Source organism: Xyrauchen texanus, chromosome 24 (genome assembly GCF_025860055.1).
Source record: "Xyrauchen texanus isolate HMW12.3.18 chromosome 24, RBS_HiC_50CHRs, whole genome shotgun sequence".
NCBI classification, from domain to species: domain Eukaryota; kingdom Metazoa; phylum Chordata; class Actinopteri; order Cypriniformes; family Catostomidae; genus Xyrauchen; species Xyrauchen texanus.
Window position 1 is genome coordinate 3,954,599 of NC_068299.1, and position 269,519 is coordinate 4,224,117.

The 269,519-nt window shown below is 38.7% G+C and overlaps 6 protein-coding genes and 1 long non-coding RNA gene across 12 annotated transcripts in view; 3 read left to right on the forward strand and 4 right to left on the reverse strand.

The window, feature by feature from the left end:
• Positions 1-1,639, reverse strand: part of mtrf1l (mitochondrial translational release factor 1-like) — a 7,191-nt gene extending 5,552 nt beyond the window's left edge. The window contains exons 1-2 of the mRNA XM_052090239.1: positions 1,121-1,639; positions 950-1,029 (exon numbers count right to left, since the gene is read on the reverse strand). Of these exons, the coding sequence (XP_051946199.1) occupies positions 950-1,029; positions 1,121-1,532 (492 nt within the window). The 5' untranslated portion in view covers positions 1,533-1,639. The remainder of the gene's footprint in view (positions 1-949; positions 1,030-1,120) is intronic.
• Positions 1,640-25,560: 23,921 nt separating this feature from the next.
• slc29a1a (solute carrier family 29 member 1a) lies at positions 25,561-51,824 on the forward strand. 2 transcript variants are annotated; one of them, XM_052089898.1, is made up of 13 exons: positions 25,561-25,689; positions 32,490-32,558; positions 32,637-32,718; positions 33,588-33,760; positions 39,183-39,322; positions 39,715-39,849; positions 39,972-40,069; positions 40,179-40,260; positions 42,516-42,601; positions 42,864-42,972; positions 43,117-43,202; positions 49,040-49,239; positions 51,256-51,824. In XM_052089898.1, exons 2-13 carry the CDS (start codon positions 32,530-32,532, stop codon positions 51,365-51,367), a joined length of 1,332 nt encoding a protein of 443 aa, XP_051945858.1. In that variant the 5' UTR covers positions 25,561-25,689; positions 32,490-32,529; the 3' UTR covers positions 51,368-51,824. The 2 variants fall into 2 exon arrangements, with proteins under 2 accessions (XP_051945858.1, XP_051945859.1); XM_052089899.1 differs by lacking the exons at positions 43,117-43,202; positions 51,256-51,824 and having other exon boundaries at positions 49,040-49,182.
• A 1,912-nt stretch (positions 51,825-53,736) lies between these two features.
• On the forward strand, positions 53,737-58,166 carry LOC127618026 (coiled-coil domain-containing protein 177). Its single transcript, XM_052090240.1, has one exon. It carries the CDS (start codon positions 55,013-55,015, stop codon positions 56,690-56,692), a length of 1,680 nt encoding a protein of 559 aa, XP_051946200.1. The 5' UTR covers positions 53,737-55,012; the 3' UTR covers positions 56,693-58,166.
• Positions 58,167-58,420: 254 nt separating this feature from the next.
• Positions 58,421-69,966, reverse strand: LOC127617984 (zinc transporter ZIP9-A). Its single transcript, XM_052090183.1, has 7 exons — positions 69,724-69,966; positions 69,184-69,289; positions 65,833-66,006; positions 64,154-64,222; positions 63,118-63,203; positions 59,314-59,448; positions 58,421-58,899 (listed from the first exon to the last, which is right to left on the reverse strand). The coding sequence occupies exons 1-7, from the start codon at positions 69,817-69,819 to the stop codon at positions 58,639-58,641; spliced, it is 927 nt and encodes a 308-aa protein (XP_051946143.1). The 5' UTR covers positions 69,820-69,966; the 3' UTR covers positions 58,421-58,638.
• A 3,407-nt stretch (positions 69,967-73,373) lies between these two features.
• On the reverse strand, positions 73,374-128,531 carry tmem63ba (transmembrane protein 63Ba). Of its 5 annotated transcripts, none has more exons than XM_052089975.1 (24): positions 128,232-128,531; positions 112,475-112,699; positions 111,423-111,502; positions 109,483-109,524; positions 104,443-104,533; positions 102,845-102,882; positions 101,239-101,381; positions 101,077-101,128; positions 100,865-100,973; positions 98,497-98,567; positions 96,865-96,945; positions 95,253-95,376; positions 90,068-90,201; positions 86,043-86,180; positions 85,372-85,525; positions 85,117-85,223; positions 82,882-82,968; positions 82,626-82,691; positions 82,327-82,489; positions 82,094-82,199; positions 81,078-81,245; positions 79,460-79,575; positions 79,272-79,334; positions 73,374-78,289 (listed from the first exon to the last, which is right to left on the reverse strand). In XM_052089975.1, exons 2-24 carry the CDS (start codon positions 112,667-112,669, stop codon positions 78,131-78,133), a joined length of 2,487 nt encoding a protein of 828 aa, XP_051945935.1. In that variant the 5' UTR covers positions 112,670-112,699; positions 128,232-128,531; the 3' UTR covers positions 73,374-78,130. The 5 variants fall into 5 exon arrangements, with proteins under 5 accessions (XP_051945935.1, XP_051945938.1, XP_051945934.1 ...); XM_052089978.1 differs by having other exon boundaries at positions 73,374-78,286; positions 112,475-112,702; XM_052089974.1 differs by having other exon boundaries at positions 112,475-112,702.
• Positions 128,532-130,180: 1,649 nt separating this feature from the next.
• LOC127618239 (arginyl-tRNA--protein transferase 1) lies at positions 130,181-242,356 on the forward strand. The gene is given in 14 exon segments (XM_052090592.1): positions 130,181-130,312; positions 138,600-138,663; positions 140,386-140,448; positions 140,669-140,784; positions 142,863-143,063; positions 157,097-157,296; positions 170,033-170,161; positions 177,735-177,863; positions 187,886-187,918; positions 200,763-200,944; positions 204,725-204,824; positions 229,511-229,631; positions 241,296-241,370; positions 241,373-242,356. Coding segments are annotated over 14 exon segments (1,614 nt in total). The 5' UTR covers positions 130,181-130,212; the 3' UTR covers positions 241,474-242,356.
• Positions 242,357-258,277: 15,921 nt separating this feature from the next.
• The window catches only part of LOC127617426 (uncharacterized), an 18,227-nt gene continuing 6,985 nt past the window's right edge, over positions 258,278-269,519 (reverse strand). The window contains exon 4 of the long non-coding RNA XR_007967352.1: positions 258,278-258,518. This is a non-coding gene — a long non-coding RNA (uncharacterized LOC127617426). The remainder of the gene's footprint in view (positions 258,519-269,519) is intronic.

Below are 269,519 nucleotides of genomic sequence, written 5' to 3' on the forward strand. Positions count from 1 at the left end.
GCAACCTTCTGATAACCAGATTACCAGTTATGTGCTTGGACCACTACACCACCACCACCACTCCACTTCTTGTAAAAATCTTCATTTGTGTTCATCAGAAGAAAGAAAATCATACACATCTGGGATGGCATGAGGGTGAGTAAATGATGAGAGGATTTTTGGGTGAACTATGTCTTTAAATAGGTTAAAAAAAAGCTGATGCTAAACCCGTCAAGAACCCTCCCCCCCCCCCATCATAATAAATCATAATAAATATGATAATATATGAAAATAACTACTATATAACAGTAATGAGAATAATCATTAGGGAAAATGGGTCAAACAGGAATTTGGGAAGAAATGTAACTATCATTAAAATAATTCCACAATGTAAAAAATGATCCACCTGTTTTCTATTTTCTTCATGCAAAATATAATTTAGTAATTTGTTTCTTTCGGATTTATATGTGACCGAAACATGCTTTCATGAGATTCACTTTTGTTTTTTGCCTTAAAACTAGACACGAGTTTGCTTTACATTAAGTGACGTAATATGCTACTATTCTCACTGTAATCATAACATAGAAAATAGAGCTAATGTAATAATACTATAGGAAAATATATATTATTAATAAGTGTACGTTCTTATCAGCTATACCCAAGTTTAAAATCTTTATGCATAAATGTACTTAATATTGGCCACCACTTTTTAACTTTTATTTTGGTTTGTTTTTTGCTTTATGTCCTTTCTTTTCTTTTTTAATTTAATCAACGTAACTCTTCTCATTATTATTAGACATTAATTGTCTTCTCCTTGTAATTTTCTGTATTCCTGACATTGCAACGAAAAAGTCTTTATATTTTATCCTCTTTAAATGATCTTTGTGCCATGTCTGTCTGTATGCATGAGCATCAGGTCATTTAGTCAATAAAGGACATTTCAATGTTAATAAAGCCATTGACACCCCACCTTTTGTTTCAGATCATGAATGGCTGCCTGACAGGCTTCCCTCTCTGTCTCAGCCAGTTCACGCAAGTCTGGATCATCATCTGAAAAGAGAGATACATGCAAATGAATTGCAGCTCTATACAGTAAAATAAATAAATGTAGTCTTTTCAGTAAGCAATTTCAGTTTATTACCTTTCAACAACTCTTGTGTGTCCTCCAACTCTTTCTGTTTTCCTTCTAACTCTTTTATTTTTTGGAATAAATGTCCTAGTATAGACAGGTCAGTCCTCTTTATGTCATCCACATGTTTCTTATCAGTATTGATGGCTTGTAAACATGTGTTATATTCAATTTCCTTCTCCTTTAAATAGTCAATTAAAGATTTCTTGTTGAATATCTCTTCCACAGACAGAATCTTTGTGACCATCACAGACTGGGATGTATGAAAGACTCTTTGATTTGCACTTTCAAGCTGTTGCAATGAGCTGTTAACAGTCCTGAGAATGGCTGGACTCTTAAAGATCTGTCTGCATACTGATCCAGTGCTGACACTTGCATGTGTTGTGATCGTCCTGATAGACTTACAAAAGCAAACGACAGCCATCTGAACTCGAGTCAAGTAATTCAAGTGGCCACTTAAAGGTGAAAAGGTTTCCTATCAGAACAACTCTAGGGGTGAAAACAATAACCACAATCTTCATCTTCATCTGCGGAAACCGTACACTGTTCCATTTCCGGGTGAAATATATTTCAAAAGAAAAGTCACCCATTCGCGTCAATGACATTACAACCCAAGGAGCCCTAAAATACCGTGCTGAAAATATGCAACATCTTTTATGTTTTTTTTATTTATTGTAAAAAGATTTACTGTGGCAAAGCACACACGCGCACACTCACACACCCGCGCACGCGCACGCACACACATGAGCTATCATTATCATTGGCTCTGCAAGAATGTTCCAGAAAATGTTTTGCTTTTTTTTTTTTTTTTTAAACTTTTAGTATGTTTACTAAGCCATTTTCCTCCTGGGGACCGCTAGCTGGGCCTCACAAGGTAGGTGATCTCAGGTTATCAGCCTTGTGGGGACATTTGGTCCCCACAATGTGGTATAAACATGTATACACGTAATTAGATAAATAAAACAACAGTTTGTAGGCTAATATTTACACATATTACAGTCATGTTCAAGATCAAATCAGAATATTTTTCATATAATGTAAACATTTAATAATAAAATAAATAAAAACACATTTTAAAAATGGTTTATTTGATGTAATGTTATATTTTTCTCAATTGCTTAAACACATTTCTTGAAATTATGCCTCCTTTTCTCGAAACTCTAAACACAAATCAATAACTTCTCACCCAATTCCCCAAACGTCCTATTTTCAGGTCAAAATGAAGCACTCAAAACCATTCAATATTGCTGAAAAACCAAACTTTGCCCTCAGACATGGCACACAAGCCTTAAACACACACACACACACACACACACACACACACACACACACACACACACACACACACACACACACACAACATTGTCTTACACATTGGTGAGATTAGTGTTTAAGCAATCAATAAAAACTGAAAATGGTTTCAATGTGTTATTTCGTTTAATCAGAATTTTAATCAACTTTTATAATTATATATACTTAATTTAAAATATTGTAATATGCACCTATATTATTATTATTATTATTATAAAAAAAATAATATTTTACATTTCTAAAATAACATTTAATTTACGCTAAATAAATTATTAATAATTGACTGGAATAAATTCTAGTGTGAAATCAATTCAACTCAAATAATCCACAGTACCACCTGACACCAGTTGGCAATACATGCCAATTTTATTTATTTAGTTGCTGTCCATGGTTTTATTGCACCTAATCCAGATCCATTCAATAATTACAGTTCAGCATTAAATAAACAAAACTAATTTAATACATTAATATTTCACATAAACATAATTTATGTCAAGTTATTTTCTTTTAATGTTTTAATGACAAACTTAATCAGTTTAATCCAAATTGTAATCAACTTTTATAAATATATATACTTAAATATATTATAAATTATTATACTTTAATATATAATACAGCATATACTGTATTTTATTGTTATTGTTTTTTTATTATTATTATTATTACAAATTAAGTATTCTACTTTGTCTAAAATAACATTTAATTAGCTATAAATACATTCTTAATAATATATGAATAAAAACGAATTTATTGGAATAAATGCCAGTGTAAAATCAAGCAAATGAACTCAACCAGGCCCGGATTACCCAATGGGCATTATGGGCAAATTTTTTTTTTTTTTTAAATTTCATTTCCGAAAACGGAGCGTATATTTGCACTATACGTGCCGGCCCGGTGCCTGTCTTTTTAGCAAAAAGACGCTCGACACAAAATAACTACTGTAGTGTAAGGCGTGAGGTGCATGATGGCTTTTGACGCGTTCGGCCAGAGTTCGAATCCGCCTTTTGCCGAACTCGCTCTTCTCCCTTTTCCCAACACATGCAGGTACTTACTGCTGGTGGTGACACGTACGCGTGCATTTGAGCAACACTGGCAACAAAACTAGCACTAGTGTAATTGCTAAATAAGTTAATTGCCATTATGCAACGTTTTAGAAAGTATGAATTAGCAGAATATCCAGTGTTATGAAAACAGTAGGTCAACATAACTATGCATTTTTAATTCCCTGTCTTATTCTGCCCTCTGGCATATCGAAATTAATACAAACCTTAACATAAAGAGACGGTGTTATTAACAGACAGTAAAAATCATACTAATAATACTATGTAAAAAAAAACTCGGATGAGCCCAGAATATCAACTCAACGTGTTTAATTACTATAAGCATTGCCGAATACACTCAAATGAGATCGACTCAGAAAAGACGTCAATAAATGCATGCGTCACCTGCTACATCCTCTTTGTTGCATGCGCAAATTATGATCACTAATACAAAATACAACATTTTATTCACAAAAATGTCTCTATTTGTAGAAATTGCTGCACATTCGTTGAATTCTGAATTTTGCACACATAAGTTGAAAGCAATTTGTTTGTGGATAGTAGGCACAGCACAGGCTATCCTAGAAGAACATATCTGCAACATTTATCAAGTTCACGGATAATTGTGCGTGAATCTGATCTATTAAATTAGTATTATTAAGATAGACAGACAGATAGACAGACAGCCCCTGAGGAGAGGAGGAGAGCATGAGACAGACAGACAGACCCTGAGGAGAGGAGGAGGTATTGTGTGTGTGTGTGTGTGTGTGTGTGTGTGTGTGTGTGTGTGTGTGAGAGAGAGAGAGAGAACAACTTACATGAAATATAGTATTATCAAAAAAAACAAAAACAAGCTGCTTTATTTTACATTTGATTTGCATTTACATTTAGGGCATTTGGCAGATGCTTTTATCCAAAGCGACTTACATGTAGTACATTTGTCAATAGTTGGACAGGTCATACACCAGCAATTGTAATTTGTATTGTAAGCAACCAATATTATACCATAATACTTACAGCATCTTGTAATGTGTCTACTACCATTTCACTATCATTCAATCATCAAACAAAGTGCCATTAGGGGCCATGAATAATAAAGTGCTAAATACATAAGTGCAGAATTGTTTTAGTATAAAGAAGAGTAAAAAAGTTGAGTTAAGATGACCTATACTGTTTGCATCCTTTTCATCACAGGAAGAGGAGAGGGGGAGAGAGACAAAGAGCGACAGACAGGAAAGCTACATTAATGGGTGTGTGTACGTGTTTGTGTGTTAATTATGGAAGAATTTGATTCATATAACTGGATTGGTAAAGGTGAGGCACTATGTGCTTGCATATGCCAGCTAGTTGCTCGCTATAGGTGTTACCAGCAAATAGTATCCAAAAATTCAAAAGCTTGATTGTGTGAGTGGGGTGGGGGGCCCTACAAGACATTGTGCCCAGGGGCCTCTGAATTCTTAATCCGAGCCTGACTCAACTCACGCACTCCACCGACAGTACCATCTGAATACAACAGGTGGCAATACATCTCTGTCTCTCTCTCTCTCTCGCTCTCTCACACACACACACACACACACACACACACACACACACACACACACACACACACACACACACACACACACACACACATGTTGTGTTTCCATGTTTTATGGGGACTTTCCATAGACATAATGGTTTTTATACTGTACAAACTTTATATTCTATCCCCTAAACCTAACCCTACCCCTAATCCTAACCCTCACAGAAACGTTCTGCATTTTTACATTTTCAAAAAACATAATTTAGTATGATTTATAAGCTGTTTTCCTCATGGAGACACATAATGTCCCCACAAGGTCAAGAATTTCGAGTTTTAATATCCTTAAGGGTACATTTGGTCCCCACAAACTGATAAATACACACACACACACGCACGCACGCACGCAAACACATGGAACGCACGCACGCACATACATACACGCACGCACACACACAAGACACACACACACACATGGAACGCACCCATACACATGGAACGCACGCACACACATACACGCGCGCACACACACACACACACGCATGCACACACATACACACACACACACATGGAACGCACCCATACACACACGCACACACACACACACACACACACACATGGAACGCACCCATACACACGCACACACACACACATGGAACGCACCCATACACACACACGCACGCACAGAAAAATCAAAAAGAAAAAATATAACAGTTTATGCTATAAATAATACATTTGATTTTTCAATATAATTATGGTTTTAATATAATATGCTATTCATTTAATAGAATTTTTTATATATTTATGTCAGAAAAGTGTATCAGAAAATGTCAAAAGTGATTCCAAATAATATGTAGATATTTTCCATAGAATCAGTTTTCCTCTGTTCCACAGAAAAAGTGGAAAAGGGTGATACTGGTAAAGTGGTACAGCATATAAAGACATATAAAGAAGGGTCCTTTTTCTGTTTTCAACATACACAGCGATGATTAAATGGCAGTTCAGTGCACAGTGTCGTGTTTATATGTGTGAGGCCGAGTGCATACTTATGTGCAATGAAAGAAAAATGCATTATTTTGTTTTCTTGATCGTATAATTTTTAGGTAGCATGCATATGAACCACAAATGTAGCCTACTTTTCACTTTTTTGAATGATTGTTTGAGTCGTGCATGCTTTCCGAGGTTTTATAAAAACACATGAGCATGTGTTCATCTTCTTCAGAGGGACATTTTTCCTGTGTTTACAAAATTGAGAGAGAACCTCACAGAACACGTTCCAGATTTCTCAAGGGTGGTTACTTGCACAATTGTGTTCAGTTGAAGGATTTATTAGTGTTTGTTGATGTTGCATCACAGTCATTGCAGGGCATCAATAATGTTCTTTAGTCTCTGTAAACTCACTCCTTCACAAATGCAAGTTAACAACAACAGCTTTTATTGCCTTTGTTACATATCATGTCAACGTTTATCCAAAATGACATAAATGAGAGCTGTTGCAACAAAAATACAACACAAGTTTCAGAACTGTTCAGTAAAAGTTAGTACAGCAATGTGGGTGATGTAATGTTTATTCCTCTCAGCAAAAACTGTTTTATCTTTCCATTCATTAAATAAGTCTTTGCTGATATCCAAATATTATACCCAATAGGTATTGTAACTCCTAAATAAATCCTGCTTGAGGCTGTTATTGGCTGTACTTACATGAGATTTGGCATTCTTTGGCACTGTGTCTCACAGGACAGGGGAAAGAGGTTATGAAAAGAGGGTATTGAACTATATGGGTCATGCGACATGCTTCAATGATCAAATGCTCTTATTTGGGGTGAATATACAGTACGTTACTTTTAACCACAAAGTCACAAGCCAAACTTCAAGCCGATCAGGTACTACAAGTATGCATTTGTGTGGAAAATATTTAGGGCCAGAGCTCTGATTTTTAGATGAGTTGAATGTCATTAGCTTAGGTGAAGGTCTCCTTACAATCTTGTTAGCACTTAAAGTTGACATCTTGTTGCTATACTTTTAAACAGTGTGTCATTTGATGTTTATCGACTGGCCCCATTTGTAATGTTTATTTGTCTCTTTTAGAAACCATATATGTGTCAGTTGATGGCATGGTGGGTAGAACGGTGCAAAGCATGGGGCGCATAACCAGGGCGAAATCTATACAAAGAGAGCGCACACAGCCATTATTACATCGACCATGAATGAGGACAGTGCTGTGACAACCATCCAACAAAAACACAGAAAACTAGCTGCAAGCAATTACATGCATTTTTACATTTACATTTTTTATGCATTTGGCAGACGCTTTTATCCAAAGTGACTTACAGTGCACTTATTACAGGGACAATCCCCCCGGAGCAACCTGGAGTTAAGTGTCTTACTCAAGGACACAATGGTGGTGGCTGTGGGGATCGAACCAGCGATCTTCTGATTACCAGTTATGTGGTTTAGACCACTACACCACCACCACTCCTACATGCAAAACATTTGAGAAAATGCGAAGAACCTACCAGCTGATTTTTTTATTTTCTCCCAATTTGGAATGCCTAATTCCCAATGCGTTCTAGGTCCTCGTGGTGGCGTAGTGACTTGCCTCAATCCGGGTGGCGAGGATGAATCTCAGTTGCCTCTGCATCTAAGACCGTCAGTCTGCGCATCTTATCATGTGACTTGTTGAGCGTGGACGCTGTGGAGTATAGCGTGAGCATCCACGCACCCCACCGGGAGTGAGAACGAGGAGGTTACTCCATGTGACTCTACCTTCCCAAGCCACCGGGACACTCTAGCCAATTTGGTTGCTTAGGAGACCTGGCTGGAGTCACTCAGCACGCCAATAGCGTACTACCATACTATGCATACTATTTCAGGACTATGTATCTTGTCCACAGTTTGCTAATTTTCTGTATGCACGGAATATCTTGATTTGCCAAAATGTGCAGTATACAACCAGCACACAGGATACTGTATGACACAATTAAATGTGCTTTACTTCCATATTCAGTGTGATGAATAATAACATTAAACTTGCATTCCATTCCGAACCATTTTTGGCATATATGTTGTGGGCTATATGTTCGGGACTGGAATACAAGCATGTACATTTACATTACATTTATGCATTTGGCAGACGCTACAGTGCACTTATTACAGGGACAATCCCCCCGGAGCAACCTGGAGTTAAGTGCCTTGCTCAAGGACACAATGGTGGTGGCTGTGGGGATCGAACCAGTGACCTTCTGCTTAACAGTTATGTGCTTTAGCCCACTACATACCACACAGTGTATACTACCTTGTATTTTTTATAATTTTTTGTGATTAACATTTTTATTTTTTTATTGATTCTTAAATATAACACAAAACAAAACACACACATATATATATGTGCACAGAATCACGAATTATCCCCCATTAACTCCCCAATCCCAACCCCCCAACAGACATCACTGTGGTCAAAGCCCGAGGTGCACACACACTTTTTTAAAAAAACATTTTTAAATATAAACTTGTATTTTATTAAGAATATGCAACGATAAACATTTCAAAGCATATTATGCTACATTGTTGTCATAAGATGTCATTACGTGCATATTAATATATTTTCCTTGTAATTGTCAACATTAGCATGCTAAGTTATTTATAAATGCAGGAAAAGTTTTCTTTTAGAAACTGTAAAAGTTGATTATAATGACAATACCTATACTGTTTTATATATAAATAAATAAACAATAATATATCATTATTAATATTAATTATTATTATAAATAATGATGTCTTCTTATTATTTTAAATATTAACATATTATTATTAAATATATAAAAAAAATTAATAATGACTGTAATATATATATATATATATTTTTAAAATCTTATTTATAATAGTTTATATTATACATAATAATATTTAACAATATCACAATATTAATAATACAAATATTTATGGTTATTATTTTAAAATGTAAAAACATGACTTACAATATTTAATATTATAAACAATATTATATTATTACTATTATTATAATATGAATACTATAAAATTATAATTATTATTATTTTACATTTAAAAAAAAATGTTTCCAATATTTTTTATAATATATATCACATATAAACAATAATATTAATACTAAACATAATAAATAAAAATAATATACATTTAAAATTAAATGCTACTTACAATTATGCTTTTTATTGCTTTTAAAAATAAATAATTCTTAAAAAATGAAGAAAAGATACACAATAAGAACAGCTTTAGAATATATAAACTGGCAAAACAACAACACTGTAGAGAGCTGGATGGAAACACATTTGTACACAGACCACATGCTGTTTCAGGTCAGACCTCCACAGACAATCCCACGAGAAAGACTCAAAACTATCAGCCAGATTCCTCTAAAGTTGCATTAATGTTCTCTTAAAGGCCTAACTGAGAAGCTCCGTTCGACTCAGTGAATTCAAATGCAAAGTAACCAAATACGAATTAGCTGAACTTAGCATGGAAGAGTTGCTAGTGTCAGATAAAGTGACCTCAGAAACTCTGGTGCCCTTCTGGCATGTGATAGTGGTGTAGTGGTCTAAGCACATAACTGGTAATCTGGTAATCAGAAGGTCACTGGTTCTAGCCCCACAGCCACCACCATTGTGTCCTTGAGCAAGGCACTTAACTCCAGGTTGCTCCGGGGGGATTGTCCCTGTAATAAGGGCACTGTAAGTCGCTTTGGATAAAAGCGTCTGCCAAATGCATAAATGTAAATGTAAATGATAGGTATCCTAATTGTCTGTGCCAAAACCAGTATTCCTTAATGTGACTAACTGCCTCAAACAATGTGAGGCGAGACTATCTGTTTGCCCAAATAATAAAAGATGCGCATTCTTCTTGCGATTCCAGAAATAAGTTCACTTCACCTTCAAATTCATCCATCCATATTTTTGGAGGCCAACCCAAACAGTAAATCCAGCCAATACTCCTAAATCAGAGGTTAAGATGTGTAACACATGTTGTGGTGGTGACCATCCCACCTTAGAAGGACTGACCCAGGCCATCAATTGACAATGGCTGAAAAAGCTAGAAATGCATTTTTAACCTCCTCTGACCTCATGGTTATACCACTCCACCCAGTTCCCACACTAAAGAGTGTTGAGAAGACCACACATGTCATGTCCTCCTTGGGAATGAGCCAGAAGACCTCATGGCCTGGATTGTTAAGTAAAAGAGAGATCTGAGGAATTAATCACTTGAAGAAATGTGTCTTTCCATCGATGCAAAAACAAGGTTAAACAAGGTTAAACCATGCAAATATTTGACTGATGGCAATGCAATGCATTTTCATTAGTTGTTCTTAGAATAACAAGCACAGATATGTTTTGATGGATATAAATGAGCCCTGTGAAAAATTTGGTTAATATAAATAAAGGAATGAAAGTGCATGCTCAGCTTTGTAAAGAGGGTTTGCTAGTGGATAGTTCAGTGATGAGGCTGCGATCATGCAAGAAATCAGGGCCGTAGCAGGGTTTTCTTGGGCCCCTGACTCTATGTTGCTCTTGGCCCATTTCCTATTAAAAAATACTGTTTAGAATTTGTTGTGGGGCCCCTTGACCTGTGGGCCCCTAGAATCGTTACCACTTTTCATCCCACAAGCTACAGCCCTGCAAGAAACTGTTGTATTGGGTGGCTTGTTCTTTTGTATTTGCTGATAAAGGAACACAATTCAATTCAATTCAATTCAATTCAATTTTATTTGTATAGCGCCTTTCACAACACACATCGTTTCAAAGCAGCTTCACAGAACATCAGCATTAACAGACGACAAAAACTGCAACGTCCATAAAGTCGATTAATCATCATTGTGTAATTTAGACAAAATTTGATTTTAATGGTTTAAAAATAATTAAATGATAATTATATTAACTCTTTCCCTTCCAAACACGGAATTTTCCGGGTTTTATGAAAAAGCTTCCGCCAAACACGGAATTTTCCTGGTATCCGTGTTTTAGGTGGAATACTGGTAAGAAAGACCCGCACGCATGTTTTGAAAGAGTACGCAACTCTTTGATCAAAGAAACAGACTGCGATCGTCTCAAACGTAAGTGGAGTTTTGAGAATGTAGCTCAAAATGTAGATAGAAATGCCTTTTTCTCAGCTTTTTGTCCGAAATGTTGTTTTTGACAAAGCCTACCTTTAATGCCTTAATGGCATTAAAAATAACAAATGAAGATAAAATAAAATCGTTTTTTATTTGCCTAAAAGCAGAGGCTCAGATCTTTATTTTGATATATAGCATCTTCATATATTCATGGAATTAAATATTCTGCGGGCCATTAAAGTTTTGCGAAAATCGTCAAAAACCCTGGCGGTGGCTGGCAACTTTTTTTTTTTTTAAAACGCTGGCGGGGAAAGAGTTAATAACCCCAGTGAGCAAGCCGTAGGCGACTGTGGCAAGGAACACAAAACTCCATAAGATGTAGATTAATGGAGAAAAATAACCTTGGGAGAAACCAGACTCACTGTGGGGGCCAGTTCCCTCTGGCTAACATCATGAATATAATGACAATATTACTTATGTATAGGTAAAATCATGTTTTAAAATCATTAAACTAAGTGTTAAGGTGTCAGTGAGTAAAAATCGATTGTGTTTGAACTGTAAGATTAATGACCAAAGTCTTTGAAGTCCATCTAGATTAATTGTAGAGGTTCACAGATGCAATTGTCCTTGTTAATTGGCTGACGAAGGCTTTTGTGGGCAATAGTTAGTCTATGCATTCCATTTCACGATCGTAGTCCATCAATCGACCGCATTTAGTCATCATCATTCAGCGACATGTAGCAGTGGAGTCCAACATGAAGCAGGAATGGTGCTGGATCCAGCCGGTTCTGGTGACCTCAGGATAGGAGTCCCGAGGTTGAGACAGGGAAACAAATAAAAAGATGTAAGCGTAGATGCCATTCAATTTATTGCAGAGTTTGAGATCATGCTCAATGTTTCTAGTTCCGGCAGACTCAACTAAAGCAGCCTAAGTGTGGGATAAATTAGGTGTATGCCTGGCTAAATAGATGAGTCTTTAGTCTAGACTTAAACTGAGAGAGTGTGTCTGCATCTCGAACAGTGTTTGGGAGACTATTCCATAGTTTAGGAGCCAAATATGAAAAGGATCTTCCTCCTTTTGTGGATTTTGATATTCTAGGAACTATTAATAGGCCAGAATTTTGCGATCTTAATGAACGTGTTGGAATATAGCGTGTTAGAAGATCACTTAAGTACTGCGGAGCTAGACAATCACTCTGAACACCTTAGCAACCACATAACAATGCCCTGCTTAGCAACCCACAACACCCTAGCACAACCTGTGGTGGTGTTTTTTTTTGCACCGGTATACCACCAATCATAATTGACTTGTTTTCCAGGAAAAAAGAAAATATCCAAACATCCTTAAAACAATAGAAATGTACTCAAGAAGCAAACTTGTGTAAGACAATAAGATTTGTTTTCATTGAACATATCTTGATTATTTAACAAAAAACATTTTCATTCACTCACAATAGCTGTATCCATCCCTTATGAAAATCAACCACTGTTTTCCTACAGTAAGCATATTTTGACAATGATATTAGAGGTAAACCCATAGTAATAATACAGGTATAATACAGGTATAATACAGGTTTAATACAGGTTTAATACAGGTAAACTATGGTAAGAAAAATCATACTCATTCTGCCAAAAACATGGTAAGTTTTACTATAGTAAATATGGTAAATTTGTGGTTTTAAAGTCATGGTTGTTATCACCACAAGCATGGTAACTGCAGGGTTACTATAGTGATTCATTTTCATAAGGGCATGTTTTCATCTACTACATATTAACCATGCTGTTACTACAGTACATCTGTATTATTACTATGATTTTACTATGAACATCATGGTAAAAATATGCTTACTGTAGTAAAATCATTGTGAATTTTGAGGTTAATGGTTTTGCAACAAATATTATAGTTGAACTCGCTGTAGTAAAACCATGGTAAATTTTATGTTTTTTTTTTGTTTTGTTTGTTTTTGTTTACCATAGTTCAGCCATGGTTATTATTGTAAAACCATGATTAATAATGGGAGCTATTGTAAGGCAACCCACAATATTTGCATGGGCACACAAAACTTTTTGTTAGGAAATGCAAAACTATTTCAGAAAGTAAAAGAAAGCATTCTGAATTGCATCCTGTGGCTCAATTGGTTGAGCATGGCACTTGTAATGGAAAGGTTGTGGGTTTGATTCTCAGGATAGACATGTTTCAAAATGGTATTAAGTGGTTCCTTACACTATCACAGCAGTTCCGAAATGAAATGTCCACTGTGTGGCACTGAAAGCGATTTAAATGTTCTCACAAACAGGTGAGGTTTTAAAGGTTAAAGAAATAGTTCACCCAAAATGAAAATTCTCCCATCATTTACTCACCCTCACGCCATCTCAGATGTATGACTTTCCTTCTTCTGCAGAACTCAAATTAAGAATTTTAGAAGAATATTTCAGCTCTGTAGGTCCATACAATGCAAGTGAATGGTGGCCAGAACATTGAAGCTCCAAAAAACGCATACGTGCCACAGAAAAGTAATCCATATGACTCCAGTGGTTTAATCCATGTCTTCAGAAGTGATATAATTCATATTTAAGTCTTTTTTTTGCTATGAATATCCACCTTTGACCAGACCTAACCAGCAGGTGGCGATATGCACGAAGAATACGAATACAAAGTAAAAGTGGAGATTTACAGTAAACAAAGGACTATTTTTCTGTTTCTCACCCACCCACACCTATCATATCGCTTCAGAAGATATGGATTAAACCACTGGAGTCTTATGGATTACTTCTATGCTGCCTTTATGTGCTTTTTGGAACTTCACATTTCTGGTCACCATTCACTTGCATTATATGAACCTACAGAGCTGAAATATTCTTCTAAAATCTTAATTTGTGTTCTGCAGAAGCATAACTAAGTAAGTCATACACATCTGGGACACACATTACATTTACATTTATGCATTTGGCAGATGCTTTTATCCAAAGCGACTTACAGTGCACTTATTACAGGGACAATCCCTCCAGAGCAACCTGGAGTTAAGTGCCTTGCTCAAGGGCACAATGGTGGTGACTGTGGGGATCGAACCAGCGACCTTCTGATTACCAGTTACCAGTTATGTGCTTTAGACCACTACTCCACCACCACTCCACTTAATGCAAATTTTAAAATGTATCGCCATACAAGTCATGCACAATAGTTAGTGTTTAGATGTCATAAGGTATCATTGTGTGAGGAACAAGGTGAAAAGTAAGTGTTTATGTACTGATAATCTGTCGTTTTACATGTGATTTGTGTGAAAGGGAAACTGCTGCGATACATACAACGAGCCACTTAAAAATCATTCTGCAAAAAGGTAGTTATTGCAACATGATTCTATAACACCAGGTTGCCTAATTTGGCCATTGATAATATGGCAAGCAATAATTCTGGAATCTGCACAAAGGAAAAAGTCAAAGCCCATGAAGTATATGCAGTTACAAAACACATCAACATTGACAAAGACTTTCCTTCACATCGGAGGAAGTTTAAGGTAAAAAATAGGATTGCCCAGTATGAAAAAGGAACCTCTGTGCATCCATGTTTACAGAAGACCTACTGTTTGATTCCCATCACCTACTGGGGCGCAAGCGAGGGGTCATCAAAACACTACGTGACAAAGTGGGAAATCCACAGGCCTGATTTGAGTTCAGGGGCGAGAAAGGCTAGCATGAGAAGGAAAAACAGAAAACTGTGGATTCCACAACTGTATCTTTATCAAAACAACTGACTGGTCCAGTGGAGACTTCAGATTATAATCAGAGAGGAACTGAAGAACAGATGTAAAAACATTGTCATCCCTTACATAACTATAGAATCAGGAAAACCTCTGACGATTTAAAACATATAACACATTTTGGTGCACATCAAACCCACTAACACAATAAGACAAAAACGTATGCACCAGAAGAATCAGAAATATAGACATAACCAGTGCAACAGTTCATGCAATGTAGTGCAATGAAGAATTGTGTAGATGGTTCAGCAGATGTTATTTCAAAGCAAATGTTTTTCTGATAATCCCATAAACACTTTTTGGCTTTATCGTATGTTATTCAGATCACCCACGTTTACTGGCAAAATCCATGAAAACCTATTTTGAGACATTACACATCATTTCTCTCAAAGCATTTTGGTCTTAATGGGATAGTTCTCCCAAAAATAAAAATTCGGTCTTTACATAATCACCCTCATGTCGTTCCAAACCTGTCTTCTGCACTGAAAACAAATTGTGTGAAGTAAAAATAGCTGAAAATTTATATTACTGACTACAATCCCAGAAATACTCAAACCAGCCCGTCCGGCACCAACAATCATCCATGTGACTATCTAATCAGCCAATCGTGAGGCAGCAGTGCAGTGAATAAAATCATGCAGATACGGGTCAGGAGCTTCGGTGAATGTTCACATCAACCATCAGAATGGGGAAAAATGTGACCTCACTGATTTGGACCGTGGCATGATTGTTGGCACCAGACGGGCTGGTTTGAGTATTTCTGGGATTTTCACACACTACAGCCTCTAGAATTTACTCTAAATGGTGCCAAAAACAAAAAACATCCAGTGAGGGGCAGTTCTCACGCCGATCTACTGAGCCAATAAGTACGTGTTCAATCTGTGTCAAACAAAATGCGCCCTGTGTGTTTCGATGAAGCGTTGTTGCGCCCCCCACGGAACAAATGGACCGTGTACTAAGTGCCTTACTAACGTACTACTCTTACTGTTTATGTTATACCTGTGTTTGGTAAAAAACAGTGTGAGTAGTATGGATAGTATGCCATTGTGAACACAGCCATAAACTCAGTATTGAAGTGATGCCCCATGCATTAATTAATCAGTCTTTTGAGTCGGTTTGTCTCAATGAATTTGTCTAACGTGCGGGCTGAATCGTTTGAAGCGCTTTGTCATGCACACAGTTAAAAGACTGGATAAAGTGAATATTTACTTACAATTCAATGAAACAAAACCTGCAGCTGCAACTAGAGGGTCTCGCTTAGGGTGCCAAATGGGGTAGGACCGGCACTGGTCTACGGTAACTCAGATAACCGCTCTGTACAACTGTGGTGAGAATAGTATCATCTCTGAATGCTATTCTGAGATGCGGGTTGGTGCTATTTTGCCAGCACGAGGGAGACCTACACAATATTAGGAAGGTGGTTTTAATGTTGTGGCTGATCGGTGTACAGTAATATGTTTACACTGAAATGTTCAAGGGTGGGAGGGAAAGGAGGATACAGGATATACTGTATAACTTGGGCTTCAACTCAAAGGTATAACTTTTAATAAACAACTCAAAGGGCTTTTCAGCAGTACACCCTTTAGCTAAACACAACACAGTCTCTTTCAGTCGGGAAGCTCTCTCTCCCTCGTTATGATAGGTGTGGGTTAGAAACAGATCAATATTTAAGTCTTTTTTACAAAAATTCTCCTCCCTGCTCTGTCAATCTCCAATTTAACTTTCACTTTCACATTCTTCTTCTTGTGTTTTTGGTGATTCAAATTCTTCGTGCATATCGCCCCCTACTGGGCAGGGAGAAGAATTTCTAGGCATAAATATTGAACTGTTTCTCACCCACACCTATCATATGACTTCTGAAGACATGGATTAAAATACTAAATACTTAAATACTTCATATATATATATTTTTTTAATTTCTCCTCATGCCTTCCATGAAAGAGAGTCAGTCATATGGGTTTGTAACGACATGAGATTGAGTTTTTTTATTTTTAGGTGAACTATTCCTTTAACCTTGAGGTTTTGGGCATAAATTCTCCCTTGTAAGACGTTCTCTGCATCCGGCTCTCACCCCAGAGTCTGGATCATTATTGGTTTGAGTTGGCAGGTTAACAGCACAACCTCTATCCGCAGTGGATGTAACATTAGAGGCATCTTCACTGTGCCAGTATGAATGACATGAGAGCCAAAACACTCCGACGTTAGCGCCAGCATGACATGGTGCACATAGGACTTGTGTTTACTGTCCATTTAACTTAATGTTGGCTGCTTGTTTTCACTGAATTTTTCGATGTTCTTATTTATGTATGTTTCCTTGTATTCTGTGAATGTTCTGGTTGGAATCACAGCCTTATTTATGATGTGCTGTTTTCCATGGCTGCACAAATGTGCCATGATGTTTGATCATATCTGATATCTCGAGGTCAGTTAGGTTTTAATGGAAGGTCATAAGACTAATCTTTGAAGAGTTAAGCAGCTGTTTCTCTGGAGAATTTTCCTGGAAGGCAAAAATCATGTGATATACTGTATCTACTCTACAGTCTAAAATGAAAGTCATCATTTAATCACCCACATGTTGTTCCAAACCCATTATACTTTAGTGGAATACAAGATTTCTAATACATTTACATTTATGCATTTGGCAGAAACTTTTATCCAAAGCGATTTACAGAGCACTTATTACAGGGACAATCCCCCCGGAGCAACCTGGAGTTAAGTGTCTTACTCAAGGACACAATGGTGGTGGCTATGGGGATCGAACCAGCAACCTTCTGATTAACAGATTAGTGCACCACCACACCTAATACAGTGAAAGTGAATGGTAACTGAGACTGAATGTTCTTTTAAACATCTTGTAAAGGTATCAATGGAAAGGAGGAGGCGAGAACCGGCTTTTCAATATAAATAATAGTTTAATGATAAACTTAAAAGAAGACACGAACACACACATGACGGACATGTCCGTAAACGATCTCTCTCTCCCGCACAATCCCCTGCAGTCAACCTTTAACCCTCACGGAGGCTTAATTAGCCTAATACGGGACCGGGTAGGATCACAACCCGGCCCCGCCCTCCGCCCTGCCACACATCTCCTTTTGTGTTCTATGGAAGAAAGCAACAGATATGGGTTTGTAGCTAAATGAGCTTAATTGCTGATCTATCCCTTTAATAACAGATACTCATTAATCAAAATGGCTATTCCGAAAAAGCATTAGGTATTTCTGAGAACCCCTGGCTAATTATAATTTTCTTCCGGGTTTTTAGAACTTTTCGTTTGAAAAACGATTAACGTATCAACAGCAAAACATCACATTCAACATGTGTCAACCCAGTTTCCTCTTGTTATCTTTGGCTCCTGTGTCTCTGGTAATAGTGGGATGAGGACAATGGACCACTGGTGTTTTGGATGTGAACATCAGGAAACCCCTCCCTCACAAGATTTTAGCAGGAAGACACTTTTCATGCTGGCAGATCACAATCAGGGATGTAGAAATGTACTGGTATTATTGTCAGGTCTATGTTTGTGTACTTTTCCATTCTAACCCACTTTCTCACTAATGAGAGATACATTGGGGTGGCTGTGGCTCAGGTGGTAGAGCAGGTCGGCCACTAATTGTAGGGTTGGCAGTTCGATTCCCGGCCCACATGACTCCACATGCCGAAGTGTCCTTGAGTAAGACACTGAACTCCAAGTTGCTCCCAATGGCAGGCTAGCGCCTTGCATGGCAGCTCTGCCATCGTGTGTGTGTGTGTGTGTGTGTGTGTGTGTGTGTGTGTGTGTGTGTGTGTGTGTGTGTGTGTGTGTGTGTGTGTGTGTGTGTGTGTGTGTGTGTGTGTGTGTGTGTGTGTGTGAGAGAGACACACAGTGTAAAGTGTTTTGAATACTGCTAAGGTTAAAAAGACACTATATAAGTGCAGACCATTTACCATTTGGCGTTACGCTCCATTAAAAATCAATAAACATCTTTAAAAAAAAAAAAATGTACACAAAGGAATGCTACGGATTCAATACAAGTTAAGCTCAGTCGACAGCATTTGTGACATAATGTTCATTATCACAAAAATGTATTTAGCTTCATCCCTCTTTAGTTAAAAAGTGGATCCAGTAAGGCACTTACAATGGAAGTGAATGGGGCCAGTCCATAAATGTTCAAATACACATTGTTACAAAAGTTTAGCAATTAGACAAACATTATACATGTTAACATGAATGTGGTTTGGATATACCTGTGCAAAGGTATATCCAATTCTGGGATTATAGGATTTTGTTGTCATGGCAATGGAGTTGTAATATTGGATATAACATACACAGAACATTTTATCTGACTAAATTCATGTTAACACAAACAATGTTGACGTCTCGTGGCTGTACTTTTCAAACGGTGTGGATTAAAGCATTTATGGATTGGCCCCATTCACTTCCATTGTAAGTTAATTACTCTAACTGCGATTTTTGCTTTTTTATTTTTAAATATAAGGGACGAGTCAAGAAATATTTGTGGTAATAGACATTATTAGTAATAACAAATGCTGTTAATGGCGCCAAACATGCATTGAATCTGAAACATTCCTTTAAGACATTTTTGCAACAAATATACTGTATATATATATATATATATATATTTTTTATATACTTCTGGCATTTTATTTTACTTGTTTTAAGCAAAACTTCAGTAAATATTGTTAGATTTATGCTAAAAAAAGAAACTATACATTTCTTGTTTGAAATCAAGTATTTCATACCTTATATAGGTTACCGTTCATGTGAATTAATCATGTTTTTTTAAAGGATGTTTTAATATTTTACAGTAGAAGCATTATCATATGAAATAATTACAGTTTTACCAATCTTGTCGGTAAATACATACAATACATGCAACAATCCCTGCTCTAATTGCACTTAATTCTGTAATTAAAGAAATGTGAATGTAATAATTAGCCACATTTTTAATTAAACATTGCAACAAAGTTAAACAATTGTATCATTTTTGGGTAGTCTCTTGGTAACAATCCAATTCCCAATCAGAAACACTCCTGAGACTCTTTTAAGGTTTGATAAGCAACTTTCCCCTTCTGCAGCTGTTTTCTGCACTTGGATGGCTATAATAGACAATGATAGCCCCAAATATTAGAACAGAGGACAAATGAAAAGCTATCTGTATGCCATCTGAGCATAACTGACAGAGTGGTGACTCTGATTTCATGTCACATGGCAAAGATACAGTTCCTCTGTCAGGTGCTCAGCTCTCATTCCTCTGTTTTGCCAGGTGTGTCACTGTAACACAGTTCAATGGAATGTCGGACAGCTGGCCGTAACTCTGGCTGCGTCCTCCACGTGTCGCATTTGACAGCCGCATACGTCATCGAGTCTGTCTCATTTCATTTTTTTTTTTGTCTATATTTTTCTTATTTTTGAATCTATTGTCAGTGCCTTTTATGTATATGCACTTACATTTATACAATTGTTAACCTGTTTTGCATTCCCAATAAAAAAATTTTTCGACCTCCGGAGGACGCACACTTCCAAACAAAGGGACACATCCAGAGCTCTCTGTGTTGCACTACGGTCGCCTTTATCCCTCTCTGGGTTAATCAGCGGCCTGCCCTCCGCCCTGCCACAGTCACATACCGCACACTGATTAAATGTGCCTTTGGGCATATAAGAGCTCTATATCCCAAAACTGAGATGCTCCCTTCATTCACTTCTCCGTAACAAAGCTTCATGCCAATGACATTCACAAGAGAGGAATTTATGCTTGCTTAGAAATGCTGTTATAATGCTTTTGTGGCTGTCTTTAGCGGGTGGGGTAAAATTCATAAAATTTTGGCAATTGTTTTTCTTGGTGTCCTGCATAAGCAAACCCTAAGGACCTCATTTTTGATGCCTGTTGGAAGATAGTGGGGTGAAACATTGGGAAAAAATTGGGTATTTAAGCCCTGAATAAATGTACAGTTTAAAAAAAAAAAAACAGTAAGCAACGGTTGAAAAATTAATTGTAACTGAAATTTTCAAAACTTACATTTTTGTGAGATTTAGGTTTTTTTTTTTTAAAGGTATTGTTCACTCAAAACCTCATGTTGTTTCAAGCCAAGTCAAGAATGTGCATAAGCATGAATAAGATTTGAGAGCTACGGCAGAGTGGAAGATTGACTTAAATTTGAGTCTGTTCCTCACACAAAACTGTCGTATGGCTTCAGAAGTCTTGAAATATAGTGCTGAAGTTGCATTGAGTTTTTGGATAATGACAATCCAGTCCACATTCACTATCATTGCATGGAAAAGAGCAACGACAACATTCTAACAAGACTTCAAAATGCTCCCCTTAAAGACCATTACAAATTCCATAAATGGACGGCACTATACAATACTTTACCCAAGTCCAAGTGCAAATGTATGCATTTTAAACATCATTTTGTAAATCAAAAAGCAAATGAAACTAATATCTGCTCTGATGGCACAATATGTTACTGAATGAGATCATCTTTCTTGATGACTCACATTTACCATTAAAAATATCCTGTTTTGTTTCGTATCTGTTACTGTTTTTAGCAGATACTTTTCATCCGAAATATTCCTGGAACACTCAATCTGGAGCAAACTGAGGATATGTGGCTTGCCAAAGGGCACGGTGGTGAGCAAAACTCACCCTTCATTTCCTGACTCGTACCGAAGGGACAGTTCACCCAAATATGAAAATTCTGGCATCATTTACTCACCCTCATGTCATTCTAAATCTATATGACTTTCTTATAAAAAAAATGTCATATGGGTTTGGAAAGACACGATGTTGTGATTGTAAATGATCCCAGAAATGTCATATTGGAAGCGCCATCTTTTTTAAAATCGAAAGGTAGCAGTGTTGTCACAATTCACTGTTATCTGCCCTGTGTTTTGCCTCTGTCATCTGTTCCCCATGGACTACACTTCCCATAATCCCCTGCTCTAATCACTTCCAGCTGTTCCCCATTGCTCTCACCTGTGTTCCATTCCCTCATTAGTCAGTGTGTATTTAATGCCCTGTTGTTTGCTTAGTACTTGTCAGTTGTTGTGTGTGTTTTGACCCCTGTGTATGACCAGTCTCCGGTGTTTGTTTATTTTATTTATACTTTTAAGCTGCATATAGATCCTGTGACCTCTCTCCTTGTAACAAGTGTAGTGGTAGAGTTTCTTTTCTGGCCGGCTAATAGCCTATTAGATGTTTGTGCCACTTTTTTAAGCTGATAATATCAAACTGAACACTGCATGCCAAGAAGCAGTTGTTTTGGAGTCTGCGTACTTTCTCTGTATGTGTTTACTGTTATACGGTATATCCATGGAGAGACTGTCTAACCCAAACCACGGCTGCTTTTAGACTAGATGGGGTGTAGGTGGGAGCGGTCTGGCTGTAAGTGACAACACATGGGTAAATTCAAGGCTGTAGGAATACAATGCTGTTGCCAGATCTATTTTAAACATACAAATTCATCTGACACTCCACCCAACCTTAAAACGTAAATAAAAAGAGGGACATGTCAGTACAAGATAGTATTAAACAGTCACAGGTGCTTCCTAAAATTAATATCATTGTTTTTTTTCAATTGCATTTTAATTGGAATCACACCATTGAACTTAGACGTTCACAAGAATAAATTTTTGTTTGAAAGCGCATCGATTTGGCGACGTTTATGCCTCTCGTGCACACTGGAACGGCATTTTCCGGTGCCACTAATGGCGAGAGGAAATGCTCTATCGCATACTTTGGGAAAACTATGGCCACATCCATTGTTTTCAGTCTTCTAACATCATCGTTTTCCAAAGTATGAAGTAATGTAGAGACATTTTTAGAAATGCTAAATTTTTGGTAAAGGAAAACGCCATTCTAGTGTGGATGAGAGGCGTTTCCAGACGAAAACGTATTAGTGTGGATGTGGCCTTAAAGTTAACAGCATTCAAAACCCATTTTATTTCTGTAATGTGACATTACAGTCAACAAGTAAACAATGTGTGTGTGTGTGGGGGATACTTAAGTTGTTCCAATGGGACTGGAATGTGAAAAGCGGCCTCTATATGACAGGACGCTGGAGAGGGAAAAAAGAGGGACTGATGAGATCATAAGTCATTTCAGGGCTGGAGCAAGTTTTTACATTTTGATGAAAGATTAAGAAGACAAACTGTATTTCTTTGCAAAAACTCTGGCAGGAATCTTGGAACAATTTTCAAAGTGCAGCTTTGTTCCAATGGGAGTTTTTGGCTAATGTCTGGTCATTAACAAGTAGCAGACCCTTTGTTTGGAATCTTACTTGGAAGGTGTGCATCCATCCCTCACTAAAACGAAATAGCTGATATTCGTCTTTTGTCAACATGTGAGGCAAAGTGTAATGTTTGTGTTGTCACACCCAAGGAGACTGATGTTAAATAGCAATTCTGTCATCATCTACACAACCTCATGTTGTTCCAAACACGTATTACTAAAACTAAACAAAAAAATAGTCCAGGTACCTGTTGCTATATTCATCTTAATCTATTATAAACAACATTATTTTAATTCTTATACAATGCATGCCGTTTATGACCTCATATTAATTTAGAGACAACATTGAATATTTGTGCTAAACATTCATTCTGTACTATTACCATTTCGCACATTGTTGAACAATAGTAAAGTCGTGGAAACTATATGATTTAACACAAATGGAAGTATGCAAATTATCTAACTAAAAAAAATCAATTAAAAAAAATCTTATATTTGAGATTTGACAATCCTCATAACAAAAATTATATTTTAGCCTATTTTTAAGATTCATGAATTTTGATTTTTATGACAAAATTACATCAAATTGAACTGTGTAATGTTTAACTAAATAAATTTAATAAAACTTATATATATATATATATATATATATATATATATATATATATATATATATATATATATATTTATTAGGGCTGTCGATTAAATGCGTTAATTCAGTGTGATTAATTTTACAAAAAATAACACGTTCAAAAAATTTAAGCATTTAAATAGCAATGCCCATAATAAGAAAGAGTCCTGAGAAATGCAAGCTTGTAGTACCACCTGTTTACTCCAGAGGGCAGTAAGTGAAACTTCAGCTGTATGAGCAACGCACAGTTTATACAGTGAAGAAACACTTCAGTAGCAACAACACAAACATGCGTTACGTTCTTGCGTTCAAAACACTTGAAGGAGCACAAATACGAACTAAGAGATCTCAAGATGTGTTTAAAGATTGAGTATTAAACTATATTTAACTTGACACAGTGAACTAAACATTTTATGTTTATGATGCAACGCACCCGAGACGCTACACAAGCATGTCTGACGCTGGATTGAGATGGTGCAAAATTTGGAAATTTCCCATAAATATTTAATCACTAATAAAATCAAATAAAGTTCCTTCAAACTTACTACCTCACTAATTATTTTCTTGTAGAGAGATTTCATTGTGATGTCGATATATTCTGTACATTTTGTGGTCTACAGGCGGAAAATGTTATTCCATTTATTTTGAGTTGTCCCGACTTGACTTGTTTCTGCTCTGATTTCTGCAGGATTGTTAGAGATCATATCATTCACAGCTTTCAACTTTGTTTTGAAAATATTTTATTTTAGCTATGCCATGTCTCTTCATAAGGAATATTATTTGATTAATTTTCTGCTTTTGGCAAAGTTTAGTATTCATAAATGTAAGTATGGTGGTTATAAACCATTAGTTGTAATTCAGAGGTTCAGCAGCACCCAAGAACAATTTCCAATTTGAGTAACAAGAAAGCTGTAAAGTGTATTGAAATATGTAAACAATTTGATATTTTTATTAAACTGTTTATTTATTTATTTTCCTTTTTGTTGTTGTTTGTTTTAATATTCCTCTTGGCTCTAGATGTAAAAGTTTTGTAAGCATTAATAAAAAATAAAAAATAAAATGTCTGACGCAGGTGTAGATTGACGGTCCTTAAACAAGCCCTCATAATAAATCTCCAACTGATTGATAAATTCACTTGTGTAATGGATTGCTGTGAACTGAGTGTCAATGATTGACTTATGATCAATAATATGGTAATAAACAATACATTGTATTCTAAAGCAGCTTTTTGTATCGTCTTATCAGTGATTAACTCTTCTGCCACAAGACTGTAATGCATTTTAATTATCTGAATATTTGTTTATATTCAGATATATCATTTTTAAATATTTAAAGATAACTATGTATAATTATATATTGATATAAATATGTATAATCATTATATATTGAATTATTGTTATATGAGGGGCTTTCTCAGCAAATATTTGTATATGCGATTAATCACGATTAATTAATCGGGACACCATGTAATTACATATATATAATTACTATTTTGCTAAATATTACTTTTTTAATAAAATTAAAATGCATACATTTTTAAATTATTTTGTTGAGTGGGAGTAGTCTCACTATGTCAAAATTGCAGTTCTTCACATTCTCTCAAAATACTTCTTTAGCTAATGATGTGATAAACATCATATAATGCCATAGTATTTATTAATATTACTAGTGAAAGCTCAAGCATTACTGTGGATTTGGCTTGAAATTTGAAGGGTTTGCAATGTGAAGCATCTACATGTTTCCATTGATAATGGTATAAATATGGGGGGTGGGGTTGCACTTGCTTGTTATGATTATTAGGGGGGTTACCTCCTCCCTCCCCCCCTGGAATCTACGCCCCTGATTACCCCACTTACCAGCTCTCCACCTCTAAGTAGTCCACTAGACATCTCATGGTGTGTGTGTTTATGTTTGTGTGTATAGGGGCCATCCCTCTTACATTTAGTGACTCCTCACACTCGTCACAAGTCTACTGGCATCCCGAGCTGCGTTGCTATCCACACATGAAGGTAGGGCTCAGCTTTAATGCATTACAATCTCATATATAGATGTATATATGGCGTAGACTTTATTTGCTTGTTTATTCATTGTGACGATCGAATGATTCGATCACATCTGAATCATATATTTGTAATAACACCGACAGACTTTAAGTTGACAGTGTTTTATCGTTTTTATCTTTTTTTTTTTTTTTTAAATAAACAAGGCGAATTTAAATGTATTTTAAAACAAGGATTTTCTTTAAAAAAAAATAATAATAAAAAAAAAAAAAAAGAAAAGAAAAGCAAATGCAACAATGTGACGGGAGGATAAATTTGGCGGCAATTTAACCGCGGCGGGTGAAATATTCATAGCGGACCACCGGACGATTAAGCGTTGTTATTAGTAATTTATCTTAGATGATAGTACGCGCCCTTTAAGTGTGTTTACATATTTTTACACTGCATAATTGTACTGTTTGTTGTCATCATTGTCTTCCACGTGGTGCTATGCGGCTTTAATGTTGAATGAGTCATTCGCAAAACATACATATTGAAGAACTTACGAATTAGGTGTGAATATGTGGAGTTACAGAGGACATGAATGTGCTTGATAGAAGAGCCATTAGCTCAAGTTAAATGATCAAATGGTTTGATGTGTACTTGTTTAGCTGTGGATCAACGTCTGATCACAACATTGCGGTTTCCATTTGGCGCCATACATATTGTTTCAAAAGCATTGTACGCTTTGACGTCAGCACCCTCACGTGCGCATGGATTTGTATTTAATTATTTATCACTTTGTGTTCAGAGATGCTAATTTTGTCTGGAGCCGGTTATTGAGGAGAGACTAAGCCCCAAAAGTATTTTGTTCACCCCAGAAAAACAAAAATCGGAAATGATGTCATTATGTACTCACCTTCATGTCGCTCAAAACATGTACGCTGTTAATTTTTCCGTGGAAGAAACTTCAGACAGGAAAAAACACCATACAAGTAGTCCATAGTCCAAGTTTTTTGAAGCCGTGCAATATATTTCTGCAACAAACCCATTCACAAGGTCAAGGAATTAAATAGTTCACCCAAAAATGTTCTCGCCCTCATGCATCCCCTATGTGTACGACTTTCTTTCTTCTGCTGAACACGAGTGAAGAGATTTAGAAGACTATTTCAGCTCTGTATTTCCTCATAATGCAAGTGAATGGTGACCAAAAATGCTCCAAAAGCACAGAAAGGCAGCATAAAAGCCAACTATAAGAGGTTAACTCCATGTATTCTGAAGTGATATGATTGGTGTGGGTGAGAAAGGGATCAATATTTAAGTTTTTTACTGGCACATTCTTTTTCTTTTGTTTTTGGCGATTTGCATTATTTGTGCATATCAACACCTACTGGGCAGGTACGAAAATGTAAATATTTATCTGTTTCTCATCCACACCTATCATATTGGAGACATGGATTTAACCACAGGAGTCATGTGGATTACTTTTATGCTGCATTTATGTGCTTTTGGAGCTTTACTAATTTGGTACCCATTCATTTGCATTGTATGGACCTACAAAGCTACAGATATTCTTCTAAAAATCTTAATATGTGTTCTGCAGAAGGAAGTTGGAATGTGGGCGACTAAATGATGACAGAAATGTCCCTTTTGACTGTGTTTACATTATTAGGTGAAATGTTTCCTTAAAAGTTCACGCTTAAAATTCTCTAAATGCAATTGCATCATATAAAATATCAAAGCATTGGATACCTACATACACATTTTTGCAGTGTCTAATGAGCATATTGAAACTTTGCTGGTGGTCATGGAAAACCTAGAAATATCAGGGAATTTTAAAATTGTGATTCCCTAGCCTGGAAAAAGTCATGAAAATGTAAATATTAAAAGTAGTGGTTGACCAACATGAGTTTTTCAATGGCCGATACGCGATACAATATCTAGAAAGCAGGATTGCAGATGGCCGATATAAAGGTTGATAAACTATACAATTTAACAACAGTAAATCAGATTTACACAATTATTTTTAAGTGAAACAAACACTTTTTTTTATGCAACATTTACTAAAATATCAGCTGATTAATCAGCCTGGCCGAGATATCAGTCTATCACTACTAAAATGTCAGCTGGAGATCATGGAAATCATGGTGAATGTGAATTTTTACAAGTTTTGCTGTACATTGTTTTTTGCTAGTGCTCGTGAAGAGCATAACTTGCTTGTTAGCTGGTGTGAAACATCAATCTGTCTGTTAATGGATTTATATAGAGACATTTGTGCACTGATAAGTATATTTAATTAAACGTATTTGTACCTGACATACAAATTGAAATCTCTTTCAAATGATTTTACAAAATGATCCAATTATGAATCTGTTTTATTATTATTATTATTATTATTATGATGAGAAAATGTTGCCTTTGGTGTTTATGGTGATATTTTCGGAGGAGTTTTCTTTCTCGTGTCACTATGGTGATGCATGTCCTATTTTTTTCTTTTCTTTATTTATTAGGGACCATGCACAATTTCAAACATAAATATTACAATTTGATGCATTGTACCAGAGTTAGCCACAGGATAATTTACATCTGCATACGTACTGCATACATACTTACATCTGCGGTACGTCTGACCTCATGGTTTGGAGTTCATCTCATGGACTGTAGATGAGATTCATGTGAGCTTTATCATCAACACAGAGAGATCTCAGGCAAATGTTTTTGTGTTTAACTTTGAAGCATGTGCCGTGCATGAGGTCTCCAGCCACATGCTTTCATTATAAAGGTCAAAACCTATAGATTGGTATCACAAGTGGCATCTGACTGTGTGAGGAATCTCCCTCCTTGTAACACATTATAAAGCGATGATCAGCTATTTACTTGTTTAATAGTCTGCAATACAATCTGTACTGATTCAGTACAGAATCTGAAACTAATCCGGTTGTTGAACCTCGATTTTCTTAAAATCAACATAAAATCTCTTTAACTGTTTCATTTCTCCCTACGTGTTTTTGCCCTTACGTTGCTTAATTCATTAGTTCATATTATTCCAAGGTAATCAAATGTTTGTTTTCATAACCTTTTGAAAAAAATGCCATTTTTAAACAACTTTTGTTTTGTGTGGATGACACATAGACTGTAAAAAAAGATGGACGACGCCCCTTCGCTCTTTTCCATTGGTGAGAACTGAAGCCGCCAGTGTCCCGATATGGCGCTGACATCTTGGGACTTGAGTCTGCGCAGTTGCGATTTCAGGACCAGATCTGCGCAGTAGTGAGCAGGAAGTAAAGCCGCGAAATCAAGGCCCCGCCCTCACTCTCGCTGAATCAATCGCAAGCACACGCCCCTGCACTTTTGACTTATGACAGAGTGAAATAATTAATTATAGAAATGTTGATATTAAATTTAAAGCTCCAATCTCCTCAGTCCTACGAAGATCCCGAAAAAAAGTCAGTTGGTGCTTCAGTGACTACTTCGCTCAGAGAACCTGTCAATCACAGCTGTCAATCATGATGTCACAGCACCGTTTTTATAGCATCAAATAACTAAAAACAAACTTATTTTGAAAACAAACACTTGAAATTACATCAACGTGATAGAAACAGTAAATGACAGAAACTATCTTTGGAAAAAAGATATGTGAAGTGTAATTTAATTGTTTAGTTGGTCTCACGTCCCATTGAATAACATGGGGAGGCGGGGTTTATGACCTATACTAGGACCAGTCACCGGGGGGCGATCGAGACGTTTTGGCTTCACTTTTGAGGGCTTATGCGGCACACTTGGGATGACATCACAAAGGCTGTAATTTTAAACCCCATCCCTCCAAACACCTTAGTAACGGCCACTTTTTTACAATCTAATAAATTCCCGAAGGATAAAATAAAGTTGCGTCCTCAATTATTATCCAACCTAGTCTCATAGAATGAGCTATACTTAATATAACTAAATTTTTGCAAACAGAATTTTACGTGCCGCGTAAGTTTAGCAGCAGTTCCCTGTGAAATGAACAATAGAGGTGCTACAACTTATTTTTCGCACTATTCCCCAAACATTGCAATGTTATGATAATTAAACACTTTTAGTAAAATGCATCATTTGAAAATTATTATATTTTAGTGTTTGTATTACAGACTTGTCTACATTTACAGTACACACTTATTCCAATGTGATTAGTTCACCTCACAGAGTGTTGGACTTTGGCAGTTCGAGCCCAGCCAAACACGCAAGCTGACACGTGAGATGAAAGGGGTTAAAGGGAAAGGAGTAGGCGAGAACTGGCTTTACGATATAAATAATAGTTTAATGAAGAATTTAACCAAAAAGACAAACACACACAGGTGTTGGATAGCTGCCCATAAATCTCTCTCTCTCTCTCTCTCTCTCTCTCTCTCTCGCACTGCTGCTTCCAGTTGGCCTTTATCCCTCTGGGGAGGGGCGTGCCTTCCGCACCGTCTGCCGGTCATCCCTGTCTACCTGGATGAGGGAGGGGACTAGGAGGGAAACAAAAAAAAGTGTGGCACCTACAACGGCGATCATGCCAAATTAACAAAACATTTTAAGAAGAGAGGGAAAGGCCAACACGGTTCTCCGATACGCCGTAGCTTGGTCCTCCGCCACTCCTCCACACTCTAATGGACGACAGCCGCACCTCCCCAGCGTTTTTGGTGGATGGTAGCGGTCTCCCCCGCCCCTGGCAGCGGTAACTGCTCCAGGCGTTTGGTTGGGCGCCCTTCCTCCCCTCACTAAGTCACTAATGGGGTATGTTAGGGGCAAGACTACCCCTTTGAACAATGCAGGCAGGAGAGTGTTTAGGAAAGTTTGTTGGGGTACAAATTGTTATTTTTGCAATTTCGTTTGGTGTCGTTAGTGGTGAAGAAATGACAGTCAGCAGTTTTAAAGGGGCCTGGGGTGAGGTGAGCCTGATTTTACTGGCTGTGCCCTTAGTATATAATCTGTTCCATACTTGTTCTCTGATGTACATGGGATGTTCTCAGGTTACAGTCCTTACTAGGTTTGCAAGGACAGACTATTTTGGACCCCCACAGCTTTGTTGTGAAATGTTGAGCCACCGAGGGACCATTTGCAAGCCGAGTCCCAAGGAGTAATATCACAGGACAGTTCGGGAGACCAGCCAAGCTGGCGTTCAGGACCTGGGACTCGTGTCAAATCGGGCGTCTGAGTAATTGTAGGTGGTTGGAACTCATTTGTGCAGTGTGGCGGTGACCGTGTGCACCCTGGCTCGTGTACACTGCAGAAATAAAGGTTTTGGACAAAGTGAGAGGGTTTTGGATGACACCCTCAGATTTGGCCCATGAGATCTGGGAGTGATTGTACATTGTAAATCAGAGGGAGGTGTTGACATGGGCTTGAAAAATGCTATTGCACTGTTTTCTCTGTAGCACGAAGGATATTTCAGCAAGGTTATAAAGGCTTTTTTATTTATAAGTCATTTAAATACAATCTAAGGTTCTGGTGTCCTTAAAACGTTATTGTGAAACTGAGAGCTCCAGCTCTAAAATCAGACTATAACCTGGAGTTAGTCTCATGAACTATATTAGGGTAAGAATAGAGCGTAACAGTATACGACAACCTTTTCAGACATCTTGGTTCCATAATGTATTTTTGTCTTCAGGGCTGTCATAACATCCTTCATAAAAGAGTCCTAAGCTATGAACTAAACCAACCAGCTCTGACTCTGGTGAATCACAATATTACAAGATTTAATTTAATAAATAATATTTTGAAGAAGTTGTCATAGACATACAATGTCACCTTCTTGCAGACAGCATCATTCACAATCAACAGATTTAAAAAAACAAAACTACTATGTCTCCCCAATTTGGCATGGTCAATTCCAATGCGCTCTTAAGCCCTTGTGGTGGCGTAGTGACTCGCCTCAATCCGGGTGGCGGAGAACGAATCTCAGTTTCCTCCACATCTGAGACCGTCAATCCGTTCATCTTATCATGTGGCTTGTTGAGCACGTTACCACGGAGACATAGCGCGTGTGGAGGCTTCATGCTATTCTCCGCGGCATCCACGCACAACTCCCCAGACGCCCCACCGAGAGGGACAACCAAACATTATAGCGACCATGAAGAGGTTATCCCATGTGACTGTACCTACCCTAGCAACCGGGCCAATTTGGTTGCTTAGGAGACCTGGCTGGAGTCACTCAGCACATCCTGGATTCTAACTTGTGACTCCAGGGGTGGTAGTCAGCGTCAATACTCGCTGAGCTACCCAGGCCCCGAGGGCATTGTTTCTTGAAAATTTGTAAAAATATTTCTACATAAGCCTTTAGATTAAGCTTGTGAATTGATTCGTTCTCTAAAGGCATGGATTTACTGATACTCTAGCTCAGGAAATTAACTTTTAATTGTTTCATGAACTCAATACTCGTGTTAAAGGAGATATAATCAAAATATTGGTTTAGAGATCTTTGCTAACTACAAATGCATGCAGAAATGAAAAGATTTGTTTGGATAATGTGTTTGTGTTGGTGCTGCCAGAATGTCAATTAAGAGGATTATATCATTGAATGGAATTTAATATCGACGGAAGTTTATACTCTAGATAATTTAGATAAGTATTTGTTTACTTGCTTTAGATAACATTAATGCCACTAAAAATCTATTTCAGACCAGCTGTTTTAATTCATTGCAAAAATGGCTTAGAAAAGTAAAGTTTAATTTATCTAAGTGTGGTTTAAATGTCTGAATATGTTTTTTTGCTGTAGATGTTTCATGCGTATAAGTGAGTGACTTGACTGTGTTATTGTGTTTACAATGGAATATGCATTTCTGTTTTCCATGTGATTTTGATTTCAGATTTGATGCCAGATTTTGAAACAAAACAGTGACTGACACGATGACCGCCGTGAATGCACCACGAGACAGGTAAAAACCGAGTGTGTGACTCTCCTCACATGATGGCTCAATGGTAAATCTGTGTGTGGTTAACATTGTGTCTTTCAGGTACAATGCAGTATGGATCATATTCTTCATTCTTGGGCTGGGAACTCTGCTGCCATGGAATTTCTTCATGACTGCTACCATGGTAACAATCCTGGCATTGTGTGTCTTAATTTCATTGGCTGTGTACCTGTACTCTGCACAATGACAATAAAGTTGAATCTAATCTTAATGAAATATGCTGTAAGAGGCTTACCACAGGTAAGGGCTGTTCTTAGGGCTGACATGAAGTGGAGTGCCTAAAACCATCTTAACCGTGGTAAAATCCCTGTAAAACTTGGACTCTTGTATTGTGGCTTATTGTTTTTAGAAGTGACAACAGCAGTTGGTTAAAGACACCAATGTTCAATAAAGAGCTAAATGTATTATTAGTAATAATCATAATAATTGATTACTGTTCCGCCAATTAATATAGTTCATTATAATAACTATAGGAATTTACGGTTGCCAAGCTAATGTAGCGATTTGGCGCATTAGGGGGTGTTCAGACCAATGCATATTTCTGTCCATCTGTGCTGTTTTTGAATAGTTTTTCTATGTAAACCTACACTAGATGGATGTCTTTGACCATTGCACCATGTCTCGCTTTGTTTTCCAGCATCTTGTGCAGGAGTGGTTTGTTTTCTAGATGCCGTGTCAAGTTAAACGTGTCTTGAGACACCCACGTTGTGTTCTAATAGTTGCGCTACATCAATTTTTTTTTGGCACAAATTCTATCAAAATGTCAAGTTGGCACGATCCGTTTTATTACACACAAATTAATCATGGATAGTGTTCGCCTGTGCCTACAGTAAGTTATTTACCACAATGGAATGGGTCACTGTACTACCTTATATATTCTTCTAATGCATTATGACTTTTTACATTTTAAATTGCAAATGCAGACTGATTTACAGACGAGTGTTTTTAAAGTGAGAACCATGCTTCTACATCTGTCTTCTCATTGGTCTGCAGTACTTCACAGGACGTTTGAAGGATGAGGAACATAATCAAACATCCAATGGGATGGCGGTGAAAGAGAGTGACATGCGTAACATCCTAGAGTCAAAGTTCAACAATGTGATGACATTGTGCGCCATGGTGCCACTGCTTATATTCACCTGCCTTAACTCGTTCATTCACCAGAGGTAAGACGTGCTTCAGTGTGGGCACTAAAAATGAAACCGCATACGTATGAGGGATAGGAGCATGCATGTGTTAGTTCTGTCAGAGTTCAGCATATTATGGATAAAGATCTTATTTACAGTCATTTACAGTAGGGATGCACCAAAATTTCGGCCGCCGAAAAATTTCGGCCGAAAGTGGCACTTTCGGTTTTCGGCCGAAACAGAAAAAAGGCCGAAAATATATACCTCCTCGCCCCGCCCCTCAGCGCTCTGATTTCACTCTGGATTGATCTAGCCCTTATCACGGCGCTACCAAACAAAGGCCGATCATGTCAGCGGTGTGTAAATTCTTCAAAGTTTCTGATAAGGACATCACATTTGCGATCTGCAGTTTGTTCAGCAGAACTTTCAAGATATATATATATATATATATACACAGACACACAGACACAGAGTACAGCAAGAGATTCTACAGGAAAGCGCCCCGATCCACAGCAGTGCCACAACTAGCGCAGCTACACCACAACTTGAGACGTATCTAGCTGAACTACGCCAGAAGCGACAATCCCCTTGACTACGGGCGCATAAACAAACACCGCTTTCCTTTGCTTGCGCGGATTGCGCACAGGTATTTATCTGTCCAAGCACCAGCACAGAGAGTGAGAGACTGTTCAGTGCAGCATCTCATGTTCTTGATGAGCTTTCAGACAGGAGAGACTGTCAGAAAGTTTAGCAATTTTTGTTCTTGAAGAGAAACCGGTCACTTGTAGTTAAATAGAAAGCGGTCCAATTTGATGTGTATAGCAATTACATTACACTTGTTCTTCACTTGAGGATACATCTGTCCATAGGCGGAAATCGCGGGGGGGTCGGGGGGGTCAGGACCCCCTATCTGAGGGTTGTCCCCCCCTAAAATATAATTAAAATATGTGTATTGTAAATAATATAATGATATATTCTTAAAATAATTGTTTAAGAAATAAAATAATACAAATGCAAACAGGGCAACAACAAAAAACCCCTTAAAAAATTGCTCTTGAGAATTGTTATGTTTATTGTCCCCCCCAACATTTTGATGAAATTTTCGCCCCTGCATCTGTCGTTTACAGTTGAGGTTGGATTTAGTTCAATTACTGCTGTTTTGCACAATAATTTTAACTTAAAGTGTACATACGTTTACATAAACAGAATAGAGCACTGATCTATATATATAATTATATATTATAGATATAGATCAGTGGAATAGAGGCCCTCTGCCATTCTGTGTTCTGCCTTTTGTTTTAATTAAAATTACTGTTGCATATTTAAACTTTTTGAAAGATGTTAGCTAAGTTCTCTTGTTTTTCATATAATAGTTTTCTAAAACTTTACATTATTTGGATAACTGTTAATAAAATCTGTAAAATTAGATTTTTACAGAACTGAATGAAGAATAATATTTAATAATGTTTTTAATATAATTACTTTCAATAAAAGTGTGATTTATTTGATTGGTTTGTAGTTTTTCAATTCAGATTCATTAAATTCATGAAATTAATGAAAAAGTATAATGTTAATACAATTATACACAAAAATATATATATATATATTTTTTCTTAAATAGGTCAAAAAAAAAAGAAAAAGTAAATTTCGGTGTCGGTTTCGGTTTTCGGCCAAGTGCATCCTGGATTTTCAGTTTCGGCCCAGAATTTTAATTTCGGTGCATCCCTAATTTACAGGTTGTTGTTTTATTTGCTAAATTTAATTATCCAGTCACCCAGTATGAAATATCATCTGTGAGACGGAGAGTGGGTGTGGCTTCAAGCTGTGGAGAGGCGTTTATTGAAAAATAAAAATAAACATAAAATGTCCATAAAAGGAGAAATAAAGTGTGCATGGGGAATGGTGTTCCAAAAAATGGGAATCTGGTATCCTTGCGGTGAGACGGGCTCCGCGAAGGGCGGGGAAGTATCTGTGGAATGGTCCAGGCATGAGCAGGGTCTGACGGCCACACACGCTCCCTCCCCTGGATCCGAGGCGCGTGGGGCGGCGGTGTTAGCGTCCTGTCTTTCCAGGCCCATGGTAGGGGTGGGTGGATGGCGGCCCGGCCTCTAGCCCATCAGTTGCGGCACGTGCTGTTCTCAACCAGTGACACATCTAACTTGCGCTGGGGGTTCGTGGAGCAGGCCCTCTGATCCTGGGCCTGCGAGGATGCCAGTGTGTGCACACTGGCATCACACATGGAGAATAGATTCTGGCTTTCCGAGAAGAGGCACGCTTTTTGTTTATTTAGCAGTGGTGATGAGGCTAAACACAAATCAGGTGTGCCTGATTCCCCAGCTGTCCAAACGGGGTTTAGTAATTATGCACCTCTTTTCTTGCCCAACTCCCATCGTTAGCCCATCGTTATTGAGAAAGGAGTGGTGGTGGCGTAGTGGGCTAAGGCACATAACTGTTAATCAGAAGGTCGCTGGTTCGATCCCCACAGCCACCACCATTGTGTCCTTGAGCAAGTCACTTAACTCCAGGTTGCTCCGGGGGGATTGTCCCTGTAATAAGTGCACTGTAAGTCGCTTTGGATAAAAGCATCTGCCAAATGCATAAATGTAAATGTATCAGTTCATGCCCGTATGGTAGCCTGGCTGAAGGATGGCCCTCAGAGGCGGGGCGATGATGACGAGAGGGAGTGCCGGGTCGCTCCACCACATTACCCCCACTCCTCCAAGCGTCGCCTCGTCAGCACCTCCACCCATGCACCCTCCTCGCCGCTCACAAGGGAATGCTACTTCCTCGACCAGGCCCTACGGTCGGAGTGGGCATATTAGGGATACCTCTCCTTGCCAGCTCTTCCTCTCACTCGCACCCGGGTGGGAACAGAGAAAAACATGAATGAATATGACAGCCTCAACCAACTGCAAGGCAAATGCTTATTAAATGCCACTTAACCTTCGCTGCACCTGGGAGGCTGTCCTTGTGTTTTCTCCGTCCCACTCAAGGCTTTCCATCTAACCAGCGAACGAGAGGAATAGTGACGCCACTGTGTTTTTCCAACTGTGACGTCTCTGCCCACACTCATGCCTGCATTCTCCACCACTTTGGTGGTGGTGAGCAAGAGACATACTGCGGGTGTGGCATCAAGCCTCGGAGAGGCGTTTATTGAGAAGAATAATAAACATAAAATGTCCATAAAAGGAGACAATAAAGTGTCCAGGGGGAATGGTGTTCAAAATTAAGGGGGAAGACGGGGCTCCGTGAAGGGTGGGGAAGTGTCCGTGGAATGGCCCAGGCATGAGCGTGGTCTGACGGCCACATGCGTTCCCCTCCTGGATCCATGGGGCTGCAGCGTTAGCAGCCTGCGGCAGGTGTGAGGGGAAGGTGGCTCTAGCCCACCGGCCGTAACGCATGCTGTTGACACATCTAACTCGCGCTGGGGGTCAGAGAAGCAGGTCCGGCGACGCATCTATCTCGGCCGAACCCTCCCCGCTCTGATCCTGGCTCTGTGAGAATGCCAGTGTGTGCACACATAGAGAATGGAATCCGGCTTCCCGAGAAGAGGCACCCTCTGCATTTATTTGGCAGCGGTGATGAGGCTAAACACAAATCAGGTGTGCATCATTCCCCACTTGCCCAAACATGGCTTATGAATTATGCGCCTCTTCTCTACTCTTGCCCAACTCCCATTGTGAGTCTGGCTGAAGAACGGCTCACAGAGGCGGCGTGACGATAACGAGACACAGATTCCGTCTGGGCCTGTATATAAGCAAAACACTAATATTATGATGATGATGGTTGTTGTTATTATTATTATAAATGAGAAGACCATTGGTGAACTTGTGCAGCCTAGTGTCAAAAATCTTTGTTACTTATTAATTTATACAATAAACATTCATTTATAATTTAGATATACATTTATACATTTTAAAGGAATAATTCAACCAAAAATGAAAATTCTCTCATCAGTTATTACTCTTATGTCATTCCAGATGTGTATGACTTTCTTTCAACTCAAATGAAGATTTTTAGAAGAATTTCTCATCTCTTTTGGTCCATACAATGCAAGTGAATGGGTGTCAAAAATGTCCACTCCAGTGGTTAAATAAATGCCTTCAGAAGTGATATTTTAGGGGTGGGTGAGAAACAGATTAATAATAAAGTCTTTTTTTTTGTATCTTTTTTTATCATAAATTCTTCTCCCTGCTTAGTCAATCTCCACTTTCACTTTCTTCTTCTTGTGTTTTTGGAGATGCACATTCTTTATGCATATCGCCCCCTACTGGACAGGGAGGAGAATTTCTAGCAAAAAATGACATAAATATTGATTTGTTTCTCACCAACACCTACTGTATCATATCATGTCTGAAGACACAGATTAAATCACTGGAGTCATACGGATTACTTTTATGATGCCTTTATGTATTTTTTAAAGTGCTGAAATATTCTTCTAAAAATCTTTGTTTGTGTTCTGCAGAAGAATGAAAGTCAAACACATCTGGGATGGCACGAAAAATTTGAATTTTTTGGTTTAACTAATCCTTTTAATACATTTTTTGATGTTTGCATAAATGCTTTTGAAAATGTTTAATTGTGCTCGCAAATTTCTTTACAAAACAAAAAAAGGTTAATTAAATTATTAGTATATTATATTAATAAATCTATTAATAGTATTAGTTATTAATCTTTTGTATGTTTAACATAAATATTATATATTAATAATAATATGTATCATTAAAATAGTATTTAAAATGAGTATTATTGATATTAATAGATGTAATACACTTTTAATTTATTTGGTAGATTAGCACATACTATAATATTTAGTATATTAATATTAATAATTTTTAATAATAACGATATAATAATACATTTATTTAGTATTCACATAATATTATTAGTATTAATGGATATAATACAATTTTAATCAATTTAGTATTAATAACAATAATAAATAATAATAAAACAATATTTTGAGTACTTTTTAGTGTTAATGAAAATAATACACTATTTTCATTTAGTATTTTCATTTAGTAGCATCTCACATACCATACAATTTAGTACATTTAGTGTTAATAATATTTAATAAACAAATTTAGTATTAATATTTAGTGTTAGTATTAATGGTTATAATACATATTTCATTAATGTAGTAGAATATCACACTATAATTGGTTTATTTGTTATTATTAATATAATATTTATTAATTTAATAATAAAAAATAAATATGCAATATTTAGTATTAATTTATATATTGTAATACACATTTAATTTAGTAGAATATCTCATACTATATAGTTATGCAATACCTCCTGTATGTATAATATATACCAGGTGTATTGTATTACTTTTTGAGATTGTTTAAATTAAAGTTGAGGATTACCAGGAATTTCCCTGAAAGCCTCTCTTCAAACAGCATTTCAAGAAAGTTGATCTTCTGTTATTTTCTACTTCTCTCTCTCGCTCTCTCAGGATTCCTCAGAAGTTGAGGATCTCGGGCAGTCTCTCTGTCATTCTCGTACTTTTTCTCATCACGGCGGTGTTGGTAAAGGTGGAGATGGCTCCCCTGCCATTCTTTGCTTTCACCATGATCAAAATCATCTGCATCAACTGTGAGTACCCCCTCCAGGCCTTTCCATCATTATTTTAACTGTTACAGGGGGCTTTGACTTTTCTCATGTCAGCTTTAAGGGTCTTCTGCATACTGGTTCTCTCCTCCGTGTCGGGTCACATGGTTCTGTTTATGTTTGGGGTTCTTAATGAGATGAAGATGGCTTGATCCTTCAGACCGCCTTTGATGCTGATATTATAACACATTTTGTTTTGAAAATCAAACTGGGAAGAGTACTATTTGAAAGAGAAGATCATAGGGGGAGTAGACGCTTTGAAATGATTCATGAAGTCCTGTGTTGTCACAACCACTTCTCGGGAAATCTTTGTTTATCTTGTTTCTACTGTGTTTATCTCAGATCTTAACCATCATGTTCTTCCTCTCTTTCTGTAGCGTTTGGTGCTGTTCTTCAGGGAAGTCTATTTGGTCTGGCTGGTCTGCTCCCAGCATCCTACACTACACCCATCATGAGCGGCCAAGGGTTTGCTGGAACGTTTGCGGCCTTCTCCATGATCTGTGCACTTGCAAGTATGCATTGCACACATTTGGCAGCTCTAAACAACAGAGTCATGCTCACAAAATACCCTGCACATGTGCAATATACTAACAAGTTGCTTCCAGGTGTCAGCCATGAACGTTCTCTTTTCCAGCTGGCTCTGCGTTACAGGACAGTGCCTTCGGCTACTTCATCACAGCCTGTGTTGTTATTCTCATTGCTATCGTTTCATACCTCGTCCTGCCCAGAATGGTATGACATAATCTCTCTGATTAGTTTGAAATAAAAGTCAGATGTGATTCAATGTGTTGGATGTGTTTTTGTGTGTACTTGTTGTGAACTGGAACTGTTTGTTCTGCAGGAATTCTTCCAGTATTATTCTGAAAGCAATGGCTTAAGAAGTGTCAACGATGAGGAAAACAAGATGGACTTGCTGAAACCTGGTAATTATCAAGTTGTCAAAAGTTTGACTGCATTTGTTGCACAATTTCGACTTGTCCCTCCTTTCGTTTAAATATGAAGCAAAAATCTGGGTTTCAGTGAGGTACTTAGAATGGAAGTCAATGGGGGCCAATCTGTAAACGTTAAAATACTCACCGTTTCAAAAGTATAGGCACAAGACATAAACAATATGCGTGTTAGCATGATTATAGTGCGATTAAAATCACTTACTAACTGCATCTGTGTAAAGTTATATGCAATTTTACAACTTCATTGCCATTACGACATAAAGCTGTAAACCTAAAACGACCATGTGACAGGGTGGAGGGCGGGGCCAGGTCATGATTATACACACCACCATCCGCAATTGGCCTTTATCCCTCTCTGAGGCTTAATTAGCCTGATAAGGGACCGGGTGTGTATAATCACGACCCGGCCCCGCCCTCCGCCCTGTCATAGACCACAAAAACGATGATTTAAACAATATACATGAGATTTATTAGAAGAATAATTTAAGGGCTTTTTATAAAATTATAAGCTTCGCATTTCTGCCTTTAAACCCTCCAAAAATCGCACGGGGCAGCGGCGTTAGCGGCCTGTCTTTCCAGGCCCATGGTAGGTGTGAGTGGATGGCGGCCGGGCCTCTAGCCCGTCAGTCGCGGCAATAAACACGACTTTGTGCAAATGTGAACAAGTAAGCCGCAGCGGTGCGAGTGACCTCCCAATTAAAACTCATGAACTTATGTAAAACCATTTAAATAAAGATGACTAATGGTGCGTTAACATACAACGCAAAGAAAATTTTCATCTGGAGTTTGACCGCTGGATTATAAATGTGTGTTTAAACTCGCGATTGCACGAGTAAAGCGAACCCGCGAGTATCCCCCCTTCTCTTCCGGAAAAGTACAGGAGGAGGGGCTTCTACGACTTGGTTCATAGTAAAGTACAACCAATAGCTGGAATCAAGTAGTCGAGCATATTTTCAGAACTTACCAGGTAGTCCAACTTCCTCGATCACTTTCCTCAAAGAGTCTTTTTTCATCCGGTCTCTTTACATGTATGACGTTGTGTCATACAATTCCGGGTGCCCACACACCGCTACAACAATTGTTTCATTAATTTCCAGATTACTTCTGCTACTACATCAGTAACATCCGGACAATCTTAATGCTGATGGTCTTTCGCGACAAAGTGTTGTGCGGATTTTACGCGAATGAAGCGATTTAGCACCTATTCGCATCTTTGCATTGACTTTGTATGTAATCGCGCCACTCGAAATGCTCGCTTCGCATTGTATTTGAACGAACCATAATGCATCAATGTGTACGCACGCTCCAGTACATTTGACACTGTGATTGGCAAGCTATCATTATAGTTACATTTTATTTATCCCCTTTTCTCCAAATTTGGAAAGCCCAATTCCCACTACTTAGTTGCTCCTCATGGTGGCGCGGTTACTCACCTCAATCCGGGCGGCAGAGGACAAGTCTCAGTTGCCTCCACTTCTGGGACCGTCAATCTGCGCATCTTATCATGTGGCTTGTTGTGCATGACAGCATGCGGAGACTAACAGCATGTGGAGGCTCATGCAACTCTCCTCGCACAACTTACCTCCCCATTGAGAGCGAGAACCCCTAATCATGACCATAAGAAGGTTACCCCATGTGACTCTACCCTCCCTAGCAACCGGGCCAATTTGGTTGCATAGGAGATCTGACTGGAGTCACTCAGCACACCCTGGATTCGAACTCACGACTCCATGGGTGGTAGTCAGCGTCAATACTCGCTGAGCTACCCAAGCACCTCATTATAGTTACATTAATTAACTCGTGCCAGTACTAGTGCCCCTAATTGTTGTAACTGTGCCCCTAAACAAATGTGGGCGTAAACACAGGTAATCACAGGTAAACACAGAGTGGTGGTGGCGTAGTGGGCTAAAGCACATAACTGGTAATCAGAAGGTCGCTGGTTCGAACCCCACAGCCACCACCATTGTGCACTTCAGTAAGACACTTAACTCCAGGTTGCTCCGGGGGGATTGTCCCTGTAATAAGTGCACTGTAAGTCACTTTGGATAAAAGTGTCTGCCAAATGCGTAAATGTAAACACAGGCAATCAGTTTCAGAGTTGCAGAGGCGTGTCTTTATGTGTCATATGCAGTTTGTCAGTATGATGTTTGCAGTCTCTATTGCTGTTACACAACAAAATGAAAATGGCTCTTGAACAGAAAGCCTCTGTGTTGATACATGTCTTGTAGAAAGTGAAGCAGAGAAGAGACCAGTGGTCAGTCTGACAAATGAAGATACCAGACCCTCAGTGTCAGTGTTTGCCATCTTTAAACAGGTAACAGCTCTAGCAAACCTAATATTCCTGCCATTCCCATCATATATTGACTAAAAAACACATAGACACCAGTTGATTATAAGTCATTGCAAAAATGGCTCAGAAAAGCTCTGGCAGTATTTGTTTGGAGATAAAATTGCTTAATTATTATTATAATTGTATCTAATGCAATGACATTCAGACATTTTTAAGTGTGGCATAATTTATTTTGGAGCCACTGTATTTCTTACCAGTAATAATATTTTTCTCCCACCCCCCTCAGATCTGGGTGATGGCTCTTTCCGTGTGCATTGTCTTCACAATCACCATTGGCACGTTCCCAGCTATCACTGTAGATGTCAAGTCTACTGTGGCTCACGGGGGTGCTTGGGGTAAGTGTGTTTGGATGTGTGAGGTTTCACCTCATTTACATTTCTACTCTGAGAACAATAGTCCAAACAGACAGAATTGATCTGAATGCATGTTGTAATAGACATACACACATGTAACAGCTGACCTGCTGGTTGTTTCCACAGAAGAATACTTTATTCCTGTTTCCTGTTTCCTCCTCTTTAACGTAATGGACTGGGCCGGTAGAAGCCTCACCGCTGTGTGCATGTGGGTATGTGTGAATGTTAAAAGGGACTCCTGAAGCATCTCGTCTGAATGCTTTATTACGGGATGAATCAGACAGAACATCTGCTTTTTGTATTTGACTGTACCTCCTGGGCTTTTCATGGAATTCCTGGTAAAACGTGTTCTTCCTGAGCGACAAAGAGAGGAACAGGATGAAAACATTGTTTAAAGGGATGGAAAATGAAATGTTTGTCATGATTTACACACTCTCATGTTGTTCCAAACCCATATAACTTTCTTCTGTAGAACACAAAACAAAATGTTTGACTGAATTTTAGGGAACAGTTGCTTCAGTCGCCTTAAACTTTCATTGGATCTTTTCCATACAATGAACGTAAATGGTGACCATGGCACCTAAAATATACACTTACATTAGAGCTGCAATGGTATATGGATCCGTGCCAAACCGAACAGATACAGGGCCTTCAGTATGGTACACGCAGACGCAGTCACACGAACGATTACATATCTTAGCATGCGTGAAACCAATATTAAAACAACATATAATGAACAACACAAACGGCATAAAAATAAAATGAAAAAAGACGGGGAAACTGGTCGACTAGAAACTGCGGATCAGATAAATGCATGTGAATTATACTAGCTAGCTCGCTATTTTTCCCATCTGTGATGGAACTAAACAAAATATAAATATGTCGGACTTAAATAAGCCAGAGATTGAAGACCCAATGCCGTCTCTAATATATGTAGTTTGGGAGCATTATGGTTTCGCTGTAAACTACAGTAATACTGGACAACGAGTAGTGAACAGGACGAAGGCTGTGTATCAGCTCTGTTTCACCCAAGTCGGGTATTTCTCAGGGAGCACATCTTACATGATTACTCATTTGTTGCAACATCATCCACATGTGTGACTTGAGTTTACGGGAGCAAAGCATAAACAGCCTGTGCGAGTTGATCTCGCCACGGTTTTCAAGCAGCCTCTTGCTGCAAGCTCAGACAGAGTTAAAGCAATCACGAATGCCATAGGAGTATTTATTGCTGCAGATATGTGACCAAACTCAGTCATTCTCATAACTGAGAAAACAGGATTTAATCTGTTTAACGTGCTTCAGCCCCATTATAAAGTCCTACAAGACAGCTTGAACTTGAAACATGAGAGAAAAGTACAAGTGGTGAGCTGAAAGGCAAAAGACAGAAATCTGCACTGCTAATGTCTTAATTTTGTTACAGTTATTTGAATTGCTCTTTATTTAACTTTTATTATTATGTTTTTACACAATGTGCATGTAAGAGGCTCTCCATAGTCCAGCCATGTATTGTTTAGTGGTCTAAAGCACATAACTGGTAATCTGGTAATCAGAAAGTTGCTGGTTCGATCCCCACAGCCACCACCATTGTGTCCTTGAGTAAGACACTTAACTCCAGGTTGCTCTGGGGGGATTGTCCCTGTAATAAGTGCACTGTAAGTCCCTTTGGATAAAAGCGTCTGCCAAATGCGTAAATGTAAAGAGATACTCATTGTTTTCCCTGCTGTACCGAAACCGTACCGAACCATGACCCCAAAACCGAGGTACGAACCGAACCTTGAATTTTGCATACCGTTGCAGCCCTAACTTACATCCATGTGTTTACTTTAAATCTTGATGTTGAAAGCATTTAATTAAAATCAGTTTATTTGTATAGAGCTTTCTACAATAAAGAGTGTACCATAGCTACTTTACAAATAATGGACCACAGAAATCATGGGCGGTTGGTTGAGCCAAAAGTTGTTGTGCGGTGGTGGGGGGGGTAGCGTGCCTTTCTGTATGACGCTGTGGCTCATTTTAGCTTATTGCGGCCCATTTCGCGGCCGACACACTGGCCCGCTCGGTTCTCCCAATGGCCAGTCCGCCCCTGATCGGCTCCAAAGTGCGTCGGCCCTCCGGGAACATGCCGGATTACCAGTCCAGCCCTGTAAGCAAAATGCACATTATCCATTGTCAAAGCTGTCCATGTCTAATCAAATCAAATCAAATCACTTTATTGTCACACTACCATGTACACAAGTGCAACAGTAGGTGAAATTCTTGTGTGCAGTTCCGAGCAACATAGCAGTCATGACAGTGACGAGACATATACCAATTACAATAAACAACATACTTACACAAAACAATTTACATATCAAATGTACACATACTTACACAAAACAATTTACAAATCAGATGTACACATACTTACACAACACAATAATTATATACAATGCAGAATATAGAACAGAATATACAATACAATACAATAAGTGGGAGTATATGAAATATATATGTGTATATATATATATATATATATAGCAGTTGTATTGAGGAGAATATGTTGACAGTCCAGTGTGAGATTATAGCTGAATAAAGTGCAGTGCTAATTATTGATCCTGATAGATCAAGAGTTCAACAGTCTGATTGCTTGGGGAAAAAGCTATCATGTAGTCGGCTGGTGCGGGTCCTGATGCTGCGATACCGCCTGCCTGATGGTAGCAGTGAGAACAGCCCATGACTTGGGTGACTGGAGTCTCTGATGATCCTCCGAGCTTTTTCACACACCGCCTGGTGTATATGTCCTGGAGGGAGGGAAGCTCACCTCCGATGATGTTCCTGGCAGTTCGCACCACCCTTTGCAGGGCTTTGCAGTTGTGCTGTGGTGCTATTGCCGTACCAGGCGGTGATGCAGCCAGTCAGGATGCTCTCTACAGTGCTGGTGTAGAACCGTGTGAGGATGTGGTGGTTCATTCCAAACTTCCTCAGCCGTCTCAGGAAGAAGAGGCGCTGGTGAGCCTTCTTCACAACGGCCTCAGTGTGGACGGACCATGTGAGTTCCTCAGTAATGTGGACACCGAGGAACTTGAAGCTGCTGACTCTCTCTACCGGTGCTCCATTGATGGTGATGGGGCTGTGTTCTCCGTCTTTCTTCCTGAAGTCCACAACAAGCTCCTTGGTTTTACTGACGTTGAGGGAGAGGTTGTGCTCCTGACACCAGCGTGTCAGAGTGTGCACCTCCTCTCTGTAGGCTCTTTCATCATTGTCAGTGATCAGACCTACCACCGTCGTATCGTCAGCAGACTTAATGATGGCATTGGAGCTATGTGTTGCCACACAGTCATGTGTGTACAGGGAATACAGGAGTGGGCTGAGAACACAGCCCTGCGGGGCTCCAGTGTTGAGGGTCAGTGATGAGGAGGTGTTGCTGCCCATTCTAACCACCTGACGTCTGCCTGACAGGAAATCCAGGATCCAGCTGCACAGCGAGCTGTTTAAGCCCAGAGCCCGGAGTTTCTCATCAAGCTTGGAGGGCACTATGGTGTTGAATGCTGAGCTGTAGTCTACAAACAGCATTCTCACATATGTGTTCCTTTTTCCAGGTGGGAGAGAGCAGTGTGTATTGTAGATGCAATGGCATCATCAGTGGAGCGGTTGTTGCGGTAGGCAAACTGCAATGGGTCCAAAGAGGGGGCAGAACAGAGCAGATGTGATCTCTGATTAACCTCTCGAAGCATTTGCTGATGATGGGGGTCAGAGCAACAGGACGCCAGTCATTTAAGCATGTGATTATAGCTTGCTTCGGTACAGGCACAATGGTTGATGTTTTGAAGCATGTGGGGACTACAGACAGGGAGAGGGACAGATTGAAAATGTCCGTAAAAACACCAGCCAGTTGATTCGCGCGACGCTCTGATGACGCGGCCCGGAATGCCGTCTGGACCCGCGGCTTTACGGATGTTCACCCGTCGGAATGATCGGGTTACATCCACAACAGAGACGGAGAGTGAATCAACCTCTGTAGCGTCAGTCGCGAGTGCACTCTCCGCGAGGGCGGTGTTACTGTCCTCAAAGCGAGCATAAAATGTATTAAGTTCGGTCCGGGAGAGATGCAGCGGTGTTCATGGCGGAGACTTTATTCCGCTTGTAGTCCGTGATTGTGTTAATTCCCTGCCACATACTTCTGGAGTCAGTGGTGTTGAACTGACTTTCAAGTCTGTGCCTGTACTGGCGTTTAGCTGCACTGATAGTGTTACGGAGGGCATAACTGGCTTGTTTACGCTCCTCCGTGTTAGGAGAATTAAAGCGGAGGTCCGCGCAGTGAGTGCCGCGTGAACATCGCCGTTAACCCATGGTTTCTGGTTGGGGTATATCCGTATAGTTTTGGTCGAACAAGCGTCCTCTATGCACTTCCTGATGAAACACGTTACGCTGTCAGCGTAAACCTCGATAGTCGTCATCAGAGGCGGACGGAACATCTCCCAGTCCGCGTGATCAAAACAGTCTTGTAGCGCAGAGTCTGATTGGTCCGACCAGCACTGGATCGTTCTGAGGGTGGGTGCTTCCTGTTTCAGTTTCTGCCTGTAAGCGGGCAGAAGCAGAACGGAAGAATGGTCCGATTTGCCAAATGGGGGCGGGGGAGGATTTGTAGCCTTCCGGAAGGGAGAGTAACAATGATCCAAAACCCGGTCCCCTCGTCTGTTGAACTTTATGTGTTGGTGGTATTTTGGGGCGATTGCTTTGAAGTTGGCTTTGTTAAAGTCCCCGGCAACAATGAACGCAGCCTCAGGGTGCGCGGTTTCCTGCTCACTTATACACCCATACAGTTCCCTGAGTGCCCGGTCTGTGTCGGCTTGCGGGGGATGTACACAGCTGTGATGATAACCGCTGTGAATTCCCTCGGCAGCCAGAGTGGTCGACACAGAAGCATGAGATATTCCAGATCAGGAGAGCAAAAGACTTGATGAAATGTACGTTCCTCTGATCACACCATGATTTGTTGATCATAAAACATACACCACCACCTCTGCTTTTACCAGAGAGGTCTTTCGCTCTGTCCGCTCGGTGCACGGAAAAGCCCGTGATTTCGATGGCCGAGTCTGGAATCTCCGTAGACAGCCAGGTTTCTGTAAGGCACATAACGCAGCAGTCCCTCGTCTCTCGTTGGAAAGAGATCCGGCTCTCAGCTCGCAGAGTTTGTTGTCCAGAGACTGAACATTTGCCAGTAGTATACTGTGTAGCGGGGGTCGATTTGCACGACGTCTTACTCTGATGAGAACGCCGGCTCGTTTTCCTCTTTTCCTTCTGCGTTTCCGCGGCCGAGCAGCACAGACAAAGGGCTCCGCCGGCGTGTTTGTAAACAGCGGGTCGGCATTAAGGAATTTGAAGTCCGGTTTTCGATGTGTGATTGTAGAACTAATGTCCAAAAGCGTTTGTCTGTCGTAAACAATAAGGCAAACAACATCCAAGACAAAAAAACAAAGAACTGTAAACAAAACAAACAATAAACCGCAGTGTTGTAACGGAGCTCGCAACGCAGCAGCCATACTCGGCGCCATCTTGCATGTAAATTTACCCATGTGTTCAATGTGTAAATTGAACTCTTCTGTTAAATAGCGGTCACACATTTCAGCCAATGCTGATAATTCAAAATGGCCAAATGTCATCAGATTAATCAACCTGACGGATATATTGGTCTCTACCAACAGGGATGGATTATGACTTGCAAAGGCCCCGGGGCCAATTATATCCAAAACTTACAACAATTATCTATTTTGAAGAGCCCCCCCCTCCAAAAGTTGTTGAGTGGGGGTTTTCGTTTTATTGTTGATGGGTTTTCAAGCGGGGGGATCGCCAAACTGGATTGCGCAACCTTGACAAGGGCCCCTGGGCACTGGCCCCATTGGCCCGGTCGGTAATCCATCCCTGTCTATCACTAATACATTATATAAATATCACTAATATGCTTACATATATACAACATTGATGCAGAACAAATGGTAACAAGTGGTATGGTTCCGGTCTGCAGATACATCTGTGTTGAATGTAAGATCTCTTTTCTCTTTCTGTTCAGCCTGGTAAAGACAGCATCTGGCTGCCCATCGTGGTGATCGCTCGGGTCGTGTTTGTGCCTCTCTTCATCTTCTGCAACGTGCAGCCCAGAAACTATCTGCCTGTGTTTTTTGCTCACGACGCCTGGTACATCATCTTCATGATTCTCTTCTCCTTCAGTAACGGATATCTGGCTAGCCTCTGCATGTGCTTCGGACCCAAGTAAGAACAACATAACTAGCCTACATCAACGGCAGGTGTCAAAATATGCGTTTCTAGATAGTCTAGTCTCAGCACACCCAACATAATAGTCTGTATGTGACTTGCACTATAAAGTGAATTAGCGCTCTGCTCGCTGTCATCTACTTCAAACAGAGCGTGCAATGCTCATGAAGGTTTTTCACATGCAAACTTAATCTCAATAATTGCAGCATTTACGGTTTAATAATCACACTATGACATAATGTGATTTTAAATCGTGCGCTGAATGTTTATGGAATGGCATTCGTACTTCAGATAGTACACAAGCGAGGTATTGGACCCGATTCTGATATCGGTATCGGGACATAGGGCTGCAACTAGTGATTATTTTGATAATTGACTAAACTTGCGATTATTAGAATGATTATACGACTATTCTGCGATTATTGCAACGATTAATCATTCGCTTTTAACCAACTAATCAGCTTGTGCCTTGACTTAAAAGGTTGTATTAAACGTGCTTACTAACAATAAAAAGGACAAAATTATCTGTTAAAAATTCCTCTAAATGACATTCACTGAATTAAAGAGGAAAAAAATTTTTTTTATAAGTTTAATTCAGTAAAGAAATTCACTGTAAAAAAAATTATATTGTTAGTAAGTGTTTTTGTCTTGTTTTCCATTTAAAAATGTCTAAAAATTCTTAAAACATAAAATACGTTTACTTGAAAAGCAACATATAATATATTTAGACTTGATTTCAGAGAATGTATCTTAAAGGTGGGGTATGTGATTTTCTTTTTTGACCATTTTTTCAAAATAACTTGAAATCCTATTCCTAACCCACTTACTGGCTGTAAATTAGAAGCACTAAAATGAAAATTAAGCAATTTAATCATCTGTGGAACGGGCAGGACTCGAAAAACTCCAGCCAATCATTTTCAAGACCATCTAGAATCATTGGACAGAAAATGTGTCAATCAAACGGTCGTACCATGCCCCCTCCCCCACCACCCTGGCGCTGCGTGTCCCGTTCGATGCGCATACTCAAAGCTCGTGACCCAGTAACAGGAAGCGATTGTATTTATGTATGGAGAATAGAGCTTTTATAGTGCTAGTGGGGTTGTTCCACATTTCTATGAATCCTGTTTTGAATAGAAGACCGCTGTACAGACGCCAGGGCTGGCTATGTTCTTTTTTTTTTACAGTTATGAGATCAGCTCTACACCTTTCAAGAGTGGTATGCGAACCCCTCCTCCTGCTGTGTCAACAATTTGCTCTGAAAAATTGTCTGACAGGTGAATGCACTGTTTGACTAGTGACTCTAGAACACTGCTAGAACACTGCGCATCTGAGTTTTCGCTCGTGCATGATTGCGCGTCCATGTTTTTCGAATGGGTGGAGTCAGGGCCAGCGTTGGAGGAGAGAAGGTAGGACCTTAGAGTTGTGTATTTTCAAAATCTGCCGGCCGTTTTGCAAATCACATACCCCACCTTTAAATATACAGCAAGTGTTTTTGTATATAAGTGTATTTTTCACTTGTTCATATTTTTGCCAGTGCTGTAAAGTCATAATATACATATATTCAAGATATTATCTCTAAAAGCAAGTCTAAATATATTATATGTTTCTTATCAAGTAAATGTATCTTGTTTTAAGGATTTAAAAATATACAACAAATAGTTCCGGTCCTCGAATCTGATTGGACGAGAGACATTCCATGTGCACTGATGGTCTGACACCATCAGCACTCGGATGCTTCACTGTGTGTATCACTCCGCTTGTGTTCGATAACTTCAACTAAACGTTTCAGCCCTATCTGGACATCCCTAATTTTGATGGAGTTTAATTGTGTAAAATTTGAATATTTAGGGAGGTAAATATGGCCAAAAGTCCTCATAGTTGAAGCTAGATTTGATATTTAAGATATTGAATAACTTAAATGTCGAATGACTTAGTGAACATTGGCCTGATAACGTTTGGCCCTCAGTTTACTCCATTTCTCCATCTTCTAATGTTTGATTTTTTGTCCCACAGGAAAGTAGCCCAGCATGAAGCGGAAACCGCAGGGGCCATCATGGCCTTCTTCCTCTCTCTCGGTTTAGCTCTGGGAGCCGCATTATCCTTCGGTTTTCGTGCCATGATATAAAACCCAGACCTAGTTCTTGGTACGATGAAGAAGACCAACTTGATCTCATCCAAGTTACATGCTAAAATGGATTCATTATTGTATTGAACCACAGAGCCAGAGAGAAAAAGTTTTTGTCCTACATGTACCTCTTTTTGCTGTTGAAACGGGCTGCCTATCTGTGCTTCCAGCCTACTTTTGTTGCTCTTGTGTGTGTCCTATCGAACAAGCTACTATAGCAACTGGAATAGATAGTATTCAGTGGTTGATGAAAAGAGAGCCCCTAATTTTGAGGCTCTATGAACAAGCCAAAATCTATCAGAAGTTTACTTTTTGTATATTGTGCCAATTCAGTATTAAGCAAAGCTGTAAAGTTCAAGTAGACCCTAATGAGGCTTTGTGTTTTATTTGAATTATTAGAAAATGAATTAGTTGCACTTAAAGGAATATTCCGGCTTCAATACAAAGTTGAAATTCATTTGGACTCGTCTGTATTTTTCTTTACAAATAAATAAATAAAAAATCTTGGTTACAGTCCGTTAACCTTTCCTCTAAGAATGAATTGCACCAGGGAAAAGAGCTGGTTATTTGCTCGCTCTGTTTAGCACCCAATAAACGGCGTACGAGTAAAGCTGTAAACCCTTAAATGACCAAAAATAAATAAAAACTATTTAAACAACTTTACAGCTCAAATAATACTCAAGCTTTAACAGCATAACTCATTTAAATGCTTTTATGGAATTTATGCCTTTAAACCCTCCATACATTGACCCCATTATCTTCTATTGAAAGTGTCTCATTGTAACCTTTCTTTTTTTTAAAGAATAGGAGGGACGAGTCTAAATCATTTTTGTGGTAATCAACATTATGCCACAAATGCTGTCGATTGAGCTTAACATATATTCCTTTAACCGCTTTATTTGTCATGTTTTTCGTTTAGCGATGGCAAAGGAGATACTCCGCCATAGTTAGGGCAGTAATTCTAGATTAGCTGTACTGTTTCATAACTTGAAGGGCCCTAGTTTAACTTCATGATGAGTCATGTGTCATTTTTTATCGTAAAATCAGTTCAAATGTGTCATTGCACGAATGTAGTTTGATACCTTGTTTATCTTTATTGATGTGCCTTCATTTTGACCGCAATCGGCGAATTTGAAGTCATGAGTGAAGCCCTTACTGTATTACATTTCACAATATAATATTGTTTATACAGTATGTTTGTTTTATAACAGCTTTTTGCTTGATGTATTTTTAATTCAGTGTGTCATATGTATGATGTGCCTAAATCCTAACAACGTGTTTTGGCGGCTTTTGTACGGGATGTTTTTTTTTTGTTCGTTTTTTTTATGGCAAAATGGAAATGTGTGGGTGGGTTGGGGGTTTGAAGGGGGTAGAAATAAACATTTCTATTTGTATTTGTACTGTGTTGTTTGCAGGGGGTCGTCCTGCGCTGCATCAGTCATGCAGCTGCATGTGTGACGTTAATGCAGCGTTCAAGCAACTATGGTCTGTAATTGTGGCAAACCCAGAAAACCTCAACACATTGTTGCTGAATGAAACTTTTAAATGTTATGCTATATGTTCTCCACCCATGAAAACAAAATATTGAGTTACACTTACTGTAGCAGATAACCTACCCACAAATTTCTCAGGCACTTTTTGAGTCTTAATAGGCATATATTTCAGTATTGCACCCAGATGTCAATATCCAAATCACACTGTTCATGTGTTACACTTGCTATAGTTTACTTCCATGTTGCTTCTTCATCCAATCACTGAAACATCAGTGCCACCTTGAGTAAGAAATAGCATGTATAATATGTAGGCTGTGCACACGCATATGAAATACTGATAATTCACCATTGTTGCACAAAATTCATTGTGATATTGTAGTTATTTGTATGAATAAAGTACTCATTTATCTTGTAATAAAATAAGAAATATATATCCTGTGATAGTAACTTATATAGATATTTAAATATGATTTATGGACGTGCAAAAACGTGACACTATTACATAGGGTCTTTAATGACCAATGCACTTTTGAGAAGTAATCAGCTGTAAAATACATATATATATATACTTTTGCAATTTATTTTTACACTTTTCAGAACAGAAAGGTTGAGGAATACTGATGAGTGCAGGCATTAACAAAAAAAAAAAAAAATGGATGAAGTATAGGGGGTGGAATGAGGTCCCGGCCGGGTTACTAAAGACCCAAGGTATGCATTAAAGATCTAAGGAATATTCTGTGTTAAGGGACAGTATTTGGGGCATAAAGTTGATTGCCACCAAACATGTATTTTGATTTGTTATTATTATTTAAAATTACAATAAAAATCTAGGTTACAGTGAGGCACTTCCAATGGAGGTGAAAGGGGCCAATACATAAACAATAAAATACATGGGGTTTCAAATGTATAGCCACAACATCACACCTTTTCTGTGTAAAGTTATATCCAATTCTGCATGACATAACACTGTAAACCCTTCAATCCCTCAAAAAACACACTTTAAACCACTTAACATCTTACGTGAGTTTTAACAGAAGGATTTATGTATAAAATTGCTGTTATTTGAGCTTAACTTGAATTGAAACCAGAATATTCCTTTAAATGTATTTTAACAGTATCTGAATATGTAAGTGGGGTGAGGGCAAGAATCTGTTTTGCCTAAAATGTTCATTTGAACAAACATTAGATGCCTTGTTATGAAAGTTCTTATGAAACCTAATCATGTACAGGATATTCATATAGTATGAAATCTTACATCAGAAGAGAGTATAAATATTGGCCCCAATATGTATTTGTAGGCTACACTTAAAATACAAGAATGGCATTAAATAACAAATGAGATGTCTGAAGACAAACGATGCTAAAGATGTCTCAGAACTGACCTTTAACTAGCATCAAGATTCAAGATGATTTAATGGACGTATATAGAGTCACACAGGTATTGCAGTTCAACATTAGTAACTAGTTACCAAGTGTGTAGTCAGGAAATTACTTTTGGATGGGCTCAATAAAAATTGATGGGCCAAGTTTTCGACCAAATTTTCCTTAACAAACGAGAAGTGGCACATTCAAACACTTCTATCACGATTTCGGAAATATTAATTTATGCATTTTTTTAAAAGCTATTTTATAAATATAAATTTGAAGTCAAAGAATAATCTCTAATATTCTGGGTGGGCCTGGGTCTAATTTGGGCCCACCCTTGACCACGCCACTGCTTGTAGTTCAATAAACATATTCAACTAACATTCGACCAAGAAGCGGGAAAACAAACCGAACAAACTTATTTTGATAAATATTTCGCATGACAAGTGCGCATGCGCTTCCGTTCTCTTCCTGGCTCCCGGTAGAGGCCGCTGTCAGAATTCCCGCGCTCAGAATATAAACGCCTCAGATCCCGTGACGTCAGTGCGCTGCCATGGCGTCCAGCGAAGCGTCCGATGTAAAGTTGCAGTGTTTATAAATGCACCGATTCAGGCGTGAATACGTTTTGTAGCACATTTATACAAGTACATAATCGAAAATTTAGAATTAAAAAGTATTTAAATACCAATTATTTAATGTGTATGGAATTATTTATGGTTAAAAACGAGCTCTAAATAGTAAAGCTGGATTTTCAAATCAACACCCAATATATTGGACACAGATATAAATGGAGCATGTTAGACCCTTTTCACCAATTCTGCATTTGGATTTAAATAATTTCAACTCTCCTGAGGCTGAAGACAGCAGATATATTTTGACAAGTCCACGGTCACTCGAATCCTGTGCAAGACTGGGAGTGAAACCTGTTGATTTGCTTTTCAAATCATTAACAGAGTTCATCGATGAAAACCAAGGCTCCTCTTTGGAAGCAGTGACCGATCTCTACGAGGAATATGAGAAAGGCCGAAGAGATCGACTGAGTTTATGTCGAGATGAAAGACAGAGAATCATTCAAGAGGGAAGGGCTATAAAATCATCCGTAAAACCATTCTCAACCCTGGAAACCGTTCTAGAACAAACGGCTGAGAGTCAAAGAACAGGAATGACTCAGTTCAGCGATGACCGTATTCAATCGAAATCTGCGATTTCGGTTATTGATGCATTTCAAAGCCCGTTCAATGGGGTTAGCTTTAGTCTTGGCGACATCAGTGGTCCTACAACGGAGCGAAAACTGAATAAACTTTCGCAAGAAGTGAGTCGCAAACTACGCATTGGCATCCCCGAAAAAGATCGCAAGATCGCCGCGCTGATGCTAGCCAAGTACGAAGAGGAGCAATTTCGTTTATGTCAGAGTTTGTTTGAGGAGCAACATCGCGAGGAGGAGCAGAGGAAAGAGGAGGCGCGGCGAGCTCAATTGGAGCAAAAGAGGAGAAAAGAACTTCTGCGACGAATTCGCCGCTGGCAGGAAGACTTTGAAGCGCGGAGGAGGCAGCGGGAGGAGGAGCAGGTGGTGCATGCTGAGGAGTGCGAGTGCAAGATGCGTCAACAGGAGGAGCGCTGGAGGAGACTCGCAGAGGAGCATCAAGTTCAACGGCGGAGCAAACGAGAAGCGGCGAGTAGGGAGGCCAAAGAGCGCAAACGCTACCAGGAGAGGCTTCTGAAGGAGAAGGAGAGCGGAGAGGAGGCGGAGAAACAGAAGGAGGTGCAGGTGGCGCATGAAAAGGAGCAGCTTGCGCTGAGGAGCAAGCACAGAAAGGAAAAACAAGATAGGAGGAGGCTCAAGCAAGAGAACCAGAGGGAGCTACTCAAGCACCTCCTCCTAAAGAAGGAGGTGGAGGAGCAGGAGCGCACAGAGAAGGAACTAAAGCGTAAAGGGCTGGAACAGAAGCTCCGGCGCTCCAAGGAGAACCATGCATTGGTGGTGGAGGCGCGGGTGCAGGATATGCGAGATCGGGCTGCAAGAGAGGAGGAACAGATGCGGATGGTGCAGCAACGAGTGGGCCAGGAGTTTAGAGATTGGTTGGAACAAAAACAGACATTGGTACAACGTTGCCAGATGCGGACGCAACGCGCTGCGCATCTGGCTCAGGAGCAGTGCCACAACAGGGCTCAACGTGCCAGGCAGGAGAACCAGGAAAAGGAGTTCAGCCATCGCAGGCTTAGAGAAAGTGTCCTGAAAGAGGAGAAAGCGCAATGGGAGCAGAGGTGCAAAGCTGTGGCGCGAAAGGAACAGCGCAGGGAGAAGCTGCAGAAAGAGAGGGCGGAGGCGCAGGAGAGGGGCCGGATGGTGGCACATGCGTCCAGCTACATGAGGGACATGGTGAGGGAGCAGACCTGCCGTTGCACCTTTGACCAGATGGCACGAGAAGCCGAGTTGACTGCTCACCTGGGCCGCTTTAAACTATGAATGCAATAAAAGAAAATCCTCCACATCCTCTTTGTGTTTTAAAGGAATAGTTCAAGAGAGACAGAGATAAGCTCGCTAGGATCAGAGGATAAACCGCGAATATTTTGCGTTCAATACAAGTTAATCTCAATCGTCATCATTTGTGGCATAATGTTGATTAAAACACCAAAAAGTTGACTCCTTTTCTATATATATATATATATATATATATATATATATATATATATATATATAAAAGAGCAAATATCTGGGTTACAGTGAGTCACTTACAATGGAAGTAAATGGGGTCGATCCATAAACGTTATTATACTCGCTTTCAAAAGTATAGCCACAAGTCGTTAACAATACGAGTAACGAGATTTTAGTGTGATTTATTGCTTACTAACCTATTCTGTGTAGTTATAGCCAACTTTACAACTTTGTTGCCATGACGACGCAACATCCTAAACCCTAAAACGACCGTAAAAATGACTATTAAACAATTTTACAGCACAAATAAAACATGACTTTTAACAGATGAATTAATGTAAGTGCTTTTATAAAATGATAAGCTTCACATTTCTGACTTTAAACCCTCTAAAAATTGTCCCATTCACTTCCATTGTAACTGCCTCAAGGTAACCCAGATTTTAGATTTGTATTAATTTTAAGGAGGGACGTATACATTTACACATTTGTGGTAATCAACAATATGCCACAAATGCTGTCGACTGAGCTTAACTTGTATTGCATCTAAATGCAGCTTTACTATTCTGTCTCACTGTATAATTTCTGAAGTATTGGACAATGGAGAACCCAAGTCAGTTTTACAAGGCAGGGTATTTTTCATTTGATTTGTGTATGTTTACAGTGTTTCTATAAGATTTACCAAGCCAAACAGAACCAAAAAGCTTTTGGACTGCATTAAAAAACATGTTTAAAGCATGACATACAAGCTTAAAGAATGTACTAATAGTGCAGAAGAGTATTTGTGAATAGTGTTCAAAGTATTTATGTGTAGAGTGATTTATAGTTTATTTATTGACTTTTAAAATAATTTGTATTATTAAAGTTTTGGAATATTTCTCACTTATTCGTGGATTCTTTTAGCTTATAAAAGCCATTTCGTGTTTCCATTTTGTTAGCAGTACATCTTCTCAAAGTCGAACGATTTTCATGTTCACAGACCTGAACCTCAAAACCCAAACAGTCACACACACAAAAAGCAGCTTTAAAGACTTTTAACAGACATTCGGTACCTGAAAGATTGTCGTGCCATTTCAACTGCATATATTTGAGATAAATCAAAGTCTAAATTGTTCCTGTCTTCATTGCACCGTCATTCTCTGAAATATTTTAATTCTCAAAATAAACATGTTAATACTTGCGTGCTACAAATAAACGGGCATTTTTGATTCAAACAAAGCCACAAAAATTTACCAAACAATAAAATAAAAAATACAAATTATATATATATATATATATATATATATATATATATATATATATATATATATATATATATTTTTAAAACAAGCACTGTATTGCACTTAAATGTTGTACAATGTGCACTTTCAAAAAAAAAAAAAATATATATATATATATAATATTTCAATTTTTATTATGATATCAGAACTTTTATATTTGCTTTTGATGTGATTATATATATATATATATATATATATATATATATATATATATATATATGCATATATATGTATATATATATATATATATATACATCCAAAAGCAAATATAAAATAATTTTGGATTATCAGTAAATAAAAAAAGAAGTTAAAGTCTGTTTAATATTGAAATATATAAAACTTTTGGTGAGTTTCTTAACTTTAATAATGACAAAACATAAAACATTAGCTCTCATAGAGCGTTTTAACGTTAAAAAAAATATTGTACAAAATGGCCAGTCAAGTTTGGAATTATGAAGAGAAATGGCTTGTTCTTATGGCTTAATCATCTGGCAGTCCGAGGGCCAACAGCACAGGAAGTCCCGCTCCCAGTATGAAAGTGAGGCTCTCTATAACTCCCAGCCCCCCCTGCTGGTGGCCCCCTGTTCCTGCATGATGGTGGTGGTGATGAGTGTAGCACTGCTGCCCTCTGCTGTTAACTTCAGGAAGAACATGAACTGTGGCCACATACAAGAAAGTCCCAGCGGAAAACAACATGCCAATTCCTGTAGCACCGAGGCGGTTCTGCGAAGAGCCATTGGTCTGCAAAGAGTAACAATAATGTTTGTTTATACTCAAAACAACATAACTACAAAACAGGACTTAAATAGTGTTTCAGTGTTTCATTAAAGGGTCTGTAGGTTTACTGGCAGGTCTCTTTGCATAGTCTGCATCACATTATGACCGGTTCACAAAACATAAATGAAATTATATTGAATTTTTATATTTATATGTAATAGTATACATAATAGTAATTACACATATTTTATATTTATTAAATATTTATTTGTATTTATTTGCTTTTGGTGCAATAAACATTGACTTAAAAATGCTACAAAAGTGTTAGCATGATATGGTCCCTTTAATACCGTGTTGGTTGCTCTGTGAGAGCATCTGTTGCTGGGCAAACTAACTAAAGTCTCAAAAGGACAGATAAAGAGAGCTGAGATGTCTCACCGCGCTCAGGATGAAATAAGTGCTGATGGCCAACAGCGGAGCAGCAGCAGAAAACGCCAGTAAATGCTTCTGAATCGCCCTCCTCTCCAGACCAGCATGCATGAGGAAGGAGACCAGACCGAATGCAGCTGGAGCCTGAAGAGACAGAAAGAAAAACGTATAACTATAGAACAGTTGCTTTCTATCTGTTACACAGTCAAAACAAAAGTTGAGATTGAACAGCCTCCTCTTTTGTTATGGAGCAGGTGGAATACAATGTACCACAGACATCATTAAACATGACATATATTAAGTTTACAAAGGTTACATGAGCTATCAGCCCCACCAAGTGATATCAAGGCTCTGGACTATTTGCAAAATCTCAAATCAAAAGCTCTTATGGGTTATTTGTCAAGATACACAATCTATTGTGTAACGGCATATACATTGAATATTGAGACAAAATATTTGATCAAATATACTATTACTTGGATAAATAATCCAAGATAATAAACAATACTTTGAGTTAGTGCTGCATAATTAATTGAATAAATAACCCAGATAGCAATTACAGCATTGCATTAATTGAGGTTGCTCGCTTTCCATGCATAATTTATTCAATAATATTAGTTTTACATGCTGCTAAGAGGGACAATATCAAGGTTATTTTTTTCGCATTTATTTAAAGTTTAAATCAAGTTTACCATTTAGGTCTTTTCCTCACATATACAACACCAATGAAGTCTTTCAGGAACACATTTCTCAGCTTGTTTAGGAAATGTATCTTAAATATATAATATGCCATGCAGTTGCCATGCACAAAATAAACATTTTAATGTCAATATCAAGAGAAATAATTGGGCTGGTTTGAGTATTTCTGTGACTGCTGTTCTCCTGGGATTTCAACATACAACAGTCTCTAGAATATTCTCCAAATGTGCCTGTGGCGAGGGTATGGTTGAGTGTCCGTCCAGGGAGAGGGGAAGCGGTAAGGATTCATCCCTGGGTGACAATTAGGTCTAACAGCTGTTTCTTGATGCAGTAATCTGGGAAGAGCGATAAGAGGAGCCCACGTCAGAGCCCAGGGAGAGAGAGTGATGCACAGCAGTGCGGCATGTTCGTGTGTTTGAAGAAAGCTACCTATGAGCCATTATTGTGTGTGAATAAAGAGCTGAACTTCCTTCCCTACTGACCAGTCCTACTACAGTGGTGACGAAACCTGGGAAATCTGAGGAACTATTACGCCGTCATGTAGTCCTCGCCGTTGGCCTAATTAATCCCTCACCAGCATGCACAACACCCGGCCCTGCTTGAGCTACTTCGATAGCAAGATAAACGTTTCCAGGCGATTCCCCGAGCTCAAGTGGAGGACAGGCAGGCGTTCGGTAGCTTGCTACACCAGCGGGAAGGCCCAACTGCAACCCAGGACCCAGCAATCTCCATGCCTCCGGTTACCCATATGAAAATGCATCTTCGAGGAAAGGGATTCCTCGAACTCTTTGAGTGGACGGCAAAGGTGTGGAACAGCCAAAGTATCAGTGGGAGGCCCGCCTACTTACACTGTTGTCCGGGGATTCCCAGTTCATGGCCAAACACCTGCCTGTCACGAACCTCCTGGTGTATGAGGACTTAAAGTAAGCCATCATGCAATGGGTCGGCCACAACCCTGAGCAACACGGAACGAGCACGACCACCCGTTTACGTTCGCCTAACAGCTCCATGATGCCTGCTGGAAGTGGCTTCTGCCGGAGGAGCGTGATGCAGAGGGAGTTGTCGATCTGGTGGTGTTGGAGCTGTTTGTCCTTCATCTGCCAACCAGAACAGCAGAATGTGTCAAGTGCCACCGCCTGGCGTTGCTGTAAGAGACCGTCCAGCTGGGTGAGGACCATATGGCAGCTTACCCGGGTGCAGAGTTTCTCTCCTCACCCTCCCACTTTAACCCCCACCACCAGTGTCTGGCCCCTGCCTCACAACATGGGGTTTGTCCAGCCAGTGGTTCCCCCTGCCTCTTGCTCATTCCCCAAGTTGGTGAATCCGCTGCTGCGGGCATAATGTCTGGGCAGGCTTGTTGGAGTTGCGGGGAGCTGGGGCACTTCCAGGACCAGTGCTCATTGATGGAATTGGGAATATTGGTCCGACACCCCCACAGGCCACCCCCGTTCGAGCTGGAACGTACCACATACCTGTGAGTATCAGGGGAAAATTGCAAGCCTCGGTGGATACCGGTTGTAATCAAACCGCTATCCACCCATGCTTGGTTGAAGTCGAGGCTTTGTCACGGGGCGAAAAGTGAAGGTGAGGTATGTACACGAGGATATTCAAAGTTACCCTATAGTGGCAGTCACTATTCAATTTCAGGAACAAAACAGTGTCGAGGCCGCAGTTAATTTCCGTTTCACCAACTCACTAATTTTGGGAACGAATTGGCCGGCATTTACTTCTTTGAGGGGAATGTGTGTGGATGGGTCCTGCGACAAAACATATCGGTGTGTGGTGTGTGACTTGAGACAGAGCCAGGGCCATCTACGTCAGCTCCACATCAGGATGACGTAAGGAATGGAGAAGTATCGGCTTCCCCAGCCCTTAGAAGATTCTCTGCTTGGGATTTCCTTCAGGAGCAGTCACGAGACGAGACCCGGTTCTCCGATATGCTGTAGCTTGGTCCTCGACCACTCCTCCACCCTCTAACGGACAACAGCAGTGCCTCTCTGGGCGGATCGGAAGCAGTCCTCCGGCTCCTGGCAGACAGAACTCCCCGCCGTGTTCTCGGGGAACAGAAGGGGTCTACCCCACCCCTGGCAGCGGTTCTCCTGCTCCAGGCGGTTGGCGGAGATCCCCTTCTCCCCACGCTGTCGGCGGGCGTTCCTCCGCATCCAGGCGGCCGGTCTCTTCCGTCCCCTGACAGATGGAAGCGGCTGCTCCGTTGGGGTGGAAAGTAGAGGTGAGAACTCCACCACGGCGTATCCCTCCTCCTTCCCGTGTTTTGGCAACAGTGTAAAGGGATTAAGGGAAAGGGAGGTGAAATCGGCTTGACAATATAAATTACATTTAATTAAATAAAAATACACACACAAGGGGCAGCTGCCCGTAAATGCTCTCTCTCTCTCTCTCTCTCTCTCTCTCTCACACCACCGTCCGCAGTCGGCCTGTATCCCTCTCGGATACAGAGGCCCCGCCCTCTGCCCTGTCACAGGAGCCCACACCAAAGCCCAGGGAGGGAGAGGGAGAGAGTGACACACAGCAGTACGGCGAGTTAGTGTGTTTGAAAAAAAGCTACCAATGTGTCATTATTGTGTGTGAATAAAGAGTTGAACATACTTGAACCTCGCTTCCTCCTTGCCATACTGACCACACCTACTACATTGCCAAAAACAAAAAACATTCAGCAAGCAGCAGTTCAGTGGACGGAAATGCCTTGTTGATGAGAGCGGTCAACAGAGAATGGCCAGACTGGTTTGAACTGACAAAGTCTATAGTAACCACTTTGTACAATTGTGATGAGAAGAATATTATCTCTGAATGCGATTCTGAGATGCGGGTTGGTGCTGTTTTGTTGGCACGAGGGGGACCTACACAATATTAGGCAGGTGGTTTTAATGTTGTGGCTGATTGGTGTATAGACACACATATAAATGTGAAATTCTTACGACATGCTTTATTAAATAGCTTGCATTTAAGTTGTGCAGCTGCATTATTTTCAGTATATAGTTATGCAATAACTTGCACCTCAAAATTAAAGGTGTGCCTTTAGTGAAATTAATCAAGCATGAGCCAGCAGTGGAAGTACAGATCAGTTTTAAAGGAGTGAAATTGAAGAAGTCTAACCTTGTGCAAAATGACAGCGAAGAACACGATGACCTGAACAGACACCTGTGATGATGCTGCAGCTGCACCCAGAGCGACACCATCAGCTGAAAAGAAATTAAAAAGAAAGAGACAATGCACATAAAGCATGTTTTTTTCATGGAATACAAACATGTGATATTTTGAAGAATGTTCAAGCTGCTCTTTCCCACACAACGAAAGCATACAGTGACCATGTGTTTAGTGACAACATTCAAGTCTTCTAAAGCCACATTAGCTTTGTATATATTTTAAGGGAGTTTTTACACCTGGCTCTTTTGGAGCATTTGCTTCGGAAGCTGGTGCACTTTCTCTCTTAATTTAGTTCGTTTAGGCATATTTGAACACTGCAATTGCACCCGGATCTGCACCAAAACAATAAGTCTTAGACCTCCTGGACGAGGTAGTCTCTGTCAGATTACAATCTGAACCAACAGACCAACAAAACAAACAATATCCCTATAAAAACCATGAGAATACCTGTAGGCCAGCCCAGCACATCATTATATTCACTCCGATTCATCATCTCAACATGGATATAACTTTTGCCGACTAACTTAAATATAAATGCACATTTAAAATGGGAGTCTCAGACAATGACTTTAGACTGTTTTTAGTGCCAGATTGTGTCCCTTTTTGTCAGAGGCTATGATAAACATAACTGCAGCTTACCGTTATGCTGAATAACAAGTCCATTGTTCACAAACTCAAGAGCGCTACAGGCATGAACTGATACATTTACATTTTTACATTCATGCATTTGGCAGACGCTTTTATCCAAAGCGACTTACAGTGCACTTATTACAGGGACAATCCACCCCGGAGCAACCTGGAGTTAAGTGTCTTGCTCAAGGACACAATGGTGGTGGTTGTGGGGATCGAACCAACAACCTTCTGATTACCAGTTCAGTGCTTTAGCCCACTACGCCACCACCACTCCAACTGATGTAATTGGTTTTATCTGGGCATTCTGTAAAATACAGTGTGTTGGTAACAAAACAGAAGAAGAGCTTGTTACCTGCAGCGTGAATAAGGAGACCCAGGGTGGTGGTAACACTGTTGCTATTGGACATGCGCTCTCGGGATTCTAGAGAATAAAACAAACAGGAATGTTCTCAAGAGAGCTTGTGACAGCGTTTCACACCTGGCTGTTTTTCTGCAAACGTACCCGTTTCTATAGAGTACGTAGTTATTGCCAAAATAGTAATCAACAAAGAATAACTAATTACATCTCTAAAATGTAATCAGATTACTTTATTGTTTACTTCAAGGGGAAGTAATCACATTACAAACACTTTCTGAATTTTCACAGTAACTTTTTTTGTTTGTTTTTCAGCTCAATGAATTCAAATTAATATCTATATTTCCCCCTTCATTATCGCTCATTTCAGCTGTCAGAAACAGACACAATCAGATGTACATAATTCATGTTTTAAATGTATAGTACATAAATATTATTTGTATTTGTTTTTATATGTGTAACCCAAGTTATGTACTTTAAAGTAATTAACGTTTCAGTAATTGAAAGTCAGTAACTGTAATCTGATTATGAGAATTCACATTGTAATATTTACACCTTAATACTTTGTAAACAGATTATACCCAGCACTGGTTATAGGTTGCAACTATATTCGAAACAAGCATACTACTTGTACTAGTATATTTGTAGCATGCAGTATACTGTATATACAGTACATACCAGGGTCAGAAATGGGAAAAATGATGCCAATATTGACAAAAATGCCTCTGAAATTCAAAATGTGGGGCAAAAAATGCCCTTGTATTTAATTGTTCCATTTTTAATATCTGATATACTTATTATATCAAATATTCTATTATATTTATATGTATTATGCCATAAAATATGAATTGATGTTGTTTTAATTCTTAGGGTAAGAGGTATTCAATTCTTTAATAAAGTATTTGACACAAATGGATGAGACAGTTTGTTATAAATGGTTAGGAAAAAAGGGGGAAAATGTAATGTTTTGACACTGATATATACTGTACAGTATGCTTTTTTTTTGCCAAGATGGGCAGTATACAACAATGTACACTAGAGTTACATTACATTTAACTTAAGTGTGATTAAAGAATCGGAAACTATTTCAACTGCAATTTTTAGCATTCAAATTTTGATTAAACAGTCAAAAGTAGACATTTTGACACAAAATTGCATACAAACAATACATTTGCATTTTTCTATATAAATGCCTGATGAATGCCTAATGATGCCGAAATGTTGTATTCAATTTTGAAAGTCTTTTTTAAGCTATGGTAGTGTGCATGACATATTATTTTGTCTTGCAGGAGTTTTTATTTCCATGATGACAACTGAATGGCACTCGTTGAATTTAACATGTGATGTAATGAGGTCATGTGACATCAGCGTAGCATACTACGGTTTGAAATGTTTATCGTTGCATAATGCATACGGTTTCATCTACTATTTATAGTTAGCAGTAGCTACACTGTGTATACTGTCTGAACATAACCATTGCAAAGCCATAAATGACAGAATTTATACACAAATTCAGATTAAAACCCCTAAACAACTGGACAGCACTCACTGAACTGAACGTGCACCATAGAGTTTTAAATGTTTATTATGGCTATGCAATATATACTGTACTGTATAGTATACATTATTTACAGTATATACTGCACAGTAAATGGATAAGAAGCACACTATTTTACCATGCATGGAGCAGTAGTTGGCAATCTGGTCTACCACAAACATGAGTGTAAATCCCAAAACCAGAGAAACTCCGATGAAGAAATGAGGACGCACACTTTTCCCTGTGGCCGGAAGAAGAGTTGAATTCAGTTCGGAGATATTTTGACCCCCTCTCAAAGTAGAGCAATACCACTCTAGAAGAGAATGAGAAACATGTATATTGGCAAACATTAGTATTCACTGAAGGAAAATATCTCACAATAAAAAGCATCTTGAACACACTGGCGAGTAGTACTGTAGTTATTAGCAAACTGGAGCATATTTACCTACATCTTTACGATCGTTGCCGTAGACACATTTTTCAAGAACATGTCATGTGATTTTTTGGTTTAATTATTCTACAAAAGGATTCAAATCTACTCAAATACTCTTAAGTGCCCATTCACTCTGTTGTGTATTATGCAGCTTCACTCATGTGCCGTTTTTAGCCGAAAGCCCAAAGTAAGATACGTCCATCATCATTCTTTTGTCTGTATTCTGCTCATTAACACTCTTTTATACACCCATCTTTGCAGTAGTATCAGTGTCATCATAAATTACAAACACAAAGTGTAATCTGTGCCTATTATGCCCACGTGTTAGCATGTTAGCACCATGAATGCACAAGGTAAACATAACAAATTCCACATTAAATGATGCGTATATTTTACTTTAAATCATCAAGTAGTTAATGCAGCTTCTTATACTGATCTCATACGAATTCTACTCATAGAATGAGGCATGAAGTCATTGATAACACATTTTAATATCATATAAGTTGACATTTTACATGTTGTTCTCATATTTAAAGGAACCTCTAAATGCCTCCCACAGTGGCGTGGTGGGTGTCTAAACGTGCGCAAACAGTATGTTGTCACTCGACTATTTCGAACTTCTTTTCGGCTCTGAACAAAGAAGCACTTCGTCGTGAGTGTGCCTTAAAAAAGTTCTCTGTACAATTACACTGCAGATGTTTTTCCATATGTCTTGGGATGTTTTCGCCGCAGTCATTTTAGTAGACCAGGGTCAGAAATTGACGGGACCAAATGAAACGGCGAAAAAATAAAAGGGGTAAAAATACCACCGATTTGTAAACAAATTCCCCAGAAATTAAATTTACATTCCTGTTTTTTCTTCTTCTTTTATACAACATCTGACATAGTTCTCGAAATACGACTCTAGGCTTAGTTGCAAATGCATATTTGTCGATCTTCATTTCAAGAATTTGATGTAGATTAAAAAACTAAAATACAAAGATCACCTTTTAATCAATGCTTTTGATCAGTCAACAAGTGAAAATGTTCAGAAATAGGTGAATGAGGGAAAAAGTGAACTCAGAATATGTTTAAGTCACAATGCACATTTTTCATTGTACAGGTCAGGCAATATGTAATTATTGAAACAGGCCTGATGACATTGTAACGGAAATATTCCCAAATGAATCGATACTGAATCACAGCAAAATTGGAATCTATTTGAATAAACTAATTTAGAGAAATCAGTGCCAACAAGTGATGTAGATTTAATCTTGTTGGTAAAAAGCAACAGGATCTCATAATTCAGATTGCATTTATTCAACTGAAGTATCTGACATGAAACATTGAAACAGTTTCTGCATATCGCGGCGCCGTTTTGTGGTCCGTTCTGCATAACACGGCGGCTCATTTGAAGTTATCGCTGCCCATTCGGCCCGTTTCGCGGCTGACCCACCGGCCCGCTCGGTTCTCCCGATGGTCAGTCCACCCCTGATCGGCCCCAAAGTGCTTCGGCCCACCGGGAAAATGCCCGGTATACCAGATTACCAGTCCTGAACAGAGTCATTTTTTAAGTGGACCTTTGAGGTATTTTTTGACATTTATTTGATATAAAGCACTTTTTAATTAAACAAAAATCCACTACAGGGATTAGGGAAATGCTCTTAAAATAGTCCCACCTCAAGAGGATGATTTAGACAATAAAACCCTCAAATAACACATGTTTTACTGAATAATTGATGTAGATGCTTCAACAAAAATATCGGAATATCTTGCCCCCATAGACTTCCATTGCAAGTACAATGAATCTTTTTCAGACTTTTTTTATTATACTAATAAACTATACTTCACAGGTGAAGTGAATAACACAAATTATCTTATTACAATGGCACCTGTAAAGGGGTGGGATGTATTAGGCAGCAAGTGAACAGTCAGTTCTTGAAATTAATGTGTTGGAAGCAGGAAAAATGGGCAAGTGCAAGGATCTGAGGGACTTTGACAAGGGCCAAATTGTGATTTGCTAGACGACTGGGTCAAAGAATCTCCAAAACGGCAGGTCTTGTTGGGTGTCCCCAGTATGCAGTGGTTAGTATCTACCAAAAGTGATCTAAGGAAGAGCAACCGATGAACCGGCGACAGGGTCATGGGCGCCCAATGCTCATTGATGCATGTGAGAGTGAAGGCTAGCCCGTCTGGTCCAATCCCATAGAAGAGCTACTGTAGCACAAATTGCTGAAAAACATAATCCTGGCCATGATAGAAAGGTGTCAGAACACACAGTGCATCAGAGCTTGCTGCGTATGAGTCAGTGTAGCCGCAGACCAGTCAGAGTGCCGACTGACCCCTGTCCACCGCTGAAAGTTCCTACAATGGGCATGTGAGCAGCAGAACTGGACCATGGAGCAATGGAAGGAGGTCTGGTCTGATGAATCATGTTTTCTTTAAGATCCTGTGGACAGCCGGGTGTATGTGCGTCATTTACCTGGGGAAGAGATGGCAGCAGGATGCACTATGGGAAGAAGGCAGAGGCAATGTGATGCTCTGGGCAATGTTCTGCTGGGAAACCTTGAGTCCTGGCATTCATGTGGATGTCACTTTGACACGTACCACCTACCTAAAGATGGTTGCAGACCACGTACACCCCTTCATGGCAACATATTCACTGACATAGTGTTCAGGAATGGTTTGAGGAACATGACAAAGAGTTCAAGGTGTTGACTTGGCCTCCAAATTCCCCAGATCTCAATCTGTTTGAGCATTTATGAGATGTGCTGGACCAACAAGTCCAATCCATGGAGGCCCTACCAGAGCTGTATTGGCGGCACGAGGGGGACCTACACGATATTAGGCAGGTGGTTTTAATGTTGTGGCTGGTCGTTTTGTGTGTGTGTGTATATATATATATATATATATATCCAATATGCTACATCGCCATTATAGCATTTATTTTGGCTTAGTATAAAACCAGTGCTTGTTAAATAGATAAATACAACCAAAAGTGTGCATATTTATTTCTAGACAGGTAAGTGAATGAAAAAAAATTATAAAACTAACGGAGGCCTGTTGAATGACTCTTACCTTTCCAAGACTCCTGTACTAACTCCACCCCCTCTGGGATGATGATTGACAGAGCAGTGCCACATAGAAGCCCCGCCCCCAGCACAGTTATCAGCTGCAGTTTCTGCTGTTAGGATAAACAGAAAATGTTTCAAACTAGCTTAAAACTATTTTCACAATGCCTAAATGCACAGTTTCTGCCTTCGCTGTTTATAACCATGTAAAATCTACTGATAAACAAGGACCTTGATATTAAATCTGCTATAAACATCTTTGAAAAATGATTTTGATACCATGCTATACACCAAAGTACCATAGTATCTGATAATGTACCATCGACACCACACAGTACTTATTTGTAAATTGACATATAATCCTGCCTCAGTAGTTACATTATGTTTGCTAAAGGATTAGCACGTTTAAAGTAGCTACGTGATTGAACTCACATAAACAAGTCAGAGTACTGACTAGCATCAAAACAACATAAATAGACCGTTTAGAGCTCTATAAAGAATATAAACACATATTGAATATACAGTAACACCCTCTTAACTGTCTTACCTCTGATAAATTGATTAATAAAGGGATTATTCCGAGCAGGAAACATCCCATGAACATAGCCACAGATATGAGAATAACCACCAAAGCTCCGTCCATGACTTCAGTTGTTGTTCAGTCACACTGCTTAAAGTCCTCAAACACATTCAGGCTACATCACATGTCACAAACACCCTAAAACACAAAAGGAAGTCACAAGTATCATAGTGAAGCGCTCCACGTCTCAACACCCTCCATTACCCTCTAAAACCCTAAAGAAAACCCCTAGAGTCTGACGATGGGTATTACATGATCCCAAACGCTCAGAGAGGCCGAATCAGTGGCGTAGCCCTTATGGGACGGGGTGGGACGGGGCCCACCCAGACTATTAGAGATCATTCTTTGACATCAAATATATATTTATAAAATAGTTAAAAAAATGCATAAATTCTTATTCCTGAAATGTGCCACTTCTCGTTTGTTAACCTGTTGATACCATAGACTGTAAAAAAAGATGGACGACGCCCCTTCGCGCTTTTCCATTGGTGAGAACTGAAGCCGCCAGTGTCCCGATATGGCGCTGACATCTTGGGACTTGAGTCTGCGCAGTTGCGATTTCGAGACCAGATCTGCGCAGTAGTGAGCAGGAAGTAAAGCCGCGAAATCAAGGCCCCGCCCTCACTCTCGCTGAATTAATCGCAAGGACACGCCCCTGCGCTTTTGACTTTTGAATTATGACGGTGTGAAATAATTAATTATAGAAATTTAGATATTACATTTAAAGCTCCAATCTCCTCAGTCCTCCGAAGATCCCGAAAAAAAGTCAGTTGGTGCTTCAGTGACTACTTCGCTCAGAGAACCTGTCAATCACAGCTGTCAATCATGATGTCACAGCACCGTTTTTATAGCATCAAATAACTAAAAACAAACTTATTTTGAAAACAAACACTTGAAATGACATCAACGTGATAGAAACGACAGTAAATGACAGAAACTATCTTTGGAAAAAAGATATGTGAAGTGTAATTGAATTGTTTAGTTGGTCTCACGTCCCGTTGAATAACATGGGGAGGCGGGGTTTATGACCTATACTAGGACCAGTCACCGGGGCGCGATCGAGACGTTTTGGCTTCACTTTTGAGGGCTTGTGCGGCATTTGCGCGCACTCGGGAGTGACGTCACTCTGTTTACATTTAATATATAATTTACCGCCAATAAATGCAATTAATGTTAACAAATCATCTTTTCAAAGGTCTAAGGGTTCAACATTGATATCCGATCTCTGTTTCACCATAGCAATGCTCCAGAAACAGCCATTTACTTATTTGTGCCAGGAGTACAAATGAAAACATGCAAGATCAAAACGGGACTTTTATTATGAAAACACGATGGCCAGATGAATCCAGTTCAACACACTTGGGTCAATCGTCCATGACAAGCGTTCATTGAAAAACATCCAATATCACTTTTTGTCCATAAAAGTGATAAATCTGAGAAATATTGATATATTCTCCATTGTTTACATGAGATCTCGCCTGAAAGAATTAGCCTTCGTCATCGTTCTTCAATAAACTGCAATCTGAGCAGCATTCATGTAGTAAAACTGTTTATGATCTGATATATTAGAGACTCATAAACAAAACCAGCCCGTCTCCAAAGTCTATTTTTAAAAATGCAGTGTAGTTTTATTCATAATAGCCAAGCAGTGCCGTCAGATTTAGTGTCGTCTTGAGAGGCGGAGCCTTAATTTTACTCTGTACGCTTCCAGCGATTTTACAGAGATTAAAGCGGCAGGAACCTCATTTATTATTACATCATCTTCAAATTTGATGCGTAACTTCTTTAGACTGCGTGACTTTGAGGACATTGTATTTCTGGGTTGTCTTGGCACTTTTATTATTGTTTTATTAGATTATAAAAACATGTTCAGCACAAAATATTTCCATTACTATAAACTTCAGCTTCTCTAACTTTAAAAAATAACAACATATATTAATTCTGAAACTTGGGAAATAAAGCCCAAAGTGTCTTCTTTCAAAAGAATGTGTCCATACTCCAAAGGGTCCCGTAAATACAACCATTTAAGTTCAGGTATGTCATTTTCATGGTTTGTGCTCAAAAAGGGGTGCGTATCAACAGGTTAAGGAAAATTTGGTAAAATAAAAATTTTGGTGAAATTATATTGAGCCCAACCACAAGTAATTTCCTGGCTTCGCCCTTGTTCCTAATATTCACATACAGTAAATCTGACAAACAGTAAATGCTTTGCAAATCGGTTCGTCCGAATCATTAAAATGAGTCGGATCAAAAGAACGGTTCATTTGTGAAATGGACAACACTTGCGCACGTTAAGCTGAAATGAACTTATGACTGAATGTGACTGATTCACCCCCCACTTTCTCTGGAGACATATCACAAGACTCCACCATAAGACTGAGAAAGGTCAAAGATCATGTTCATTCTTTCATGGCAGGGAGAGCAGAAAACAGCCATAAAATTACATCATGACTCCTTAAATTATTAACAAGCTTGACATTTATATAGACAACAAAAAGTACAAAAAACAAAAAGTAAAAAAATAAATAAAAATAAAATAAAATTATATATATATATATATATATATAAAATTAAAAAAACCTACATATCCAAAGTTTTAAAAATGTCAAATAAAAAACATTTGTAAAAATATAAATAAAATAAAGGAAAGCTAAAAAATAAACAAATAATTATATGTATATTTAATTATATTAAAATGGAGGACAAAACCTGCAAAAATACTAAATAAATAAATACAAAATTACATATATAAATAAGTAAATAAATCCAGATATTTGTGCATAAATAAATATAGTTAAATGTGCAAGGAGATATAGAAATAAATAAATACACACATAAATAAATAAATACACCCATTAATTCAAAATATTACAATAATACAAATATAATACGGTTGAGGAAATGCAACAATGTTAAAGCACATTTTTAATTCTATATTTCTTTAATCGTTCTTTTATTTCTGTATTTATTTTTCCTTCGTTTATGACACCATTGGCTGATCATTTTAAAAGTGCTTTATTTGACAATAGAGATACAGAAATAAATATATGATTAAAGAAATATTAAAATGTGGAATAAAAATCAACTTTCAAATTAGCATTTCCCCAACCATTTATTTATGTTTTATATTGTACTATTTTTGCATTGATTGGAGCATTTATTTTATTTATTTTTTTGTATATGTCCTTGCACATTTAATTATATATATATTTATTTATGCATGAATATGCAGATTTATTTGTGTATTTATTTATTGTTGTTTGCAGGTTTCCTCCTCCATATTAATATATAATAATTATATAAATATTATGTATACATGTAAAAAAAAAATTTGTATATACATTAAACAATTTTTTTTTAACAACATATCCAAAGTTTAAAATATTAAAAATATAAATAAAATAAATAACAGGTAAAAATAAATGAATAAATAATATATAAAATATTATAACATATAAATAATGTATTAAAACATATTTATTATATTTAAATAATATATTTACTCAATATTTTTTACTACATTGTGATATATAACTTTTAATGTAACATTTATATTAGACCATTTTTACATGACAATAGACTATAAAAGGTAACATGTTTAATGATAAATGAGTGTTTTCAGCTTTGCTCAGTCATTGATATATGACAATTACATTTTATTAATTGATTCATTAGGTTCATCAACATAAAAAGTTATAAGAATTATTAAAAAAAAAGCACTTGGACAAACAGAATATAATCAAGTCATTTTTATCTATAGGAGAAATATATTAAATGCAATATTTAAATATATCCACATAAGTTACAGATTGTGTCTATGCATTAAATATTCCATTTATATTCCAATATTCCATATTAGAATGTCCATTGTCATTTATACATTCCAAAACTATTTAGAAGCCAAAATGTTCAATTATTATTACACATTATGCATTTTAATGATCTAATGCACATACAGATTTTATTGGCCTTCAAATGTGCATAAAAACATGTTTCTTGCCTCGATAACCAACGAATCCCATCTCATTACGGAAAATAAAACTCGAATTGAGTACAACAGAGCCCATATGACCTCGCTGAACTGAAAAGCGGCTTATAAAACGGTCCGTTTTCTTTCTTTGCATCATTTATAAATGACATGGGCCCATAGAGGCAGCAAATAATTGACATTTTATATTGTTTTGTCAGTAATTGCCTATTTTATTCTTGAAAGACATGATACAGTTTGAGGATGACATCATACAAAAGATCATTTTGAAGGGAGGTCAAGATACAAAACTGTTAAAAATCACAATCGCAAGAGTATATTTAGATCTTCCTGACACACAGAAAAATCTGAAAGGTCAAAAGCAAAAAGAAAATTCATGGTTTTTCTGGCTATATTGTACAAATAAAGCTGTAAATACAGTTTAGTGTTTCAAGAGCATCGCAATGCTTATTTTATTTACATTAATATTACACAGTTTTAACCGCTGCACACCAGGCCAAATGATTCAATCAGGAGATGATATCACAGACAAATAAAATAAATATTGCAGACAATATCTGTAACAAATGATGAAGATACATAAATAAATTACTGCCACCTCATCATGCCTAAGAACAGTGTTTTATTCTTAAATAAATCCAGAATGCAGTCATACGGTCATCACCTACAGTATATACTAAGCTTTAGGCGTATAAAGCTCTGGCTTTTGACCATGTTATCCACCTAATGGCTTGATATGGTTACAAACACCATGATAATGTTACATATATTTCACATGAAGTGCATAGCCTACGGTGTTTACAGTGTGTATTTGCATTTCAAAATAACAAAGCGTAATAGTGTGATTTACACAAATGAACTGATTTGCTTCCTAATGTAAATTCACTGTTCAACTGTTCAAGTCAACATCTGGTGCAGAACATGTCAGTTTAAACACTGTATTGTTATTCCTGTAAACAGTAAATGTTGCAATAAGGACTATAAACAAGGTCAGCTAGCAGGAACGGAAAATGAAAGGAGTTTAGAGTAAGCACACGGGCACAGTCGTCATCTGCACGGAGTAGTGTGGGTTTACTAGTGTTATTTCAACATGAAGCTGCCTTGCTCTAAAAGAGAGAATCTCACGAAACTGGTCAAGAACGTCCAGTTGTATTTCACTCCAAAATCAAAATCAAAAATGAGAAATTATTTTGCAAAAAAGTAAATTGAGCCTATTTTACACCCATTATGATTTTTTTGCAATGTAACTGCATTGCTCTGTGATATATCCATGACAATTAAGCACATTCGATGCAAAACCAAAAACCTCATTCTCATTATTGTAATGTGCAATAAAAGGTATATTATGCGGATTGTGATGCATTTATACATCATAGTAATATATGTTTTAAATACTTTATTATTATTATTATTATTATTAAAATCATCTTAAATAAACCACTGGGTCCAGACAGGATGATTTTCATTACTGTATTGCGGTCATGAGAATGAGATTTTTTGTGGCATTACGGTAATTAAAAAAATCTTTATTATAATGAAAATGCAATGCAAAAAAATATAACGGCCCAAAAGAGTCGTTTATTTTTTCTTTTGTCTTTTTTGGATTTTGGGAAGAAATATAACCTGACCATCTCTCATTCACATTACTGTAATGCACAAAAAAAATGCACTTTTAAATGGTAAAGCATTAATACATCAAGTATTGTATTTAAGCTGATTATAATAACATGTCCAGAAAGGATGACTTTCATTACTGATATGATGCAATGAGAATGTTTATTTTTTTTTTGCATTACAGTAAAGAACGTGTGGGGGAAAATATCCTTATTATAATGCAAATGCATCCTTCAAAATGAATTACAGTAATGAGAATGAGATTTTTTTTGGTTTTTAATTTTGAACTACAGAAATGAAAATTTGTGAGGAAAATATCCTGATAATCCTAAAAATCAAATGCAAAGAAAATTACAAAAGAAGCCTATTTTTATTTTTCCAAAATATAATGTATTAACTACCTAACTAATAGTTGGAAGAATAATAGAAATATATGAAATATGGATCATATATTTCTTATTTTGGACAGTATAAAGAATGTATCTGTTGCAGATTACAAACCAAACACAAAAATGTTTTAACCTCATTCATGGTAACACTTTATGAATTTACTAGTTTTTGCAGACTTCAACCAGTAAATGCATACACCAAAACAAACCAAACACAATGCAAGAAAGTGCCAGTGAGCAACTTGTAAAGCACACAGGTCATCAAGAGAAACGATAGCAGTGTTCGATTTTAAGTTCTATGCAGAAATGGAAAACCACCGCAAGGCTATTATAAGGACGCAAAGACCGTCTTAGATGGTTTGATCCAATAAATGTGTCATAATTCTTAATATCTTGCCATTAGAAACCAAATGATTAAAATGCACAGACATTTCCAGGTATGTTTTCCATGCATTTAACAGTTTGTGTTTATATGAACGGTGGTTAATGTCTACATCACTTAGCACTATTAGTTAGCACTAATAAAATAAAAAATTCAATTCAATAAAAACCTGATTAAAACAGATGCATTTCTTTCCCTGTAATTTCATATCCATGCATAACAAAAAGAAAAACATTCACATATTCACTATTCAAATTCCTGCATTAATATCCAAAGAGAGAACTCATTTTGCTACAGTCCAAAGAACATTCCACAGTAGTGCAACACAATTCAAACTTGGTCCATATGATGTGTGATTCAGGACGTAGCATAACTCCTACGGTTAGCAAAACAATGTATTAGTAGTGCGAGAGTTTCCATTTAAACTCTTGAAACACTGGAGGTGCAAAAGAGCTCAGCAGATGGACAAAAGAAGCATTTGACCATGATGTTGGACAGCGGTTCCAAGAATAGAGAAATTGCCTCTGTCTGTAGGACAGTCTTGAGTGGCTTTACCAGTTCAAGTATCGAGTTAGTGTTCGGTGGCTGTTTTCTAAAAGGACTAGTTACTTCAGGAGAATGGAGGGAGTATTTCACTGCTGTTTTATCTAACATTTTACTAACACAAGGGGAAGTATTTATGACCTCCATTTTAAAGACATTTACTTTGGTAAAAAATTATGAAAAGCTGTATAAATTAATTTGTTAATCCTAAATATAATTGTGCTATAGTGCCATTTCAGCTGGGCCAAATCTATCCTTACATTCAAAAAGTTCTAATTTTGGAGTAAAATAGGACTAGGACATTTTCTTGACAGGTTTAAAGGAATAGTTCACCCAAAAATGAAAATGTTCTCATCATTTGCTCACCCTCATGTGTACGACTTTCTTCTGCAGAACACATTTTAGCTCTGTAGGTCCATAAAATGCAAGTGAATGGTGACCAGAACTTTGAAGCACCAAAAAGAACATAAATGCAACATAAAAGTAATCCATACGACTCCAGTGTTTTAATCATTCAGAAGCGATATGGTAGGTGTGGGTGAGAAACAGATCAATATTTATGTCCTTTTTTACTATAAATTCTCTTCCCAGGCCAGATGGTGATATGCATGAAGAATGCAAATTGCCAAAAACAAAAGAAGAATATAAAAGTGGAGAATGATAGTAAAAAAAAAAAAAAAGGACTTAACACACACCTATCATATCGCTTCAGAAGATATTGATTTAACCACTGGAGTCTTTTGGATTTATTTTATGCTACCTTTATGTGCTTTTTGGAGCTTCAAAGTTCTGGCCACTTTTCACTTGCATTATATGGACCTACAGAGCTGAAATATCCATATTCATACAGAAAATCACATCTGGGATGGCATGAGGGTGAGTAAATGATGAGAGAATGTTCATTTTTGGGTGAACTGTCCCTTTAAGTAGGATATTCACATTTGGGTCCTGATCAACCTTTCTGGCTTGATTTTTCCTTAATGACCAGCTGACTGTACATTATCCTTTACTTACTGTCTGGAATAATACAGAACTTTCTCTCCACCTGAAACCCACCTGAAATAGCACTATAACTGGTTTTAGTTCATCATAATAGGAATATTTAAATGTGAAACGCAAATTTCCCATTATCGATTTGTTGCTTATTTATGAGACAAGGGCTTGCGATGTGAAGAAATTCGGTGCCTACCAACATCTGTAAGAACAGGGTAAATTATGAAACTATGATGAACCAATTTCTCATATACATGGAGAGAATGTGACCGACTGTCACGATCAATCGAGAGCCACACCAAATTCTTGAGAATTGGCCATCGGGCCTCTAAGACCCAGTGATAATGTACAAAGTGTATCTGCTGCAATGGATTCTCAAACCCAAACAGCGCAGTGTGGTGTGGTGGATCTTTGTTCGGTAGGCTTGGAGTCCTGCTAGCTTCATATAGTTCAGTTCAGTCTTGGTCACTGGTGCACCTCGTTCTCAATAAGGCTGTCTTGTCCTGACTGAAAATCACCCTCGTTTACCGCTTCCTCGTCCTGCGAGGACCCCTGCCCTTCATCCTCGACGCAGCCCGTCTCGTCTGAGTTCGGGTCCTGGAGCACTTGAGCAACATACGTCTGCTGAGGAAGGGAAAAAAACAAAAACAATAACAAAATAGCACAAGCTGAGGGCATTACAATAGGTTCATCTCAGAGAACACACAAGCAATTACCGATGCAATAGCTTTAGGTGAGGAACAGACTTAAATCTATATCTGAATTATTCGGCTACGGCGCATGGGATGCACCGATCTGGTACCTGGATCGGAAGAGCCCGATCCAAATCCGATACAGTGTGTTAGTCATGGTTGTTACTGTGAAGCTCCAAAAATGACATAAAAGGACCATAAAAGCACCATTTAAGTAGTCCATATGACTCGTGCATTTTATTCGAAGTCTCTTGAAGACATAAGATAGCTTTGTGAATTGCTAAAGGCTGCGTTTAAGAAGGCACTGGTGTTCTGCAATACACGAGCGCTCCACACAAACTCAGATGGAGATGCTCGATAGTTCGGTTTGCCTATAGCATGCATCGAGAACGGCACAGGAGGAGCATTTCACCACAATTTGAATACGAATCGTATTAAAATACTGTGAACTAGGCTACATACATGCACTCAGAGGACCTCTTGGAGTGTTCTGACCTTCAAAATAAAAGCCAGAGGGCTTTAATGTTAAGAAGGCACGACTGTATATATACTGTATATTACTATTGTATAATACATTTCAAAAAGTTAATAAATATTATTATTATTATTTGTTTACATATTACATGTAAAGACATCTTCTTTTCTACAGAAGAAGGTCTGTTCCTCTCTCAAAGCTATTGTATTGTTTCAGAAGACTTGGAATATAGCGCTTGAGTTTTATGGAATACTTTTATGGCACTTAAATGGTATAATTTGTTCTATTTAAGAGTTCCGGTGTTGCAGCCTCTGGTCACAGTGTGAACATTCTTAGAAATGTTTCTTTTTGTGTTCCACAGAAAATTGAACATAAATACTGCACATGGTGGCAACGGTTTCATTTTTGACTGAACTATGCCTTTAAAATGAGAACTTGCCATAGACTTGACAGGTGGGGATGAGTCTGGTGGTCTTCCGTTGTCCACACCATCCAGTTCGATCTGTACAGAACATCAGAGAAAACATACTTTATCTCTATCTATTTAATTAATAATCTCTCAGAGCGATAATTCTGGGCTAGACTGTGTTAAAAGCCAACGTTCAGGCAGACTGGACCAGTTCTGACCTTGTAATTGTGTGCGCTGAGGTATTTAAAATGACCGAAGACGACATGGGAGAGGCAGATGATGATGGTGATGACCAAAACCACAAAGGTAAACATTGATGTCGGAGCAACAAAACCTGCCAGGGTGACAGAGAGTAGGGGAGAAAAATCATATAAGAGAAATGACAACTGGAAAGAAGGATATTGAAGAGTAACAAAAGCTCTGTTGCAAACTCTGCTGTTTACAATTGAATGTCTTTCTTTCAATTTAAAGGAATAATTCACATAAAATGAATGCCATCCCAGAAGTGTATGATGTTCTTTCTTCTGCTGAACACAAATGAAGATTATTAGAAGTGTATCCCAGCTCTGTTGGTCCATACAATGTTAGTGAATGGTGACCAGAACTCTGAAGCTCCAAAAAGCACATAAAGGCAGCATAAAATTAATCCATATGACTCCAGTAGTCTTCTGAAATCGGTTTTGGTTGAGAAAAGACCAATATATAACTTCCTATTCACTATAAACCTTAACATCAGCAGTTTCTTTGATGATCATGACTTCAAGCTCGATTACACTTCCTAGCATCATCAAGCGCTCTGCATATGCCTCCAGCACTAGGTAATGTAATCGAGCTTGAAATCATGATCAAGCCTAGAGACTGCAGATATCAAGATTTATAGTGAAAAAGGAGTGATATTTTGGTCTGTTCTCAACCAAAGCTGATTTGATCGCCTCAGAAGACATGGATTAAACCACTACAGTCGTATGGATTACTTTTATGCTGCCTATATGTGCTTTTTGGATCTTCACATTTCTAGTCACCATTCATTTGCATTGTGAGGATCTACAGAGCTGAAATATTCTTCTAAAAATCTTCATTTGTGTTCTGCAGAAGAAAGTCACACACATGGTTAGGGCGAGTAAATTATGAGAATTTTCAATTTTGGGTGAACTATTCCTTTAAGAAACCTCAAAAAATGCATAAAATAACAATTAATTTCAACACTTGTTCTCTGTATCCAGTCCCATGCAAAGCATGCTGGGAAAAGGAAATCCCCAGCCCAGTTTCATCAATGCTACAGTAACACCACAAAAAGTATTCATGCAGTTCCAACTCAAAAGGATTAAGTAAACTTCCATTTTACAAATTTAAATGAATTAAACACAATGAAATCAAAATGTTCTAGAATTGTGCTGCTTTAGATTATTTTAATTACATAAATTGAACAAGCAGTGAAAATCCTTTTTTTCTTTTAGTGTAGGCTTATCGTTATGTACTGGCTCAACAAATGGTATATTGTTCATTTCTAATGGAAAATTAAATAGAGAAATTCTCTGTTGTGCACGTTTAATACACTATTTAAACTGGAAAATTATATCAACATAATTCTCAATTCCCTCCATCGACCAAGTTTATTACAATCCTTTCCAGGATTGGCTCATCTGTGAAGGATACATGCGCTGCTGCTTAAGAATTTGGACAAAACACGGTATTATATAAATCAGTGTAGTTTTGCCGTGTGCTGTCTGGAACAGCCTACGATTATGGAATGTGCCGTCTTTGTGCCTGAAAATGCTGTCTAAGTGTGCATGTCCCTAGGGTTTAGAAAATAATCACTGTTTGTTGGTGTCTTACTTGTACGGACAGTGGAGAAAAAAAGCAGCCAGAAGAGGCAGAGTATCGGTGCTGCCACCACCTGGTTAACAGCTCCAGAGTGAATCTTTTTATCCAGCTTAGAGGGCAGGTAGGCATAATACATATTATACCTGTCCACAAGGTGCTTGAGCAGCATGTACATCAGACCTGCAGACAACATTCACAACATATGATTCATTCATTACTTCTTAAAAACACACTATCATTTTTTTATTACTCTTGAACTTTTTGTTCTGATCTAGGAGTCCAGTTTCATTACTAAAGTAAAGCAATTCTTAAAGGGATAGTTCACCCAAAAATTAAAATTCTCTCATAATTTACTCACCCTCTTGCCATCCCAGATGTGTATGACTTTCTTTCTTCAGCAGAACATAAATTACGATTTTTAGAAGAATATTTCAGCTCTGTAGGTCCATACAATGCAAGTGAATGGGTGCCAACATTTTGACGCTTCAAAAGGCACATAAAGGCAGCATAAAAGTAATCCATATGACTCCAGTGTTTCAATCCATATATTTAGAAATGATATCATAGGTGTGGGTGAGAAACAAATCAACATTTAGGTCAGAAATGCTAGCAATTCTTCTCTCTGCCCAGTAAGGGGTGATATGCATGACAAATGTGAATCACCAAAAACACAAGAAGAATGTTAATTTGGAGACTGACTAAGCAGGGAGGAGAATTTATAGTAAAAAAAGGACTTAAAAATGTATGTTTCTCACCCTCTCGCAGCTGGAGACATGGATTTAATCACTGGAGTCTAATGGATTACTTTTATGCTGACTTAAAAGATATTAGGAGCTTCAAAATTTTGGCACCCATTCACTTGCATTGTATGGAACAAAACAGCTGAGAAAGACTTCTAAAAATCTTTGTTTGTGTTATTCAGAAGAAAGTCATACACATCTGAAATGGCATAAGGGTGAGTAAATGATGAGAGAATTAAAATGTTTTGGGTGAACTATTTCTTTAAGAGGGAAATATGTGTTACTAACCAAATGGTACAATAATAGGACAAGTGATGCTGTATGTCATGACCACAGTGAAGACGTTCATCATCCAGGCATAAGCAGCTCCAAACTGGAACTCGTACGCTTGATGCTGTAGAGCAAAACAACCACATCAGAATAAGACTCACTACAGAATCATTACAACGAGAATATTTGGCCAAAAGAAGCAAATGCATTTGTAAATAGAGTGTGCAATGACTACTATATATAAAACACACCTTCTTCACGTTGCGCCTCTCAGCGACGGAGCGTGCCAAACACAGGCGGATCATATACAAGAGAAAATACGGTATGCGTAACAGGTCCATGGCGTTACCGATGAAGGCAGACGCGATGACATAATTCACAAAGAAGGCTCCATTATCTGGCAGGAACACACACCTAAAGGACACAAAATGAATTATACATATATAAAATGCAGCTACAAGTGTCTATTAGCAACTTGATAATTATTAACCAATAGTCTATTTCACTGTATAATTGGACCTCAGTGCTGGTAGATCTCTCGTAGACTTACTCAAATCGTACTTTTGCCTCATCAAGAAATTTCTTGTCAAAGAGCCAGCGGAAGAAAAGATCCAAACTGCATATAGGAAATAAAAAAGCAATGTGGAACGATTAGCGCAAATGGAAACAGGTCTATTTGATCTCGATCGTGTGCAGGCATCTGAATATTAAGAAGCGGAGTCAACTATATTATTTCTAGCAGAACCCCTTTAGTTCAAATTCAAAGTGCCTCTTCTTCGCAACTTAAGCCAGATGAGAGAACATACCTGCTGAGTCCAAGAGATGGCAGCAGCAAAACCATAAAGATGAGGAAGGTGTAGCACTTGTGCATGGTGGTTCTGTTCTCTCCAGATCTGTAAGGCAAAGGTCACATACAATCGGAGCTTAGTTCATCCAAAACTAAAAATTATGCCATTTACTTAACCTCATGTTCTTCAAAACCTCTAGGACTTTCTTCAGTGAAACATAAAATAAAAGGACAAAAAAAAAGCATTATTTTTCAAGTTTGCTGAAGCTATTCAATAGCTTTATTATATTGTGGGTTCAATACAGGTTAAGCTCAATCGACAGAATGTGTGGCATAATATTGATTACCATAAAAATACATTTTAAAATGAAATAAAGTTTTCTTTAAAAAAAGCAAACATCTGGGTTGCAGTGAGGCACTTACAATGGAAGTGAATGGGGCGAATCCCTAAACATTCAAATACTCACGGTTTAAAAAATAACAGCCACAAGACCTAAACAATATGCGTGTTAACATGTGGGAAAAAGTTTACTTACCAACCACTTCTGTGTAAATTTATAGCCAATTTTACAACTTCGTTGTCATGACGATGTCATATAAATAAACCCCAAAACGACTGTAAAAATGATGCTTTAAACAACTTCACAGCTCAAATAATACATGAGTTTTAACAGAATAAGTAATGCAATTGATTTTATACAATTTTAAGCTTCACATTTCTGCCTTTAAACACTCTAAAAATTGGCCCCATTCACTTCTATTGTAAGTACATCACTGTAACCTCAATTTTTGCTTTTTTTAAAGAATAGGACGGATGAGTCAAAATACATCTTTGTGGTTATCAACATTATGCCACAAATGCTGTCGATTGAGCTTATCTTGTATTGAACCTGGAATATTCCTTTTAAGTGATGTTTTTTTTACTCAATTTGGAATTTTTTTTTAACTTCAATCCGGGTGGTGGAGGACAAGTCTCAGTTCCTTCCGCTTCTGAGACCACCAATCTGCTTATTTTATCACGTGACTCGTGCATGACACCACGGAGACCCTGTGTGGAGGCTCATGCTACTCTCCGCGATCCATGCACAACTTACCACGTGCCCCATTGAGATCGAGAACCCCTAATCGTGACCACGAGGAGATTACCCCATGTGACTCTACACTCCCTAGCAACCGAGCCAATTTGGTTGCTTAGGAGACCTGGCTTGAGTCACTCAGCACACCCTGGATTCAAACTCAGGACTCCAGGTTTGCTTGTCAGCGTCAATACTCGCTGAGCTACCCAGGCCCCCCAGCATGCACAGATTTAAAGAAGACTCAAATGTGAAAACATCCATAGGGACTTTCAAACGTCTGGACATCCGATTCCCGCACCACTGAATTGATTTCATAACTATGTTGTTGAGTTTGCTTGTCTAGCAAGAGGACATTTTCATGCGTGTGCCTGTATCAACCTCTGGATTCATATCCCGAGGTTACCAGAGCCGGACAGATCCGGCTCCGTTCCTGCTTGGTGTGAGACTCCACTGCTACGTGTCGATGAGTGACGACAAACTACAGCCGGTGCTAGCCAGACATCACTTCGGTCTTTTACAATGGACTTCGGAGGATGAACTGATGCTAACTCCAACTGTAAGACATTGGATACTTCATATGCCACTGCCTGAAACTTGAACTTAGGATGGACCCCACCGAACCTTACCGAAATAACCTACCGGTTGAACAGTGATGCACGTCACTGATCTCTGCCTGAATCACCTTGATCTAATGAGGGACTACACTCTTAAGCCTTCATCAGCCAACTAACAAAGGACAATTGCATCTATGTGAACTTCTGCAGTTAATAAAGGATGGACTTATGAATCTTATAGTTCATACAAAATCTTTGTTTAAACACTGACACTTAACACTTAATTAGTTTAATCATTTTAAACCATGACTTGCACTGCACACAAATAACTAATATTGGCATTATATATAGATATTACAGTTTCATTTTCTGTTAATGCATGATTTTCTGTAAAGCTGCTTTGAAACGATGTGTGTTGTGAAAAGCGCTATACAAATAAAATCGACGACATGTGGGTGAGTAAACGATGACATCAAGTCAATGCGTCCACAAGAAATCAACTTGGAGCTTAGTAGCGATCACGCTATTATGTGTACTGTATAAAGAACTCTTTATACTTTTGACAATTTGACATTCAAAAACAGCAAAAAAATAAATAATTATTAACAGAGATTGGTCAGATACCGTGTCCAGTGGGCCTCAAAAAAGGCGGAGTAGTAGACGATAGTAGGGAGAAGAGCTGAGAAGCACCACAACAGCAGGGTTGGGAAGAATTGGGTGACGATGGGGTTCTGGAGGAAAAGACAGAGGAAAGGACAGAGGAGTGACAGGATCATGACAAAACAGCCACAATGCATTTAACTGTGATGTTCCATAATACTGTTCCATTAAAGCCGGTTTACTAATATTCAGAAAAGTATGCTATCTCTGAGCACTTACGTTAAGGTACTCCACGGGTTTGGTGACGTTGAACTTGTCCATGGTGGAGATGATAATGGCGGGGGTCGTGAGGAAGAAGAGCAGGAGAAAGAGCAGGCAGTTGATGACAAAGCAGCGGAGCCACCATTTGAGGCCACCAATGGACAAATTCTCCCTGTAAAGAACAAGAGGACAACTGAAGGAGTGTTCTGTTGTTGTAATGAACTGACAAAATCATTTTGTGAGGCAAGACATTCTGGAGGGTTTGAAAGACGAAATGTGAAGCTTTTCTTTTTAGAGCTTAAACTACTTTTCTAAACAGACTTTTAGATATGCATTACAGACATAATTCCTTTGAGTGGAGTTTGCTCCATGTAAACAGTCTCTCTTGTGCATATCATGTGAAAGTTACTGGACATCCTGGCTTAATAAAGTCATGACATGAGTTGAAAATTGGATAGAACTTTGCACAGACGAAAAGGTCAGTATGCGATTTTATCACTAGTTCATAATTTCGTGCAGTCCGACTGTCTTGCCCCATAGACTTCTATTGTACTGTATTTGTGTCTTATAGTAATTTTCCTTTGTTTTAATTAAATCATTGTCTGTGATAATCAACATTATACCATAGACTATCAATCAATGAAACGTGTGAAAAGAATTAATGAGATTTTAGAAACAAGTGCTGTTACCAGTAGACGTTCTGTGGGTCTGGAGCGTACGTGACTGTCCAGTTACAAGTGTTGAGGATGCAGCTGAATGGAGATGACTTTGGCTCTCTTCGACAGTGACAGCCATGACACTGACACGCGTTAAAGTCCTTCAAAATGCTGGGAAGGGAAACAAACACTAATATTACTGAAAAGTACTGCAGCAGTACCATGGTACAGTGACATATCAGATGGTAATTCTATGGTGCTTTGATATACACCGATCAGCCACAACATTAAATCCACCTGCCTAATATCGTGTAGGTTCCCCTCTGCATGGACTCCAAAAGACCTCTGGAGGTGTTTTGTGGTATCTGGCACAAGGAGATACCAGGTGGGGCCTCCATGGATCAGACATGTTTGTCCAGCACATCCCATAAATAGTCAAACAGATTGAGATCTGGGGAATTTGGAGGCCAATTCAAAACCTTGAACACTTTGTTGTGTTCTAAAACCATTCCTGAACACTTTTTGCAGTGTAGCAGGGCGCATTATCCTGCTGAAAGAGGCCACTGCCATCAGGGAATACCGTTGCCATGAAGGAGTGTATGTGGTCTGCAACCATCTTTAGGTAGGTGGTACGTGTCAAAGTAACATCCACATGAATGACAGGACTCAAGGTTTCTCAGCAGAACATTGCCCAGAGCATCACACTGCCTCCGCCGGCCTGCCTTCTTCCCATAGTGCATCCTGCAGCCATCTCTTCCCCAGGTAAACGACACACACGCACCCGGCCGTCCACATGATCGAAAATAAAACGTGGCCACCAGGCCAATTCTACCAATGCTCCATGCTCCAGTTCTGACTCTCACGTGCCAATTGTAGGCACTTTTGGTGGCAGACAGGGGTCAGTATGGGCACTCTCACCGGTCTGCAGCTACGCAGCTCAATACGCAGCAAGCTACGATGCACTGTGTGTTCTGACACCATTCTATCATGGCCAGCATTAAAGGGGTCATATAATGCCATTTTTGTACAAGTTAATATGAATCTTTAGGGTCTAAATGAAAACTTTGTAATATACTTTTATTAAAAATTCTCATTAGTATTTTAAGAAAACACTAATTTTACCTGCTTAAATGATAATGAGCTTTGGTAACCCCGCCCCTCCATTCTGGAGTTATTCTCCGTATAACTGTTTTTTTGACATTACTTCTTAATCAGTAACATACAAGTAAACCAGGTGTAACTTAGTGTTACCATGTTAACTGTAACACCTGCGTACACAGTTTTAAATAACACAATAACCATAACGCGTTGTTCATTATAAACGTGGGATTATGAATTATATTGAGAACGTCGTAACGTTATGGAAAACATGCCGTAATGTACCCTGAGTGTAAACATTAGCCACATTCATTGTGAAGCGTGCAAGCGATTTGCAAAGATTAATATAAAGGTTAATAAAGCGTTACACTTACTTCTTCTGGAGGTGCAGAGGGAATATAAATAGTTGGTACCGAATCTTTTTCAGCAGCAGCTCTTAGCAAAACCAGCTTTATACTGACCCTCGTTTATAAAGCAGTCTGGTGAAAAATGATTCGCGCAAACATGAACGCACTGACGTTGCTCGTGGGGAATATTCCCATCGTAAACAAAACTCAGCCACTGCGTCTTCAGCGGTTCAGATTTAGGAACATCAAAATGACTGCTGTGTTCGTTATTACACCGAAGAACAGAACACCACAATCGCTTAGGTGCCATTCTGCTCCAGTGTATCAACAATGATGACGGACTATGATTGACAGCTCGCTCACGAGCGACGTCACACGGTCGAACGGCTCGATTTGAGGCAGGGGAAAATATATAAGGAGATTAAAACAAAAACACTGGATGGATTTTTATCATAATAGGATGGTTGTGTACAGGCACAGCCAACACACATTTCAGTACAATCAACTTGAAAAAGTGCATGTACCATTATATGACCCCTTTAAGTCGTTCAGCGATATGTGCTACAGTAGCTCTTCTGTGGGATTGGACCAGATGGGCTAGCCTTCACTCTCACATGCATCAATGAGCCTTGGGCACCCATGACCCTGTCTCCGGTTCACCAGTTATCCTTCCTTGGACCCCTTTTGGTAGGTACTAACCACTGCATACTGGGAACCCCAAACAAGACCTGCTGTTTTGGAGATGCTCTGACCCAGTTGTTTAGCCATCACAATTTGGCCCTTGTCAAAGTCCCTCAAATCATTACACTTGCCTATTTTTTATGCTTCCAACACATGAAATTCAAGAACTGACTGTTCACTTGCTGCCTAATACATCCCACCCCTTTACAGGTGCCATTGTAATGAGATAATATATGTTATTCAATTCACCTTTCAGTGGTTTTAATGTTGTGGCTGATCAGTGTACAGCCTGGTACTGAAATGCATATACCAAGGTATTTACACTGTGTGGTCCAAGGTAATTCTAAGAATATCAAGGTTTTACCATGGTACTTTCTGGTTAAGTGATAGCACTTTGAAGCATACCATGGTAATACTGTATTTCAAAACAACAACAAAAACACCTTATTACCATGGTATCATATTAATAAAATCATGATTATAACAGTCATTTTGGAGACTTTTTTTTTGTTAGTGTTACAACAAGGTTTCCCACACTTTTGACCAATGAACACCCAAGTCCTTTCCAGGATTTTTGAAGACCATTCAAATTAAGTGAACAGTTCACCCAAAATTTAAAATTCTCAAATTGTTTTTATGTCTTTATTTGTGTAAGTAATTTTCCGCCTGCATGTTTAGATGGATACTTGTCTGACGGTAAATGGAAAGGTGGTTATTTCATGTATTTGATTTAAATAAATGTATTTAATTTTCAATGTAAAATCACTGAAGCAAGAATATTCACCGATCCCGCCGAAGTAATTGGGTGTATATATACACACACACACACACACACACACACACACACACACACACACACACACACACACACACACACACACACACACACACACACACACACACACACACAGTATATATATATCGTGAAGGAGGGAACAAAATTTATTTATTCACACACATGATGTATTTTCCCAGACACCAAAATACCTGACCCACACTTTTTAATTGCACTTAATTTTTTTTAAATCAAGGTGTCTTGCTTTATTGTGTAGGCTTAACCCTAACCCTGCTTAACGAAAATTACCCCATAGTACAACCTAGCGTCCAACCAGCGGCATTACGGTTTGTCAGTTTCCTGTGGAGGTTTTTTGTTTTAAGTGACCAACAAACCAATCAAAACTTGGTCGACCAAGACTCTTCTCATCGACTAACCTTTGGTGGACTATCAAGGGGCAGCCCTAATTAAGATCCTAAAATGTAAAGAGAGAAGATACAGATGGAGTCACACTAGCAATAGCCATAGACCTGAAAACTCGAAGGCTCACAGACACTAATAAATTTAACTAAGCTATTATATACTCCTCGGTGTGGATGCACGCATAGACGATTTAGGGCAGTTAGCTGCTACATTTGACAAGGATCACTCGATAGTTTGACTGTGATGCCTGAACGGTTGTTGACATCCTCTCAATAGCATGTGATGCAAAGGAAAAAATAAATATGGAAGTACATACAGAAATAAATGAATGTTTAAAGAAATACAGGATAAAACATTTTTTTTTTTTTTTTTTTATATTGTATTATTTTTGCATTGATGGGTGCATTTATTTATTTCATGTATATCTCCTCGTACATTTGATTATTTATATATTTATTTAGGGAAGAATATGTGTATTTAAATTTTAAATTATTTATGTTTTTTTTTATGTATGAATTATTTTTGCAGGTTTCATCCACCATAACAGCAGAGCAAAACCAGAAAACTGCATAATGTAATAATCAGCACAGAAATTTCAAGGACGTTTAAGATTGTCTTTATTTCCAGGACTTTAAAACACAATTTCCAGATTTTCTGTGACCATGTGAAAACTGTAAAACCACACATGCACGCTTGCATGCACACACACAAAACAAAATGTATTTTAGACTTACAGTGCTGTCATTGCTTCATTCTGGAAGGTCACAAACGCCATCCCAAGAGGTTTTGTGTTGACTTTCTCCCTTTCTTTTCTGTATTCTTCCTTCAGGTTGGCCTCAAGTACAGTGTAGTAATGCACCGCATCTTCCTGCAGAGATGGATAAAAATATTAGAATCAGTCACAGTCATGCATTTTGCTTTGAAGACCCCATGAAATCAAAAATCGGGGATTTGCAGCTTTTAGTCCATGTCTGTTTGCTTAGTTTGAGGCCTTTGTGTGCTAGTGTACAAAATGTAATCTCAACAAACTTACCTATATATATATGCATTTTAAATAGACAGTCTGTTAATTCTGGGACAATGTGCATACAAATTTATGCACACATTTTTGACCAACAAAATGCCATGACTTAAATGAAAAGCTACTGTTAAAAATATGATGAGCCTTTCACAATGTGTCCCGGACAATTACAATTTGAAATATGTGAATGCAGGAATGCCAGGAAAGAAAACGGAGTTCGTCAAACCATTTTATGAGGGATTTAATTAGACACTTTCAAGTCAAGCCTATTATATCCATCATAATTTTACAGTATGTCTATGCAAAAGCTACAGAAATGTCAGAAATTGTGTTGTATGGAAAAGAGCAGCATGAACATTCTACCTAACATCTCCATTTGGGTTCCACAGGAGAAAGAAAGTCATACGGTTTGGAATGAAGTTGAGCAAATAAGACATTTTTGGATAAACTATCCCTTTAATGCTTTGTATACAGGTCCTTCTCAAAAAATTAGCATATTGTGATAAAGGTCATTATTTTCCATAATGTAATGATAAAAATTAAACTTTCATATATTTTAGATTCATTGCACACCAACTGAAATATTTCAGGTCTTTTATTGTTTTAATACTGATGATTTTGGCATACAGCTCATGAAAACCCAAAATTCCTATCTCAAATAATTAGCATATTTCATCCGACCAATAAAAGAAGTGTTTTTAATACAAAAAAGTCAACCTTCAAATAATTATGTTCAGTTATGCACTCAATACTTGGTCGGGAATCCTTTTGCAGAAATGACTGCTTCAATGCGGCGTGGCATGGAGGCAATCAGCCTGTGGCACTGCTGAGGTGTTATGGAGGCCCAGGATGCTTCGATAGCGGCCTTAAGCTCATCCAGAGTGTTGGGTCTTGCGTCTCTCAACTTTCTCTTCACAATATCCCACAGATTCTCTATGGGGTTCAGGTCAGGAGAGTTGGCAGGCCAATTGAGCACAGTAATACCATGGTCAGTAAACCATTTACCAGTGGTTTTGGCACTGTGAGCAGGTGCCAGGTCGTGCTGAAAAATGAAATCTTCATCTCCATAAAGCTTTTCAGCAGATGGAAGCATCTCAAAATCTCCTGATAGCTAACTGCATTGACCCTGCCCTTGATAAAACACAGTGGACCAACACCAGCAGCTGACATGGCACCCCAGACCATCACTGACTGTGGGTACTTGACACTGGACTTCAGGCATTTTGGCATTTCCTTCTCCCCAGTCTTCCTCCAGACTCTGGCACCTTGATTTCCGAATGACATGCAAAATTTGCTTTCATCTGAAAAAAGTACTTTGGACCACTGAGCAACAGTCCAGTGCTGCTTCTCTGTAGCCACTGGTTCAAAAGTGGCTTGACCTGGTGAATGCGGCACCTGTAGTCCATTTCCTGCACACGCCTGTGCACGGTGGCTCTGGATGTTTCTACTCCAGACTCAGTCCACTGCTTCCGCAGGTCCCCCAAGGTCTGGAATCGGTCCTTCTCCACAATCTTCCTCAGGGTCCGGTCACCTCTTCTCGTTGTGCAGCGTTTTTTTGCCACACTTTTTCCTTCCCACAGACTTCCCACTGAGGTGCCTTGATACAGCACTCTGGGAACAGCCTATTTGTTCAGAAATTTCTTTCTGTGTCTTACCCTCTTGCTTGAGGGTGTCAATGATGGCCTTCTGGACAGCAGTCAGGTCGGCAGTCTTACCCATGATTGCGGTTTTGAGTAATGAAACAGGCTGGGAGTTTTTAAAAGCCTCAGGAATCTTTTGCAGGTGTTTAGAGTTAATTAGTTGATTCAAATGATTAGGTTAATAGCTCGTTTAGAGACCCTTTTCATGATATGCTAATTTTTTGAGATAGGAATTTTGGGTTTTCATGAGCTGTATGCCAAAATCATCAGTATTAAAACAATAAAAGACCTGAAATATTTCAGTTGGTGTGCAATGAATCTAAAATATATGAAAGTTTAATTTTTATCATTACATTATGGAAAATAATGACCTTTATTACAATATGCTAATTTTTTGAGAAGGACCTGTACATGCACCTTAGCAGCTTGTTTTTCTGATTTCAGTATTACAGTCACTCTCCAGCAGGGGGAGTGTGTGTTATAGAAGAACTGCTCTTGGGACAAATGAGAAGTGAGTTTATTTAATGAGGTGGCTTGGGAGCTGCTGCTACTGTTGAACATGTCTTACAGCATCCCTGAACAATAAAGCAATACAATTAACAGAGCATAACTGCAGGCAGCATGCTAGATATGCAATGTGACAAACTGACAGTGTCTGCAGGGAGTGTCGGATGAGGAAATTTTGTGCATTAACTGTATGATGATTTACATTTGAATATACATCTGAAATGCGTGGTGATCATCACTAATGAGTTTTTATGTATGCACCAGGGTTGTGTGCCATTCAGTATTGAATTGAGAATCCCTTTTACCTTACAATTCAATTCCTGAATTTGAATAGAGATGGCAAGAAGGACTATAATATAAATCAAAGGACTATAATAATAAAATCGAATTTGAACTAAGGAAGTCGAATAAAATGGAATAAAAATGGAATAAAGGAATCACTGAAAGTGTACTTAAAGGAATAATTCACCCAAAAATGAAAATTCTCTCATCATCATTTCTTCTGCAGAACACAAACAACAATTTTAGAAGAATATCTCAGCTCTGTAGCTCCATACAATGCAAGTGAATGGTGGCCAGAACTTAATAAAAACAGCAAAAAGTAATCCATATGACGCCAATGGTTAAATCCATATCTTCAGAAGTGATATGATAGGTGTGAGTGAGAAACAGATACAATTATTTTTTAATAAAAATCTCCAGTTTCACTTTCACATTATTTTTCTTTTGTTTTTAGCGATTTGCATACTTTGTGCATATCGCCACCTACAGGCCAGGGAGGAGTAAAAAAAGGACTTCAATATTGATCCACACCTATCAAATCAATTCTGAAGACATGAATTCCGATTAGATTACTTTTATGATGCCTTTGTTTTTTTTGAGCTTCAAAGTTCTGTTCACAATTCACTTACATTGTGAGGACCCACAGAGGTGAGATAGTCTTCTAAAAATCTTAATTTGTGGGCATAAGGATGAGAATTTAAATTTTTGGGTGAACTATCAGGTTAATAATGCATTTAACATGATGTATTACACACACACATGTTTTGAAACAACATAGATGGGAACTCCTTCAATATTGTTTAAAAAGCATCCCAGGCTGATATCTCGAGAAGTTGGTTGAGAAAATGTCAAGAGTTCATGTCTGCAAATTCCAGGCAAAGTGTGACTACTGTGAAGATGCTAAAATATAACACAGTTTGGATTTTGTTTAGTGACAACATAATTCCCATAGTTCCATTTACATTATTCCATAGTTTTGATGACTTTACTATTATTCTAAAATGTAAAAAAAAAATTATATATAATAAATATAAAATAAAGAATAAGTGTAATTTTTTGACTGGTAGTGTGTGTGTGTGTGTATATATATATATATATATATATATATATATATATATATATATATATATATATTTTTTTTTAAGTTAGAAGTTTACATACACTTTAAAATTATTTAATATTTGCAAACTATAGTTTTGGCGAGTCGTTTAGGACATCTATTTTGTGAATGACGTAATTTTTCCAACAACTGTTTACAGACAGATTGTTTCACTTTTTGTTGACTATATATCAAATGCAGTAGGTCAGAAGGCAATTTCCAAATGCCTGAAGGTACCACGTTCATCTGTACAAACAATATTATGCAAGTATAAACCTCATGGGACCACACAGCCATCATACCGCTCAGGAAGGAGACGCATTCTGTCTCCTAGAGATGAACGTAGTTTGGTGCGAAAAAGTGCAAATCAATCCCAGAACAACAGCAAATATCCTTGTGAAGATGCTGGAGGAAACAGGTAGACAAGTATCTATATCCACAGTAATGGATATCATGAGGAAGGAAAATTATGGGGATATATTGAAGCAAATTCTCAAGACATCAGCTACGAAGTTAAAGCTCAGTCGCAAATGGGTCTTCCAAATGGACAATGACCCCAAGCATACCTCCAAAGTTGTGGCAAAATGGCTTAAGGACAACAAAGTCAAGGTATTGGAGTGGCCATCACAAAGTCCTGACCTCAATCTGATAGAAAATTCATGGGCAGAAATTAAAAAGCATGCACGTGCAAGGAGGCCTACAAACCTGACTCAGTTACACCAGTTCGGTCTGGAGACAACTTATTGTGAGAAGCTTGAGGAAGGTTACACAAAACGTTTAACCCAAGTTAATGCTACCAAATACTAACAAAGTGTATGTAAACTTCTGACCCACTGTTCCACCCAATTCCTGATTAAATGTCAGGAATTGTGAAAATGCTTAAATGTATTTGGCTAAGGTGTAGGTAAACTTCTGACTTCAACTGTATTTATACACATACATCTGTTTTGATGGTTGTGTTCATTGTTTTTACAGTGATATACTGTTTAAAAAAAAATAAAAAAAAGCACTTGGAGAATATATATAGTCTAAATCAGGGGTGACCAACTCTGCTCCTGGAGAGCTACCTTCCTGCAGAGTTTAGATCCAACCCTAATCAAACACCTGAACCAGCTTATCAAGGTCTTTAGGATTACTTGAAAATGACAGGCAGGTGTGTTGGAGCTAAACTCTGCAGGAAGGTAGCGCTCCAGGAGCAGGGTTGTCACCCCTGGTCTAAATAGTTAGTCTAATTACAATGTAATTATTTATGTTTTGAATAATTAGTTGAGTTGTTTGAATTGCAATTCAGTAAATTACTCTTAATTCCAAATGATCATTCCAATTCTTAAATTCTGCCCAACCATGTTATGCATCTGTTTGCATCTAACCTCCTCACAGCCCTTGATGATACAGCAGCACAGGTGTCCACAGGGTTTGGGGTTTATCATTGTGTGTACATGCTCTTTGGCCATCAGATCAGTGTAGAACTTTTTGCTGCGTTCTGCCTTTTTCCTGTAAGAAAAAGTCCAGCATAACACTTCATTGAACTTCACGTCCAAAGTCCACTTCATGAAACAACTTGAAACAACGTTCGAAACCAATTTTAGTTCTGTAACCTGACATTTCTCATACAAGTGAAACAGGATAATAAACAAGAAACCAAAAATGTAGGACAAGAATTTTATGCTCTTCAAGCATGTCATTACATTTTGATAAAAGATTACATTTACGAGTTATGCAGTCACTTTTATTCAAAGCGACATTTTTAGCAGTTTGTGTTCCCTGGGAAAAATTTTATCAAACTGATGACCTTGGCATTGCAAGAGCCAATTGAGCCAAAGCAGCGTTTCCCAACCTTTTTTTGCTGAAAGAACCCGCACAGCACCATCAGTTAGGCTGAAGTACTCCTTCACCGACACAAAACCTAATATGTGTACCAAAGACTATATACAGTAATTTAACATTATATTAATAAATAATTATTCATAATAAAAGGATAGTTCTCACATAATTTCTCACTCACACCTCTCACAGCACTTCTGGAGACATTGATTTAAAAACTGGAGTCTTATGGATTACTTTTATGCTGACTTTTTTCAAAATGTTGGCACCCATTCACATTGTATGGACCAACAAAGCTGAGAAATTCACCTAAAAATCTTCATTTTGATTTCTGCAGATGATAGAAAGTCATACACCTATGGGATAGCATAAAGGCGAGTAAATAATGAGAGAATTTTCATTTTTGGGTGAACTACTCCTTTAATAATAATTATATTAATATTGATAATTATTAATGATTCTAATCAATTATATTTCAGGTCTATTTTAGTTATAATGTCCATTTTGCTTAAGAAGGAAATAAATGGTCTCTCAGCTAATGCTGTTAAATATACACAGGGACCTCCTAACTAGGTACGTTACGAAATATTAACTTTAGAAATTTTCTTTAATAATTAGATTTTTTTTTTAGCATAAATATGATGGCTTGGAATGGCAAATTCCAAGAGCTAAAATGGTACTGTCTCTTTAAGACTACTGGCAGCAGATCAGCCAGCGAGTGCAAATTAACGAGAACGCGCATGGTTTCCTTATTGCATGCGTGCTATGTGTGATTGGAATTGATGTGTTGTTTTTTTTGTTGTTTTTCATCAAAAAACTGTAAAAACTAAAACGTTTATTAAAAGGTTATAAAAGGGTTATTAAAAGAGGCATTGTTCACAGACAAATAGATTGCGTGGGCCTTGTCTTTGGACACACACACATTACAAGAGAAGAGTCAAACCAAACTTTTACTCTCAACACGCAGTGAAAAGATCTCTGTGCCAAACTTCACATTGAGTAAAAGATCAATATCGGGATTGTTCAAAAGAAGATTGTGATTATTTGGAAAATCGATATTTTATCCATCCCTAATTTCAGTATTGTAATTTGAAGCCATAAATGTAATGTAATATACAGTCCTTTGTCTCAGCCCAGCTTGATTTGTCAAAACTTTACCTTTCCGACTCCAGGGACATCAGCTTGGCGACATCGTAACAAATTCGAGCATCCAGCACTACGCAGTTTTCATAAGCTTGCCTTTATTGAAAACAGAGATTGAGAAAAACAGTGAGAAATTGCTTGTGAGACATGTTTACATAAATCACGTGTAAGCATTGTTTGCTATAGGATCTGTTAAAACAGTAAAAGTATTTACTACTTCCCACTTTCTCATTTAACCTGGCTTTATAACACAGGGCTGAGAGTCTTACAGGAGCCAGACTTCACTATCGGTATAAAGTCTGGCGTACACTCTAGCTCACTTTGACAGGAAGGGGCCGTCTGAATAACAAATGACCAGCAACAGTTTTTATATGACACTTGGGGGATGGCAAATCTGAAATCCATTACATTCCAACAATATGCATGCCACAAAGGAGTATGCTTTTTTTAATCAATGGTGTAGCAGTCTTTGTGAAAGGATGTATAACTGTGTAGGCATTGAAGATGTTAGTGGAAAATGCCAGTAGCCAGCATAGGTTTCAGCTGTGAAATTAATGGAAGAGTAATGATAAAATGCTTACAAAAATACCAATAAATTGATCTCAAATTATTTTTCTCATCCGGCTTGTGACCTTAAGTTACTTAAAGAATAGTTTATTTAATAGTATACTGTAGCTTTATCAGTAATTGAATCCTGAGTTTAAACAGCAGGCGTTTAGTATAAAGTTTAGGTAAAAATCCATTGATATTTCTCACTTCGCGCTGATAGTTTTGCTTGAACACATAACCTACTGGTTGAGTGGTCGCATACGATCTAGTCGCATGAGTTGAAATAACAACAAAGCAGTCTAACTGATTTTTTCCACATGACCTCTGGGCATGCCATCTTGAGTCCACAGGGCTGATGTGTCTTTTCCCAATTGGCTGCAGTAAGAGAGATTACAAAGTACACATCCTGCCCTCTCTCTCTAAATCTGTCTGATGGTCACTCGGGCACCACAGTTTGTCTCATACTGGAATTCTTTGCCAGAGAATAAGTCTAAAGACGTCCACGGTCCCCACACATTTTTCAGCAGTAAATTAAATTAGATAAACATGACTGTGCCACGTGACCACCTAATTAAATCAGTTAAGGCTGCCATTGTCTTACTTGGACAAGGACTTATACTAAGATTGGGCAAGTCCTCATGTTTCAATTGAAACTTTGAGGCTTGATGGCATTTAAAGGTAGCGTGTGTAATTTTTTATTTATTTTTGTTAAAATATGCAGTTTAATGTACAGAGACAATTATAAGTTACACAAGTAACCATTCATGGTTTGACTTCCTGAAGAATGCAAACATTGTGGTGCAAGACATTGCTCTGTTTCAGTTTTCCGACATGACAAATTCTGTCTGAACCAATGACTTAAGATTGGGGCGGAACAATCTGTTCATCCAACCAATGGAAGTTGGGGGTAGGGTGAAATGGGAGCTAGCAGTATTTGCAAAACCTGTTTGGATACATACATTCTTTTTGTAATTTCGTTGGGTGACACAGGTAGCACAGACATTATATGCTTCAGCTTTAAAGATGATGAGATGGAGATTTTAAGTAGTTTTGGTCTGTGACACAAAATAAGGAGTGTTTTCACCAACAACAACTTACACAAAATGCTGCTTTATTTGACTGTCTTCTGCATATTTTGCAATCCCATTTATGAATAAAGTGCGTTTCACCTGTGAACAGATTCAAAGAGAAGACATGAGAGCATTTCATTAACTTTTAAAGGAAAATTCCAAGTTCATTAGAAGTTAAGCTAAATTGACCTAATTTGCTGCAAAGTGTTGAAGAATTTCCTTTTTTACGTATCCTTTTCTTTTTTTTTTTCTTTTCTCCCCAATCTGGAATTCCCAATGTGCTCTTAGTCCTCATGGTGGCGTAGTGACATCAATCCGGGTGGAGGAGGATGAATCTCAGTTGCCTCTGCGTCTGAGACCATCAATCCACACATCTTTTAACATGGCTTGTTGAGCGTGTTACCGCGGAGACGTGGCACGCGTGGAGGCTTCACGCTATTCTCCACAGCATCCATGCACAACTCACCACGTGCCCCACTGAGAGCAAGAACCATTATTATAGCGGCAACGAGGAGGTTAACCCAACATTACTCTGCCCTCCCTAGCAACCGGGCCAATTTGGTTGCTTAGGAGGCCTGGCTGGAATCCCTCAGAACATCCTGGATTCGAACTAGCGACTCCAGGGGTGGTAGTCAGGATCTTTACACGGTGAGCAACCCAGGCCCCTTATCCTTCCTTTTCTTAAAATAATTTAATAAAAAATTTAGGTTACAGTGAGGCACTTACAATGGAAGTGAATGGGGCCAATTTTTGGAGGGTTTAAACAGAAATGTGAAGCTTATAATTTTATAAAAGTACTTGCATTAATTCTTCTGTTAAAACTCATGTTTTATTTGAGCTGTTAAGTTCTGTAAAGAGCTGTAATATTTTTTTGTTTGTTTTAGGGCTTATGGCAACGTCATCAAGGCAACAAAGTTGTAAAATTGGATATAACTTTACACAGAAAAGGTTAGTAAAGTGATTTTAATCACACATGCACATACTTGATGTCTTGTGGCTATACCTTTGAAACAGAGTATTTTTTAGGTTTACAGATTGGCCCCATTGACTTCCATTGTAAGTGCCTCATTGGAACCCAGGATTTTTGCTTTTTTAAAGAAAAGGTGTGAAGAGTCAAAATTTATCCATCCATCCATCCATCTTCAACCGCTTATCCGAAGTCGGGTCGCGGGGGCAGCTGCTCCAGCAGGGGGCCCCAAACTTCCCTATCCCGAGCCACATTAACCAGCTCTGACTGGGGGACCCCGAGGCGTTCCCAGGCCAGTGTGGAGATGTAATCTCTCCACCTAATCCTGGGTCTTCCCCGAGGCCTCCTCCCAGCAGGACGTGCCTGAAACACCTCCCTAGGGAGGCACCCAGGGGGCATCCTTACCAGATGCCCAAACCACCTCAACTGACTCCTTTCGACGCAAAGCAGCAGCGGATCTACTCCGAGCTCCTCACGGATGACTGAGCTCCTCACCCTATCTCTAAGGGAGAAGCCCGCCACCCTTCTGAGGAAGCCCATTTCGGCCGCTTGTACTCGCGACCTAGTTCTTTCGGTCATGACCCAGCCTTCATGACCATAGGTGAGGGTAGGAACAAAAATTGACCGGTAGATCGAGAGCTTTGCCTTTCGGCTGAGCTCTCTTTTCGTGACAACGGTGCGATAGAGCGAGTGCAATACCGCCCCCGCTGCCCCGATTCTCCGGCCAACCTCCCGCTCCATTGTCCCCTCACTCGTGAACAAGACACCGAGGTACTTGAACTCCTTTACTTGGGGCAATACCCCCTTCCCTAACTGGAGTACGCACTCCATCGGTTTCCTGCTGAGAACCATTTAGTCAAAGAAGTCAAAATTTATTTTAATAAATATTATGCCACAACCGCTGTCGATTGAGCTTAACTTCTATTGAACCTGGAATATTCCTTTGCTATTAAGTGATTTTTAAAAACGAAATATGAAGATAAATAAATATTTCACTGTCATCACTCACACTCATTTCATTTCAAACCCATGACATACTTTCTTCCATAAAACTAAATATATTGACGCTGTTCTTTCCATACAATGAAAGCATATGTAACCAGGGTCTTATGAGTACCAGAAAGTAGTTTTCTAAAGCTAGGGCAAGACCATCAGCTAAGAACAAATTAAAGTTTGGTCCATTCCTCACACAAAGCAGTCATATGAATTCAGAAGACTAAGAATGTAGCGCACAAATCACATGGTCCTCAAAGTTTTGGTTCTGCTTTATAGAGCTACAAAATTTCTCCATTTGTGTCCTATGCAAGTAAGTCAGTCATTCAGGTTAGGAACAACATGAGGGTTAATAATGACAGAATTTAAATTTTTTGGGTGAACTGTTCCATTAAATTGTTTTGAGGAAGTTTAACTGCAAGTTGTCTCCGCTCACCAAGTCGTCTTCTTTGTAGTGCATCTTTGAAGTGTGTCTCCTCATGCTGTATACGGTCAGTAACAGATATAAGAAGGCAAATGTAGTGTGCAGCCACAGCAGGTTATTGCTGAAAGAGAGGAAACAACAAAACATCTAGAGATGTTGCATTTCATCAATCAACAATCATTCAGGAGTTCATCACAAAAGTCTTTGGCATGACACAAGCTTACCCAGACTTCAAGTTGGCTATTGTAGTTCGCCCAAAACTGTAGGCATTATATTCTGCAGGAAGACAAAGTGAGTCATCATATGCCAGTCTCACCTGTAGTCATGTGAATTGGCATTCAGAGGTGTAATTATAGATGACTCGCACTCAAACTTTCATGACTCACCTAGTAGGTCTCCTGAGAAGTTGACGGGCAGGACGATGCCCACGGAGAGCACGCCCACCACCACCAACAGACCAATGATGTGCCGCTGGAACGAGAGGTAGTGTACAGCGTCCTCACCACACTTCTCCCTGATCTCGTCATCTCTGAGAGGGGAGAGATGCATCAGTACACCGTCAACATGTACTGCGCGATCTCAAACACATCGGGTTTTATCACCTGCGCTCAGTGTTGGCAACGTATCAGGGTTTATTTTTCAATAAAGAGTGGCTGAATATACCTCATCCTGCTTATTAAATGGCTACTTACTGAATAAATGGACATGAAATACTGATTTGCATGGAAATCATGTAATAATATAAGAAAGAGACCGCAGAATCACTAGAAACTGAATCACGCAGAAACAAATAGAATCTATTTTTATAGCTCTACAGCAGTGGGGATTTCTTTAAGACTGCAAGGGAAGCTCAGCTTCCCCTATAATGTCAAAAAAATAATGGTCAAATATGTACTATTGTGTAAACAATTTATTGACTAAAAATGCATTAGAACACGTTCATCTCGAAGACGAGTTCGTTCAGAATCAGCTACATTACATATAGCAGTTCGGCTGACTCGATTTACTTCTCATACATTCCCGTAAGCGTCAGTGCATTTCCCTGTTGAAGCCGAGCGTCCATTGACTTCAATGGGGCTGCTCTGAACAGTTTTTTCAGTGCTCGAAAATAGACGGTCATTGGATAAATGCTGCGATTATGTCCGCCCACGGACGCTCAGCGTCTCTGGGGGTGAATGAGGAGTGGGCTGGCCCGGACTCGGGCTTCAGCGTGATGATTGGAGGATCTGTCGAAAGACTGCATCTCCTTTTGATTGACAGCGAATCTGTACTATAAGAAGTCACTGAAGCTATTTACGCTCAGTCCTATCGCGGATTTCTCAAGTGTAGTCGAAAGACAAACTGCTGCAACCTATTTCTTTATATTTGTTTGGCGAAATTGCTAGTCAATTTGCATAATACATTTCACACAATTATACACCACATTCCTTGTTTCAGTTTTACCAAGTTTAATACATTTTGTTTTAGAGCGTTCGTTAGTTCGTTCGTTCATTCATTCATTCATACAGTAGGCTAGGCTAGCGTCGATGCGGGTGAAACTGCGCACGATGGCAGACGGTGCTAATATTGTCGACCTGATTTTGGCGAAGCCATTTGAAAGTCTTCCTTACGAGGAAAAAATTAGAATTAAACAGCAGGGCAGATCAACACCTAAGATTGATTTAGTGCAAAAAATAGGGTAAATAAGTTTATAATGTAGGCCGAAAATGAGCTTCCCCTCTTTGAAAGACCAGCAGCCGCCACTGCTCTACAGCCCATCTTTAAGCTGATGTAAGATACTTTTTCCTATCCCATCCCAATATGCGGAGGTAGCATTCAAAACATTGTGTTTTTCGTTTGAGCTCCAACATTGATTTGAGAGCAGACATTATCAATTCATCATCTCAATAATATAATCATTCCGACATAACTTAAGATTAGTATGCAATTCAGGTCCCATTAACAATGACTCAATCAGGCTTTCGAATGTCAAGTAAAAAACGGAAGACTCACTTTATCCTGAAGATGGCAGTTAGCCAGGAACATAAACCCTGCAACAGAGACAGAGATCATTACATTCACAGCACTCTAACTATTGCCTGTCCATCACCTCCACATTTAGAGGGTCACAGTCTCTAATGTAGTTTCAGGAGCCATTAGAGGCTGTGTGGGTGCATGTGACGCAAGTTAACTTAAGTGCAGATATTCTACAGCAGACAGGCAGATGCAAACAAATGGCTATTAAAAGGCTTAGTGTGTGTTGTTGTGAAATCCACAGGTGTGCAGGTTTTAAGCGAGATGGAGCTATGGCAGATGACAAGTGAGAGTGTCTGGGTATGTGTATTTCGAACTATGAACATGATAAAGGGAGAAAAATAGAGAACAAATATGTGTGTGTGTGTGTGTGGGGGGTACAGTATATTTGGAATGACATACTTCTTGCACTACTTTTGCAGTATGTATTATGTGCAAAGAATGCAGATTTTCTGTATGCATGGAATACATGGATGGACTCCTTATTTCGTCAAAATGTGCAGTTTAAGAGCAGAGTACACATGGAAAACTTTATTTCATAATGTTATGCAGTCCACTTGCCCTTACCGTCAATGATGAATGAACCGAAGGTAATATTACCTCCAATTTTTAGCATCTAGTTTGACTCATTCCTTAATTGGACCGCCAAGAAAATGAATAAAACATTGGATTAAAATCTTTTGGATTCATTTTTATTTTGGAGATTATAACTGGAATTTAATTGCTAATGTCTGACTCTTTTTGAAAAATATTTAATCAAATTTTTATAATTTTTTTCATTGGTTTATACTGTATTTCCAAAATTTTAATGGAACTTCAATTGCTTCTTTTTGAGTAATTTTTTAATTGGTCCACCAAGATAATTAAAAAAAATATATATATAAATTTTTTTTTAATTCATTTTTATTTCAAAGATTATAACTGGACTCTAATCGCTCCTAATTTACTCATTATTATTAAATTGGACTGCAGAGAGAATTATATCAAAATTGGATTAAAAATATTTTTTTAATTCAGAGATTATAACTGGACAGCAATTGCTTATTTGTGACTCATTACTTAATCAGACCACCGGGACATCTAATTTTCATAAAAACTTTAATACAATTTTATTTACAAAATTACAACTGGACTTCAATTGCTCCTTTTGGACTTATTATTAATTTGGACCACAAAGATAATTTCTATGAAAATTGGGTTAAAAATCTTTTATTTATGATTTTATAACAGGATGTGCCTTTAATTGCTAATTTTTTACTCATATAATCAGACTGCCATGAACATTTTGTAATCCAGTTTTCATAAAATTTTTCTGAATCATTATTTAATTGGACCGCAAAAAAAATGTTATGACAACTGGACTAAACATTTTTTAAATTGCTTTTATTTTCCAAGATTATAAATGGACTCCAAATGCTCATTTTTTATGCTTCAACTTGCTACAGTTTGAAATAGTGCACACTGTTTCACATACCAGTTAAACAGTTGCCATTGGCAATATACAGTATACACTTGCAGTAAGCTAGTATTCTTTTCCAAATATAGCCTCCACACTAATGAATGTGCAAGCTACTTACATAGTCTCTTTGGTCAAAGTCGACCGAGCTGGACACAGAGGTGAGCCGCTCATATCGGGAGTCAGCAGGCGTCTGCATGGCGGAGGCCACACTGAACACAAACACACGTTATTAACTACCTCTCACAGCACGGCACTCAAGTTAATGTATGATTGTACAGTCACTGAATTGCATGCCACGTCAAGTATTTGACAATCAGGATTGTAGCTTGTAGGTGTTGATAATTGGGGTCATGTAATATGCAATCAATAAGTAATCAATAAGAATCGTGCATGATATTACAAGTGTTCAGAAGAATTCAGAAGACTTGGAATATGGCGCATTAATAGTTTGGGCTACTTTTATGGTGCTGTTTTGGAGCTTGACAGCAACCGTCCCCATTTACTGTCATTGTATGGAAAAATCTTCTCAGGATAAATTTGTTGTAAGCCAAAATAAAAATTGATGGCCACTGCTAGGCCATCCAAGCTTGAATGACATGTTGGGCATGCAGCAAGTGACTGCGCATACACACACAAAGTTAGCATCAGTGAGTTAGAGGCAAGTTACACACAGATTGTAAACAAGGAGATTGCAGTGGAGCTAGAAAGATGATGAATACACAAAGACAAGGAGTTTATAGAGTTGATTAGAGGCAGAATGAAAGTCACAGTTAAGAAGAGAAATCAATCTTGGGTAAGAGGCCCAGAGACAAAATACTACCTTTACATAACAGTTGGGTGTTAATCAGTACATAGCTACATTGACCAGAAACATTTGGACTGATTAAATAGGAACTCAGTTCTTAGGACACTAGATAATGGGGCACTTGAAATTTGCACTCTAGTGCCAGAACAATCCTGCTCACTTAACAATGACTAAAACTATGAAACAACTGGATGGATCACATTTCTATACCACCACAGGATGTTTTACCTCTCCATGTAAGCCTTGTCTCTGTGGGACATATAAGGTGCTAAGACACTAGCCAGAATGTGCAATCTTGAAGAAGAAGACATATGTATTATTTAAAGGTGAAGTGTGCCTTGTTTGTTTAAATACATGTACCTAACAGTTAAAGATGTGCAGAGTCTATGAGTAACCATTTCTTATACAGTAGGTCGATGTGAAACAGGGAGTGAGGATATATCTTGGCAACGCTATGTTTATTAGAAACAAAAGTTGGTATGCTTCTTTAGGACCATAATCTTAAGGTTAAAAATGGCTATTCTTGCGTGTAACTTTTCCACCATGTGTCCTAATCATGAGATCGGTGTCTATGGATGGCTTAGATCAAGAGGATTTCAATGATACCATTTCTTTCTGTGATTGGCCATATTGCCTTGCCACCATTTATTATTTTATTTAAAAGTCTCTTGAATGCTTTGTCAGATTTCAAAGGAAATGGGTATGCATCATCACCATCATGTCCTGAGGGTACCTGAGCAATTTTGAGACAGCCTCGCCTATTGTTCAAAACATAACTAACCAAAACTTATGACATTGTTGAGATTAGTCAATTGAGTGTAAAGCTGTGGACTACAGATCTAAAGGTTGAGGGTTTGATCCCCACCTAGACAGAGTCTTACAGTTGAATTTTTAATTTCTTTTGTATTGTGCTTACTGAATAGTTGCAGGGCTGTCCCCAATCATATCTTCTTGCAGCTATTCTTATCATTCTTCTTTCCTTTTCTCTACAATGGGAGTTTAAGGCAGCACTACGGACCATAAATAGGAACATTATCATATTTTATGATATATATAAGATTCACCTACTACAGTGGTCGTGATTTTGGATTGTGACATTGTTTCTTTAGCAGCTACTCCAACAAAAAATGGCTCAGATGATCTTCAGAACAAGCCACACTGAAATGACTCAACATAATGTAATCTCTGTTGAAAAGTTATGCCAATATGATGTTAACTATTGACATCTGTGCTTGGTTGTGCTAACTCTCAGCTTACCTGTCAACCTTGAGGCAGTGCGGTGCAGTATATAGTGCGAAAAGGTACAGATTCTATCCTGCCCTGAATCAACTAGTGAAGAGATGTGGGCTAGGGCTGGGTGATAGGACGATGCAATCGTATATCGACGATATCTTACAAAGAAACTGATGCCGAATTCGACACTCAATTGACCGATGATGTTCGACACTATCGAGAAATGGCAAAACCATGGATCTGGGAAGTCAGCAATGATTATTATTATCTTTACATTTGTAATTGTCTTCAGTTCTTTTTTTATTTTTTTTATTTTATATTATCCCCTTTTTCTCCCAATTTGGAATGCCCAATTCCCACTACTTAGTAAGTCCTCATGGTAGCGTAGTTACGCACTTCAATCCAGGTGCCAGAGGACAAGTCTCAGTTGCCTCCGCTTCGAAGACCGTCAATCCATGCATCTTATCACGTGGCTCATTGTGCATGACACCGCGGAGATTCCGCATGTGGAGGCTCATGCTACTCTCCACGATCCACGCACAACTTACCATGCACCCCATTGAGAGTGAGAACCCATAATCGCGATCACAAGGAGGTTACCCCATGTGACTACCCTCCCTAGCAACCAGGCCAATTTGGTTGCTTAGGAGACCTGACTGGAGTCACTCAGCACAACCTGGATTCAAACTCACGACTCCAGGGATGGTAGTTAGGGCTGCAGCTAATAAGTATTTTGATAATCGATTAATCTAACGATTATTCGACTATTCTGGGATTATTGCATGATATTGAAAAATACCTCTAAATGACATTCACTGAATAATTTTATTTCTTTAAATGTTTTATTCAGAAAAGAAATTCACTGCAAAAAAATAATAATATTGTTAATAAGTGATTTTGACTTGTTTTCCATTAAAAATGTCTAAAAATCCTTAAAACAAGATACATTTAATTGAGAAGCAATATATAAGATATTTAGACTTGCTTTAAGAGAATGTATCTTAAATATACAGCAAGTGTTTTTGTATATACGTGTATTTTTTTACTTGGTTATACTTCTGCGAGTGCAGTAAAGACAAAATATACTTCTAATGATCTATTCTCTAAAAGCAAGTCTAAATATCTCATATGTTGCTTCTCAGGTGAATGCATCTTTTTTTAAAGGAGTTTTAGATATTTTAAAATATTTGTATTTTGAATATTATATTCAACATTCTCAGGTAAGAATTATTTCCTCTGCGGTATAGTAGCTAAAAAATTTTATATTGTTTTAAAAGAGTTCTACATATTTATATTGGAGAACAAGCCAAAACAAAAACAAATCAAAAACATATTTTGTTGCAGTGTATAATGGGGTGAAGACTACCCTCTCTCACCTTTCTGTTCACTTCAATCCATCTTTAACTCACCAAAAACAAACTCTCTCTTATTAATAAAACTGCGTATTGCCAATTTTCTTCATGATAAGAAATGCACATATTGAATCATATATTATGATTCAATAAGTCGCGAGCCAATACATTATAATCTAGCTGCAGCAAGAGTACATGCTCTCCCCGTGACAGAGTGTGCAGTTTCAGTCTCTCCCCCTCACGACTATTTGACAATGAAAATGTTTGTCGACAAACAACATAAAGCTACTAATTGTTTCAGCCCTAGTGGTAGTCATGCTATTAGTAATTTTCCACCTGTTGTCGTTGACGGATACGTGCATGATTTCAAATGCAGCCGTTGGAGACAGCGAATGTTTGGATTTAGGTAGTTACAAGATTTTTTGATCACTTCTTTACTTTAATTGCTTTTTTTGTTACGTTTAACTCTTTCCCCGCCAAACACGGAATTTTCCGTGTTTTATGAAAAAACGCTTCCCCGCCAAACACAGAATTTTCCGTGTTTTAGGTGTTATACGGTAAGGAAGACCCCTCCGCATGTTTTGAAAGAGTAAACAACTCTTTGATCAAAGAAACAGACTGCGATCGTCTCAAACATGAAGTGGAGTATTGAGAAGCTCAAAATATCAGACATAAACATGCCTTTTTCTCAGCTTTTTGTCTGAAATGTTGTTTTTTGACAAAACTGACCTCTGTTCAAGTCGCAATAAAAAAAGAACAAATGAAGATAAAATAAAATCATTTTTTTTGCCTAAAAGCAGAGGCTCAGATCTTTATTGTGATATATAGCATCTTCATATATTCATGGAAGAAAATATTCTGCGGGCCATTAAAGTTTAGCGAAAATCGTCAAAAACCCTGACGGTGGCTGGCAACTTTTTTTTAAACGCTGGCGGGGAAAGAGTTAAAGTGCAATTTTAATTTAGAAATGTATTTTATGTTTTTCATGTTTTAATAAATAAATTTCATTTTAAAAGCAAAATTAATAAAATAAAAAATGTCAACGACCCTCGGCAGGGGGGTTAAAAATATAACCGTATATTGCAATGTTTTTAAGGCGATTATCGATAAAATATTATTTACATATTGCCCAGCCCTAGTGTGGGCTTGATGTGCATGTCATATTCAGCACAGCACACAGAACATACACATTACACAACTAAATTCATCTAAGCCATAGCTTGGTGCAATGCTTGCCATTTTGGTGCTTGGTCCTGTAGTTGCTGCTTGCAGCTATATAATAACTTTTAAATGCAAATGCAAGTAAAACTGTTGCACTGTACAACCCTGGTGTAAACACTGGGTCTCTATAGCGTAATATTTCTCTGTTTGTTTGAGCAGCCCGACATGTCAATTTCTGGCTCAAACATGTCAAGCAAGGGGTGGTAGGAATGTTTGAAAAATCATTATTTTTGTAATTCCATTTGGTGCCACTAGCTGTGCAGAAATGACTCACTTCACCTTTAAAAGACACAAATTTATGAGACATAATGAGTATTGAAAACAAAAGAAAACCCAAACGACTCTCTGGTAAAGAAATGTGACAGATAAAGACAATAGAAAGGGTTAAAATTAGTAATTAGAGAACAGATCCACAGTGAACGAATCCACCCAAAATCCACACAAGAGAGCACAAAGCAGAGGAAACGCCAGAGGGTAAATTCAAAAGCAGACAAGGAACAAGATGTCCTTGGAAGGGAGAGACCAGAAGTGTATAAACACCACATACTATTCCTGATCGTCCAGACGTTGATACTGCTGATTCCGCCTACTAAAAAAAAAATGTGATGCGTTTGATGAGCTTACCTTTGACGATAATTAATTTGTCAAATATCTGTCATAATTTATTGCCCTTGGATACCACCACATTTTGATGCAATGAAGCGAATATTGCAGCATTTTGATGGCTAATAAGCATTAGACACAAATATGTTCAAAAACACATGTTAAAGTAAAAGTTAAATTCTGTCATCACAACAAAATCATACAGGTTTGGAACAACATGTGGGTGAGAAAATTATGACATAATTTTAATTTATGGGTGAACTTTAAGCAGTTATAGGCAATTTGGTATCTGATTAGAATGCTTAACAAATAGCTTGTTGATTACTGAAGTCTTATCCAGCAAAATATGTAAATCATTTTTTTTGTGTGAAAATGTTACATAACTGTGTGACGAGGAGGAGGGTGGGGCCAGGACGTGACTATGCACGCCAGGCCTCCAATCGGGCTAATCAGACGAGGAGAGGGATAAATGCAGAGGAATGTGGCAGTTAAGGAGAGAGAGAGCCACACGAAGCACTTCGTGCTTATCCCTCTCCTAGGCTGATTATCCCGATTGGGGGTTGGGCGTGCATAGTCATGTCCCGGCCCCACCCTCCTCCTCATCACAAACTGACTATGTATTTAAATTAAACACTTGTCTTTATTTGCATTTCAGATACCTGGAGAGCTATATATTAACATTCCTATTCATCTCAATGGCACCAACAGAAGTACACAGAGTAAACTTAGTTGTGAAGCCGGATCACGACATTGTTAAACCAGTAGTGACGGCCTAAAATTAGAATTGCCGCATCTGACAGCTGAGAAGTATTTGATACATGACCTGACAGGACATCTGTATAATCTCTACACATATACACTCTGCCATGCACTTACATGCCGCTCAAACCAGTGTCCAAATCGCATGATGTGTGATTGGAGGGTGAGGTCAGATTACTAACTGAATCAAACGCACAGGCTAAATCCATTACAAGGCTCTAACCAGAGCATGCTGCAAACTTGTGGCATTCAACGCAAGAAATGTTTCTGTAGGATCAGCAATTTTCTCTTCTATCTGACCAAATCAGAGCTGACTGATATATCCTGTGTCAAGCTGCATATATCTAGTCTGACGATTGTAATAAACCCAGAGAATGTCCCTCGACACAGCAAAGATGAGTGATTGTTTGGGGTCAGATTGGGGTCAGCTGAGGCCACAGTATGAGAAATGAGATATTGGGAACTGGGATATAACCGTGCTGGTGAAACACTGCAACGAGATGCAATTAAGAACATTAGCAAAATCTTGCTCGATTGTAAAGGAACAGCTGATTTCAGTGATTCTCATGACAAACTCACGAAGAAATGTCAGAATCAGATTTCAGCCCAAAATTATTAGTACATAAATACAAAAATCAAATTTGGCATAAAGAAAAATTAATCATGTTTTTAGGATCATTAACTTTGAGGAATTGTAACACAATTTTCATAACATTGAAGCACATTTTCTATCAAAATGTCATAACATCTGTAAAAAACAACAACAAAAAATACCGAATTATAATTGTTTTTTTTTTTACTGCAAAATTATTATTATTAAAATAATGATTATCATAAAAACTATTTAAATTGTAAAGTACAATTGCAAGTATGCCTCATGGTAGTATTTATTGTACTGAATTTAAATTATGCTTATTTTAATAAAAAACAATTGTGCATTACAATAAAAATTATTTGGGAAGGAAATGTACGTAAAAAAAAAAATAAAGGAAAAAAACGTTTATATATATATATATATATATATTACATTAAAATAGTCTTATTATGGTGGCACTGAAATAAATATGCAGAATAAAAAAAAAATTATTAGGTATTATTGAAAGTTATTGCATGAAATAATTTTACCTGTCAGCGTCCGATACCAATGCGAGACGGCCATAATCCCACGCCACTTTCCGCAAGAGTGAGAATATACACAGCAGCGCCTAAAGAGCACAGCACACAGAACATACACATTATACAACTAAATTCATCTAATTTCAGACATGCTTTCAAAACACTTTCTCCCAAAGACAAACTCTGCTGTGATTGGCTCCATGTTTTTTGTCACATGACTCGACAAAATTGAAAGTTTATCCTTTTACTGACAGCACAGAGTCTTCTGAACTGAGATCAGTCAGTTTAAATGAATTCAAATGATCTGTTGCGCAAAGCGAAGCCAAAAACAAATGTCCCTGCAGAAGGACGTGGGGTCGCCCGAAGTTAAGGTCATATATATGATAGTATACAGTACTTCAAAACGTTGACAATTTTTATTACAATTTTGCAGTCTCTATCTTCCGGCTAAAAAGACCAAGGAAATGTCATGACATCACAACGCTGCTGAGAAATGGTCCAATCAAATGCTTTCAAGAACGAGAATGCACACACACCCCTTACACCCGGCAGCATGCCTTTCTGTGTTTTAATTGGTGCCGATGATACCTTCGCAGAGCACTTCGAAAGGAGAACAACCCGTGCTCTAGGGTCGTTCCCACCAGAATTTCTAATAATAATCACTTAAAAGGTGAGATCTGAATGACCATTGTCACCTTATGGCCCTCATAAGCTCTCACAGTGGAGGCTAATTGTTTTTGAATGGAATAGTGCATAGGGATGATCACTTCAGAATGGAACGTGTGAGCTGGATGCAAAGAAAGCGGTTTTTCAGATGGTAAACTAAAGCCAATAGGCTATTTGTAAAAAAGGGACAAGCTGTTCGACATGTCCCATGCCAATTTCATGTTTCACTATGAACTACGTAAACACACCAGAGAAAACTGCGCTTGTCAAGGCAGTTCACTGGACTTTAAGAAAGTAAATAAGGTCAATTTTGATTTCATGTTGACTTTAAATGACACATTTTGACACATGTATGACAAACAAACATAAACTACTGTAAGCTACACTCAGCGCACCAAGAAGAACATAAAGTCAAGGGCGAGAACGGTGGGCACTCCTCCGAAGGGCAGGCCCTGAAGCACGGTGCTGCGGATCCGGCCCGTGTAGCACCAGTCCTTGGAGCTGTTGGCGCTGGAGCAGTTCTCCAGGTCTGTGCAGACCTCAGCTTCACCCATCCCAGCCATCGTGAGCAGAGCTACGACAACTAGCATCCTTAGCACTGCAGCATCCTGAAGCACCACCTGCTAACAGACAACAGACAGATTATAGCATTGAGGCAAAGCTACTGAAAGGTCCAAATGACTTCTTGGCAAGTGCACATGACCAGGGATAAGTTTGGATACACCTGCATATTCTTTATTACCATATACCACATTTTAGAATAATAGTAAAGCCAGTAGAACTATGAAATAATGAAAGTACAGGAATTATGTAATGACCATTTAAAACTCCAAGGCCTTCTTAAGAACTGGCATATCATTTAGACCCCGTTTCCACCTGGTATTAAGATGTGTCTCGGTTATCCGATCAAATGTGGTCAGGCGAGGTCACATCGCTGTTTACACCTGGTCTTTTAAATGCGTCTTCTGTGACCACTTGTGATCGGATTTGGAGGGGAGGGACTGTTTCATGACGAAATACATCAACCACTATGTCAGTGTGTTACTGGAAGAAAATAAACCTCACCAAAGTCAGAAAGAGAAAAAGTGTGAAAAAATCTGAGCACTATTTCTCCCTGATGCAGCTGCAATTTAATCGAAGCACAAAAGCAACATTGAGCAGAAATTTTATTTGAGTTAATTACCTGTGTTAAACTGAGCTGTAGATGTACGTGCTTCTCACAAGTGTCCGTGCATGTTGATATCAAGACACACTGAAGAAGATCCGTTAAGTTCTTGTGTTTGTATCCACTTTTTTTAATTTTCCGATCGGCCGGTAATTTCCCTTTAAACTGCTCATAACCGACAAAGTTTAAACTCTTGTTTTAGAGCAGTGGATGACTGACAGGTGAGGGGAGGTGCTTCACTGCTGCTAGGACGCATACAGGATGGGTTAGCGTTTATATTTTAAATGCGATACGTTCAAAGAATTTAGCGCACAACACAGTGTTGCTCTTTTCCTCCTCAGTGCTGTTTGGTATGTCAGGGCTGCCTACTGTTTGAGAGGTTTGACTTGACTTCCTCCGTAACGCTTTAAACTAGAAAAGTCTCACTAGAATTGAAATCGGTCACATCAGTCTTGAGGTCTGCACAATATCGAGGGAAGCGCAAGATAGCAGAGTATATCATGATCGCGAGCTGGTTCCGTTACACTCGTGCGAAAGTGCAGATGAGAAGCATTTAGCTGATTGTGAGATTATCATTAAATCTGCCTTGGCAGCCCTAAACAGGCTATCACTTGGACGGCCGCCGAAATATCTTCAATGGAAGAACTATGGCATTGTTCCTTCCCTGCTGTCCGTGACCCAGTCCAAATAGACCTGCGACCCACCAGTTGAGAAACACTCCAACTCACACACACACACACTCACTTATGTCAGACCCCTCGCCTCTCTCAGACATTTTCTCCGCTGCGTGTGTGTGTATGTGGCAAGTTGACGAGTCTGACAGACAGTCGAGGAGGAAAGGAGATGCGCACGTGTGAGCATGTGAGATTCTCCGTCCGGTTGCATTTTTTTCTCAATACCATAGATAAACAAAAGTACATGGTATGATAACCATCAATTTTCAAACCATGGTATCCTGTGAAACTGGTATACCGCTGCAACCCTACTGACCACATGTAATCAGATCACCCAAAACGCATTTTAATACCAGGTGGACACAGGGTCTTATAGCTGAACAGATTGTTTGAAGCGATTAATTGACGAGTTGGCATATTTAAAGATAGAAATGACACATGCCACAAAAACAAACAATGAGGCCGCTTCTTCAGAAACTAAAGAGAACGGTTTTAGACAGGATAAACTGGTTCAGGACAGGCAATGTATCAGAGAATACGTGAGGAAAAAAAACAACACACATGAGCCACAGCTGAATAATAAATCTGCCTCAACTCCACACACCCACGCACGCTTCTCAGTGGGGACAATAGTATGCAAGGTGTGACTTATGTAACAGTATACAATCTTTTTAGTAAGTAGGTAACTGAAAACTGATCTCCACATTAAAAGATCCAGAGACCACCAAGATTTCTTTTTAACACAAAATGCACAGTGCACTGGCCTGCTGACATTGGCTCAACACAAACACATCTATATTCCTCCTACAGTGACACCAGCCACAAAACAGCTTGACAATAAACAGAAGTTAGCTGGTTCAAGCAGTCTCTCAATGGTAAAATGTAACAAATGCACCAAGTTCTTCTCTAGGGAACACAGTGTAAACTTCTGAGCTAGTGGTGTGTACTTCAAATACTTAAACTGGCTTGAAGAAATGAACAGATCTAATGAAATAGTGGCGTTTGCTAAGGCATGTATCAGTTCTACTATTGCTCATACTTAGGGTTAGGGATTTAAAACGAACCCCTTATCCTAAGAATGAAACATCTGTTTTACAGACATGAATGTTATGTATAGTAAACCTTAAATCTTGTGCTATTGCTTTTCTAAGACTTGCAACTTTTATGTGGGCAAAACAACTTCAAGGAATAGAGCACAACAGTGCCAGTACACATTTTCAGCCAATTTGATTCCAGAAGTATTTTTCCCATATTTACATTTTTTTTATGGATTTCATAAAATCCTTCATCAAAGAGTTCTGAACAATAAACCAAACCAATCAACTCCAAGGTGAATCGCAACATTACATACTTTGTTTTGAGGCAAAAAAGTATTTGAAAATGAGGCAAAAAGACAAAGGTACAAGGCTGTGTACTTACCGTCTATCATGAGGCCACAGATTACAATCCCATGAAGCATTGCAAATAATGTACTTGAATAAAAAACGATGGGAATATAGAAAACGATTAATTTTAGGTTCTTGATTATAAGTGTAAAAACAATATATTTTATGTTTATTGATAAAGATTCTGATATCTACAAAATTAGATGATCAGTTTAAGGGTGAAGTGACACCGACATAATTACATCATTCACAGCGCCTTAAGGGAGTGGGCGGTGGCTTTGAGGCACGTTTTACAGGCTTTGTTGGCTGCGATTCTCTGATTGGTGAAACTTTCTCAGCTGGATCATGGGTAATGTAGTTGTTTACCATGAATTCCACTATAAAACACGATTTTTAAACAATGAATTTTAAATAACGCAGACGGATGGTTTCAACAGAAGCATATATCATGGATGAACAACCTCGAAGCTCACAGTAGATCTGCCTCTAAATGTTTATAAGTTATTGTTGAAAATGTATTTGGCTATGCGATAAAAGAATGGGATATTTACTTCCGGAACAAGACTGTTGCACTCTATTAATCGGGTTTGTTTATTTTTTTTAAATGAAGTTGAAACAGCGCAGAGGGATGGCTTCAACAAAAGCATATACCGTCCATTAACAACTGCTGAGCTCATGGTAGGTCTGTCTTTATAAGTTATTGTTAAAAATCAACTGCCGTATGGAAAACATGATTACAGTTTTACTTCCGGTACCCAACTGTTGCGCTTTATTTTATAGAACTCCCTAGCAACCAACCACAACATACTAGGACCTGCATAGCAAAACAACTCAAGATCACCTTAGCAACCGCATAGCAACAACCTAGTAACCAAGTACATTCCCCAGCAATGTAGTGGCACTTTTACAAGGGCATAGCTCACATTTTCTTCAGAAAATTAAAAAAACTAGCTTGCTGCTAGATGATGATGATGTCTGCATATTTTTGGTGAATAAGGTTTAAAAAGTTACCAATTATTCCAGTGGTCATTTAAAGTTCGGCTTGCTATGCTCATATAATGCACAAAGAATGCAAGGAATCTGCTAAAGCAATATATACACACAATGGCTGTCCAGTGCGGAATAATGCAGAAGAATGAAGTTTATGTTAACTGTGACAGAGCAGCTCTGACATTCCCAAATGGAAAATAAATACAGTATATAAAGGTGATGAGGGAGAGAAAGTCACATGCTGGGGTTTTGTACCAAACTACGGCTAACCAGATCAAGGTGGTTAGTTAATCACATTTATTCCATCTTTATGCCATGTCCTTTCCTACAGGCATGATGGGACAAACTTCTAGCAAAACAAATGTGCTTGTACATTCCATAATGAAAGTGAAAACGCTTAATGATGCGAAAATCATACCCAACCAAAACATGTTTGATGTTTATTATGATATTTAAATGAAGACAAAAAGTGGTATGGAAAACAAAATGCAATGAAAGTGATTAGTGACTGAGGCCTAAACATTTCCTTTAATGTTTCATAGAAGAAAGAAAGTCATATGAGTTTGGAACAACATAAGGGTGATTAAATGACAATATTTCACATTTTTTGCAGAACTAACCCTAACTAATTAACTTGGGCAGTCTTACAAAAAGCCCATCTATCTTGCCAGTAAAAGTCAGACTTGAATCTCAGGTTTTGTGACAGATGGCAGGGACATCCACCCTGCTGCTGTCCTTTTAAACTCAACACTAATGCAGAGTCATGAAACAAACAGCCTACGCATGACAGCAAACCTTACAGGGCTTGTGACAGCCAAGCTCTAATAAAAGCATCAGGTTACAAATCATCCAAATTATAGAGGCTCAAACACTGACAGGCCTCCTCCTTTATGGCCATTAGGCCCGTTGCCATAAAACCACACAGACATTTCTTGTGAGTTCCTGTCGATGCCAGGAACTCACAAGATACTGGACAGGTAGGGATGGGCATGAGTACTCCAGTACTCGGAAGTGACAGCAATGCTCGAATATGAAAATAATGATCGATAATGATCATGCGTGATATGGCTTTTCACTAGATTAATTATTCAGTGAAAACTATACACAAACGTATCAACGAGGAGCCTTATTTTACATTTTGATATTGATTACGTTGGGATATTCAGCAGTACCTTGATTGCCAAAAGAGAAGACTCATGGCAACCAAACTGATAAATAAAAGGCTGTAACGCGAGCGTTTGTTCTACAGGTTTATGATAATTTGTCTCTGCAAATGTTTGCTAAATAGCTTTTAATGATAATGTAATGAGGAACTTTGATGGATGTTATTTAATAAAAAAAATGTATCAATGACTCTGTAAATCTCCCTGGGTGCCGATATGCTTGCGTGATGCCACACCTGCATCTCGGCGAAATCTGAGTTGAAGATTTCCGCACAAGTTTCCAAATTGGAAGTCGGACATAAAGTGATCTCAGATCCTTAGTTTTTTCAGACACGTGGACAGTCTGCATCGGCTGCATATGCGCCTGTACTAAAAGAGTTGTAGTGCGTGTGCGTCACATGCATCTGTACAGGCTCGAGATCCCGACAGTCCCGATCGATCGGCCACTGATCAAAATCAGCCGATATTCGTCTTAAATCCGTGATCGGGCGATCGTGCCTAGATTTAGGGCTGATGTTTTTGCAGCATGCAGGCAATCACACATAAACTGCTCCTCTAATGAATGAGTGCTTTCTCAGCCCTTGAAGCATGACAGAATGGCCTATGGAGGCCGAGTTGTTGGCAATTCTAAGCATTCACGAATTTAAACTTTCAGACATGATGTAATTGAAATGAATATTCTGGTTTGTTTTTAAAAATGTGTAAGAATTACATGTGTATGAATATTAATTTTCCCATTTTCTAGAGTCGTTACGGTAGTTATTCGGACTCTTTGCACAGTGAAAAGGAAGAGCATATAGAGGCTGCTAACAGGTTTAAAAACAATTAAACAACAAATAAACATGCAAATACATGGTACATGACATGGTACATCACTGAATGATCCAAGATGGCGGCGCGGTAGCACGCAGCGGCCACTCCGGATCCACAATGGTGCTATTTTTGTTAAAAAAGCCCGACTTTTGCAACACATGGACATCGGAGCAACCGGTGTTCATGTCTACCATCGCCAGACACTACTGAAATATAAGACTCATGCAAAAACCAAGCTGCATGATGACCTGCAGGAGGCGCTACGCGTACTCTGCTTGCTGCGGAGACCAGGCCTCCAGCCCTCGGCGTCGCCTGATGCCGGTGGCCGGGGGAGAGGACGTCGTAAGCGGTGTGCGAGAAAGCGGAAAGAGGGCGGGGGTCCATGCTAGGCTAAAAACAAACCCTAGCCGGTCGGCTCTCCCATCTATCCTTCTCTCAAATGTTTGCTCCCTGGACAATAAACTGGACTATATCCGACTCCAGCAGGCTACGCAGCGTGAGTTTAGAGACTGCTGCGTCTTTGTTTTCACGGAGACGTGGCTCAGCGACAGAGTTCCGGATGCCGCCATTCAGCTAGACGGGCTCGCCTCGTTTCGTGCCGACAGAAATACAGCTCTCTGCGGTAAGACTCGCGGTGGTGGCTTGTGTGTTTACATCAACACGGAATGGTGAAAGAACTCTATGCTAGTCTCTAGTTACTGTTCATCGCTGTTGGAGCTTGTGACTGTTAGATGCAGACCTTTTTATCTACCACGGAATTCACCACTGTTTGCATAACCGAGTTTACATTCCCCCAGCGCTAACGCTAAGGAAGCTCTGTGAACTGTATGGGGCTATGAGCTGAACTGCAGAACGCTCACCCCGACGGACTGTTTATTGTCGCCGGAGATTTCAACCATGCAAATCTCAAGACATTGCTCCCTAAATTCCATCAGTATGTGGACTTTGCAACGAGAGGGCTGAACGGCTTGATCTCGTTTACACAAACATCCCAGGCGCTGCCGGGCGGAGCCCCGCCCCCACCTCGGCTACTCAGACCACATCTCTGTTATGTTAATTCCAGCATACAGACCGGCTCGTCAGGCGCACAAAACCGCTTCAGAAGCAGGTGAAAACCTGGCCAGCAGGAGCCATCTCTGCTCTTCAGGACTGTTTTGAGTGTACTGACTGGCACATGTTCAGGGAGGCTGCAACATATGGCGATTCTACCAACTTGGAGGAATACACAGCATCAGTGACCAGCTACATCAGCAAGTGCATTGATGATGTCACTTTCTCAAGACCATCACCACACGCTCCAACCAGAAGCCGTGGATGACTGCGGAGGTCGCGACGCTGCTGAGGTCCGAGACTCCGCCTTCAGAGCAGGCGATAAGGCAGCCCTAAGAACAGCTAGGGCCTAACTGTCACGGGCAATCAGAGAGGCAAAGCGCGCACACGCCCAGAGAATCCACAGTCACTTCCAGGACAGTGGTGACACGCGGCGCATGTGGCAGGCCATCACCAACTACAGGACAACATCAGTTGCCTGTGACAAAGATGCCTCCCTTCCAGATGCGCTGAACGACTTCTACGCTCGGTTTGAAGTGCAGAACGACGTGATGGCGAGGAAGTCCACCCCTCCTCCCAACGACCAGGTGCTCTGTCTTACCACGGCAGATGTGAGGAAAACTCTACGTAGAGTCAACCCACGGAAGGCTGCTGGACCAGACAACATTCCTGGCAGAGTGCTCAGAGGATGTGCAGACCAGCTAGCAGATGTTCTTACCGACATCTTCAACATCTCTCTGAGCAGCGCCATTGTTCCAACGTGCTTCAAGGCCACCACCATCATCCCCATGCCAAAGAAGTCTTCAGTGTCCTGCCTCAACGACTACCGTCCCGTCGCACTTACACCCATCATCATGAAGTGCTTCGAGAGGCTCGTCATGAGGCAGATTAAGACCCAGCTGCCCCCTCACTAGACCCACTGCAGTTTGCGTGATCGTTCAAACCGTTCAACGGACGATGCCATCACCACAACCCTCCATCTGGCCCTCACCCACCTAGACAATAAGGACTCATACGTTCGAATGCTGTTCATAGATTTCAGCTCAGCATTCAACACAATCATTCCCCAGCACCTGATTGGAAAGCTGAACCTGCTGGGCCTGGACACCTCCCTCTGCAACTGGATCCTGGACTTCCTGACTGGGAGACCTCAGTCAGTCCGGATTGGGAACAGCATCTCCACCACCACCACACTGAGCACTGGGGCCCCCAGGGCTGTGTGCTCAGTCCACTGCTGTTCACTCTGCTGACTCACGACTGTGCAGCAATGCACAGCTCGAATCACATCATCAAGTTCGCCGATGACACGACCGTGGTGGGTCTCATCAGCAAGAACAACGAGTCAGCATACAGAGAGGAGGTGCAGCGGCTGACGAACTGGTGTAGAGCCAACAACCTGTCCCTGAATGTCGACAAAACAAAAGAGATGGTTGTTGACTTTAGGAGAGCACAAGGTGAACACACTCCGCTGAACATCGACGGCTCCTCTGTGGAGATCGTCAAAAGCACCAAATTCCTTGGTGTTCACTTGGCGGAGAACCTCACCTGGTCCCTCAACACCAGCTCTATCACCAAGAAAGCCCAGCAGCGTCTCTACTTTCTTCGAAGGCTGAGGAAAGCACATCTCCCAACCTCCATCCTCACTACATTCTATAGAGGGACTATTGAGAGCATCCTGAGCAGCTGCATCACTGCCTGGTTTGGGACTTGCACCGTTTCGGACCGCAAAGCCCTGCAGAGGATAGTGAGGACAGCTGAGAAGATCATCGGGGTCTCTCTTCCCTCCATCAAAGACATTTACAAAAAACACTGTATCCACAAAGCAACCAGCATTGTGGACTGACCCCACACACCCCTCACACAAACTCTTTACCCTCCTCCCGTCTGGCAAGAGGTACCGAAGCATTCGGGCCCTCACGGCCAGACTGTGTAACAGCTTCTTCCCCAAGCCATCAGACTCCTCAATACTCAGAGACTGGTTTGACACACACGTGTCCTGAGTTGCACTTTAATTACTGTCACTTTATAACTGTCTGCTACCTCAATAACTGCTATGTGCATAGAACACTATCTCATAGTATGTTATGTTTACATTTAGAAACTGTCATCTTTTTGCACTACTGAGTACTGGTCGGCGCTGCACTGTCTATTGTCCTGTTCATTGTCAGTAATTTGTTGTACTGTCCTGTACTTTTTGCACATGTTTGCACGTGCACTTTATATAGGTATATATAGGTAGTTTATATAGGTATTTTATTTCGTTGTGTAGTCTCATGTGGTCCTATGTTGGTCCTTTGTTGTTTTTATGTAGCACCATGGTCCTGGAGGAACGTTGTCTCGTTTTGCTGTGTACCGTACTAACTGTATATGGTTGAAACGACAATAAAACCACTTGACCACTTGACACTTGAGTTGTGACAATCAGACGTTGTGTTGAGTGATAGAGACTGTTTGAGCAATCATGAGCACTTTTTGCTTTACTCTCTTTAACATGAGCGCTCTCTGTGTCAAAGATGTCAATATCTCATCATCAGTCACTCATCCCAATTTAAATCTGATTAATGTTGGTCAAAATACCACTAATAATCAATATAACCATTTAACGATACCGCGTCTTCATGCATTTGCTTAATAATTAGTGATTTGTGTTACAGCAAACGGACCATAGATATTAATGATTTCTCACTGGAGCAGTTTTAGAGCTTGTTATGAATATATTTTTCTTTCATGGTTTTTACTGGTTGTCAGTATGTCACAATGATATTTTGATATTGACAATAGAACTATTAATAACTGTTTCATTATTGTTGAACTTGGGCCTGTTCAAGAGTAACTGTTTCGCCACTTTTAAGTGGAATTGCGAAATTTTGAATTCGTTTTTATAGAATACATTTTTTGTTGTGACTATTCAAGTCAAACTGTTTACACCATTTGTTAGAGTATGTAAGATTTATATTCATCCATACAGCACTCAGTAGATTTGTGATTTATTTTTGTACCTGAATATTAAAGTTAAATTAAGCTATTACACCATTCTAAGTAGAAGTTGATTTTATATGTGAATTTTATTTTTAAAAAGCTGCACTAAAAGCTGCTAGCTGCACTAAGTTAAATGCACTAAGCTGAATACATCTTTTAGTTACTTTGTTTAATTAGTTATTTTTTTAAACAAACAAAAAAACAGTCTGCAGCTCTATTATCTAGGCAAATACAAGTATCGGATCAGGACTTGGTATCGGCAGATATTTAATATTTAAATATCGGATCAGGATCGGGGGCCAAAGCTGATCGGGACATCCCTAGTACAGGCTTGGTCCAAAGAGTACACTTTGAATAGTTAAAAAAGCAGAGGTGGAATTTTTTTTTTAATATGCTAGCTTTTAACTGTTCAATTGAGCCATTGTCCCGGGCAACTGAGTTGCTACATAGCTGTGCTAGTTCCATGTCTCATACCCCTCCACCATCCGTCTTTCTTCGGACATAATAAAATAATTTCTACTTTATACTTTCTTGTAATTTTAATTCATTTATTTGGTACATAGCCATGTCATAAGCAGGATAAAGTACAAAAATCACAAGATAAACCTTGACAGGATGAGAAGGACCACAACGCAAAGTGGATACCTTCATTAGTATCCTCAAAACAACATTGATTCAGCAATGGACCTTGTGATATTGGTCAATGTGCACTTTCAAAACTCATGAAGGTCCTACATCGACAGAATTTTGATGTTGTAATGTTAAGTGCGGTTGATTTTTGTTGCACTTTCACCTGATTCTAACAAGTCTGAAAATATGGTCAACAGATTAATGAGAACTGATTCTGAACAATGCTTTAGAAACTAGAGCGAAGCATGTGCTTTCTAGTAACATGCTGACACTTGTTAACTTCTAAACTGAACTGAAAGTTCTGACCACAACAAGTTTGACAACACACACTCACACAAAGACACTACATTTGATATAAATAATTAACTAGCTCACAATCTTGCTCTGGCCTCTTATTGACTAATGGAGTAACATTACGTTAATGGAATATCTTTTTATATATGTATTTTTTTGCCAATGTGTGAACGGCTTGTAACGCAATTTAAAATATGAGCCCTTCCCGGACTTCCTAGGTTGCCTATTAAAGCCTGTAGACTGATTTTCATGCAATGGGAGCTGGTCAGTTTTGCCGGGAAAATCAAAAGGATGTGATGTTTATGTGCGCTCCTGAGAGCCTTGCCTCAGTACTCCCTTCTCTTCCGCTATTCAACAGCAACAACAAACTGCAACACTAGGTAACGTTATCTTAGAGATGGAATCCAGCAAACAGCTGACTCTCAGCACAACACCAACTCCTACACAAACTCATAGTAAGCCAAAAACAACAACAACAAAAAAACATTTATCTACTGAATCCCATCAGGCTAAGCGGGAACGTGATCGTGGTCGAGCGGAAACTAGAGTGAACATCGGCAGGGCATTTGATTCCTGGAGGGACCTTCCTTCCTTCGTCCGACCCTGAATAGGCGTTCTTCTTATTAGACAGGTAAACTTACATAACTGCAAAGCATGTGGTGGTGGCGTAGTGGCTAAAGCACAGGGCTGTTAATCAGGTCACTGGTTCAACCCCACGGCCACCACCATTGTGTCCTTGAGCAAGGCACTTAACTCCAGGTTGTTCGGGGGGGATTGTCCCTGTAATAATTGCACTGTAAGTCGCTTTGGATAAAAGCGTCTGCCAAATGCATAAATGTAAATGTAATGCATGTGAAATATAGCACCATAAGGATTGATCTGTTTAATTTTAACTAACTAGATCTTGCCTGTTAACGCTAGCGAATTGCAAGCTACCTTGCTTCTAAACTTTCAAATAATTTAAACAATATTCTCTTTATATTAAAAGTCAGGTATACAGGATAAATTTAAGCAAATACGCTGGTTTCTTGATCGTAGTAAAACATATGACATACAAAACATACAATAGTGCAACATAACAGTAAACTGTCTGGTATAGTTCGGTAGTATGTAGCTGTATGTGTGTATCAGTATGCTATGTTAGCTGATAAGCAGTTTTAGTTTAGTCTCAAAGTTTGTAGTAAAACAATCATAACTGTGTAATTTGAATTATGCTACCTCATCTGTCAGCATGATGCCGGTGAATCACGTTCAGTCTCTTTGTACGTTACATCTTTGTTTTGGCTGATGCTCACTCGCTCGCATCCCTATGGAGTGTGTGCATGAGCACTAGCAACAGGTAGCTGGCTGCAGTTCACTTAACAACCACATGTGTCATTAACAACAAGGGTTTCTAAATCTTACATTTTGCACTTTTAACATGGAAACCATAAACCATATTCCGATCAGCTCCTTATGTTGAGATGCAAAACTCAGAGCAGACGAGAATATCAGAGAAGAAATATGACACAATGGTTCTCCAATGTGGTAAATCAAAGCAGCGTTTTTTATCTTGTAAGTCAGCCTCACTGAGCACGCTCGTGTGAGTTTCATGACCCTACACTCAGCCAAACTCAATTACATAATCTTTCACAGTAGTTATGGTGTCGTTGAGAGTTTATCAGTTGATCACAATAGGGTCATATGATTCCTCCAAGTCCCTTTTTAATCGTTACAAGTTCACATAGCCTGCAGCATCAGCTAATATTAGCCTTGCAACACTTTACTCCATTAAAGTGTTGTATTGCGTAATCTACTGTATATGACCTCAGATCTGCGCAAATTACTACAACTGCCCGAGAAACCCCCCTTCTGCTGAGGAACATACACCCAACTGGCTGGGTTATATTTAAAGTCTGCTTGCAAATAAATCACTTTAATGTTCTGTTGGACTACATAGGAGTATGGTTTTTATAAGGTCAAACAAAATGAATGTTGTTGATAAGAATATGTCACAGATGATCTGTTCTTTCAAGGGGTTGTTGGCCTCAAGGTTAAAGGAAGCTGTGAATCATTAACAACATTACATGAAGTGCAGTAATACTGGCACCATTTCTTCATCTTCTAGCCCAGTTGTTATTATCATATTATTGCATCATTTATAAGGTCAGTGCGATACCAATGTCTTCATAAACATTAGGCTACTAACAACCTTCAAGGGTATATTAAAATAGTTTCATTGTGTCAGTTTCATTCAACTGTGTTCTACAACACAATTAATCATCCACTCTTACTTTTCCTGTATGTCAATATCTGCAACTGAATTCACTAAATATATATATACACCTTAAACTATTTACCTATGGCAATGCAAAACTCCTGACCTAGTACTGCCCACACAAATAACATACACTCTCTCTATAAATACTTTATTTTTTATACATTTATGCATATACACCTTCTGTGTTGTCTGAAAGCACTCGTCTACACTATCTCATGTTTCAGCAGTGATATTATTCACGACATAAGCATCACTGCCCAGTGAACCCTGTGAAAGTGGAGCATATGATCTTGAGAAATGATAGCTGACGGCTGCTCATGTGTAATGCACACCTTGAGTAAAAATGTAGAACACAAATACCACATGATTAAAAGCTGTACTTGACAGCTTTCCTCAAGTTGCTTTGAATGACAGATAGAGGCCATTCCGTGTCACCTCTGCCAGAGGTCACCAGGTCTGGCTAAGCTCAGCCAGAGTTTTTTATCATTTATTTTTATAAGTGAGTAAAAAAAATAAAAATACATGAATGATGATCAAAGCCAAACTATTAAATACCATGGATCAATTATTATGGAGTAATCCATTATTTTCTTGAGGGGGGTCAAAACTACAGGTAAAATAAATAAGCTTAGGAAGGTGGCAGTGCCTTGAAGCAGGTTTATTATAGTTTTAAAGATGTCACTAGTTTTTATTTTGATTTTCAATTTTAGTCAGTTTCAATGGTGCCTAAATAGATTTTAGTTGTATTTTTTGAAAATGTCTCTTTTTAAATTGTATTTAGTCTTAGGGCCCTATTTGAAGAGCGCTAGTGTTAAGTACAGCGCTATGCCATAAGTGCAAAGTCAGTGGGCATGGCTATGAAATTTGTGTATTTTTATGCAAGCACGCACTATGTCTAGGCGCAAGTAGGTTTAGCGAAATCGCCCGCGCAAAACGCAAATGTACTGGATTAAGTGCAATTGAATTCTGAGGTTCTTTGGAATTTCCACCATCTATTAAAAGTCCATTTCCTGTCAAGCACCAGCGACATACACTGGCAGCCAGAAGTTTGGAATAATGTATGGATTTTGCTCTTATGGAAAGAAATTGGTACTTTTATTCACCAAAGTGCCATTCAACTGATCACAATATATAATCAGGACATTAATAACGAGAAAAATTACTATTACAATTTGAAAATAAAATTCTAGCTGTCAGTTTGTTCAGATACTCCAGTGACATTTCCCCCCACACTTCCTGTAGCACTTGTCATAGATGTGTCTGTCTTGTCGGGCACTTCTCACGCACATTACAGTCTAGCTGATGCCACAAAAGCTCAATGGGGTTAAGATCCATAACACTCTTTTCCAATTATCTGGTGTCCAATGTCTGTGTTTCTTTGCCCACTCTAACCTTTTCTTTTTGTTTTTCTGTTTCAAAAGTTTATTTTTCTTTACAATTCTTCCCATAAGTCCTCCTGAGTCTTCTCTTTACTGTTGTACATGAAACTGGTGTTGAGCGGGTAGAATTCAATGAAGCTGTCAGCGGAGGACATGTGAGAAGTCTATTTCTCAAACTAGAGACTCTGATGTACTTACACTCTAGATTAGTTGTACATCTGGCCTTCCACATCTCTTTCTGTCCTTGTTAGAGACAGTTGTCCTTTGTCTTTGAAGACTATATTGTACACCATTGTATGAAATCTTCTGTTTTTTGGCAATTTCAAGCATTTTATAGCCTTCATTCCTCAAAACAACAATTGACTGATGAATTTCTAGAGAAAGTTGTTTCTTTTTTTTTTTAATGCAATTTTTGACCTAATATTGACCGTAAGACATGCAAGACTATTGCATACGGTGGCAACTCAAAAACAAACAATGTTAAGCTTCATTTAACAAACCAAATAGCTTTCCACTGTGTTTAATATAATGGCAAGTGATATGGTGTTGGAGTGATGGCTGCTGAATCCTGTCTAGATTTGATCAAAAATTACTTTGTTCAAATAGTGGTGGTGCTGTTTTTTTTTTTGTTTTGTTTTTTTACATCAGTAATGATGTCCTGACTACTTTGAGATCAGTTGAATGTCACTTTGGTAAATTAAAGTACCAATTTCCTTCTGAAACAGCTAAATCTGTACATTATTCCAAACGTTTGGCCGCCAGTGTATATTCTATATTCAGATGGGTTAAAATGTGTCACTATAGCACAGCATGATCTGACATGTTACCGGTGAGGATTTGAAGGATTGACACTAATAAGGAGATTAGTTGTGCTACACATCACCTCATACGCATCTAATTCACAAACCATAGACTGTAAAATGAACAATAATGATCAGATATTTATGCCACTTTAAGAAAAACAGATCCAACTAAACATGGCGAGTTTAAACTAACAATGTTTGCCAGCTTAAAACTTAAAACTAACAATGTTTGCCAGCTAAAGACTGGTCTGGTTGCAAGTAATATACTTAGTCATTATTAAGGATTAATTTCCTGTAAGGGCGTTACGTAGTTATGGATATTGACTTATCTTAATAATACTAGTTAAAGTTAAACACAAACTAGTTATTTAGCAAACAGCTAAGCCACCTAGCCCAGCTCCTGTTAGCATGTTAGGTGAGGTGATTTCGCATCAGCATCTGCTTATAACAGCTAACTTTTAAGTTTACTACTACTAAAATAAAGCATCGATTATTCCCAAAAACAGTATGTGTGACATCGCTAAAATGAGTTGGTTAAGCTGTCACAAATAAGTAAAGTTAACTCACCTGGCCGCAGTGGTCAAAGCCAAAGTAGCTATCGGCTAGCTACTGCTGTAATGTCCCAAGAAAAATAACAATAGCAGATATTCAGGCTTTATTCAGATGTCGTCGGCAGGTTTTATTAGTGTTTAGAAAAAGCGAAAGGCCCAAGATTAGTACAAAACTGCGTACATCCAGTTAGTGTCGCGCTAGGAGGACCTCAATAAGCCCTGGCATGGATCTGTGTGATGGTCGGGCCGGTTTGTGAGCGGTTGATAGGCAACCCCACGAAGTGTTTCCCAGATGGGGCGTCGGTCACGCTCGACTCTCCATTGGAATTCGTTTGTGTTCACGTTCAGTCTACGTTCAGACTTCTTCGGAAATTTCCGTAATTATTCGGATACATTCGGCCTTTCAACCGAGTGGTGGACGTTCTTATGCGTAACATATACCTCAAAATGAACTTGAAACCTTTTAAGTTTCAAATATAGATTGAAACCGGTTCTTCAGGAGCAATTCAAATTATATTGTAGAACTGGTTAAATGTTTAGCCAGGTACTCACAGGACATTTTTGAACAAAGAAAGCATCGACATTTGCATGATTGTAAATGTGACATAAATGTATGTTAAAATTGGTAACTACCCAATCAACAATAGACCTTTCTCCACACTCCGGTTTTGGAACGCAAAAGTAAACGCTTGCAGGGTAAAATTTGACAGCTGTGAATGGAAGATCACAGTAAATATTATTTTCATTTACCCATTTGCTCCAAAATAATAAAAATAATAATGATAAAATAAATAAAGAAAATATTTAATAAAATAAAATTAAATTGAGAGGGGTGAATAAAATCAGTAAAATGCGAGAATATACCAAATCTACTGTCCCTCCATCACAGCTGTGGTAATTATTTTTTTAAACTAATTCCATGGTAATATAACACAAAGCATAATGTTATAAATGTACACTCAATATTAAAATAATTATTAATATAAGAAAATTGCGAGATTTACGCAGCTAAAAATGGCGGAAACGCGTCATCACAGACTGTGAAAAAGGTCTATGCGTTCAGCTGTATTACTTTCTTCAAACGGGCTTCTACTGCTGTCTAGTGGCAATGCAAACTACACATTATAGGAGATACAGTAGTTTCCTGTAGGGCTGCGTTTTATGGATTATCTCGGCGATTAATGTTCTTTATTAATAACTGTGTTAAGATTGCGTTGGTTTAACTTAAAACACGCGCATATCTGAAACACGTGTTACCTTAAACCGCGTGTAGCCTAATGTTTTGGATGCGCCATAACCGACTGCGCATGAAATGTCGAATAGGGGAGATATTTAAATATCTTTTTTATACCATTAAAGAGACATATATTTGCATGACACCTACTGCACACACCGATTAAAGACTGATCAATTGGGAAATGCACTCCATAGTGGAGCTCAAAGGTGAAAAGTGTGGATATTGCTGTGGCTACTGTGGGAGCGCATGGGGTAAAGCATCATTTGGTGAGTGAGGGTGCATGGTTATTTAAACTACATCGTGTAAAGTGTAGTGGTAGTGTATAGTCACTTCGAAGGTGGTGACTTTGTCTAAAAACAAGGTGGTGCCATTGGTACCTTTTGATGTCGGAAGCAGCAGGAAATTATATAGACACTTTTGAATGATAAATGTTTTTGTTTTTGTGTTTCTTGCCAGCGGGGGGGGGGGGAGGGGTTACCACTACTGGAAGCACAGAGAAACTTGTGCTTCCAGGTCATGTAAGTGAGTGCTTTCACAGTAAAACCATTTAATCATACTACGCTGAAGGCTTAGTTCATAAATATTAATTACGTCCTTCTGACGTTGGTTGATATCCCCCACCTACTAAAGGATGACTTTCAGCCAATCAGGCAGGCGTATGATGCCAACGTCATGGATCTGATTACTATTCATAAGTCAAACCTTTATCATAGTAGGCTCTGTTAAAATCGCTGCTGGGTGCAGCTGGGAGAGTGTGGAAATGGCAGCGGGAGGATCGTACAGTATAGTGGAGTATTTCGGGGGAGATGATGGCTATCGCTGCGGTTACTGTAAACATGAAAAGGACAATTTCTCACACGGTTAGTGGACTTTACTCTAATACCGTTGGCGTGAGGTAAATATTCATTGAAGTGACAAAACGGTCGCATGAAGCCGGGTTGACCAGCAACTGACTAGCAAGAGCATTCACTTGTTATTACCCGTTTCAAAAACGGTTGACCATGATATGTCAAATGTTGAAAAATTGTGAATTTTTAATTAAAGATTAATTAAAAGGTAAATTAATTAAAGGCAAATTATTTGTTACATTGTTTCCCCCTAGTAGTTTAATGCCTCTCGTTGGTAGGATAAGCCAGCTGGGTGGTTGGCTGTATCTCAGGAAATGGTCAGTAGGTTTAGCTGCTGAATAACGAATTAACTGAGTTATTGTTTACTTCATTATTTGTTTACTATATTTATGTGCGTCCCCCAAGTCTCTTACAAACAGTAAGATTTGTCTTAGTTGCTCCTATGTAGCGTGTGGCATCTTGAAACTGTCAAATGTGTCCTATCATAGAAGTGACAGTTTGCATAAATTAGTTATTTTTTAGCTATTATTTCCTCACATGAGACAACTGATCATGTTTTCCCATCCATGTCTGGGGCTTTATAGTATTTGAATTTTTTCATTTCCATTATGGTTTACTCTCCATACTACTTTTGTTACGATGTCCCATCAGTTTGTCAGTCCATATCTTCATAAGTGAACTGTCTTGGAATACATGCATGTGTTTTAGCTTTACAATAATCTAAGTTCTTTCTTACATACAGTGTATTGATAATTACTTTATTTGCCATTTAGGCAGTCAAATCAGGGTCACAGAGTTAATGAGATAATAGATTTGGTTGACTAGTTACACTAGAGTTACTCTATTACAGTTAAAGGTATAGTACCCAAAAATGAAAATGATCCTATAATTTACTCACCCTCAAGCCATCCTAGGTGTATATGACTTTCTTCTTTCAGCCAAGCACAATCAGAGTTATATAAAAAAATATCCTGGCTCTTCCAAGCTTTATAATGGGAGTGAATGGTACCTTAGATTTTGAAGCCCAAAAAAGCCCATCAATCCATCATAGAAGTAATCCATACGGATCCAGGGGTTTAATAAAGGTCTGAATGAATGGACGATTGGAATGACTGGATAGATGCATGAATGCACCATTTTGCCTATTTCATTTAGCCTATTTTTGGAAAATTAGTCACTGAAATGCTTCCTCTTATATAATTTTCTCTTTATTTAGAACTTGACAAAGTTTAAAATAAACACATTTCAGTCTATATGTTGTTGACACTTAACCTTCCTCAAGAAACTGAAGATCTTTTCAAAGCAAAGTAACAAAATTGTACATAATATTATGGAAAAATAACACGTCATGAAGAAAATACATTTTAAATGCATTTTTAAACACTTATTGCTCAAAACAAAAATTAAGTTGCCACGATATATCGTCATATCACCCAGCCCTAGTCCTCAAATGATGCTAAACTAAGATGGAAAAAAATATTATTATGCACTATTTGAAAGAGATTCTATGTTAATGGGTTTACAGCAGTAACAGTAATGGTTACTATTGTTATCATGGCCAATTTTGTTTTATTCAACGCATGTACTCCTGTACTGCAGTCAGATGTGTTGCAAGTTTATGTATTATATACATTTTTATTTAAATGTTGAACTGCTGACAATTATGTTGATGTTGACAGCTTTTTGCAGAGATGGTGCTAAAAGTGGCGACGTAAGCTGATGAACAAGGATTGTGATGTCACTGTGTTGTAACAGTGAGAAAGTTAGATATAAATAGGGGCCAAGGTTGTCTGTGAATGAACGTGCTGGAGATAATCTGATCCTTAGACCGGAAGAAGGAAGCATGCTTCTGATGCTACTCAGTCCAGGATGGGAAGTGAGAAATAATTGGGCTTCAAGGACAGAGAAACATTTGTTTACTTTCCATTTTGCAGATTCCTTTATTCTAAGGAATTTACTAAGGAACAACAGTTGCAATAAAAAATAAATAAAAAAAGCTTAATCAGAAACAGTAGGTTCACTTTTCTTTAGCTAAAATCGGTCTGAGCTTACCGAAATTTGAAACACTGCCCCCAGTGGTCAAAGTGGTAAGTGTTGTTGGGCGTATGGGCACTTGAGATGGGCACCCGTTTTGTCTGGCACAGCGCTGAACTGTCTAGAACAATGGTCTTCAACTGGGTTTCCGCACATCATTGTTTGATCCACCATTGGTGGCATTTGCAACACTCACTCACTCGCACGGGCGCGACGGGAGTATTAGCGTAATTATCGAAATGTTGAAGTCCTTTGCAGCTGCATGCCAAATTTTAAAGTGTGACTAAACGGCGCTAGTCAGCAGAAGCGCGCAGCCTGGACAAACCCTTCACAATACCACTGCTCATCATGAGCCGCACAATGCGCGACACATCAGGTTTAGCATTGCAGCATGACCAGCTAAGAAGACCAGCCTGACCAGCTAAAATAAATGGTTCAAAGCCCCTTTAAAACATGCCTGACCAGCTATGACCAGGCTGGGCTACCAGCCAACCAGCTTATGCCTGTTTTAACTGGTCTTTTCAGCAGGGCAGCATTTAATGATTATTTCAATGACTTTGCAATGTAAACATCAATAAGTATACTTACAATAATATGGTAGCCTACCATCCATGTTTTTATAGGCATAAAACAACAGCTCTCCTGGACATCCATGCACAACTCGCCATGCCCCACACCGAGAGCGAGAAACTCATTATAGCGACCCGAGGAGGTTAATTGGCCTATCAACCGGGCCAATTGGCTGCTTAGGAAACCTGACTGGAGTCACTCAGCATGCTCTGGATTCAAACTTGCGACTCAGTTGTGGTAGTCAGCGTCTTTAGTTGCTGAGCTACCCGGGCCCCCCAATTGCACACACATTTTAAATATCAACATGGTATTGGCATACAGCACCTGAAATACTCTGGAGTCAGTACTGATTCTTTATTGATGAGGAGATGACACAGTGTTTTTGAAATGGCTACTCATATATTCAGAGCTTGTTACTCCCCTTTTTATCTGAATTTAAAAAGAATCAGGGGTGTATTGTGCAGTGTTTTGAAAAACCGATCTATTAACAGGCGATAAGGCAGGTGAAAAGCAAACCCCTCACCTCTGTTGTTGTGTTGACAAGATGCATGCAGCCGGAATTGAATTTGATCAGATAAAAAGAGCATGTGCCAATAAATAATGTCAAAACAACACATCTTTCTATTGCATTGTGTAGGGATGAACAATTCATTGCATTGAAATTGAAATCAAGATACTCACTGCTCTTGTGCAGATCTGTTCTGGTTTTGTGCTCTTTCCACAAATTGTATCTCGTACAGATACAAACAAGATACAAATCCACAAATTGTAACAGATGTGTTGCGATCAATTTGGTTGAGCATGTTATATGAACAGTGCACGAAATTCACTTTCATTGGCCACTACAAATTACTAAAGAAATCTAAAACAACATTGACAACAGGTTTTGTGGACAGAAGAGGAGATGAGAGCATCTCGAGGGTTGCAATGCCACGTACAAGTATTAGAGGAATCCATAAGACACCTGTGGTTAAATCCGTGTCTTCAGAAGTGATATGATATGGGTGAGAAACCGTTTATTATGTAAGTCCTTTTTTACTATAAATTAGTGGTGCACGATCAGAAAATTTCAGGCCAAAACCGATAACCAAGTTTTTTAACACCAAGATCAGCCGATGCCGATCCAGTCACAGATTTTTCTTTTTGAAGTGCCCTTTGCTAAACTTTTATAAGTTAAATAGCATGCTGCAGTTGTGTCTATGCACCACTGCCACACAGTAAAATTACATTCAATTTAAATTAATTGTGAAATGCCTCAATAGAAATAATCATTAGTACTTATGATTTGTTTACACTCATTGGTGTTTTGCAGTGAAACAAATCACTAATAATGGTTGCCATGATGTTTTCACGCGGTCCCTTACCACATTCTCCAGTTTTAGCTAGGGATGCTCCGGTATCATATACCGGCGCCGATACTGATGTCTGATACCATAAATGGATCGGGTATCGGTCCGATGAGCCCAATCCAAATCCGATATTGTGTGTTAAGTTATGTTCGTTACTCTCAAGCTCATAAAAATGACATAAAAGAACCATTAAAACACAATTAAAGTAGTTCATAAGACTCATGCATTTTATTCAAAGCCACTTGAAGACATGCAATAGCTCTGTGAATATATAATATGCACGTACAGCGCCAGAGGGTAATTTAATGTCGCTGCTCGGTTTACACACACACACCCGTGGCTATTTTTAGCCTTCACGCGGTGTGCAATATTTGAGTGCTACTCATGAACAACATCTCAGATGTAGATGCTCAAAGAGTTTGGTTCACTTATATACATTTATAATGCACTGGAGGTGCTTTTTTACCAGAATTTGAAGAAGCAAATTAAACCACTTTAAACTTTTCTACAAACAGACACATACAGGACTTTCTGGAGAGTTCAGAATGTCAAAATAAAAGCGAGATGGTTTTAAAAGTTAAAGGTGTAACGGAGAGACTCACGGAGGCAGAGATATGAACTCTGTAGCAGGGTTTATTGAACAGATGATTGAAAAAGTTATGTAAACATTGCGAGTAAATCCAGTTGAGCATAGTGGCAAACAGCAGGAGAGTAATATCCAGACAGGATATAGATATGATGAACAGATAATTCACAACAGTCTTATGATATTTGCAGGCAATAATGAAGACACAGGTATGTTTCGCATAGTAGAAAGTTCTGGATTCTCAGAGATACTATCAGTGAGAACAGACAAAGAGTGTGTGTGAAAGCAGGATATATATGCCGTCCTTGATTAGCCACTAATGATATGCAGGTGTGTGTAATCAGAACTCAGGGGAGAGTGAGTGCTGATATGAGGAAGAAAGCGAGAGAGAGAGAGACCGGTGGATCCGTGACAAAAGGTGAACGATTGAGGTATATTACTATTATAATATATTAGTATTATTATCAATTTTTTACAAGTTTAATAATATTTAAGTTGAATGGTTTCCAAAAAATAACTGTGTGAAGGAAAAGTGAGCTGATATCTTACAAATAAATTGAACAAAATAAGAGATCTGAATCCTTTAATGTCCAGATACTAGCTGAAAAGTTTCTTTTCTACTGATGACTTATGCTGAAATTACTGTTAATTTGGCTGCTACATTATCCAGTATACTAGTTAACAATAAAGTGTTTCTTAATTAGCTATACATTTATATTGAAATAATGTGTAGTTAGAGGTTTGTGTTACTTTACTTATTAAAGAGTACTCCCAAATAGTTCCACACAATAATGTAAAGCAGTGTTCCTCAACAGGTGGCCCACGGGCCACATTCAAATGTTTGGCCCACGCTAAAGGCCTGCTCACACCAAATCCATGAAGATTTTGCAAGGCAAACTTCCGATGAAAGGTCTACATACAGAGTGCGTAAAAAATAAATCTGAAAAACTATTTCTCCCCATACAGTATGCGGCACTGTTGCTGTTCTACAAACATTTATACCAGTCTCCTCCCCTACCCAGCTGTCAATGCTAGGGATGAATATATAGAACGCTGTTAAAGCATTTCTATCCACCTTATTTTTCAGCAAAACTAGGGTGCCGCCATTATCAATCTTGAATGTGGACCACTTTCAGTAAAAGACACCAACTATTTTAGCTATACAAAAATACTACATTATACTGCTGGAAATAAATGTCCACATATTATATCAATAATAACGATTTTCATAAACTCATTCGTTTTGAGCACATATAGTTTTACCGTTTATCACATTTTGCCATTGTTTTATCACACACTGCTGCACAGCCAGAATTAATTAAATCAGACGCTGACAGGACAGTCCTCCTTGCCGTCTGACATGCCTCCACAAACTTTACACTACCAGCAGAGAGAGCAGAAAGCCGCTGGTAAAATGCTGCTTCAACTTTCTTTGCACCAAAACTGCATCTTGATTAATCTTAGCATAATAAATGCCTTTTACTCTTCGTTCATGTCAAAGACCATTCTCCCTTTCTTAGTGGTGTTTAGTAAACAGACACGCAGATCTCATATTCAGCATGGCTTATGAAAACATCAACTTTGGAAATAAACAAATAAAGACATAATTGGAGGGTATGCATGTACAAATGAACGGGCAAATTTTTTTTATTACCGTCTCCTCAATACAGCAACACGTGAATGATTAAATTACTCTTTTACTGTAAATGCTGATGATAGTAAATTATCAGACATTGGTAGGCTACATAATTCTGCTGTACATCATGTGGTTTTGTGATAGTTTATAAGCCCATATAACTAAATTCTGGTATTATAAACTTCTAGTTATTTACACTGCGGTCAATGCCAGCAGGATGTTGTCACATTCGCCGTAAATGCAGTCGCTGCTTACTTCCACGTTGCAAAATAAGGTGGATACCTAATTTGGCATAACTATTTCATTGCATTAAATTCTTTCCATGGTGCCGATGCATTCTAAGGAGTATATAATCTGTGTTTTTATGCGAGTGAGATGAGTAAAGTGTGCTGCTGCATAAATATACGTCCTATTTATATTTGCACATGTATTTTGCTATGAGTATTCGCAAAGCCAACTACTCATTTTATATTGTCTGGCTTAATGCCTGGATAATATAACACAAATGTAATGTGATACAAATACACATGGAATAGTGCACATTAAGAATAGCACAGTACAGAAAAAAATATGATGCATAGCCTAATATTAAAAATAATTTATAAGAAAACATTGGCTCACAGTCTTTTCTTTATTGAAATAATTGCAATACTTTGTTATGTTATACTTAAGAACAATAACAATATTAATGCTAATAGGTCTAATAACTGAATTTGCAATTATGGAAAGAGCAGGGAGTAGATCCAGTTTGGAAATGAGCTGGAACAGTTGACGCATGGAGGACATGGAGATCCAGATTGTACATTAACGTTTTTTTGTTTGTTTTTGCCTTGTTTTAGCAGTCAAAGTTGTGTAGTTTTGTGTATCTATATACAAACAAAATGTTTAGAATTGTTTGAATAATTAAAACAGGCTACTAATACTGAGAAAAAGAAAAAAAAATCTGGATATTTATGCGTGACTCTTTTAATAATAATAAAAAGTATTATTATTAATAATAATAATAATAATATTACTAGCAGCAGCAGCACCAAAAAGTTGCCATTACATCGATGGCTGTGGCCCTTGACTTTGTATTGTTGACAGAATTTGTCCCTTGGAGAAAACTAATTGGGGAACCCTGATGTAAAGATATTCTAAACTGATTATGCAAAAAACAACACTGGTATCGGATCGGGATCGGCTGATACTGAGATTTCCGATATCGGAATCTGATCGGAAGAAAAAGCGATATCAGTGCATCCCTAGTTTTAGCACAATGTTTGGACTTTCATATGGCCCCTTACCAAATTTCCAACAAATATCAAGGTTAAACAGTTTGGAACAATTTTACCTTGATGCCATCTGACCATCTTAAATACGGGACAATTTGCATAATTTTATATTTAATTACAAGATGATCCCATATTTTACTGAATGGGTGGATTTCTGTTTTCTAAAGTTTGATATATTTCATGCCATTTCATTCACAACAATTATATTGTTTCCAAAGACATGGATTTAACCACTGGAGTCATATGGATTACATTTATGCTGCTTAAAGTTTTTGGAGCTTAAACGTTTTGATCAGCTTGGATTGAGAGGACCTACTGAGCTGAAATAGGCTAGTCCCCTAAAAATTATTTATTGTGTTCTGCTGAAGACAGAAAGTCATAAACATCTTGGATGCCATGAGGGTGAGGAAATGGTGAGAGAATTTTCACTTTTTGGTGAACTATCCCTTAAACAGTTGTATTGTATTGAACTTGTATTGAACCTGGAACATTCCTTTAACCCACAGCCCAAAACCGAGAGTATTCTCAAAGCCTTCTTGACAGATGTATGGTACGTGCCCTTGTGTGGGAGCTTAATTCTCCATGACGTCACAGGAAACATTTTCCCTTCTAGAACATTTCCAGAACAGTGTCGGTGTCAGAGAGCATCATCAGGGGTCCTTTCGATGCTTAGATACAAAAACACTGTGTTTTACAAGATCAAATGCCCTCCTGCTTTTGTTATACTGTACATGCACGCACAGTTTCTAAAGTGTGAATCTTATAGTCAGGATTATGCATGCCTTTATGTTCATCTTTACCCTGATAAGTGTACAGTGAATTTTCTAAATGCTGTTTTCTCTCTCTCTAGGTATGTGGTCCCATACTATGACAGTTAAGGACTACCAAGATCTCATTGACAGAGGATGGAGAAGGTGATGATATGTCTTATTGACTGATGTCAACATTAAAGAATATTTCAGAATACAGACCTCTAATTTTAGATCATAATTTCAGAGCAGGAAGCACATCCACACATTAACAGAAAGCAGTAGTCTCGGCAATGTAAAGAGCTCACAAAGTAACAGATTCAAAGTGATTCCCCAAGCTGTCTATTCAGAGTAAGACCGAAAGGGTTTCTAGCAGATAACACAAAATCAAAAAAGTCAACATGTAACAGCATATGCAAAACCCATTGTTCTTTCTTAATGTGACATACACTCACCTAAAGGATTATTAGGAACACCATACTAATACTGTGTTTGACCCCCTTTCGCCTTCAGAACTGCCTTAATTGTACGTGGCATTGATTCAACAAGGTGCTGAAGGCATTCTTTAGAAATGTTGGCCCATACTGATAGGATAGCATCTTGCAGTTGATGGAGATTTGTGGGATGCACATCCAGGGCCCGAAGCTCCCGTTCCACCACATCCCAAAGATGCTCTATTGGGTTGAGATCTGGTGACTGTGGGGGCCATTTTAGTACAGTGAACTCATTGTCATGTTCAAGAAACCAATTTGAAATGATTCGAGCTTTGTGACATGGTGCATTATCCTGCTGGAAGTAGCCATCAGAGGATGGGTACATGGTGGCCATAAAGGGATGAACATGGTCAGAAACAATGCTCAGTTAGGCCGTGGCATTTAAACGATGCCCAATTGGCACTAACGGGCCTAAAGTGTGCCAAGAAAACATCCCCCACACCATTACACCACCACCACCAGCCTGCACAGTGGCATGATGGATCCATGTTCTCATTCTGTTTACGCCAAATTCTGACTCTACCATCTGAATGTCTCAACAGAAATCGAGACTCATCAGACCAGGCAACATTTTTCCAGTCTTCAACTGTCCAATTTTGGTGAGCTCTTGCAAATTGTAGCCTCTTTTTCCTATTTGTAGTGGAGATGAGTGGTACCGGTGGGGTCTTCTGCTGTTGTAGCCCATCCGCCTCAAGGTTGTGCGTGTTGTGGCTTCACAAATGCTTTGCTGCATACCTCGGTTGTAACGAGTGGTTATTTCAGGCAAAGTTGCTTTTCTATCAGCTTGAATCAGTCGGCCCATTCTCCTCTGACCTCTAGCATCAACAAGGCATTTTCGCCCACAGGACTGCCGCATACTGGATGTTTTTCCCTTTTCACACCATTCTTTGTAAACCCTAGAAATGGTTGTGTGTGAAAATCCCAGTAACTGAGCAGATTGTGAAATACTCAGACCGGCCCGTCTGGCACCAACAACCATGCTTAAATCACCTTTCTTTCCCATTCTGACATTCAGTTTGGAGTTCAGGAGATTGTCTTGACCAGGACCACACCCCTAAATGCATTGAAGCAACTGCCATGTGATTGGTTGATTAGATAATTGCATTAATGAGAAATTGAACAGGTGTTCCTAATAATCCTTTAGGTGAGTGGATATCTGAATAAAACAGGATATTCAGGTGCTACTGCTTCAGAGCAATAACTTGTGAGTTCAATTACAACCATTAGCAAATCAATTCGTCAAATTCATTAAAAAGAACCAGTTCATGAGCCGTTTGTTCATGAATTGGATTGCTTGTTTGTTGCTGCATGCTACCAGAGAGGATAACCCAGTAGAATGCTATAATATATATATATATATATATTCCCTTCTTTCCTGTTTTTAATCTTTTAGAAGTGGCAAATATGTTTACAAACCTACTATGAATAAAACCTGCTGCCCACAGTACACCATCAGGTAAGAAGACCAACTAATGCTTGCATATGTTTGATTAAAGAGTCAATGAATTATCGATGATAAGTAAATATCTCATATTTGTATACAGTATTGAATACATTTTCATAATTATGTACTGTATAATGCTGCATCTTAAATATCAGTGAATAATTAGGCAGAAGCAACTTTACAAATATTCTATGACATTAATGTTTTGTCCTTTTTTTGTTTATTTTTTTAGGTGCCATGCCTTGAACTTCCATCCATCAAAAACTCATAAAAAGACCTTGAAGAGGATGAACAAATTCCTTTCCAAAGGAGAGAGGCCTGTTGAACAGAATGATGTTGGACATGAAGGTGAGTGTCGTTTAGTAGATAACTGGCATTTAAACCCATGTCTGTTATCATGTCCATGTCCCAGACACAAACTCCAATCTTGTAAAGCTAGACGGTGCTGCAAGAGATTTGAATTTGATCTCTGTTTGAAGAATGATAATTTGAAAGTGCCTGCATTCCTTCACATTGAGAGACAATACAATGTGACAATGGGCCTTATTCATAAACGCAAGCAAAGGAAATTTGTGTAAATTGTACTTAAAACCATTCTTATGTAAATTGTTACTGAGTTCAATGTTTAGACTGCATACAGATTATTTATTTATGAACTATTTACTCAGAGATTCATTCAGCTTGTGCTTCATGAATAAAGCCTAATGTGTGTTTTGCGTGTCCTGCCACAAATCGAAGACATTAATAATGAATTTATAAACACATTTGAGCCAATGTAAGAACAGTTGCTTGGCCAAGCCTTCGTAACAGATTTCTACAGAAGTAGCCTCAGTCTGTGCCATATATTGTGGTCTGATTTGATATGCCATGCCAGGTGTTTTAGGAGAAATCAGAGGTCGCCTAAAGCCCCGCTCTTCCATACTTCAGAGGACAGTGGCTATAGCTAAAGGAAACACCCAGGTGTTTTTACATTTACATTAATGCATTTGGCAGACGCTTTTATCCAAAGTGACTTACAGAGCCCTTATTACAGGGACAATCCCCCCGGAGCAACCTGGAGTTAAGTGCCTTACTCAAGGACACAATGGTGGTGGCTGTGGGGATCGAACCAGCGACTTTCTGGTTACAAGTTATGCGCTTAGCCCACTACGCCGCCACCACCACACCACAGTGTCAGGTGCGCGATCTGTGCTGAAGGGGAGTTGTTAGCCAGATGCCCTTCAAATGGCCATTTGCCAGACAAACACAATCATCCATCATTCATTCATTTTATCATCACTCTTGTGAACCCTATTCACAATTTTCCTTTTTTGTGCATATTTTGTTGTTCTTACACAACTCCAATTCCGAGAAGTTGGGACAGTATCTAAAATGCTTAAGTGTTTTGTAAATTGTATTCTTCCTCTGCTATAGTGAAAACACTACAACAACACATTATTTGATGTTTTACCTTGTACATTTAAAATGTTTTTATTTCAAACTCATTTCAAATCAGATGATTGCAACACGCTCCAAAAAAGTTGAGACAGGAAATTTTGGACTAATAACAATCTGACGAGTTGAAATAAAGGAGATGTTAAACATGTGAGACAATCATGTTATAGTAGACAAGGAGCCTCCAAAAAAAGCTTTGTCCTTCAAAAGTAAGAATGGGTCGAGGCTCGCCAATTTGCCAACATATGCATTAGTAAATAATCCAGCGATTTGGGAACAATGTTCCCCAAAAACAAATTGGAAGGAACCAAAAAAATAAACCGTTATACTCACAAGCTAAAACATAAAGAAATGTGTTGTTCACAGGGTGAATCGAATTTACAAATAACTCCATTGTGTGTTTATTATGTTTTCGATTAGCTATATACTGTATATAGCAACTTTCTTTGTATTTATGAGCTGAAATTTCTGTTGCATGGTTGTATCCACTGTCCTTTCTACATTTCATACCATTGAGATGAACTAATTTAAACCAAGTGTCTTCATCAATGAACCCACTTCTCATTGTTTTCAGTATTTTATTTGATGATGATTTGCATACTGTGATTGTCTCAAGTAACACGTTCACGGATCAGACAAACAGAGGGTTTTAATAGCGCCACAGTGTTACACTTTTTTAGGTGAAATCAACCAACGAATGGCTTACCGTACTTATAGCTGGCTCTGCGTGTTAAATTGGGATATGAAAAAAAAGAAAACTCTGAGGAAATTACACTGACCAGCTGTAAGGGTAGTTGAAGTGATGGATTGAGGGACTGGGAATTGGTAATGAATGATTATTTGATGGCTAGCTTGTTCTAGGACCTAAGGTTATTGATCCAACAAAATGTTCTATTTGGCTAAATGACATTGTGTGAATAATTTGCCTGCAATAATCAGAGTATTCACAAATTCAGTAATAGTTATATTGGATATTATATATGATCTTTTAGGAGAGCCTATGGACTCAGTGCATGAAGAAGGCGTTCAACCTCCTCCTCAAGACCCTCTGAAGATAGACCTCACTGATGTAGAGGATATCTCCACCAGTCCTGACCCAGACACCGACACCAAATCAACCACATCATCAACTTCCAGAGAAGACGCAGCACCTGTCCAAGCAGACAAAACCTCAAATGATGCACCTAAACCAGGTCTGTCACGTAACTGTTTAGAAATTGTGTATACAGAGATGTAAACAATGTATATTATGGTTTTTGATGTCATTTACAGTTTAGTGATTGAGATATTTTGATTTCACCCTCACGTTTTGGTTGGTTTCAGTAATTGGCAGCATGCCAATGAGGTCATTCATATGCGTAGCACAAAGGTGCTGGACAAGTTATGTGCCGACTTTAAAATTGTGGGTTTAGAGTTTAGAATAAACAAACATAAGCATGAGCAATACTATTAATAGTGATTCATAATAACCTGGATTCAGTGTCAAAAATGAACTTTGTTTTATTAAGGGGCAATATTAGCCCAGTGGAATTGATTTTCAGGGGCATTTTTTATCTTTTATTAGGGAATGTTTAAACACAGATAAATATAGTTGACAGCTCGTGTCTAAAAAGGAGCTACATTCTAACTAGTTTGAATAACATGAAATATATCAAACTTTAGAAAACAGAAAAAGTAGAGGAATATCTGGGGCATTTGTCACTTTCAGTGGCCTTTTTGCCTCTAGCTCTGGGTATTAACTGACCTTGAATGCTATTTCGTCATTGAACCCTAGAGGGCAGTGTGCAACCAGAGTTTGGCAATCTGCATGGGCATGGGGATATTAAAATTGTTCCCTGCAGTCACATATAATAGCAAGATTTGCAACCCCAGCGTGCCCCTTCACATGTTCAATCAAATGTGCTTTGGGTTTTCATCTAAATATAATTGTTATACAAAATGTCATTTGAAACATTTCAGTCTCATCAGAATTATAAACTGTGAGTAAACAATTTGGTTTCCACTAGGAATGAAGTTCTGTGAGCCAAAACGTGATAATCCCCTGCAGATTTGAGGCACAAGGGTCATACACGTCTCCTGTGTATGAATTATAGACTGATTAAAAGTCCCATACATCTACAGGCCTCTAGAATGAACACCCCCTCAGAACGTTCCAGAAACAGGAAGGATTTATAGTGGCTCGCAAAAGGAGTAGAAAACTCCAGCTCTGTGTCTCCAATCGGAAACCTCCTGGTGACAAATATATCGCTGCTTGCTTTATGACTCTTTACGTGTGACTTATGTCTGTTGTTAATGTTGTCACAGACAGAGCTAAATGACTGTTACTTCACAGGAGGTCAAACACTCCATTTATAAACATTTGAGAATCTGTAAATGACCTCTGGATATTTGAGCTCAATGTAATGGAATACATGTAAACTGACTTGGTCCTTAACTCAAAGTTCATGTCAATGAGAAACAAAGCAAGAGAAATTAGGACTAGATTTTTATGTTTGCCTGATTATTTTCCCCCCATTATTGTGTCATAAGATGCTTCTTATTTGCTAGACTGGTTACTAAGGCTATGTTCAGACTGCAGACAAATCAGATCTTTTCAGGCAGACTGTCCACACCATTAATTGCAAGTGATCAAATCAGGTTTGCGCGTTGAGACATAACCAACGTATCTGCATGGGTTGCTTTGGTAACGACGTAGGCGTACCTACGTGATGATGATTTTAATTCAGATGTGGGGAAAAATGGAGGTGCATCATCTCGCTCTCCAACTAAGCGCCCTGTCCAGTCGCGGTGCAGAACTCCTCCGTCACACAAGAAAAGCTCAGCGACGGAGGAGACTGGTATATATTGTGATGTTCCGTGCTGCAGTCATCGATTTTTGACGTCAACATTGTGTGTCGCGTTAAGAGTGATGCAAAACACCATTTGAAATCCAAATTGAGGATCTGAGACGCATCTGAAAAAATCCGATTTCAATCGCATTTGAAACCACCTCCTGATGTGGTTTGAATCAGATTTCATGTGTTTTTTTGCTGTCCAGACTATCAAAAACTCATCTGGATACAATCTGGATATGGCAGTCTGAACAAGTTGTTCTGTGTGGTTGCTAGAGAGTCACTGAGTGGTTTCTTAGGTGTCCATGCTTATTCATGGTAGGGTGTTGTAGATGTTTTTTTTAACTCATATATGGTAGCGCTCCGCAATTAATCACAATCACAATAAAACATTGAGAATAGAACAGACATCTGGAAGGTGAATAAAGAAAAACTAAAAGGTTTAAAGAATACAACAATGCTATAATCTATCATTTATTTGTACTGGTTATAGTGTGTATATATTTACGTACATATATTTCGCCAAGGAGGCTCTACCTCCTCAAAAATTCAGGTCAGAAAAATAATCGACTGGGTGGGGTTAAATACACTGTCAATCAATCAATACGATAATTTCCTCCCCTGACGCAAATGTGGCAGCTCTGACATCATGAAACTTGTGGTGTTTACCAAGGAATAAATGACAAATGATCCAAAAATAAGATGACTATAAAAATAATAGGTGAACAGATTAAATATACATGAAACATGCTTGTTGCTGTATTCTTGTAGGTATTGTTTTTGAAGCTTTTTAAAATAATAATTTGTATTATTTTATTGCACATTTGATGAGTCTTTGATTTGACTTGAATGAATAAATATTGTTAATATGAACTAACAAAAAATAAAAGTATTTCATGCGTATTTACAGTGTTGGGTAATAGGTAATTAATATGCCTTCCCATACAGAAATCTGAGAAATGGCAATTACATATAGCCTATATAATAGTTCATTTTGTTTGGGCATATATGTAGGTTGCATAGCGTATTCAAATTATAGGATAATAAACTATGATTTAAGGAAAATATGTGTTACATATAGGACAACAGCTATTTGTAGTATTTTGTTATTATGTTGTTGCATTTTTGAGCAAGTTTGTGACTTTTTATTTTTAACATCATATATTTGTATTTAGGCCTACAGTTTCATATCATATGTTGTGATAAATGAGATTCAGATTTGTATGGGTTTAACCTGAAAGCTATGTAAATGTCAACTGGAACTGATATTGCAAAAAAGTAAAAGTAAAAACCCCCCAAAAATACTAACCCTGAGATGGCACTCTGCCTCGTTATCTCAAAAGTCCACCACACGCCACTGATATAAATATAAAAAAAATCCCTACTACATGGTTGCTATGTTGTTTATTGCTAGGCACTAGGTAGTGTTGTGAGGGGTTACTAGGGCATTACTGAGCATTTTCAAAGTAGTTCTGAGTGTTTGCTAGGACGTTGCTAGGCTGTTGCTAAGGTGTTCTGAGTGCTGCTGCAAAAAAAATGTCCAACATATATGGTAAAAATAATAATGTACTTAACAAGACAATATATGTACTATTGGAAAAAATATATTTTTTGTATTTTTTATTTTTTTCCCCCTTTATATTTTATGGGAATTGTTATGCTTCTCCTTATTTTTAAAATCAGTTATGTACATTGGGGTGTTCTATGTTATATTTTATGTAGTTTAGTTTGTTTATTGCATAATTGTAATCACATGTGTTACCCTGAAGTAATATTGCAGGAAGGGCCACTCTTGATGAACTTTTTGTTGCCATTTGTAGTTACTACGGTGTTTAACGAGATATTTGAAATGAAAAGCAGTTATAGTTCCAGAATGTTATTATATCATTTAATAATATAAACAGTAGAAACAGTAAAATATTCAGGCATCGAAATTACATCTCGTAAAGCCTGAAACATGGTCACTGTATTTTTTACTGTAAATTTAGCATATTTTATTATTATTTTTACAGTATGGTAATTCTTACGAAACCTAAGAAAATATCCTTGTCATATCACTCCAAAATCAAAAGAAACAAATAAAAAATGATATTTGGCACATTGAAAATGAAGCCTGTTTTTAGGGCTATTAAGATTTTGACATTGATGTCATGATATTTTATACCCCATTTATTAGTACCGCAATGTGAAAAAAGATAGTCATTATGATATTCTCATTACTGCAACCTGGAAAAAAATGATATATTATTTAAATTGTAAAGTAGTCTATTTATACACCATATTATTACTTGGAACTGCCTTTCAATTTCATTGATTTTAATCTAAATGTAAGAATCATTTGAATTTTGCACAATATAATTTTCAATTTAAATCTAACCAGAATATTTTGTTGGCAGATTTCATGAGAATCACCCTTTTGTGTGGTTGCTAAGCTCTTATAAATGGCCCCTACTTCAGTGTAAGTCTATTGGATTTTTATCATCGACCAGGTGAAAATCTTTAGTCTAATTTTTAGAAAAGTAAATGCACAACTCTCCTCAACAAGCCATACATGACGTCCGTTTGTCACAAATGGCGTGGGATGAGTTGTGTGCAAGTGGAAGTCTCTGCGGAAGCAGATTAAGTATGAGCAACAATAAGCAAGCACCACCAATTACACAAAGTTTGAAAGAAACATTCATGTCAATACCTTTAATGCTGTTAAAGGTATTTTTTTCGGCTGCAAATGTTAATGCATCAGCCTTTGAGATTAAGTGAATGGTAACAACTGCATTGTTGCTCCCAGAAGGCCAAATTATTTAGCACATTCTTACTACAGACAATATAGTGTACTCATAACTTGTTTTGCTTTGTGTGTGGGTTTGTGTTCAGGGGGTGAGGGTGCCAGTAAAGACTGGTCCAGATAGTAAAAGTGTTTCTACACGCCCCACTTTTCTTCTTTCCATATGTTTTCCTCTCATAAAGGAGTGTGCCATCTCTTATTCACCCTGCCCTGATTCATCCCTGCACAGCAAATATACATTACACTGTCCCCTCAGGGAGAGAGTGTGTGTGTGTGTGTGTTGGCACATGTATTTAAAGGAATGTGTCTTTGAGTTTTTGCTGGTCGTACTTTACAGAGTGTGTGAGTGTGTGTGTGTGTGCGTAAATATATGTGTGTCCATGAGTCCTCAAGGAAGGCAGTTCTGGAGTTTTTACGAACTGTTAACTGCTAGAGAGGGAGAATCTGTCTTCCGCAGGAAAAGATCTGTCAGAGTTTATCTCCCTGTTGCACACGACGGCCCACTCTCAAAAGCACGTGTTTACTACTAAGGGTCTTTGTGACCTTGGCACTATCCAGTCAGCAGCATCTAGTTTAATGTGATTGTATTTAATGTTTATTCTGTATCAGTTGACAATGACCCAATTATTTATTGTTAAAGAGGATTTTCTTTTTGTCATAGTTTAATTTGTAGAGTCAAAATAAGTGGGCTGCTCACAGATCACAATTTCTGCAGAGGAGTACATTATAGGTACTATACTGCCCTACAAAGCCAAAACACAGTAACTGCTGCTACACTGAAGCAGAGACAAATGGCATAAAACATTTTTGAAGGTCCAGCCAAATGTGTATTTTATAACAGTCTCACTCCATTTCTCTCAGAATCTGAGCATAGTTGAGGCAAACTGCTCTGTCAGGACATATCATAGTTAATGAGACCCGATCTCGGACCTAAATCAATTTGGACTATTCTAAGGGGTCGTTCTGAACAAACACGATCTTGCATTTATAAAAGCTAGATGCAGTGCAACGAATATGACAGAACCAATGTGTCACGAGATGTGTAAATGTGGGGCATATTGCGTTTGGCCTTTGCTGTAGTATAATAGGCAAATTATATGTCATCAGTAGCAGTTCTCTTCTGCATATTATGCCGACAATTTGTGAACTCTGCTGTAGGCTTTATGAACCATCATTCCAGACCCCTGCTCTTAAGCGGGCATGGTTTAGGTTTCTTGGTGCACCCTTGAATCCAGAAAACGCTTTTTACACAAGCCTAAAAAAACCAAACTCTGATTCCAAATGGACTTGAACAAAGCTTTGAATGCACTCAAATGATACTCCTGCACTTTTTTATAATTTACCTACAGCACTATGTCGGCTCTGATCTGCTCAAAGCTCAGTCAGACACCGAGAGTAACGGAACGCAGGCCATTTTTGCCCTGGATCCGGCCCAGCATCTGCTCTGGCTCTCGCTCTTGTTTACTCTATCGTCCCCATGCTGTATTTACAACCCTGGCCGGAAACATTCCCTCTACTAAGTCAACTGGACATATTAACCGGAAAAGAGGGAAGAATAGTTAAGAAAGAGCTAATTGTCTCAATGACTTGCTTCTTTGTGTGAGAAAGTCACAGAACAGTGCTCAGTGGCCCCAAAGGAGGTCCCACATCTCATGTGAAGTGTGTAAAGGCCAGATTTTTCTGAAAACTTTGTAAATAGCTAATAATGATGATGTGTTGTAAATCTGGTCCAAATTTATGCCTTGAAAAGCACAACTTTTATCCGGTCAATGCTGGGCTCTAAAGCTGTGAGTGTGATTTATCATTCAATGTTTTATGTTGACAAACTTCTAAAAGCCAGAGTTCAGTGTAGTCTTTAATTAAAAGAGACTTAAACCCTGTTCAAATCTCTCTCTCTTCATTTTTTTGTTTTCTTCAAGTTAATGAAACCTATCATAGAATCATTAAGATTGCTTGCATTGTAATGTTATTTTCATTTAGAATTAATTTTCACCTTTGAAAATTGTAACAATTTTACATAAAATTTAGAAAAATAATATCAAAGACCACATTTGTTTAATTTTTTTTTTTTTTACATTTTTGTAATTAACATTAACAAAGATCCAATGAATTGGAGGTGTACCTGTGGATGTATTTTAAAGCTTCAAACTCAGTGCCTCTTTGCTTGACATCATGGGAACATGAAAAACAATTAGCCAAGACCACCACAAGTCTGGTTCATCCTTTTGGGGCAATTTCCAGACACCTGAAGGTACCATGTTCATTTGTACAAACACTAGTATGCAAGTATAAACACCATGGGACCACGCAGCTATCATACAAGTCTGGTTCATCCTTTTGGGGCAATTTCCAGACACCTGAAGGTACCACGTTCATTTGTACAAACACTAGTATGCAAGTATAACCATGGGACCACGCAGCTATCATACCGCTCAGGAAGGAGATGCATTCTGTCTCCTGGAGAGGAACATAGTTTGGTGAGATATATGGTGTATGTATATATACATACATACCACTGACGTGCGGTCTGGGTAGGCAAACTAGGCACTGCCTACCCTGCCAAAATTCAAAAATAAAATGTTTATTAAATAATAAACTTGTATTTGTATTTTTACTTTTTATTCTTGTGATTTATATATGCAATATGTGTGTTATTCCAATTGTTTAGGCGTTATGATGACAAATGTAGCAGTTACGCATAATCAACTAAAAACAAATGGTAGAATAAGCAGTGCTTTTATGGTCCATTCATTGCAGACGACACGCGGAAAACCCATGTTGCGCATCGCGCTCGATCCTGTATTCTTTAACATGTACGGCAAAAAGCACAAATCTGCTGTGCCTTTTGACGTAAATATGTTATGCCCGTAATCATCTCCGTTACGTATCAGACATGGACCAATTAAAATCGAGATATTCCTGGACATTTGCGTATCTAACGTCATTACACCACAGCTAGCGTACATGCCTAATCCCCGCCAAATTCAAAATCAAAATGACAGAACACCGGCCGTAATCACGGAATTAAGAATTTTTTCCAAGCTCGATTTTAATTCCAAATATGAGTTAATTGCAAGAGGGAGGTCTACGCCAGCCTTAGATTGACTAGTACAGCAAAAGGGCACAAAAATTATCCGATCATTTCAAACTGATTGGTATGTAAGAAAAGATTGGCTATGTGGCTGTGCTAACAATCAGCGGCTGTACTGCTATCCCTGCCTGCTTTTTCCAACCAGTCAGACTGTTTGGACTTTAGCGGGATATTGTGATTTGAACAACCTGCCCGCAGCTTTAACCAAGCATGAAATGTCGTCAGCTCACATCCAGTGTCAAATTACACTGAAAACCTTTGGAAAATCTCGGATCGACCTTGCACTTGACGAGCAAAGGAAGCTGTATATAACCTACCACAATGAAAAGGTAAAGGATTGTTGTATTGTATCTTCTGTTATAAAGATGAAGATTGCACGTAAAAAAATAAGCACATAATGTTGTAAAAAATAAACAACTTATGTTCTGTTATATGTTCTGTGTTTTGACTACTGAATTTTGTATAATAATATCTAATGAAGATATATTAACAAAATCGTATATATTATATATAACACATATATAAAATACATACATTTCTTGATATGCCGCGCTTGTGCGTAACGTTCACTGTGTGTGTGTGTGTGTGTGTGTGTGTGTGTGTGTGTGTGTGTGTCTGTGATAGAGAGAGAGAGTACACGATATACATCCTGATTTTTTTTAATTTTTTTTGTTTTTTTTTTTATTGACAAATAATTCCTCCTGATTTTTACATTTCTTGATATGCCGCGCTTGTGCGTAACGTTCACTGTTATTACGTATTATTAGCTTAAACAATAAATCAGGTAATCTGGCTTTCATAACTCTGTGCCTAGCCTCTTTAAGACATCACCGCACGTCACTGATACATACATACATGCGGATATATTTTGGGTGAAATATGACCTGGACATATTCATGCCACGCTTTGTGAGAGTCATTCAGCAATGTTCCTTCTTGTCCTTCTCTCTTTTTCTTCTTTCTCTTCCCCTGTGGGTCAGTCAGGTTGATGGCAGGCAGGCAGGCTGACACTCGGCCCCGGCCGGCACAAGGACAGGCAGGAAATGGCCTTGCTTTCCTTATTGCTTTAAACAGGATGTCAGTGTGTAAACTGTTGACATGGGATGCCGAGAGCACTCCGAGGGGCTGGCGTCAGTCCAGGGAGATAGAGAGAGGGGTGTAGAGTGAGGGTAGGGTTATTGTACAGTGTACTCAAGGACAGATGTATATGTTTAAAAATTTTATTTCACAAATGAACTTAGTTTGCACAGTCCAACAAATGAATCAGTGACTGTTTGGATGAGCCACAGTTAGGTCCTTTATCTGAGCTAATGTCAACTTGGCTTACGATTTGCTTTTACACAAAGACAGTGGTTCCCAGAATGTGGTGATCAGAGAAAATATTTGTAATGGCGGAAAATTACTGATCTCATTATAACTTTACCTGTTTTGCACAGGCTACTTGATAGCACACATGGCAGTGTTTTATTATATTGGCTTGATGAAGCCAACATACTGTTATTCTACAAGCTTTGTTTACGTTTTTTTTTTTCAAAATTTCTCATCTTAGATTTTTCAAGCAACATCCACGAAACTTGGCACATACCTTAAGACTGTTCTGGAATAGTGTGCTATGTCTTTTTGAACAAATCAGACTTACAGTTTTCACACAGCGGATGATACATATTTGGAAAATCTCATAGGGGTACATTAAAGAGCCCATATTATGCTAATTCACAGGTTCATGATTTTAATTTGGGGGTCTACTAGAATATGTTTACATGCTTTAATTTTTGTTTTTTGAACATTTTCGTCCTGTCTCTTTAAAGCCTCTTTAGAGGTCTGCTCTGATTGGTCAGCTACCCTAGTCTGTTTTGATTGGTCAACCGCATAGAGCGTGTCGGATATGTAACGCCCCTTACCATAACCGAGTTGCAGGCTTCCTGAGCAGCTGTAAACACTATTGTAACCATGGTAACAATGGCGTCAGTTTTTGCCGTACCAGTTCGAGCGCGAGTACGATAATGAAAGTTTGGAAGAACAAGCTGATCGACCTGAACCACCTCTGCAAGCATGACTTGAACAGGATGTTTCCTTAAGATTTAGTTTTGAAGCTTTCTTACAAGTACACTGTTGATTATTGTGAACCTACCAAATCTTCAAGTAAGACACGTAGTGCATGTAAGTTAGTCATCTTTTGCTGGAATGGGTGTAGCCGAACTTTTTTCGCCCAAGATATGAAAGGAGAACAGAGGCTTACTCCCGGTTAGACATTACCGAGTGAAATAGAGAATTAGCGAGCAAGTTAGCTGTGGACTACTGTGGATAGCGGCCGTAACATTACAGCTTGTAATTATATAATTATATAATACTCTTGAGATCGACCATTTTGTTACACAGTTTTAGGTAAAAGCCGGCCCACAGCTGAATAGTAAACCCTTACCAAAACAATAACATTACATAGCAAGTTAGTCGAGCACTACCGTGGATTGCAGATGTAAAATTACCATTTGTAAAAATAAATCCATCTCCACACTTGATCACTATTCATGATAGTAAGAACGACAAACAATCTGCATAATTCTACACAATTGAAGGTAAAGTGGTCCTGCAGCTGATTAGCAAAACTATTTCAACATAATAACATTAGCTAGCAGGTTAGCAGAGGCCTACAGCTGTGCACTTGGAGTACACCGTAGCTAAAAAACTCTGCTTTTAAATAAATAAATTGATCAATTGTCACACATTATACATACATTTCTGCATATACATGGTGAAATTATTTATTTTTCACATATCCCAGCTAAGCTGGGGTTAGAGTGCAGGGTCAGCCATGATACGGCACCCCTGGAGCAGATAGGTTCAAGGGCCTTGCTCAAGGGCCCAACAGGGGTGTCTTGGGGCTTGAACCCCTGACCTTCTGGTCAGTAACCCAGAGCCTTAACCGCTGAGCCACCACTGCCCTTTTGAACTCTCGGAGGCAACTAAATCCACAAATCCACAACCATTATAACTGGCTGTGTTTTGTGAAAGTCGGCCCGTGTGTCCGATGGTGCAAATGATTGACTTTACCGATGCCGAAGATTGACCGATACATTGGTGCATTGCTAGACATGACCTTGTTTGTTCAAAATAAGATGATGGGGGTGCTTGATAGTTGTTTATAAACTAAACTGTGTGACATTAGATCAGCATTACAATTTACCATACTTTGCAGTCTCTCATCCTGACTGTCTCAGTGTTTGCTCAATAGTAAATGGATGTCTGACTGCCAGGGCTTGTGCTACTCACTCCGATTCAGTAACTGATGCAATGAACCTTTGTGCCCCCCTTTCCTGACCAGCCCTGCCTGGGAATACCACATCCACTAGTTTCCTCCAGGCCAAATGAACAACCATTCTGATACTTTCATTTAAAACGGCAAGTGACCTGAAAACTCCTCACAAAAGCAGCGGGAGTCAACAAACAAGCTCATGTTGTTTAACAGCTGATGATTTCATGATGTCAGAGCAGAGAAAATGACTTCCAAGTAAATGGGAGGGTGCAGCTCTGCATTTACTTGCATAAGCAGACGACTCATTTGTACTGCACAGAAAACCATGCTAATAACTCGCTTAAAGATATCAGAGCTTTACAGTTAACAAACTATACACATGCAGTCTGAGACCACTAGTTCAGAGGCTTCTTTTTAGCCTAACGGTAATTCTATGTATAATAATAAAAAAAACAATTTCAATAATTATAAATAAAATATATATTATAAATGTGATTCAAATAGTTAATACATTATGTTATTGTGACTGACTAGTAAAGCATCAATAAGATAATACAAAAAGTGGCTTTAAAATGCAGTATATAGTTTATTTCCATAGTTTTGAACATAAGCCTATCATTAACCTTCTGTCGACAGCAATCCATTTTGCAATTTCATTTGTCAATCTTCTCTCTGAGATACATGTGTCAGATGGACGCGTTTTTAGGTCACTGTGTTAAACGAAGTTTGAAGCTTAGAAAAATCATCTCAAAATCCTTGCATTCGGAATTGCGCTCCGTTCAGCTGTGTTTGAGCGACTTTTTCCATCTGTAAAGCTGAGCGACGTCGATATAGCTGAAGATTTGCTTACTGCCCCCTGCTGAAAACAGGTGGTTCTTCAAGCTTAAATTGCTCAGATGGTAGGAGTAGTTATATCATAATATTCTTTATTACAGTCCAGGGATTGAATTAATTCCATACATTTTAACATGTTATTTTTAAAAAAATATAATAAATTCATTCAATTTACAACCCTTTTTTTTTTTTTCATTAGAAATTATATTATCAGCATAACAATTTGAGTGAAAAGTTTCATTGAAAAATGTTTTTGGGATATCCTCCTTTTGATTTAATGACAGCATGCACTCGAGCTGGCATTGACTCAAATAGTCATTTACCAAATAAATTCCTATTGAATATACAAGATGTGCATCAAAAAAAGTAATATGACTAATTTGTTCATAACTGGACTTACAAGCGAACTGATCATCACGTCTGAAATGTTGCTCTTGTCATCCTGAAATAACTTTGTCTAGAAAATCCAAAGCCTGCATAGAGTTTGCAGAGAAAAATAAGTCGAATGCAAACTTGAACTGTGCGGATGAGCAGGATTATTGACACTTTAAAAAAATATAAAATAGAGCCACATGTCAAAGTCATAATGGTGGAGGAACACACACACACACACACACACACACACACACACACACACACACACACACACACACACACACACCCACCGTGCTCACAGAGCTGTACAATGCACTGTTTCTCCCGGCCATGAGAGTGTGATGTGACGATTTTGTTCTTTTGATCATTGTTTTTGCAATATTATGTTTTTTTTTTTTTGCATAAATTAAATTTGCATCTTGGATGAAAACAAAGTACATAAAAGCAAGAAAAGAGGTAAAAAAACGGTCAACGTCACACATTAGCTTACATCAATGACAGAAAATCTAATTTCTTTATTTTTTTAAATCCTAAAGTTTATATCTGAATTTAAATGATAGAAAATCTAGATTTTCAATAGGGTCTCAGACTTTTCGACCCCACTGTACATCCACATTCCTGCAACTTACAAACACATGCTCTCACTCCCAGTAAAATGGATCCAAATGTAGGACATACTCAAGAGCTGTTATTGATTATACCTCTCCTGTAGTCCTCTACTGGAACACATCAGTGATTCGGAGCCACATTTTATGTGATGCTCTGTAAATGGATGCTCAGTTTTGCTCTTGTTTAAATTGGAGATCTTGGCTCTCAGGATTTCTTTCTTTATAGAATTAAGATTTTAGACTCCTGCTGCTGCGTTTCCTTCTCTCTTATTGTTGCTCAGAGGTTCTCAAATGTTCTGCTATTCTGAACTATTTGCTGACATATTTTAGATGTAGGATCATGTGCATTTGCTTTTGGACATACCGTATGTTCTTAAAAATTCCATGTGTGGCACATATGTGGGGCTAACCTAAGGGCTAACCCTTTAAGGAATGTTCTGGGTTCCTTAAAGTTCTATCGACATCTTTTGTGGCATCATGATGATGAACCCAAAAATTATTCTGCCGTGTCCCTCATTTAAAAAAACAAAAACGAAGGCACAAATTGTGATTACATTAAGGCACTTACAGTAGAAGTGAATGGGGCCAGTACATAAACGTTTAAATACAGTTTCAAAAGTATATGCTCAAGACGTAAACATTATGTGTTAATATGGTTTTAGTGTGGTAAAATCAGGGATTTACCAGCATTACAGGGTTTACCGGTGTAACGTCGCCATGACAACAAAGTCGTAATGTTGGATGTAACTTTACACAGGTATGGTTAGTAAGTGATTTGATCATGTTAACATGAATTTAATGTGCAAAATTCCTTTAACAATCTAAAAGAGTGGCTTTTCTTTCCATTTCATTCTTAGAATCAGTTTTATCACTATTAATATCCTGAAATATCCTTTGCCAGTGATTGAGTTTTTAGAATTTCTGAAATTCAAATTATGATTAACAAAGCTGTCCTAACCAGTTGTAAGCATCAGAAAGAACTTTGGTTGGCGGACACCCATTCCTTCAGTAATTTTTATGTGACATCCAGTCAATAGTACTGTATATAGAATTAATGTTATTTGTCTGAAATTAGTTGGATGATGAAAAGTGGTCTTAAAATAACAGGTGGTTGGTGACAACATGCTCCATCTCTGAAACAATGATATTACATTTTGATGAAAGATTATGAAGACATTCCTTTGTAATAATGTGCATTAATGAATCATGCACAAAAGACCAGGAATGCGTATTAAGAAAGTAAACACTATAAATATCACAAACTGCCACCAATTTTGCCGTTGCCGAAGTTTCAGAGGTGACATACAGATTTAACGTTTATGTAGTGTAGACCGCATCAAGCAATTGCGACATGCTGCTACACTACTGTATATTTAATTGTTCGCTTTCTAGAGACAATCTTTGTACAGTCGATTGGTCAATTCCTAATGACTTTTTCTCTTCTTAATCGCAGGTAAGGGAGCCGACCCCAACAGACCTCTGTGTCGAAAAGCTAAGGACTTCAGGAAAGAGCGACGACTTCAAAAAGAGCAACAGAAGCAACAAGCAACCTCGTCGATTCCCACCCCCTCAAAATCTGCATCTAATCAGCCCAAATTGTTGGAGGAATTCATTTCTGAGTTCTTACCAAATGACCCTCTCCACCGTTTAGAGGTAAGAAATAAATTTTCATAGTTGTCTTGAATGCAAGAGTGGTGGTGGCGTAGTGGGCTAAAGCACTAAACTGTTAATCAGAAGGTTGCTGGTTTGATCCCCACAGCCACCACCATTGTGTCCTTGAGCAAGGCACTTAACTCCAGGTTGCTCTGGGGGGATTGTCCCTGTAATAAGTGCACTGTAAGTCACTTTGGATAAAAGTGTCTGCCAAATGCATAAATACATTTTTAAATCAAAAGGACTTAAAAATTCAAATGAAAATTTTAAGTTCTGTCATTATTTACTTACCTCATGTTGCAACAAACCCAAATGACTTTATTTTTTTCAATGGAACACAAAATTTTAATTTTTGAAGAATCTTCAAGCATGTCTTTTCCATACAAGACAGTTGATGGTGACCACATCTGTCAAATTCCAAAAAGGACAAAAAATAAATAAATAATAATAATAATATATGTATATTTAGCACAATTTGATCATAACATTTAATTAAAACCTTTAACATGGAATCCATAAAAATTAAAACAGAAAAGGCGTATTTTGTATCTATACAACTTTATGCAGTTCTTTTAGACAAATAATTTTCTGTGTAATTTCATAAAAAATCTGCTGCCTAAGTATTGAGTTAGTATTGATACCGAGGTACCAGGGCTGGTGTCATACCAAAGCCAAATTTTTGATATTGGAGCGACCCTATATGACCACATTGTGTGAGAAACATAAAAAATTGTAAGGAACCAGCCATATATATGATCTTATGGAAGAGCAAAAAAGATTTCAAAGCTTTGGCACAAGCAAAGGTTATTAGTGTGTATTGACTTACATTTCAAACCGTTCCTCACACAAAATGATCATATGGCTTCAGGAGACTTGGAATATACTACACAAGTCATGTGGACAACTTCTAATGGTGTTTGTTGTCCTTTTTGTAGCTTGAGAGATGTGGCCAAAGTAAACTGCAGTTAAAAAAAAGAGCAGGGTGAAGTTTCTTCAAATTTCATTTGTGTTCCACAGAAGAAGAAAAAAACAGTTTTGGAACAACATAAGGCTGATTAAGTAATGACAGAATACATTTTTTGGACTATCTATTTCTTTAAACAAACAATTACACAAGAGGATTTGGCCCTTTGTATAACATTGTAAGGGAGTTAAATATCTATACTGATCTCATCTCAAGTGTACATCTATCTTCTACAGCGTTTCTGTTCTTGTTTATCCCTGGGAGATATTCCAGGCCATTCTCTTGACATTGGTTTGAACAATCCTCTCCAGCTTTGGCTGAGATTGCTTGGGTGAGGTCAGCATGGGTAAACAGACAGTGTTTTTTGCTTTCTAAGCAAATCTGTATGAAAGAGCATCTTATAGCCCAAACGTCTTTGTCCCCAGAGATAGATCTGGGCCGATTCATCCCTCAATTAACCTGTTGACTGGATTGATTTGACTGCAGTATGTCATTCAATTACTTTAAGAGGTTAGCAGTCAATGTCAACTTCATCTGAACAAGGTTAGTGCTTCGCTTTAGAGACAATACATGGGGAATTTTTCTACATTTGCAGACTTCATGTCCAAAAAAAAAACAAGCTCTCGTGTACAAAAGCATGAGTGTTAAAGAGAGAGTTCATCTGAAAAAGAAATTTCTTAATTTAGGCTTGATTCTCTATGCAAGTACGTGAATTGTAGATATTAGTATGAACTAAGTTTGAGTAAATGTATTTATTACAACTTACCTGGAAAAAAATCCAATTCATATATCATTATATGGCACATTTCTTTTTAGGTTAACTCTATTGCCCCTTTGAGTACTGTGGTTTGTTACCATCATTGTTACAAAAGATCACACGTTGTCATTGCTTTTGTTGATGTGCGTAAAGTATATTTCTGTCCTACTCCTTACTCTCATATTGTTACAAACCTGTTTGGTTTTTGTTGAGCATAATTGACATCAAACCTGGTGTGATTTTCCTTTGTGCATCAAATCTGAATGTTCGCGAATGTAATTGAGAGCTACAGCAAAGGGGATGATTTTCAGTGAATAACGACTTAAATTTTGGTCTGTGTCTCACACAAAGTTATCATATGGCTTTAGAAGACTGAAAATATAGCACAGTTTAATGAACAAGTTCATTAGCTGAGTTTTTTGTAAGAAATAATGTACAGTCAGCCAGTTGTTATCGCAGAATAAACCCAGACAGAAGCGACTTATTTTGCACCCAGTGTACATTATCCCGCTTATTACACTGCTACAAACCAAATAAATCAATAAAAGGAGATAAAATATTGATTTGCGTTGAAATAATGCATTTTTTTAACATACATGTAATTATATGAGATGAAAGAAAACACTGAATAGCTGAATTCCACCTCTGGTTTGCATCTGTTGGTGTTTATTTTGTAAATAATGACCGCCTGACTGCTCATTATCCATCTTATTACAAGACTACTTGGCAAATAACTACATAAATGGACATGAAACTTTGATTTGATTTGAGATTATTTTAATAGCTTACTTGTAGAGATTGCGCAGTATCACATACTTCCTTTCCAGACCTCACTTTATCGCTTGAGTGTGGGTGTCTGAGCTAATTTCTATAAATCTCTGTTTTGGTGTCGTTAAACTCTTGGATAAGGACTGTAGAGACACCAAGCCTAAAGAGATGTTTACAAATAGGCAATCAGACATGATTGTGTGTTTTTGTTAAATCCACCACATGCCAAAAGAATAACTTACCCAATAATGAAAGTTCTGTCATCACTTTCAGTACTCACCCTCATGTCATTATAAACCCGAATGACTTTCTTTCTTCAGTGAAACACAGATGAAATTTTGAAGAATGAACTGGTCATTTTTTCCATGCAATTACAAAGAATGCAGACTTCTTCAGAATGAGTCAAACGGACCACTTTTATGATACTTATGTGGTGCTTTTGCATCCTTTTTTGAAGCTTAAAACACCAGTCTCCATTAATTGTAATTACAAGAGGAAAGAAATATCCAGAACAATCCTTAAAGTTTCCATGAACTCTTTTAAACTACAAGTAATAACAATTATCTGGGTGTTTTTAAGCAGATTACGATAGAATTTATTCAACAAATGCCTCTGACCATACCTGCAGAGGGCAGTGGTGGCACACTCTTACTTGTCCCCAATTGGTACTTCTTTTCAAATCCCAGTTTGGAAAGTGATTGCTTCTGCTCTCTTTCACCCCCTCGTAATTTGAAATCTCTGAGCTGTTATGACAGCGTTGTGTTCTCTTTGTCTTGGTTCCTCCTCACACACTTAATCAACTTCTCCACATCTCAAGAGAATAACCCAACGGATTAAAAAAACTCTCCTTATGTTTATCTGAAAAGTCGCAAATATCTTCAATTACCTCGGCCAAGCATTAATATGAGCACTACAGCGAGGGCCAAATAAAATAAAACGTGAAGTGAAATCACCCCGCCTTACTGTGAACCTGTGAACCATAAGCACCTCGTCCAATGAAAATGTCTCCTTGAGAGGTCCTTTAATTAGGAACAGCTTCACCAGTCAATTAAATATTTTTGTTTGGAGGACTGGATTTTGATTTGCCTCACTTCCAGCATGCCCTTGTGCAAACACTGATGATTCTAGTAGTTGTCCAGCTCTGTTTTACTAATCAAACCTTACATAAAATCCCACACAATGCACTCTAAACTGATGCCAGGCTTTCACACCAATATACATGTTGGAAGACGCTCAGTCTCGGTTTGGCTCCTGACTATTCACAATATCGCTTGCCAATCATGTAATGTAATCAAAGCAACATTTTGAAAATGAAGCTCAATTTAATTACTCACCCTTATGTTGGTCCAAACCTGTATGACTTTATTTCTTAAAGAAATAGTTCACACAAAAATGATTCTCATCATTTAATCACACCCTCATGCCATCCCAGATGTGTATGACTTTCTTACGTCTGCTGAACACAATTGAAAAATATTTCAGTTCTGTAGGTGTGATGCAGACTCAGGCTGGTTGAGATCCATATGCGTTTATTCAGCAGATCAAACAATACAAGAAGGACAGGCAGACTCGTAACTGGAACAGGCGGAGGGTCAGGGCAGGCGGCGAGAAATCGAGGTAAGTAAACGGGCAGAGATAAACTAGGCTGGCGGCTAACTACGAAGGTCGGGGTAAACAGGCTAGGTAGGTACACTGAATAATCAAAAGTAGAAGTAAACACGCTCAGAAATGTGGCCGGGGCTAACAAGACTTCGCGAGGAAGGAGTTCACAGGCATGGTTAAAATAGACAGAGGTAATGAGAAACAGCTGGGAACAATCAGGGCAGTTAGTATTCGGGCGAGTGCGATCTCCGGGGACCAGGGAGAGAGACGCCCTCGTCGGTGTTCGTGACAGTAGGTCCATACAATGTGAGTGAATGATGATCAGAACTTTGAGACTACAAAAAGCACAAAAGCAGCATTAAAAGTTATCCATACAACTCCAGTGATTTAATTCATATCTTCTGAAGCGATATGATAGGTGTGGGTGAGAAACAGATCAATATTAATGCTGCCTTCTGAAGTGGTAATTATGAGAACGTCATGTTAAAGTGCTTTGTTGTCAGAAAGAGCGGGAAATATGGACGACGCCAGGTTCATTCATACATAGTTCTTGAGGAACTTTTATTTTGACACCATAATACATATCAATCACGATAATGGAATTTTGGTCAAATACCAATTTTCATGGTGCAAAAATCTACAACATGCATAGAATGGTTTTGTAAGAAAATTATACTCATCTGGGTTGCCAAGAGAGTGAGTAAACGATGTGAGAATTTAAATTTTAAGGGAACTTTTTTTTTTTGTTTTTATGTAATTGAAATTGCTACAGTGGCCAGTATGGTCAGTACCCAAACAATATTTTCTTCAGTTCTCTCAGTTTCACATAAAGCAACTCTGCCTTCCTCCTCCATTTCTCCAACAGAAAGTGTAGCCTACGTGAATAGAATGAAGTACACATTTCTTGCATGCGGTGGTGGTTTTGCGTAACCACGATACACAATAATTCCAAAATGTATACCGTTGCCAAATTTCTGCCTGTTTATCATGTCTAACGGTATATCGCTCACCCCTGACTGAAGCCATACAATGACTTACAAAAACAGAATTTCATATTTCTTAAGTCATTATTCACTGAAAATCTTGCCCTCCGCATTCCAAATTGTATTTGTACATGTTGCGTTGGGTTACCAGACCGATTGTGTTTGTCACAATTAAAGTCAAACCATTTAACGTGTTTTTGGCAAGTAATGTTTGACCGTGTGTGCGTGTTGTTACTGCAAACCGCCCAAGTGCTGCTAGCAAGTCCATACATGTAGAAGAGCTACATGCTATTTCCATTGAAATCCACAATCTATGATTGTCCTTTATAATTGATGATATGAAGTTATGGTCATTGTGGTTATTGCTTTTCATCATTTCCTTTGTTTGACTGTAGTTGCTGATGTAATATAATCAAAATCAGTTAGTTCCACTGTAGCTCAAAAATTCAGGAAGTTTCCTTTGTAACAATATACAGTAAGAAGATACTTCGTTGAGACAGTTTGACTGCTGGTCTGGGTTCAATCATTAGGAGAAGAAATCATGTGTGTTTGACTTTTCCACATGTTATGTTATATTGTACACCAGGAAGTGACTCTTTATCAATGAAACTTTCAAATGTAAATATTTTATTTTATTTTATTTTTATTTTTTTAGAGAAACGGCAATGATTTTCTAAAATCTTTTGAGAAAATGTGCAACAATTTAGCCTATATTTAAGGGTGAATCTCACATCTGTGAAGATGTTCTGGTCATTTTCATTCCAAAATCAAAAGAAATAAAAACAATTGATAATATGAATGAATTAAAACTCTATAATAACTATATAATATTATATTATATTATATTATGCAACCCCAATTCTGAAAAAGTTGGGACAGTATGAAAAATGCTAATAAAAACAAAATTGAGTTATTTGTTAATTTTATTCACCCTTTGCTGTATTGAAAGCACCACAACTACACATTATATGATGATTTACCATATGAATTTATTTTTTAATGTACAGTAATTTCAAAACAGATGATTGCAACACTCTCCAAAAAAGTTGGGACAGTTGAGTGTTTACCACTGTGAAACATCAACATTTCTTCTAATAACACTTAAGCATTTGGTCACCGAAGACACAAGTTTAATAAGTTTAGAAAGTGGAATTTCCCCCCATTCATCCATTATGTAGGTCTTTAGCTGCACAATTGTACGGGGTCTTCTTTGCCATCTAATGTGATAAAAATGCACCACACATTCTCAATTGGAGACAGGTAAGGACTGCAGGCAGGCCAATCTAGCACCCACACTCTCTGCTTACACAGCCATGCACTTGTAATCCGGGCAGTATTTGTTTTTAATTGTCCTGCTGGAAAATGCAGGGATTTTCCTAGAAAAGATGGTGCTTGATGGCAATATATGTTACTTCAAAATGTGTACATATTTGTCTGCATCCATTGTGTTCTCATAGATGTACGAGTTACCCATGCCATGGGCACTGACACACCCCTGGCCCATACAGACCCTGACTTACATACAGCTGTGCTTTCCAAAAAACACAGTTCCACTGTTCTACTTTCCATCTAAGATGAGTCTGAGCCCAGAGAAGTCGGCAGCGCTTCTGGACAGTGTTGATGTATGGCTTCTGCTTTGCATAGTAAAGTCTTAGCTTGCGTCTGTGGATGCAGCGGCGAGTGGTGTTGACTAACAAAAGTTTATTAAAGTAATACATTTTTCAGATGGCTGAGGGATAAGAGATCACGCACATTCAGAAGTGATTTTCTTCTTGCCCTTTATGCATCGAGATTTGACCAGATTCCTTGAAATCTTTAAATATATCGTGCATCTGTTGACAAATGGACAAGTCTTGAATGATGCTTGCTCTTGAAGGAGTAGGCTGTTTTTGGAGGCTCCTTATATACTATGAGACAATTACCAATTTCTGTTGAACATCTCCAAGCTTCATCGCCTTGCTATTTCAACACGTCAAATTGTTATTAGTCTTAAATTGCCCGTCCCAACTTTTTTTGGAGCGTGTTGCAATCATCTGATTTAAAATTACTGTACATTTTTTTAAAAATTATTAAATTCACAAGGAAAAACATCATATAATGTGTAGTTGTGGTGCTTTCAATATAGCAAAGGGTGGATGTTTTTTGTTTTTATTTGCATTTTTCATACTGTCCCAACTTTTTCGGAATTGGGGTTGCATTGTATTTTACTATTAATAAAACATAAAAAAATTAATAAGTAAATGGTCTATTTTTTTTTACTACTAAGCATGTCCCATCCCAGTTCTCAATATTGTAAAGCAGAAACAATATCTAATTATTGTAATTTCATTACAAATCTTACTATTGTAATTAATTACTAATGACTTAAAAAAATGGTAACACTTTACACTAAGGTTCCATTCATTAACATTGTGCATTAGGTATCATGAAGAAACAATGAACAATATATTTTTTACAGTATTTATTAATCTTTGTAAATGTTAGTTAATAAACATACAATTGTTCATTGTTAGTTCATGTTAGATCATAGTGCATTAACTAATGTTAACAAAGACAGCATTTGGTTTAAAAAAAATGTGTAAGTGTTGTAATTAACATTAATAAATGCTGTAAAACCATTGTTCATTGTTAGTTCATATTAACAAATGGAAACTTATTGTAAAGTGTTTCCTATATACAGTTGAAGTCAGAAGTTAACATACACTTAGGTTGAAGTCATTAAAACTCATTTTTTTTAATGACTCCACAGATTTATTAATAATGACCTGTAGTTTTGGCAAGTCGTTTTGGAAATCTACCAAATATAATACAAAAATCTACTCTATAATATCCAGCAATTGTTTACAGACAGATTGTTTCACTGTTAATTGACTATATCACAATTCCAGTGGTTCAGAAGTTTACATACACTAAGTTAACTGTGCCTTTAAGCAACTTGGAAAATTCCAGAAAATTATGAAGGCAGCTCTGGCTCAGGTGGTAGAGCGGGTCAGCCACTAATCCCAGGATTAGTGGCCCACACAACTACACATGCCGAAGTGTCCTTGGGCAAGACACTGAGCCCCAAGTTGCTCCCAATGGCAGGCTAGCGCCTTGCATGGCAGCTCTGCCATCATTGGTGTATGAATGTGTGTATGAATGGGTGAACGTGTCACAGTGTAAAGCACTTTGAATACCGTTAAGGTTAAATAGGCGCTAAATAAGTGCAGACCATTTACCATATCAAGCTTCTGATAGGAGGTGTACTGAATTGGAGGTGTACCTGTGGATGTATTTTAAGGCATAACTTCAAACTCAGTGTCTCTTTGCTTGACATCATGGGAAAATCAAAAGAAATTAGCCAAGACCTCAGAAAAAAAAATGTGTGGACCTCCTCAAGTCTGGTTCATTCTTTGGAGCAGTTTCCAAATGCCTGAAGGTACCACGTTCATCTGTACAAACAATAGTATGCAAGTATAAACACCATGGGACCACACAGCCATCATACCGCTCAGGAAGGAGACTCTTTTTGTCTCCTAGAGATGTAGTTTGGTGTGAAAAGTGCAAATCAATCCCAGAACAACAGCAAAGAACCTTGTGAAGATACTGGAGGAAACTGGTAGACAAATAAAAGAAGTCCTATATCAACATAATCTGAAAGGCTGCTCAGCAATGAAGAAGCCAATGCTCCAAAACTGCCATAAAAAAGCCGGACTACAGTTTGCAAGTGCACATGGGGACAAAGATCTTACCTTTTGGAGAAATGTCCTCTTGTCTGATCAAACAAAAACTGAACTCTTTGGCCATAATGACATTGATGTTTGGAGGAAAAAGGGTGAGGCTTGCAAGCCGAAGAACACCATCCAAACCGTGAAGCATGGGGGTGGCAGCATCATGTTATGGGGGTGCTTTGCTGCAGGAGGGACTGGTGCACTTCACAAAATAGATGGCATCATGAGGAAGGAATATTATATGGATATATTGAAGTAACATCTCAAGAAATCAGCCATAGGGTTACAGCTCGGTTGCAATGGGCCTTCCAAATGAACAAAGACACCAAGCATACCTCCAAAGTTGTGGCAAAATGGCTTAAAGGTGCAGTATGTAACAATTTGCATGTAATATTCACCTTTTTTTGCCAATGTGTGAACGCCTTGTAACGCAACTTAAAAAATGAGCCCTTCCCAGACTTCTTAGGTTGCCTATTAAAGACTGTAGACTGATTTTCATGCGAAGGGAGCGGGACGGTTTTGCCAGGAAAATCCAAAGGTTGTGACATCTATGCACGCTCTCGAGAGCATTGCCTCAGTGATTCTCTTCCGCTATTCAAGAGCGACAACAAGCTGCAACACTAGATAACGTTATCTTAGAGATGGAATCCAGCAAACGTCCGGCTCCCAGTACAACACTGACTCCTGCACAAATTCAGAGTAAGCCAAAAAAAAACAGAAAAAAATGTATCTACTGAATCCCGTCTGGCTAAGTGGGAACGTGATCGTGGTCGAGTGAAAACTAGAGTGAATTTGAGGGACCTGGAGGAACCTTCGTTCGGTTTTGGGGATCAAAACTGACCCTGAATTGGCATTCTTTTTATTGGACAGGAAAGCTTACATAACTGCAAAGCATGTGAAATACAGTGCCATAAGATGGTCTGTATAATTTTAACTAACTTGATCTTGCCTGCCTAAAGATCTTCTCTTTATATTAAATGTCAGGTATACAGGATAAATTTAAGCAAATACGCTGGTTTCTTGATCGTAGTAAAACATATGACATACAAAACATACAATAGGGCAACATAACAGTAAACTGTCTGGTATAGTTCGGTAGTATGTAGCTGTATGTGTGTATCAGTATGCTATGTTAGCTGATAAGCAGTTTTAGTTTAGTCTCAAAGTTTGTAGTAAAACAATCATAACTGTAATTTTATCTGTGAATCACGTTCAGTCTCTATGTACGTTGTTTTGTTCGATGATCGCTCGCTCGCATCCCTATGGAGTGTGTGCATGAACGCAAGCATGAGCAACAGGTTGCAGTTCACTTAATGGCCACAGGTGTCATTAATAACAAGGGTTTCTGAATCTTACATACTGCACCTTTTAAGGACAACAAAGTCACGGTATTAGAGTGGCCATCAAAAAGCCCTGACCTCAATCCAGTAGAAACTTTGTGAGCAGAAATGACAAGTGTGTGTGCGAGCAAGGAGGCCTACAAACCTGACTCACTTACACCATTTCTGTCTGGAGGAATGGGACAAAATTTAAGCAACTTATTTTGAGAAGCTTGTGGATGGCTACCCAAAAAGTTTGACACAAGTTAAACAATTTAAAAGCAATGCTACCAAATACTAACAAAGTGTATGTAAACTTCTGACCCACTGGGAATGTGATGAACAGAAATAAAAGCTGAAATAAATAATTCTCTGTACTATTATTCTGACTTTTCACATTCTTAAAATAAAGTAGTGATCCTAACTGACAAATGACAGCAAATGTTTTCTAAAATTAAATGTCAAGAATTTTGCTAAACTGATTTTAAATGTATTTTGTATTTTGACTTCAACTGTGTATATATATATATATATATATACAGGGTTGGGAGGGTTAATTTTGAAATGTATTCCACTACAGATTACAGATTACATGCTGTAAAATTTAATTTGTAATGTATTCCTTTAGATTACTCAAGGTCAGTAATGTGTTCTAAATACTTTGAATTACTTAGATTAGATTTTTTTCACTTGTTTTGACTATAGAAACTCTACCAGTACAGTAAGACAAAATACACATGTTAAAAATACATCTTAAATATCTTATGCAGTGTTGTCTCTAAAACAAGATATATCAAATAATATTTTTACAGGAAAACAATACAAAAATTTATAAGATTTTTGGTCTAATATCAAATCTTACTAGAAAAAAGAAATTATGATCCAACGTGAATTTTCTTGATAATAAATATGATCATGTCTGGTAACATGTGCATGTAAAATGGCTAGAAATAGCATTTTAGCTTAGAGTAAATCAGACAATTTACACAAGGTTTATTTATATTTCTTCTGCTCCAAACTTACTTCAAATGTACTTCTCTGTCTGCTCGTATGAATGTAACACATCATAAAAAAGTGTTTCACCGCTGTTCAAACATCATTTATATGTAGAAATGTTTTCCATCTGAAAGGAATATTACATTTACATTTATGCATTTGGCAGAGGCTTTTATCCAAAGCGACTTACAGTGCACTTATTACAGGGACAATCCCCCCCGGAGCAACCTGGAGTTAAGTGTCTTACTCAAGGACACAATGGTGGTGGCTGTGGGGATCAAACCAGCGACCTTCTGATTACCAGTTATGTGCTTTAGTCCACTACGCCACCACCACTCCATACAATAGTGCAACATATTAAATGAAAGAAATGACAATAAAATGCAAAGTAATCTCTTCAGTAATCAAAATACTGTTTGAATGTAACTGTATTCTGAATGCCAATTATTTCAATTGTAACTGTAGTGGGATACAGTTACTTATATTTTGTATTTTAAATATGTAATCCCATTACATGTATTCCATTACTCCCCAGCACTGTGTGTGTGTGTATATATATATATATATATATATATATATATATATATATATATTATAAAATTGTGCATTAAGGTGGCATTTGATGCCTTTTACTGCCTTTTAATTTTAGAATTGAGGAATTGAGTGGGAAAATGTGCTAAATAGTGGCATAATGTAAATATAATACATTATGTATTATCCTATTGCCATTATTTTATATATATATATATATATGTTTCCTGATTTCTCATGCTAAATCTCACCCAACCAAACAAATGCTGTTATATTATAAATATGGGTTTATTGTTCGTGTTTTCTTTCAATTTTAATATTTGTGTGTGTGTGTGTGTTTTATCTTGTTTGGGCCAGAATTCTGACCTGAGCAAATGGGGTGCTTACACACTATAAAAATCTAACATTTGATGGATAGCAATATGTCAAATGTGTTTTTAAAGCTGCACAAAGAGCCGTGTCTGAAATCTGAGTTTCAAGCGGAATTGGATTTTCGAAAGCACAACTAGACTTGCAAATTCTCAAATTTTTTAACATAATTTTCGCAAATCTTTTTCGCAAAGGATTCTGCAAATCTTTTCTTTCTGACCTTGAGACGCACCATCCACTTTAGAAATCAGTTGATTTGCAGACTTCTTTTGCTTGGCATAAACTAGTGTGTAAGTGCCCTTTTAAGTAACCATTCATTTGCAAAACGTAGATATTGCTCCAAGATATTTTCAGGGTTCCCACGGTCATATAAAACCTGGAAATGGCAGACAATTTTTAAATTGTGATTTCCAGGCCTGGAAAAGTCATGAAAATTATAAAAAAATGTATTCAGTTTGCCTGTACACATCTGTAATCAATGTTTTTTAGGGATAATTGGCTCTACAATATTTCATCTGTTAGTATAGAGTGTAATCTCTATCAATTTTAAAAATCCTTATCCATCAATCAAACATGACTGGAGAAGTCATGGAAATTCATTGGTTTTAAACTTGTGGGAACCTTGTAAGATTCTTCTAAAATGCTGTGACATTTACGTTGTGTTCTTTTGACTTGTATCTTGGAAGAACTCATTTTTCTCTTTAACCCTTTTGCTGCTCATCATCCTCATGTTGAAGGTGAGGCTAGTGCGCTCCAATCCACCCAGTCCACAGTTCAAAGCTTCCTTTGACGCCTCTTACCAAGTGTACAAACGCTACCAGATGGCCATTCACAAGGATCCACCTGAAAAAGCTACCGAGAGCCAGGTTAGAGGACACAAAGCTCAGGGGTTGAGGCAGTACGGCAGACTCTTAGCTGTCAAGCACATTTTATATGGCCTACCTGTTGAAGAAAAAACTGCTAAAACCGCCTGGTCTGGCTGCTCAGTTGGCTGGTTTGGGGCTTGGGCACTGTTCAGCTGGTCAGGCTGGAAGACCAACTTAAACCATCTAAGACCATCTTAAACCAGCTTAGGCTGGATTAAGTTGAGTTGGTTTTCAGCTTCCTCTTTTGTCCACAAACCAAATAATATCTTGAGAAACACTTCATGGATGGGGACATTAATGGTGACATCAGCTTACATTTGAAGTTATTTGTGTATACAAGAAGTTCGCCAAGAGCAGAGGAATCCGATAGAAGTAAGTAGGTGATATATGGGTTGGGAAAGGGTCCAGGGTGGGTGGAAATCTGAATGAACATGAGAGAGAAATGAAAACATGTTCACCTAAAACTGGATGCAAAGAATCACAATGCACTGACTTAGAAGGAAAAGTTCTCCCAAATAGGAAATTCTATCATTATTGATTAATATTGTTCCAAACCTCTCTGCTGTTATTTTTCCTTGGAACACAGAAGAACAATTTTAAAGAATCTTTATGCATCTCATCCCATACAACAACTCCAAAAGGACAAAAACATCACAAAAGTAGTCCATGCACTATATTCCAAATTTGCGTCTAGTGTATGCATCTAGCTTGGAATATAGCGCATGAATCAGATGGACTTTTATTTTGAATTTTTGGGATTTTACAGAGGTGGTCACTGAGCTTGTTTACGTGAACACCAGAAAGCCATTTAGTACAAGAAAGCTGCTTAAGGCTGGAAAGCTGCATTCCCATTTACATGGACTGTGTTTGCTGCTTTCTCTTTAATCATGTAAACATACGGCTCGGTCAGTAAGCAGCTTTCTCCACAGCAACGTAATTTCCCTGCGACACCTGTGTTTATAACAAATAACAAACATGGCATCCGAGGAAGACTTGGCTATTTTATTCTCCCTTGGTTCCAGAGTTGTTGCTGTGTTTGTTTCCTAGTGAAATTGCGTTGCAATAGTAGGGTTTCCCTCTAATCTCAAACGCAGTGATTCCCACAGTGTATTTGAGTGCACACTTGAAGGACAGTAGTCGATATTATTAATTGGTCTTTATAAATGAGAATATTTTATAGTGTATTTTCTTTCCCCTTTCACTGTACTCCCAGAAATGTTGAATTCTTTCTGCTATATTGATATGACGTAGGGCTTCATGCTATGATGTTAGTTATCTGCTCTGTTCCACGCACATACACACTGTGCACAAGAACTGCGCTAATGCGTTTACATGGCCACAAAAGCAGCATTCTCCGGGAGAATCCTGGGTGTGTTAAGCCGCTTTCTCTTAATCTTTTAAACAGTGTAAGGAAGACGTAGACCCTGTTTACACCTTATATTAGGATGCATTTTTGGTGATCCGATCATACAGGTCTAAATGGTGTCTAAAATGTTTTGTGATCGGATCACCAAAACCTCATACGAATGTGGTCAAAAGCACATGTGACCACATTGCACTTGAGGTGTTAACGCTAATCCATCTTGTATGTGTCCTGGGACAACTCATCTCACCTGCCCATCAACCACTGCGCTAAAACAGAGTGTAAACTTTACCGGTTATGAGCAGCTTAAAATTGAAAAAAAAAACAAAAAACGCCTAATCCATGCTTACATGCACAAAAACGGGAACATCACGGATCTTATTCAGTGTGTTTGATATCAACATAGATGAGAGACTTGAACAACTTTGTGCTTGGACTAAAATTCAGATGCATCTGGGAGAAACGGCTTGCTGTTTTATTCTGTGCTTTGTCTTTTATTACTTTGTTGCATTTTAATGTCATGCATTAACACGCTGGTATAGTGATTGATGTATGTCATCATAAAACAGAGATCCTCCCCCTGAAATCCGTTCACAAGTGGTCACAGGAGATGCATTTAATCAACCAGGTGTAAACCGTGATGTGTCTCGCCTGACCACATGACCAGATCACCCAAGATGCATCTTAAAACCGCGTGTAAATGGGGTCATAGTTCTCATTTAAATGCTGTTTCAGAACGTCACTTTCTGCAAAAAGCTTGAAATAAACCGTTTTCTTATTAAGTGTGTGTATACATGGTCACTGTGAAATGTTATTGTATGGCAAGAGCTGCGTAAAGATCCTTAGAAAATTGTGTCTTGTTTTTTTGTGTAAACAATTACAGAGCACAGGTTTTTTGGTTGAATTTTTCTTTTCATGATCAGTGTTTTAAAAGTGACAGTGAAATACAGCAAGGTGAAGGAAACTAAAAACAACTGAACTTTCTGAGAGAAGGACCAGAAAGAAAAAACAATGGAGAGCGTTAAGCCAAGAAAACAAGCTTGGATTAAACTGTGAATAAAGTGCTTAAAAGGGGACGAGCAGCAGAAATTGGATGGAAATAAGGAAACATTCTCATCCTCTCTGTGTGGGCAATGTTTCTACAGGTGTCTGTGTAAATCAAGAAGGTTGTTACCATTGAGATGTTTGTGTTGTTAGGCAGGCGTGTCATAAACAACCATTTTGTCAACCATGGTCATGTGGGTAGAGTTTGTCAGACTTTGTGGATAGTAAATGGATACTGAATTAAATAGGCAACACAACTTTCTATTGTGTTTTTTAAGTTGGTGGGTTAGTTGCAATAGCAAATATGCACCTCAGCATCGTTACAGTGATTTTCAAACGAATGGCTCTTTTGAGACTTTTTTTATTTTATTTTTAAAGTAGGTCAAAATGATTTGCAAATTGGTCACACAACACGCTCACTCACTGAAGTGGTTGGGACATTTTTTATGTGGCACAAATACAGTTAGGATCTATGATGATGGGGCGACAAAAGATGTTGAGAGTTGTTTTTACTCTTTCAACTTTGGCTGTTCTTTGAAGTGGATAGCCTGCCACTTATTGTTGCCTCAGACTGTCTTTAATTGGGGCTCATTGGGTAATATAGGCTAAGATTGGGTGATTTTGAATATGTTGTGGTGTCAGTGCTTGTTATGGCTCCTACACACTACACGACTTTCAAAGACGTCGGATCGTGGTACCGTTCATATTACAAAACTCTCTGTCTTGTCACTGAAGTCTTAGCATTTTCAAATTACACTACGAATCCGCGACAGGGGTGAACACATTCTAAGACATTTCACTATTGCGAATCCCCGTCGACTCTGCCTGGATCCGGCGATCTCCACAAAACTGTCGGCAAGAACCTCGGGCTTAAAATCGTGTAGTGTAAACGCGGCATTAGCTCAAAACACACCCACCTGCTGTCTTGGCTTGAATATGTAATCTTTGTCAAATGTGTTCATCATCAGCCAGGCATATTAACAGCCAGTATTAGTGTTGGGAATGTGATTATACTCTTGAGCAGGACTTTACGCCCCTAGTGCACTATCCTCACCTTCAGCCCATCTGTCTCCCTGCATTTGTTTTCCATCATACTCAATAACATCACAGTCTCTCTCCCCCTGTCTAACTCAAACGATTGATACTATTAAAGAAGCCGAAAATAAGTTTACAGATTCACTGAAGCATGAAATGAAAGTAGGGATGCACTGTGTATATGTGACATGCTCTATCAAAATGAGTGGGATGATGCAATGGGCTGTGTTTGGAAAAACTAAAGATTTTATCAGAAGCGATCTTTTTTTTTTACTGCTTTCAAAATGTTATCATGACATTGTTCCAAATGTCGTTTTTATGCTTTTTAAGTCCGTCTTCTCAAAAACAAGTTTTTTATAATGGCCATTTTTCAAATGATTGTATCTCAACAATAGTTTGGAATAGAAACATAAAAATTAAATCATTAGAAAGCTTTTACTTCTGTGCACACAGATTCTGGGTCAATGTGATTCTTAATGATTGAGAAGGTCACGCATGTACCATTTAAGGTACAAAGCCGTCACTGGGGTGGTATCCTTGTTTTGGGTAATTACCTGTATTTAAACCCTTTAAGCGACAAAAAGGTATGCTTTTTTGTTCCCAGAGTAACAAAGCATAAATGTACCTTTAAAGGTACACATACAATTATGTAACCAAAACAAGTTATACATTATAACTAGAGGTATAAAAATCCCCTTGAGGGTATTAACCTGGTGACGGCCCTTGTACCTTAAACTGCCTTGTTTTCTGAGAGTGGATAGTCTGATAGAGACCTGTTAAAAGCAAATTATTTTCATGTTGTAGCAGATAACCAATATTGTAGATCTGCCATTTTGCTTAAAACTACAGTATTCCTTCTAATGCATTAAACCTTCTAAAACCGTATGCTCTCTAAATCTCAAGAGCTTTATATGCTTCAATTCTCTTTACCGTAATGAATGAATATATATATACATTTTATATATATATATATATATATATATATATATACATACTCTGGCAGCCAAAAGTTTGTAATAATGTATTCTGAAGGAAATTGGTACTTTAATTCACCAAAGTGTCATTCAGGTGATCATAAAGTATAGTCAGGACATTACCGATGTAAAAAACAGCACAATTACTATTTGAAAAAAGTAATTTTTGACCATCAGCCATTTGGTTTGTTAAATGAAGCTTAAAATTGTCTTTGTGTTTGTGAGTTGCCACAGTAAGCAATAGACTGGCATGTCGTAAGGTCAATATTAGGTTAAAAAGGGCAAAAAGAAACGGCTATCTCTAGAAACAAGTCGGTCAATAATGTTTTTGAGGAATGAAGGCTATATAATGCTTGAAATTGCCATAAAAAGCTTTCATACAAAGGTGTAACTACAGTCTTCAAAGTCAAAGGACAACTGTCTCTAACAAGGACAGAAAGAGATGTGGAAGACCAGATGTGCAACTAAACAAGAGGATAAGTACATCAGAGTCTCTAGTTTGAGAAATAGACGCCTCAAATGTCCTCCGCTGACAGCTTCATTGAATTCTACCCGCTCAACACCAGTTTCATGTACAACAGTAAAGTGAAGACTCAGGAGAACTTATGGGAAGAATTGCAAAGAAAAAGACACTTTTGAAACAGAAATACAAAAAGAAAAGGTTCGAGTGGGCAAAGAAACAGACATTGGACAACAGATAACTGGAAAAGAGTGTTATGGATCTTAACCCCATTGAGCTTTTGTGGCATCAGCTAGACTGTAAGATGTGTGAGAAGTGACAAGACAGTCACATCTATGGTAAGTGCTACAGGAAGTGTGGGGTGAAATGTCACTTGTGCATCTGGACAAACTGACCGCTAGGATGCCAAGGATCTGTAAAGCTGTCATTGCTGCATGTGGAGGATTATTTGATGAGAACTCTTTGAAGTAGTTGAAGTAATTTTTCATGTTATTAATGTCCTGATTATATATTGTGATCAGTTGAATGCCACTTTGGTGAATTAAAGTACCAATTTCTTTCCATAAGAGCAAAATCTGGACATTATTCCAAGTGTAAAATCTGCCTGTGTGTATATAAACTCAGCAAAAAAAGAAACGTCCTCTCTCTTTCAACTGCTTTTATTTTCAGCAAACTTAATGTGTAAATATTTGTATGAACTTAAAAAGATTCAGCAACTAAGACAGAAACTGACCAAGTTTCACAGACATGTGACTAACAGAAATGGAATAAGGTGTCCCTGAAGAAGGGGGGGTGTCAAAATCAAAAGTAACAGTCAGTATCTGGTGTGGCCACCAGCTGCATTAAGTACTGCAGTGCATCTCAACCTCATGGACTGCACCAGATTTGCCAGTTCTTGCTGTGAGATGTTACTCCAGTCTTACACCAAGGCACTTGCAAGTTCCTAGACATTTCTGGGAGGAATGGACCTAGCACTCACCCACCGATCCAACAGGTCCCAGGCGTGATCAATGGGATTGAGATCCGGGCTCTTCGCTGTCCATGGCAGAACACTGACATTTCTGTCTTGCAGGAAATCATGCACAGAACGAGCAGTATGGCTGGTGGCATTGGTGGCATCATGCTGGAGGGTCATGTCATGATGAGCCTGCAGGAAGGGTACTACATGAGGGAGGAGAATGTCTTCCCTGTAACGCACAGCGTTGAGATTGCCTACAGTGACAACAAGCTCAGACCGATGATGCTGTGACACACTGTCCCAGACCATGACAGACCCTCCACCTCCAAATCGATCCCGCTCCAGAGTACAGGCCTCGGTGTACCGCTCACTCCTTCTACATTAAACACGAGTCCGACCATCACCCCTGGTGAGACAAAACCATGACTCGTCAGTGAATAGCACTTTTTGCCAGTCCTGTTTGGTCCAGCGAAAAATGGTAAATGGTCTTCACTTATATAGTGCCTTTTTATCCTTAGAGTTATTCAAAGCACTTCACACTGCGTCTCATTCAACCATTCACACACACATTCACACACCAATGACGGCAGAGCTGCCATGCAAGGCGCTAGCCTGCCATTGGGAGCAACTTGGGGTTCAGTGTCTTGCCCAAGGACACTTCGGAATGTGGAGTCACGTGGGCCGGGAATTGAACCACCAATCCTGCGATTAGTGGCCGACCCGCTCTACCACCTGAGCCACAGCCGCGAAGTTCACAACTGCAGTTCAGGCAGATGAGCAGGGACCCTGGGCATCTTTCTTTTGGTGTTTTTCAGAGTCAGTAGAAAGGTCTCTTTAGTGTCCAAAATCTTTATAACTGTGACCTTAATTGCCTACCGTCTGTAAGATGTTAGTGTCTTAACAACCGTTCCACAGGTTGTTTATGGTTCATTGATCAAGCATGGAAAACATTGTTTAAACACTTTAAAATAAAGATCTGTATTTATTTTGATTTTTACAAAATTATCTTTAAGATACAGTGTCCTGAAAAAGGGATGCTTCTTTTGCTGAGTTTATATATACATATTATTATATTATTTAGGGATTTAAACATCATTATCAAGATAATCAATAATCAAGATTATTTCTTGTTCTGCCTTTAATTCATGCAAAAAAATAAAAATAAAAACACCATATACAATTATTGTTATTTGATACAATACTGATTTACTGTAATGAGAATCTTATGATCATCACCACTGAGAATAATGTTGATTTCCAAACAATCGCGAAAGTAGAAGCATTTGAAGGAAAAATGTGCTTTGTGGGAAATATTTTCACAATATAATTACATATACATTATATTGTGCATCTCTACAAAAAAATATTTTCAAATGGTTTAAAGCCATTCTGAAAGATTAAGAGATACATAAGTGAAATACAAGCAAATTGTAAGACAGCTTGATGGTGTAATTCGATTTATTTGATCTTTATATTCAATAAAGGTTCTAAAGACTGAACTCAAACAAAACTACAGATGTTTTAAATGTATTGTTGGTTTCATGTTAACCACTCCCCTTTTCCATTCCTTTTTATTACCCTTCCCTCTTCTGTCCAATCTTCCTCTCTCATTTCTTTCTGTCCATGGATTTGCTTAACATCTTTCCTCATTCCCTCATTTATTGTACTGGTCTTCGCCTCCCATGTCAAAATGTTGTCATTCCCTTCGTCCTTCTAATCATCCCTCCATCACTCTGAAGGTGAGGCTAGTGCCAGTCAGATTTGAGGACCCAGTCTTCCTGGCATCCTACAAGCAGTCAGCGGCTCTGTACGCCCGCTACCAGATGACAGTTCACGGCGACCCTCCGTACGAGTGCGGGGAGAGCGAGGTACAGAATTAAACCATGTCATGTACTGTATTCTCTGACTGCACGAAACACCTCAATCGATTGACCTGGCATTTTGCTTGCTAACTCACCAAATCACATATTACGTAAATCTCTTGTAAGCATTCGCTTATTAATAGACACAGAATCTACACCCACAAAACTTTTAATAAAAGGTAAGCAGAATTAAAGAGCACTTTTTTGTTCAGTTTTGTTATATGATTGTCTTGATGGAATCATAGCTTAAAGTCACATAGCTTAAGCTGCATCTGCCACATTGATTTGTGCAAATTATAGTCGGCATTATTGATGACCCCTTGACAAGTTAAGTAATAGTCTGGCTGCAATAGACCAGTGTGGGATTAGTGAGTCATTGGAAATCTATCAGCAAGATACTATAACATTTCATTACAACACACACAGGTTAAAATTACCCGTAGCTTTGTGTATCTGTCTTTGAAGCCTGTGGTCGGCTAATTGTACCAAAACAAAGAGGCACCAAAACACTTTCCCGGACTCTCAGTTTCATCATACCAAGTTGGTGGAATGACCTTCCCAACTCAATCCGTGAAGCTCAAAAAACGGCTCAAAACACATCTTTTCCAGGAACAGTCACTAAAATTAAATCTGTTTTGAATGCTATTCTGATGCTAGTAAAACTTTGTACTTTTCGTACAAATGTCTCCTTAAGATGATTCACTTATGTTTTCCTCTTTTGTAAGTCGCTTTGGATAAAAGCGTAAATCTGTCATAATTTGTGTATGTCCGTTTCTATTACAGGATGAAAAGCTACTTTAATAGTTATCTTGTGCTTGCTGAACAAATTTAGAGCGGTTTCCATTAGCAGATATGTTTGCATTGACTGGATTGGCCAATAATTCTCCTGTGTTTTGGTAGAGAGCGAATTAAGACGAGTGTTAGCGAGGGAAACTCTTTTACTGTATGCCATTTCAATTTTAGCCTGGGCTGGGCAGCTGCACACACCCTGCTCTCTAAAACACAGATATAGCTCAGTTACTTGTCATGAAAGAAGCAACATGTGTAGTGTGGGAGTTTGTTGGACATCCATTCAATCTTAATATGCTGTTGAGAGGACAAAGGGAGGCCAAGGGAAATCAAATTTATTTGAAGTTATTTTTCAAAAGGCTTCGGTGGTTATGCTAAAAGTAGGGATGTTCACGAGTAATCGTCCTGCACCAGCTAGTTGACTATTATAAATACTACTTGAGTACATTTGCTTGCTGTGGGCAATGCTGAATTATAATGTGCTTTCCTTCTGAATCTCACACTAAATCATGAAGTTACAGTACAATTGAGTCTACTTGGTGTGGTGGGGTGGTGTGGTGTATGTGTTGTCGAGGAGCTTTATAAAGCAAAGCCAAGTATAGAAATACTTGTGATATTCTGATCCTTATTGAATTGTACTCTGTTGGTATTTGGTTCTTGTTGGAGTCAGGCAAACCAGCGGATGAAGCGGTTCAAGAAACTTGGGAGCGGATCAGACCAGTATGTGTATTAAATCTCTAAACACTGATAGAGCTTATTTTATAAAAGGATAACTTATACCACTTGTTTTAAAATGTGATAGACATTTCAAACTATAAAAATGTGATAGACTTTATGTAGACTCATGCCCTAATGCTATTGGTTTCTTTGTAAGCTGTTGGTGAGTGTTTTTACTGTTGTTTTTAAATATTTTTATTTATTTATTTATTATATATATTTTTTATTAATGCATATACATAAAAAACATTTCTCCAATAGTTTGTTGAAGTTAGCTTCTTTTAAAACTGTTCTTGCTAACGTTTGTGAATAAAACAAAATATAAAGTTCACGTGCGTGCATACTTGTTGTAATCAAGTACCCGTTTTTTCTTTTTGTAGGGTTAGAGTACTAGAGTACCCATTAAAAAAGTTTTACTCCCTAAGAAATTAATTTTGAAACATGTATAAAATCATGAGAATTCACATGAGATGAGGACTCGAGTCAGATCAGTAACCTTATAAAAGCTGTTTTATTTTACACAGAGAGGGTCCCCTCATAAGGGCTGTTATTTTAGAATCACATGACCAGCTGAATACTTCTAGCTTAATCTCATTAACTGTCTTGTTATTGGACACTTTCACTCTTGGATTAAGTTAATCATGGCAGATTGTGAATAGTGAATCACTACAATGGCAACTGTAACTGAAAACTATTGATTTTCAATGATGCTGCCACCCTACCACTAGGTGTTACTATCCAAGATGACATGAGCAAAAAGTAAACTTAAAAGCAAATTTAAAGCAACTTAAATTTTTAATCAAAGACAATACCCCCCCCCCCCATTTGCAAAAAAGTATCTTCTCTGCTGACGGGTTTCATCCCCTCCCCTCCAGCCACCTGTCAATCACATGAACTATTGCAACCATTAGCAAACAGCATGGTGATAAGGTTTATTTTATATTGCTTCCCTCCCCAAACCCTCTTCCCTATCTCCAAACTGCCCTGTTAGCATGCCCGCTCTCTTGAATGTTTACAGTTCGAAAAAGGATGGATATTGCAGAATTTGTGTTTGTGCTGCGAGGACATGTGGCTGGAGTTTATTTATATTTTTTGTGCAGCTGGAGATTTCTTGGGATGTATAGTTTGAGTAAGAGTTCTTTATTCATTATGTTTGGTGTGATTAAGAAAAATGGATATATAGTTTTTACTCACTTGTTTCTCATCCATCTCTATTGGCAAAACGGCTCCCGTCTCATCGTAAGCAAAGACCGCGATGTGCTGTGTGCGCTTGTGGGCTGGTTATGTTGCAGTGTTGACCGTTAGATCACTTGGTTCTCAAAACTTTTGAAAAGCTGGCCGGTATTGAGATCGCTTCTCAAGTTTTCTCAAGGTGGAAAGTGGTGTGCGCGTCTTACTTTAAACTAAAGCCTGTTGGTTATTTTTACAAATATGACAAGCCTCAATTCCTGTTTCAGTAGGAAAACAGCGAATCTCATCAAGGCAATTCAATGTGACTTTAATTACTATCGTGGTAGAGGAATAGTTTAGTAAACACTACTGCACACTCTCCTTTGTAGTCTTCATATTTATAGCTAGCTACCTGAATAATAACACATTCAGTTTTATGGCACAGACATTTGAATATAACTTTATCACCCCCTTGAATACCAAGGTACCTTGTTTACTGCCATAGGAACGCAAGAATGCTTGTTAACTATGGGGCCGTGTGCTTGGTATGGTTTGTGTAATTGCGAAGAGTACTGTATGTTTCTGGCCTTAATCACTCATTCACTTTTAGGATGAGGAGTTAGCAGAGAAGTAGACAGACATTAAGTGTGAACAGGATGTGGAGCTACTTGACATTCTCAGTAACCTGAGAGAGGCCTTTGTCCCCCTCAGGCCTGGAAACTGTCCCGACTCTGCCAACAGCAAATGAAGAAATTCTCCAGCTCGCAAAATGTGGAAATTTAATAAATAATAAAAAGTTGTCAGAGCTGACTCGCTCTCGCCAGATTCTTTCCTGGTGCCATAACAGAGCGCTATTTATATTTGTAGTGTAGAAGGTGAGCGTATGTTTGCAGTAGAACAGCCTCAGCGAGCATTATGGTCGAGACCGAAATTCCACTCAGAAAGAAAGCAGGAAATGTGAAAAACAGGGGTCTATATAAAGTCATTGTAAAGAGTTCGTTGGACTGCACGATTTTCTTTTTTCTTGATATTATTATCGCTATTATTCATGTCAATTTATAGAAGTTACATTAAATACATTTGCTCAACTTCATGCTACATTTTAAAGTCAGTTAGGGGCGGCTGTGGCTCAGTTGGTAGAGCGGGTCAGCCACTAATCGCAGGGTTGGTGGTTCGAATCCTGGCCCACACAACTCCACATGCCGAAGGGTCCTTGGGCAAGACACTGAACCCCAAGTTGCTCCCAATGGTGGGCTGGTGTATGAATGGGTGAATGAGTCACAGTGTAAAGCGCTTTGAATACCGTTAAGGCGAAAAGAATCCAAAATAATTTAAAATTACCGACTATGCTTCTCGTGCTTGTTCTAAAGCTTATTTTCTTCAGTGCTCATTTTTTAATTCCCCTGCAAACATAAAGCAAGCATGTATTAATTGCATCAGACTTTTTAAAACCTGGGCGTTATGATAGTTTTTCAGGACTATTGACTAATTTAAGTGTCTCCCATTACATTTTCATTGCTCAATGGACATGTCTGGGATTGGCAAGAATTCTCAACCGCTGCCAAAACCCACTAAAATTAGAAACCTATGACGCAACGGGAGTAGACACGATTAATTAATCTGCCAAATGAATAAATATAAATGTAATGTTGATTACGTTTTCGATTAATCGTGCAGCTCTTGGTGTTCACTGTATAGTGTTTGCCAGCTATAATTTGAACAGAAGTCGAAAAACTTGGCGAAATTATTTTGTTAAACTGGCACATGAACATTTGACTTTTTTTTCCCCTCTAATTTAAAATGTAAGCAGGTCAGTTCCATGTGGGCCTAAAGGATATTTCCATTTGTGAACAAACTAGCTCTGTCCCAAAAGCCTAGTGAGCTGCCTTGCCATTTACTGCCACGATAGGCTGCTACCTTCTAAGTCAGCGTCCAAACCTAAATAGAACCTCATATGTAGACCTGTAATGTGTATTGAAAAAGAACATGGGGTCAATTTTGATTTCTATTTATTAATGTGGCATACTGTAGCATATTCCAGATTATTCTGTAAATCTTTTACATTTAGCTAAAGATGTCTTAAAGCTGCCTTGCACATGAAAAATGTCAGTGTCCAAGTTTATAACTACTTAAATTAAGTTTGGTATTACCTTATTACCTCTCTGACAGATGTAAGTTGATCTAAACAGTAGATTTCATGGTCAGTTAAGAACCAATCCCTCACATTCACTAAGTTCTGCCTAATTTCAAATTCACATTCACAGAGCCCTAAATCCCAGTAGAGCCATTCCACTTCCTGTTCTGGTCAGAGTTCACATCTATTTGTTTATACTAAATGTCATTTTGGAACGCTTCAGTACAACCGACTTGAAGACGGGTTACAGAGAGAATGATGTTGTTGCAAATGATTCATGAATATATGGTTGGATGATATAGCTAAAATATGTGTAAAAATCTAAATGTAGCAATGTAGCTAAAACATTTTAAAATCTCAATATTTATTCATTTGAATTCATATTAATTTTGACGAACAGCCGTTGTAGATAAGTGGTATGACATTTTTAATGCAAGTTGTAAAATACAGTAAAAATGCTCCAGTGTAACAATACATAGTAATAAACAACAATGTTTACATATATATATATTTTAATGAAACATTTTAATACATGAAACATTGTAAGACTCCAATTTACATTTTTGAGTGATGATGCAAACAAATGTTTAATTCAATTTTGCAAACAGACGGTCAGCAAATATAATGGCATTTTTGGTTGAAATCAGAGATATTCTCATCAAGATCACTAACCACAATCAGTTGCTAGAAAATGAATGGGACTTCAAAAAGTTTGCATGAGAAAGAGAGTGTACACAATTGATCAATGAAGAGGAGAACTCACTCTTTTGTAAGAGCAAGATGCTTTTTTAGTGCACCATTACGTCCAATCACAAACCCACAATGTGTGATTGAAATGGTGCTCTTTTTTTAAAATGTTATTTATTTATTCATTTTTATACAAAGATTATGCATATGATTCTAAATCTTTATGGAGAGTGTATTGTTACTTTTAAAAGTAATATGGTACATTATTGCATTCTGCAACTGGTAAAAAGAAACCAAATATTTAAATATGGGGTTACATAAGGAATAAATCATTATCAATTTTGGAGGAAATTGTCTTAAAAACGTAATATTTATAAACAACAACAACATCAAAAAATAGCTTCAGACTCATTTTTAATGGCATGATGGTAAAAACAGCTATTTTTCATTTTTGTGTTGGGGCCATTGAAAATTTTGGCAAGGCAAGTAAAAATCTGAACCACTAGCCCGACCAATCCATTAGAAAAAAACCTTTGCGTTGAGCCCTGCCTGACCAATTAGAGGCAAATTATGTTTTTGTTTTTACAAATTTGCAATGATGTGATTTAGGTGCCATTTTCAGAACCAAATGCTTTATGTTTGGGCATGGAAATTAGCTTTCATGTCATGGAAAAATCATAGAAATTCATTGCTTGAAAAGAGTAGGAACCCTGCTTAAAGGGCTCACCGCAGAATACTCAATGAGGTAAAAAGAACCCCAGAGTGACAGCTTAAGATTGAAGGAATCATTGGAACTGGTTAACATCTCTGTTCATGAGTCTACTATATAGGAAACAATAAACATGCATGGTGTCCATGGCAGGACACCACAAAGGAAGCCGCTGCTTTCCAACAAAAACAAGTTGCTGAAGTTTGCCAAAGACCACCATGACACTTCACAACGCTACTGGGAAAGTGTTTTGTGGACTGATGAAACTAAGGTTGAATTGTTTGGGAAGAACATGTATGGCATAAAAGGGCCACCGCATACCAACATGAAAACATCATCCCAATGGTGAAGTACAGTGGGGGAGCATCATCATTTGGGGCTGCTTTGGGGTCTGAACCATTTGCCATCATCAAGGGAAAAATTAATTAGCAAATGTATCAGTTATCCTACAGGATAATGTCAGTTGGCTTCAAAAATGAAAATAAAAAATTAAATACACATTTAGTCAGATCCCAGACCTTAACCCAATAGAGATGTTGTGGAATGGCCTAAAGAGAGCTGTTCACACCAATTAATGTGCCTGAGCTAAAGCAGTTCTGTATAGAAGAAAGGCCCAAAATTCCTTCTGAACGTTGTGCATGTCTAATCCGCAGCTACCAGAAATGCTTGGTTGAGGTTACTGCTGCCAAAGGAGGATCAACCAGTTATTAAATCCAATGGTTCACTTTCCACAGCACTGTAAAGGTTGAATGGGATGTGTTCACCAAAGACTAGTGTTTGTATTTAGCTTAAGCACTTTTTTTTTGTCTATACTTGTGAATTTGATGAAGATGAGATCACATTTTATAACCAATTAATGCAGAAAACCAGCTAATTCCAAAGGGTTCCCATACACTTCTAGTCACTTTAGTATACTTGAAAATATACACCTGTGTAGACATTGAGCCTCTAGCAGTGTAGTCAGCTTCATTTTATTTTAATGTGAATGATTTAGGCTGTTGTTGCTCACTGCGAAGACCTACATACAATGCTGTATTCAAGAGAAGAGTTTGAGTAATTCCTTCTAATTTGAAAGTTAATTTACAAAATATTGTGCTGCTTATTTCCTTAAAGTAACTAATGATATAACATGCATTGCATGCAGTATATTATCACAATTTATACATTATTTCACTTTAAATGTTTAATGAGTTAGCAATGTAATTCTTTCGAGAAAACTTTGTGATAAATAATTTTTGTCTATAAATAATCTGTGTGTTACCAAAGATGTTCGTTCTCAATACTACAGTATCTCCTACTTTTCGAAGCAAATCTGCAACTTTATATTGTCTCACTAGGTTGTTGTTGTATTCGTAATAGTAGTTATGTCACTTTGGATGTTAAATGAAGAAATGTCAATGTCAATTTGTACATCTGCAACTTGTCTGGCCCAACTCGGCAACCAAAAAGGATCACCTCTGCCAGGCTCCGGGAGATGAGGAAGAAGGCAAATGGGAATATGCATGGCAGCGTTGCCCTCTCTCAAAGAGCAGTTAACCATGTACCCTCCTGTTGAGTGCCTGGCAGCACAGGAGAGAGCTTTTGCCAGGTTTTACCCCCAGAGCTACTCAACACCTCTCTCCCATCTCCCATCCTTCTACTTTCCACTTTCCCAACATTACACTTTTCTTACACAACCATTCAAAGAGTTCAACAAATCGATCTATATTGCAAAAGAGCTATTTATTAGACTTTTAAACAGTTATTTTCACTATTGTCCTCAATGTGTCTCATTCCTAATTTCTCCTTCTTACTCACTTGCTGCCTTAGTTAAGAAAAGGTCAAGGTTTTAAACGTGTTGGTCCCTGAACATAAACATATATGTATGATGGCATATGCTAATTTCTGGTGTTGGTGCTTAAAACACATGCTAGTGGCACAAGATGATGCATACTTACATGCTCTGTCAGAGAATCCACAGACAGGACCCAGATGAAATCTTTTTAACATTTTTAAGTGTTTGCATTCACACACTGTTAAGGGCTGCTCGCATCGAAAATGTATTTGCGTAAAAAAAAAAAGCTAGACACAACGCCACAGTTTTGAGCAGTATGCAGGTGTCTTGAGATGTTTTTTTAACAGTTTGGAGTTCTAATAAAATTCCATGTCTGCGCAAAATGCTGATTATGCAGAAAGACGTGGCGCAACAGAGAAAAACAAGTGAAAGCATCACACACAGACTCAAATATATGTTCGGTTTAAATTACCCTTTATTCCGGCCTTTTCGTCCAAAAAAGATCGTCCAAAAAGCTTAAAATGAGCAAACGTTACGTGTTTCATCATGTTCATGCATATGCTGTTAGTTCTGTAAATAGCACAGATGCCGAAATTACCGAGTTTGTAACTGTCTGACTAATTTTCTCCAACCCTCTCGTTGCCCAATAAGCTCTGCTTACTGTTGTTTTGTTGCATTTTAAACCACAGGAGCCTGGTTTCACCAGATTACAACCAGACTCGCTGTGTGGACGTTAAAGATTGGGGGATGAAAGATGCTTTTGTGTGCAAGTTCGTTAGATGGAGCCAAAAGAAGTTCTGTCTAATTTGAAAAGGGTTTTTGGTCCTTGTTATTTCTGAAGACTTGGAAACTGCAGCTCCATTTAAAGATTCATTCATGTCTTATGGAGTCAGTGTGGAAGAATCTGCATTTAGGTTGTTTACACAATCTCTCATTGGTTGATAATGTAGGCGGCAATGTGTCTCTATTAGAAGGCAAACCATGTACTGCATTACAGCGGGGTGTATTCGTGTCACAGCCGGTAAATAAGCAGTGACAGCCAACACACATGAGAACACACCTTGAATCAGTGTTTCCCATATAATGAACTACATACACACTCATGTGAATGATGATGGACTGTTCTTATGGCGTTTTTCTCATATTTGTGTCTTCTCAATGGAGTGATAAGCATTCTGCATTGGTGGAGTTTTGATTTGTGTGTTTGGATGAAGTTTATAAAGATTTAAATTTAAAAAAAACATTTATCTGATACCATTGATATAGCCTACGTTTCATGTTCTCACATACATTGGTATTTGTGTATGTCTGTATGTGTATGTAAGTCTGTTTCTACACAATCAGTCTTCTGTATCTCATTTTTAGCCTTTTTGGTGACCTAAACATAGAAGTACGCTACCCGCAAGTCTCTCAGTCATCAAAAAACAAATCGAGTCCAACATGGCAAAGAGGAAAGGCTTAGCAGAGACAATTTTATTTAAAACTTCCTCGAATAAACATTTCGCATTTTCAATCTGTTTTTGCAATGCTAGCCAGTCAATGACATGTAGCTTTGGCCAGAACAAACTAATGACCGCAACTAATTTTGAAATTAAGTCTGTAATATTAAATGTCTTGTCACTGTGATAACATTGTTATAATACAGTATAGCAGCAAGTGTTTGTGCATTGTTAAAAATCCAAGCTAGCTTTGTTTGAGGTAAAGGGAAATTTCAGCCAAAATGTCATTATTTGTGAGCAAGCACTAACTCCTTGATTCAGGGATTCGAAAGCTGAAGTAAAGACATTTCTAAACTATTTAGCACGTACAATGATTAGCTATTCTGAATCATATTTAACCTTTGTGATCTTGGGCTTGAACCCAAACCGAGTATATTTGATTATGCAGTATGGAAGGCCATGTTGAATGTGCTCAGCTATGTTCTTGAGACTGCCCATCCACTATGATTTACATTTGATCAAATATTTCAATTTTGTCTTTCATTTTATCTAGATGTTTACAGATTCGATATTGTAACACATTTTGTCTTTGTTCCTGTCTCTCCACAGTTTAAAAGGTTCCTCTGTGACTCGCCATTAGAGGTAAGTCCTGTCTTTGATCAACTCTCTTGACTGTTTTTATGTCACTGTGAATTATCCCTCTGGTATCAAGCCATTTCCTTATTGAAATGACTCCATAGTCAATAACTTCACCTTACTTACAGCTTCACAGATGATAGGTGTCTTTAAATAAATGGTAAATGGTCTGCACTTATCTTAACCTTAGCGGTATTCAAACCGCTTTACACTGCATCTCATTCACCCATTCACACACACACTCACACACTAATGATGGCAGAGCTGCCATGCAAGGCGCTAGCCTGCCATTGGGAGCAACTTGGGGTTCAGTGTCTTGCCCAAGGACACTTCAGCATGTGGAGTCGTGTGGGCCAGGAACCGCCAACCCTATGATTAGTAGACACCCCACTCTACCACCTGAGCCACAGCCGCCCCTACGTATTTACTGTGTAACTACTTGTTGTTCTGCAAAATAGGTTAGTAGTAAGGTTAACAGAGTAACTACAAATGTAATTAAATGCGTGTACTTAAAATGTAAGTACATCGTAACAACACGTGTGCACATAATAAGTACTTTGTATCAAATGCTTAAGTATGTAGTTTGTTAAAAACACCTAAAATAATGTGAGATACATGCTTTTGAAAGGCTTCATGAAATTCACCAAATGATAAAATTGTATGTATAGGTGATGTATGTAACTTCATCTGTTTTAAAATATTTTATCCCATCCCAACTTAATATGCAGAGACAGCTATAAGTAAGCCATGTATAGGTTAATTTTCTTGAAAACTGTAAGCACTGTCTTTCTGTGGCACTTTTGATTTGAGTAGAGCAACCCGCTTTTACTCTGAGAGCTTAAATTGAAGTTTTTTTAAATAGAAAGAGTTGTGTAGAACTTTGTATATAGCCATTGGCAAACATAAATGCTATTTAGAAAAAGGTTTGGTCTCTAAAACTATTGTGGAATATCACACACTTGAATTTGCGATAATTTAGCAGTGATTACCCAATGGTCTATAAGAGACTGACTGTTGTTTGTCACATTGCAGCTCTACATATGGAAACTGCTTTCTGGTTAACAGTGTAATTATTGGGTCATTTGTTTGTCCTGAATCGATGGGAAAAGTCAAATGTGTTGTCCAGACCTATGAAGTTCTGTGCAGCATGGCATGACCACACACCAAAGAGTTGTCCTTGATCTTAAATTGAGCCTCACAGAAGATCATCACTATGTCATGTCTAATTGCCTCCGTTAAACTGTCTCACTGTGATAATCCTTCTATATTAAGGGGCAAGAGAGGGCAGATCTAGCTGGGCATGGAGTGTAGTTATTAACGTTTTATCGCAAACATTCCCTCACAAAATGTTCTTTGTTGGTGTCAGGGTACAGTGATGCTATGAGATGAAAGTACCATTGTAGTACTGATTAATCACCATATTCATGTACCATGCTATTTCTATGCTGAACTTTAGTCAGTGTACTTCAGAGTATCATGGTTTTTGGACTATACCCAGAAGGTTATGGTATTACCATGGTACCATATCCAGAAAAGGATCGAAAGGGGCGGGGGCGACACTATAAAGAGTGCTAGAGAAGACTGTATTTAAATTTTCTGTAATTTCATCAAGTTCTTCTAGAACCATAGACTGTAAAAAAAGATGGACGAAGTACCTTCGCTCTTTTCCATTGGTGAGAACTGAAGCCGCCAGTGTCCCTATATGGCGCTGACATCGCAGTTGCGAATCGCAGTTGCGATTTCGGGACCAGACCTGCGCAGTAGTGAGCAGGAAGTAAAGCCGCGAAATCAAGGCCCCGCCCTCACTCTCGCTGAATCAATCGCAAGCACACGCCCCTGCACTTTTGACTTTTGACTTATGATGGTTTGAAATAATTAATTATAGAAATTTCGATATTAAATTTAAAGCTCCAATCTCCTCAGTCCTCCATAGATTCTGAAAAAAAGTCAGTTGGTGCTTCAGTGACTACTTCGCTCAGAGAACCTGTCAATCACAGCTGTCAATCATGATGTCACAGCACCGTTTTTATAGCATCAAATAACTAAAAACAAACTTATTTTGAAAACAAACACTTGAAATTACATCAACGTGATAGAAACTACAGTAAATAAACTATCTTTGGAAAAAAGATATGTGAAGTGTAATTGAATTGTTTAGTTGGTCTCACGTCCAGTTGAATAACATGGGGAGGCGGGGTTTATGACCTATACTAGGACCAGTCACTGGGGGCGATCGAGACGTTTTGGCTTCCCTTTTGAGGGCTTGTGCGGCACACTTGTTCTAGACTTTTTGGCTTACAGAGTATGTAAGACGATTCTGGAAGATTATTTGTGATGCTATCTTTAGTGGTCGACAGAATAGTTCTACCTGAACGATAGCGTGGTGTAGATTGAGTGACAATAGCTGATCGAGGTTATGATCTGAGATGTCATCGCTCTGCGGTAGAATTTCTATAGTATCAACATCAACACCATTTGACAGAATTAAATCTAGCATATGATTATGGTGATGAGTTGGTCCTGTCACATTTTGTCTGACTCCAAGAGAGTTGAGAATATCAATAAATGCTAATCCCAATGTGTCTATCTACATTTACTACAAGATCTGATAGAAAATGTGCAAATTCACCAAGAAAACCAGAGTAATGCCCAGGTTATCTATATACTGTAGCAAGGGCAAATAAATTACAGAGATTTGTATTTATATCTGACATTAAGCATTATTAGTTAAAAAGGTTTAAACTTGTATCCTACCTATGAGTAACACCAAAAACGTCACTGTAAATTGTAGCAACACCTCCTCCTGGACCATTCAGGGGAGTAGTCTCATTTAAACTAATATATTCATCCGGTTTAAGCCAGGTTTAAGTCAAACAGAGCACATACAAACTATGACCTGTAATAATTTACAATTACATTTACAATTATTGTTTTGGTCGAAAGAGATCTAATGTTTAGTAGCCCTACCTTTATATGATGTTTATCTTAAATTATTTTTGTTTTGTTTTACCTTTTAATATTTTTTTATTTTATTTATTTTTTTACGATTTAGTGAGGGGTTTGTGTTTGGTAGTTCAGGGAACAGACACAGTCTCTATGAGATATCTATGTGATACAGTCTCTGTGTTATTGTGTGATGTATCAAGGCAGCTAGCAGACGTTCGGATTAACCAGTTTGTCTGCTGCCTGACCTGGGCCTTAGTCAAATACTATCACTATTAAGACTATGAGCCAAATTACTAGAGTGGATAGGAGCACCTTCCCTGGAGGGATAGAGTCTGTATCTCTTTAGCAGGTCAGATTTACCCCAAAAACTCTTCCAATTGACTATAAATCCTATTCTATTCCCCAAACACCACTCAGACAAGCAATTACACCAGTATTTTGGTGAAGTTGCAGGTGGCTTACGTGCCTTTTTATTTCACGTTTCTTTCTTTTTTAAGGGGAAACATGTGCTCCCTCCATCTTCATGCTGTGTGCCGCCGCCTCTGTGCTAATGAAGATTGTTACCATTTATAGGGAACATGCATTTATCACCTTGTCAAGGCTGGTAGTCTGACACGCCAACGTCAACACTGTTGTAGGAATAAACTATGAAACCAACACCCAATATTAGTGCAATACTGTTCAGTCATCACTCTGCCGGCAATTAATGCAAAATTACTTTTAATATTGCCTGAAGGTTCACAGTCATTGCGGTTAATGATTGTGGTCCATGATATAATGTTTGCTCATTACACATACCTACACCAATGCTTCCAAAATGTTCCAAAACCTAGTGAGCTGAATAGCTAGACTGCATTTTATGGCGATATAGATATGTTTTCGACTTGAAGGCTGTCTATGCTGCCTTGCTGTAAGATGCCAAGTTGTGGCTAAGACATCTTATGTATCCTGCACGGAAAAGGCCTCATCCACACTAATCCACTTTCTTTTGAAAACTCAAGTTTTCAATTTCCTAACGCCAAAGTTTTCCAAAGTATGTGGTAATGGAGAGTATTTTTCGAAACGCCCACTTCGGTGGAGGAAATCGGTATTCAAGTGTGGATGAGAAGGTTGGGAAATTGAATGCGTTTTTTAAACGAAAACGTATTAATGTGGACATTGCATGAGACTACACATGAATTCACTACACACACATTAAGTACATACTTACAAAGTTCTAGATGGAGGGACAGTCCCACTTCCGTTGGACCAAGTTTGTCTACGTTGTTAGGAACTTTATGAATAATGCCTGTTCTGCGTGCCGAAATCTTTAAAGGGCGATTAGCATCAAATGCGGAACCGTTTGTGCTTGTAGCGGATCCGATCACTTAAAGATGCATGAACAATAACACTGATTGAACTTGAGTTAACTAAGATAATTGTAGATTTTTGCTAGTGTGTATTAGACTCCTTCACCTGGTTGTATTTATCTAGTTTGTTTATGTGAGTCACATAACTCTGAGAGCGTGCATGGCAGTTTATTTTGCATCACTGCCGTGCCCTTCTCGTGATATAGGCCTGTGTTGCATTTGCATGTCTGTTTCTGTTTGCCTTTTTTCCTTTTATTGACCTGTGATGTCTATCCTGAGGGGAAATGCTCGTTAACAGTGGTGTGGTGTAATTAGTCACCTAAGTTTTATAGACCTCAGACCTTGTCTTTGCCCCATTCCACCTGTTTTTTTCCACATGCATGTTCATCCACAGGTACACACACTCAGCGTTTATTTCATGGACCTTACGGTTTTCAAATTCCATTGACCGTTTTCAAAATGTGCATGTTCTCGACATAACAATTAACCTTCAACTGTCCGTATCTCGACACCCCAAATGGCAAACACGACACATCACCAATGTCAAGTACACAATGAAATGATTACTGATTTAATAAACATGTGACAAACTTCCCATAATATAATCAAAGCTCCTCATGGCTGAATATGCAGTATCGAGGTCAGGCATTGCATCTGTGTCGGAGTGTTCCATGCCGTGATTGCCAACTCTGAGAAAAATGGCATTCGTAATGGAACACTGCTGTTTCCACATTGGGTTCAATGAGCCATCGCTGAGTGCTGTGTGTTTACAGTGCCTGTGTGACTCAAATAACATTTTAGTCCCATAATGCACCCAGTGCCTCTTTTGGGTCCAGACCAAATGCAAGTAATAATTACTTGACATTTAATGTTCTACAGCAACAATGATTGGATAATTACTCTAATGGGGTAAAATGTAGTATAATGGAGAATTATAGGCCATAATATACTATACTGAATACTGTACAGTGGATGAGCCATACTATACATTGTATAATATAAAGTTTATGTTTATGAAATTTTAAACTATGCTAAACCTTTATACTATACATGCATAATTTGAGTATGTGTAATATAATGGAGTGTTTTGTTTATTTTATATTATATGTAGGCTCTTACTGTAATATACAGGACATTTGTAATTTGTATATTTTCAATATAATGAGGTATTTTTTATTTATTCTATACTGTACATTGTGTTTTATACTGTACTATTGGCCAGGCTGCTCTGTGATATTCATGCATCATTGAAATCATAATATAATGGGACATTTTATTTTATTCTACACTGTACTAGACTATACTATTCTATACTACTATAGTCGACTTCCCTGTACCCTACTCTACTGTACTTAATTCTACTCTACAATAGTATATTATACTTCACTCTACTCTTCTATACCTCTCTGTTCTATACTGTTCTACACTATATACAGCTAAGGAATTAATACAGATTTCCCAATTCGATTCAACTTTATTTCCAGTTAACAAGCTTTCGAGACCGATTCATTAGGGAATATTTGTTATGTCCATTTTGCTAAAATACGAACGTAATTCTCTTTTAGCTAATGCTGTTAGTTATACAGGGGACCTTCTAACTTATAACATTACAAAAAATATAAATGTTACAAATTAGATTTTGTAAAATCATTAGGTTTTCATAGTTTTGGTCATATTTTAGCATTTTAAAATGTACAAATTCCATGTTTTCCATTAATTAATCTGATGTATTGAAATTGAATATATATATATATATATATATATATATATATATATATATATATATATATATATATATATTTGCTACATGTTTTTTGTTTAAAATCATAATTTGTACTATTTACAAGTATTTAAGTTGAAATGTTGAACAAGTTCTAAAACGGTACTGTCTCTTTAAGAATAGTGGCAGTTCAATGAGCGTCTAACAGACGTTATTAACAAGCTTATATTAAAGAGAGTAGAAGCATCCGTGTTACATGTGATTTACAATTATGTTTTTTGGTTTGTTTTTGTTTTGATCAACAACTGACTGTAAATAACAGAAAGTGTTTTACAAGAGAAATATGGATTGCATGGATCTCTGTGCTGAACTTCTTCACCAATATACTACACAATCGCTTGTGAGTGAAATTTGAAAATGTGCCTTCCAGTGGCTAATCACAGACATTTTTATCATATAGTGCCAAATATAGTCGCATTGATTTACTCAGATTGTAGAGGGTTACGCATAGAGTAAAAGATGATTTTGGGATTTTTAGCTATATACTAACCTATGTTGTACTGTACTATACTATATTGTACTGTACTATACTAATATTCTATATCATATTATACCAAGAATAATTTGTGCAGACTTTGGTGTAACAGCATCTGGCTGGCTGTTAACTGTTTTTTGCAGATATAAACCTCTTTCAATATTTTCCATGACATAGAAGGCCCACTATATAGCTCAGAATGGAGGAATGTTAACTACCCCAGCCGTCAGTCTGACAAACAGCCTGCTGCCGTCCACTCTGCTGACAGCACACGCATTCTTAACACGGCACTACACAGCTAGAACAAGCGAGCCAAACAAATACAGACTCTGAGAAGCAGGGCACCATATGCTTGTGATTTGGGCCCCTGCCTTTTTCTCCGGCTTTTCTGTGTGTTTAGCTTGCCGTCACAATGGCACAGACGCAGTCATTAGGCTGTCCGGCTAGGTGATCCCGGGGTCAAAGTGATACCATTTCCCGTGTTTAGGTCATGGCTACATAAACATGCCTGACAGGCACACTAAGACCTGCACTGTGCAATTATTCAGAGCAGGCTGCGTTTCATTAAAGCATCACTAAAAGGAATGAAAGTACAATCTAGAACATACTGTCAGATCATTACGGATGAAAGATGGGCGGCTGTCAGGTGGTGCTGAGAGCTTAACGTTTCTTTAGCGAGTGTCTACCGCTGGAGGGTAAGTTAGTGTGACAGACGCTGCTGTTGAGTCCAGTTGAGTTCTGACTGAAATGGGGCCCACGTTGTCAAACTTATAAGACATACTGGTGCTCGGCACATGTGGTGCAAAAAGCCAGACTGGCTTTGAAAAGAAATTACCAAAAGAAGGGTCTCTCCATTTCACCAAAAGCCCTTAATCATTGCCATTAGCTGAGCTATGAAAGCACCTTCATCTTGAATGGCTGTGTGCTTAAGACTGACATCTAGTCTGAAACGCCAACCCATCGGACAAGCACGCTGAATGAAAATAACTAAATTATGCATATGGAATGCAGTACTCACTTTGGGAAATGAGGGGTTTACTGTAACACTTATACAGGAGGTGGGGGAGATGTTTTGAATGGAGCAAAGTTATACTGTTCCTGTACATCACATGGTAGAGCATGGCGCTTGCAACAGCAATGTAACGGGTTCGATTACCAGGGAACACGAAATTGATAAAAAGGATACCTTGAAATCACTGTTCCCTTTAGATAAAGTCAACAGTGCCTGTTAAATGCATAAATGCCAGTTTACACTTGCAAAAACAAGTACTCTCATAGTACAAAAATACTATGTTTTTGACATGAAATTACCATGTTTTTTAGGACAAGTACAGGTGTATTTTTGGTACTATGATGTACCAAATGTGCGTTCAACTCAGTGTCTAGTGTTTGTGATTTTTCTGTCTGCAAGTTTGTGTTGGTTTTAATTTGGAGCAGCAGCTCAGAAAGGCTCTCATACTTAAACTTCAATACAAGTTGAGCTCAATCGACAGCATTTGTAGCATAATGATTACCACCAATATAAATTTAGACTCGTCCCTCCTTTTATTAAAAAACAAAAACAACTATTAAGGTTACAGTGAGGAACTTACAATGGAAGTGAATGAATTCGTAATCATGACGACATTTGATAACATGAAGATGCAACTAGGGATGTGCACGAGTAGTCGAATATTTGAATATTCGTTCTGCATTCGTCAGAAAGCAGCGTCTCCGTAGCAACGTAATACCCTGTGATGCTTCTGTAAACAACAAACATGGCATCCGAGAAGGACTATGCTAGCTGAGGGACATTTCATCATTTAAACTGGTGTGTATAAATGAGTATAGTTTACCGAGCATGTGGATATGCTTGTTTTTCTCAACAAAAACATGAGATACAATATAAACATGATCACTATTATATGCTGAGTGTTTATACTCGTCCTGTACATTAACATGTACATTGTGTCTGTCTACTTCATTTGCGGTTTCATTTTCTTTGCTTTGAGTGAGCTTAAATGCTTTCATTTGTTTTCACGCATTGCTTGTTTAAATATATATATATATATATATATAACAAAAAAAAAACAAAGGCCATGATATAAGCTTGTTTTGATTATAATTAGTAGCTTGTTTTTAACTAAAAACATTATTTTACAATGTCTTTTTCTCATTAATTACCCAGTTATTCAAAAATTAATTTTTTAAACCATGTAATCTCTGTTATCTACAATTTAAAGAATTTATAGCTCAAATATAATACACAAGTTTAACAGAAGAATTAATGTATGTGCTTTTATAAAATCTTATGCTTTTGGTGCCTTACTGAAACCTTGAGTTTTGCCGTTTTTTTAAAGGTGTGATGGGTTGAAATTATATTTGTGGTAATCAGGGGCGTAGCATCCAGGGTGGATGGGGGGCTGTAAACCCCCTCAATAATCAAAACAAGCAAGTATTGCTATTTATACCATGATAAATAGAAACATGTAGATGCTTCACACTGCAACCCCCCCCATAAAATAATAATTTATGCCACAAATGCTGTCAATTGAGATTAATTTGTATTGAACCCGGATTATTACTTTATTATTGTTATTTAATATTAATTTTATGAGCCAACTTCGCATTTGAGCAAGTTCCATACTTTGAAAGACCCTTTTATACCTCACTGTTTCTTCAACTTCTGCCATTTTCATGTCCATGGGGTTGATTTTTATTAAAACTGATAGATGTTACATTAAAACTGACCTGGAAACTTTTTTATCATGCTTTCATCCATGTTTATATCATCCATGACAAAATATATATATATATATATATATATAGAGTTAAACAAATGATTTTCAAAATTTCAAGAGTGCAATTTCAATATTTATTTCAATATGTATTTTATGAAAACCACCATACCAAGTGATTTTGCCAACATTTATGTTTTTTTTAGTTTTTTATATAAAGTTTGTACTTTTTAACCAAGTTAACAAAAGTGTAGTGCATGCTTGAGATGAAAGTGATGTTTGAAGAAAACTAAGAAAATCCCAGGTAAATGTCACTATTTTTGAGTGTATTTTTGCTGAAGTATGCAAAAAGTAAGACAATATCATTAAATTGTGTGTATTTAGGATTCATGAAAGATTAGCCTTAGCAAGACAAAGGAGTCTTTGATTTTATTTAAAGAAATGTTAATCATTTCCACCACAGAACTCTATTTAACATCTATTAAATGACAGAAATCTCCTATGATACATGCATATTCATTGTTGGACATTGTAAGTAGACAAATTCAATAAAAATGTGTGGAAATGTTTTTTCGTGACTACATTCTAAAGTCCATAATGACTGAAGTTGAAGAAACACCCATACGTGATATTTTTGTCTGAGAGTTTGTGTTGGTTTTAATTTAGAGGTTAGTGGTTGTGTCGTGGCGCAGCAGCCTCTGAAGTCTCTTATACTGAATGGATTGGCCGATTCGCTCCCCTAGTGTTGTGATAACGAGCTGCCTTCCTGCAGGGCTAACTGGACCCAGATGGGCCGAGGGGCCCACGGAGAGATCCCGTTACGGCTACGGCCGCATAGCCCCCTCCCGCTGAGCCGTTTGAAGTGTCATTGGTGGAGTAGAGTGAATAACGCGCTCTTCTCGATAAGCCACTTGATTGAAAAAAGACAGCGTAAAGGTTTGAGAGCGATATATGATCTCTTGCAGGTAACGGTTTGCGACTTTACTGCTGTCCAACACAGCAGACTTATATTCAAACTTGCACATATGATTATGTTTATGTCACATGAAGGAATGTGCGCTTTCATCTACAGACACAGCAGTATTTGTGTTTTTTTGGTTCTACTCTCTACATGCACTGATACACACCCATATTCACACAGAGGGTAAAAACAGGCCCCGTACCCCTCATGTTTGGGCTATTAGAGTGAGATTGATCCTGTTCATGCAAAGATTTTATTAAAACATGTGTTCTCGTCTGTGCGTGCCTGGCGTGGAGTCCCACTTTACAAACACACACACGCACACACCTCCGTTCTCAAAGCACATTTGGGAATGATTAGCAGGCTACTGTACACCCATGTTCTTTTGCAAGCGCAGACTCTCAAATTGTTTGAGCATTGACTGACTCATTTTTTTTTTGCACACACACACACACACACACACACACACACACACACACACACACACACACACACACACACACACACTTAGTGTTTCCATGTTTTATGGGGACTTTCCATAGACATAATGGTTTTTATACTTTACAAACTTTATATTCTATCCCCTAAACCTAACCCTACCCCTAAACCTAACCCTCACAGAAAACATTCTGCATTTTTACATTTTCAAAAAACATAATTTAGTATGATTTATAAGCCGTTTTCCTCATGGGGACCAACAAAATGTCCCCACAAGGTCAAAAATTTCGGGTTTTACTATCCTTATGGGGACATTTGGTACCCACAAAGTGATAAATACACGCTCTCACACACACACACACACACACACACACACACACACACACACACACACACAGGAGCACATTTTGCAACTTTTTCAGCTTTTGATAATAATAGCATGATGGTGCTACTTGATCTTAAAGGGATAGTTCACCAAAAATGAAAATTCTGTCATCATTTACTCGTGTGTTGTTAAAAAGACTTTCATCTGTCTGTCACCATTCACACCTATGGCACCTTTTTTTAATGAACTATAAGTGAATGGTGACTGAGGCATTCTGCCTAACATCTCCTTTTGTGATCCACGGAAGAAAGTCATACGGCTTTCGAACAACATGAGTGTGAGTAAATGTTGACGTCATTTTCACTTTTGGTTGAACTATCGCTTTAAATAAAATTTGAAATGCCGCTCATTTTAGGATGGTCGTTATTATAGGCTGTATATTCGTCAATGCCATCCCAAACGTTTCTGCTAGATATTTTGACAGTATTCAGATATGAAGAACTTTTTTGTTCGTCTGAAAATATGAATTTTTAGTTCCCCTTTAAACAATGTAAATTATGTCATCTTTAAATCATCCTCACGTTGTTTCAAACTCATATGATTTTATTTCTTCTGGAATACAAAAGGGATGTTTGGCAGAATGTTAGCCTCAGTCGCCATTCATATTCATTGTATGGAAAAAAAAAGATGCTTCTAGATACAGAGCCAAACAAAGAATCAAATATCAGTTGTTACATTTTTTTTAGTGTTGCAAAATAAAGTAGAAAAAAATATATGATGTAGAGTTATTCTATACATGAATTATTGCTGTTGTTCAAAAAGTTGCTAAAAAGCAGGATTTTAATAGATTTGAATTATTGCAATGATACCTGGAGAACTTATCTGTGGACTTGACTTGATTTGTGTGGAATTAGGTTTGATGTTTCCTTTTCTCTAGTACAATGATTCATTTTAATAAAGTTGTTAATAAAGGTTCAGTGTTGGATTGACATGACTAATTTTTGTACATATAAGCAATGTCAGTTTAGCTGCATAAATAAACATTCATTAAACATCAATTATTATTAGGGCTGTTAATCGATTGCATTAAAATGATTATTTTTTTTTTTTTGCATTTAAATCCAATTAAATAATCACAATAAATTACATATAACAATAGATGTTGAGATGCCTCCTAAATTAAGAAAATCAATATATAATCAAAATTATATGTTAAATATATTTAAATGCTAAATGCTTATATATTATACATATATAAAAGATAATTCAGATAATTCAAAACACATTGCAATTTTTACTGCAGACAAATAAATATGAATGTTTGTTGTATGTCCATATCATTGAACAGACTGAGCTTGTCCAGGGGATGTTCTCTCAGGATGCGTTTTTGTATTTCATCTGTGCTTTTTGTCTTGTTGGTTTATCTACGCATGCATCAGATGAATGCTTTTGGAGTGTCTCATTTTGGCTTTGCCACATATTGTTGATTTTCTTGGCCATTGTTCAAGATTGGATCAAGTTAAACGTAGTTTGAAAGTTTGTAAAGCGTGTCTTGAGACCCCTGCATTGTGATTGTGCTGTGTCTAGATTATTTTTAAGATGAGAGTGTGTCCTGCTGTGTGAGGCTCAGTTTGTCCTGCCAGCTCTTGGTCAGTGTGCCTGTACAGTTGCTCTTTCTCCCCTCTAGGACAATTCCTTATTAGGGAATTAATGGACGATCAGGGGGTACAATTAATTGCGTAATAATTTTTATATATAATTAATCACACTAAATGAACACATTAAATTGACAGCCCTAATTAATAAAAAAGAAAAGCATATTGTATAATAAATCTGTTTTCTCTCTCTCTCTTCTGTAGGCTGAGTCAGCTCCCGATGGTCCTGATGTGGGCTATGGCTCATTCCATCAGCAGTACTGGTTGGATGATAGAATAGTTGCTGTGGGTGTTCTGGATATTTTGCCTTCCTGTGTGTCGTCTGTGTATCTCTACTACCACCCTGACTTCTCCTCACTCTCACTGGGCACCTACTCTGCTCTCAGGTTGGTCTGTCTCTAGTTCATCCAAAACTTTAAATTCTGTCATCATTTACTCACACTCATGTTGCTCCAAACTGTATGACTTTCTTTCTTTTGTGGAATACAAAAGAAGATGTTAGGCAGGATGTTGACAGCCTCAGTCACCATTACCTTCATTGTATGGGGAGAAAAAGATGCAATAAAAGTGAATGGTGACTGAAGTCTGAAATGGATAATTCTACTATAGTAAAACCAGGTACAATTAGCTCAATCAAGTAGTGGCACACCAGTCTATGCAAATGTTTGTAGAGGTAACACCAAAGATTTTATTGGAAAATGTGTGTGGACTTTTGTCCATCCAAAACCTTTTCAAAGAAATTCAAAGAAATTTGAAGTCCTGCGAGTTCATCATCAGAAGTGCTCATTGTGTAAACATGCCACTTTGTGAACTGGGCTTTACAAGGCCGTTCCCAGTGGACTGATATAAACTGCACCCTGACACATGAAAATTACGTTTAAAAAATGTTTGCGTTCAATATACATCACACGGTCCGTGAATGGTGCATTGGATGTTCGTTGGGCAGGCCGTCCGAGACTATTACTAGCCCAGATCTCTGACCACTAGGCTACACCAGCTCCCAATGATCTCTCTCTCTCTCTGTCTCTCTCTCTCTCTCTCTCTCTCTCTCTCTCGCTCGCTCTCGCTCTCTCAAACATGTATAATCATTTTACATCACAAAACAACTTAAATAAAATGGTATTTTTTTGGTAGGTCTTTACAAAATAAAGCAGTCACACCCATTCTTTCACTTCATATGTCTCCAATAACAGCACTGTGTCTCCTGGTCTTTCACACATGTGTGTTTAAATATTTCAAATGGCGTTCTCACCTGATTAGGTTACACTTTACAGGAGATGCCAGATGTGTGTTAGTGTGTTATACTGAGATTTGGATGTCGGGGGCCCTCTGGAGCCTCATTTCTCCCAGCTAGAAGAATGAGAAGCAGGCTAGATGAGAAACAGCAAGAGAAAGTGTGATGGAGAAGTGTAGATTGTGCCTGGGGCTGTGTTGTGCCCTGAGCAGCTGGTGTCAAGCACGGGGTCAGTGTCTTTGTGCTGTTGTGTGTCATTGTGATTGAGTGAGACTGTCTGAGCACGGGATGAGACACTGTGCAGTAATGCGTCTCTATGCTCTGCTGGACTGCATGTATGTGGATGGCAAAATTAATGAAGAATGGCTAGTTAAGATAAACTAAACTTGTTTCCTGTGTGCACCAAATTTAAATTGTTAATTCTGTAAAAAAAAAAATTTCTTAAGAAAATCTTAGGATTGTTTCCTCAAAAGATCAATAATAATAAATAATGATCTTTGTTTGTATACACATTGTATTGTGTAGGTACATGGGCCGTGTGTGTGTTTGTGTGTGTGTGACATTAATATTAAGCAGGAATCTTACCCGTAGTGAGCTCTGTGGTATAATTGGCTTGTGAAGGGGTGTCAGAGCGCTGAAGAGGAGATAATGGGGGCTTCAAACTGCTGCCAGCACTGAGCGGGTGGGGTCTGGGGGTCAAACTGAAGAAGGGGGGCTGCTGCCCTTTCATTCTCTTGCATTTTCTTTCACCATCTTTTTTTGTGAATGGGTTTCACAGCCTCTTATGCATCTCTCATTCATAAAGAGCCAGGCTTTGTCACTAGGGGATGGGAACCCGGGAACCTGGCAGCGACCGCGTGACCTTCCAGCACCTCGCTGTTTGTCGTCGCTTCTTTTTGCCTTCCCTCTCTTTCTCTTTCTGTCTCTCTCTGGCTTTATTTAATTTTCCACTACTTTTATTTTGTTTTGGCTGCTCTCTCTCTTCCTTTCCTTTTCCTGCAAGGTCTTCACCCACTAATTTTGGGGAAGATAAAGAGTTTGAGGCATACAAAATACAGAAAGAGAGAGAGAGAGAGAGAAAGAAAGAAAGAAAAGAGGATTTATTTATGGAATAAGTAAGAAACTTATTTGTGCAGGGAATAAAACAAAAACTGAACATGGCGAGAGAGAGAGAGAGAGAGAGAGAGAGCTTGTTGATTGTTTGCAGTAGGAAGTATAAATCTCCTTTTGAGAAACTTCCTTTTGTTTTTCTTCTCCACTTCCTCCAATGTTTCGGGGGAAAACAGTTGATTTTGGTCAGTATGCAGCAATACTTCTAGTAATCAGTTTCTGCTATAATCCATCTATAAAGAGCATACCGTATATGTATATAAACAATCATAATAGTATGATAATTTAGGGCTCTATGTTTTCTTTAATTGCTATGAATCTCATTTTTAGAAATCAGAGAAAACAAATGAAGCTTGTCAAGTTATACAAATGCCTTGATTGCAGCAAGTAAATGTAACACATGAGACATTTAGGGGGCTTTCACACTTGGTTCGATTGCCTGTTCCGAACCCGAGTTCGATTGCTTCCCCCTCCCCCCGATGGACTGTGTTCACATTATATATTTGTATCCGAACCGCGGTACGCTTGCGTCATCAAGCTGCAGCTGGTGCGTAATCGCGTTGCTTGATAACCGCGAAATGAAAAGGCGTCAAAATTCAATGAATAGACTTGCTCGGTTCACATTTGTTCTTCTTTTTTTTAACCTTTGGTTTTGTTTTCAACATCAAGATACAGAAACACACTTGCGTCTGTCTGCCGCAAAAATACTGAAATCGTTCAAAAGACAGCGGGCTGTCCGCCGAAGACAATTTTTGCGAAGGCAAGCAGAAATCATCTCTCTGCTTGCAGTGCGTGTGCGTCAATCCCGCTTTTCGTCAAGGTAAGTGTATACACACACGCACGCACGCACGAAAGTAAACCCTTTCCGCTCATTTTGAAAGTGACGCGTGTGAGACTGACGACCACATTATACGTCATCAATAGCGGTTCACTTCCGCGGTTTGGTTCGATTGCGTTCATATCAGCAGCGAACCGTACTGGAGTTCACATGAACCGTACCCCAGACCACCTTTTTAAGCGGACCCGAGGACGGTTCGCGGGTGCGCACCCGAGTTCGGAAGACAGCGTTCACATCATCCAACTCTGACGTCACATCACCGAACTCTGACGTCATTCGAACCCGGGTGCGCACCAAAAGTGCTAGTGTGAAAGCCCCTTAATAATACAAAAAAAAAAACATTTACTTTGAACTTACAGTATGAAGTTTTCTAATGTAATCTTTGATGTTAATACATTTCCTGGATTTAAACAAATGACATCATAGTTTAGTTTACACATGCATAAATATATAAAATAAATGTAATCATAAAAGTACAGACACAATGTCAAATTTTAAAGGGATAGTTCACCTAAAATTGAAAATGTTGATTTCTGCAAAAAAAAAACAAAAACAAATGTTGACTTGTCCCTCAAAATCTGGTTTTCAGTGTGGCACTTGGAAGTGAATGGAGTCCATAAACACTAAAAAAGTATATGTAAACAATACACATGCTAACATGATTTTAGTGTGATAAAATGGCTCACTAACCTCATCTGTTTAAAGTTACTCCAATAATACAATTGAGTTGTAACGATATTGAATATAACTATTTTTATTTATAAATAAATATTTATTAACATTTATTGGTAATCAGCATTATGCCACTAATGCTTTTAAATTAGCTTAACTTGTATTGAAGCCAGAATATTTCTTTACAAATATTTTTACTATTCTTTTAATATTTACATTTTATCTAAATGTACAGTTAAATAATAGATCTCAATGGAATTGATATATGCCTTTGACGTATTTACAAACTCTCTGTTTTTGTTCACTTTGCAGAGAGATCGCCTTCACCAGGCAGTTACAGAAGCAGTCGCCAAAACTTGTCTATTACTATCTGGGTTTCTACGTCCATTCCTGCCCCAAGATGCGCTATAAGGTACACTATGTTTCTTGTCCAAGTCATTGTTGTATTTACCCCATCTCTGTTCCTCTTCTGTTTGCCCTGGTCAGCATCATCTAACATTTTTGGAGTTACTCAGCGCACATGTATTAGTCAAATCGTTCTACTTTGTCTTTCGAAACACTTCAAAAAAAACATTTTCCCTAGACTGCACTCTACTTAATGTAAAGCAAAATGGCTTTCTTGGTGGTTCAAGTCCAGATCGATGCATGCACATCCTTAAATACTGTATTTCATAAAGCGTTAGTATCTATCCTCTCCATCACACTGCTGAGAACATATGGGGCTCTATTTTAGTGCGCAACAACCGTGCACTACGTCTTGACCAATTTTTGTGAGATCAAAATTTTCATGCCAGCATAAAGCGCAAATGGGCGTGGGTGGGAATTTTTGTGCGAACTATGGGTGTATGCACGCAAACTGTTGGTGTATTTTATGTTAATGAAGTGGCACAAAACGGAATTTGCTATTTTCCTGAGAAATAGATCACTGTGCTAAGATGTTTCAAAAGCAGGTCTGTTGTCAGTGCAAAGTCTAAATTAAGTTTCTATATTTGCAGTTTGGATCTTCCACCAGCAGGTGATATAATGTTCATGTCCAAACTCTGAAAATATAGTGGAACATCAAATTTGAACATTCCCAATTGTAGCCTATTATGTAACTAAAATGTATAAGATTTGTGTTAAACTATCTATATGTCATGGTTTATTTTTCAAATATTATTATTGTTTATATTTACAGTGATCTAATTTATATTGGTATTTTTCCACCTGTTGTCATAGATTGCTTTTTAAGTTACTGCAAAAGGGGCTTGTGGAAGAGGTTGGAGAGGAAAATACTTTTGGATTTGGTTTGTTTATTTGACCATTTTTTAATTTGTTTATATTTTCATTTGAATTTAAATTTAGAAATATTTTTGGTTTAATTTGTGTTTCAATAAATTAATAAAATATAACCGGTAGAAGTGAAGTGCATGCCGGTACAATCACTGTTAATACTACACTGTATTTTGAGGGTTTTATTCCAGTAAAATTATCTAAACATTCTTAAAACATGATTTACTTTTTACTTGACAAGCAAACTTCCTTAAGATTTTAAATCTTGTTTTGTGAGAAATCTAACCGAATCTGGTAAGATAAATGCTTAAAACAAGAAAAATCCTTTTTCCAATGGGGTAAGAAAAATAAACTTAATTAAAAGGGAAAAAAAGTTTACTTTTCTTACCCCTTTGGCAGTTTTTATTTTCTTGTTTAAGTCTAAAGTTCACTTAATTTTGACAGATTTCTCTTAAAACAAGAAATAATATCTTATGCCATTTTGCTGGACAAGTAAATAAATCACGTTTTAAGAATGTTTAGATCATTTTACACGAAAACAATACAAAAGTACTTGTCTTGAAAATCATTTGTATTTGTTGTATTTATAACATTTTTTATTTTCTCCCAATTCTCCCCAAATGCCCAATTCCCAATGCACTCTAAGTCCTGATTGTGGCGTAGTGACTTTCCTCAATCCAGTTGGCGGAGGACGAATCTCAGTTGCCTCTGCGTCTGAGACCGTCAATCTGTGCATCTTATCACATGGCTTGTTGTGCACGCTACCGCGGAGACTTAACATGTGGAAGTGCACACCATTCTCCACGGCATCCCCGCACAACTCGCCACGTGCCCCACTGAGAGCAAGAACTACACATTATAGTGACCACGATGAGGTTACCCCATGTGACTCGACCCTCCCTAGCAACTGGGCCAATTTTGGTTGCTTAGGAGACCTGGCTGGAGTCACTCAGCACGCCCTGGATTCGAACTCGCCACTCCAGTGGTGATAGTCAGCGTCAATACTAGCTGAGCTACCCAGAAAATGAGTAATAATACTTAACATTTTCTAAATCCAAATCCTGACAAGAGCCACGTTTTCCATGCATATAAAAGGAGCGTGTCACTGTCATAGAAATATGCTTCAACAAGGACACAGTTAATGTACAAAAGAGCATAAATCCTTATTTCTATCCTTCTAATTCATTTCATACAGTCCATTTACACTACCAACTTCTTATGGACTATAAAATCGGATGCAATTTCATCAAACCCCATTGCGCCTAGACTTAGTGCATACTTGCAAAATACCAAAACTTCATGGCCATTGACTTTTGGCTTATGACTTTAAGTATAACATTGTGCTTAACCTAAGCGCTCTTAAAATTGGGCCCATAGATGCATACTGTTGCTAGAGAAAGTTTGCAGTGGTTATATAATCAATAATGTGGCTTGTGGGGGAGTTTGTGTTTTCTGTTGGTGGAGGACCCATGGTGAGGTGAAGTAGACACCTGTTAAAAGTGTAAATTCTCTATTCCTCTCCCTTCCGCCAGCCTTGCACCTCTCCGCTTGCCGCTGTGATCTGTTACCCTCATTACTGCTTCCCAAAGACTTTTTGTGGAATGATCACAGTGCCATGTTTCTGTAAGCCTCATCTTCTGTTAGACCTATGTGATGTTGATTACGAGTCATGTGGAATCCCCTAAAGGAGCTGTTCAAACTAAACACGATCTTCAGCTTAACCTGTTGATACGCACCCCTTTTTGAGCACAAACTATGAAAATGACATACCTGAACTTAAATGGTTGTATTTACGGGACCCTTTGGAGTATGGACACATTCTTTTGAAAGAAGACACTTTGGGCTTTATTTCCCAAGTTTCAGAATTAATATATGTTGTTATTTTTTAAAGTTAGAGAAGCTGAAGTTTATAGTAATGGAAATATTTTGTGCTGAACATGTTTTTATAATCTAATAAAACAATAATCAAAGTGCCAAGACAACCCAGAAATACAATGTCCTCAAAGTCACGAGTCTAAAGAAGTTACGCATCAAATTTGAAGATGATGTAATAATAAATGAGGTTCCTGCCGCTTTTTTCTCTGTAAAATCGCTGGAAGCGTACAGAGTAAAATTAAGGCTCCGCCTCTCAAGACAACTCAAAATCTGACGGCACTGCTTGGCTATTAGGAATAAAACTACGCTGCATTTTTAAAAATAGACTTTGGAGACGGGCTGGTTTTGTTTATGAGACTCTAATATATCAGATCATATACAGTTTTACTACATGAATGCTGCTCAGATTGCAGTTTATTGAAGAACGATGACGAAGGCTAATTCTTTCAGGCGAGATCTCATGTAAACAATGGAGAATATATCAATATTTCTCAGATTTATCACTTTTATGGACAAAAAGTGCTATTGGATGTTTTTCAATGAACGCTTGTCATGGACAATTGACGAACTGGATTCATCTGGCGATCGCGATTTCATAATAAAGGTATGAAGTCCCGTTTTGATCTTGCATGTTTTCATTTGTACTCCTGGCACAAATAACTAAATTGCTGTTTCTGGAGCATTGCTATGGTGAAACAGAGAATGGATATCAATGTTGAACCCTTAGACCTTTGAAAAGAGGTATAATTTATTAACATTAATTACATTTATAGATGGTAAATTATATTAAATGTAATCAGAGTGACTGATTCTAAATATGTTTGTGGAATGTTAGGACCTCGTCGGACCATTAGTGCAAGTGTACGTCGCTTTGTGTTGGTTCTGGTGGACTACGCAGCGCGATATCCGGAAGCAGTGCATCTATGCACCATTTCAGCACGTAGTGTTGTGGAGGCACTCTTCAGAATCATATCCCGAGTGGCGATTCCGAAAGAAATCCTCACTGATCATGGCACTAATTTCAAGTCACGTACACTACACGAGCTGTATGAATGATTGGGTATTAAATCGATTTGGACAAGCGTGTACCACCAGCAAATATACGGCTTGGTCAAGCGGTTTAATCAAACCCTGAAAAACATGATTCGTAAGTTTGTGCACGAAGATGCTCTGAATTGGCTTGAACCTCTGTTATTCGCAGTTCGAGAGCTCCCGCAGCGGCGAGTCAGGGAATTCGATTATGAGGTTAAGCGTACTGATAGAGGTCAGATTTACCACCTCAACCTCCTAATCTATGGAGAGAGGTGGTCCCTGTGACTTTGGTGACGGTTTATCCCAGAGAGGGAGGAGCTGGAATTTAAAGGTGAATTAAAACATTTTGACATGCTGAAGGACTTTTTTCTAGGCATATTTTTTATTATATAATGTTGCCATTGTCAACCAATTTTCAGATCAAACAACACGAAAAACTCAGATTTAAGGCCAGATAGCTGTATTTTGGTGGAACATTTATACTAACACAATGAAATGTGGAAAGCTAATATATTTGACTCTCCGTTGACCCAACTGCATCCTGCAGAATTCATCAATGCAATCTCAATATCACAATCACATGATTGCTTTTCAGCCCCTAAGCCTCTTGGTGCGGACAAGCCATGGAAAATGTCAAGCTATGCCTCCAGAATTGCCGCTGTTAGCGCTCTCTTCAGCTGCTCATCTTATGGAGGCTCTGACGCCATTAGCTGTTTCCGCAACGTCTTCTAGAGCCTCAGATTTGGTTTGCAGTTGGATTTCTGCAATTTTTAGGGACTTGGAGCCATGTTTGGTAGGCTGAAAGACTTTTCAGAGTAGTGTTCAAGATGTCCAGCGGGAACTCAATGTAAGTACTTGCGCAGGTGCAGCCGAGCGTAGAGCGTAGGCCGTCGTTTGACTGAGACAAGGGAAATGTTGGGCAGACGAACAGCTGATTCATATATGGAGAACAGAGTTGGAAAGAGAGGAAAAGAATGTAAATAAAAGTTATGTACTGGCCCAGAGCTGAAGACTAGGGAGCAGATGCAGCTGTTGAAGATATTAGCGGTTGAGGAAGAGGTCAGTGCTACTGTTATTCTAGTCGTCACCTGAGAGAATCTCAGACACTCTGTGATGCCGAACATTGTTGGTTCTTGTGTCTCGTCTTTGACGTTAAAACTGCCGTCATGCATTCATATCATATTTTAAGTCATAGGGGACTTTCTTCGAACAACGACTTTTGTGTGTACCTCAGAAAACATTTGTGGTTCCTCTTTATGGTACCTTTATGGTGTTTTTTTGTCCTTATTGGAGCTCAAGAGTCCCAGTGTCCTTCATGAATAAGAGCACTCTAGAGATTCTTTGAAACGTCTTCTTTTGTTTTCCATGTAAGACATTCATTCCGGTTTGGAATGACATGAGGGTGAGTAAATGATGGCATAATTCTCACTTTTGGGTGATCTCACCCTTTAACACCTTTGCAAAAATGTTCAATAGCAAGTTGAATTTTCACAAATAACACTGTGGCAGGGTGGAGGGCGGGGCCGGGTCGTGATCCTACACACCCGGTCCGGTATTAGGCTAATTATGCCTCCGTGAGGTTTAAAGGTCGACTGCAGAGGGCCGTGCGGGAGAGAGAGATCGTTAGCGGACATGTCCGTCATGTGTGTTTGTGTTGTCTTTTAAGTTTTCCATTAAACTATGATTTATATCGTCAAGCCGGTTCTCGCCTCCTCCTTGCCCATCCTTTAACTGTTTTACAAACACGTTCTAGTGCTAAAAAAATGCTAGATGCAGCCCCACGAATAGAGCAGAACGCAGGTGTCTTGAGACCCATTTTTAACAGTTTAAGTCCTTTAACTCGACAACGTATAAAAAAAAACGCAATTGAACTTTATCCCATATTCAGATCGAAGACGTCATTCTAGTGCATGTTCACATAGAAAAAGCAGTGCTGGCGGAGGCAAAAACACTTTTTTAAATTATTTTTTCCAAGTAAACATGCAATAAACCAATGTTTTTGACTGTTGTGCCACATCTTTGTTTTTGTAGTGTTTCATGAAGCAGCTTCACGTTTTTAAGACGTCTTAGTTAGTAAAAAACATTAACGTTTAAAGGTGCATCTCGTGACACCTTTATTCCATTCCATTTGTTGTGGGGAGTTGTAGCCTTTTTAATGCAAGAACGCATTTGGTCTGAACGGCGCCTTATTTGTCCATCCTCTCGTTTGTGTGCTATCATATTATCTACAACAGTCTGTTATCTGTTCAGCACTCTAAGAAATTGTATTACATAATTTCCCCTGTTTCAAACCTATGAGTATCTCTGCAATGCGGCGAGTGTATTGCCAGTGGGCATCGTCATTTGCTAGCTTTCTGTCTGTGTGTCTCTGCACTGCAGTACTGTGCTAGTCTACTGAAACTTGTAGCATTCACCCCTTTCAGCCTTAGAATGCACAGTTGTGATTCATAAGCTTATATACCCCTTACAGAATCTGCAAGATTTATTATTAAAAAAAAAAAAATAAGGGGTAGAATTTTTTTTTTTTTGTCCTGCCCTGATGAAGTTATTCGACAGATATTTACATCTATATTCCACAAGACAAAATAGTCATTGAAATTGCACCAAATAATCCTGCTCAAAAGTTTACACACCCATAGTTCATTCACCCAAAAATTATGTCATCATTTACTTACCTTCATGTTGTTCCAAAACCTTATTATTTTCTTTCTTTTAATGGAACACAAAAGGAGATGTTAGGCAGAATGTTAGCCTCTGTCAACATTATCTTCCATTGTGTTGGGGAAAAATGCAATAAAAGTGATTGGTGATTTAGACTAAAGAAATTTCTGGCATGCATTTGTGTCATTTGCATTTGGAGGATGAGGATGAGTAAATAATGACAGATATTATTATTTCTTTTGGGTAAACTATCCCAAAGTTATTTAGTCCTTTTGGAATATATTTGTCATATGTGTTGTGCTTATTCTCCAGGTCAGTACTAAATAATTAAATCATAATTTTAAGCCTTATTTTTAAAGAAATGTTCAGGATTAATGTGTGTAAACAGCATTTGTACAATAATGTTGATTACCACAAAATATTTTTTGACACCCCACTTACATAGATAAGGTTATTAAGCAATTTTATCCCGCAGAAGTAATGTTAACACATAATGTTTACGTCTTGTTTCTATACTGTTTCTATACTTTTGAAAAAGTGTGTATTTTAGAGTTTATAAACTCGCCCCATTCACTTCTATTGTACTGTAACCATGATTTTTGCATTATTTTAAAATAAACGGGGTGAGTTGAAATTATGTTTGTGGAAATCAACATAATGCCACAAATGCCATTGACTGAACTTAACTTAAACCTATAACATTCCATTAGGCTTTTATGTCTCTATTTTTAATGCTGAACATCAGATTTTGCTAGGGTTATATAAATGGGATAGCAACTGCAGTCCTGGAAGTTGTTTGTGTCTATTTCTTTCAGTCTGGAACTGAGTTCTGCAGAGTTGTGCGTGTGGAATATTGAATAGACCTCAGTTGGAGCCCAGCTCGGCCTCTTATGAATGAGTAATCTTTCCCAGCACAGCTCTCAGATCAGAAGATGAGTGCCACTCACACGTCTCATTCACGGCTTGCCATTGTACACTGGGAGATTAGTTTTGGGGTGATATGGTTGCCTGTTTTTCAACTACACCCAAAATGTCCTTTTTTCAGATCGCTTATTAATGCAAAGGCATATGACATTATTTTGGCTGTGTTGTTTCGCGATGGCCCCATTCACTCCGGGTCCTGCACTTCTGCTAAAAGCACAGCACCCACTGGGTCTTGTCAAAGCCCCCACTGAGTGCTCACACCAGAGCCCTGCTGACAGCCTTTTAGAACTGAAATCCATCGCATTTGTGCGGCTCGCTCCTTTTCAGACGGGGAACACTCTGAACCCCTCACTGGGACTATTGGCAAAGCACGGGCACTCTCACATTATCGTTTATGTCTATTCTAGAGTCATTGCTAGGGTTGGGAATAGAGAACCGGTTCCACTTTTTTTTTTAATACCAGAACCATGTGATTTTCATGACTTTTGGTTCCATTTATGGTTCATGAACGTGCATTTGTTTTTGCCAATGTGGACGAAACACCATATTGAAATACTTTGATAGTGTTTCCTGCAGCTCGCTTACTGAATGCACCTTTTAAAATGAAGTATTTAAAGTAATGTTCTGGGTTAAAAAAAAATCAGCTCAATCAACAGCAGGTTTTGCATAATGTTGTTTACCACAGAAAACTATTTAAATCATCACTCGTTTATTTAAAAGAAGCAAAAACCATGGCACTTATAATGGAAATGAATAGGGCCAGTCCACTGTTTCAAAAGTATAGCCACAAGACATAAACATTTACACGTTAACATGATTTTAGTGTGATGAAATCATCTACAGGGTTTTCAACGTTGAATCATCCTGGTAACTAAGTTATAAGTTTAGACTTATAGGGTTAGTTAGTGATTTTTTTTATACCCTAAAACCCTGTTAATTTTTTGGCTATACTTAAAAAAAAGTTTGCATTTTTATTTTTTTTATAGACTTGCCCCATTGAAATCCATTGTAAGTGCCTCACTGTAAACACAATTTTTTCTTCCCATTTCTCCCCAATTTGGAATGCCCAATTCCCAATGTGCGCTAAGTCCTCATGGAGGTGTAGTGACTCTCCTCAATCCGGGTGACGAAGGATGAATATCGGTTGCCTCCGTGTCTGAGACCGTCACTCCGCGCATCTGATCTTGTGGCTTGTTGAGCGCGTTACCACGGAGACGTAGCGCATATGGACGTTTCACGCTATTCCCACGGCATCTACACAAATCACCACACGCCCCACCGAGAACGAACCACATTATAGCGACCACGAGGAGGTTACCCCATGTGATTCTACCCTCCCTAGCAACCAGACCACTTTGGTTGCTAAGGAGACTTGGCTGGAGTCCCTCAGCACCCCCTGGATTCGAACTCACAAATTTTTGCTATTGTTAACTAAACGAGGGATGTTTTTTTTTTTTTTGCTGTAATCATCATTATGCAACAAATGCTGTCGATTGAGCTTAACTTGTGCTAAACCCGAAAAATTTCTTTAATGTGTCAGGATGTATATCATATGCCAAATCGTACTTGCATTTGCACAAATAGTTTTGTTTTTTCTGTCAGTAACTACTTCCATTGCAAAACAACAGTTTTAAGCGAATCTCACTCAAGTTAGTTAATGTTTGTTAAATTGCTGACATGTTTAAAGCTAGCTATGTCCCAATTTGCTGGCAAAAACATGCAGAGATGCATCAGGTACCCCAATTTCCTACTTTCATGTTAGATTAGGATAAGAGTACTTTTATATTTTATTATAATAGATAAATTGTTAGTGTGGTTGTAGAAGGACAGGAGTAGACAGTAAACAAAAACAACCAGATACAATGCCAAGAATTTTAACTGTCCTCCCATTTCAACTTCACTGGACACAAAGGCACTGCTTGGAGCCTCATTTCCAGCCAGCTCCATTCATCTTACTGCAGCCAAGCCAGCATGCCATCCATTTCGAGACATGACTTCCTGGCCCTGCCGGGTCCATTCTATGTCTGAACCACTGATGGCTATTTGGCCCTTGACTATGCCCAGCCTTCAGGCTTCTGAATGTCTCTAATGGTGTGGAATGAGCGGGATTGTGGGTTTCTGTCAGGAGAGCAGTCCAGAACCGAGCTCGGATCCCCCGCCTGCCACCATCTCAACCAGGTGTTTCCCAAAGCTTCCCGGCCAGAGGAAACAAGTGTCTGAGGGCTTTATTGGGGTCCTCTTTGTATGTCTGTGTGGGGACTGCCGGTCATCTGGAGAGGCTTTTCATTAGCCTTAAGAGCCGCTCATTGCGAGGTCAATGTAGGAAACCTGTGGAATTTTTGGGGATTAAAGGGATAAAGCATGCACTTTGTAAACGCCAAACTTCACCTTTAAAAATTAACGTTCTTGAAAATCATTCACTCACCCTCATGTTACCCCCAAAGCTAGATTTACCTTTCCGCTCAAAATTCTCATTACTTTAATGTGTCCGCACTTTTGTTTTTGTGTATGTCTTTGATAAAAAAAAAAAAAGCTGTCTCGGTAGAAAGCTCACTGGGTTTTGAGACACATACCTCATATGATCCACTCTCTCATATTCTTATTTCATGTGGTTACTTGTAGAATCCAACCCATCCTTTTGGCATACATTCATCATGTATGTAACCATCATTCTCCCACAAAGAACCTTCTATAGGTGCTTTACACCATTATTAATGCAGCACATGCCTCTTGGACTTTTAGTTGTGTAAATATTTATCTGTAAAGATGACCTCGCTACAATCCCGTCCTCCATTCTTTACCCTCTCTGTACCCGTCCCATAAACCACGTTGACACACCAGCATGAAGCGAGAAATGAAAGAAAGTTGTCAGAGAGAAAGATAAACAATTACCATACGTTTTGTTTGGCGAGTATCGTCCTTTTCCCTTTTTTCCCCTCGTCAAAAGCACCTTTGAAGCATGCTCGTTTCTGCAGCGTAATTTCTTTTACTTGTTTTGCTTTCATTAATAAGCCATGGTGCTTTGGAAGTGTCAGTAAGCCGTTAGAATGCGCTTTGCACTTTCATTACGTGCTGTTAAGATTGGATCTGTGATTTGGTGCATGTCAGGACAGAGAAAACACAGAAAGACCAGCGTCAAGGTCTCGCTGGCCCACCGAGTTCTTTCCCACAGGCTATTTCAAGTGCGATCTTGTTTGCATAGTACTGGAAAAATCTCTAAAGGCATGATTTAAGTAAACCCTGCTAATATACAAAGCACCTCCTTTTATTGTACGATGAACTTGGTCCTTCAGACGTTTAGAGCTAAAGGAATAGTTCTCCCAAAAATGAAAATTCTGTCATTATTTACTCTCCTTCAGGTCATTCTAAAACCCTATGCTGTTGTTTCTGTAGATCACCAAAGAAAGATTTTTTTTTTTTTAAATCTTCAGACAGCTCTTTTCCAAAAAATGACTCCAAACACCAAAAATGAAATACAGTATGTAAAATGTAAACAAAAAATTTAAAATACATTACAATACATAACATTTGTTCATATGACTTGTGTGCTATATTCCTAGTCTTCTGAAGAAACCCGATAGCTTTGGAATGAGTATTATGGACTCATTTTATTGTGTGTTTTTTTTCTTTCTTGCTCCGTTTTGGCACTATGAGCTGTTTGGATCAATCATGTTTGCCATGAACTGTTCTTGTATGGAAAAGAACTGCGTAAATATTCTTCAAAAATTATTTTGTGTTACATCTTAAAAGTTTGTAATGACAGGGTAAGTAAATGACAAAATGTTTAAACGTTGCTCCTCTCAGAAAAGTTGCAGCCTCTCACTTTTTCAGTAATCTTTACTAGTCCAGCACCCTCCCTCTATGCCTTATTTTTACACTTCTTTGAGTCCTGCATTGGCTGCCAAACTAACAGAATTTGCTTATTGATTTGTTTCAACAAGGACCACCAACAGCGAGGTCTCTGTGCGAAAAGTTTGTTTGAATTGGGGATTGTTTTTTCTCTTTCCCCTCCTCAGCACGTTGCAAGTTTAGACATAAGTTGAAGCCAGTTTAAGGGTCTTGTTCCAATTACTAAAAAAAAAATCAAAATTGCTCACTGATCCAACAAGCCCTTTATACGTCTACATTAAACTAGTGTGACTGTGCACTACTTTAGTTTTTAGTTGTTTGGTTTTCAGCTTGTGGATATAATAATAGAGATATGAAAGTCAATATTTAAGTTGTTTTTTTTCTAACAATCTCCACGTTCACTTTCAAATTCTTCTTCTTTTTTTTTGTTGAGATTTGCATTCTTTGTGTATGTCGTCACCTACTAGGCAGGAAGGAGAATTTATAGTTAAAAAAAAGGACTTAAATATTGAGATGTTTCTCACCCACACCTATCATATCCTTTCTGAAGGCATGGATTAAACCACTGGAGTCTTATGGATGACTTTTATGCTGCCTTTTTTTGCATTTTGTTGCTTCAAAATGTTGGTACCATTCACTTGCTTTGAGAACCTACAGATCTGAGATATTCTTCTAAAAATCTTTGTATTTAGCAAAAGAAATTAAAGAAAGTAATACATATCTGGGGTGGTGTGAGGGTGAGTAAATGATGAAAGAAGTTTAATTTGAGGGAGAACTTTCCCTTTAAATGCTGCGAATGAGGTATCAAAGCTCCAGTCTAGATTTTTTAATGTTTCAAATTATGTATCAAAGCTCCAATTTTAAATACTTTAAATGAGGGATCAAAGATCCAATCTAGAATTTTAGATGCTTCATACAAAGTATCAAATTCCAATTTAGAATTTGTAATATTTCAAATATGAAAAAAAGCTCCTGTCTAGAATTTTTATTCTTTCAAATAATTTATCCAAGCTCAAATTTTAAGTCCTTCAAATGAGGGATCAAAGCTCCAATCTAGAACTTAATGTGCTTCATGCAAGATATCAAAGTCCAGTTTTGAATTTTAAATGATTCAGATGAATTATCAAAGCTCCAATCTATACTTTCTAAATGCTTAAATTCCAATGAGGTATCAAAGTTTCCGATCTACAATTTTGCATGCTTCAAATAAGGCATGAAAACATTATATCAAACAAAAGAAGACAGATAACAGTTTAGTACTTTTAAAACCTGACATAGAGACTATTCATAGATCATCTATTTCCAGTATCATCCTTATCAGATCAATAGAGATTTTTAAAAATCACTAAGATTGATACGATCACCTTTATGTCATGCACTCTTAAAAAATACCCCACATTCATGATATCCATTCTTTTAAAGTGCTGACATGATGTGTTAATAGAGGCTGCATGTTTTATGTGTTTACATTGAGGCCCAGGTTCATCTCACTTACCCCTGCTCCCCTCCTCCGTGAGGGCCGTTGACATGACGACAGACCTTTAGGGTTAAAGTTGAGTGCGGTCAGGTCTTATGATTGAGTCTCGACAGTGAAAGAGAGAAAGGATAGATGACGAAGAAAAGGGGGTTGGAAGGAAGGTGTGAAGGCCACAGGGTTGAAAATGAGAGTTTAGATCTGATGTCAGGGTGAAAATAACCAGAGCGCCGTAGCTGCCAGCACAGTGTGTTTGCATTGCCATTAACTCACCCTCGGTTTATTTTCAGAGCCCTCAGTTCAGGCACTTTGTCTGGGGGGAGAGATTATCTCCTCCTGCAATGATGTATAGCGTGCTTTGATATATAATGCATGGAACAAAACGTGAAAGTAACATATGAACTATCTTTGTTTTTTTAAGTTGGCACATTTAAATGAAACATTGGAGTGTTGTGGTTTTGTACTTCAATGGCATGTTTTGTGCTAACAGTCGTCAGATTGTAAACTTTTTTCAGTGGTGTTTGTGAATGCAAGCATCACTACTATTACTGCTTCAGACTGATCTCATAGTGAAATCGGTGCAATACAATAGGTGGACTTTTCTTTAGCTATAATTGGTCTGTGCTTACTGAAATGCAAAACACTGCCCCCAGTGGCCAAAGCGGTAAGTGTCGTTGGGCATATGGGCACGTGTAAGCTCCATTTTCAGATGAAATGTCCACAGAGGGGTGCCAAAAGCAAGTTGTATAGTGAGTTCTTTACAGCTATACATGCTGTAATACAGTGAAGAGGAATGTGTATTTTATAAATGGTACCCCCTAACCCAAACCTAAACCTAACCATTAGTGGAGTAAAATTGCAATGTTAGAGGGAAAATTGCAACCTTTGAATTGCACACATCACCGATTATGTGAGTGCTATTACTTTCTGTTTTCAACAGGGGATCTGGAAAGGTAAACAGACTTGAGCCGGTGCAATAACGTCTTAATGTCGGCATAATGTGGCCAATCCTTGTGTACCGGAGGTCTCGGAAACAACATCCAGACTTCCCGTGCGATCATGTTGATTGCTCATAAGTAGGGTTGGGGGTTTGAACAAACTCTTAACCCCATTCATTTTTAGCTTTTGGTGTGTTAGTGCTTTTCCATGTGATCTCTTTGTAGATGGTTTTGTACTTGATGGTTCCTGGTTATTTTAATAGCATAATAAGATTTAAACATTACCTTTATAAACCAATGTTTGCTTCTGTGATGTTTGCTGTGGTCCCCTACCCCCACCCCAAGTACCCAATTGTCAGTCAAGTAAATTAAATGTAAAGATACCTTTATGAAAATAGCATTTCTGACTTTGTTGCCGAAGAATGCACACATCTTATCTCAGAACTTCATGAGTATTTGCCAAAAACCAGTCAAGAGTATTTAGAGCAAAAACACAGATTTAAACTTGCATAAGCGGACTCCTCTCTATAGGTTCCCAAGTGGACACACAACATATGTCATCCGGGGTTCCTCTTGAATCAGATTTGCGAATCAATTCCAAGCGCGAGCCATTTACATTTTCTGCACCAAAAAATGCTGCCCCGCCGAAACGTGACCTTGTAAAAATATTTTCACATCATTAAACTGTCATCCACGAACCCCTGATACATAGCTTGGCTCGGCACTAGGAGTGAGCATATATATTTGTGTGTTTGTGTGTTTATGTCTGGCGCATTAGTTAGCAGTGTGTAGATGCTGTATTTATTTGAATTCTGTCCTTTGGTATATCACTTACCCAACCTTATGTTGAAAGTGCAGGTGTGTGTAAATATCTGAATTTTGAATGTGGTTTGATAGTCTCTTGAGAATGACCACTCTTTGTGTGAGTGTGTGTGGTGCAATGTCTCATGGCAGGACTTGAGTATGTAATGAAGAGGGAGAGGTGCTTTGTTTACATATGTCTGTCAGAGCGCAACTCTCCTCTGCCCATTTACAAAGCCCCGTCTGACCGCTATTTGTTTGAGTGCACACGTTTACAAGTGTCATTCAATGGCATCTGCCCTGATGTCAGCGCTTACAGGGCGGTCTTTACCATCTGTGCTTTGTTTGTGAATGCCAGAGAAAGTGGAGTTCTTTAACCATGCTCTGGCTGTTTAACTGAGCCAAAGGTCCTCTGTGCTAGACTGGGTCTTAGACAGGGTCTAGGTCCGTTCAGATCAACTAGTCGATGGGTTGCCTGAACCATTGGTCGACTAATCTTAAGGAGGCATGGCATAATAAGGCCAGTTTTGATCCTCGATCAGACACATTTCTTAGGATATGTTTTAACTTGAAACAGCAACTTAAACACTTGGGATGGGACACTCAATATAAAAGACGCTACGCAATGGCAATTGACATCCGTGTGTTTGACTTTAGCTGCAGTGCTTTAAAGGGGATGAATTGAAAGATGCATCTTTTCTGAGAGCTTTGCTATGAGTTTTACTGTTAAAAAACTGCTACTAAAAATAATTCAACCACATTATTATATTACTGTATAAATATATATGGGTCATTGTTGCTGACGGCATGCTGCATGAGTGTTCATAGCTTGCTAGCCTACTTAGCATTGCTTATTTTATACTTATATGTTCATCGTTTTATCCTTTGCTATTTTACTGGGTGCTTCTGGTTTTTCCTCTTTTCTACCGTTTCATCTGTCTGTATTATACCATGCACACCCGTTTCTCAATTTTTTTAATTCTTTTTTCTACTTGTCTACATCTCACCTCTCAACTGCGTGCATTCGTTTTTCTCCACTGTGTTTTACACTGATTATTGCATCAGTCTCAAACATCTGCTTATTTGGAACCACATTGATCTCAAACCCTTGCAGCTCAAGAACAACCATAACAATAAACAATTGCGATAAGTCATGGCATCCGCTCATGTTATTGCTTCCTGCATTATATGCCACATGTTTACTATAGATTCTTCCATCAGCAGCGAGGGATTTACATTAATGAGATAGAGAGATGCATCTGAATGCAAGTGGAGGTCAGTGAGAAAGAGAAGCCGGTAGACACTGTTTTGGAAGTGGGTAGTACGGCGATCAACACACACAATTTGGTTCCGGCTGGTGATTGGGTGACATCTCTGCGGCATACTCACTCAGAAAAGCAACACCACTCTCCTGTTCCTGTTAGGGTTTCCAATCGATTCTCAGTTCACATTCCTTTTTGTGACTATATTTACAACAACAAAAAGTGAAAAGGAATCTTGCAAGCTGCCCTCTTCCCCTCTGTTTAGACGTGGAGACCCCCTCTGTTCTCCGATGGGGGGCAGTAGTTAGTGGTTGGGTTACCTCTGTAACCTACATTGGCATTGAGGACCCAGGTTCCACTTTTGATTTGGCTTGTGGGTTCAACGACGTCATATGAATGACCGTGACAAATCTCATGGATTTAGAAAAGAACAGCCATTTGGCAGGTGTGTCCTGTTGATTTTATTTACGGTCATCTCTTCAATTAGGAAATTGTGATAAAACCCATGACACCGTTTATTTTGGGTTAGGCAGGAATTTCTTTTAATTTTGAGGCCTATAAGCATAACATATTTTGTTATGAGAGAAAATATTTAATTCTAGATGTATATAAATACTGAATGCCCTAAAATTCTGTCTGGTCAAACATTCATTATCCTCAAGGCATGGTTTGCATTCTTTACAAAAACTTGTTTCTAGGAAGCAGAAGTGTGTAATTTCTGTCAGAACTGCAAAAGTATTGGCTATTTTCAAACAGGTTTTCATTGGACAGACAAGCAAATAGTCCGACCCAGAACTTCACACCATTGAATGAGGCAATGTTGATGTGTTAGGATGCTGAATGTATTGATAGTGCCTCATAGCCACTGTGTTTACACTTTTTGGTTTAATTCAGTTTACATACAGTTCACTAACTTAGATAAGTGGATGTATTTTACCATTGAAAGCACATGACTTTGAATAATAGACTAATTGTGTCTAGGTAATGATTTATAAGCAGTATTTGCTGTTTATTTTCAGTTAGTAGTGGCTGGCGTTATGATAAAGAGTGCTTTCCCCAGCAATCAGCTTGATGGACATTAATGCTCCCTGCAGGGAGAGGAGGTGTTGTCTTTCACAAAGATTCCTCACCAGCAGTGAAGTCAATGATTTATACCCTTGATTAATTGCTTTTCTAATATATCTCAGGTATGGCCCCTGCAGCTGGACTCAACTTGAGGGGTAAAGTTTATTACAGCAAGTGAGAATAAGCAAGAGATGTTTTTTTTTTTCACATTTTCCACTGTAAGACAGATTACACGCATCTTTCACAGATATAAATAAAAATGAATTGAAGACATTGCTTTGACTTTAAATCTTTTGAACATTACAGACTTTCAGGGGACGTTACTTAGTTGAACTATGTATGCACAGATGAAATAGAAATTTTAGACAATACAGATTATTTTTATGTTGCAGTCAATAACTGGTATGAGGGTAATTTAAATCAACACTGGGTTTGTTTTCCTTTTCTTTCTTTTTTTATATATTTTTTTTTCTGTTGTGTTTTTTGTTTCGGTTTTATTTTATGTTTTTTGTTTAGTTTGGTTTGTTTTCTGGTTTGCTTTTGTGTGTGTGTGTGTGTGTGTGTGTGTGTGTGTGTGTGTGTGTGTGTGTGTGTGTGTGTGTGTGTGTGTGTGTGTTTTTTATCAAAGTACATTCGTTTTTGTTTGTTTTTGTTGTTTTAAAACATTTTAATTTGTTTATTTTTTGGTTTGGTTTTGTTTTGTTTTTTGAAACATATGTTTATGTTGTTTTTTAAAAATGTGCTTTGTATGTTTTATTTATTTTGATTAGTTTGGTTTGGTTGGGTTTTGTTGTTTCATAAACAATGTTTGTTTGTATTGTTTTATGTTTGGTTGTTTTTTAAACAATGTTTTGTTCTTTCTTTCTTGGCCAGTTCTCTTTTGTAAAAGAGATTAAAATCTCAATTGGACTAACCTGGTTTAAATTAAGGTTAAATAAATATAAATAAATAAAATTGTTCATACTACAGCTCCAATCAAATATTCATGTAAAATCAGGCATCAAAAACATTTTCAATTAGAGACTAAACAAGGCATGGATGGGTATAGAAATTTTGGTGAATAGAAATAGCTACATCAAAACATTTTTATACATTTTTATAAATGTTTATATCTTTTGAAACCTACTAGAGAAAAATAAGCACTGATTTATATGCTTCCTATATCGCCCTTATCAGACATCCCTAGCTTAAACCATAACCTACCTGCCCCTATTTTCCTCTTTAACCTGGATGGTTTGCATGTGACCCTGCTGTCCATCATTCCCATAGACTTCCATATTTTATTCCAACTTAAGTGTGCAATCAATAACCTCATCCATGTGTTTGTTTTTACACACTTTTTTGATTTCTTCTGATTTATAATATTGTGTATTTTCTCAAAACAGCCATTCATGCAATGTATGAAAGGTGCTATTCAAACGCAGTTATTGTTTTCTTAATCCTCTGTATTCTTCACTATGGTGATGTCAGTGAGCCTTAGCGAGGTCGGGCTGTCTGTCAACATTACCTGCATTGCCATGTGAAAGACGAACAGTGCTGTGTTCATCATGCCATTCTTTTACACAAACACGTGGGAGTGGAAAATACAAACAGAATCACGGCACGCAGGTTTAACTCGTTTCTGCTTGTACTTTAAGCGGTCATAGCTCACTTCACTTATTCCTCCTTTCTGCATATAAACGGGTGTTGGATCAGTGCTTGCACCCTCAGAATTAACCACATCCTGTGTCTGCAGAAGACAAACTGGATCTGGGTCACCTGGAAATAGTGGGGCAAGGAGCAGGGCTTGACAATAAGGACGGCCTTGCTTTCCTGGGCCGAACTAACACTTACCTAAATTCATTAAAGTGGGTTCAAAATGTATAGACCAATCAGTTTTGCACCAAAACGTTTTTAGCTGTCATAGTTAAAGCTGTAAAAATGGAGCTATTGAATTATAAACAAGAAATTGATTGTTGTATTTTTTTTTTGGGGAAGTAAACGTCATTTAATAAAAATATAAATGTATATATTTATAATATGTTAAAATAGAAATAAACAAATTTATAATAATATTTATAAATTTTTGTTTTTAATGATATATTATTTGTTGTATTTTTGAGAAGTAAATGGCATTTAATGCAACATATATTTATAAAAAGATATAAAATATAAAAATTCTAAATATTATATTTTTAATATTTCATATTTATTTTTAAAAATAAATTATTTGTTTTATTTTTGTCTTTTGGAAAGTAAACTGCATGTTATGAAAATATATTTATGTACTTATAGTATTATCTAAAATGTATTATATACAGTGAAAATGTTAGCAGGCCAAGCGAAAATCTAAACTACTGGCGCAGCTGAACCAGGAGAAAAACATATGTATTGTTGGGGCCTGACAGAGCATGTGATTTCTTGATTTTATTTTTCTTCTCTATCTTACCTGGCCTTCAGCCTGTGCTATGACATCCTCCTTTGTCTGATAAGACTTTGCTGAGCTAGTGGAACTGAATGATTTATGGATGCAATGAGAAAAAGATCTGCTCCACATGTATAGTTTTTGTCTTTGCCTTTTAGCTTGTTTTTTCATCTACGGCATCTCATGATAAACCCCCTGCTATCATTACAGTGCTTTGCCAGGTGTATAGATATTCAAATTTGGGGCCGTTCACACTGAACCGTTGTTGCGTCTGTCTGTTTCGCAATTGTTCAACCATGTAAACTTGTTCTGAACAGACGTCTTTATTCGTTGCGCAGCATCTTGCTGGTGTTTTTGTGTCTTGCGCTGGAGTGCTGTGTTTGTAAGATGCTGTGTCAAGCTAAAAGTGCTTTTGACAAAATGTCTTGAGCCACCTGTGTTTTGTTTCATTCATTGCTCTGTGTAGTTTTGTTTGGACTAAACAGCCCTTTACAAATTTCTGCAATACAGTAAATAGCCCGAAGTGCTTAATGTACAGATTTAAAATGTATTTTGTCGTTAATGTCAGCCTCAGCCCTAAGCTAGTTCCAACTTAATACTTTTTATACTTTTTAAGTAATGTATGATTACATTTGAAAATCACCCTTCAAATTACATTTGTTATCCAGAATATCCAACAACAATGACGTCATTATAATATTTGCACTTGAGTTCTGATTGGTCTTACTTGCAAAGCGGCTTCGATGAAGCATGTATACTTCACCAAAACTTACCATCAACTTAAGCACTAATTCTGATGGTGGAAAAGCACTTTTTGAGAGTGAATAAGGGACAGGCTGTGAGGTGAGAGTGCCTGTGGTGCGGTGGTGAGCTCAGTCTTTAGACTTGCGGCCAACGGTGCCAGCAAGGAAGTCGATCAGACGTGGAGATAATGGCCAGCCAGAATCCATCTTTCGTTCTCTTTTGCATCTTAACTCTCTGACAACTTATATCCCAGTGTCTTCTGCATGAACCGATTTAACTTCCTTAAGAGCATAGACTTCTCTATCTATCTGCAACTATCCTTAGCCACCCAACAGAAGATAAGAAGGCTACCTCACATTCTGAACTACTGCATTGAGCAAGCTCCTAATATTCTGTTTTTTTAAATGGATAGTTCAGAATCAGATGAGCCTTGTTGGAAGTCATTGTAAAATACCAAAAAACAAGTTGCTATGCTGCTTGTCATTCTGTCAATCAGCCTATAGTTATATAAGATAATAAACAGAATTAAATATAATAATATGAATTAACTGAATTAATTTTTTTATGTGTATATATAACTTTTCTGATGAATATTTTGCCATATGTGCTAAATTTGAGCTTCTATTTCTAGTTTCAGTATTATTTGTAGTTACAGGTGAAGTCAGAAGTTTACATACATTTAGGTTGAAGTCATTAAAATGATTTTTTTTAACCACTCCACATATTTAATATTAGCAAACAATAGTTTTGGCAAGTCATTTTGGACCTTTACTTTGTGCATGACACAAGTCATTTCCAACAATTGTTTAAAGACAGATTGTTTCACTTTTTCTCAATTCCAGTGGGTCAGAAGTTTACATACACCAAGTTAACTGTGCCTTTAAGCAGCTTGAAAAATTCCAGAAAATTATGTCATGCAAACAATTAGCCAATTAGCTTCTTACGTTTACCAGTGGATGTATTTTAAGGCATACCTTTAAACTCTTTACCTCTTTGCTTGACATCATGGGAAAATCAAAATAAATCAGCCAAGACCTCAAAAAAACCTTGTGGAACTCCACAAGTCTGGTTCATCCTTGGGAGCCATTTCCAAAAGCCTGAAGGTACCACGTTCATCTGTACAAACAATAGTACGCAAGTGTAAACACCATGGTACCACACAGCCATCATACCGCTCAGGAAGGAGATGCATTCTGTCTCCTAGAGATGACCGTAAGTGCAAATCAATCCCAGAACAACAGCAAAGGACCTTGTGAAGATGCTGGAGGACACAGGTATGCAAGTATCTATATCCACAGTAAAACAAGTCCTATATTGACATATCCTGAAAGGCTGCTCACCAAGGAAAAAGCCACTGCCCTAAAAGTGCCATAAAAAAAGCCAGACAACAGTTTGCAAGTTCTCATGGGGACAAAGATCTTGCTTTTTGGGGAAATGTCCTCTGGTCTGATGAAACAAATATTGAACTCTTTGGCCACAATGACAATCGTTATGTTTGGAGGAAATTGGTGATGCTTGCAAACCAGTTAAGTGCCTTGCTCAAGGACACAATGGTGATGGCTGTGGGGATCTAACCAGCAACCTTCTGCTTACTTCAGTACTTCAGACCTGTTCTTGTCTTGTTAGACAAGAAAAACTGAAAATGTGTCAAATTTAACAATTTATGCATGGATCCACATTGAGTCCCATGTCTCTGGGATTTAATCATATTGGGCCTTTAAAATGACGATACCAAAAGGAAAGTTTATTCTGAACCAGACTCTAAAAGCATATTTAAAGATCTTTAATACTCCTGAAGTTATAAGCACTCCAATTTTAAAATAAAAAAATAAACAAAGTATTTTTCTTTAAAATATTTGACTTATTGGCATATAATGCAACACATGTAAGTGTTCATTATTCTTTGTGTTTAGTGTATCGTGATTCAAAACATGGATCTATTGTGATGGTTTACTTGCTTGTTTCTTATTCATCTATATTGAAATGCACAACGGCTCTAGCATCGTCGTAAGCAAAGTCCGCAATGCACTGTGTTTGTCTGTGGGCTTGTTATGTAGAAACAGATCAGTTAGATCATCTTTTGGTACTCAAGTCAGTGAGAAAAGTGGTCAGACTTCGGTAAATTTCTTCCCCGGCTGTGCACAGGCAGGCACCACTCACGTTTTCTTTTAAAAAATCTAGTTAAGACTGTTCTTTTACAATTACACGTTTTTGCACAATTCATTATAGCTTTCTTATACTAAGCACAGTCTTTTTACCCTCATTTGTACTCATGCACATGTCTGTCTACAGGCCAAATACCAAAAACACTCTTTCAATGGCCCTCGCTTGCTTGTCATCAAACTGCACTAAATAAGTTACCTCACCCTTTAGGGCTCTCTGTGTTGCCCGCTGTTGAAAGAGTGATGAACGCAATGTGTGAAAACCTTTACCTTATTTTGGCGGCCCCTCCCTGCACCACAAAATGCCTTTTATTTAGAACACGTTCCACAGACTCCCTCTTTCCCTTGCTGTCTGCATTGTAAACACAAGACACATAGTTTCCACAGCAGGATAATGACAGACAAATCCTGTTGGTAATAGATGAACTTTCACAAGACTGCTTCTCCTTTGACCAAACACTGAAGTAAACCCAGAAAATCTGTGCGGGTACATGTCCGTGCGTGCAGCGTGTCAATGCACTGTTGTCTTCACCAGAAATGTCTTGACTGTTTAAAGAAACACAGATATCTTCGCTGAGGCGTTTGATTGTTTACATGCTCCTCATGCTGGTTTGTGCATATTTGTTTGGCCCTGTGTAACTGACAACAGCCCCTTAGAAGACATGCAACTTGATGCCAAGGAGCCTATCTGCTTGTTCCTTCCTTTCCTTTTGTTAGTTTCTCCACACTCACCTTAGAGTAGACTTCATAATTTATGTATGAAAATGAGGCTGTGAGGAATTGATGCAGTTCAAGGGGTTTACAAAACATCTTATTTTCAAAATTGCCTAGTCAGTTGGTTTTAAGGAAGACTTGTATTGTTAGGCTGGTTTTCACGTTCACCCAACCCCAATCGGTAGGACTGTCGCCGTTATTTGATCTAACCGCGGTTATTTGAGACAACCGCAATTATTGGGCATTCTTATTCCAATCAATTGGAATTTTAAGCGAATATACTGTATAAATGCCATGAACGGCTTGTTTGTGTCATTTATTTGAACTCCAAGTCAGAGTGATGTACTTATCCTCTTGTTTAGTTGTACATCTGGCCTTCCACATCTCTTTCTGTCCTTGTTAGAGCCAGTTGACTTTGAAGACTGTAGTGTACACCTTTGTATGAAATCTTCAATTTTTTGGCAAATTTTCAGGTTTCAAGCATTGTATAGCTTCATTCTTGAAAACAACAATTGACTGACAAGTTTCTAGAGAAAGCTTTTTCTTTTTTGCCATTTTTTACCTAATATTGACCTTAAGACATGCCAGTCTATTGCATAATGTGGCAACCCATGTGCAACCCATACCTTGCATACTGTGGCAACTCAAAAACAAACACAAAGACACTGTTAAGCTTCATTTAATGAACCAAATAGCTTTCAACTGTGTTTGATATAATGGCAAGTTAATTTCTAGTACCAAATTATCAATTTAGCATGATTACTCAAGGATCAGGTGTTGGAGTGATGCTGCTGAAAATGGGGCCTGTCTAGATTTGATCAAAAATAACTTTTTTCAAATAGTGATGGTGTTGTTTTTTTTATATCCGTAATGTCCTGACTATAATTTGTGATCAGCTGAATGCCACTTCGGTGAATTAAAGTACAAATTTCCTTCCGAAACAGCAAAATCTGTACATTTATTCCAAACTTTTGGCTGCCAGTGTATAGTTTTGAATTACTTTTACATGGTTAACTGCAATCTTTGCCTCTAAAGGAAGGTATTTCACAGCAAGATAGTACGTACATTTGTATTACATAGACACACAATAGGCCCTCAACCTCAATAATGGTGAAAATCAACAAACCTCAAGTTAAAAGATGAGGTCTCTACATCACCACGTAACAATGTACTAACAGTGGCAACACCAACAACAAAACTATAAAAGCGTAAAGTCAGCAAACAGCAAAAAATAAGCCTATGACACTAACCACATAATTTATTGCATGGTGGAAACTCACAAATCGGCAACATTGTTCAATATTAAATTGGTCTTGGGACAATATTTGGGGGGAATATTGCTGGTTTAATATGTGTTTTTATGTAGATGCAAAGTATTTCACATTTCTTAGTATCTGTGACACAAAAACCCCCATAAGCTTGATAAAATGTATCAAAATTTTACAGTGCAGTGACTTACTAAAATCACTTTAATTTAGGAGAAAAAAAGCATTATCAGTGTCAATGCTTGGGTCTCTGTGGATTAAAAAAATAGAGAACTAGTCGACCCTTATTAGCAAGCTAGTTGCTGAACTACTGGTGAATTAGTTGACCATCGTGAACCATTGCCAATAAGTTTTACTGCCTTTAGGTCTAGGTCAAGTTTAATTTTCACAACCTGTGTTTTGTGCAGTTTTTGTCATGCACTGGAATTTTATTGGATGAATTTTCAATGTTTCAACGATTGACACAACAGTTACACAGTAGTACAGCCTTTTATCCCTCACTTTCATTCATGTGAAATTAATTATGGCGTCTACCCTGATTAAAGTCCATTATACCTCTTGCATTAGTTTTTGTCTCTGGTTTCCGCAAACAATCGCCATAAGACGTTACAAAGCATTGACTAAGCTCTTCCCTGTTCTTGTTTTTTCATGCACAGGGCCAGTACCGGCCATCAGACCTCCTGTGCCCTGAAACATATGTTTGGATGCCCATCGAGAGGTGTATCCCTCGCCTTGACATCTCTGCCTACTCTCGTCTTAATGAAGATGCCAAAGCAGGTGAGCCTTCAATGGCATCTGTTACAAAACAACCCCATTACTTGTGTGAAACTCACAAAAACATGAGCCAGGTAGAACAGTGTCAGCAGCTCCAGTGCCACGTTGAACGTCCTCAGCTGGCGAAGGAAGCACAACCTCTTCTGAGCCTTCTTCACAGTGGCGTCTATGTGGGTGTCCCACTTCAGGTCCTGAGAGATGGCCAGGAACCTGAATAACTCCACTGCTGCCACAGTGCTGTTCAGGATGGTGAGGGGAAAGGGGGGGGATTTCTTCTGAAGTCCACTATCATCCCCACTGTTTTGAGAGTGTTTAGCTCCAGGTTGTTGTGACCGCACCAGACAGCCAGCTGTTCAACCTCCCATCTGTATGCAGACACGTCACCGTCGCAGATGAGGCCGATGATCTTGGGTAACAGTTGCTTTACGGTATTGACAGTTGGGGGGTGAAAATATGCTTGTCATTAAAATAATATCACAATGCAAAAAAAACAAATCATTATCTAAATAGTCCTAAAACACACTTTATGTTCTTTAAGCAAAACATATTTTTAAGTCACACTAAGTCGCCTATTTTATTGCACATTTCCAAACATGTCTGTTTGATCAAGTTGTAAAAACAGAATTAAATATGTTGGTATTTCTTCCTGTTTCCAAATTCTAGCTGAAAGGATCTCCCCTCAAGGTTTTTGTTCCAGCCCATTTTTTTTTACCAAACACACCTGACTCGGCATATCAAATACAGTCTGTTTAGTGTTGAAAATCAGGTTATTAGTCTCGGGTCAAAACCAAAAACAATTCTGGTGGAAGTTTATCTCCACAAGTGGATTTTGGAACTACTCCATAAAACCACGTCATGACCCTACTATCAAAACTCATTAATCAGTTTGATGGAATTTGTACGGGCCAACTATTTTGTTAATTGTAAAACCAATATGTAATGGCAGTTCCCATGACTGTAATTGCACAATATGCGTAAGTACACATGTGTCAGTTTAAACGGATAGTTCACCCAAAAATACAAATTCGGTCATTATTTACTCACCCTCATGTTGTTCCACACCCGTATAAACACTTCTTTCTCCATTGGAACACAAAAGCAGCCCCAGTCATATTTCACTTGTGACTGAAGCTATGGAAGACAGAAAGTCATAAGGGTTTGGAAGTAAAAAATTAAAGTATTGTCATTTTTGGGTGAACTTTCCCTTTATTAACAGTAGCCATTCTGCAATCTTCCCTTCTTGGATGCAATTACATTGGAGCTCAATTTGTAAGCCTTCAACTATGTTTATAGAGTTCTATTAACAAAAGGAGGAGTGGTTTGGTCCATGAAACATGTGTTGAAATAACAGGACTGGATCCAGGCATGGAGAGCATCCAGGGTTCTGTACCGGTAGTCAAGCGGGGTCAATAGTGTGGTCAGAGCCCAGAACTGTGAGGCTGATGACGATGATAATAATAATTATAATTTCAGTACCGACAAGCAGACGCCATGCCTGGGCCAAAGAGGGAGGGTGAGACGCTGATGAGTAAAAGAGTGCTTGCGCTCTTCTTTTTTCTGTTATGCTTTTTATGTTTTCTCTAGAGCTCTTTGGCCAACTTCTATATACACTGCCAGTCAAATGTTTGGACACACCTACTCATTAGATTCCTCCGGTTGGAGGAAATCTATTGTTATTGACAGTTTTATTATTATTATTATTATTATTCTCCTGAGCATATCTCAAAAAGTCACTGGTCAAAAATTTCCATGCCAACGGGTACCCCCACACCAAGAATGGCCCACATTCGCCCATAGGTGGCGCTACAGGCCACGTCCCAAAAAATATTTTCAAAGTGATGACATTTCCACCAAATTTTTCCAATTCTTCTGAAACTTTGTATACATGCCTCATTTCTCATGGGGAACAAAAAAGCCTCAAGGACTATAACTTCTGCCATGATGACCTACAAAACTGTTCTTCTCCTGAACTGTAGCTCCAATTGAATTGAAATCTAGTACACAAAATTCCCATTTTCTGGTCAAAAATGTTCTAATTTGGTACATTGATACTACATGCCAACAGGAACCCACAAACCAAGAATGGCCCACATTCGCCTTTAGGGGGCGCAACAGGCCATGCCCAAAAGTCCAATTTTCGGTTAAAATTTTTTCCAATTTTGTACATTGATACTACTGGCCAACGGGAACCCACAAACCAAGAATGGCCCACATTCGCCTTAGGGGGCGCTACAGACCACGTCCAAATGTCCGTTTTTCATAGTGATGGCACTTCCACCCCATTTGTCCAGTTCTTTTGAAACTTGGTGTACATGCCTCATTTCTCATGGGGAACAAAACGCCTCAAGGACCCATAGTTTCCTCCATGATAGATTTTCCTGTAGAGTGAAAATTTGGAAAAACTTACAAAAATCTTCTTCACCTAAACCGTAGCTCCAATGGACTTGAAATTTGATACCCATGTGTATAACTGATGTCTTTCAATATGTTTGTGGCAGCGGGGGCGTGGTCAAGCGCCCGTCCGGGAGAGAAAAGCGGTAAGGGCGCTTACACCTGAGCTAAATTAAGCCTAACACCTGTTCCTTCGAATTCCCGGGTTTCGGCACCAGTGTAGCGTTTTCCACTGAGGAAAGGACTGAAACAACGACCGATTTCAGGTAAGGTTTCTTTTTAATTATAAATCAAAGAGGTTACACACAATCTTAACACAGCAGCTTCTTGGCCTTCGTGTCGGGTTCTCTCCCCTCAATGTTCTGTGGCTGCTGTTTTTATCCGCTCTCCTCACATTACTGCAATTAAACGCAGGTGTTAGGCTTAATTTAGCTCAGGTGTAAGCGCCCTTACCGCTTTTCTCTCCCGGACGGACGCTTGACCACGCCCCCGCTGCCACAATGTTACTTAGCAAAAATAAATAAAACGCAAAATGGCAGAAAGGGGCGTATTTATGTAAATGTCCACATTGCCTTAATGTGTCAATAAATCAAATGTAATTTTGTCTGATGGTTTTTCAAACCTAATATTCTTCAAGATGACATCACTCTGAAGTACTATGCAATGAACGGCCCACATTTGCCTTTAGGAGGTGCTACAGGCCATGCCTAAAAGTCAAATTTTTGGGTCAAAAATTTCTAATTTTGTACATTGATACTACAGGCCAACGGTAACCCCTAAACCCCTAAATAATGGCCAACATTTGCCCTTAGGGGCGCTACAGGTTATACCGAAAAGAGCCATTTTCTGGTCAAAATGTTTCGAATTGTGTACATTGATACTACAGGCCAACAGGAAACCCCACACCAAGAATGGCCCACATTTGCCCTTAGGGGGCGCTACAAGCCATGCACAAATGTCCTATTTTCAAAGTGATGGCATTTCCACCCCATTTATTACATTTGTCTGAAACTTAATGTACATACCTAATTTCTCATTGGAAACAAAAAAGCCTCAAGGATCCATAAGGTCCGGCATGATGGATTCAGACAGAAAGACATGTTTTTTGGATTCCTCCATTGGGAGGGTTTAACCCCAACCCTCTACTGATCAATTTTAAATAATTTTCTATTTTGAGGAGGAATCCGCATTGCTGCTTGCAGCTATACTGTATTTCTTTATTATTATTGGATCCCACACTTGAGAATAATAGATAAGTCTTTTAAACTAAGAATAACCCAAATCGATATATGGAAATTATGTTTTGACCAAATTTTGTTTAAACCAGTCAAAACTATCTTATTGATATTTAAGTAGTCACTCTTTGTCTACAATTTTTGTTTCATAAAGAACATTATATGCAGGCACTATTCTACATTATTCTATGCCATTCTTTTTATTTGCTAAATAATTTGAATCATTTCATTAAATTTTCCAAGCATTTTTCAAAATTTTCTCTCGGGACACCCCTGAACCCATATTCAGCCTCATTCCACAGTCACAAGGGCTTCTATGCCCCACACTTGAGTATCTGAATCTAAAGAAATATAAAAAATATTTTATTTTAATGTAAAAATATTCCAACAAATACTGGACTGCTGTCACTATGCTTTAGAACAAACAGATGATCTTTTAACATTCATTTTCAACTGATAAACGGTAAAAGACGGTACAATTGATAAAAGGTCCCGCAGACCCCACTGCTTTGGCCGTCTCTGGACCTCCTGTGCAGTTTTGTAGAGACTCTTTGACTGTTTAGAATTTATATTTTCTTCTTTTCTTCCGTCAACTTTGAAATAAAAAAAAAGAAAGTGCAATGTGTAAATGTATATCGTGATAAATATCGATATCGAACAATATGAAAAAGATTATCGTGATAACAATTTTGGCCATATCACCCAGCCCTAAATGCACATTCCATTTACACTTAAATGTGTCTCCACAAAAATTTAAATACAATTTACAATTCTCGTGCAATATGCAAATCTAAGTTCATTTCCGTGATGGTAATAAAAACGGGTAGTGACATTTTACCGCACTTTTTGTAGCTCATAAAAAAAAACCCAGGTGGTGAACACCTTCCAGGTACACTTTAATTGGGAAAATTTCATTTTCTGCAATTTACTTGTACAGGGGTGGTAAAAAATGTGAATGATGTCAGTGCAATAGCATAGTGGTTAGCAGATGCAATTTCAAATTCGGTTTGTGTAATTGTCATGTGCCAATTTCCCCATCAATGATTTCATGTTGACTTTAAGATCTGAGGTATAGATTAGGGTCAGTCTATGTCAATATTTATATGCATATCGACTTACATCCATTCCACTTTTCAAGATTTTCTTAAGGATTCAACATCGTCAAATGAGTACCTGAAAATTAGCAAAGTAGTGTACGATCCGCCACGTGTTTAGAAATGTTTCACTTTTTCCCATCTTAAGCTGCCAGTCATGAAAATATTTGCACCCTGAGGAGACTTTAAACCATTTGGACTTGAAGAGAACAAGTTTGACCATATATCTACCAATTTGTATGAGGCCAGCTGTCATAATTCTTGAGATATCATGTCCTAAACATGGCTTTTCAGATGTTTTTTGGCTTTGAAATAAACAGTATGTAGTAGGCTGAAAAATATAAAAATGTTAGAATCTGCTAGAATTTGTTTTACACACCTTTGTATTTATGTCACCTTTTAATGAAATATTTTGGACTAATTTGATTGCTTATGATTTGATTATGCATTTAGATTATTATTACAAATAAAATAATAGTACTCTCAACAAATGTAACCATGTTAAATCCATTCTGCAGAATTCTACAGTTTTCCCAAAATTAGTGCAGAAAACGCTAAAGAAATCAGTCTGGGCTTGAGCATAATAAACAGGTGTTAATGTTAATTTCAATGTCTACCCTGCCAACAGTGCTTTAGATAGTTTGGGCAGAATGCTCTATGCTGCAAAATGCTTATGTAATCTGCGAGGTTCATAGAGTCTTCTTTGTTTATGTTAAACACTGAAATCAGGATGAGCCACTCTCGCCCGGTGCAGAGGCGTTTGTTTGTGCTGTAGGAGTAAAGATGTTGTATCTGCACAAAGATCTCTGTCTGTCACTGTATAAAAACAGGACTAATAGAGAGACATTTCTGTTTTACAACATAGCGAGTTCATATTTGGAGTCACTGTCATGCTGAGAGATTAAGGAAGGGTAGAGGGAGCATTGATTTTAGGATGCCCCAGACACGTCCACCCTGGACAGTTAACAATCCTGTCATTTTTCCCCTCTTGTCTCAATGCCATGATCTTTATCCTACTATACCCTCATACCTGTTTCATGCCAGACAGGCTCCCTAAATGTATCGTTGAAGGAATAGTTCTCCCAAAAATTTTAATTCTGTCATTATTTACTTGCCTTTACTTTTCAAACCTGTATGCTGTAACCCTGTAATTTGGTAGATGCTGTAATTGATGGTAAATCCTTTATTTTATCTCACTAAAATCATGTCAACATTTATAATGTATACGTCTTGGGGCTATACTTTTGGAACAATTAACAAGGGACAAGTCAAAATAATTTGGGGGATAATCAACATTATCCCACAAATACTGACACTTGAGCGTAACTTGTATTGAACCTGGAACATCAAAAAATCGTTAAAAAATTTAAATCGTTCCATACAATGAGAGTTTGACTGTTGCACCACGCCCAGCAATTTTTTTTAGCATCTTGTGGAGGAGCGCTGCATATTTAAGATGCCATTTCAGTTAAAAAAGAATGTCAAATTTTCCTAAATCCCTAAACCAAGACCAAAATTAGTGATTTGTAACGCCTCCTAGAGCTTTCAAGCTACATTCACCAAACTCAGCACAAACCTTTAGACTGTTCTGACTAGAGGACGACCAATAGTGGATTTTGTCGATACGGATAACTAAGGTGGTGGGAAAGGCCGATAACCAAATAATCGGCCAATAGTTTTTAAAAATAGATTTATAGAATGTCAAATAATTATTGATAAATTGATAAAATCCCAAATACAGTTTTTGTTTAACCAAAATCCGAAAAAATTTCCCAGAAATAATTCAGATTTGGTGCATAATGCGAGACTTTAAGTATGAACAAACCTGAAACACACCAGGGACTCTAATTTTGAAATGATGCTGTAAAGGGATTAATGGAAAGGAGACGGCGAGAACCGGCTTGAGAATATAAATAATATTTGAATAAGAATAAGACAAACACACAAAGGTGTCGGACAACTGTCCGTAAATCTCTCTCTCTCTGTCGCACTGCCATCTTCGGTCGGCATTTATCCCTCTCGTGGGCTAATTAGCCTGATTAGGGGCCGGCTGTGCAGAATCACGACCTTGCCCCTCCCTCTGCCCTGCCACAGACGCATTTATGAAAAAACTGTCAGCAGCTATCACCATAGATTTTTGCAGATAACGATTGTTCCTAAAAGCAACTATCAGCACTGATTAATCAGTAAAACCAACATGGCTTCCCATACATTTTGCTCTGGATTGTATCTGTAATTGCAGAGCATGGGAGGCCCCTGGTCTTGTTTGACCTACCTCTGTGCTGACTGGCAACCAGACGAAGTTCATCATTTCCCTCAGTGTTTTTAAATCGTTCTGTGGTGCCTCCAGTCCTACATGACCTGTTGTTCTTGGCCAGACAGACCAACCAACTATTTCAAGCCTGTTTCTCAGCAGAATTCAAGGCCAGCGGTCTGACTCTTGGTCACAAGGCCGATGTTTGGAGTCCATTGAAGCCACACTGGAGCCATGTTACATTTACATTTACATTTACATTTATGCATTTGGCAGACGCTTTTATCCAAAGCGACTTAGGGATTACAGAGGTTATTTCGAATTTTTAATTGTTCTGAGTTTCCTAAGGAATAGCTCGCCAAAAAGGAAAATTCTGTCATCATTTATTTAGCATTTAGCATCATTTAACCTCTTTAGCATCATTTAACCTCTTTTTTTCACTGTATGAAGTACCGAGATTTACTGTTAATGTTACTGAATTAACATCTGAGACACTTTTGTTGAAATAGATATTTTAATAAAAAAGGTATTATTGTTTAGTATGAGGCACAAACAGAGTTCTTTAGGAACCACAAAATACGCATGTAAAAGGTACATATATTCATCAGTATTAGTTTACTGCTTATATAGTCGTGCCAGACCTCCACATCTTTCTTTTTAAGAAGCATGGCGGGGTGTCAGAAACCCCTTTCTTCAGCCCTGACCCTCTCATTCCAGAGTGAAAGTCCTATTTGTCACCTTTGACCTCTGGTCAGATCTGGCCCTGAAGCAGCATGTCGGTGAACCTCCGGTGCTGCTGATTGAGAAAGCCTGATGCCGTTTGACGGGAGTGTTAATCAAGACAAAGGATAGATGGAGAGCGGAGTGTGTTTATTTATAGAGCGGATGTTTGGATTGTTTGACAGAAAGACAGCCTGACTCTCGTTATAGCGCTGTACAGTGTTATTGCCGTGCTTAATTGAGCCGCTAAAAGCTTTCGCTCGGCACGGTTTATTGCTGTTGTTTGATATTTTGATTAAATTTTTTACTCTCCTGTTATTAGTCACAGTCTCCGATATATTGTGTGATATACATCAGGGTTTCATTCAGAATTCTCATAATTGGTCCTAACTATTTAAAGGTGCAATATGTAACAATTTTCATGTAATATTCACCTTTTTTTTTGTCTGAAGCATTATCTCGTTTCGAAGGCTGCATGCTTGGTAGGACGTGTACTTTGAAGGCTGCAGTATACCTCCTGTTGGAGTGTCCTCCTTTAAACAAGTCTCATTTAAACGAGACGGCCTTCATTGGACAAACGGAAACGTAACGTAACATGGTTGCTATGACAGCACGCCACTCTTTAACAAGCGCGACCGCTATGAGTGAGAAGGGAACTCCCTCTGGAAGGGAATGTATGAGGTACATTTTAGGAGAGTTATAATGATGTAAAGAGAAAAGACAATAGATTTTACAGGTGTGCTTTAAGTCTAATACTTTATTTTAATTATATATTAATATAATTATATATGTTATATACTATGCACCCATCTACTTAGGTACTTCAACTTGGGAATTAACATTCCTTGCGTTTGAACATCATATTTATGGGCAAATTGGCATAATTTGTTTTAGACATTTTTGTTTAAGCAAAGAATTGTGGGTTGTGATTCCCCACAAAGGATACACCTCATGCATTCTCCGAAATCCCATGAAATAAGGCCACATACGAAGGCTGCATTCGAAGTGTCCTACTCACTTTTGTATGTATGTACAATGATCTATGCGGCCGCCAAATGCTGTCTCCGGAGGAAGCGGCCCTCCAAACGAGACACAGCCCATGTGTGAACAGCTTGTAACGCAACTTAAAAAATGAGCCCTTCCCAGACTTCTTAGGTTGCCTATTAAAGCCTGTAGACTGATTTTCATGCGAAGGGAGTGGGACACTTTTGCCAGGAAAATCCAAAGGTTGTGACATCTATGCACGCTCTTGAGAGCATTGCCTCAGTGATTCTCTTCCGCTATTCAACAGCGACAACAAACTGCAACACTAGATAACGTTATCTTAAGAGATGGAATCCAGCAAACGTCCGGCTCCCAGTACAACACCGACTCCTACACAAACTCAGAGTAAGCCAAAAAAAAATATTTATCTACTGAATCCCATCTGGCTAAGCGGGAACGTGATCGTGGTCGAGCGAAAACTAGAGTGAACATCGGCAGGGCATTTGATTCCTGGAGGGAACTTCGTTCGGTTTTGGGGATCAAAACCGACCCTGAATTGGCGTTCTTTTTATTGGACAGGTAAGCTTACATAACTGCAAAGCATGTGAAATATAGTGCCATAAGATGATCTGTGTAATTTTAGCTAACTTGATTTTGCCTGTTAACGCTGACGAATTGCAAGCTACCTTACTTCGTAACTTTCAAATAATTTAAACTATCTTCTCTTTATATTAAAAGTCAGGTATACAGGATAAATTTAAGCAAATACGCTGGTTTCTTGATCGTAGTAAAACATATGACATACAAAACATACAATAGGGCAACATAACCGTAAACTGTCTGGTATAGTTCGGTAGTATGTAGCTGTATGTGTGTATCAGTATGCTATGTTAGCTGATAAGTAGTTTTAGTTTAGTCTCAAAGTTTGTATTAAAACAATCATAACTGTAATTTGAATTATGCTACCTCATCTGTCAGCATGATGCTGGTGAATCACGTTCAGTCTCTTTGTACGTTACGTCATTGTTTTGTTCGATGATCGCTCGCTCGCATCCCTATGGAGTGTGTGCATGAACGCAAGCACGAGCAACAGGTTGCAGTTCACTTAATGGCCACAGGTGTCATTAATAACAAGGGTTTCTGAATCTTACATACTGCACCTTTCTTCACTAACTTCACTATTTTTAACATATTTTAATGCTTTTTAAATTCCATTTAATACAACAAAACTCGATTGGGAATTGGTTTAAATACCCTTACTTTTTTAAATTCTTATTTTTTAGTTCTTTAAAATCTTTAAATACACTTTGTTATATATACTGTACATCAATTTGGTGAGTTGGATGTTTATTTAGTAAGTGGTTGGTTGCTGCAGAGCTCTTTTGTCAACCTTTGTTTGCCGTGACTCTCTGATTGGTGGATCTTTTCTCATGGGTACTGTAGTTCTTCACCAAGAATTCAGCATTAAACATGATTTATTAAAAATGATATTGAAATAACGTGGACTGATGACTTCAACAGAAGCATTTACCATCGATTAATGACCTCAGAGCTCACAGGTCTGTCTTTAAAGGTTTATATGTTATCGTTAATAATTCCTCTATGGAAAATCTTCATGGGATTTTTATGGCTCGTGCACACACTCCATAGGGACGCAAGCGAGCAAGTGACCATTGAACAAAACAATGACGTAATGTACAAAGAGACTGAACGTGATTATCTGGCATCATGCTGACATCATGCTTCTGGAACCAGACTATTTCGCTCTACATAAAAACATGTCATCATCGTTTTATTGTCTTTGTATAATTTCGTGGTAACATGCAGTTCAGACTGCAAACTCTAAACTACAAACCCAAACTCGCACAAATGTGTCCACTTGAGTTACATAATACCATGCTGAACATACAATGTCACTGAACAGCCTTAGATACACACTACGAAACCTTTTAGATGTATTTATTTTTAATGGGGTTGTCTCTTTAAAAAAAATGCCAATGTATTACACAGTCTGTTTACCCCAGTGGAAACCTGGCCTCCAGTTTTGTGTTCAAGGCATCTCATTTGTGTTGGTTTGTTAAACATTACAACATTAATTCAATTTTATAGAATTTTGTCATAGAAATTGAAATGTGTACATCTTAAAAATAGACTAATGTGCTTTTCAGTGTTTTACCAATAGAAAAATAGCATGTGTTTATATAAATGTTACATGGAAAAACAATGCAAGCATTCATTTTCATCAAAAAAGCTGAGTACTCCTAGTGCTCATCAGTACCTAAACGGGACAGGAAAAATTGTGTTTTGAGAGCCTGAAGGGGTTTTCCAGGGTATGTTTTTGCTTCATTTTGAGTGGAAATATTAAAACATGAATTGTTTTATTTGGGGGTGTAGACAGGGGCTTCATATGGCTGTGAGGGAACATCCAGGACTAGCATTTCACAGGTATCATCTGGACTTCGTTGGTCATAATTTTTTAGATGTAGTGTGATGGACTGCCAGCTACCCCTTTTTTTCTGTCTCCCTTGCAGTACATTTATCCTGTTTTATCTCTCTGCTCACAGCTATCATCTTACAGCCCAGAGTCTGGAGTAGCTGGCATCTCTGTTCGTTTCAGACTAGGATCAGGATAAATCCGATACAGACCGCTCAGATGGTCATACGCTTGGAAGAACTCCTTAGTTCAGTTACTTCAGGAGTACAGAGACTGTAGATCACGCACAATCTTGTTTCCTTTTCATCCATTTTATTACACAGCTCTCTGGAATACTTGGTGCTGATTGTTCAATTGTGGCCAATTTGTATAAGGACCGCTTAACCGTGTAACTCTTTGTCCCTCAATTTTTCGGGAAGTTTTACTGTTTGTATTACAGGGAAACGGTATGAAATTAAACTTTACCTCCTACATGTGTGAAATGATTAATTGACCAGCACCCCCCCCCCCATGTTCCATTGGCTCTATGTAAGGCATGTGTTTTATTTTCTCTAGGTGACGCTCATGCTTTGAAGGATATGGGCAGGGCGTTAGTGCTCCACAGGCGGACGGTGATGCCCTATGCAGCCTACACCGGAAGAGGAAGGGATCTAACGATGAAAAGGAAGTAGAACAGTACACCAGTCTGGTGGGCCAGACATGTGCAGAGAGAATTCTGCTCTACAGGGCCTAGAGTTCCTCTCTATCTGTCTGTCTCAACATGCAATTGCTTGTCCTTCAGTACGCATGTCTGTTTATTGTCTCTCTGACTGTTTGTGTGTCTGCTTTTCCATCTTTGTTTCTTTTCTTCCTCGTCCAGAATACTCACTCCATCTGCAGATTCCTTTCTTTTTTTTGCACTGGTGTGTGTTGCTTCATTTACCCCATCTTTCTCACTTGGTCTGTTTGGACTTTTATATATCTGGCCAACAATGCTGCGTAATCCCACTTGCTCACATGCAACAAACATAACAAAACAGGCACATATTTTATATCACAATGTATTCCAAAATATTACTAGTTTACAAGTCACTAAGCAAGATCTTAATGGGATAGTTCACCCCAAAATGGTCATGTTGTTCCAAACTTGAATGGGTTTCTTTCTTCCATGGAACACTGGAAGTTTTTTATTTTGGTTGAACTAACTCTTTAACTATTAATGTATACTAAGGCAAACCATAATTCGGAAAATTTCTAATCTCTGCATTTAAAGTGATGCAGGCACTCTCTGTCTGGCTGTTTATTGTTGGGTATTTCTCGACCAATGTTGCCCTTTTGAACCACGCGAAAATCCTCAACTGAGCGTTTGGCAACATCGATCACTGCTCTGCAAAAAAACATTCAGTGCTCCCAATATTGATATTTCTCTGATGTAGGTCTGCAGAAGTATCCAAACAGATTTCCAGAGCAGCTGCTATGTCTACAGCGAATGCCGGGCGGTTAAATTAATTGATTTTCCTGTGGAACAACTTTTATGTTTTCTCACTTTGTCTTTAAGTTCGAGTAATAGCTTGAGTGCATTTTGTTTTAATGTGTTTTATTTCAAACAAAATAAAAAGAAATTATGTACTATAATAGCTTGTCTGGTTTTGTTGGCGTTTTTGGGAAGGAAACCGAATTTGAAAGAAAACTAGCAAGAAAGTAAAACAAACATGAAATTGAAAAGATCATTTAGGTAATGAAGATACTGTACAGTGGCCCCCAAATGTATTTGGACACTCAAGCCACTCTTTAATATGTATGAATATCATTAAATTAGATAATAAAATATCAAACCAAGTGGCATTTATTTTAAAGAACGACAACACAAGCATATCTTAAATGTCAAGGTCAAACTTTATTTATAAAGCACATTTCTAATACAACTAATGTATCCCAAAGAGCTGTACAAAGATCATTTCAATAGAATAGAAATCAGAAATAAAATAATACAAAAGCGAAAATAAAACCATTATTTAAACCCCTTCTGAATGAGACTCAAAAGCCATGGTATAAAAGTGAGTCTTCAAGGCTGATTTAAAAGCATCGAGAGTGGGAGCTGATCTAATACTCAACTGTAACTTATTCCTCTGCCTGGAACCAGCTATTGAGAAGGCACAATCACCTTTACGTTTTATGTGTGACCGAGGTATCTGAAGGAGTTTATCGGCAGATCTGATAAGTAAGAAGGGGCATGGCCAGTTAAAGATTTAAAAACAAATAATAGATCCGTAAAATGGATCCTGTATTTGACAGGTAACCAGCGAAGAGAGGCCTGTATAGGGGTAATACTGGCTCTCTTTCTGGTGCTATTCAGTAATCTTGCAGCAGTGTTCTGTACCAAATGCAAACGGTATAAAGATGACTGGCTGAGGCCCAAATACACAGCATTGCAATAATCAAGCCTAGATGATACAAAAGAATGGAAGACTATCTCCATATCTTTAAATGAGAACATCAATTTTATCTTTGCAATTAACCTTAATCGAAAAAAACTGCTTGACTGACTTTCCACAAATCACAAGTCCAGTGAGTCAGAAGTTTACATACACTAAGTTAACTGTGCCTTTCAGCAGCTTGGAAAATTCCGGACAGTTATGTCAAGCCTTTAGACAGTTAGCCAATTAGCTTCTGATATGAGGTGTACTGAATTGGAGGTGTACCTGTGGGTGTATTTTAAGGCCTACCTTCAAACTCTGTGCCTCTTTGCTTGACATCACTGGACAATCAACAGAAATCAGCCAAAACCTCAGAAAAGGTTCATCCTTGAGAGCAATTTCCAAATGCCTGAAGGTACCACATTCATCTGTACAAATAATAGTACACAATAGTGTAATAATGCAATAGTACTCCCTCTCAGGAAGGTGATGCATTCTGTCTCCTAGAGATGAACGTAGTTTGGTGCAAAGAGTGCAAATCAATCCCAGAGCAACAGCAAAGGACCTTGTAAAGCAGGTAGACAAGTATCTATATCCACAGTAAAACATGTCCTATATCGACATAATCTGAAAGGCTGCTCAGCCAGGAAGAAGACACTACTCCAAAAAGGGTGAGGCTTGCAAGCCGAAGAATACCATCCCAACCGTGAAGCATGGGGGTGGCAGCATCATGTTATGGGGGTGCTTTGCTGCAGGAGGGACTGGTGCACTTCACAAAATAGATGGCATCATGAGGAAGGGAAATTATGTTGATATGTTGATATATTGAAGCAACTTCAGCCAGGAGGTTAAAGCTCGGTCGCAAATGGGTCTTCCAAATAGACAGTGACCCCAAGAACAGCTCCAAAATTAAAGTTCACACAGCTAGGACACCTGCGTGAACTTTAGGGGAACTGACTTCATACATCAACTAAAATCACAGTGACACCAGCTGATTAAAAGTAAAAAAGATGCAAAAGTTAGTTCTGAGCAAAGCGCTTGCATCTGCTTAGCAAGCTTAAAGTGTGCAAAAACTTTTTTGAGGTCACTATATATACCCCGACACAATACTACGACACAAAACTACTGCTTGTTTGACTTAGACCTGGTGACAGGTGTCAAATATGAGAGCACGAAAGCATCTTCTCCTGCTCTAGGTGACATTCTCTGGGCCTGAGCTCCTATCCTAAAGACTAAAAAGCCTAAATGCTGATGCAGACTGCTGACTCATTCACGTCTGGCCCAGGATGGTGTGCTGTGTCGGCCCAGACCTGAAGTGGAGTGGGTGGCCTTGGTGGGGAACCAAGAGCAAGAGCCAACTGTAGCTCCAAGCAACATGCAAAAAAAACCACATGGCTTCAACAGCAAAATACATGACCTCAAAAGGAGTCATATGAGCTAACCTGTTCTCATCTGGATCTGAATGCAAGCACTTAGATGAAAAGTTTGTGGTTTGTGTGTTTTAAATGATTTCCTTGCCGAGTCACCTTTCCCTGTTGTCTCTTTGAAGCTCGATCAAACATGGTTCTGCAGCAGAAGTTCTGCTGTCCATTAGAAACCCCCAAACAAAACAGAGAAAATATATCCCCTCAAGGCTTTCATATCTTCTCATTAGATCGAAGCTACCATCAAAACACATCTGTTTAATGTGGTAAAGGATAGTAAACTTGAAATCAGATGAATATATTTTCCTGTATTGTCTTTGAATGGCCACCTAACTTAAGCCATGTTCACTCAGAAACATTTTAGTTCGAGAATAGATTGATCTCACAACATTTATACCTCTCATCCACACTAGAATGCCGTTTTCCTCCACCAAAAAGTTTTTCCATTACCGTATACTTTGATAAATGAGTTTTCAAATGCAACAATGTACAAACTGCCCACATGAAATCTGGTGTGACCGTTCAGACTGTTGCATTAACTAAAATCTGATTTCAAACTGATTTCAAAAATCGATTGGGCTTGTGAAAATTGGATTTCATGTGGTTTAACCCTGTTGGACTTTTGGCTCGGAAGACCATGATTCGAGCCCAGACAAACATGCAAGATGACACGTGAGATGATGTGGTTGCTTCAGAAAATGTCCCTTTCATGTCACATTTGCTTTAAGGACAGGATAGGTTTAGGTTAAAATTGTAAAGTTATGGAGCTACATTTTACTCATTAATCTCCATCTAATATTCACCTTAAAATCTTTGTCTGATTACAACACCATTCCACTCGCTTTTGGCGCCCCCCGCTGGACGTTTCATTGAGAAACTGTAGCCAAATGTGTAATGAAGCATGTAATTTTGCTTTGCAAAAAATATGCCTTTTTAACATAACTATGAGATCAGGCTGCATATTTAGGCTGCATCAGTCTAACTTGGAGATCTTTTCAACGTTCCCAGAACAACTTCATAATTTGCAGCATCCTCTATTTCCAACCACTTGCATTTGGATATGTCAGTAGAGTAACAATACTTATATTGGTTAAAGCACTGTGTCCAAGTTATGTTCATACACACAAAAGTTAGTAAATCCCCTCTCGCACACGCAGCGTGGAGTCTGATTTGAAGAAATGAGGTTGGATTTAGTACCATCAAGATCAGACCACAATATCGGAATGATATTGTTGATTTGTAGCAGTGGTGAAGACATTTTCTCTTCTGTAAGCTCTTTTCATGTTTCATTGCTTTAACCACTGGGCTTTCCATGTGGAAAGGCCGCAGGAACCAATTAGAATACTCCCTTCTTCAGAGAGAGAAAGGGAAACGGTATACATTGAATGAGATGAGAGGATGACATGTAACCTCTGGTAATGATTCTGTTGTTGTCCTGCACGACCTACTGCAGTTGGGGAAGATGAGTCAGATCATTAAGATAGATCTGAAGGCTCAAATCAGTGTCTGTTAGTTATGTATCACTCTACACTCAGAAAAGCACTCAATTTACGGTAAGAATCGTTAGAGCGCAACAGTGCCCGGCGACTTTTTCAGCCATCTTGGTTCTGAAAGTATGTTCTAAGCTGCTACCCAAACCATCCAGCTCTGAGGTGAATCACAACATTACAAACTTTTATTTGAAGTAAAACTACATTTGGATATTGGACCAAAAGACAAAGGTGCAACATATCTTCCATGAGTGAGTGAACTACAATCCTGTGAAGCATTACAAATGACGTAATAAAAAAAAAAAAAAAAAAATTTAAATATATAAAACAGTTGGTTTAAAGTTGCTGATAATTGGTATAGAAAAAATATAGCAAAATATTTTCAAATATATAAGAAGTAGTTTGAAAATGTAGGGCGGTCTCTGCAGAGCTATTTTGGTGTGCTTTGTTCACTGCAATTTTCTGATTGGTGGATCGTTTCTCTTCAGGATCATGGGTAGTGTAGTTCTTTGATGCCATCACTGGACCATGTTACTGCCATCATACCTTTTTTATAAGGGTTCCCTTTCAGCAAATCTCACATCTGTACTTGTTAATTGTTGAATCAATGTTTTTGCAGATCATAGTTTAAAAAGTAGCCTATTAACTCAGGACTATTAAGAATAAGAATGTGCAGCAAAGGCGCATGTCTCTTTAAAGATATCTGTGTTCCTCAGAGTAGCTGAACGACTGGCCCCTCTGTTCAACATTGTTCTTGCCCGTGTGATCTCTGTTTATCTCTCTTAAAAGAAGCTTGTTTTACATCTTAACTTGGGGGCTTCATCGAAACACTCAAAATGCCCTCTCAGTGTGTTCGTGCATTCCATACGTGCTCTCTATACATGTTTTTACTGGCACTGATACAAGCTTGTAGAATAAAGTGAAGTGTGAATCTCCGATCTTCACATGCAATATCATCAGGGGTTAACGTTCTACGTTTTTGATTTTATTATCGTCTTTATGTTCTTTTTGTGTCTTTAACTTGTAAATAAAACACTGTGTTTTTTCAAAGTAACACGTCTGGTTTAGCAGCTAGATGAGCGACATAGCTTAAGATCTTATTAGCGCTGTTATTATATTTTTGCAGTCATCTGTGATGGCACTGTTATGCAAGTTTGAGTTGTGTGTATTCCATCCTCTCTCTTTGAGTTGATGTGTTTTTCATGGCACCTAGATGGGGAGGCGTGCAGGCCCCCGAGCGGAAGCATGCAGGACGGTGGAAGATCTGAAGTGTATTGTGAACAGGGGCCCTGGATTAGGTGTACCGGGGCCTAAATGCAGGGCTTTTCTCTAAGGGATTAGGCCTGGGGCTCGAGTGAACCCCACTGTCCCTTGACTCTGTCAGTAAAATTCATCTGCTTTCAACCATGAAGCATTCTCTGCTTATCACACATCTTCATCGCCCTCATTTCCTACACTTTCTACTGTCATATTTAGAAAAAAAATCCATCTTTTTACTTTGACTATTGATTATACTTGCTTTTAAGGATTCTAACAACCCCCTACCCATAAGTACTTTTTGGAGGTCCCCATTGTTTTTGTGCCATCACAAGATTTGTTCTGACATGCATCCGTAGTCTCTTTTCTTTCATCTAAAAATGAAAGGATGACATTTACTTGATTTTTACCCCAGAAAAACATGTGGTTCATGACAATTTTAAAGAGATCGAATTGGGTCATTTATGAGGAATTTTGTGTACTTTGATGGGATATACGTAGATGATGTCACCTAATGTTGGTCCAGCTAAAGATTGAATGAACTTTTAATGAGGCTTTCTTATCTTTTGTGATCTGCTTTGTTTAAAATCAAGTTTTTAAAGAGATAGGTCACGTAAAAATGAAAAACGTTCTCGGGATTCACCCTCATGATGTTCCAAACATGTATGACTTCATTTCTTTTTTGGAACCGAATGATGATTTTTCAAGACAATGAAAGATGTGAAGGTCTGAAAAGCCTCATAAAAGTAGTCCATACGAATTGTGTATTTCAAGCCAAATAATAGCTTTGTGCGAGGATTTTCTCATCTTTCTGACGCAAATGTCCATTTTGAAACATGGTGCATCAAGACGTTGTTTTTGTTTTTTTTTACACATTAAAAAAACGTACATTTTGTGTTGTTTTTTTTTTAAGATTTAAGGTAACACTTTACAATAAGGTTCCATTCATTAACATTATTTAATGCATAAAGTGTATCATAAACAATATATTTGTATCTTTGTTCATGTTAGTTCACAGTGCATTAACTAATGTTAATAAGCATTTGATTAAGTATAAGTTTGATAAAAACAATGTATTAGTAAATGTTGAAATTAACATTAACCAAAATTAATAAATGCTGTCAAAGTATTGTTCATTGTTGCTTCATGATACCTGTTAAAATGCAAACTTACAATTTCACTTTTGGGTGAACTTTTCCTTTATATATCATTTTAATTTACATTTACATTTATGCATTTGGCAGACGCTTTTATCCACAGCGACTTACAGAGCCCTTATTACAGGGACAATCCCCCTGGAGCAACCTGGAGTTAAGTGCCTTGCTCAAGGACACAACGGTGGTGGCTGTGGGGCTCGAACCAGTGACCTTCTGATTGCATGATTACCAGTTATGGTGCTTAGACCACTACACCACCACTCCATTTTTCACACAGTCAATGTTCTACTTCTATAGTGTGGAAATTGAACGTTCTCTCTCTCTTTAAAAACACAGGTTAAACCAATGTTCATGAATTTTAGTTTATATTTAAAAGGCTCTGAATCTTGCACTTTTATGAATGCTGTTATTGTACAGGTTTATTGTTTGGCATCAGTATGGCCACCCTGCTGAGTCTAAGGGAGAGCTGGCCAGGGTCGAGAACAGAAAAATACCTGTACAATTAAGATTATAAAACATCACTTTTACTGTGCAGTGCAGGCCACACTGGCCCTGTGGGACAAGTTAACTTTTAGCTCGCAAAACCTGATGAATCAGTCAGACTGAAGTTTTTCTTGAAGCTTGAGTTAAACAAATGTGAGCTGACGCATTTTACCAAAAGCAGTGATCTTAGAAGGCAGCATGGTTATAAAACAGCCTTCGAGTTGGGATTGTGCCTTAAACTGCTACCAATATGTTTGTCTTTACTTTGGTAATGTTTACTATTTCTCTTTCCAATGTGGCAAATGCTCTTTGGCATAATGAGGTGTTCTTACCTGGTTTCTGTCATGGATAAATGCATTTATGTCATTATTTTGTCTGTAAAAGCAACAACTGTTCACGCTCGTAACTGTTATTTTGCCCAGTAAAGATGGACCTCCTTCCCTCTTTTTGTCCTGTGCTCAACTCTTCACACCTCATTTGATGCTGTAAATGCATTTGGCTCAGCTGTTAATCCAGTAAACGGTGTACTTTTTCTCATTAATTGTCTGTAATAGTCCATTCTTCCAAGAGCTGCTATTGTTCTGTGACTTTATTTTCACACGTCTCCAAATGTCTGTATTTTTTTTTACACGCAATTCATATTCCCTGTGGATCTATTCGTTTATTTAAATCCAAGAGCCAATGGTGTTATGACGCACAGTGAGTAGTTTTAATTGGGTTTGTGTAAATGTGACAGTCCCCTAAAAAAGTTTCCAAGTTTGACAAATGCAGTTTTGTCAAATAAACATGGTGCTTTAAACAATATTACAACAGTTCTCTAAATTTAGTTAAAAAGGTGATTATATAGTTATGTTTTATAATTGTTTATTTATTTATTTTTTTTCAATGAATGCTAATTTGTCCAGAAAAGTGTCCAAATGCTTTTTGGGGCTGCTATTTAAATTTCACCATAGCATTAAAATATCTATTCTTGATTTTACTTGAATATCACGAGTCTTTGCCGTTTAACCCAGTTTATTTCTATCTTTCACAGAAGGGGTCCAGTTAAAAATGGCCTTTTCCATTTTTCTCTCCAAAATGTTCTCTCCATCTCTCACTTTCTGCAACCAAACTGGTTGGCCACAAACTAATCGGTTGCCCTTTGATTGATGGACTGATGCTGCTTTATTGTTACAATTGAATCTATTTCAGTGTTTCAGTCAGATGGTCTTTTCCTGTCTAAGTGGGTTTTTTATTTCTTTCTTTTTTATTTTGCCAGAATATGTTGCAAAGTAGACCAGATTTTATTCAGTTCCCTTAAGAACTGTGGCAGTGGTACGGTGATGATAGCAGGTGGTAATAACCGGTACTTTGACACTTACGAAAAAATACTCTCCCAGTACCAAAAATAACATAGTACTGCTATGGAACATCATGGTACTCCAATAATACAATAGTACTACCAAGGTACATGACCAAAACCAAGGTAGTACCATGGTATATGTAAACGAAAACATGGTAATTCCACAGTACCGGTCCAAAAAGCTTGGTACTGCCATGACATTGCCAAGAATTCCATGGTAAATGGTCTCCACTTATATAGCGCCTTTTTAACCTTAACGGTATTGAAAGCACTTTACACTGTGACACATTCACCCATTCATACATCAATGGCAGCAGAGCTGCCATGCAAGGCGCTAGCCTGCCATTGGGAGCAACTTGGGGTTCAGTGTCTTGCCCAAGGACACTTCGGCATGTGGAGAAGTGTGGGCCGGGATTCAAACCACCAATCCTGCGATTAGTGGCCAACCCGCTTTACCAACTGAGCCACAGTGATGTAACACTGAAGGTAAATCCTGGGCATCTTGGTTTCTTATCTTATACCAAGACCAGTCGTCAAGCATCAAACATTCTCTTAAAGTACTTGTCCAGGCTTCTGAAGTTCAGCCAAATTGGTCTCATTATTTCATGCTTGTAAAACCACATGATCTCAGATATTGTTCGTAATGCTGAAGTGTTTTGGAGTTTTTGATAATGTACTATGACCGGGTTTAATTGCAGGTGTGTATCATAATACACGTTTGCAATGCTGGTTGTAAACTGTACTCAACATAGAGTTATGTGGCAAGTTTTTCATATTTCTTAAATGGTAACTGATGGAATGATATTAAAAATATGATACTTTTTGACCTTGACAGCTTAAGTCACTATCCATTTTCATTGTATAATAAGGAGCAACGTTCTGTAAAGAAGTCATACAGGTCTGGAACAACATAAAAGTGAGTAAATGATTTTGAGGGAATAACTATTTTAATAGATGTTTATGTAACCTAAAGTTATTGTTTTTCTTTTTGGGGAAAAGGCCCAGAGTCTGATGGATAAATAGTACTGAAACCTTCAACTTTTCTCAGCTGGAGTTCTGTGATGCAGAACCAAATCTGAGAAGCGTGGTTTAAACCAGAGCACCCATAAATCCAACCATATATGGAGTCCTTTCATCAAGACGAGGTTCTGATAATACAGCGGGTACGTTCGCAGACCTTGAGGGCATATCGACTCTCAGCCACTGTGGCTTTTGGACGAGACAAATCGGTGGCTTTGAGAGGTAGATTATACGGAGACAATTCGCTCCCTCTCATCTGGCTGAGGAAACACTGTGTGCGTGAGTGAGTTGACTTAAGAAGTCTTCCAGCAGCTCATTTGCCTGCTCACTGTGTGTTCCGGAGCGAAGCCTCGCACCTGGCTCGCTACACGCACTGGAGGTCACGTCTGGACCGTCCTCCCACCCTCCATTGTGTCTCTGCTGCTCAGCGAGCTGTTGTTTCTCAATTATATACATTGACTTTGGCTGCCGTCCATTTGCTTTGACTTTTCCACTGCAGTGGATGAACAAGGGCCTGAAGCCACGTTAACACGGGAGCATTTTTGGATGAATGTGCACAAATTCTGTGCCACTAAACAGAATTGCATAAATAAACATTGTTTTCAAAGAGCTCTCTGAATACCCGCCACCGATTGCTGATGGTCAAATAAAAAGATAGTCCTACCCCAACTGAAAACATTGGTCAATGTTGTTGTGTCAGTATGGACTGGTCGCTCAATCCAAATTGAGGAATTCTTAAAATTTTACATTTATGCATTTGGGAGACACTTTTATCCAAAGCGACTTACAGTGCACTTATTACAGGGACAATCCCCCCGGAATAACCTGGAGTGAAGTGCCTTGCTCAAGAACACAATGGTGGTGACTGTGGGGCTAGAACCAGTGACCTTCTGCTTACCAGTTAGGTGCTTTTCTTCGATTTTGTGGTGAAATGTGACCCGGACATGTTTTGAAAGAGCAACCCTTTTGTCCCTTTTGTACACTACTGTACACCCATCATTCTAGATAATAAATCTATATACTAATCAATTGCATCCAGCTTCCAAAGAATCAGCCATGTTAGCTTAAGGTAAGAAATATGTACACTTCACACAGTGTTTTTCCATGTGTTGTGATCTCTGTTGACTGTATTGCTTGTTGAGTGCCAGAACAACAAAAGTCCAATGCCTTTCCAATTTCCATTTCTAATGTCTTTATCTTGTCTGTGTTTCAGACCACAGCACAGTAACTTTTTGTTGACTGATGCATGTTCTCAGAAAATATTCCCCACTCTGACTGGAGAAAGACCAGCCACAAATCCCGGTCTTGGCCCTAGTATTCGCTGAATGTGCAAAAACATAAGAACAGTGGGCTGCCATGCAAATGAAATGCACATTCTGTTTATATGATGTTTTTTTGGTGTAATGTCAGAAAAAACAGAAGGATGAAAAATTGGGATAAATAAACAGAGAAACTGGCAGAAATCGTTGTTTCACTTGGCTGTGAGCTGCCCTTTATGCTTACAAGCCCAATCATTATCCAGGAATTCTGAGCATAGAGACAAAAAAGCTTGATGCCTGTCTCTGTCTCTCTCTCTCTCTTTCTGTCTCTCTCTCTATATATTTTCCTCCTCTCTTCATATCCAGGGCTAGAGGTAATTTAAAGATGATTTGAATTCACTCACAAAACCAAAAAGAATTGTGACATTATTAGGCTGAGGGACAGTTTTAAGGGGACTTGTAGCATTAGCAGTGTACAAACCTCAAGAAACGAAGAGCAGAGTTTGGGTTCAATAGTGGAAGTCACTGCCAAGCCTGAAAAATGTATTATATAAAAAAGAGAAACATTAGACAGCAGGAAATGTTGTGGTTGTGTAATTATTATGATGATAGAGTATATATTCCATGTTGGTTTATGGGAGTACTGGGAGCTGAAGGCCGAAGTACTGTACTTCCTTTCTGTTGTACTTACTGATAATCAAGAGGAAAGAATTGAAGAGTTGAAGAGAAAATACACAGACAAATAAAACCAAAATGAACGGCACAGTAGGTAAATTCCAAACCTGGTCTCAGAATCATGTTACTATACCTACATGGTTGCTAAATCATTTTTAAGTGGCTATCAAATTGCGTGGTAGCTCAACTAATAGTGTTGCACTTGTGACGCAAAAGACCGGAGTACAAGTCTTGAAGAGCATGTCAGTCAACACATGAGCTGAAAGTGTAGTCGTAGTCATTGATGAGTTTTTGTGTGGTGTGCATATGCTAATTTGACAGCAATCACTATTCTTGTGCCTTTTTTGTCATTAAAACGAGCTCCGTTAATATTTAGCCATAAATAGCTTACCTTAGAGAAGCATATCTTTGACTAAATTAGAATAACAGTCACTTAGATTGAAGGTCTCTCTAAGGGTGCTTACACTACAGAAAGCTTTGACTCTTTTGATGAACAAAAATGGGTTAGATGCATTTTTAGGGTGGACAGAGCAGGAATACAGCAAACTGGATTTCTAATAGCACAGCCGGACCGTCCCATAGAAGATTCTCATTGATCAATGGATGCCAGCATTTCAGTGTGTTGCAGAATAAAATTGTATTAAGTTTTGGTTGCTTGACAGAGTCTTACTTTTGTGAAAACCTTGTGCTTTTAAGTCCACGCAATGCTCCATCCATTGAATTCGATTTATTGGATTCTAAATTGATTCACGGCATCCAATGACGCAGTGTAAACTCCAGTTTGTAAGCACTCTAACTCCCACCAAGGTAATTCAGTCTGCACTGGAAACTCAAGATTCTCTTGATATGGAATCCAAATAAACGTAGTCCAAAATAGCTTCTCTTCTAACCCCTCTTGAAGTTTTCTGTATGAGATTAGCTCATCTTCTCTCAGGCTCTCAGCAGCCAAACGATCACTTAGTGAAGTCATAATGGTTGTGCTGTGTGACAGTGCAATCCCTTTGGAAAGAGCATGAGTCCAAACTCTAGACCGATCAGCCAGACAGTGAGGAATATGTGGACAACACCCACGTTTGCTCTGACCACATTATGTTTTTTAAGGTCAGGACAAGATGCACTCACCAAAAAATAGAACTTGCATAGTTTATGCAGTCCCCGAACGTCTTTTTCATGGACTGCAGATGTCTTGGATGATTCACCTCATTAGCTTGTCGTTTTGATCATTTATGAACTCGCATGGTGGCCTGGGCTTGAGCTAGAGACAGAAATTGAAAAATATAGCTCTTTGCCAGTAGAAGCGGATGGGCATTTTAAGGGCATAAAATGCATTCAAAGAATTTCAATTAATTTTTCCATCATGATCATACAGAAAATCGACAAGTCGCTTCCAAAATTTCACGTACTCTGGAATCTACCCCATTCTGCTGAATTACTGGCAGTCGTTTTTGCATCAATTCAATTGTTATCACATTTCCATCTGGCACTACCAAGAGTCAGATTCCAGTCCCTTGAAAACCAGGAACCAGCACTCTGGATATTTCACCCGGAAACTAGAGCTCACACATGCCCATACGTCAATGGTCTGCACTTATATAGCGCCTTTTTTAACCTTAGCGGTCTACAAAGCGATTTACACTGCGTCACATTCACCCATTTACACACAATGACGGCAGAGCTGCCATGCAAGGTGCCAGCCTGCCATTGGGAGTAACTTGGGGTTCAGTGTTTTGCCCAAGGACACTTCGGCATGTGGAGTCATGTGGGCCAGGAATCGAACCGCCAACCCTGCAATTAGCGACCAACCCACTCTACCACCTGAGCCACAGCCGCCACCTTAACAACACTTCAACACTTTCACGTTCAACAACACTTCCAGCTTCAGCCACTGGGGGGCAGTGATTCAGATTTCGGCAAGCACAGAACGATTTCAGCAGCAAAACGTGTAATTTTTAAACATATGTCTAAAATCATGAACACACAAGAGATGAAGTCTCCAGTCCTATCATTAAGCTTCTAAAAGCTCTTTAAAACTATGGAAAGGGTCTTGGAGGGTCTATGTCGTTTGCATGATGCTGCATCATCGCCTCTAGGAGTCAGTGCAAGCTTAAGATGACATATTAAAAAAATTACCCCTTTAAGGTAATTTCAACTCTTACCCCATCGAATGCTTATATCCATGAAAATACATGGAGAGTAACTGTTGTTCACCCACCCAGGACAAAACGCTTTAGGACACTGGGCGGCACCAATATGGGCATCAATGTGCCAAGAAGCTGCGGCACCAGCTTGCCTCCATTCAACCGTCCGTCTGCCATAGAGAGCACATTTTGCATGGTACATTCTTCCTTTTCAAAGCCGATTTGGGACAGACAGTGTTATAGTGCCTCTGGTATTGTCCAGGCTCTGACACACAGGCAGTGTGCCCTGTCCACTGTGACTGTCAATCATCCTGTTACAGTTATCATGACACATGCACATTTCTCATGTAATTTCTTTACCATTATTCATTCACTATTATTCACTGCATTCCATTTACTATACCCTATAATGTTTCCTACCATATTGGAGAAGAAACAGCATGTTGTTGAAGGTCTGTCGTGTTGTGTTTCATGTGGAGAGCCGCTGATATAATGATGCATGTAGGAAAGTGTATTTCATGCAAACCACATGGATCTCTTTTCCTATCGTTGTCTCTATTCAGTGTGTGATGTTCATTATGTGCAACAGATGAAATATTACACAGATAGCATGGTCAAAGATGTGATCTTATCACCAACAAAAAGTAAAAATCAAGGATAATCTACTTAACTAAAATGTTATGCCAAGATGGAAAGACAACACTTTGACATTGTGCTGCTGGATCACTTAATTTTTTTTGGCAGCATCACATTCTGTTTACATCATTACAACAGTCTATTAAAAGAGAATCTGAACTCCGCTATATTTCAGCGATACAATAAATGTTATAAAATGAGAACAGACAATAGTGTTAATTTGTTTCATTTTCGGTTTGTGATAATCCCATTTTTAAACCATATGGTGCTGACACTTTTCCTTAAGATTATTTTCGAGAAAGGACACACAAGAGCACACACTATACGCAGCAGAAAAAAGTGAAGGACATCAAAGAATGCATAATGGTGAGATGAAGATTATAAATCACTCAAACCCTTTTCTGATCGCTTTAAATGGAGCCGATTGATCGTTCAGTATTTAATGAGTCCATCAGCGTCTTCAACTGACAGCGAGAACATAGTAGTTACACTTCACAGCGTTCAAACAAACTTACAATGCATATAATGTTGTTTTATGATGTAAAAACATGATGAAGTGAAGATGCACCATTTTACTCACTGCCATATTTGTAGTTTTTCACAGAAGACAATTGTAGTTCTGAAGCGAACGGTCAAACTCTTCTTCCGTCAAGCAAGGGATTGTGCACAATATAAGCCGAATATAATATCGGAAATAGTAGACCACCCAGGCACCTTTGTGACACTCATTTCCCCATCCTATGATTTAGGACACTTTAATTCTAATCTCGGATACTGTTTAGGGTGGATGGGGACCGGATTGGGATGCAAGGATGCTCTTTTTGCAGTGAGGAGGAAGTTTTGAGTTCTGAAACTTAATGTATGTTTTTATGTCTTATGTCAAAAGATCATGGAAAATGTGATTCCTCATGTCATGACCACTTTAAGTTTCAACTGGAAAACAAATGTATTGATTAAAAAAAATGATGCAATATGTACTGAAATAATATGGGGATAATTAAATGGATGGTAGTTGATCCATGCTCAACACTCTCACTTAGCTTTATGCATATGAGTCCGGAAGCCATATTTTTGGTTCTTTATTTGTTGGCCCTCTGACCCATTGTGCTTTTGCTTTAGTGCCATATGACTGGCAGGTCATCATTTCATGACAGTTTGGAATCGAGGGACTGTGGTGTTTTATTATAGGCCTGTCACTCAGCTTGAATGACGGACACACATTCTGTGGGAACCAGAGGGCAGGGGGCTGTTCGGTTGGACCGTTCGATGGGGGTGGGGGCACACGTGGAGCTTTATAGTGAAGCGGGGTGGACTTATATGTTTATCACTCTACTGACCCTGTGGTCTCACAGACAGGAAACACATTGATGGATGAATAGAGAGATCATGGCAATGAGGGGGGGCTATGTGATAGGATCTAATCGTTTGTGTTATGCCTTCACCATGCTTCTGACAGCCTGGTCAAAAGTTCACCCATAAGGAAAATCAGAAATGAGATCTCTTAAATATCTAAGTTATTTCCCTTAGATTGTAATGACAGCAAATGGGGAATTTTGCTGAAGTTACCTGCTTCTCAGATGTTTCTTCTCAGAAAAAGACCGCAGTTATCTCAACAACGTGTCAAACTGTGCTCACATTTTCTAAGAGTAAGATTTCCCTATGAAATCAAACATTTCTCATCAAACCAAGACCAAATGATCTGAGCTATGCTATCCATCTTCATTTTATAACTCTGTAGGCTCACTGTATGTCAACATTTATCAGAAGGAATATTAGGCTAATAATCTAAGATTAAGTTGATGTAAAGGTCTCTTATAAAGAGTCTGCATGAGTTTCCATGTAACTAATAATAAAGTTGCGACGTACAAGTCCATTTAGCGAATCAGTTCGTTTGGATGGTTGATGTCACCAAACCAGGTTAAAAAAATTATTCACAACCATGTCATCACTAAAAGTGCTCTCAAAAGTCCCTGCGTGGTATTTTACGATTAATTTAGCTGTTCATCATAATATTTTCACAGAGTTAGCCTATAAGGATCGGTCAAATGTTGGTTATTGTTCCAGCATTATTAATAACAACATTGCCAAACATTGCAACAACATTGTCCAAAGCGTTTGCTAATCGGAAATCAGAGACTGTTTAGCTCGAGACAGACCACTTTTATTATAATGAATGGGAGAAATTGGAACACCAAAATTAGAACAGCCAAATTCTTCAACTACATGGTGTAGAAAAGGAAATCCAGCCTTACATGTGAAAGAGCCAATCACCTTTTAGATGCAGACCTCGTCTGGAGAATTGGCATGCACATGATAGGTCCCATTCATCACTATCTCACACACACACACCAATGATGGCAGAGCTGCCATGCAAGGTGCTAGCCTGCCATTGGGAGCAACTTAGGGTTCAGTGTCTTGAACGGCATGTGGAGTCATGTGATTAGTGGCCGACCCGCTCTACCACCTGAGCTACAGCAGCCACCCACATTAGCTGGACCAACCTGAAAAAAAAAAAATGTAAACACCATTATTTCCAATGTTATGGCTTATTATTTGCAATGAGTTTTAAATAAACTAACTAGTTCAAAAGGACTACTGAAGCTTTTAAAGTACAGAATTAAAAAATTTGCTTTGGCCTTTGGGCTGAATAAACTGATCTCTGTTTTTTCTTAATAAATTAGCAATTACAAACTTCAAAGTACAATTATCTGTAGCCTATTGTAGAGCGGAGGAGAGTGGGGCAGGGCTGGAACAACGGGGAGCACGAGGGATAAAGGTGTCTGGTGACGACGGTTTGAGAGAGAGAGAGAGAGAGATAGAATGACAGGCAGTGTGTCTTTATGTTTATGTGGTTTTCGTTCAGTTTGTTATTAAAACTATTATTTATATTGTCAAGCCGGTTCTTGCCTCCTCCTTTCCCTAAACCCTCTTTACACCTATGTATATGAAATGACTATGTGCTGCATGAAATGACTAAATGTTAATAGCCACAAAAAGCACCTTTTTTGCACACGTACACAGTGTTTGCACTTTTTGAAAGTGTACACAGTGTTAAATGCTATTTGCCCCCTAATTAAATACTGACATACAGTGTAGCGGCATCACTGCAGCATTTTTATTGCATTTACATTTATGCATTTGGCAGATGCTTTTATCCAAAGCGACTTACAGTGCACTTATTACAGGGACAATCCCCCCGGAGCAACCTGGAGTGAAGTGCCTTACTCAAGGACACTTGTGGGGATTGAACCAGCAACCTTCTGATTACCAGTTATGTGCTTTAGCCCACTACGCCACCACCACTCCAAACACTTATTGTGTTTATTTAGATTCTCACGGACACCCAACACCAACACCTAACCCTAAACCTAACACTAACCTTCCCTTACAAAAAATACCAAATAGTCACTCCGTATAAAAAATGGCTTCTTGTCCAATTCATCCATTCATTTTTCTGAGGTTTCTGCTGAAAGGACTAGCTTAGACTATCATGAATTTCTATGTTGGTCCAGTTTATGTTGGTTAGTGGTGGTCTAGCTGGTCTTGCTGCCAGCAGCAGCTTAAATGGTTTGCTAATCTTAGATGGTTCAAGATGACCTTCCCAAAATCCCGCTTAAACCAGTAAACCAGGCCAGCCTGGACCAGACCACGAACAACTTTGTCTGGTTTAAGCTGTTAAGCACACCCCTAACACATACAATTTGGTTGTAGCTCTCTAACTAGCAGCTGGTTATCCTATTGCATTATTGCTGGTTAAGCTAGTTAAGAGTAAGTTGGGGTCACCAGCACACCAGCATCAATGAACTACATATGCTAGAGACCAGCTACACACTTTCTTTTAAGCAGCGGTGAGGTTTTTGCTGGGAAAGTAGCCGGCAAAACGTTCTACTTTTGGGGTCATGTCAGGTTTGGCCGAGTGTTTCACTTGTCTGATCTGGGTCATCATTCTTTCTCTCGCCTAGTTATTTATGAGGCGGTGGAAATTACAATTTGCATTCTAACTGCATTAGGAGATAAGAAATTCAATTAGGACAGCAACTATCACCACATGGCTTTACAGCGATTATCAGAGGCAGTGATCTATGTAAGACATTGTGTTTGTACTGGCAGTGATTTTGGAGGCATTTGTAGTGTTATTTGAAGTTCGGTTGGGAAATTCCATCATGAAAACCCATCGTCTTTTCATTACAGCTTGAGTATACAGATTGAAGCCAGACTTAGTTTTGCATTAGTGTTATCAAAAATCATGATATGAACAAATAATATTTGTTTCTTGTTTCTTGTCTCACTAGAATGCATTGAACATCACAAGAAATCGAAATGATTGCTTTTAGTCCATGTCTGTTAGCTTTGGGGTCATCGGTATGCTAGCTAGTGCACACCTAAAAGTTGACAAAATCAACTCTTTAGCAGATATCCATATTTTCATATATTCATAGTGAGATTACCCCTCCCCCATAAATGGAAGTGGAGCGTAGTCCTAGCAGGAAGACCAGCAGGTGTACATCATCACATCATTAGCTGGGTAACTCCTAGCCAATCGCATGTAAGCCATTGCTTTAAGTCCGCTCACAATCTATCACATTGCTGTTTCGGTGTGCTAACACTGCAACCTCCACCTCCCCACCACCACCAGTTGAGCCCTGTCCCGCACGGGGGTAGGCTCCTAGCCCCTGCCTCCTATCTCCGGCAGGACATGACCGTTCCGGGTACAACTCCCTCGGACTGCTGGACAGGGCCTACGCCAAAGAGAGAGACATCACCTCCCGTTTTACATCTATCAAATAAATGGCATCTCAAACTTCACTCAAGCCTGCGTGTCTTCCCGATAGAACACCACTTACCGCCGAACAGCATTAGCATGTAGCATATAATGGTTTTCAGTGTGATTTCACTTTGGTTGCGCTAATGCTCATACTTTGTTTTGCTTCCAAACCATCAGATTTTTGTGAATGAATTGGGTGGAATTTATTGATATTTTATGTATTTTCATTATTTTTGTCCATTGTAGACATCAAATGTGGTTTTGGTGGGCTGTAATGTAAACTGAAGCCTATTGGCTAAAAACGGACAAGCTATTTAATATGTCCTATTCGGAACTTCTTGTTATCTTTTTGCACTACTGTGTACTGGTCAGCGCTGCACTGTGTCTATTGTCCTGTTCATTGTCAGACATTTGTTGTACTGTCCCGTAATTTGCACATGTTTGCACGTGCACTTTATATAGGTATATATAGGTATTTTATTTCGTTGTGTTGTCTCATGTGGTCCTGTGTTGGTCCTTTGTTGTTTTTATGTAGCACCATGGTCCTGGAGGAACGTTGTCTCGTACGTTGGAACGTAACCAAACATTCCCCTTCTGTCGCTCTCTCCACATTGTGTCGGAGAAGCGACACTAGGGGATCCATTCCAATCTTGCCATGTGCTGAACCGTGTACGTGAACTGCCGATACAGAGGCGGGCAGGGATTCATCCAGTGCCGTGCATCGTCTGTACCTGGCTGCACGTACCCTTCCCCAATGCCCCATATGAACATCGGGATCCTTCTAGTTACCCTGAGAGGGGAACAAGGCGATGTTTGCCAACATGGGAACGGGCCAGCCTGGCTGGGCCTCTTTTCTCTCTATGTTTCTCACATAGAGCAATCACGGCCGGGGCCCTTACACGCATATAGGGAAGGGGTCTTACCCAGACCCTCGCGGAGACCACACCTGCCCTTTTTCTTGGGGAGGAAAAGTGGTAGACACGTCACACGGCCGTCTTAGGGCTCGTGTGGAAAGTATGGTGCGGTGGTAGATCCAGCCTCGAAGGGGGAGTTGCTACAGCACGGCGACCGGGCAGCTGTAACTGCCTAAGGGAGACACGGGGTCCGCTCGTAAGGGGACAGAACCGTGGAAATACACACAGGGGAGTCCGAGCAGGAGCCCTTACCTGTGGAGCACCTATACCAGTACAGGGTAGCCATCAGGGTACCCGCAGTGGCTTGGGTCGGCGAGTTCCTCCGCTGAACCGTGGACCCGAAGGGCTGGGGAGGAATCGACCAGGGTCCCGACTTCGAGTGGGAGCTCCTGGGAAAAAAGGCGCACTACTTAACCTTGACGTCAGGAAAAGGGCGCTGGGCACAAGCGATCCACCCGGCCGGTCGGTCTCTGTGTTACTGAGTTCTACGGGCTCGGACCTGACAAAACACGAGACGCAACCGACTCAACACGGAGGTTGTAAAACCTCGCGAAGGTGTTGGGTGTTGCCCAACCCACGGCTCTACAGATGTCTGCTAGGGAGGTGCCCTTGGCCAGTGCCCACGAGGACGCAACACCCCTTGTTGAGTGAGCTCGGACCCGCAAGGGTAGGGGCACGGCCTGGGTGTGATAAGCCAGTGTGATGGCGTCGACAACCCAGTGGGCGAGTCTCTGTTTGGAGACGGAATTCCCTTTCTGCCGTCCCCCAAAGCAGACAAAGAGCTGCTCAGAGCGTCTGGTGCTCTGTGTGCGGTCCAGGTAAATGCGCAGGGCGCGCACTGAACATAGCAACGAAAGGGCTGGGTCTGCCTCCTCCCGGGGCAGCGCTTGCAGGTTCACTACCTGATCTCGGAATGGTGTGGTAGGAACCTTGGGCACATAGCCCGGTTGCGGTCTTAGGATCACAGACGTATCTGCCGGACCGAACTCCAGGCAAGTGTCGCTGACAGAGAACGCTTGCAGGTCCCCGACCCTCTTGATAGAGGCGAAGCGATCAGCAGGGCCGTCTTAAGAGAGAGGGCCCTGAGTCCAATTGATTCAAGCGGCTCGAAGGGGGTCTCTGGAGTCCTGCCAAGACTACCAGAGATCCCAGGAGGGAACTAGGCCTGGCCGGGAGGGATTCAACCTCCGAGCCTCTCAGGAACCTGAGGATCAGGTCGTGCTTACCCAAAGACTTGCCATCTACAGGATCGTGGTGGGCGGCAATGGCGGCAACATACACCTTGAGGGTGGACAGGGACAGCCTCCTGTCCAGCCTCTCCTGTAGGAACAGGAGCACTGACTTGATCGCGCATCTCTGCGGGTCTTCAGTTCGGGAAGAACTCCAATCTGCGAACAAGCGCCTTTTTAGGACGTAAAGGTGCCTGGTAGAGGGGGCTCTGGCTTGGTTGATTGTATTCACAACAGTCGCCGGTAAGCCGGCTAGCTCTTCCGCCTCCCAACCAGGGACCAGACGTGGAGGTTCCAGAGGTCTGGGCGCGGGTGCCAGAGCGTGCCCCGTCCCTGAGAGAGGAGGTCCTTTCTCAGGGGAATTCGCCAGGGAGGAGCTGTCACGAGAAGCCTGAGTTCCGAGAACCAAGTCCGGGTGGGCCAGTAGGGGGCCACTAGCGTGACTTGCTCCTCGTCCTCCCTGACCTTGCACAGCACCGGTGCAAGAAGGCTCACTGGGGGAAATGCGTACTTGCGCAGCCCCGAGGGCCAGCTGTGTGCCAGCGCGTCTGTCCCGAGGGGAGCCTCTGTTAGGGCGTACCAGAGCGGGCAGTGGGAGGTTTCCTGGGAGGCGAGCAGGTCTACCTGGGCCTTGCCAAACCGTTCCCAAATCAGCTGGACCGACTGGGGGTGAAAGCGCATCCGCTACGACGTTGAGCTTGCTGGGGATGTGAGTGGCACGCAGCGACTTGAGTCGCTGCTGGCTCCATAGGAGGAGACGGCGGGCGAGTTGTGACATGTGGCGGGAGCATACGCCGCCTTGGCGATTTATGTACGCCACCACCGTGGTGCTGTCCGATCTCACGAGGACGTGTTTGTCCCGAACTAATGGGAGGAACTTCCTGAGAGAAAGAAGGACGGTCAGCAACTCCAGGCAGTTGATGTGCCAACGCAGCGGGGCCCCTTTCCAACGGCCCGTTGCTGCGTGCCCACTGCACACGGCACCCCACCCGGACCAGGAGGCGTTGGTTGTGACCAAAACGCGTCGGGACACCTGCTGCAGGGGCACTCCTGCCCTTAAAAATCAGAGGTCTGTCCAGGGTCAGAGTGTTTTGAGGCAGGCGGGGGTGATCCTTACCCGATGCGTGCCGTGGTGCCATGCTTGTCTCGGGACTCAAGTCTGGAGCCAGTGCTGGAGTGGTCTCATATGCATCAACCCCAGCTGCGCGACCGCCGCGGAGGACGCCATATGCCCCAGGAGCCTCTGGAAAAGTTTTAGAGGGACCACTGTGCCTGGCTTGAAGGAAGCGAGGCAATCCAGCACCAACTGAGCACGCTCGCTCTTTGTACTGAAACGCCTGGCCGTCGAACACGAACCGTAAGAAGGGTCGGTGTCGTGGCAGAATTGAGACGTGGAAGTACGCGTCCTTCAGGTTTACCGCTGCAAACCAATCTAGATGCTGAACACCAGCCAGAATATTTCTCTGCGTGAGCATTTTGAACGGGAGATTTAACAAGGCCCGATTGAAAACGCGCAGGTCCAGGATTGGTCGTAAGCCGCCACCTTTCTTGGGTACAATGAAGTAAGGGCTGTAGAAACCCTTCCTCATTTCGGTTGGAGGGACGGGCTCTACTGCGCCCTTGGCTAAGAGGGTCGCGATTTCCGTGCGCAGGGAACTGGCATGCTTGTTCCTGCAGCACATCAGGATCAGGTCCACCCCCGTGCATGTTTCTGAGTGCTTTGGCCTGGTGGACTTGCAGGAGGGCCATTGCATGCAGGGCGGAGGCAGCGTGTCCAGCCGCACTGTAGGCCTTCGCGTTGAGCGAGGATGTTGTCCTACAGGGCTTGGATGGGAGTACGGGGCGGCCACGCCAGGAGGTAGGGCTACCGGGGCATAGATGGTACGCAACTGCCTTATCGACCTGGGGAATCGCCACGTATCCGTGGTGCTCTCCGCTGTCGAGGGTGGTGAGAGTGGAGCGGGTGGCACCTAGACGGGCGGAGAGCGGGGCTCTCCACGTAGACGTCAGCTCGTCATGCACCTCCGGGAAAAGCGGGACCGGGGGATGCGAGGCCGCGAACTGCGCGCTGCCCCAGGAACCAGTCATCCAACCGTAAAGGCTGTGGGGAGGATGGAGGGTTCCAATCCAACCCCACGCTTACGGCGGCCGGAAAGCATGTCAGACATCTGGCGTCGGCCTCAGCCTGGGCCTGCTGGCCCGGCGGCAGTCCAGGGAGTCCTCGGCATCAGACATCACACTCTCCGATGCAGCGGCGAGCTCATCTGCTTCGGGCTCGGGAGGATAGACAGCCGGGCCGTGAGGCGAGCCGCTATCGCCCTGGCGTGGGCGGAGACCAGCGGCGTGTCGGGAGCGGGAGGTTCGCGGGGGCTACCGGCGAAACCGCACCGCTGCCGCCCCAAATGCGCCCCAGCGCCAACCGCATCGTCCTTAATCCCGTGGGAAGAAGGAGCAATGCGAGGTGCAGCTGGGGTGGCTTGCTTTCTGTTGAAAGCAAGCGGCGACACTAGCGTGGTCATGGTCATGTTCTCGCAGTGAGAACATGAACCATCCATAAACGCCGTCTCGGTGTGATCGCGGCCCAAACACACGAGACAGCGCCTGTGGCCGTCTGAAGCGGAGAGCACTCTACGCATCCAGGAACAACACAGAGGCGGAAGGGCATCTTGAAAAGACGGCGTTCTAAAAAGAGCGTTCAACGCCGCTGTGTTTTGCTCTTTTAGAGAAATTACTCTTTTAATAGGAATTTACTCTTTTAATACACAGTGTGTGTGTGTGTCTGCGCTGTCGAGCGCTCAGGAGCAACAATGCACGCCGTGCAATGTAAAGGAGAAAGCCGCTGTTGTGCGCTGTCAAGATCCAACAGCATGCAGATCGTCAGAGGAAACAGGATTGTTTTAATGTGGTCTGTAACTCGCAGCAAACTGCAGACAGACCATCGGCTCCGAAGAAATTTTCTGACTAAACTTCCGTATTTGCCCCGCTTAAATACCCGTATGCGGGGGCGGGGTATGCAAATACTGACTGCCAACTCTCATTGGCCCTTTTCAATAGGTCAGAGGTGAATATCGGTGCTCAAGAGAGACCCCTAGTGTCGCTTCTCCGACACAACGTGGAGAGAGTGACAGAAGGGGAACTGCACTTCTCAAACCATTTAATCGGGTCTTTATGTCTATTTTGCATATAGACAACAGACAAAAGTTAAATTCTATTGTGTTTCAGATTGAGAACTGTAAATGAATGAATGTCTATTAAATAATGAATCAGCTCATCTCAACATGACAGACAAATCAAGAAAATAACTTGATTTTCTCTTTGGCCACGCCCACACAAATACGTTTTCTCCTGACGGTGTTTTCAGTTTCTTAACATCTTGTTTTCCCAAGAGATTGTTTTTCGAAAGTCTCCATTTTTGGTGGAGGAAAACAGCCTTCCAGTGTAGATGAGAGGCGTAAACATAGCAAAATCACTGTGTTTTAAAAAGAAAATGTATTATGCCATGGTCACACTATACATCACGCTCCATACAAATGCGGGACAGCTGCAACGCGAGAAATGTTCCATCCCGCTGCGTACAAAAACGTTTTGAAATGACGCGTGACCAAAAGAAGATCAAAATGTCATACACTGTACCCTTAGCTTAGTACAAAGAATACATATTTAAAAACTGCATGTTTTTATTGTTGCAGGAATGTGAGAGGATTATATACTTTAAAGTTTTGAATATGTAAGTGCAGCGTAGTTCTAGCGGGAAGACTAGCAGCTGTACATCATCGCACCATTAGCTGGGTAATTCCCAGCCATCACATGTAAGCCGTTGCTTTATAAGTCTGCTCACAATCTATCACATTGCTGTTTCAGTGTGCTAACACGGCAACCTCCACCACCCCACCACCACCAGTTGAGTCCCGTCCTGCATAGGGGTACACTCCTCGCCCCTGCCTCCTATCTCCGGCAGGATATGACGGTTCCAAGTACAGCTTCTTCGGACCGCCAGACAGGGCCTACGCCAAAGAGAGACATTACATTTCTGTTTTAAATTCATCAAATAAATGTCATTTTTCAAGTCTGCAAGTCTTCCTGATAGAAATAATATTATTTTCTATTTGTGATTTATTATCTATTAAAACATTTTGCCCTCGTTTGAGACATCATATTCTGTCCGTTGCGGTCCATTCTACTCAGTAAGTCGGATTTTCCAACTTTCTAGTAGGAAAAGTGCAATGGAACGCCACTTGAAATTGGAATTCCAACTTGGAAACTCATGCAAACTCTGATTTCGTGAAGATGAAGATGTGTGACTTCACACAAACATGTCGGCACTCAGGGAGATATGCAAAGTATGTGATAAACATTTACTTTTATTAAGTACTATCGATCATTGAGTCAAAGTTCCTGCATTACATGATATTAAAGCTTGTTTAACAAACAGCCGCAGAAACAGGTGTATAAAATGTATTGTAAATTATCCTCTTTTAATAATCGTACACTTGTAGCACAAATGCAAGCATTGCAGCACTGTTTATCAATTGGGTTGCTAGGAGACGTCACTGGTGACAGACATACGCCTGCTAAGCTAACAGCAGCAGTTTTCTTTCCAAACATCGAGCGATGGAATGCCTTTATGGTTGGAGGTTGGAGATATCAAATAGGAATATCCCATGTCCAACTTGAATGAAATTCAGCATTAGTCTAGTGTGACCGCCCCTTTAGCCTTTGCGTTTAGCCTTTGCTTTGCCCTGACTCCAACTGCATCATAACATTTTAAGTTGTGCGAGATGGTTTTTAGGCTTTGTGTGTATTTATAGTAATCAGTAAAATCCCTATGTTAGTAGGGTCTGTCGCTGGCCTCCTCCCCCATTCATAGTGGTTAAATTCCACGGAAAATTGGACACCGCTGCCAAACTGGATGCTTTCCCCCCACTAGCCATAAAGAGGAGTGTGGCTCAGGCACATTCCAGGGAAAGCTGTATAAATCCCTATCATTGATTTGGTGAAGGCCCCTCTGACCCCAGGAATACATTAGCAGATTAGGCGGGCAGACAGCGCTTACAGGGAGACGGGGCCTTGTGGGGCCGCTGCTATTCACACCATAGTTAGCACGGGGCCCCAGTGTCACCTCACTTTCTTATCTGGCCTGACTCTGCATGAGATTCCCTCGCCCTCGGGCCAAATATTTATAGAAGTTTTGCAAATGGAGATCAGTATGTAGTAACTGCCAACTGGATATTTGGCGCACTTGGTTGGAACCAGGGTTGGTGTTTTTGGAAGCACTTCTGTGTTTTTATTGATTACATAGAGAGACTTTTAAGTGTTTAAAAGTATTTTTTTATATTTACAAGGTTGAAATCAACATGGAACAAACTTTCCACGCTGTTTTACTTTCGTAATGTGATTTATTTTTAAGTAAAATAGGCATGTCTAAACATTCAGGAAGAATAAATGTAGGATGTGATTTGATTTTGTCATTCGGAAATGGATTGGATAGTAAAAGGTTGTCTCTGTAGGATTGAGGACATGGTGATATCAGCTAAAAAGGAAAGACATTTTAGAGGACGAGCAAATTATTTAATTTGAATGAAAGTCACAAGAATGTGTATTAATAAAGTGGGGGTCATTTTGATTTCATGTTGACTTAAAATGAAAACATTTATGCCTGCCTTCACAAAATCACCATGAGGTTTAATCCAAGACAGGTGATTTTATATCATGTTATCATGACCGTTACATTAAATTATGATTGTTAAAGTTTTACAAAGAAGGTCACTGGCAGATTAGTAGCTTCGGGTGGCTTTTGTCATTTGCTTCAGTTCTTATTCAAACCCCTCCCTCCCTCGAGCTGATTAAGAGGCCCTCTCTTTGAAGCTGGGAAATCAGGAAAGCTGGTTAGGGTGTTTACCCACTGACTCCCGGATCTTTATCCCATTATCGCCCCTCAGATACCCCTCCACCTCTAATCCATCCCGGATTTTCTACTCTCAAACACCGGCTGTAGATATCCAGATTTCATTTCCCCATGCATGATGCAAGGAGAGTTTAGTATGAGAATAAGGGAATACTCTCGTTTTGAGATCATTCCTTTAAAACCATATTGGGCTACTCAAGAGCACAGAGCGTTGGATGAAGTGGATATTTAACTACAATAAATTAAAACACAAGGCAACTTTTTTGAGAGGTTACTTTGAGAATGTTTAATTAGTGCTTTGTCATGTGAATAAGAGGGCTGTTCACACCAACATAAAAAATAATTTAATGATTAACTTAAAAAGACAAACACATTACGGGCAGCTGCCTGTAACTCTCTCTCTTTCTCTCTCTCTCTTGAACTGCCGTCTCCGGCCTTTATCTCTATCAGGCTTGAACAGCCTGATTAGGGACCAGGATTAGGGAACCCCCACCTTTGGGCATACCCTTCCAGCCCCGTCTGCCGGCAGGTCAGCCCTGCCTTCCTGGATCTTGGAGGGGACAAGGGGAGGGAAACAACAACAATAACAAAAGAAAAAACACGGTACTTGTACACCGTAACAGTGATGATACCAAACTAAAACACAATACAGCAGCAGCGGGAGAGAGGAGGGAGAGAGAAAAAAATAA

Excerpts from the sequence above, each read along its gene's own strand:
- LOC127618026 (XM_052090240.1), top strand. The coding sequence starts at position 55,013 with ATGGAGCATGTTAGACCCTTTTCACCAATTCTGCATTTGGATTTAAAT.
- tmem63ba (XM_052089975.1), bottom strand. The coding sequence starts at position 112,669 with ATGCTAGTTGTCGTAGCTCTGCTCACGATGGCTGGGATGGGTGAAGCT. Across the intron at positions 82,692-82,881 it reads CCATCTCTTGGACTCAGCAG|TTTGGATCTTTTCTTCCGCT; the intron begins GTATGTTCTCTC and ends TCCTATATGCAG. Across the intron at positions 82,490-82,625 it reads GAGGCAAAAGTACGATTTGA|GTGTGTGTTCCTGCCAGATA; the intron begins GTAAGTCTACGA and ends TGTGTCCTTTAG.
- LOC127617984 (XM_052090183.1), bottom strand. The coding sequence starts at position 69,819 with ATGGACGGAGCTTTGGTGGTTATTCTCATATCTGTGGCTATGTTCATG. Across the intron at positions 69,290-69,723 it reads TATTAATCAATTTATCAGAG|CAGAAACTGCAGCTGATAAC; the intron begins GTAAGACAGTTA and ends TTATCCTAACAG. Across the intron at positions 64,223-65,832 it reads CAACTACTGCTCCATGCATG|AATCCCGAGAGCGCATGTCC; the intron begins GTAAAATAGTGT and ends TTTATTCTCTAG.
- slc29a1a (XM_052089898.1), top strand. The coding sequence starts at position 32,530 with ATGACCGCCGTGAATGCACCACGAGACAG. Across the intron at positions 33,761-39,182 it reads AACTCGTTCATTCACCAGAG|GATTCCTCAGAAGTTGAGGA; the intron begins GTAAGACGTGCT and ends TCGCTCTCTCAG. Across the intron at positions 40,070-40,178 it reads ACCTCGTCCTGCCCAGAATG|GAATTCTTCCAGTATTATTC; the intron begins GTATGACATAAT and ends TTTGTTCTGCAG.